This window comes from Sceloporus occidentalis, unplaced genomic scaffold (genome assembly GCF_023333645.1).
Source record: "Sceloporus occidentalis isolate IW3139 unplaced genomic scaffold, rSceOcc1.0.p SCAF_6, whole genome shotgun sequence".
NCBI lineage: Eukaryota > Metazoa > Chordata > Lepidosauria > Squamata > Phrynosomatidae > Sceloporus > Sceloporus occidentalis.
In genome coordinates, this window is record NW_028316986.1 from 102,570,136 (window position 1) to 102,853,562 (window position 283,427).

The window sequence follows — 283,427 nt, forward strand, 5'->3', positions numbered from 1 at the left end:
TTTATAATTTTGAAAACTGGAGATTTCAATTGTCTCAACTGAAGACCTTGATGCTGAAAAGGCTGTGCAACTCTGGAGGTAGCCATCCTGCGACCTGTGCTACCCTGCTTCCTTCCTGATCTGAATTATTGCCATTTATTTGAATTGTTGCCTCTTATTGACTGCCATTGATTAGTAATTTGTCTTATAATCATGATTTGATGACAAAGATTCCACAGAATTGTATGTGCTCTTTGAGAAGAGGATTTTTTCTACATTTAACTGTTGCCATATTTAGTTTACAGCAGAACTTTGGTAGATTTGGACTATATTGGACTTTTCATTAGCAATTTCATTGGTAGCTATTTGTACGGTGATTAAATATTTCACTGTCTATCATTGGATGTTGGTGTTAACACATATTAATATATTTTGATACATAAAGGTTTTTTTCTAGTATCTTCATTAGTTTTTAGTATATGTCCTTTGGTATACATAGTGTTGGGACACTTTGCTATTCTCTCCCTATTGTTCTGGACTAGTGTTAGTGGGGGGGAAACCCCTGTTGTGTTTGGTTCTACAGTAAGGGCTGTTTGACAGTGGAAGACACTCCCTCGGAGTGTAGTGGAGTCTCCCTCCTTAGAGGTCTTTAAACAGAGGCTAGATGACCATCTGTCAGGGATGCTTTGATTTAAATTTCCTGCATGGCAGGGGGTTAGACTGGATGGCCCTTGAGGTCTCTTCCAACTCGACCATTCTATGATTTTACACTTGACTGTGTCAAACATGAATTCACCACCTATAGTGGATCTCTATACTAGATATATATCTCTATACTAGAGAGTGCTGCATCCACACTGGAGAAACTGGGTCCACAACACACTCCAACTCCCAGAATTCTATAACCTTGAGCCAGAAAAGAGTTAAAGTGGTACCAAACCGGGTTACTGCTCCAGTGTGAATGCCCAGTGAGTCTTAAAATGTTGCGCCAGACTCCTCTGCCAAGGGTTGTTGGGTTTGCAGCAACTCTACCCGCCGAGTCAGGTCATCCCCAGCCTGGCCAAGCTCCTCAGGAGGGCAAACGTCTGTCCCTTCCCTTCCCTGCCCACTACCCCCGAGCCTGGCATCCAGTTGGTAAAAAAGGCTTGGCATCTCCTGAAACAAACAGCCTGGGGTCATAAAACACAGAGAGAAAGCAGAGGCGCCAGCAGCTGCAGCACCAGCGAAGAAGAGGAAGAGGAGGAGGAGAGCCAGAGAAAGAAAGAAAGAAAGAAAGAAAGAAAGAAAGAAAGAAAGAAAGGGAAAATTTGGCGCCTCAAGGGAAGCAGCTCCATCATCCCTCTCAGGCTGGGAAGAGGCAGCCCAACGGAGAGCAACCCCGAGGGAGCAGGGGGCAGCCAGCCTCAGGGGGACGGGAGGAAGGGCCAGAAAGGCGGGAAAGAGACTGCTGGATTTGGGGAGGACCTGAGGAAGAGGAGGAAAGAGGGTGTCTGTGGGGAAGAGGGTCTGGAGGAAAGGGCGCCAAGGAGAGGGAGGAGGCGGCTGCTGTCTGTGGAGAAGGAGAGGGTTAGGGAAAGGGGGAGGAGGGGGGTGCCTGTGGGGGCCAGTGTTCGGGAGGGGAGGAGAAGCAAGGTCTGAAGGGGAAGGAGTTTGGGAGGAAAGGAGGAGGAGGAGGAGGAGGGAGAGGGAGGCGGGCGGGCGGGCGCCTGTGCGCAGCTGATGCCCTGCTGCCGCCCCCTTGGCAGCCCCAGGGAGCACAAGGCGGGCTCCTGCGTGCCACCAGCTCTGCTGCAGCAGAGAGAAGGGGGCGAGGGGGCCCAACCAGGAGTGGGGGGGGGTGCCTCTGGGGTCTCGCTGCCTGGGCAGCCACCAGCCCCACAACATGCCGGCTCCTGCTGCCTCAGGAAAGCGGGAGGCGTGCCGCTCGCCCTCCTCCTGCTGGACCTCGGGAGAGTTCGGGGGCTGTGGCTGGGAGTGAGCAGGGCAAGGCAGGCGCCTGGGCTGCTGCTCCAGCTCCCAGACTGGAAAGGAGGGAAGCAGGCGGCGAAGGGTGGCACTGCTTCGGCGGCTGCTTCGGCTGGGCTTGCGCGGCGGGGGCGAGCCTGGCTCTGCGGGGATGCGGCGCCCGTGCCTGGCTTCAGGACTGCCTTTGGCTCTCCCTCTCTGAGGGGCTTGCTCTCCCTTGCTCCCCCTTTTCCTCTCCTTCCTTCGGAGCCCTCTTCCTGGACAAGGATGCCGTCCTCCTCCCAGCGATAAAAGAGCAGCAGCACCTCAAGAAAGGAAGCAGCAAAGGCAGCCTTGGACCCCGTCTCTCTCTCTCTCTCTCTCTCTCTCTCTGACCGACTGCCTCCCCACCAGCCGCCTTTCCTCCCTCAGCAGGACTTTCTTTCTTTTGGGGGGGTCCCCTTCCTCCTCCCAGCTGCTGGAACTGCACCACAAAACGGCAACGTGAGTGTCCAGTCCCCGTGGGGAAGGGGTTTTTTGGCTATATTGGCCCAATATAGTTTGGGGTTGTCTCTCTGTGTGTGTGTTGTGTGTGTGTTGTGTGTGTGTTTTGACGGTGAAAGTGTGCTTGGTTTGGCAGCCCTTTCTCTGCTTCCCCTCCTCAGCAAGCTCTGGAACAATGCAGCGCAGAAGAAGAAGAGCCCCTTCGCCTTAGGCGCCTTGGTTCTCTCCTCGGGTGCAGTTTGGGGAAGGTGCTCTTCTTCTGCTGCTCTGTATTGTTCCAGAGCTTGCTGAGGAGGGGGAAGCCAAGGACCTTTTCACCTGGAGCCCCCCATGGCAGGTAACGTCTCTCAGGTTTGCATCCAGCTCCCCTTCCACTGGCAGAGCTGTGCCCCTTTTCAGTGGGCTTTTGCAAGTGGCTTGGGTTTGACAGCTTGGAATGTCGACTATGTGCCCCGCCTGGCCCTGGCAACTTGGACACAATGGAAAAAAGCTATAGAGGTGCTGCAGAGAAGGGGCAGCTTTTGGGACCCGGGTTGGGCGAGGTTTGCCCCTCAACTCCCCCCTTAGGATTATAGAATCTTAGAGCTGGAAGAGACCGCAAGGGCCATCCAGTCCAACCCCATTCTGCCATGCAGGAACTCTCAATCGAAACGCCTCCGACAGATGGCCATCCAGACTCTGTTTTAAGACCTCCAAGGAGGGAGATTCCAGCACTCTCCAAGGGAGTTTGCTCCACTGTCGAACAGCCCTTGCTGTCAGGACGTTCCTCCTAATGTTGAGGTGGAATCTCTTTTCCTGGAGCTTGCATCCACTGCTCTGGGTCCTGTTCTCTGGAGCAGCAGAAAACAAGCTTGCTCCCTCCTCAATATGACATCCCTTCAAATATTTAAGCAGGGATGATGCAGTGCCACTTCCTGCCATCGGAGCATCCCTTCTCAGAGCACCTTCTGTGTTGGGCATTTCTTCTACACTTTTGGACCAAAGAGGTACTCCTGCGGATGAAAACTCATCAGTTCTTTCTCTCCCCTCCCCAACCCCCCTGTTTCTCATCTGTTTCACAGCAGGCTGTAAATGTGAAATATGGTTCCCTTTAGGGAAGGCTTAATATTTGCAAAATGTTTTATATCAAATTAGTGCCTGGCTTCATTTCACCAAGGATCACACACATATATATATATATATATATATATATATATATATATATATAATTCTTCGTGTTGGAACGTCTTTCAGATTCATTATATAGCTCTGGTTGACAAATGTGAGAGGCATTTGGCTGAGTTGGGGGGGACATTCTGAGGAGCCCCCCTTTTTAATTTTATTTTACACCGCTTGGCATGATTTGTGTGAAACATATAAAGCCGGTAATTGCCAGAGACTTTTTAATGGATTTTTGCTAAACGGTTTCAATATTTCTTCCTCGTTTTATAGGCAAGTGCTTTGACAATAATGTCCTTTGGAGTTTCACTCCAGAAGCCTAGACTTTCTGAGCTTAGGGAACTGAGCACTATAAAGGTATTTCAGGGGGTAAAAGCATGAGAGCCATGTGGAAATACTTTCCTAGGAGAAAGGGATAGGGCAAACTGGGCATTAGTGCCAAGTCTCAGATTTAACGGTGGTTCTTAGAAGAAAGAGAGAGGTGGCAGTAGTCACAATATAGAAACCACACTCTTGACTTCAGTGAGATCACGCAGAACAAGTCAGTCAGTGGATGGGAGACACTGTGTCTAGTATTTGCCCTGCAGATTTCTTTTCTTATTTATGAAAGGAGGAGAAACTGCTGTGACTTATAGTTAGGGTCCCCTCCATTCCACAGGCAAAGCTCCAGTAGCACTTTGAGTAGCTTAAAGTATTCATAACTGGGGGCTTGAGCCAAGAATGAGGGGTACCTTATGAGGGTTGGAGGGTGAAGCAGTGCTGTTGATGACTTCAATCAGCAAGTCAGCAGTAAATATTCATTTAGAAAGAAACAGGTAGCATCGCATGATGACATATATTTCTCCATTTTAACATTATTAAGTGTTAATACCCAAAGCTTGTAGAGAACTATGAGGATATTTTAGTGATAGTCATCTATGTGAAACTATTACAAAAGTTGTCATTCTGTTTTGAATAAGCATGCTGTGTTCTCTCTGTGTGTGTTTCAAAGTATGCAATTCAGTATCAATTTTGTGTTTGCTTTTTGAAAGTCGACATTTACGTCTTTAGAACAATAATATCTGATGACTCTACGCTCAGTGCATGACTAAGAAGAAATTCAATGCAATCAGAAGGTGAATGTTAATAAAGAGGGATAAGAGATTGTGTATGGAGGAAATGTTTTCCAAATTTCATGCTGAAATATCTATGTCTGATCTTATGGCTCTATATTTTTCTTCAGAATATTAGTTTAGAGTCAGTTCTGTGAATGTATTCCCACTCTCCATGAGATGAGTCTAGTACCATTTTATAAATACAAGAATTAAACTGAAATGTTTTAAATAAAACTTGCAAAGTAAAATTCATAGATTGCTCAGTGATGCAAGGCGTACCTTTCTTGAATGCATGCTTGCAAAAGAATTAATATATTGTGTTGGAAGTATTTGGATGTTCTTATGCTGTCTTTCTAATCACATGTTCCTGAATCTAACATCTGTGGATTTTAAGCAAGGACACCTTACAGTCTTTTAAGAAAGGATACCGTCTATTAAAATAAATGGAATATGAATTACAGGATAATGTAATTATTCATTGGATCTTTAAGAGAACTTGTTGCACTTTGTTATCTATTAGGCTACTGTTTTAAAATGCAGTCATTGTGTGGCCATACCAGAGCCTTATGAGTTAAACACCTTGTCTTGGTTCCATAGGGCTGTGGGTCTTCCAATAAATCCACTCTTGACCCAGCAATATCACAAGTGTACAGCTGGAAGGGCATGATTGTTCTCTTAGGAGACCTTGGATCTTGAAATCATTGTAAGCAGTGATGTCAGGACAAAAGCACTGTATAGTACTGAAGCAGAACATCATACTGTTCACATCTTACATTTTTATGTAAGGCATATGACATTTAAAGAAGTCATAAAATTATGTGCACTCTGTTTGAAGGGCCATACAAACACACATGGGGAATGGAAAATGGAATATTACTGAGAGCATGTGCTTTCAGACCTTTCTTCTACAGATTATTGCTGGGGGTTCGAGGGTGTTATGCATGTCTCTCCATGCACATGTATAGAATACTATCTGAGATAGCTTAGCCTACATCACTTCCTAATTTGCATATTAAATCTGTCATTGGCACACTTTTATATTTTGCCAATTTGTTGCCTTTTATGTCTGCTTTTTTCATTTGACAGCCAAACACTGATGTTGTGGTACTGATAATTGGCTATAAGCTGCCTTGGGTCCTGTGCAAACAGAAAAACAGGCATTAAATAAATAAATAAATAAATAAAGCATGTTATCCTGCTCTCTCTTTGAGATAAATTTCAAATAAGAATTTTTGATTATCCTTGTGGGTAGAAGAAAGCTCAAAACTTGAAATATCAATAGGCAAGAACCAAAACTGGATACACACATAGAGCTCAGGAAGCTGGACTATTGAGGATCAGGGGCTACTATTCCAAGTTGTTTATTTTGCTACTTTGCTGTGTTTTACTTTCAGCAAATTACTTGGAGGATAAAATGTGTCAGAACACAAAACTCACATGAGTAATAATCTAATTTCCAAGGACTTTTCAAACACATCAACATGGAACTTCTGTTCTGATGCAACACTTGCCATACATATTCTTCTTGAGATGACAGTCATCTCAAAGGAGGGAAGGAAAGAGCCGCAGAATTGTTTATGCAGCTCACTCAGAAACCTTGGGTCCCCATGGAAATTCTCCAGAATAAACACGCACCAATATAATGGTCTGTAGATTGTCATGGGCCTGGTGATTTTAGGATGTATTTTTTAAAATTATGTTGGTTGAAGGAAAGTAGACTCAAGCTGTTTAACAGTCATGGGGGCTTCTCAAATGTATGAACTAAGAGCACATGCCCCAAATTGTTGGGGCATTTTTCTTGTGGACTGTATGTGCAGTTAAATGCATCTTGGGGGTTATTTCAAGGAAGTTAGATAAGCAGTTCTTCTGTTATTGTGTAAAGAAAACACACAGGGTTCATTTTTCCCTGTAGTGAAAAACAGTATCTATTCAAATTATAGCAATAAACTCTTGTAACTTAATGGCTTGGCTAGTTTTGAATAAATATGTGTATTAGTTGTAGTATCAAATGACAATCATATATACAGTGGTTCTACTGCATTGTACTAGAGACTTAAGAAAGATAGATAACTGGACATTATTTCAGTGGCACTGGCAAATCTGTGAAAGATCTTTAAATGGAATAAATGTTTTTGTCCAAATCAGTGTCTTTAAGCATTAATTTCTGTATAACACAAATCTTTGATTTGTGTTTTGCTTTTGAAAGAAATGCACACAGAAGTGTGACGAAGAGAAATAGCTTAAATGTGCATAGATATAAACAAAGGCAGCCCAGAGTAGGTTTTGCTGTGTATTTTCAGTGTTAGCCAGTGAATTTATGATTCTGTAGGGGACTTTGTACTCTTTACCTTCCCACACTTTATTTATTTAGAGTATTTACCAGTAGTTTATCTCCTACCTGTTATTTCAAAACAGCATTTATTGGGAAGCATTATGAATATAGCAGATATTGTGAATTGGTAGTATATCAGTAATTACTGCTTATGCATGTTCAGATACTGTAGTGACCTCCAGCGCTTGTGAGTGTAACACTTGTTGTCCTAAACTAGAAATACCATAGTTGAATGAAGACGGTAACTCTATTGTAACTCTGTGGGGCCCTTCAGTTCAGAATACTTTGTCTATTGTTATCACACTGTTTCTATGTTATCTGCAATGAGGGCTGGTTCTGAACTTGCATGGAATGAACCTGCAAAGTTAGATCATTCAGCCATGATTAGCTATTTCATGAGTACCTCTCTTTTCAAAATTTATAAATAGATGCACTCCTTGGTGGTTGGATTGCTTTTCTTTTACTTTCCATTTCATTTGTTGTTGCTGTTCTTTGCCATCAAGTCAACGTCATCTTTTGGTAACCCCATGAAGGAGAAACTTTCAGGATCCTCAGTCAACTCCCCTGTAAACACAGGGGCCTTGATTGAACCACTCCATCTATAAAGTGGTCTTATTTTTTTTTTTTTCTTACTGCTTGCAGGTTTATTATCATTACCTTTTCCCCAATGAAGCACATTATTTCCTGGCACAGGTTGAGTCTCTCTTATCTAAAATGTTTGGGACCAAAAGTGTTTTGGATTTTGGACTTTTTTAATTTCAGAATTCAGTTGTCCCTCCACATTTGTGGGTTTGACATTTGTGGCTTGGTTGTTCGTGAATGTTAAACCCGAAGTCCCTCCCACCTGGAGAAGGCTTGGGAGATGCTTCTCCAAAGCCTTTCCAGGGCAGCAGGGGCCAGAGGAAGGGAGCACTCTGTTCTCCAAGCCCCTGCCACCCTGGCAATGGCTTGAGAGATGTTTCTCACAAGGCTTTCCAGGGCGGCATAGGCCAGAAGAAGGGAGTGCTCTGTTCCCCAAACTCCTGCCTCCCTGAAATAGCTGCTGCTGGGGGTGGGTGGGTCATCCATGGTTTTTACATATTCACAGGGGTCTTGCTCCCTTAACCCACGTGAACATTGAGAGCCGACTTTACCTGGATTTGCATATACACACATAATGAGATATCTTGGAGACAAGATCCAAGTCTAAACACAAAATCCATTTCTGTTTCATATGCACCTTATACACATATTCTGAATATCATACTATACAAAAAGTTTAATAATTTAGAGTGTGAAACAAATTTGTGTACATTGATCCATTAGAAAGCAAATGTCTCACTCTCAGCCACCCATGAAAAAAGTTTTGTTTTTTGGAATATATTGGCATTCCAAATTCTGGATTAGGGAGTCTCAACCTGTATGTCCAAAGTATGACAGCCTCACTTTAGTTATAGTGGCCTGATTTGCGCTAGGGTCCGTTAGTCTTTTTAGCAATCCACAGGATGTGTAGAATTCTTATGCCGGTAGGATTCCATTTCAAATGAGTTAATGCCCCCCATCTGCTTTCTTCACTGTCCAACTTTCACAGTTATACAGAGAAATCAGAAATACTATAGTGTGGATTATTCTGACTTTGGTGTTTAATTATCTTAAATAGATGGATGTTTATTTCAATTTCATATTTATCATTACATTAGATTTGTTATGAACATGTACTGAAAAAATACTTGGAGATCTGGAAGTTGACAGCAAAACTGATGTGTGCATTACATTTGAGAAATACAGAATTAGTTAAAATAAAAACAACAAACTGAAATTCTTATCCACTGAAAGTACCTTTCTGTTTGAGATAAACTTCATTAGAATTTGTTTATCAGTATAATTAAAACAAAAAGAATTAGCTATTGAAGTCTGCTTTCTAATTACAACTTTTACCTAAATTTTCAATAGATTCAGAATGGACTGAAATGTGGAAAACTCAAATCAAGCAGCTGTTAGGCAATATTTCATTTTCATAGAGAGATAAATTGCATTGTCATGCAGATATATCCCAAGACCTCAGCAGACCTAATTCTATGCAGAAATGTTACACATATAATTACATTTTTTATGGAGCTAAGTTCCCATTGTAAAGAAACTTAACTCTACAAGAAGGTTCCTATTGTTAAGTGCATAATTTGCATTGAAATGTTAACTTTAAAAAAAAGTGATAGAGACAGGCAGATATAAGAAAGGCAATTGGTTTTCCTACTGATCGCACAAAGTAATGCAACAACACTATGTTGAACAGTTTCCCCACTCCCTCAGATCTTACAGAAAAGTGGTTGTCACTGTTACTCTCTCCCCATGCTCTTGGACTTCAGTTTTCATACTCTCTAGCCTAAATAGCCAATGGTTAGATGAAAGGAAATGCAGTACATGGACACTAATTTGCAGCCCCTGCTGTAGAACAGACACAGTATAGGGCTGATACCTGTTTTCATTTGTATTGGTTGGATGAAACTACCAACTGTGAGCAATATTCTGACCCCACAGCCTTTTGGAACATAGCCAGATAAGGTAGCTGTTAGGTCATTCTTCCTCATAATTCAATTTGCATTAATTGGCAGAGAAGAAATCATGTACCACTTGATCATAATCTTAATCTCATCTCTTGATAGCCTCAAACTGAAAAAAGGACAGAGGAAGCTAAAATTATTCACTTAATCCAGTTGCGTTGTTTTTATGTGAGAGATATGATGCAGCGTAATTTTTGGGTTTATCTAAGAGAAGGCTGAGTAGTGACTTACTTGTGAAGATAGTTAAATACTCAAGTAACATCTTGATTAATGCAGCTGTCTTGTCAAGAACACAACATTGCCCAATGCAGTTGTTTTCATATACTGAAGGGGCAATTGTATGCTAGACCTGAAAGTACTGAAAAGAAGCCCTCAGAAACTTGTAAGTTATTTGCAAAACCTTTTGCAGAGAAAATTGCTCAGATATATTCAGACCTGTATTGCATACACTTTAGGGAGTTAAATGTGGACAGTTTGGTAGATGAGTTTCAGTTTATTCAACCTCAGGATGTGAAAGTCGCTTGGAAATATGAGGGCAACCATTTGTTGGATATGGATAAAATGAATTGCAGCTCAGTCTGTACAAGAAAGGAAGTTCTATTGGCCAACAGGAAACCAAATCAGAAACTGGGATTACAGCATGTTCTGGATGGGGTCGCACTCCCTTTAAAGACCAAGTTTGCAAGTTGAGTGTGCTCTTTGGGTCAGCAATGTTTATAGAAGGCTAGTTGGGTGCTTTTCTAATCTCTGGCTGGTATTCTAGATGTGCCACTTCCTGTGGAAGGCAGATTTAGTTACAGTGGTTCCTGCTTCCATCTCTTCCCAATTAGACTACTGTAACTCACTCTTTGTGGAGCTGTTTTTACAAAGTATTTGGAATCTACAGCTAGTGTAAAAATGTGGCAGCGAAACACTTGTCTGATGTGCACTGTAGAGACTACATCTCACCACTCATGTGAATTGCATTGCCTTCCAATTTGTTTCAGGACTTAGTTCAAGGTGATATGGGTGTATGTATGTGCCTTCAAATTGCCTCTTGATTTATGGTGTCCCCATGAATTTTATAGGGGTTTCTTAGGCAAGGAATACTTGGAGGTGGCTTTTTCAGTTCCTTTCTCTGAAATGCAGCCTATAGCACATAGTATGCCTTGGTGATATCCCACCCAAATACCAATCAGAGCTGACCCTGTTTAGCTTCCAAGATCAGACAGGATCTACTGCCTTTAGGGTATTTTGATCTTCTACAAAGGCTCAGTGGTTTGGGGCCAGGATATCTCCAAAACTTATCTCTTCTTGTGTCAACAGAAACCCTATTGCATGTCCCACCACCACAGGAAATTAATAGCAGGACTTTGACTGTAAAACTCAAGTTGGGCTGATTTCATCCTTTTTTGAACTTCTGGAAGGCAACCATGTCCACAGTGTTTTTGTGGACTTTGATCCATAAAAAAACATATCTGGCTTTTGGAACTGTGTTAATTCTGTGTTTAAAAATGCTTTTAAAACAGTTTGATTTGTTTTGAGGAACATTTTTATATTGGCTTGGAGGCCTTTGCATGTGGAGAAATGATGAATAAAAATTTGAAATAAATAAAGTGTCTAGGAAGGCACACATTGTCTGCTCCTGGTGGACCTTGTCAAGCATTAATTTTCTTTGTGCCTTATTTTAGACTTTTAAAAAAATTAAATTTAGATTCAGTGAATTTTGATGTTTATTAGTGAAGGTACTGACACCTAAAATGTGTTGGTGGGGTTTGTGAATAGGCACAAGAAAGGACAAGGAAGCAGTTAACTGCTGGAAGGGAGAGACATTATCTGAAATGTCTCACTTTTGAATAGCCCACATATAACTAGCCTTTCATTTTTCTTTTATTGTTACTGATGGAACCAGTAGAAACTTCTGTCAGCATAATGAGTAGGGACATATTTTAGCAATTTGCCATCTCCTCGAACTCCCACATCCTCTAAGATTCACTGTAGATGGATGGTTGGGTGGGTGGGAATCCTTCATAATAGTCTGGTTTAGGAGGCTACTGAGGCAAAGGAGGATGTGTGTGCTGAAAATCATTTTCCATTCCACAAATGGAAACCTCCACTGGATTACTGAGCACTCCAATCAGTGGAGTGGCATCACTGAAGTGGCATCAGTGGCATAAAGCTCTGCACTTTCAGTATTTCTTTGGAGATTTGTAAGCCACTTTTTGATTCACAAATATTCTCAAAGCAGAGAGCAGCCATTTTAATAAACATTTAATTTTAGGTATCAACAGAAATAAAAATTATAGTGGTTTTCAAAGAAGTAGCTGTGTTAGACTCTTGCAGCATAAAAAGGAAGAAGGGAGAGGTGAAAAAATGTTGCAGCACGATTAAGACTAATTAATTTTTATTTTCACATGCACTTTTCTGGATATAAATCCACTTTTTTGAATGCAGTACAGTGAGAAATTAAGGCCTCGGGCACAAAACATATTTATACAGTTATGGGAGTGGGACAGAGGCCCTGTTCAGATGGTGAAAATAATCCAGGATTTATCCGAATTGAATCTCTGTTGTTCACATGCATCCCGAATGCACCGAATTAAGGTTGTTGTTGTTTTGCGATGGTGGTGTGTGTGTGTGTGTGTGCCAATAAAACCACTTAACCCGAAATAATTGATAACAGTTTTTCCCCCCCGAGTTGGGTTTTTTTTAAAGATTCACATTGTCAGCAGTGTGAATAAGGGATGCAAATAGATCCAGGATAATTTGGGATTAACCTCTGCAAGCTTTGAATGTGTTTCGAATACATTCTCTTGGGCGCCTTACAGACCGCCTGTTTGGGGCGGCCTGTAACCGGCCCTTTCCCTGCTGGATCAGGGCCTCAGATGCCACAACAGCAGCCTCTGAGGCCCCGATCCGCCGCTTTCATGGCCGTGGGGAAGCAGCAAAAGGCCGCTTCCCCGCGGCCTGGAAAGGGGTGTCCTTGGGGCTTCAAGCCCCAAGGACACCCGATGGCAGCGGCGAGGAGTAGAAAGGGGCCACTCAGCCCCTTTCTCCCTTGCCTCCCTGGCGCAGCCATCTAAAGGCTGCGCCAGGGACACAAACCACAGAAGGAGCTCTGTTGTGGAGTAGTTCAGTAGTTCAGATGTATTCTGAGAGTTCAGGTGTATTCTGAGAGGATTCAAGACAGCATATCTTAGTGGAATTTGTAGTTCTGTTAAAGGAGAGGAAGATTAATAGTATAAGAGAAGAAGTTTAAAAGAAGCAAGAAACAGTTAAGGCTTGAAAGAGTTCAGTGAGGGAACTGAATAGCAAATAACTTGTAACTATTAAAGTACTGTAACTACTGTAACCATACGTTCTGTGAAACAATCTTGAAGAAGATACAATCTTACCACATGATTGTAAATAAAGTTATTGTTTATTTATTATTGGAAGAGTATTGGCCTAGCTGAATTTATAACAATAACTTCCCAAACAATATGCTACCACAGATAAAACACATATAAGAGAAGGACACTGGGGAACCCAATCCTAATTCATTTAAAGGAAAGTGTATTAAGGGAAGAAGTGGGGCAAGTGTCAAGCACCAAGCGGTCTTCAGATGTTTATGAGATAAAAAAAAAATAGCCTTGAAACATTGATGGGAGGACCGCCTTGGTCACAGTTGGCATCTGGGTTTATGACAGAGTCTTGTCCCAGTATGACCATCCATGCTATGTATCCTGTTGTAAGTGAATAATTGTTTAAGATTTGGAGGCTGATTGTAGAACTGAATCAGCAGTTTGCTCCATCAGCACAGAAGATAAAACATAACTCAAATAAACTTGCTTCATATTAAAGATGAAATGCTTGCCTAAACAAAAACTATTTAACACTATGCCTCAATAAGCTACACTTTCAGACCAGGCAAAATTCAGATGAAGTAGATTGCATAGACATAGGGTGACATGGAAATGCTGTGGTAGTCATATAAAAACTTTTGATTCTGATAGGGGTGGTACCTGCAGTAGAAGCTCACCAGAAATCATCATGAGGTATATTAGGCCTGAAACAGATGGGCCAAATGATGTGTTTTCCTCCTGCTTTTGAAGTATAGCGTTTAGCTGATGCATGCCCTGAATGCAGTGGGAAACCATGCCGGACCAGCAACATCTGAAAAGAATTGGGGCAAAAAGGAGTGGTAAAATACTGCTCCTCTTTCCAGCCCAGTTCCAAACTCCAGTGGTGGCCCAGATCAGGGCCAGACATGTGCGGTCATTGTGGCCCCAGCTTGTATCATGCTAGGTCGGCCCTGCCACAGTTTTTTGGACAATTGTGTTGTTTTTTCCTAAAGCAAAAATGAGAATATGAAACTTTAGAGTCAACCTTTAACTGTTTAACCTCCCCTCTAGATGATATATGGTGAAATATTTTGAGCATGTACAATAAGCATGCATGCTTAAAACATTCCTCTATTCTGAAGTTAATTTGGAGGGACTAAGAGAGAACAGAAAAGAGGACTACTCTGACTTGCTCTGCTTATTTGGTCCTGCTCTGGTTTGATGAAGCCAATTAGAATCAGAACATTAACATCAACTAAAGTGATCTGGGGAATCTCTTAAACAATTGGAATTGCCACTAGTTCTGTATCAGAGGCTAAAAAGTAAGTCTTTTTCTGGTCAAGAAAATGAAATAGTAATGCAAGAGTCTGAAGCTTTTCCTCCAAATTGGGCCACCAAAAGAACATCACTGGCAAGTTATTAACCAAGGAGAAGGATTATAGTTGAGCCAACCAAAAGAACATCACTGACAAGTCACTAACCATTGCTGATTAACATCCTCCTCCTCTGTTTGGGACCTTCTTAAAATATATTTTGCCAATCCTATCCTGTCCTGCAAATGTGGGGAAGGCCTAGGCTACCATTTGCCAGATCCATTGAATATTGCTTCAGGGTGTCTGAATCATCTTGAAGTGGCAGTGTCCGAAAGGTACCTTGAGCATCTTCAAATGGCAGTATCTGAAATTTTTTTTTGCATTTAGTCATCCCAGAAGCATGGCTTTCCCAGTAGTGTGGACTTCCTGGAAGGATAGTTATCTCATTCACTTACTGTATTTTCCTGCGTATAAGACGACTGGGCGTATAAGACGACCCCCAACTTTTCCAGTTAAAATATAGAGTTTGGAATATACTCGCCGTATAAGACTACCCCTCTTCCATTGCACACCAAATAAAAATTTAAAAAAACCATCAGATTCGATTTCAAAATGGTAATTTTTATTCAAATGCATATGACATGCAGGTACTTAGCAGGAAAACTTGTTGTATACAAAGCCTGCTTGGGCTGGTCAGCTCTCCCTGCCTGCCCAGCCCTCCCTGTCTCCAAGATTTTCTTCTACCGTACTTGTACAGCGCCGCCCTTGCTGCTTTCATACAGTTGTCACATATGGAGGGGATGCGGCTGCAGCCGTTTTTGAGCTCCCCCCACCATATGCGGTGACCGCAGATTCTCCAGTCTGGCTCAGAAATTTCAGCACCCGTCCTATAAGACGACACCTGGCTTATAAGACAACCTCCGACTTTTGAGAAGATTTTCCTGGGTTAAAAAGTAGTCTTATGCGCCAGAAAATACAGTACTTCTTTAGTAAAGGAGGAAAAATTATTAAGCAGTTTTCAAAAAAGATAAAGAGTAGAACATTATCTTCACATTGAACTGGATCCAGATTTGCTCTTCTGTTTTTTCCATTCATGGACAGAAGGTGTATCTAGTGGAGATTGCCTGCTGGATATGACAAAGATGTTTATTTCCACTCCCCACACAGTTCACATGGATAGTGCAGTCCTCTAGAGCAATTTTCCAGTTATCTTGGGGAAGAGGGACTCCATTAGAAATGAAGAATAAGCAAAAAATGTTCTGACTCTTTCTTTAGTATCAGCAAAAGCCCAGTGAAAGTAGCATTATATCCAACTCACCATCATATTGTAGGAATTGCAAGTTTGAATTACTTGTCACCATCTTACCTCGAAGAAATGTAAATGTATGACTTACGCAGTGAATTAAGAATGAAAGTACTCTTGTGTTAGAAATACAGTCTTGATACTACAGAAACTACTGTTTTGATGAAAACGCTTTTTGAGGCTTTTTTGATTTTTCAGTTCCTAGCATATTCCCTTTGGACAATTTACAGAAATACCTAGATTACAAGTCTGATATTTTAAAATATTTTTGTAATAGAAATGTCTGACATTTTTTATGAATGAAGTCATTCTTATAAAAGTAGCTAAGGTTCTGACAGATAACAGGCTGAGTAACACTGATGTACAATATAGCATTATTACTTTGTACATGTATTATGAGATAACTGGGTTGTATCATAACTGGTACTAAGAGATTTTGGACACTTAGTGTTAACTATGGCAGTTAATTAAACATATGCAAAAATTTACATAATCAACATGACTGCTAATATTTATTAAATTTAACAATTGTATAATCCCATTAGTATTTGGATATTTTAGATTCAGTTGTACATCAAGCCAATTCATAACTTTGTTAAATGATCAGTATAACTATCCAGATAATCGAAGTTGTCATTAGGATAATTACTTAAGGGGAAAATTTCAGATAATTGGGATACAGTGTAGAATAATTATTTTGTAGGCAAAATAAGATGTCAAAGATCATCATTACAAAGAAACTATGATTTTGTGTAATTTATTAATCTAGGATAACAGTGTCTAGAGTATTTATCTTATATGCCTGTTTACATGTTGCTACACATGAGTATTATCTTTAAAAATAATGCAGTGAGTTGATGTACTTTTAAAAAAGAAAAAAATTGTGTCAGTCAATCAATATAACTACAATTGATTTCCCTCTTTCCATTCATATCAGTGATGGTTTTTCCCCCCTTTTAGATTGAAAGTAAAAGATAAACATAATGTTACTAATGTTATGTTTTCTTGTGGCTGTGATCTTAAGCACCTTACTTGGAAGCAAGTTTCATTGATGCTAGCAGAACATCCTTTTCTAGGAAATGTATTGACGATTAACGAGGAAGAGAGGAACGGAACAAAGAGTTGAATGAATACAGTCTTGAAGAGAGCTTCCTATTAACATTGATCTTAAATTTACTCAGCAATTACAGTTTAACAACACAAAGGGAATGCAGTTTGCTCAGCTCGGCAGGAAAGAAAGAGCTTCCATCCAAATGTCACTTTGATCCTCACTGAACCAAGGGTGCATCCCTGGTTGAACTGATGGTTAACTAATCAGCCAGTGTAGTTCTGACAGGAGGTTTCTGTTCTTTATTCAGAGACCTATTTGTGAAGTTGTGACAGGGAGAGAAGAGAACTTGCTGGTGCTGGTTCTCTGTCTTTTTTGTGCACAGTATTAGATCATGGGAAGTGAATGGCTGGAGTAACTTACAACTAATAAAATCAGGCTACATGTGAACAGATATATCAATTTTATTAGTTGTGAGTAAAGAACAGATATATATCCATATATTTGTGTTCTGAGTGCATTTTCTATTTCCCTTGTATATCACTTTGGTAAGTTCAGGTGCCTCTAGGCAGAGGTCAGGTGATTACTTATTTTTTACTTCCTATATATTTTGTTTTTTCTCCAACAAGTTCAGAGAAGCATACATTGTTCCTTCTCATGAATCCACCTCCTTTTTATCTTCACAATAGGTCTGTGTAGCAGGGTGAGCTGAGAGGGAGTGACTGACTCAAGGTCAGCCAAGCAAGTGTTGTGGTTGAGTGAAAGTTTGACACTCTAACCACATGAAACAGTCTTGTTGAAAGTCTGCCTTGCATGAATAGAAATAATGATCTGTGTACAGGAGAGCCAGGCGTCACAAACAGTTTTCCAAAGTTGGCAGTATAAATGTGCAACTTTAATGAGACAGGATGGTTTACTATAGGCAGAAGACACTATTACTAGCGCATAATTCTGGCACTCTGTAAAGGAGGGGATTCACCTTGGTGCTTATTTGCTGCTCTCCCATTTCTATTAATTTGTTTCTGTGACTAACTCAAACAAGAAGTTTCTGAATGTATGACTTTTTAAATACATTTCTCTAGTGCTTCATAGAACTCTCAGAAGAAAATCTTTTTTCTGTATTTAAGCAATAGCAGGAAGAAGACACTTTTATTCCCAAATCTTTCTAAGTGATTGGGAGGCACTTATGTACTTCAGGTGGTGCTAAATGTGACAATTTTTTGCCATCCTTCAGTGAAGGTAGAGAAAAAGACACCAGTGTCACTTTGCTCTGTGCACCTTCAGTGAAAGGAGGCAGTTCTGTTCTACATGTATCTTTGGAAGATGTTTGCTTGTGTCATTAGGACCACCCCTTCATAATACCTGGAAGGAAAGCCTCTGGTTGACTTGATAACGGTGGGGTGGGGGTGAGGAGGAATGAATGCAGCCACTCTAAAAGAAAACATTGAGAAGGCAAAATGATATTTATCATTACTTTGCAGAATGATTTAGATTACACTAAAATTATCAAAGTGGCACTGCCCCTAAACAAAAAGCTATACAGAGTGGAGCTAGCAAAACAACAATTAGAAATGTTGAGTTCTTGTTGTAGACAAGCCCATAGTAGGGTTTATTTACAATGATCAGAAGGAACAGATGGCTAATGGGTTTCAGTCCATGCCCGAAAACAGTGGGATATTTTCTGTTCATAGTCCCAATGTCATGGCTGGATGCCCAACACAATATGTGGTACAGAAAAAGAGATCTGCAGGTGAAGGCAAGGTCGAGCTACAGAATGACACAGAAGGCTGGAGAGAGAAGACTGACAAGTTGAAACAGTCAGCATTAGACTGAATGTGGGGGAACTGGAGTGTGGAAGTCACAAAAAAGGAGCAAATAGAGCATAAGGCTGTGGAAGCACAATGAAAACTGCATCAGTTACAAGATAAAGCAGCAGGAGGAGGAGCAGCCATAACAACAAAATATGTAAGCAAAACAGCTGTGCCAGCAGGCATTATGCAAAAGGTGAATTGGGGATACACAAAGCTTAGGAATGTTGGCAGGTGCTAAAGTAAATTCTGCATAATTCTCCTGGTACTAAGAAAAAGGGTGCCTTTCTTGAAAGGAATATGCAGATCCTTTCATTTGGTTCAGTAGACATGAACTTGTCTACTTTACTGATTCTTCAGAAGGACTTCAGGTGGTCATACTAAGGAAAAAAGTAGGCATAATGTTAGTGACATGACTTCAGTTAACATGCACATTTTCCTTATAGAAGTAACAGCCAAACCTGAGGTGCCTCAAGACTGTGTGTGGTGGTGAAGGACAGTTTACCACTTTCTGTCTGACACTGCCTGGATCAATAAATCTCTTCTCTGAAGCTACTACATATATTTCAGAGGAATCTCCCATTGGTGCTAGTTTGGGCTTAAGACAGCCTATTCATTTCTATTTGAATTCATAAATACATCATACAGCTCAGGACACAGCTAAATTCTCAGGGAGTTCAAAGAAGCAGCCCTGTAGAAATTTACAGCTCAGATGCTAAATCCTAGGTGAAATAATTCTGTATAAATTTACAGTTCTTGAAACTCTGCTCTAGTAAGGGAAGCCTCAAGCGGCTAAAGCAAACTTTAGAAATCTTGATTAATCCCTGTTTTGGTAGGATGTGAAGACGAGCATATAGTTCTGCACAGACAAAGGCCATAGTGCAAATCTTGCTGGCGGAGGGGGAGGAGAGGAGGAAGCATGGCTTTTTAGTTCAAGCATGTAGTAGACTCAAGTTAGGTTTTAAATGCAACATATAAGCTAAACTTCATGTTTGGACCTTAGTTAAATTTTAAGATTTTAATTTGGTTTTTAAAAGCAGTGTGTACATTTAGAAAAGTGTATATTGAGGCAGTCTGTAGTAAGTCAGATCTTGGCATTTGAGCTGCCCACATTAAGAGGTTTGAATTGTCCATATCCTCCCTTTAGTACCTATTTATTTATTGCTATTACAAACACCATCTTTCAACAGAAAGATAGCTTGAAGACAACCTGGATGCATCCCCAATCCAAACACTGGCACCTCATTGACTATATCCTAGTGTGCCAGAGAAATTCGCGATGTCCGTCATACCCGAGTGATGCCCAGTGCAGAATGTCAAACAGATCATCACCTCGTAAGATGCAAACTAAATCTTCATTTGAAGTTTAAACCTAAGAGGGGTGGCATCCTAAAGAGGAGACTCCAGGTCAACAATCTTCAACAAGCTACCATGAGAGACAACTTCCAGGCAAATCTGCAAACAAAACTTGAAGACCATCCTGTAGACTCTTCTCCTACAGCACTTTGGCAACATATCAAAAACAGCATCCTGCAATCTGCGGAAGAATCCTTAGGGTTCTCCCTCAAGAAAAACCAAGACTGGTTTGATGAAAACAACCAAGAGATCCAGGAGCTGTTGGCAAAGGAGAGAACTGCTCACCAGGCACACCTCGCCCAGCCATCTTGCCATGTAAGAAAAGCAGCCTTTCGCCTCGTATGTAGTCAACTCCAACAAAAACTCCGAGACAAGTGGTGGATCAACTTAGCAGAAAAGACACAACGTTGGGCAGATCTGGGTGATTCCAGAGGATTTTATGAAGCACTTAAAGCAGTGTTTGGACCTACATATCAGACCCAAAGCTCCCTATACAGTACAGATGGTCAAACACTAATCACAGATAAAGCTTCCATTCTGAACCGATGGGCAGAACATTTCCAAAGCCTCTTTAGTGCCAACCGAGTAGTCCAAGACTCAGCTATTCAACATATGACACAACAACCGATGAAGAAGGAATTGGACATAGCTCCACTTTGGAAGAAACCATTAAGGCCATACAGCAGATGAAAAATGGCAAGGCTGCCGGGATTGATGGAATTCCACCTGAAGCTTGGAAACATGGAGGTCATGTACTCCATGCTAAACTCCACAAGCTCCTTGTGAATTGCTGGGAAAAAGGCGAACTGCCATCAGATCTCCGAGATGCAGTCATCATCACCCTGTACAAGAAAAAAAGAGCAAAATCGGATTGCTCAAACTATCGAGGTATAACACTGTTCTCCATCGCTGGAAAAATCCTTGCAAGGATACTGCTGAACAGATTAGTCCCTGCTATTGCAGAAGAGCTTCTCCCTGAAAGCCGATGTGGCTTTAGAGCTAATAGGTGCATTACAAACATGGTATTTGCCCTTAGACAACTGCAAGAGAAATGTAGAGAGCAGAACAAAGGACTCTATGTAACATTTGTCGACCTCACCAATGTGTTACATTATTTCATTCATCCATCTATTGCCATTTGGTTTTAATGCTTTTTCCTGATGCTCTTTTGGGAGGGCACTCTGGTACTCTTCTACATATCTTTCACTTTCACCAAGCGACTGAGAGGCAGTACTTTGAGTTCATTCACTTTCCTTTCCTGGAAAGCTTCTAGCTTTAGACAAGACAAATATGTTTGTTACTATCCCAAGATGAATCTTCCTGGATATCTTCTCAACTTTAACCACTAAACCTGCATGCAAACCTCCCATATATATATATATATATATATATATATATATATATATTTGGGGGGGGGGTCTATCAAGTGGAGAGCCTTCTTAGAAAGCATACAGTATTTGCTGTAGCCCAATACAGCAATAATATTTGGCAATACTTTTATAGCAATAGTCAGGAGACATGATGGCCAACTGGCCCATATTCCACTCCAGGTTTTTTTTAAGCACTATTGGAAAATGGGGGGGGGGGGCAGCTTAAAAAAACAAGAATTGCAAGATGAGTCAGATGACTGCAGTTTCAGCAAAGAGAGAGAAAACAATTCTCTGGAAACAGACAACTTCTTAACAGAGCATGGCTAGTGTGATTTTCAAATTTTCAGCAGAATTTCAGTGTACACAACTGGCACAAGGAAGAAGCAGCATTATAGTTGGCTCTTTCAGCCCATGGATTCTGTATCCACAGATTCAAGCATCCATGAAAATATTTAAACAATATATAAATTCCAAAAGCAAACCTTGATTTTGCCATTTTATACAGTGCACCTGCGTCATATGTGGTGTTACTTATCCACCTGACGTGTTGTAACATCACCATTATATCACTGGACAAATTGTTGCATTACCACTCAATGGACTCAGTTTTATATTAATTGTACCATTTTATTGATGTATTTTAAATGTATTTAATTCTGATGTATTTGTTTTAACTGGTTGTAATCCTGCCTCGATCCACTCAGGAGAGGCAGGAAAATTTAAATAAACCGTTGTTATTATTATTATTATTATTATTATACGCTGAAAGCAGCATGGGGAGAAAGGGACTGCATGTCTGATAGAGATGAAGAGGATGCGTGCCCATGGTGCGCACATGCCACTGTGCCACCACACCACCGCGTGCACGAGCCCCATTCATTTAAATGGGGCTCAAGCACAGGCATTATTTGTTTTACATGGGGGAGTCCAGAACAGATCCCCCATGTAAACAAAGGGTGCATTGTATAAGGAACACCAGTTTTCTATGCCAAATTTATTTAATGGGACAATTTTGATTTTGATATCCACAGGGGGTCCTTGAACCAAACCCCAGTATATACCAAGGGCCCACTGCATGATGCTGCTGCTTCTTTTTTTTACAATCATAAGTAAAATTTTAAAGCTTTTCCCTTTGCTTATAATAGTTACCCATGACCTTATGAACTGATGAAGGAAGGTGCCTCATACTGAGTCAGACCTAGAGTTTAGAACGCTTAAAAAGTTTCGGACAGCAATTCTCAGAAACCCCAAGTCACCAATGTCTGTTGCTATGGTGGCTGGGGGATTCTGGCAGTTTTCATCAAAGGAAGTAGATGTTTGACATCTGGTGGAGTCTGTGGTGGGTTAGATGTCTCTACTTTGCACTGTTAGGCAGAGAAAGCTAAGCAGCAGACTAAGCCAGCTAACTGGCAACTAATTAGCTGGCATGAGATTGTCCATAAGTGCTCAGGATTGCTCTCTTCATGAGGAGACCTCTGATTTGGCAGTGGTTGGAAGTGAATTTTGAGTAGCAAGGAGCCCTGGGAATAAACATATGGTTCAAGCTGCTTATGGATGCCTAAAAAGTACACTTAATCAGTCAATCAATATTCCACTTTTTTAATCATGTTTAATAATTTAATCTACAATTGAAGAGAGTTCCTTCTTCTGGTGGTGAAATAAAGCTTTGGTGAGTTCCCTTCTTTCTATAAACAAGATCTGGGGGCGGGAGTCTATTTAAAACATTCAAGTTAGAAAAAATAGTAAAAATGTAATAAAATGTGATGGAAGAAAATAGAGGGGGTAGTAGGTTTTTTTAAAAATAGATTTTTTTAAAAAATTTATCATCTAACTTGTCTTGGAAAAGTGCAGTTTTGTGCATGGGAAAGTGGATTGTTTTTTTTTTCTTTTCTTTTCTGAAAGATTATAAAGCTGAGATCTTGGTTGTGGTGTTACTATAGAAAGAAGGAGCATGAGGTTGTATAGCTTCAGAGTTTTGGCTTTGGTTTTTAACCCTATAATTGCAGGCTCTATGAGAGAAGGAACTTTCTCAGGAACTTTACATATGTTGTTTGAAGAGACGAAACAACTGAGAAATTAATTTAGAGATCCGAAACAGGACCTGAAAAAAGATTGGAATCCTGAGGCTAAGAAACATAAAGAAGTGGAGAAAGAACTGTTCAAGGCTGCAAACCAAAAGAATGATAAAGTGGAAAATTTGGACATAAGTAAAATAAAGAACCAAAAGATTTGGCCAATCCATGTTTGATTAACAAAGAAAGAGAAATGAAAACAGAAGAGCAGCTTTTAAAAAGGCTGAATAAGGGAAACTTTTTAACATGAATGTGGATGTTATGTGGTTTCAAAATAATTATGTTGAGATATGGAATGGAATTGAAAAAGGTTTGGCTTGGGCCAGACTGAATTGGTTGTTGATTGGGAAACATTCTGAGAGAAAAAAATAGAGGGCTTACAGCAGGAGTAGGCAACCTTTTTGAGCCGGGGGGCAGGTTGCTGTTCCTCAGACAACTGGGGGGCCGAAACCAAAAAATAAATAATTAAATATTTTTAAATAAATAAATAAATAAAATATAAAAAATAATTCCTACATACACTGCACACATCATATTTTGGATTTGGATTAGGTTAGATTATATATTGGATTAGTTTATAAAGACAACTGGATGGAACATTGTGCGGTGTCAAGATGCACTGCTAGGTATTTTGTTGTTTTTGTTGTTGTTGCCTCCCCCACCATGAATGCACACCATCACACAAAAACACTGCTGGCGACTGCTGGCTGCATAGATAGCATCCCACTGAATGACTATCCCTGTGATCGGCCACACAGTCACACCTACAGTCCTCCCCCAGTAGAGGGCATTAGAGCATCAGTGTGCTCAGCAAAATACTGGCAAAGCATAATCATGCTCCCCCACATGCCCCTGTTGGAAGTGTCATAGTTTCCCTATTTTGCATTGCTTATATTCATTGGAAGTGTCGCAGTGTCCCTTTTTTGCATTGCTGACCCAACTGCTTGGGTACACCTGCTCTATCCTTTTTAAATATGCACATGCACTGGTGTTTATATGCAGCTTTAGGGTTAGGGTTAGCATGGATCACTCCTTCAACTGCTCTCACATTGGAGGCATGCATTATCTAAGGCACGGTACAGACCGTGGAAAAGGGGTGGTCTGCAGCTGCCCCTTTTCTTGCCAGGTTGCAGGGAGGGCAGCCTCACTGGCAGCCCCTGAGGCTCCAACCCGGCGCTTTTCCAGGCCACGGAGAAGCGGAAAAATGCCGCTTTCCCGTGGCCTGGAAAAGGGGTGTCCTTGGGGCTTCATGCCCCAGGACACTCCAACAGCTGCAGCCAGATGAGAAAGGGGCCACTTGGCCCCTTTCTCCCTGGCACCGTTTTGTGGCTGTGGGAACGAGGCGCACACCAGAAGGAGCTCTATTTTGGAGCTCCTTCTCACGCCGCAGTTAGGCTGCCATAAGCGGCCTGGGACGGTGCGAACACGTCATGCCCACGCCGCACCGTTTGGACACAGCACAGCCGTGACATCATAATGACACCACCCATGTGCACAGGGCGCTGCCATTATTGCGCACTCCATATGTGCTAGGGTTCGGGTCCGTGTGGTTGCAGTGTGATGCCACCCCTTTGAGCAGTGGATAACAAAAGAAGTGGCAAAATGCATCTCCTTTTTGGGCTGGAAAAAAGCTGCCTTTCCGTTGCCACCACAGCTTTTTCCTGTTTCTGTGGCACTGCACATGAAAGCACTGTGTCACAGAAATGTCGTGACTTGTGGGCAGTGTGACACCAGCTTGGGACAGTGTTGGGGCATCTGGCATGTGTACACCATGCCTTTATGCCAGTCAGCTTTGCCCCTTAGTCACAGTGAATTCAATCCCTAAATCTTAAACATACTTGCTTGCAAATAAATCATATTGATTTTAATACTATTTTTTTATAAAAGTGTGTTTAATGTTGAAGGCTAGATCAGCTCATATACAAGTGCTGAGGCATACTTGGTTTATGGAACATAGATGCAATTTAGGAGTTTCATTTGGTAGGGCACATACATGATTCTGTAAAGCAAATTTATATAGATATCAAGTGATTAGTACTTAATAATAAGCATCTGCCATGGTAGATGTATATCCATTCTGAATACATTTATTTATTTATTTATTTATTTATTTATTTATTTATTTGCATCTCTTAGTCAGTGACTAATGTTGTGGCATGGTTCGCTCAATAATCTTTATTTTCGCTGAATTCTGCACCTCTTTCAATAATCTCTGGCTGTTTTTAACTTTGCATGGTGTACGTAACTGTCTTTCCATGTCTATGTTCTTGAAACATGGACTTTTATAACATTTGGATCCACAACAGGAAAGCAATTAATTTTAGACAGTGTGTGTGTTGAGCCCAACCCAAAAGACCCAAGTATTGTTTAGGTTCTTGTATGGTCTTCTGGTATAGTGAATGCATTTTTAAGGGGTCTTAATGGAACAGTTTGCTCTCTTCTCTGATATTTGTCTGATGTGACTCAACTCCTTTTGCCAGCAGCTTCAGGCCACCTTATCTGGTCTCAGAGTAGTTTCCAGCCACTTCAGGGGCATGCATAGTATAAATGCCACATCCGTAAAGTAGGTGGAAACTACTTTATTTGGCCTGTTTGTTACAGGCCTCAATTCTATTATGTGTTGCACTGGTTTTTATCTATCTCTTCTTCTGTCCATGTGGTAGAGCATGTGGACGCCAGCATAAGCTTCAACACTTTGCTAGCAGAAGGTTATGTTTCCATGTGGAAACATAATATATTAATAAACATGTTACTTAATAAATAGCTGTTTATCAATCTAAGTGTGATTGCTATCTTGAAAGCAATCTTTTGGGACATGGACACCTGAAGAAGTACTCCACACCTGGCACTCACAAGGAAAATGTACTTATTATATATCTAGTGGCTAATGAGTTGGTCTGGACAAACTGATCCCTTATAAAATGCTCTATTATGCTCTCTCCGATATGGTAAATATTCAGTACTTCATACTGCTATTTGTGTGCACAGTTGGATTAACAGAGGTTGCAGTAGCTATTTAGCATTATGTATGCAATAGCAGTGCCAGAATATTGTGCATAACACTGAACCTAAATCTGAAAGAAATACTAATGGTTCACCAGTGCAATACATTATGAAAGCAGTTAATATGAACTAAGTATAACTAGATATGTTCTCACTGTGTATCTCTTTAAGTTCTGTATGATAAATTAATATATAGAATGCCTCGAGATAATTAAGCAAATAGGAAAGCATTTGTTCATATACAACAGAAGTTTTGCATGCATGTATTCATATTAAAACAGCAAAATCAAACATCCTTTTAATGGTTAGGAATGCACATATGAATGTTAAAAACGAACAGAGCCACAGCATGAGCTCTTGCTTCAAAGAAAGAAGATAATTGGGCCTGAAGTACAGTGGGCCTGCCATATCAGTGGGCTAGCCATCCACAGAGTCGAGCTCCCACGGATTACTCCACTCCATATTAGTCAATAGTGCTATGCACACGTAGCTGTGCCAACATAGGCACATGCCCATTGCTGCACATTTATTAATGTGGGCTTAAACTCAGATGTTTTCCCCCCATCCACAGGGACATATATGTGGGTGCGGGGACTGAATGTCTGTGGATGGGAAGGGCTCACTGTACTTCCTTTCAATAGTCTCTGTTGCAACTTCATAATTTATATTATATAACAAATTAATGTGTTGAAATCTGATTATTTACTTCTGAAGCATCCTATTTTTACTTTTTTGTAGGTTTTTCAGGCTATGTGGCCATGTTCTAGAAGAGTTTATTTCTGATGTTTTGCCAGCATCTGTGGCTGGCATCTTCAGAGAATGTATTGGCTCTCTGTGTCCTGATATGAACTATCAAACTATTGAAAGGCCTCTAGAGGAAGGCAATGGCAAACCTCTGATTAAATAATGTCAAGAAAACTGTGATAAGTCAGTACTGATAACCTGGTTCATACATCCTGGTACACTTACTGTTCTTGAATTCATTATTTTCAGAATGGCTTTCAAATCATCGTTGTAGTCTTTCCTGCATCTTTGTCACTGGATGATTCATTCACATTTATATACTACTTACTTCCTGATTAAACACAGTGTTTTTCCTTTCTTCAGTTCATTTTCCATGGCCTTCTCAATGCACAATGTTGATTCACAGTGTTGATGTCCCTTGGCATTTCTTCTTGGGAAGTGCCTTGGGAAGACACTGAAGTGAAGAAGTAAGTGCTGTAGCTACCATAGAAGAGGCAAAAACTGCAGAACAATCAGTGGAAGCTACAAGAAAAAAGGGGAGACAGGTCTCTGAGTGCTCAGTGTTTTTATATTTTTAAATGTTTTTATGTAGTCCTTGAAAAAGGTCATTGAGATATTTATAGGCCAAAACACATTGGGTTTTTACCAAAGTAAAAACATCCACCCACTGAGTACTTGGAGACATGTCTCCATTCTTTTTTTTCTTGCTGTGAACATAGGCCAGAATCTTGAACCACTGGTTACACCGGTGTAATTACTTTTTCGGGTGTTGCAGAAAGAGGCATCCAGAACCTCAGAAACCCTTGACCTGACTATATCACATCAGCTAGACAGTTCCCGACACTAGCACTATTATTTGTTTATTTATATCATTTGTATGCCACCTTTCTCCCAGAGTGGGATCCAGGATGGTTTCCAGAAAGAGTAAATTAAAAAAAAGATTATGATTAAAATCACTTCATAAAACACATTAAAATAATTTGAAAAACAACCAAAGTTTAAAAGATAAATAAATCATCATCAATAAAAAGCCTTTCTACTTATACATTAAAAGCCTGCTCAAATAGCAACATCCTTGCCTGCTGGCAAAAGCGAAACAAAGAGGGACCCAGCCTAGCCTCACATGAAAGGGTGCTCCAGCAGGTGGGAGCAGCCACAGAGAAGGCTCTCTCTCACATCCTGGGATGGTGACAGGACCAAGGGAAAGCCTTCCCTTGAAGATCTTAGAATACTTGCAGGTTTGTATGGGGAGATATTGTCTTTCAAATAATCTGGACCCAAGCTGTACAGGGCTTTATAGGGCATGACCAGCACTTTCAGTTGTTCCCAGAAATTAACTGGCAGCTAGTGAAGCTGTTTTAACAAGAAAATTATATGCTTCCTATCACTGACTGGCTATAAGTGTGCTCCCAGATGCTGTCTGGCTACTGTTGCATATTCATGGAAATAGAAGCATCATTTGTCCTTACAGGAGAGGGAGCTAGCTCTTGTTTCTTCCCCAGCTATGAAGTGGCAAATGGATACACAATGCACCCATACTTGCAGGCAACAGTGGTCATGAAGTGAAGCTACTCCTAGGAGCCACCCAGTTGCTATTGCACAGCTTGTGAGCAGTGCACATTAAATCTGTGTAACAGGACTACTGTTCTCCCCACACACACATACACTGTGCCTTTTAACTACAGTTAAAAAGTAGTGGAAACTCAGTGCTCTGAGAGTCAGTTTCTATGGGGGGGGGGGGGAGAATGATTTTAGGAATGACTACCAATCAGTTTAATGATATGTAGTACAAAATGGCTGCACTTTGGAAAATCAGTTTCCAGTTGCCAGCCCTTTAGTAATCTTTTCCCTGAGTAATACTGTCTTTAAGTAGGCCACTTGAAGTGTTCATCACAATTTTATTTGGCCTACAGTTTTAAAAAAAACACAGCTATGCTTCCCGCCCCCCTCAATCCTGGGTGGTCATCTAATGACATGTATTTATTTCTTGAAAGCATACCATTTGAGCATGAACCAAAATGTTAGTTTTCTTCACTACCTCAGTGTATTGTCAAGAGGAAAGTTAACTTTTATGGGAAGATATAAAGTTTTTTGTCTTGACCAATGACATCTAATTTGGTGAGTAAATTATAACTCTCAATGTATCTTTTGGCAGCAAAATGTATCCTAAACAAAGCCATATGTGTGTCTGCTAAAGAAGTGCATCACTTGTATGATGGGGGTCATTCTTTAACAAGTAATTTGGAAATTTTGTGTTCTACCATGTTACATTGGCTGGGAATAAATTATCCCAGACCAAATAATTCAGAACAAAGCTAAATAATAAGGGGCTGAAATGTAGGGCTGTTACTTAATACCCTCTAAGTGACAATCTCTTATTCATTGTAGGTTAAATTCTGTGCCTTCAAGAAGTTTCCAACTCAGGTGAACCTATTGCAGATTTTCTTGGCAAGACTTGTTCAAAGGGGGTTTGCTTATCCCTTCCCCTGAGGTTGAGATTTCATCACTTGCCCAGGGGGTTTCCAGTGGGTTAACAACAATGCCTGACAGGGATTCAGACCCTGTTCTCTACAATTATAGTCCCACATTAAAACCACTATATTACACTGACTCTCAGTAAAAATAAATAAATAAATAAATAAATAAATAAATAAATAAAAGTACTGTAATGGGGTAAAATTTCTCTCCACATTGTTGGATGAGGTTAACAAAGGAGTTTAAGCAGTGCAACAATCAATTCCGTGGCATTCAAGCAAGCTTAAAACAGAAATAATGGGGAGTGATAGTAGAATAGCACAGGGAACAGAACAGTTTTCTACAGTACTGAGGGAAAGTGGTCACTAAAGTAAAATTTGCCACATATGTTTGCCATTTATCCCACTGTTCTTACTGAATAATAATGGAATAAAACTGGGAGAGTGCAGGAAGTCCTTTCGGATGATGTCCTGGGTGGCCATATACCGTATGTTTCTTTGCAAAGGATAGTCCTCTGTTTAAATGCATTTTCTATGTTTAGAGCTGTCCCTTCCAAGTATGGCTTAAATAAAAAAAGATCCAAAGTGGGCCTTAAAATTCCTATAAATACTAAACATCTTGATAGGAGACCAAGCAAATCCATAGTTCACCGGATCACAGTCTTCCTTGATATAGTGCGATAGACATTATTTCTGTTTAAGTTATAATCCCCAAATTTACACCTCTACATATTACTTATCATCTATTTTATTTATTTATTTATTTAGAGTATTTATACCCCACTCTTCAGCAACAAAGGCTCTCAGAGCGGCTCACAGGTTGGTTTGTTTTTTAAAAAATTAGACAGCTCCCTGCCCTCAGGTTTACAATCTAAAAAGACATGACGCAAAAGGAGAAGGGAATGGTGGTAGGGAAGGAATCAAATTCATTGTTCTTCTCTCCCTCTAGAGCCATGGTCATAGCAGATGGACTGGAGGGAAGGCTCTTCTTACATTGGGCTACACTGGTGAACTTCCAAATTCTAGATCCATCTGGATTTGAGTAATGATCTGATAGTTATGAGATTGCATTTAGAACCTTTCAGTTGTTATAGGCTGAAATATGATTTTCCTTGTTTTAACATCTCCTTTCAACTTGTTCGTTGCTAATAAAGTGAGTAGGGGTTTTATTTATATTTTAAAAAGCTATACCTAATGGTGCAATTGATGACCGGGGCTCTTGGATGTCTCTTATTCACAGGGTTGTCAAAATTTTATCTGACTCGATGGTACATAGCAACAACATTGTATTATGAATTTTTGGTAATTTATTAACCCTGTCAAATAAATGGACTTATTTTATGTTCATTATTGTGCCCTTCTGGGAGAAGTGAGTGAAACCAAAGTGTCTTAACATTCAATTGCAGCTAATTGTTACGAGTACTGGAAGCTTTCTGCGGAGTGTGTGTACCCCTCTATGACCCTAAATGTGCCCTATGTAGCAGCCATGAGCCTCAAAGTGTTGTGGCCAAAGTCATGTAGCCAAGAGCTTCAACATTCAGCATTCAGATGACATAGGCAGTTTGGGAATTGCGATAAAGGACAATTAACACTTCTAAATCAGGAAGACTAGGCAATTGATCAACAGGATATTTGGCACCCCAAGCTGGAGAGTGCCCATTTACAACCACCATTTCCACTTCAAGGATCCCTATCTTGAGTGAACATTCCACATGTAAATTTGGCCTTTTGATGTAGGATACCTGGTCTTTGCCCCAGGCTAGTTTTGTTCTATATAAGACCCCAAAATTCCTTTGTTCTCCAGGCTAGTTTGGATTTCAGGCTGACTCCATGCCATTCTGAATTTTGCTAGTCCCAACTTGCTGCCATCTCCCCAAGCATTTCAAGCAGCTAAGTCCCACGACCAACCTTCACATTGGATGATCAGAAGCCACCACATCTTGGGTAATTATCAGTTGAGCCTTTGAATCTATTCCAGCGCTCATCTCTTTATTCCTTAGCTCTTGTGTGAGTGTGTGTGTGCATGTGCAGTGGTGTGTGTTTCCCCCTTAATAAAATACAGTTCATGAAGAGAATCCTGCCACTACAATCCTTGTCTCTATATCTTGGTATACAGGTCAGAAGATCCCAGGACTGCTTGTAACTCAGTCCACTTACTGAGCTAAATTAATATTCCCCTGATTCATAGTTAAATCTACTTGGATACACGGGGTGCTCATACCAGGAGCACTTGCTTACAGAAGGGGTGGGAGAAATAATAATTTTTGATACATATCTCCTAGGTTGCATGAAAATATAATGTACAGTGCTAAGGGACACCCTGGAAAAATCTGAAAGAAGGTATTGGGGGCTTTGGGGAAGTAGAGGCAATATGACCTCTACTGAAAAAGAGTCTCTTCCATGAACAAAAGACAGTTTATAAACAAACACATGCACAGTTTAAACAGTCCTAAGATCAGTGATGTATTCAAATCTTTTTCTCCAAGTCTCAATCTGAGTCTTAAATCCTTGAAAGTTACTTTCAAGTCAAGTCTCAAGTCTGGGAGCCAGCTCTAACAGAACAAATGAGGTGATGTGTGCATGGGTGGGGTGGAGTTTCAATAACTAGAAAATCAAAGAGACATGCCCAAAATTAAGTTTAAAATATTACTGGAGGGGAACAGCACACATATTAGGCAACAGACTTGTGGCAGAAGGATTCTTCTAAAGCTTTTCAAAAGCTTTTGAAGGCTCCTTCAATGTGCAATGGGGATAAGTTGCTGAGAAGATCTCAATCCCCAACTCAAGCCCATTGCTTTACACTTGCTATTTCTGGATTAAGTTAGACAGCAAGTTGGTTGCTAAAAATGTACATGTCTTGAGTCAAGTCAGTGCATCGTGTATTGCCTAGCTGAGTCCAAGTCAAATCATTCAAGCAAGTTGAGTCCAAGTCATTCGATTCAAGTCTACATCACTGCCTAAAACACAATTGTGGTCATCCTTCAATAAAAGCCATTGGCCCTTAGGATCTAAAAAACAGCCACAACCAAAGATCCTTAGCTGAAGCTGTGGCATTGGCAAAAGAAAATAAGGGGTTATTTGCCCATTATATCTTTATCCTAAGTACCCATGAGTGGAACTCCACTCAAGGTGGAGTGGGATATGTCAGGGTGGGATTTGTTATTAAGTGGTACATAATACAGGTATACCACAGTTAAAAAAGGGCTTTACTTATTTAACAGAAACATGGGTGCTATAGGCAGAAATAACATGGAAATAATAGGGATAGGTTCCTTCAAAAAACAAAACAAAATTAGAGCAGTTCAACATGTTTAAGCAGCCATTTTATTCAAAACTAACAATATGCATGTGTGAAAGATCAGATGCACCTTGCATAAGTAAACAAATATGTTGAAAACTTTTCCCAAAATGCATCTAGGAATGACTTTTTTTCTTTCACCGGTATCCCAATTCTTGCATGTGGAAATGGGACAGAACACATTTGTGAATAAGCACATGTGAAACAGACTTGGGCTAAACTGATCACTACATTATGAAAGTGAGAAAGATCAAGATAGAGGGGAAATCTATTTATTTAGTAGTGCCCAATGTTATATTTGACATATAGTTCTGCCCTCAGGCCTATTATCTCTGTCAAATACTTTAGAAACATGTAAACAGAACACATATTAATTTTTTTATTACTTAGGACACATTGCATAAATATAATAATATGACCCCTTCTATTATGAAAGCACTGAACAATTTATAAAGCAAACAAATGTTTTTATTTAGAAATGTATGCAAAACTTTATATGTTAAGTTTCTAGCCAGGGGCTCATTATTTTTATTTATCCTTAAATCTACTGTTCAAACCTAAAGTCATTATTATTATTATAGGTGTTTAAAAAACCTGCAACGGGCTTCTTTAGAATTGGTTGCATCAAGAATATTTTCTCCATAGGGAATCCTCCTTTACATATTTTCAGAAATAAAAATTCTTTTGGTCTTTTAACGGTTAAGAAAATGTCTGAGAAAACTTAATAGGGAAGTAGTTTTCAAGCCATCTACCAAGGAAATCCTGGATTGTTTAGTGAAAAGTAATGACAAATAGTCAGACTTCGCTGGAGAATAATTGTCATGCCATTACCAGTCTCTCCCTGTTATCTCTAGTTACATCTTTATGATTTCCATTTTGGTGGGCAAACTTTTAGATCTATTCTTTTTTTTTAACATGCTCGGTGTAACTGGTGAGGCATATCTGTTCTCCCCTTTCTCTTTGTTATGCTGTTCATACATACAAAGTGATTCTGGAGGCAGCTGTTAATTACCGTGACTGTTGCAGGGCGGCACAAACAGCTACAGTAAAATTCTCGCTATGCAGAGGGTGAGAAGGAAATGGGAGAATGGGCAAGTATAAAAGGATCTTTGTCAGAGGCTTTATTAACAGAGATATACTTGTATTGTGAAAAAGTGCTTTTGGTCAGCCCTCTGTATCCACCGATTCTTTATCCATGGATTCAAGCATCCACGACTTGAAAATATTATTTTACTATATGAGAGCAGGACTTCTGTTATAGTTTATTCTGCTTAATTTAATTTCTGTGTGTGCAAGTGAAAAAATGAGAGAGAATTAGAATAAACAATGCTGAATCAATTCCACTGTCTATTATAGCTAATGGCAGCCCTTCTCCGACAGATGGCCACTGTGTTACTATTTTGATAAGTTTCTGTTTATTCTACATGCTGCTAACTGCCTCTCTTGTTTGTTGCAACTTTTTAGTACTATTGTAGGAGAAGCCATTTACCTAAACTGATGACATTGTAAGTCAATGTGCATGTGTTTTCACTGAACTCCCCACCCAGTAAAATAATACTGAAGATATTCTAATAACTCCAAGGCAACTGAAATAAAGACAAACTCAAGATGACAGGTTATTTTTCCTTTTTTCCTTTGTTGGTGCCCTTATTTACTTTGTATTATAATAAATATTATAATTGTTGACAGGAAAAGTCACACACCTACATGCCCATTTCCATTTATCCTAATGGTGCTGCAGTGTTATATTGCAGCATCACTGAAAACATTGGTGTGCTTTCAAAGCCTTGGCAGTCTGCAGTGACCTTCAGGAAAAATGAAATGCTCTGCTGGCTAGGGAAACAATTGAGCTGAAACCAGTGAGGCGCAGTCAACTCAGAGACAGACTTCCCAAATTAAAAGCTGTTAGCAACAGCTCCAAACAAGATTGAAAATTGAGAGCGGAACATCTTTCTTCAAGGTGATTTATGCAGTGAATTAGAGACAATCAAGAGCATGAAGTTCTCATAAAAAGGAGTACCCATTAAACTTCAAATCTGAACTTTAAATTGAAGATTGGTGCCTTCAAAGTATGAGTGCAACCTGGTGTCAGAGTCACTACTTGTTGAAAAAACAGAAAAATATAAACTTATGACATTTTAATACATGAGAATATGCAAAAACATCTATAAATCCAATTGATTAATTTGCTGCAAATCACATACTGTTGTTGCTTTCTCAAGTATTTCATTTGACAGAATACACACTTAAAGATTAGATATTAGTCATAACCTTTCCTGGTTGTACAGTGTTAGTCAGGCAATAGTGGAGGCTGTGCTTTATTCCTGATTAATGTAAATTAATTTGGTGTAACTGCTAAAAGAATGAATGTCAAGACTAAAATAACCAGCAAATTCACTAGAAACTAACAAATGTTTTAAAAGGATAAAAATAAGTTTGTCATCCAGAAAAAAGTAATGATTTAAGTGGAAACTGCACTGGAGAACAATCAAGTTAATCCCTTGGAGCACATTTTAAGAATGTCCTACCCCCTTCCCTATTGTCACTTTGGCCAGTGTACATAAGAAGTAAGCATTACTTCAAACATGGGAAACGAGAGATTAAAGGAAAATTACTTTTCTCTTTAAAATTTAGGTCAGGGATGTGAAACATGTAGCTACTCAGATTGTGTTGGATAACAACTATCATAATCACAGACCACTGGCCTTCTTGGATAGATAGATCGAAGAAGCTAAGGTCCTGCATCTGGAGAGTCACAGGCTATCCACTCCCAGTCCAGGGAATGAGGTGGACTACCATTGTATAGCATAAGACTGCTCTGGCAAGTTTTTGCATAAATCAGACTCAGGACTCACCAGTTTCTTGCTACCTAACTATAATGGAGAACAGATTATCTTTGAGCTGCTGTAGCTGATATTTGTGACCGTAAAAACATATGTCTCTGTCCTGGTTGACAAAATACAGGATTTATTTGGGCACACAGGAAAGTACTTGTGGGGTTGTACAGCCAGCTCTTAGTATCTGTGGGGGTTCCATTCCAGACACACACATATGCACTGCAGATGCAAAAAGTGGGATCTCACATCCTGTGGTTTTCAATAGCTGCACACATGCATATTGTTGTTGATGTTGTTGTTGTTATTTATATTATGCTCGTTTCACAGAACTGGGACTCAGAGTGCCTCAACAATATTAAAAGAACAATGGCTGCTTTGTTGCAGCTGTGTACACATGCTGCCATTAGGTAATGGGACTTGCTGTCTGCTCAAATCCACGGATGGGGTGGGCGGGCTGTATTTTGTATCCTAACTGGAATCTTGTGAAATACAGGGTGGGATATCTGTTGTTAGTAGTAAATAAATAAATATGTGCTATCTTCTATTTTCATCGCTGTAGCTAAAAAAAAAAGAATATTGCAGAGCTGCAAAAGGAATAGCAAAGGGTATCCATCAAGTGGCTCTCTATGGGATGGAAAGTTGCAACTTTGGGAGCATTTTAATTTAGAAAATAAATAATTGGGAGACAGGATCAAAAAATATAAAATTATGTATCATGTTCAGGGAGCAGATGATCTTATCTTCTTACAAAACTAGAACCTGAGGCCATCTCTGTTTATGCTAAATCGGGTGATTTAGGTGATATAGGACAAATAAAAGGGAATATTCCTCAACCTAGTAAAACTGGAATTTTCTACCAGGCAGTGCAGTGGTGCATACCAACTTGGAAATCTTTAAAAGGGGACTGGAAGATTTATTTCTTTATTTGTATGCCACCTTTCTCCCAAAGTGGCACCCAAAGTGTCTCACAGATAAAATTAAAGGAGGATGGTACTATCAGTGTGTGCTTGTTGTGATGAGTTCATGGATGAATACATATTCAGAAGACTCCCATTCATATTGATTGTTCCCCATACACATCTGGTTGGCCACTAGTTGTTAAAGAAATGAAGGGCCAGAAAGACCTTTGGTCTAATTCAGTAGGACTCTGCCTGCATTCTAATACTGTCTCTTAAAAGTTTACAGGTATTATTCACTGCTGATTATTCACTGCTGATTTTAAAAACCTTTTGTGCAGTACCTTTAAATAGTAAATACCTGCAAATACCTGGAAATAGTACTTCAGTGCCCTGAGAACACCACCACTACATTTGCATATAATGCATAACTGAGGGTACAGATGATTTGATTACAAACACAAAAGCAACATTTGTGTTAGTGCGAATAGAGCCCCAATGCCCTTTTTTCTGGTCTGCTGTTTCTTCTACTATCTTTTCAGTAGAATGATATACAGTCTATCTATTGATACACTGTTTTCTAGGAACACTATTAAGAACATAAAATATGGACTCTCTGCACTGTTTCCCAGCATGAGTTAAGAATAAGCTGGAACATCTGTTGTACACAATGCAACACACCTTCGTTAACAAACTCACCAACAAAGAAGATCCTTTTTACAAATTATTTTTGCAGAAGTCTTTCCCAACCCTCCCTTTTTTCTCTTCTGCGTAGATTGAGGTGCCCCCCCCCCCCCACTCAGCACTGGTATTACGAAGGGTGGGTGGGTGGAGAGACAGACTCAGTGTTGGGTTGCAACAGCATGTCTGCAGTAAACAATGTAGTAAATGCTGGCGTGAGAAAGTATAAGATTCTACTCTAGGTGATCCTACAGTAGGGATGTGGTGGTCATTTGTTGTGGTTTGCTAAATACAGTGCGCCCGCGTTATACGCAGCTTTGAGTGTATGTGCTCAAGCTGCGCGGGAGTGCATGAGGCGCAAGGGGGGCGCATCCCATTCAGATGAATGGGGCCCGCTCCTGTGGCACGCATGCACGAGCCCCATTCAAGTGAATGGAGCTCAAGCGTAGACGGAATTCGCCTTATGCGGTGTGGGGGGGGGGTCTGGAACGGATCCCCTGCGTAAGGCAAGGGTCCACTGCATGTGCGCTTCTGTTTTCTCCGTCCCTTTAAATTTCTATTTATAAACTGAGGAATTTGCCACTTGATTGGCCAAGTGTGAGAATTTCCAAATGGTTCATCTGCAAATGAAGTAATTGAGTGGGCACGTCCAATTTGAAATGTGATGTTCTCGATATTTTTATTGCTTTATTGCTTCAGTGCATTTAAACAGCAACTGAATCTGCACCTTCAAGTTGGAAAGGACTAGCAACACAGGAAGTTGTTTTCAGTATATTGACAATAAAATGTTGAAATTGTGTGTTGCTTTTTTTTTGGGGGGGGGGCAAACAACTGGATTCAAGTTTGTACATTTTAAACAGAAAATATCACATGGGAAGGGAGAAAAGGTACCTTGTTTATAAGGAGGATTCATTGAAGACAAGCTGGGATCAGTTTTCCAGTTCAGCTCCTTACATGTTACAATCCAACCCAAATGATGTGTTGAAGAAACACTCCGTGTAGCTCAGGAAACACACATGCAAACATACACTGTGGTATAATACTAGTCCTCAGAGCCAGTTTCCCGAAGAGACTATAAATACTCATGAAGTTATATTAATCCATTTCTGTCAGAGCTTGGGGACATTGCCTGTTTGGACTACAGCTCCCATAGTTGGGTGGGGGATTATGGGATCTGTAGTCCAAAACCTCCAAGCTCTAATTCTCATTCTCTCTCTCTCTCTTTCCTGTTCAGCAAAGTGTACACCGTCATGAAAACTTAATTGCTGAACTACTCAAAAATAACAATAGTTTTTTTAGGGTCAATTCAGACATTATAATGAAAAACATGGTCCTAGCATTTCCACAGATGGCAAAAATTTACCTTTCAAGAGCATTTGCAGGTCTGAACACATGTACCCAGGAGCTTTAGTTAGTTTTAATTTCTAGGATGACATTTTAATGTTTTAATACACATAGAAGTCCTTCAAGCCTTGCAGAAAATCTACACTTGTCTTCTGTCTATTACATGGGGTGTATCATTTCTGCAATGATGAACAATCTGAATCTATAGTAGAAAATTCCAGTCATTCAGTGGTCAAAAACTCAGGGGTGATTAGGCACCTTGCTAAATAATTTTATGTTGCCCATCATTACTTTATGACTGCATTTTTCCTTCAATTGTTGCAAAAACCATGTTTCTCATAGTTTTATATATCAATAAAAAAGGTGCAGTAGACCCTTCTTATTGGTAGGCTTGTGATCCTTGGATTTGACTGCCCGCTGATACCACAACCCATATTATTTAATGATGATGTATGCTGGCACATATATGTGTATGTCATCATCATTGATTAATATGGGGGCGGGGGAGCAATCTGCATTATTTTGCTGTCCATGTGGGGGCCTGGAACTGAACCCCCATGAATGGGAAATGTCCACTGTAGTGATATAGTATAGATAGGATCAAGAAGAAGTTTATCACTCCAAACCCCTTGCAGTCAATGATTCTTAAGCTGATCATAATCAAGGGCTACCAATAAGAGAATATAAAATGATTTTTGCCACTCCTATTTGATAATCTCACAGTGTCTAATAACTATAATAGATATGATGACACAGATACAGAATGTTTATTGCTATCACTTCTCCCCCATTCCCATATAAAATACAGGTGTAACTGCCTCAATCTTAATTCCTAGTTGTTTGCCATCCCTGGCACTTTTCTTCTCAGCAGTGCCACAGTGAAGGGTATTAAGTGGAGAACAATTTCATCCTACTCATCTTCTTGTCCTTGTGGTTGTGTGAAAACCATCTTCTCTTGTGGCCCTTGTTTTATATGGGTTCCTCTGTTGTAGGCCCATGACAGACTGCCCCAAAAGGGCAGCCTGCCAGTGGTGTATTTCCCTCTGGAGGGACACCATAGCCACCAAACCGTGAGGTGTCCCTCCAAAGTAAAAAGAACCCGGAAAAACCAGGTTCTTTTTCCATTGCTTGGCGGACATCATGAGTGCGCCAATGGCACACTCATGACATAAGCGATGTGCAGCTACATGTATATGCTGCACATTACTTACATCAAAATGGTGGCACCATTAGTCCGTCCCTGCGCCGTGCTAGGGTTAGGGACCGTGTGGTTGCTGCATGGTCTCTAACCCTAGAATCCATGGCAGCACGGCACTTTGGGACCATCTGTCCTGCACCATAGTTACTGTGCTGCTCCAGAGAACAGGACCCAGAACAATGGATGTAAGCTACAGGAAAAGAGATTCCACCTCAACATTAGGAGGAACATCCTGACAGTAAGGGCTGTTTGACAGTGGAATACATTCCCTCATAGTGTGGTGGAGTCTCCCTTCTTGGAGGTCTTTAAATAGAGGCTGGATGGCCAGCTCTCGGGTATGCTTTGATTGAGATTTTCTGCATGGCAGGAGATTGGACTGGATGGCCCTTGTGGTCTCTTCCAGCTCTATGATTCTATGACCTTAGTCTATATAAACAAACAAAACATCTTCATTTATATACAGCTTCATACTGAACTAACAGTGTCTAAGCTGTTTACAACTGTAAGCTAATTGCCCCCAACAAGCTGGGTACTCATTTTAGTGACCTTGGAAGGATGAAAGCCTGAGCTGGGATTGAACTCGCAAGCTTATGGTTTTGAGTGAGTGGTTGCAATACGGGCTTTTAACCACTGCGCCACCAGGCCTCACTATATATGCTCAGTATTTGTGAAACATTTTCTTGCTAGAACATGCCAACTTTAATGTAGAATTCTACCATCAGTTAAAAAGTTACATTATTTCAGTCTTTGAACAAATGCCTGGAAATTATAGTGGCACCCCTCCAAGATGTTGATCACACATAATGTAACTCCTTGAGATGAACTCAAGGAAAATCATTATGCAAAATAATGCTCATCTGATGGGCATAGGCTGAGATGCACTTTTTATCTTTTATTACCACCTCTAACTTTATTTTAACGAACCTTGAACTGTTATGCATCATGTTACTTTATAGTTCCATAACACCATGGATCAAATTAATTCGTAGCATGTGCTACCCACTGTGACATATCATATTAAACACAAACAATTTTTACTTTAAACATGCTGGGGTAGCTGTGTTGGCCATGTAACAAATACAAACAAAAATCCATCAGTGATACCTTTATTGACCAACCAGTTGCAAGCTTTCAAAGCTCCATGGGCTTCTTCATCAGGCAAGATGTTACAAATCAAACATGAGGGGAAAAGAACAATTGGAGATGTTAGTCAGATGCCTGCATGTTTTTCCAGTCCATAATAAAGATGTTATGATGGGGAGGATATCTTTTGCAGGCTGGCCAGAAGGTGGATGCAAAGTGGAAGGTGAGCCCCGATGATTGGGAGGGAAGGAGAAGACGACTAATTAAGCGTAGTGGGCCCTTGGTGTCCACCTGGGTTTGATTCCAAGGATTCAGAGATACCAAAATCCATGGATGCTCAAGTCCCATTATAGACAACAGAGTAGTAAAGTGGTTTGCCTTGTATAATAAGGTAAAATCAAGGTTTGCTTTTTTGGATTTTTAAAAATATATTAAAACGATGAATTGTTGAATCTGTGGATGCAAAATCTGTGGATACAGAGGGCCAACTTTAAAATAAAGACCCACTGGAGAGTAGTGCAAGTGTTACATCAACAAATTAGTGACTCCTTGGAAATTATAGCAAGCTTCTGCTAGCTGAGCTGGAGTTTTGCGTAGCCCTTGCCTGGAGGCTGAGCCCACCAAAACTGGAAAATTTGCTGAGGAAAAATGGACAATACATAGACAGTAATTCAAAACAGAATTGTCTATATTAATGTTTATGTATTGTTCTTCTTTTATTATTAGGTTCTGAATAAGCTCATACAAGTATTTCTTGGCTAAAATGTATTGGGATGTTTTAAAATCCTTTTAAAAAGATATCCTCAAACTCATTGTGGCTTCTACATCTGGATATTATATTTTGAGAAAGCTGCAAAAGATTTGCCCATTTCACTTATTCTGGATAATCAGTGTACTAATAGAATTGTTTTAAATTTAGTGTAAAAGGATTTTACACAACTGCATTCTCTGACTCACTGGGAGTATTCTGATCATGGCTGTGAGTTAAATGAGAAAGGCAACATGTTCTGAGGCTGTTTCTCTTCCCTAGATGACTGCCTGGTTTTCTTGGGTTCTTGTATGGAATAGGAGAGCCAGCCAGTCTGGGGGAGCTTGGTTGGTACGTAGGGGTTAGGGCTCAGAACCAAGTAAGGCTTAACCCATTAGCCATTAGCCACCAAGCAGGTTGATCAGTGCATGGATCTATTCCCAATGAAGTTGTGTCTTCTTCCATTCCAACAAAATGTGGTCTGTGTTCATGCTTGCTAAATGTTATACCCTACATTCTCTGCTGGATCTGCAAACTTGTTTCCCAAAGATCAAGGATTTAATATATTTTTTATAGTATGGAGGAATAAATATTTCCATTTCTATGGTGTGCAACTACCAATCCAGACAAAAATAATCTAGCTTCTCAATACTGGAATATGTTGGTTGCACTATTTTCAAGAAGTGAATATCTACATGCATTCCTTCCAAATTCAAAACTGAATATGAGTGCTTACATACTAGATTGTACTTTGTGACATGACCATGAACCTTGGATCTACTTTTAACTCTGCTGAAAAGCAAACAATTTTATGGTATTAGCTGAATAAAAATTGAATTACTGACAGAATCTAGCTTGATTTAACTCCTGTATCTCTCCTGGATATGAATCACATGAAGCAAGCAACTAATGCTCCAAGGAGTCTGTAAGGCAATACATCATACTTTTAAAAAGCTTAGTTTAGTTATTTATTTATTGATGCAAATGTTGCATTTTATAGCAGCCTGTCTTTAATTTAAGATGAAAGATTTAACAGCAGAGTGGAGAATTCCCTGCAGAGGTATGGTGCACTTCATTATTGAAGCAGTCCTACTTTTATCTGATGTGGCCCTGTCATTCACTGCGATTAGTTTGTGCTTTTAATGCTCTTCTTAAATGAAGTAGTCACCTGTACATTAAAAACGAACCTTCCACCATATGATCAAGAAATAGACCTGATAGTAGGACTTAGCAGTTAAAGAGTTAGTGCTACATTGATAAGAGGGCTGGTTTTCAAAGGCTGATATTTCTAAGAGCACAAAATCAGACTAGCTTCACCAGTGGTGTCCCAGAGTGCAATTATTTTGCCTTTTTAATTGAACAGACATGATGTACCCTTAGATGCAAAAACATTGTGTGTTGCAGCAAAATAAAGATTGCCCTGTCTCCATCCCTAAATCTAGGTAGGCTCCATGGAAAGGATTCCATGGAGGGAGAAAAAAATCTAACTGTTCCTGTGTGCAGACATGTAGGCATCAGAGGGACACTTTGCAATATATATAACAGTTGCTCATATGTGATAGCATTTGGTTGTTTTTGTTATAAATAGGGTCATCATACTCTCACAAATTTTTAAATTGTGATTCCCCTGTTGCCTCCACTTCCAATAATTTTTCTCTGTTAATTTATAACATTACACAAAGCAGTTTTCCCTTTTATACAAATACCAAACCAATTACTTAATATAGTATAAACTGATAGTATTTGTTCCTTCTCTGCATGTACAGTACTCCTTCATAAAGTACCAGATTAGTACAAACTTTAAAATTTCCACACATCTCTCTCCTTTATTTTAGTCCATTTAATGGCATGTCTTTCCAAATACTGGGGCAGCATGACACAGTGCATTTCACTGTTAAAAACTGTATAGTGGAACAGCAGGTTTATGATACAAAACAAGGTAATGTGTGATAAATTGCAATATATGGCGATAAACAAAGATAGGAAAGTGGTGAGAAGTATATTAGCAGCCTGACTGAGGGCAAATCTTGATGTTGTATTTGTCACATCATTTACTATGGAGTGCAATATGGTATATGTGCATGCACATGTGTGCAATCAAGGGGGATCAAACCATGGCATCTCTTAGAGACCCATTTTGGGAGAAAGGCAGGGTTAAACAAATTAGGGAGATCACAGGAACTAACTACTGTGATTCTCATTTGAGTTATTTTCTTTCTCCATTAGGAGGAAATCTATAATTGGCACCATTATAGGAGCTTTCTTTCCAATGTGCATAATAAATGTTTGGTATGGTGTGGCATAGTGGTTTACGTGTTTGATAAGACCAGAGTTCACATCTCCACTCACTGCATAACCCTGACCAAGTCACACTATCCGTTCTGGAAAAAGGAAATGGCAAACCTCCTCTGGACAAATCTTTCCAAGAAAATCCTAGGATAGAGTCAACATTCTTTGAAGCTGACTTGAAGGCACATAACGACAACAAAGCTTTTCCCATTCCAGTGGTGTGAAGGTATTTTGGTTGGATGTCATTGTTATGAAAATATTTTGTGATGTTTTGAAGATCTGTGATGTGCTGTAAGTAGACAGTATTTGTAAGAAGGAGGTCAGGGACACTAAATTTCAGAATCAGCTACTCTTGGAAGAGATGTTAAAGAATTAAAAATACTTTTCAGCTTAAAAAAAAAGAAAATACAGGAACCATGATGCATATGTGGTGGGACTGTGCCCGAGTTAAAAATCTTTGGATTCAAATACACACTGAATTGGAGAAAATCTTAGATACAAAGATAATGATGGACCCTAAACTATATTTACTGGGAATGGCCAATGACGACCTGGAGAAAAAATATGGGAAGATTATATTTTATCTGACTACAGCAGCAAGATCTGTGATAGCTAAGAAATGGAAGAGTAGTGAGGAGCCAACTCTACAAGAATGGCTATCGAAAATATATGAAATTATGGAATTAGATAAATTGACCTGTTTAATGAAAGGAATGGTCACCAGTAATCCACTATTTAATGTTCAAAAAAGGGGGAAATTTTCTTAATAGCTTTTGAAGGTTGAAATTCTATGCTCCTGTTGAATAGATATTTTATGTGTAGGAATGGTTAATAATGGAATCATAAATGTTCCAGATACTGGAAACGGTATGAGGTCAGTAAAATAGAAAATGAGTTCATATTAAGTTAAAATGGTTGTATTGAAAGGATAGATGGAACGCTAGATAGAAATGAATAAGGAGATAGATATGAATGACGACAATACTGATGAAAAGACTACTGATTAAAAAACAAATTGTCACAGTACAGGAGAGGAAGTTCTTCTTGTCTTAGTTTGTCTAATGTTGTTGTTGTAGTTGTTTTAGATTGGTTATAGGATTGCATTTATATGTTTTGACATGTCCAAGATAAATGTGTTATGAATATTTTGTCTCTGTGTTTATTGTTTTATTTTATAGAAAATAATAAAAAATATTTTTAAAAATACTTTTCAGCTATTGGAAACAGGAAAGAACAAGAATACAGGAGGTCTTCTGCATGGGAAAGATGAAATTAGGCTATGGTTCTAGGGAGCCCTAGCTTTGAAGAATAGATGGAGTATCAAGATGCTGCTGCTGATGCCAACAGTTGATGAATAGCAACAGGGAAAATGTTTCAACACCCGCTTTGCCTCTGTCTTCTCCTAACAGGACAGCAGTGCTCACCCTGGTGTCAGTAGAATAATTGAGAAGGCTGCAAGTGAAGATAATAAGTAAAGAGGTGGTATGGTAACATCTAGCTACATTAAATGAATTCAAGTCTCCAGGGCTAGAGGAACTATATCCAAAAATATTAAAGGAAATGTATGTGTAATTTCATAACTTCTCTCTGTAATTTTGATAATTCTTGGAAAACTTGAAATCCTAGCAGAAGGTGCAGACAGCTCCTTCTGAGTTTGCTTTACATCAGTGCCAAGATACTTGTAGAACATATTGTTAAAACAGTCACTTGGTGAGCACTTAGGAACTCTGGGTTGACAAAGAGCCAGCATGGATTTATTAAAGGTAACTTGTGCCTAATGAATCTTGTCTTTGGAGTGGAACACACTACTTGAAGCCACTCCTCAGAGAACTGAGTTGGGGCCACAGCAACCGCATGCCCCAATCTGGCTTTCTGCTGTCCCAAAAAGAAGCAGCAAAAAGCCGGCTTTTCCCTTCCCGTCGCAGCTTTTCAATGCTCCTGCAGCAAGCGGTTTGTAAACACCATGCTGCTGGAGCGCCATGAAGCCGTTATGTGTGAGCAGCCTGGCAGCTTCTGGGCAGTGTCTGGGCATGTGTTGTACATACACCATGCCCCCAAGCCACCAGGAAGCCGGTGTTTTAAGCCAGGCTGTTTCTGCTCTTTCTTTCCTTTTTATATAAAGTTACATGCTTGTTTGATCAGGGGAATGCATCAGATGTAGTGTGTCTTGATTGTCATTCATGCTTTTGATAAGGTCATGGTATTATAGGTTGCCCCATGTAGAGCGTGTTGCAGAAATTGAGACAAGAGATTACCAGCACATGTACAACCATTTCTAGGTCCAGTGGCTCCAAGTAGGGTCGCAGCTGGCATATCAAGCGAAGCTGATAACAGTCCTGTTTTATTGTTCTTTAGTCAGACCTCACCTAGAGCATTATGTCTAGTTCTAGGCACTACAGTTTAAGAAGAATTTTATTAAGCTGAAATACAGTACATCTAGAGGAGAAGGACTGAAATGGTAAGGGGCCTGAAAACTAAGTCCAGTGAGGAACAGCTGAGCAAGATGAGTATGCTTAATCTGGAAAAGATAAAACTGAGAGGTGATAGTATAGCTGTCCTCAGATATCTGAAGGACTGTCGCATGGAAGATGGGCCAAGGTTGTTTTTTGCAGCTGCAGAGAGTAGGCCCTAAGTCACTACATTCAAATTACAAAAAGTGAGATTCCAGATGAAACAATAGTAAGAGCAATGATAGTAAGAACAATGGAACAGACTACTTTGAAATAAAGTGGACTGCCCTTGTTAAACAGCAGGTTGTTAAACAGCAGTTATGTGGCCATCTGTCAGGGATGTTTTAACTGGAATTACTACATTGGAAAGAACTTGGGCTAGATGATCCATGAAGCCTCTTCCAGTTTTATACTTCTGTGATTCTGTTGCTAGCTGTTGATGAAAACATAATCATGGAAATTATTACATTAATGTTTATGCACAGTGAAGAGTCAGAGAGAACATAGGCATATTAATGATTTTGTTTAGGAATTTTTTTTATTTTTAATGTGATAATAAATCAGTTATTACTTTTTAATTTTATGATTTGTCTTTACTCCCTTTGTAATTTTGGTTTTGTTATTGCATGGTTGACAAAGTTTCATTTTAAAACTTTGGTAGAAAATGTACGTCCCTCCAGGTGTTGTTTGAAATATATGAACAGATAAAATTAAAGTTGTCCTCTTACTCTTAGAATACAAATGTAGAAATTCTCATATTTAAATCTTATGCTGGTTGATCAATAATATCAATCAAGTATTAAGGATGATACCTGTAATAGCTTAAATACACTATACTGCATTAATTGCTATATTCAACCATCTACTTTTAAAATCCTGAAAAAATCTGGCAATCAGAAGTGTCTTTTGGATGTACATTGCTACAAAAACATTTTCAAATAGCATTAAATGAGCAAACCTATTTCATCTATAAAATAAAGATTCTTTAGAAAAACAATAATTCAGTCACATAAAGATTTGTTATCTAAAGAAATGGCCAACTTAGAAATAGATTAGCTATTTAAGACTAATTTGGCCATATGTCTAATGGGTATGGTTCATAAACCTAGACATAAAAAGCTTTGAAATGGAGAGCGGATGCTAAAGTTATCCCAGGTTTTATCTTCCTTCATTTGACTATTTAAAATGCTAACTCTTTCCTAACCTTTCTGCTATAAACATGTTATTACTTAGCTGAGAAAGGCTTGGTTTTGCAGCCCCAGATTATTATTTTTTCATGCTATTTAACATTCATCCTCCCTGTTGATTTAAGATGCCTTAAATTAGGCGTCATATTTCAGACCCATATATAAACAAGGTTTCATTCCTGATACTGAGGTTTTTTTAATTGGTAAAAGCTTTGATGAACTTCTGTCCTTGTGTTGCTTTTCCATTCAGCACAGTACTGGGAACAACACAGCCAACTCTTTTGTGTGTGCTGATCTGATATAATAAATGTAATGTAATAAATATTACAGATGTAAAATTTCCTGAGATTTTGGTCCAAACCACACTTCAGAAATAATCTAATTTGAGACAGCTCTAATAGTCCTGGCTCAATGCTAGGGATTTCTGGGAACTATAGTTTTGTGATACATTTAGCCTTCTCTGTCAGAGACCTCTGGTGCCATAATAATCTACAGTTCCCAATATTCCCTAGCACTGAGCCAAGGCAGTTAAAGCGGTCTCAAACTGGATTATTTCTGCTGTATGTTTTGGACCTTAGATGCCATGAAAGGGGGGGGGGTCTTTCTTTCTTACTTACTAAAAATTGAAATGCTCCCCCAAAAATTGCAATATTATGACCCTTTACAGATCAAAAGTCACTTTATTATTTTAGGGACATAACATACATTATGTATATCTTGGATGGCACAGAATTATCATGTTTGATAGGTTGAAGGTACACAGTTTATTCTGAACATAAATGCAAGTTAATATACGTTTTAATTTTTTATTTTTACAAATGGAATTGCAAAGCCCAGAACTGTAAATAACACCTATAAGGAACCTTCTCCCCCCCCCCCCAAGTTTATGAGGAATAGAGATAAAATTGAATAAAAACAGAAAAAAACTATCAACATTAGTGAAACAAATTATTTTGTCTTCTCTAGTCCTCCATAGAGATAGAAAATGTAAATCACTAATTCATGTAAAAAGATGTGAGAAAATCAAACTAAAAGCAGGAATTACAATGATATGAGATACTGTTTATAGTCTCAAATAAAAATCTACCTGCTACATAGTTTTGGAAATAATGTGGGAGTGGTAAATATATAAACATCTTGTGATATCTATCGATCAATTGATCAGTCTCTGTATCTGTATCTGTATCTGTATCCATTCCTATCCATGAATGACCATCTTGTGTTGGTTTACTAATTATAAAAGAAAAAAATCCATGGTCTATTTTTTTCCATTTTTCCAGAAAAGGAAGTATTAAGAAAAAATTAAGAAACAATGAAATTCCCTCCTCCCACTTTTGCCTGGATCTTCATATCTGTATATTCTCCACAGATAAGTGTGTATTTACCAGATTAACTGTGTGTGCACTGGAGACTGGACTGGGTTGATTATATTATTCACATAGGATCTGGTCCAGTCTCATAATATGGCTGCACAATCTGAATAAGTGTCTCTGTGTGGAAACATCTGTACCAATGTAAATTGTAATGAAAGCATGCATGCATGTTAAATGCACTGTAATCTTGTTGTTGTTAACTGCTGTCAAGTTGACTTTGACTTATGGTGACCCTATAAATGAGAGATTTCCAAGTCTCCCTATCATCAACTGCCCTGCTCAAGCCTTGCAAACTCAATGCCATGGCTCCCCTGGTTGAATATCAGTCTGTAATGTGGTCTTCATCTTTTCTAACTCCCCACCACCTTACCAAGCATTATTGTCTTTCCAACTTTCTTAGATGAAGCCGTTTATCTGGAACCATTTCAAACCGGCTTTAGGGTGGGATATGGAGTGGAGACAGCCATGGTCTCCTTAGTCAATGATCTCCATCTGGGCATCGACATGGGAAGTGTGATCCTGCTGGTGCTCTTGGACATCTCAGTGGCCTTTGATACCATTGACCATGGTATCCTTCTGGAGCGCCTGAGAGAGTTAGGTATTGGGGGCACTGCGCTCCAGTAGCTCCATTCTTACCTTTTGGGCAGATTCCAGATGGTGATGCTGGGGGACAGCTGCTCTTCTAAGAGAGAGCTGACATCTGGCATCCCTCAAGGCACCATCCTGTCCCCCATGCTGTTCAACCTTTACATGAAACCGCTGGGAGAGATCATCCGGAGACATGGGGCACAGTGTTATCAGTACGCTGATGACACCCAAATATGTTTCTCTATGCCTCTGACTGCTGCAGTGACTAAGGATGGCATCTCTCCTCTGAATGCCTGCCTTGAGTTGGTAATGGGCTGGATGAGGGAAAACAAACTCAAGTTGAATCCAGAAGGATGAAGTTCACAGTTTGGGAGTACTCCTGGATCCGTCTCTACAGTTGTCATCTCAAGTAGATGTGACGGCCAGGAGTACTTGGTACCAACCTCGGTTGATACGCCAACTGCGTCCCTACCTGGATCGAAAGGACCTTGAACCACTGGTACATGCTCTGGTAATCTCTCATCTTGATTTCTGTAATGCTCTGTACATGGAGCTACCGTTGAACCAAGTTTGGAAGGTTCAATTAGTACAAAATATGGCAGCCAGGTTGGTCACCGGCTCCTCAAGGTTTGACCATGTAACACCAATTTTAAACGATCTTACTAGTTGCCAATTCGCTTCCGGGTGCAATACAAGGTGTTGGTTATTAACTTTAAGGCCCTACATGGCTTAGGCCCAAGTTACTTACAGGAACACATCTTCCTACATAATCCGCCCCGCACTCTCAGAACATTGGGGAAGAATTTGCTGGAACTAAAAACCACTAGACTAGCCTCAACTTCCCAAAGAGCTTTTACCATAGCCACTCTAAGATTGTGGAATAGTCTCCCAGAAGAGATCCTTCTTACTACCTCCTTGGAGACCTTTAAGAGCGCAGTTAAGACGGATCTCTTCCGGCGAGCATACCTACCCGATTTTGTATAAGACACACAGATCCACCTCCTTGATCAGGATTGGAATATCTTTATCCCACTGTCACTTTTTGATACCTTGTTTTTAATTGCTAAGTCCTTATGTATTTTATTGTTGTGCTTGTATTTGTATTTTTATATTAAGTTGTAATCCCGTCTCAATCCACTCAGGAGAGGGTGGAAAATATAATTTTTTTTTTAATTGAGTCATGTATTTTCATGATGTGGCAAAGTACAGCAATCTCAATTTAGTCATTTTGGCTTCTAGGGAGACTTAAGGCTTAATTTGTTCTAGGACTCATTTATTTGTCCTTTCAGCAGCCCATGGTATCCATAGAACTCATCTCCAGCACTACATTTGAAATGAGTTGTTTTTGTTCCCATCAGCTTTCTTCACTGACTCAGCATGTCAACAGCCGAATGTCCTTTCAGCTTGATTCCAGTTGCACCATTATCCACAGTGATATTCATAGTTGTTCTATGCTGTATCCCATTGAGGGCCATTTAACTTGGAAGTTTCATATTCTTGCTTCATTTTGGATTGTCTTACCATAGGATCATCATGGTAAAAGACATTCAAGAGGGGTTTACCATGCCTCCTTCTGCATAGTACTAACATATATTAGCTACAGTGTCACAGTTGTTGCATGTGAGGATTGAAATAGACAGCCCTGAAGGGACGGCTTGAAACTACCCCTTCTGAAAATGGATTGGGGCTGCGGCGAACACATGGTGTCTCCCTGTAACTTTATACCCCCCCCCCAGGTTCATAGATAGGCTGGTGCCACTGGGGGCCCAGCCAAAGGGAGCACCAAATGGTGGTGCGCCGCAATGGCGCCTCTGGAGCACAGTAGAACTCAGGAGAGTGCAAATGTTTTGCCCTACTGAGCCCCACTATCTGCAGCAGGGCCCCTAATGGCCTAACTATGGGCTTGTAAACCTCCCCCCAATCTATGTGACAAATAGATTTAAAATGCAACCATGGGAGTATTTTTCAGTGGCTTCGATGGAAGGTGGGGTTTGACGTGTTCAACTGGCTTTGTTTTTCATGTTAAAGTATGTGAATAAATGAGAAAGTGTATTGGAAACTTCAGTACTCTGTCGTAAACCTATCCTAAATTTAATGCTCTCTTGGTTGGTACAAAGAATTCGATATAGAGTTCTCTATTTTTATTCTCTCTCTGTTTGTCTCAGCAGTGTCACTTTCTGCGATTGATAATGCTTCCAATTCAAATTTCGGTAGAGGACATTTTACTGCTTGCAATACATAGATTAGTGGACAAATGAATTATTTAGTGTTTCCGTAGTTCTTCATCCTGTAGATATTTTAAGAATCTACTTATATTTGACCAAGCCTTTGGATACATTGTTGTAAAAACCATTTGCTTTGGTTGCATGTGATGCAGCATTTTTGCTCTTTGTTGCTAGTTTTGTCTTGGTTTTATTATGTGCTGTTTCTATTTATGTTTCTATCCATTCACAGTGTACAGAGAACACTGTTTGCTGGACCATGTAGAACTGCAATAATTGCATAAATAAGGGATCAAACTATATATAAATTCCTTCTCATAGAAAAGAAATGGCAACGAGTATCTTCTTGTTTTCTGTCCAATTAATTTTATGGCAGATGTTCAACTTAAAAGTGATTCTGAGATTTCCAAGAAATAAAACAAAATAAAACAATTTTTGACTGCCCTGGTTCTTCTCTAAACATACTTCCCCCTTTCCTTCCTCTTTTTTCTTCTTCTCTTTATTAATATTCTTAGTCATTTTGCTGCTTTTTGGTATCATTTTTGAAGTTTTTGTTTTCTTCAACATGCGATTCTAGACAATCAAGCATTGCATATGAATGTAATAAAGTCATGGTGACATGTAGCTGACCCAACTTGGCTACATGACAATGCCAGCGAAAGGCAAACCAAGCAAACTTGAAACAAAGACAATACTTCCTGTAACATAGTTACTACAGAATGTGAACTACATCACTTTCTAAATGGGTTGATAGGGAAATTGTGTAGTAAACCCCCATTTCTACAGGTACTATATGAAGATGGGAATGGACAGAGTGAGAACAGTGAGGAATGGGATTGGCATTTCAGGTTTTTACCACCCAACCAGATTTTAATAAATAGAGAAGTGTACTTCTTAGTGGGGAAACGTTTACAAAAATAGCTGCCATTTCTGCTCTAGAACAGGCAAGAATGAATGTATGTCTCTGGATTCTGTTTCACACCTGGAAGTCCAGGTATTAGTGTTGACCTTTCCATAGTTAGTTGTCTGCTAATAGTGCCTGTTTCTATATGTGCCAAATATGTACACAGTGATACATAACTTGGTTACATCTTGTTTGGATTACTATAATAATCTCTGTATGCAGTCTTCTCTGAAGAGTATCTGGAAACTGAAGTTTGTTCAGAATGGTCAAGCTAGATCAGAGCTAGTTGAAGGGAATATGCAACTCCTATATTACAGCAGTTTTCCAGGTACCAATCTGTATTGAGGCACAATTCAAATTGCTTGTTGTGTCTGTCTTGTAATTTTTTTTTTATTAAACTAACTGAATCATTTATACTATTTTCAAAGACAGCCCAACAAAAATGCAGTGCAGTGCAGTTATACCTTAGTTAGCAAAGTAGATGTGTTGCTGGGCGTTATTTCTTTAATAGAAAATTTGGTACTAAAGGCAAAAATAACATGGAAAGAAGAAGAGCAGTTCAACATGTTTCAGCAAACAATTTATTCAACACTGACAACATAAACATGGGAAATAAAACAACCAGTTAAGCCTGGTAAAAACTGAGCTTTCTGCGGCCTTGAAGGTTTCTTCAGAATGCATCCAGGATTGACTTTTTCCTCTTTCACCAGCCTCCACATTTCTTATGATTTCCATTGTGGTGGCCAGATTTACAGACATATGCTTTTAAACATGCTGGGAGGAGCTGGTGAATCAGGTTTATCCGCTATCCCCCTTTCTTTACCATAAAGTGCATTCAGAACACAAACAAGAGTTTTTTCTTTTTGGTGCAGATGCATGTGGAAATTGGACAGAACACATTTGTGAATAAACACATGTGAAACAGACTTGGGCTAAACTGATCACTACATTATGAAAGTGAGAAAGAAAGATCAAGATAGAGGGGAAATCTATTTATGTAGTAGTGCCCAATGTTATATTTGACATGTAGTTCTGTCCTCAGGCCTATTATCTCTGTCAAATACTTTAGAAACATGTAAACATAACACATATTAATCTTTTTATTACTTAGGACACATTGCATAAATATAATAATATGACCCCTTCTATTATGAAAGCACTGAACAATTTATAAAGCAAACAAATGTTTTTATTTAGAAATGTATGCAAAACTTTATATGTTAAGTTTCTAGCCAGGGGCTCATTATTTTTATTTATCCTTAAATCTACTGTTCAAACCTAAAGTCATTATTATTATAATAGGTGTTTAAAAAACCTGCAACGGGCTTCTTTAGAATTGGTTGCATCAAGAATATTTTCTCCATAGGGAATCCTCCTTTACATATTTTCAGAAATAAAAATTCTTTTGGTCTTTTAACGGTTAAGAAAATGTCTGAGAAAACTTAATAGGGAAGTAGTTTTCAAGCCATCTACCAAGGAAATCCTGGATTGTTTAGTGAAAAGTAATGACAAATAGTCAGACTTCGCTGGAGAATAATTGTCATGCCATTACCAGTCTCTCCCTGTTATCTCCAGTTACATCTTTCTGGATGCCACCAGAGACAAAGGTAGCAGTCCACCATGTAAATGGAACAGTCACATATCCCCAGAATTTTCTAAAGTACACAACGATTTCTTGCACATATTCAAAAGTCAATACACAGAATTGGAAAGGGTTAAAAAAAAGAGAGGAAATCTGTAAACCAAGAGCTAGGGGACTAAAATATTACATTTAAAAATTTCTCAAATATTTTTCTATGGACCGTTAAATTTCTCTGGATTTGTACAGAAAAAGAAATATGCTTCTAATGCATGTGGTGCTTGTATGGTATACTATGTACTTTTAGAAACTGTAGTCTTGATTCTTCTTGATTCACTTTGTATCATGATAACATATATATCCCTGCCAGTGTGCATTGGCTATAGGTGGAAGGATAGAGAAAGAGGGAGAACGAGAGAGATTTCTGCCATCTAAAACACAGTATACTGTTTGAAGGACCACCCCAGTCTATTCTGCTCTGCTCCTGAGGTGAAAAGTATAATTTGTTGGAGGCCATTAAACTAAGACTCCATTCATTCAATAATGATTTTTATAATTATGTCTAGAAAAGATTGTGAATCCTTTTTAAGTACAATGTGCTGCTAATTATTCTGAGCCTATGAAAAGAACAATAGATTAAACAATTTGTCTTTTAAAGCTTACAGAGCTGTATGCAGTGGATATAATGTTTGATAAGGAAAGTACTTTTAAAAGCCAAATCATGCAGTATTTAATGCTTCTTTGAAGACTGCTGTCTGCATGTTAATTACAATGGATCTTAAAAATGTAGATTGTATTAAAGAATTTCAAGTAGCAGTTTACTGACAGCATATTTTATTTTATTGAAGTTATATTTTGTATTGTTTCTTGAGAAGGCAAGGGACAAAAAGCTTTCCAAAAAGTAATTTACATACATTTTTACAATTCTTAATTATCAGTTAAATAATAGTAACAGAATTATATAATAAACAGCTAGTTCATGTCTTTTATTTTCAGGGCACTGAATTCATATAATCTTAACATCTCTGCAAAGTTATTTATATATTTATCCTATTTTATCATAAGCACTGAAAAGTCTGCTTCTTCAGACTGATTGCTGAAGGACAGTTTGTTCTCATCACAAGCTGTGGCAAAAATAGCAAGGTTGCTGAAATATGAGCTTTTCAGAAGGATATAGAAACATGCAATTTACACATTTGTTCCTTTTAATGCAGTATTTCTGTATCTATTTCAGATCCTGGCAAAATTGCCATTTACAATAGGAGGTATTTTTATTCTTGCACCATGGACTGTATTGTAGCTCTGCAAATTACAAAACTCATAATCTTTTTTTTCCCCAAAGTGATGGTGCCTGCTTTCTTCACTTACCATATTTACTGAATTTTTAGCTAAAGCTGAGATTACAGAACATATTACAGTTGTTCTGTAAGATGGGAGAATTTCATTTGCAATTAAAGTTTCAGAAATCTTTTTTAACATGGCTGTCAAAATGAATGACAGCTTAGATCATTGTTCCTTTTCAGTATAGGTGAAATGAAAGTTGTCACAGCACTTTAAAAATTAAGGTGAGCTATAAAGTTAGACAGAGCAAAACTTTGAAATTAATTTTTTTGAAGATCTTATAGTAATGAAAGAGTTGGCCATTATTTTTGACTAATCGGTATTATCAGTTAGGAATTATTTTAGAACTTCTTTCTATTGGGAGAAACTGGTCAATGATATGGAAGTCATAGGAACCATGGATTGAAACGTCTGTGTCTTCCAGGGATTCATTTTATAGGGGAAAGGGAAAGCTGACTGCTGCCAGAGATATGCTTTGCATTTTAAAAAAGCCAATATTAATACATTTACAGAAATAATAGACCCCATGCTTGTAAATACTAAGAGAGCAGGAAGTTCATGATGGGTGGAAGTTTCTTGAAAGTAAGATATTGAATCCAGGCTGGATTCATATTCAGATGAGTTGAGATTTAAAATGGGGATATCAGAGAAATGGGGCAGATCACCAAGAAAAAAATACAAACATGTAGATAGTATTTGTAGAGATCAGGTCAGGAGAGTTACGTTTAGAATAAGCCCAGAGTAAGATGGCTATCTTTGTGAGTAAGAGAAAGAACAAGGAAGCAGTAGCTAAGAAGAATTGCTAATAGGTGACGCAGAGAAAGTACAACTGCTTTTTGCCTTTGTCTTCCTCAAAATGAGGGGGGGAAACAGGGCTCAACCTGGTAAAAATAGAATAAATGATGCAGGGAGGGAATGCAGACCAACACAGGTAAAGCAGTGGAACAGGACATATTGTTATTATTGTGTGCCTTCAAGTAATTTCCAACTTATGGTAACCTTAAGGCCTATCACGAGATTTTCTTGACAAGATTTGTTCAGATGAGGTTTGCCATTGCCTTCCTCTGAGGCTGAGAGCATGTGACTTGCCCAAGATCACCCAGTGGGTTGCATGGCCAAGCAGGGAGTTGAACCCTGGTCTGCAGAGTCATGGTACAATGTCTTAAAAGATGTCTCAACAGGACATTTAGCTAGCTACTTCAAACTGATACATATTTCCTGGGCTAGATCAACTGCATGCAAGGGTTCTATGGGAACTTGCTGTAATATCAGAGCCTTTATCTGTGATCTTTGAGAATTTTTGGAGAACAGGTGAGATCCCTGCAGAATGCAGACAAGCAAATAATATAAGGTAGGTGGTGTTAAGAAAAGTAAAAAACAAGAAACTTATCTCCTTAGAGAGGCTGTCTAAACTATTTGCTTTATGCCAATGGCTCTTTTTCTCTAGCCTAATAGCAGGGGTGGCTGTGATTTTAACTTTAACCAGAATAAAGAGTAAAGATTTAAATCTTCCTTCCTCACATAGTGTGATCAAATAGAATTCAAGGAACTCCATGTTGCAGTATACATACATGTGTATGCATGATTGAATGAAAAATGGTACATTTAGTTTTGTCTTCATAGAAATTATAGCATTATCTTGCAATGACTAATAGCTCAACTTTGAGAAGACAAAATATTTTATAACTTTGGTTATAAATTGTGTTTTCTAGCTACGCTGTGCATGTAATGTATTGCCCCTGCACTGTCATTCAGTTTTGACATTTCTCCACTGAAAAACTGCTACTTCCATTGATGGTACACTTATACGTAGCTATAGTTGCTACTGTGGATTGAAGCTGTGAACATCTTTTCATGCCTGGTTCTCTTACACATTTTCATACCTAGGTCTCTTACAGCTTTTCCACAGTTCAGAAATAAAACAGTTTGACACCATTTTCAGTGCCATGGCTCCATCCTGTGGAATCCTGGGATTTGTAGTTTGGAAAGTTTTTCAACCTGGTCTATCAATGAGGTCTGGTGCCTCACCAAACTACAAATCCTAGGATTGTGTAGGATAGTGTTAGGGCAGTTAAAGTCGTACTGCTTTATTTCATCAGTATGGATACACCACTACACATCTTAACGTATATTGTGGATTCCTGTGTTCTCACTCTTTTATCCCCTTTTACTGAACCTTTCTCAAAATCTGTCCTGAGAGAAAACATCATACCCGAAATCTGTAACCATGGGGTGGCTCCAGAAATTCCCCTCCAGAGCTATGGAACCTGGGTGAAAAATCAATTAATTTATTGAAATAAATAAAGTAAACAAGTGATTTGATTCCAAATAGTAGAACTTTAGGAGTCAAAAATTGAGAGCATGTATATAATCAACATAGGAGGCAGCATGGGGTAGTGATTTGGGTGTTGGACTAGGACTCTGGAGGCCAGATTAAAATCCCATTTAGCTGTGGAAACTCACTAGGTGACCTTAGCTAGTTACATTCTCTCAGCCTCAGATAAAAGCAGTGGCAAACCTCCACTGAACAAATTTTGTCAAAAAAAACATTGTGATAGATTTGCTTTAGGGTCACCATAAGTTGGAAACAACTTTAATGCCCACAATAACAATATAACCACACAAAAATTGCATGACATCTAGAACTATCATTTAGTTGATACAAGAAAAAGTATTATATTTTGGCACTTTAAAAGAACAGCACATTTATTGTGGTATCAGCTGCATAGGCCAGAATCCAGTTTAGTATATAAATCTCTATAAATATAAATACACTTGTTAGTGAGAACCAGTATGGTGTAATGGTTTGAGCATTCAGCTAGGGAGACTAGGGTTTGAATCCTAGCTTGGCTAGGGTGACTTTGGACAAGTCATAGACTCTCAGCAAACCCTCTCTGAAAAAACCTGCCAAGAAAACCCTGTGATAAGCTTGCCTTAGGGTCGTCGTAAATCGGAAATGACTTGAAGGCAAACAGCAACAGCAATACTTGTCAGTCTTTTAGCCTTCTCAAGCTAATGAGGTTGCTGAAATGTTCATAAAACTTTAAAAAGAAAGAAAGAAAGAAAGAAAGAAAGAAAGAAAGAAAGAAACCTAAACCATATGCTATGTAGGCCTAAACAACTACAGGGTTAGTTGCCCACTAGTGTTTTATTTCCTGAAATGAAACTACAAAATGCCTGAATATATTGGGAGAAGGGGGACGGACATTCTAAACAATTTCTTAATAGAGCAGGAAAAAACAGCATGTTGTCCATCTCAGAAAGTCTAAGGCCCATTACAAACGGGCCAGAAAGTACGCGCAGAGTGCGTACTAGGGTTAGAAAGGGGCGGTGCTTCCGCACCCCCCTAACCCTAGTGCGTGCTCCGCGCACACAAAATGGCAGCAGCCGTTCCACACGGCCGCCGCCATGACGACGTCATGACCATGCTGCCTCTATACAGGGCGGCGCGGACGTGACGTCCTCGCTCTGCACCAGAGCACTTAGTGCGCCCTTAGCGCGGAGCAGGAAGGAGCTCTGTTTCGGAGCTCCTTCCTGTTTGGTCCACTGGGCGCAGCCTTCACACGGCTGTGCCCAGCGGACCAAAGGAGAAAGGGGTCAAGCGGCCCCTTTCTCCTCCCCGCTGCTGCGGGGTGTCCTTGGGGCTTGAAGCCCCAAGGACACCCCTTTCCAGGCTGCGGGGAAGGGGCCTTTTGCCGCTTCCCCGCAGCCTGAAAAGTGGCGGATCGGGGCCTCAGCGGCTGCCACTCTAGACGCTGAGGCCCCGATACCCCGGGGAAAGGGGCGGGTGCAGCCCGCCCCAAACGGGCGGTCTGTAACCCGCCCCAATTTTATAATTATTCCACACCAAACACACTGGAAGAATCTTTTCTATTTTTGTTTAAACTGTCCTGTATGTACATACAGTCCAACCAACCATCATTACAAAGCACTACAGGGATCTTTTCATGCAAGGACTCAATTTTAACCTGTGGAGTGAATTCTGTTGCAAATTGGCTTTGCCTTGACACAAGGGTTAATAATCTCATCATGTAAATTTGCCACACTGATCTATTTGTAATTTTATTTTGGAAGGAAGGGGTAAAATACCACAAGCCTCCTAATAAGCAGAGTGCTCACTCCTCCCATTATCTACTGTATTATTGAATGTGATACTTTTTACTAAAATCTTTGTTTTAATTTAACAGTGAAGTTATTTTAAAGTCAGACACTAACTTTATTTCACCGTATAACACATGGCATGTCTCTGCACTGAAGTCACTAGGAAATGTTGGATAAAGAATCAGTAGTGCTTATTGCCTGTTGCAGTTTTATATAGGTAACTGTTTGGCCACTTTATGAATAAAATTCTGGAAGTGATCAGGCACAATGTGATCTGATCCAGTATGACCAAAGTACTTTCTCAGTCTGTTTTAAAATGCAGTAGACCCAATGTTGCCCAATGTCCTGTATTTGCTCCTTATTTGAAGGTTGGAAAGCTTGTCCCTTATATGACTTTCAGGTGTCCCTTATTATAATGGATATCCTATATCTGAGGGTTGGATAACTTTTCCTTTTGTATAGACTAAAAAGATGTCCCCACCCCAAACCATATATTTTGGGGTACAGGACCATCATAAAGATATAAAAATGTTCATCCTGTAATTTGTGCATGTAGAGAATATGTTATTTTTACGAGCATTATGGCTAACTTAACAGAAATCAATACTTTCATTTGTTATATAGGTGGAATACAAAGATGTTAATAGCTTCTTCCTTGTCAACCTTGCACCTCAGGAGTTTTGATTGTACTGTATTGCTTCTTTGAAAGCTTGGGAACACTACCCAATCATAAGTAGCAATTCCAGAATCCAAAGGAGAGAGTAAGCAAAAAATACCTTTCAATGTGATTTGCATATGTCCCAAACAATGTTGAGGCTTTCTTCATGAAAGGGGCAAGTGGTAAATTCATAGAGTGCTTTTTAACTTTGTTCTCAAGGCATATAAATTCCAGATGGTACCATAAAATTCAGCTATTCTCTCCCTAGCTTTTTTTCCTCTCATTGTCTTTTTTCCTGCCTCTTGGACTGTTAGCCTGGTTTTCTGATATTGCTGACAGGTTACAATATAAGATAGGGAAATAAAAACAAAAAAATGCAGTTTTTGGCAGAATAATTCTATGAAGTAAAGTATTAGCCGCAACAGAAGCTTCTGTCACTGCCAGGGAAATATTTCTTTCAGAAGATGAGGCTTGTGTTCATTTCTTTTTATTAACATTCCAATCACAGTTAAAGAAGTTGGGAGTGGGGGAGGTAAGCGAAAAAACCAAAATCTTGCTCTTGATTCTCCTGTCACTCAGATATTCATTAAGAAATTGTACTCTCTCTACCATTGCTCACTTCTCAGAACTCACGTATCATTTAGATGAGCCACAGTGGAATTGGAAATTATAGACAGATCTGTGCTATATTTATAGCAGAAGATGTAGCATTGGAAAAGAGGTAGAATAATATGATAAATTCCTATGAGACACTGTTTGACTCTCTCAATCCTTCTCACTTTTTTTTATCAGTTTATTCAATTTGGTATGTACAAACGGGAGTTAAATTAAATTAACAGTAGCCTAAAGCAATGATCATTTATTTTAATTAGCAAAGCAAAAACAATATTTGGTTGCCTGCTTAGTTCTGTGTTGTCTGATTATTATTACATTTTAAAAGTATTGTCTGATAAAGGAATTTCTGTTCATTTCTCAGTCTTCTCTCCTGTGCCCCATTCTAAGCAAGTCCCATGATTCCTGCTTCTAAGTATGGAGACCAAAATGATATCAGTCTTTTCAATCTAATTTGAAAATCTAATCTGTAGGTCAGTGCTGGCTAGCTTTATCTTTTAAAAAATCACTATTTTCTTGACAACCCAACTTCCGTAAGCTAAATGGCTCTCCCTTCCCCCTTACTTCATTTGATCATGGAAGTCTAATTGTCAGCTGTCAGGAATTTGGATTGATATTCCAATTTACAAATGATTTAGTCATGATTTACTCCAGTTTGAAACTAAAAGCAACAATATTACCATCGAAGGAGCCAGTAATTGAATGGTAAAGCTATGCATTTTTGCACAGTGTTTTAACGTATGTATTTTTACATTAGTGGATCTAATACATTTAATATAGCAGTTCTTCAATAAGCAGCAAAGGCAACAAGCAAACAATTTATCTCTAAGATGGATTAAAAAGTATTGATGCTTAGCTGTGATGTAGACCTGGGTCTATGGACCTAGATTAATGCACTACATTCTTATTGAGCTGGTATTCAACTTTAGCTGCTCTGGCTGCCTCATGTTGCATTCTGGGATTTGCAATTTAAGGAAGGGCATTTAGAATTCTCAGCCAGAGAGCCCTTAGGCCTCAATGAACTGCAAGCCTCAGAATGCAACAGGAGGCACCCACTGCAGTAAAAGTGAAATAGCAGCACTATAAGAGGGCAGTGCGGTAATGTAGTCACACTTAAGCTGGACTCAAGTTGTTGCAATGACTGACTTGACTTGGCAATAAATGATGGACTGACTCAAACTCGTAACTTGTAAATTTTTAGGCATAGACTTGCTGGCATTTGCTAGTCACCTTCCAGAAATGCATCCCGCATGACAATCATGCATTTCATGCCTCCCATCCTGTCACGTGAGTGTTGGTGGTGGGGAAACACTGTTTGTTGCCAACCATTTCCATGCTCTTCTCTGCTACTGCTTTATATTTTAGTGCTTTAGAATGGTGTGCTCGGTTGTCAGTGTTTTTGTCTGTTAAAAATTAATGGAGTCAGAGATATTTTCCTTCAGAGTATACAGGTTAGTTATAAAGTTAACCAGAGGGTGTAAATAAATGGTAAACTGAGAAATTATGATAGCTTTCAGTAGAAATGGGAAAGTTTTAGCAAGTAAGTAACTACTGTGGGACAGACTTGACAATTCCCTTTTTTTAGAAAACAGAGGTGGCAATCTGTGGCTTTCCAGATATTGTTTGTTGCAATTGCCCTCAGCCTAGCTAGTGATAAAATATGCTGGGAGGTGGAGTCCAAGTATCTGGAGGCCTGTCTATCTTTGACCTAGAGCAAATGATGCAGTATTAGCAGAATTACACAAGTGACAGAAAAAGTGTTGTAATTGCAGAGAACAGTATTGGCAAGAGTGCATGATGTGGCCTTCTGATTAGACATGTAGTTTGCAGTTGTCCTGATCACTGCAAACTCTCCATTTTGACATCCCAGCCCCTAGAAAAAAGTCATGTGACTAGCACTTTCAGACTGCAGAGAACTCAGCTTTCATCTAAGTGTGTTTGTGGGCTCTCTTGGTTCATTTGGGGTCTCTCAGCCAATGTTGCCCAGACCCACAGAGATACTTATAGAATAACTATATGAAGCAGGATAGACAAAGTGTGAGCCTTCAGAAGTTGTTGAAGTACAGCTCCCAGTGTTTAAAGTATTTACTATGCTGTTTAAGGATGATGGGAGATGCAGTTCAAAACCGTCTGGTAGGTTTCAATTTGCCTACCTGTAGTATATGACTTGAGAGCCAGTGTAGTGTAATAGTTTGAGCGTTGGCCTTAAACTCCGGAGACCAGGGTTCAAATTCCCTCTCAGCCATGGAAACTCACTGAGTTGGGTAAGTCACACACTGCAAAAGCAAGCCCTCTCTGAAGAAATCTTACCAAGAAGACCCCCTTATAGATGGCACACAACAATGACAAGTACACAACTTGAATCATATGTGAGTTGCTTCTAGGCCATCTAAAAGAACACATTCTTCCATATGCTCCTCCTCCTCCTCCTCTTTATTTTTATCTCACTTCCTCCACAAAACCAGGATTTAAGGCAGCTTAAACATTATGCTGTCACTAGTCCCAACTTCTGCCAACCTAGCAGTTCAAAAGCATACAAATGCAAGTAGATAAATAGGTACCACTTCAGAGGGAAGGTAACAGCGTTCGATGTGGTCATGCTGGCTACATGACCATGGAATCGTCTTCAGACAACACTAGCTCTTTGGCTTTGTAATGGAGATAAGCACCATCCCCTGCAATCAGTTAAAACTAGACACTCTTGTCAAGGGTAGGGTTGCCATAACCTGGCGGCCCCCGTGACAATCACTGTTTCGGGGGGCCCCTCCCGGTCCCGGTCCGGTTTGGGCCCCCACCCGTGCCTTGTTCCCGGTTTGGGGGCCCGCTCCAGCCATTGCCGCTACCGCTAACGCGGCTGCTGCGGCGCCAAGACACCTCCTCCTCCGGCTCCGCCTTCCTCCTCTTCCTCAGCGGGCGGCAGAAGCGCCGCCGCCACCGCGCCCCCACTGGGAGGGCTTGCGCGCCGCCCAGGCCTCAGCAGGGGCCAGGGGCAGCGTGCGCGCCTTCCCCACTTCCCTCTGCGCGCATGCGCGCCTGCCTTCCCCGCGCGCCTGCCTTCCCCGCGCGCCTGCCTTCCCTGCCTCCTTCCGCGCGCGCGCACCTGCCCTGCTTCCCTCCGCACGCGCCAGCCTTCATAAGGAGGAGGAGGGGGGAGAGGAGGAGGAGGAGGAGGAAGGAGCCGGAGGAAGGGTGCCTGAACTTAGGCCAGGGCAGAATTGGGGCAGAGGAGGAGGAGGAGGAGGAAAGCTGAGTCAGTGGCCATTAGGTCTGCCTTTGTTTTTGGGTTTTTTTAAATTATTTTTAAAAATATAAAATACTTATTTTATTTAATATTTTAAATTTTTATTATTGCTTTTTATTTTTATTTTATTAATATTTATTATAGCTTGTTTTTATTTTATTTTATTAATATTTATTATAGCTTGTTTTTATTTTATTTTATTAATTTTTATTATTGCTTGTTTTATTTTATTAATTTTATTTTTGCTTGTTTTATTTTATTAATATTTATTATTGCTTGTTTTATTTTATTTTATTATTGCTTGTTTTATTTTATTAATTTTTATTATTGCTTGTTTTATTTTATTAATTTTTATTATTGCTTGTTTTATTTTATTAATTTTATTTTTGCTTGTTTTATTTTATTAATTTTATTTTTGCTTGTTTTATTTTATTAATATTTATTATAGCTTGTTTTTATTTTATTTTATTAATTTTTATTATTGCTTGTTTTATTTTATTAATTTTTATTATTGCTTGTTTTTATTTTATTTTATTAATTTTTATTATTGCTTGTTTTATTTTATTAATATTTATTATAGCTTGTTTTTATTTTATTTTATTAATTTTTATTATTGCTTGTTTTATTTTATTAATTTTTATTATTGCTTGTTTTATTTTATTAATTTTTATTATTGCTTGTTTTATTTTATTTCATTAATTTTATTATTGCTTGTTTTTGTTTTATTTTATTAATTTTTATTATTGCTTGTTTTTTATTTTATTACATTAATTTTTATTATCAAATATATACACCCCTGCCTTGTTTATTTTTTCATTATTTTTTATTATTAAATATACGCAAGTGCATTTTTTGTGTATTTATGGTGCTTTGAATGCTAACAAGTCTGCCTTTCTTGGCCAATTATAGTGGTGATGATGATGATGATGATGATGATGGTGATATTGATATCAACAAGCCTCTGAGGCACGACCAATGTAACTTGCTGTGCTTTTTACAAACTCATGCGCAGTGAAGAAAAACCACAGTCCCTTGCCCAAGTACACACTTCTGAGAAGTAAAGTTGAACCCGAGGGCAAGTACATTCCTGCCATCTGTCTAGGAATAATGCCAAAATGTCCTCCATTTTGATCATGCCTAAAAACATGCATTTATATTAACATTTTTTTTAAAAAAACCTCATTTTTTGCGCGTCCTCCATTTTTATAAAAATGTGTCCTACATTTGAAAATGTTGCCCTACATTTGTCCTACATTTGTCCCGGTTTGGAGGTCCTCACTTATGGCAACCCTAGTCAAGGGGAAACCTTTCCATTTACCTTTACCTTTTAAAACATTACAGTAAACACAATCTAGTAAAATGACATTAAAAACCCAGTATCCTCTCTAAAGCCTTTTTTTTTTAAGAACCTACCGTTTTCAAAAGCCTGTCAGAATAAAGAAGTCTTCATCTGTATGTGGAAAGCTAGTAAGGAGGGGCCTGTTCTCATCTTCCTCAAAAGGAAGTGCCAGAGCCTAGGGGAAGGCACTGAAAATCTTGCATCTGCATCAGCTGTGCCTGTGAAGAAGAGGTGGGAATGGGGAGAAGGGTAGGTTATGGAATGGAAAAGTTTTCCTTTTGAGCAACATTTCCATCTCACTGCTTTTCACCTACTGGTGACATGACAGATAGAGTTATCTCCATAGATGTTTATTTTGGCGTTGGTGACCCTACTGAGAGACATTAGACAAGACAATAGGATTTATGGAGTGAATGTGTTTTTTTTTAAAGACCAGTATAAGATGAGAGCTTATGTGGATGATCTTGTGACCATGACAAAAGCTCATTGAACTCAGTGAAGGCTCCTGGGGGGGGGGGGGGGGAATTAAGGTGTTCGAGAAATGCTTTGGGTTTAAAGTGAATTGTTATATAACAAAATTGCTAACTAAAATATGACTTTAGAAGGGGATAACAAATTAAATGCTCTTTCAAATTTTAAAGTTAAAAAAGGGGGGTAAATATTTGTAAGTTACAATCATGAAGAATAGCTGTTTATTTCATAACAACTATGAACAAGTCTGAAATGAAATTAAAAGAGACCTAGAAAAATGGAGAAAGTTATATTTATTCCTTTGGAGTAGAATTGCAGTTTGGCGAAGGTTTTTATTTCTTTTTCAAATGATCCCTATTCTAATAAACAGAACATTTTTTGTTCAATGACAGAAAGAGATTTCTTGATTTATTTGGCAGGCAAAAAAAAAAAAAACAAAAAAAAAACAAAAAAAAAAAAACAAAAAACCAGCCCAAAGTAAAATTTATGATGCTAAGGAAAGGGGTGATTTGGGAGTCCCTAATGTCAAACTGTATTATGAGGCCTGTTGTTCTATATAGTTGAAGGAATGGATAATGCTTAGAGATGTGAAACTCTTGGAATTTGAAGGCCATGATTTACAGTAAGATGTGGTTGGCATGGTTAATTATGGTATGATAAAGTTAAACCACATACTGAATTTAAAAATTATTATATTATAGTCTCCTATGGCTTTGCTATAAGTACAGAGTCTTTTCCTACTTCACTGCAGGAAGCCTTTTTAAAAAAAGAAAAGGAAAAAATTGGTTAAAAATTGGAAACGGTTGTTTTATGATGACACTTTGTATTTTGAACAAGTATCTTAATTTGTTTGCTTATATGCAAATTTAATCAAGACAAGAGAAATGTTGCCATAAAGGTTAGAGAAAATGAGTTTTGTTTAGAACTGTGTAGTGATGATGTCCATATAATTAAAACAGTGTATAAATGGCTTCTGAAATTAGAGACAGAAGTATACCTGTAATTAGCAAGTTAGCAACCTCTAAATTGCTCTGAGAGCCTTTATGGCTGAAGAGCAGAATATAAATACAGTCGGCCCTTCTTATACACAGATTTTTATACACAGATCCAAGCGTCCACAATTTGAAAATGCTCCAAAAAAGCATAAATTTCAAATATCAAACCTTGATTTTCCAGTTTTTATAAGGGACACCATTTTGCTGTGTCATTATATTTAATGGGACTTGAACATCCATGGATTTTGTTATCCAAACCACGGGGGATCTTGGAATCAAACCCCAGCGTATAACAAGGGTCCACTGTACTCTAAATAAATAAATATACATAATGAGGTGGGCCCACATTTTGGGCAATGTTCATATGGATATATGGGGGAAATGTAGCCTAAAGGTATAAAACCTATTCTGTACAGTGATTTAAAAGAAAACCCAAGATTATGTATAGATGGTATCTACTTTATATACTTGACTATAACTCAACCTCGTGTATAAATCGAGGGCAGGTTTGGGGGCCAAAATTATGGATTTTGATATGACCAGTGGATAGGTCGAGGGTAAAACCTAAGGGCATGTAACAAAGGATTGAATTAATAAAGCAAAGGAAAATGATACCAAAGAATTTACAAAATTCCAGCAGGCTTTACTGTTTGTGCTCAGACTACATGAATGTGAGAGTAGAGAGGGGTCAGGTCAGTGCTTCCAGGATAGACTACACTCTTGCTTTTCATCAGGGGATGCTTCCTTAAAAAAAAAAAAAAAAAAAAAGAGCTAAAGTACAGTACATAGCCATGGATAAGTTGACTCAGTTTTTTGGAGGGTCAATTTTTTCACCAAAAATATTAGACTTTTACATGAGTATATACAGTAACTCATAATAAATTGACAAAAATGTCCCAGAATGTTTCAATCCAATGTTGGGGAAGTCAAGTTAATCAGAGCTCTTTTTCATATGTGGTGGGCTTGTAAGAAGGTAAAAAGTTACTAATTTAAGATAAAATCATAGAGTTGGAAAAGACCTCAAAGGCCATCCAATCCAATCCCTTGCCATTCAGGAACACAGAATCAAGGCATCCCAACAGATGGCCATCATTCTAATATAACAATATAATAATTTGTGATTATAGGTTTTAGTAACCTTAGCAGGATTCTTTAGTTGAATCTGTAATAATATATTTTTTTATTTTTTTCTCATTATTATTATTTTTTCTTTTTCTTTACAATCAGGATTGTGGAAGTCAGAACAATTATTCATTATTTGTCTTCCCATTTTTTTTTATCTTGGTTCTTCTCTTCCTTTTTGCAGTTGTCTTTTTATTTTCTAAATGTATATTGCTTTGATTGTAAATTAGATTATGTTAAAATTAATAATAATCTTAAAAAGAATCTGAGTCCAGCTGTTTCTTTATTGTGGGTTCTCATAGTGTCATTTCTCCATTTCATTCTCCTCTTGAGAACAGTCCATTATTTTTCTAAGTGCATACTCTAAAATTAACCTTTTTTATTGTAACTCGAGGGCTGGTGTTAATACCTCAGACTTCACAGAAATCTTGATGTAGCACATAGCCTGCCTGACATTTTACGCTTCAGAACAGGCCAATGTGTTATGGCATAATATAGCTCTAGTGGCATTTTGCTGCCTTCCATTTTGTGTTATTTAAACTTTTAATGACACAAATGTTAATTTTTTACAATGATCATTTCTGAGGTATGGCATATAACTGAGATTCAGTTTTAGCATAATTTATTAATAATTAAATAGATGATGATAGCTTTTCAGTCTAGGAATTTGAAACCAATTCGGTTTTTGACAGATCAGCACAGGCTAGTAATCACTAAATGAACTGAAAATCCATGAGAGAGGGTTGGTCTACACTGTAGAAATCATGCAGTTTGACACCACTTTAACTGCCATGGTGCAATCCTACAGAATCCTGGGATTTGTAATTTGGTGAGTACCAGCACTCTTTGGCAGAGAAGGCGAAAGACCTTGTAAAACTACAAGGATTCCATAGGATGGAGCTATAGCACTTAAAGCATATATAACTGCATTATTTTTATCATGTACATGCACCCTTAATGATGATAATTAGAACAACTCCATTCTAAAACAATATGATCATTTGCAAAGCATATATATTATTGAGTGTATTGAGAAGGACTGAGAGAGGAAGAGCACACATGTTCAAGCATTACAATGCATTTACTGCCAACACAACTACAAGGAAATTCCATGGCAAAAGCTTGACTTCATAAAGACATTTGGTACTAGCAACAACAACATTTTGTAGGCCTGTAAATCCTGATTTGATATTATATTATATTTATTCATTTAAAAGATGAAAGATCCTTTCTTTTTGCATATGTGGTGGTCCATGCTGGATTGAATAGCTCTGTTTCCTGTCTGCTTGATTCCATAAGAGATGGCTTGCTCTGTAATTAACAGGTCATTAAATGACTAGTGAGAAATATAGATTAGTGGGCCATATGTTGTGCTTACCTAGTGCATTGACCAAAATAACAAAATGTCTGACTCATACAACCTTTGCAAACTGTTCCATCCTTGGGTTTAGGGGATACTTTGGTCCTATGATATCTGTATAAGTATTATTTGAAAATTGTTGCTGGATTTCAACATCACTTGACTCCAAATGTACAGTCGGCCCTCTGTTATCTCAGGGGATCTGTTTTGGACTCCCCCCCCCCCCATGAAAACGGAGACTTGTCAATATTCAAGCCCCATAGGCTTGAATGGGGTGCATGCCCTTGAGCACACACAGGGTGTACGCCACAGGGGCATGTCCCATTGAAACTAACAGAGGTTGCCCCTCTGTGAATATTCAAGACTGCGGACCTCATGTCCATGTGAACAGAGGTGTGACTGTATTCTCAAACCGTAATATTGAAAAAAATGTAGAGGAGAGGAGATTGGAATGATGAAGTGCTACATTTCCTGCTCTCCAGCTCTGTTTGTTTATGTATAGCAAGTTATATTGTGCCCCCCCCTTTTTTTTTTGTAAATGCCGGTTTCATTTCATTCTTTTTAAAATAATTTAAATTCAAATATATAGCCCAAAAAATCCACAAAAAACTAAAAATATAACCTGAAGGTTTAAAAAAATCATTTTTTTCATTTCTCCCTGGAAAAATGGAAATGAACATACAGTTGACCCTCTATATTGACAGATTCACCATCCACGGCTTGAAAATATTCTCTCTCTCTCTCTCTCTCTCTCCCCCCCCCCCCCCCACACACACACACACACACACGTACATATATATTCAAAAAAGCAAACCTTAATTTTGCTATTTTATATAAAGGGCACCATTTTACTACACCATTGTATTTAATGGGACTTGAGCATCCATGGATTTCAGTATCCATGGGAGGTCCTGGAACCCAACCCCAGCAGACACTAAGGGCCCACTGTATATGAATATCTGAAATAGTATACTATATCTAATAACAATATTATACCTGTAGGTTAGTTGATTATGTTTGTTCTTGAAAAAGTTTTAGGACTATGGCCATCCCACCCCCCTCCACGACGGAGGCTGTGGAGCTGGGATGGTCTTTTTGCTGCCCTCCTACTGGTGAAGACCAGGACAGTTAAAATCATGCCATGCCTTGATGCCATGGCATGAGGCTTTAGGGGGTGTGGTTAAGGGCATGCTTTGCCTGTCATCCCCTCAGTGTCTCATTCCTGGATTAACCGTTGACCCATCCATCCGCCGCTGGTATAGTGTGAAGTTTCACTTGGTCGCCTAGGGGCCGTGTAGGAATTTCCCCCTCCTTTTCCATGGGGTTTTTCGCCTACACTGTTTCCAGTGGTATAAGGGAGATTAGCTGAGGTGGTGTCACAATAATACATGATTTGGTTTGAAATTTGTTGATTCTAATAGGGCGTATTTATTTATATTTTGCATAAATCTTTGGATTTGAACTCGGAGAGCACCTTGGACACCCTACTGGGTGTTAGGAAAATTTCTGGAAGCACCTCTACGGGACTTACGACCTGGGGGGTGGATGAAAGGAATGGACCTTGGGTCTGGCTGGAAGGTATACCCCGACTTTAATCTTCGCAGATTGGGAAGGGGGACTTCTTGCTGGGCTTTCTTATGCGGGCTGTCCAGCAGCAACCCAACTTATGGACTGTCGTTGAAGGCCCAGGTGTTATCATCCTTGATAAGCTGCAGAGGTAGTCTGTGGTAAGACCCTGTCTCCCACATTTGTTTTGGTTATGATACTTATTGCAGTTCCATTAAGAACTTAATAAATAGGTCAATAAATGGCCCTGTTTTTAACCCATACATCTTGTGTCTGGTCTCTTTATTCCAGGGGTAGGGTAGCAGTACTCTGAGGCATATTAATTGAGAATTTCAGGATTATTATTTCCGTCTGTGCATCGACAGGGGAAGTGTGACCTTGTTGGTGCTCCTGGACCTCCCAGCGGCCTTCAATACCATAGACCATGGTATCCTTCTGGAGCGCCTGAGGGAATTGGGAATTGGAGGCACTGCTCTGCAGTGGTTCCGTTTCTATCTCTCAGGCAGGTTTCAGATGGTGTTGCTTGGCGACAGTTGTTCAGCCAAGAGGGGGCTCAAATTGGGCGTCCCTCAAGGCGCGATACTGTCACCAATGCTATTCAACATTTACCTGAAGGTGCTGGGTGAGATCATCCGGAGACATGCAGCGGGGTGTTATCAGTACACTGATGACACCCACATTTGTTTCTCCATGTCCCAGACTGTTTCAGTGACCAAGGAAGGCATCTCCCTTCTGAATGACTGCCTGAAGTCAGTAATGGATTGAATGAGGGAAAATAGACTTAAATTGAATCCAAATAAAATAGAGGTACTTTCTATAGGCAATCCCAATCCAGGTATGGTGATAAGCTCTTCAGTTCTGGAAGGGGTCACACTTCCCCTAAAGGACTGTGTCCATAGCTTGGGGATGCTCCTGGACTCATCTCTTCAGCTGTCATCCCAGGTGGATGCAACAGCCAGGAGCGCCCATTATCAGCTTCAGCTGATTCGCCAGCTGTGACCCTTCCTGGAATGGGAAATCCTAGAAATGGTTGTACATTCACTGGTAACTTCTCGTCTAGATTTCTTCAATGCGCTCTACATGGGGCAATCCTCATGCCACATTCAGAAGCTGCAATTGGTCCAAAATATGGCAGCCAGATTGGTGACAGGGAGTTTCAAATTAGATTCTATTACACCTATCTTAAAATCCCTACACTGGCTGCCCATTAGCTTCCGGGCACAGTAAAAGGTGTTGGTTATTACCTATAAAGCCCTGCATGGCTTGGGCCCAGCTTACCCGAGAAAACGCCTCCTCCCAAACAATCCTTCCCACACTCTCAGCTCCTCTGGGAAGAACCTACTGCAGTTAGAGAGAACTAGACAGAAGACGACTTCCCAGAGGACGTTCTCTGTTGCCGCTCTAAAAATCTGGAATGACCTGCAGGATGAGATCTGCCATCTAACATCTTTGGAGGCCTTTAAGAAGGCAATAAAAATGGATCTCTTCCGGTAGGCCTTCTCAAACTGATCTCCTCAGAATTTTCACTCTCCATTTGTTTAGCTGTACCCACTGGACTTTGAACTCAATTTATTTTATTAACCATTTTATTGGGAATTGTTTTTAATGGTATTTTAGGGTGGGAGGGAGATTGGGGAACTAGGATCTAATATGTCGTGTTATGCTTTTATCTATTGATAGTCATGTTTGATTTTATTGTTTTTATTTGTTGTTACCCACCTCGATCCAATACAGGGAGAGGCGGGATCCAAATATTATTATTATTATTATTATTATTATTATTTCCCTTCAGAACTGTTAAATTTTGTTCTAAATATGTGGCAATTAAAATAAAAACCTTTATAAAACTTCCGTGGACTTATGTTTACTGCTAATTCCTTTCTGAGTGACTGTGTTAAACCTGACCTAAAACCTTTTAATCCTAAAAGACTGTTAAACCTAAAACTACTGTAAAAAGTTATTTCCATAAATGTCTGTGTTGGGAATGAGACTTAATGAAGCTGCTCTATGTGTGTGCATGTGTATGTTTGTGTGTGTGCATGAGAGAGAGAGAGATTTGAATGCATGCTCTTGCATTTTAATTTCATTCCCAAATCAGGATTCATTCCTGTCAGTTGATGATTGTTCATTCAGCAGTTTTCACTTTGTCTCATGACACATACTCTTAGTGTGAAGAGATTGCTTAGTGTCTTTATTTGGGATTATCATGTAGCTCTAAATTCCATGAGGGATACAAATAACACATTTTCACTGTGCACTAGCCCAAACTAATCAATTGTGAGCACTTTTCTGCTGCTTCTCTTAAATTCTTGTAAGTACATATAAAGATATCTATATGCACTTCCACTGAAGTTTTATAAAGGTTTCTTTCTATATGTGGTAAGTACATATAAAGATATATTTTGGGTCTTTGGGGTGTGTGTTCAAATCACCCAGTTTTATCAAATCACCCAGTACCAGACTGGCTAGGTTTTGTTTCATAAAATTTGTATCAAGGATACAAAATAATGCTTGAATCTGTGGAAAAGAATCTGTAGCTAAGGAGGATCATCTCTCTCTCTCTCCCTCCCTCCCTCTGTGTGTGTGTGGGGGGGGGGGGGGATTCATTTTGCAAGAAATTTCTTTTTCCTGTAATACATGTGATTTTATCCACAGGATGTAAGTTTCCTTCATTGAGAATCCTTTTTTTTTCTGATCAAAAACCCACTATATGTTTGACCACTGATGACTTTTTTTGCAGAAAAAGTCCTGAAGGTTGAGGTTGTGCAAATTTCTTGTGCAGAAACACCCAAAAGTCAGGTTGCCCTTTTTCCGTTGAGGACTGGAAAACAGGTGGCTGTTTGTTGCATCTGTAATCCAAAATGGTAATCCCTATTCCCCAAATAGGTTTAGCACTAAAGTCTGGACTACACCTGGATTGGACTAGACACTATTCCACTGTGAAGGAAGGCACCAGCTTTCTCTGCATGTCTCTCATATGGCCCGCAGGTTGCTTACCTGTGCCTTGGAGGTGAACATGAAATTGCCCAAGAAGTATATACTCAATAGCCACTGTTAGCCAGTTGCAGCTTCATAATTAGAGATAAATGTGTTTGTAACACTTTTTGATATGCAAGCATTGTAACTTTAGTCAAATTTGTAAGTGTGTGGAATGATCCTTATTGTCTAGCATGTTCTTCGCTTGGATGAAGACCTCTGTGTGAAAAGTTTATTTTTATGACATATGTATATTCTTCTTGTGAGTTCTATTTTGTTATCACTATGAACAACTGTTTTCTGAATCATGGCTTCTTATATGTTAAAATTCAAATAAACTACTTTATTGTAATTTCAATGGTGAAAATATAGTTGTTACATTATAACTGCCATAACATCTGCCTATCTTTTTTGGGCCAAAGTCATACTGGAGTACCTAGAAATTCCTAAAGAAAATATTTATCTATCCATTTGTAGGACATTGAACATGATTTTATGGTCAGCTTCTACTGGATGTTGACTACAGAGTTGCACTTGAGGACTTAGATATTCTTAGAGAGAGTTTCTCTCATAATAATAATAATAATAATAATAATAATAATAATAATAATGTTTTTTTGTTTGCATTTTTTCACTTTCATGGGGGTCATGCTTATATGCATGACTGCTTATATGCATGACTGTTGATTACCAGGACATGTAGAGCTGAATTTTGGAAGCACTAGGCACTTCAGTCAAAACATAGATTTAGCTTGTTTTCATTGCAGTAGATGCCAATTAAATTACTGATTTCATAATTATAATTCAGCATGTTAGAGTTGATAATGAGTGTTGTCACACTGAAGATAAATGATTACTGTATAGGAATTCAAGTCTTCCTTCTGTTGATATGCTAATCAAGAAGTTTGCAAACAATACATTTATTCAGTTTTTTTAAAAAAAAAAAATCTGGATTTCAGCAGCTTATTCTGATGTACTTCCTACAACATGTTGAATTTCATATAGATCATAGAGGCTAAACAAAGATAGAATATGTCAACATTTTGGCAGAATGGTAATTATTTCTACTTAAAACTGCTCACTTATGATGTATTCATACACTGTAGTTGTTCTAACAATATTATCCATACTTTTTTAAAAGATGCATACATTAAATTTTATGTATTTTATATCTTATAATAATAAAGATTTAAGATAGAGAAATGTATTCTCTAATACTTCAATCTGACACCACCTGGATTATTGTGTCCACCTCTGGACATCACAGTTCAGATGATACTGACAAGATGAAATTTATCCTGAAATGTAGCCTAACCATGGTTGTGTCTACACTGCAGAACTAATGTAGTTTCACTGGAGGACTGCAGCAGATCTCAGCACTGATGACACTGGGCCCGAACAGAGAGGCCAAAATAAAGCTAGTTCGGATCACTTTGAAGGTATGCTGTTTAAGTGATGCATGTGTCCTAAAAGTCCGGAAGCTGCGCCAAAGGTGCGCTCTAGTCCTAAGGACTGGAGCACAGCTTTGGCGCAGCTTCTGGCCTCTTAAGACGTGTGTGTCATTTAAACAGCATACCTCCAAAGTGATCTGAAGCAGCTTTATTTTGGCCTGTCTGTTCGGGCCCACAGTTTCTCATCTGGTTATGAGGACACAGCTGATGTTTGTGTAATCTTGCCCTCTCTCCATGACACAGGGAATTGCCATGTGGGGGCAAAGACTTTTCAATTAGATGGAGGGAAGAGGGGAATCCTAACTGCAGTACCCCCAAAAGACATTCACATGTGTGTCAAGAGATGCATATGCACCTTGCCTGCATATAGGTTGAGAAGTTGTTCTGATGTGTTATACAATAGTAAAGGCTATTGCTGAAAATTTGGCTGCAGAATCATGGAGATCCAGACACAGGTGCTGAGAAAACAATGGGAGGGAGGCAAGCCTGTTCAGACCTGTTTCAGGAGAAAGAATCTGGCTGTAGAATCATAGAGTTGGAAGAGACCACAAGGGCCATAAAGCCCAACTCCTTGCCATCAAGGAACACACAATCAAAGCAGTCCCAGCAGATGACCCTCCAGCTTCTGCTTAAACACCTCCAAAGAAAGAGACTCCACCATTCTCCGAGGCAGCATGCTCCACTATTAGCTACCACTGACAGGAAGTTCTTCCAGGGGTTTAGGTGGAATCTTTTTTCCTGTAGCTTGAATCCATTGCTCAGAGTCCTAGCTTCTGAAGCAGCAGAAAACAACCTTGCTCTATCCTTAAGATGACATTTCTTCAAATATTTAAACATGGCTATCATGTCACTCTTTAACCTTATCTTCTCCATGCTAAACATACCCAGCTCCCTAAGCCACTCCTAATAGGGCATGTTTTCAGATCTGGAAATATGGTCTGCAACATGAAAGGGGTGGTATGGGAAAGATAGGGGGAAATGCATTTATTAATTATAGCAAATAAGAATTAAGCCTGCCTGGAGTTTGAAATTGTGTGCAGTTTACTTAGGCAATCTTAATGCTTGTTGGTTAGTTCTAACAATTAACATCACTGGACTTGATCTATAGTTTCTTAAGAAAGGTTTTCTCAGTTTTAACTACTGAAGCCTGTTGTTGTTTTTTTAACTTGGAATTGTGCTGGATTTGACAATATGTAAGGGAAACCTACGTATGCATACACCCCTCACAGGATGCTTGCCAAAATGTACAGTGTGATTAGGGATGCCATAACCCGGTGGCAGCCGGGAAAAGCACGCTTTTGGGGGCCCCTCCCGGTCACGGTCCGGTTTGGCCCCCAGCAATGCATTGGTCCCGGCCCCACGCACAGGCCTCTGAAGCAGGAGCTCGTCCCCTGCTTTGGTGCCAGCCGGCCATTGGCCGGCTGGCCAAAGGGGATGGGCTCCTCTGCGCACGCCTCCCAGGCGTCAGCAGGGGCCAGGGGCAGTGATGGCGGCCAGCCCCCGCGCGCCTTCCTGGCCTTTAAGGAGGCCTGGGACTCCTTAAAGGCCAGGGAAGAGGGAGGAGGCCGGTGGCGATAGCAGCTGGCTCTCCCTCTCTTTCCTGGCTTCTAAGGAGGCTGGAGCCTCCTTAAAGGCCAGGGAAGAAGAAGGAAGCCGGCGGCGATCGCAGCCGGCTCTCCCTCTCTTTCCTGGCTTCTAAGGAGGCCTTGGTCTCCTCAGAGGCCAGGAAGGAGGGACACTTTTTTTTATGTAGGACACTTTTTTTATAAATGGAGGATGCCCCGTTCCCCTTCCTGGCCTTTAAGGAGGTCTCGGTCTCCTTGGAGGCCGGGAAGGGGCATGGGGTGTACTCCATTTAAAAAAAAAAGGGGGGGGAGTGTCCTACATTTGAAACCGTTGTCCTACATTTGTCCCGGTCTGGCGGTCCTGAGGTATGGCAACCCTAAGTGTGATGTCAAAACCTGGTTGCAGACTGCACCCCTGATCTTTTTCTTCCCTTAACAACCTAAGAACAAGGAAAACAGTCTAAAATCAGCTTGCTGGGGGGCAAAAAAACTCCTACTGGGGGTTCATACTTCATATTAAATATCATAATTTAGCCATTTGTGCTTCAGGTAGCAGCAAGCTGCTTGTCAACTTTGCCAACTATCCCTTGGGACCATGGTTTGTCATACAATGCATGAAATGGGTCACTTGGACACTCAGTACAAGAAAGAAGCACAGTTCTTTCATTGCAGTGTAGAGATGATAGGCTGTTCTTCCAGTGACAAACTAAAATTATGTATAATCAGTCTAAATTAGAAGCAAAGAGTGGATGTAACCACTGATCTCACTATCATTTCTTTTGAAATTAAATGGAATTGTATATATTGAAGGCAAGGGTGAGCAATGTAAAAGCATGTAGATATTCTGAAATCTATCATTTCTTTTGAAATGATAGATATCAGAATAATGCTTACGTGCTTTTGCATTTCTCACTCTTGCCTTCTACATACACAGTTTTACAGTTTAGCTGCTTTAGGATTCAAGGGAGATCTCCCACAGGGTAGGAACATTTTTTTGGGGGGGGGGGAATACTCATGAGCAGTGCTAAAATCTATAATGCTGCTCCCTGTGTTAACTGTCACAGGAGACAAATATTTATCCTAGGTTTGCATAACTGAATAAAGTAGAAGATGCACTGTCACAGTTATCCAAAGCAGAAGATTCAGAGTTCTCTGGGTAAATAGTTGAGTATTTGTCAGGGTTCAGTTTGGAGAACATTAATAAAGACAAATAAAGGAAACAGATAAACTTGTTTATGTGTATGGAAAAATAAATATACTGGAAATACCTTTCTATCTGGAAAGAGGGACATCTGCTGATACAGCTAGCCACAGATGCATTTCTGACCCATATCTCCACACAAATGAACAAGTTTCTTTTCTATTAGTGTCAGAAAACATAAAACTGGGAAGATTCACAGTCCTTATAATGTAGTTCCATGAGTAGAGCCTTTCATACCAAGTCTGACACTTCATTTTCACTGAATTACACTGCATCTTAACTTAGATGCAATTATTTATTTGTGTTTTGTGAGCTAAAAATATTCTCTGGAGAAAAAAAAGGAAGCCCTTCTTTCAAATTCAGTCTGCCTTCCACTTACCAGCTTAACTTATCTCTTAAATACTTTCAAGATTTCACTGGGAGGTAATGTTTTTTTAAAAGCTTCTTTACTAAAGTATACATAATCTTTTAAATATAATGGCAGTGTTTTTGAGGACAGAGAGTAATGAAAGCACAAGACACAGTGCATTGCCTCCTTACATTTTAGTTTGTCAGTACCAATCCTTATCTTCCTGATTGCCAAGCCACTTTCTAAACTAAAGAGAAGAATAGGAATTATACCACTACCATGTGTTAACAAATACCTGAAACTTTTGAATTGAAGACCACAGAAGTTGGAGGGGGTGCTGTGGCATTTATTCACCTCCTATTTTTATGTTGAAAAGACATAACATTAACGGCTCCACTTCTACCACATGGTGTGGCATTTTAGAGTCTGGTTTACTATCAAATTCAGATGGTCTAGGAATGCCTTCACACATTTCAAGGTGTAATTGCGAATTTTTAAAAAAAATAATTTACAGATTATCAAAAATTAAATTTCCATCACCTCAGTTGTCAGAATAAGTGCATAGTCTAGAAGGTAGGGAAAACTGGATAATTCCCTTACTGTACTTCCATCCTCCACACCTTCTCCTACCTCCTTTAGTAGATTCTTTGTTGTTGTTTTGTGCTTTCAAGTTGTTTCTGACTCATGATGACCCTAAGGTGAACCTATCACAGGGTTTTCTGGAGCTCAAGTATGTGACTCACCCAACGTCACTGTCATGCCCAGCCTGGAGGATGACTCAGAGGATGAGCCAGAGCCCTTGGGACCTGAACCTGTAATTGGGGAGCCTGAAGCTGGCCCTAGCTCTGCTGGAGCAGAGACTGTGTTCCTTCCAGAGGTTCAGCAGCCATGTCTGCCTGGGGCTGAGGCTGTGGACATAGAGGAGGATCTGGGAAGTGTGTCTACCTTCAGGGAGCATTGAACCGAAAGAGAAGGCCTTTGAAGATCACAGAGGCTTTATCAGAAGCGAGTTTGTGATCAGTCACACCGGAAGGCCTGCTGCTTGCCTATTTAGGCAGCTGGAGCAGTTGACCCTTGTTTTCTAGATTGCTGACTATCTAGATTATCTGGAAACCTTGACCTTGGACTGTCTTATCGACCTGCCTATCTGATACCTAGCTGGTTTATCAGCCATTTGGTTGCTTTCCTGGACAGTCAACCAGTGGGCTTTCATGGCCAAGCAGGGATTCAAACCCTGGTCTGCAGAGTCCTAGTCCAACACTCAAAACACTACATCATTCTGGTCTTCTCATCGATTCTACAGTCTGCTAATAGAAACTTTGTGGGAAGATACAGAGTCCAGCAGCCATGAATCCCAGTCTTTATAGCTGGCCTTCAGTATCCACAGATACCAAAGTCCACTGTTGCTCAATTGCTATTGGATGCCTCCTCCTCCTCCTCCTCCTCCTCCTCCTCCTCCTCCTCCTCCTCCTCCTCCTCTGCCACCACCTTCCCCACAGGCTTGAAATCCATGGATGGCAAGTCCATGGACACGGAGGGCCTACTGTACTACAATAAGGAAATTAAAAGCAGTTTTTTTGCAAAAAAATTACACCTGGAAAGATACATTATCATAGGGTTTTCTTAGGCAAGGAATACTCAGAAGAGATCATATCAAATATTAACATACTGAATGAAGTCAAGCTTTGTTGTTGTTGTGAAATGAAATACATGAAGTCACCTATGAAATACATGAAGTCACCATTGACATGCAGTTTACGTCTGGAACAGATGGGCAGGAAAAAGTGGAAAAAACCTGCATTTTCTGGACGCAAAACCTTGATGTCTGCACTGGCTGCTCTCAAGGTGGCCAGAATGCACACAGCCTGAACACATGGTGTGACGTCAACCCACGCCAAATTTTTTTGTTGCTGTTGCCTCCCCCACCATGCATGCACACCATCATGCAAACACATTGCCGGTGACTGCCTACTGCCTACTGCCTACATGCCATCCCATTGGATGGCCACCCCTCGGATTGGCCACACAGTTGTACTAGAGATCCTCCATTGGTACAGGGTATCACAGCACTGATATGCCCAGTAAAACACTGGCAAAGCACAGTCATGCCCTTCATGCACCCCTTCACACCACACTCCCTCTTAGACTGTCTGGTTTATGTATGCTATACTTATCACTTTCACTTTTTTTTGCATTGTCACCCCAACCACTTGGATATGCCAGCTCTTTTCTTTTTAAATCCACACCTGCATTGTGTATTTATACACAGCTTTAGGGTTAGGATTAGGGTTAGGGTGGATCACTCCTTCAAAACCGCTCTTGTGTTAGGGGGCCCTTATATGCAGGGTTGAAGGTGCACATTTCCCACCTTGAGTCAGACTATTATGGTTTCTTTTTGCTTCAGTTTTTAGCCCTGGAACACAACTTCAATCTGGTTTCCACCCACTTTGGAGTCATGCATTATCTAAATGTGCCTTCAAAGCAGGTAGAAACCACTTTATTTTGACTGTGTGTTTCTTCCCTTAAACTAACATACATGATTGCCTCCCTCCTTACTTCCTAATGGCAGGCCAACCTTTTAAAAAGATTCATCAAGCCAGACGTAGGAAAAAATAGCCATCTGGGGGCTCCAATACCCCCAAAATCTCCCAAATTATTTTTACAAGTGATTTTTCATTTCCTGTACATGACTGCAAAATGCAACAGTTTTGCCTACATAATCTCAACTACAGTGACCCCCAAACACTCCAAAATAGAACATAATTGCCTGAAAATGAAATTGAAAGTGACACATCACCTCCAGTTGTGAGCAAGTGATGGTGTGTTCTGTGGTGGGTTTATTGGGGGGGGGGTGCCCCGAGGGGGATTGCCCACATCTGATCTGAGTCTTATTCAGGTATTTACTTGCAATACATGGAAGCAGATGTGGTAACTTCAGAGGATCCAAGAGCCCCTTTCTCACCTCCAGAACCCATGCACGAGGCCTGAAAATATGAAAAATTACAAAAACATCAAAATCAGAAATGACGTAAAGGCTTTTGTGAATGGTAAAACAAGTTATTTAGCAAAGGATGCTGCTGTGGCCCACATCTTGTACTTTGACCAGCCAAGAGATACAGTCCTGCATTAACATCTCTATTTATCTGGCTTCTGGTAGATATAGTTCATTTGTTCAGGATCAGAATCTGAAAAGGTTTGTACATTTGTTTAGCTGAAAGTGCTTACAAAGTAGCTTGCATTCAGGAACTCTGTATTCATGGAGATAAGAAAAAGATAACATTTGCTCCCTTTCTTTCCTATCCTCCACTTGTGTGGTAGAAATTCTGAACAGAACCTGTGTGGCATAGCAATGAACAGCAGTTCTGAAAATTTCACTGATTTTTTTTTCCTCAGCAGAACATGTACACACACAGAGACAGACAGACATACACATTTATCTACTACCGTTATCTAGCACTGGCTAGATAACGTTATCTAGCACTGGTAAGGACCTCTGCCATAATGTAGCCTTAGGAGGAATTATAACTATTTGGGAAGGTTTTCTCCCTTCCCACCCATCTCCTGCCTCACCAAAAAGCATCCAAAAACTGCTATAAAATAATTAAGGTTGGCAACGTTTAGACTGGAATGAAATTATGGTATAAATTTCAACTGGAGGTGAAGGAAATTATGCTGACTTGCAGACTGCTGTAACAGAGCACAAATGACAAAACAAAATGAAGGAAGAGCAAGATATTTGATTAATATGGTTGTGGTGTCAAGGGTTAGGAGAAATTGTTAACACACTTTGTAGACTGCCATATTGGAAAGTGTAATGATAGTTTGCAATAATTCAAATATCTATGGTACCTTATTTATTATTATTTATTTACTGTATTTATACCCCACCCTTCAGCCCTAAAGGCTCTCAGAGTGGTTTACAATCATTATTATTTTTAATTAGATGGTTCCCTGCCCTCAGGCTTATGATCTAAAAAGACACAACACAAAAGGAGAAGGGAATGCTGGTGGGGAAGTGGATCAGGACTAGGGTTGCCATAAGTCAGGACCTCCAAACCGGGACAAATGTAGGATAAATGTAGGACAACGTTTTCAAATGTAGGACACTTTTAAAAAACTGGAGGACATGTGAAAAAATTATGTAGCTGAGCCTAATGCATTGAATGAATCTGAGTGTCAGTGGCATAGAAGACAATTCTGAAGAGATGTGGAGTGGGGGATTCTAAAAAGCACAGAAGGGAAGAAGTTCCATCAAGGATTTGACTGAAGCTCTGAAACAGTTGCTGAGCACAGCTTTTAAAGATATCTTGGCCACATGTCTTAATACTGTACTCTTATACCCTGTGGATTTGTGCAATCCTGGATCTTGACTTGTATGCAGAGAAACAGCTGTTATTTCTATCTTCTTCTTTTTCTTAGCAGTTGGCTATGTGAAAGCAATGATTGGAATAAGGATTGGATATTGGCACAGAATGGAATATTTTCTTTAAAACCAAGTATTTAAATGAATGTGGAGTACTAGTTCATTCTGCTATGTGGACATCTTTTAATGCATCATTACACTCATGACCTTATGACTGCTTTGCTTGTGTTTCTGAAGTATTCAGTCTAAAACCACTTATTCGATACATTATTAATATGAGTCTCCAGGAAGATGTAATCCAACACGGAATGCTGTATACTCTATAGATACATCACTGCAATGAAGTATAAAACACCAGGAATATGTCATTACAGATTGATATCCTTACAAGATATAAGTAGAATTATTTATACAGTGTGCCTGCGCCATGCGCGGATGCATTTTATGCAGCTTCAGGCATATGTGGAAGCTGCTTGGGGAGGGAAACTGGTGCGCACGCACGCCGTTCCGCCACATGCATGCACCCTATTATATCCTATGGATCTCAAGCATAGGCAGATTTTCCCTTACATGGGAGGATCCGGAACGGATCCCCGCGTAAGTAGAGGGCCCACTGTACATATTAGTTTACTGTGAATGAAAAGCAGGGACAGAGTTCTTTGTCCATTATTTTGAATTGCTTTGGTTTAGCATCCGTTTCCATATTAACACTAAAAGATTTCTGTGTGATATGTGGAATCTAGTGTACCACAGTGGTTAGTGGATCATATGGTATATTTTATACCTCTCTGTAAATAGCACTTATTTGTTTCTTCTTAGCATTTTGCTTTTGTGGCAATTGTAGGAAGTTCAGTAGACATAATGCCCCAGTGGGAAATGTATTTTACTTAATGCTAAAATATTTAATAAAGATTATTCTTATAAAGAAATCTCAAGTTTACACTTATGGTTTGGAGAAATTGATTGGCAATTTAGGTTTTGATTCCAACAACCGCTTGTTTGACTGGAAGCATGGAGGCTATTCAGCTGTTAAATTTATCTAGAATGGGGGGGGGGGGGGACCAAGCCTAGAATAATGATTGGAACTATAAAGAATGGCACTTGCCAACATTTGTTCAGTGCTGTATGTATGGGTCCTGTGCTGTTATCAAGAAAACTATGTGTACCACTCAGTACAAGGATATAGCTGTAAGAACAGAAAATCATTGCATACTCACAATATCCACTTCATGGCAAAGTTTGGGTACAGATATCTGCTCCTACAATTGTGAAAGTGTGGCCCTCATGCGCTATGTGGACCCTGGGACCCAATTTTGTGTCCCTCCCCAACAGCACTCCAAACCTCCCTTTCATATTTTTATTTTATTATTTTTCCCAGGGAATTTATTGTCCTGAAATGGTTGCAAACTGCTACAGGTTGCCCTCAACCCTCTGACTCCCTCTTAATTCCCCCAACACTCCAAAACATCAAAATAAAAGGGGGAAAGGCTGAAAATGAAATTAATTGAAGCCTTGACACTTCCAGTTGTGAAAGGGGCACTGATGTGGGTGGAAGGAATTTTGCGGAGAAATAACCCTCACCTCTTTTGTAGTTGCTCATCTCTGTTTTAACTGGATCAGAGTATATGGAGGTGCTTCTATTGACTATGCTGTTTTACCAACTTGTTGAAACTTGTTAAAAAACAGCATCTGTCATCTTAAGAGATAAATTCAAATCAAGAAAGAAAAATTCATAGGTACTGTGCTGATGCACAGAACTGTACTGTATTTTATTGTATAAGACTTACATAAATACCACTGCTTTTTCAGAATAACTTTCTTTTCTTTCTTTTCTGCAGCCTTAACAAATGGGAACACATTTAAGAAGAAATGTCTATTCATTCCTTTTGCATCTGGAGCATTTTTACCATATCACTGATCTCTTTTATAAACTCTGAAAGCTTTTGAGCATTGAAGACTATCAGACATATTCTTCTTTGAATGTCCTTGGTCTAAAGCAGATGTACCAGATCTTCTGGATGAGCATAAGAATAAAAAGGTTGGTGGATTCTTTGAAAGCTTATATGTTTCTGTGTATAACTTACTTTGGGGGTGTGGAGTAGGTTTGTTCTCACAAATGTTTATTTTTCATGTAGTATATAACATTTTTAAGGGAGAAACCCAAGCTATTTGAGATTAACTTAAACTGAAAGAATTTTATGGGAACACCTGTATCACTTGGGGAAAATAAGCTATACTTCTACTGAATGTGAATATACTTAACCTAATAACAAAAAAAAATGCATATAGAAGCAGAGACATTATACATGAAATCTGAATTAACAAAACAAAAAAATAGAATGAATATGCAATATCATTGTTTGGATCTCTTAGGCCCTGTACACACCAGCAATTAAGGCTGGCATGGGGGTGGAGTCGGGGCATAGCATCCTCACAGTGTACGCCCAGTTCCACCCCCCAGGGCGCCCTGATTCTGCACACCACTCCACATGACACATGGTGTCATGGTGCTCCTCTGGCAATGTGTCCATACAATGCAGCGCTGAAGGAGCGCCATATAGCCATGGCAATGCAGCTATGGTGCCCTTTGAGGACACAAAAAGGAGCCAATTTTTGCCTCCTTTTTGTGCCTTTGAAAGACTGGATTGGGACCATGGTGTTAGGTTGCTATGACCCCAATCTGGTTAGGAAAGGGGCAGCATCCCACCACCACTAAGTGTGTGTTTTTCTTTATTGAAAAGCAGACATGATTAGAATAGGTTAGTCACTTCCCTTCTCCATTTTGTTTTCCTGACGATTATCCCACTTTAGGAAGCTGCACATAGCCCTAGGGTTGAGGATGGGAGAAGGAGAAACATATCTATACCTTATCTGGCCCTACCCCAAGTTACCATCACATCAGGGGATGGTTTTTACTGGGAAACAACATTTACTTTTTGTTATCCTAGACCTTGAAAATAAGATGTTAAAGGTAATGGGGTTACTTACAATATGTTACTTGGGGGAGGGGAATTGTATTCTTTTCTCATGATTTAATATTGATATTTATGCTTGGAAGGTACCAGCTAATATTTAGTGTTACCACCATGATGTATTTTCTTTGTGAGCAGAATTTTTGGCAATTTCACATTTTCAAAGGTAACAGGGGCAACAACACAGCTACTATTACAATGACAAGTTTAAAATGACATATTAAATATGATATTCAAACTTTAGTTCTAAAACCTGCACTAATGTTAAAATATTATTTTAAAATGTGGAGAAATATTGTCCATTAATGTGTCAGCCATCTTAGGTAAGGTTTGCAAGCTCTGTTTAATCTTCTTGGTTTGTAAACAAGGAATAAAATGTCAGGATCATGATACTCCCCTGTTACATTTAGTCAGTCAAGAATGCTCCCCATTATATTTGGTCCTAGGAGATTAATTACTGATTGTTACTTCATATTAATGTTGGCTCTACTAAAACACTGGTTTTGTTGAAAACTAGTCTTCTGGGATTGCCAACTGAAGCCTGGCAGAGATGCAACCAAGTTGGCTACCTGTTCTCCCTCCAGTATACTTTTTTCCCATTTAAAAACCTTTGGACTCTGGGGATTTCTCAGAGGCAAGTGTTTACAGTGCTTCTTTGCCTTTGAGACTTTCATATGTTATCTCCCTTTGATGCATTTCCTTCATCTTTGAGCGAATGCCTTATCATAGTGGTGAGCATGTGCCTGTCAGGCACTTACATTTTCAAAACCAATGGAAGAAAATGTTCAAGTATTTAACTTTAATTCCCAAGTACTGAACAGTTAACTTCAAATTTAGTTGTTACAGTTATTAAAAGTTGTCTGTATAATCCCTATTCTCATTGATGGGAATTAAATTCTGGCAATCTTCCTTCACTGCCCCAAACCTAAGAAACAAAAGGATAAGGCTCCTCGTTTCCTGTAGCTGCCCTTTGGCTTCTCTTCTTATGGTGACTAGAATGCCCCCCCCCCCCCAAATACCATAATCCTGAGCAAAAACTCTTTTATTCCTACAGTATTTTGAGAACTGAAAGTTTTTGAAGAAAGTTTTTAAAGAGGATGCTGTACTTTTCTTAATTTTAATGCAAGCAGTTATTTATTATTTTGAATTTCATATTAAGGTTATTGATAGCTTAATTCCATTATAGTGTTGTGTTTTTTGTGTTTTAAACCCGCTGCGTTTGTTTTAATATATAAGAGGGTTGTTGTTGTTTTTTTAAAAAAGGAGGTTATGCATAAAGAAAATAATAAAGTACCTCCTACACCTAGGGCTATCTTCTCCTCTGTTTACTTTTGTTGTTCAATGTCTTTATTAAATTATTTTAACATATATACAATGTTGCATATGCTCAATTCCCTACTTCCCCCTCTCCCCCTCCCGCACAGCTTGATAGAGTTTAGGATCAATACACTCCTCTGTTTACTTTTGAATTTTTGTATACATGTGATGTCTCTTAGGGCTTGACCACACTGGCCAAAAGCCCTGTATCCAGTGTGATGAGGCCTTACTTTGTAAAGCCATTAATCCAGTTTAACAGAAAATGCTGTGAACCTGGGTGTGTTGGATGGGAGGACTGAAACAGATCCAAAATTACCCTGTTGTCCATGTGTCTACACACCACCACATGTCCCCTCTGGCTCATCCTCCTTGGTACCACTGCTGCCACTATTGCTTTGGCAAGAGCTGCCCATTGTCATCACTTCTGCTGAGGCAAGGACGTAGCCAGGGGGGGTTCTTGGGGTCCGGACCCCCCTTCCATTAGAAAAATGAATGGTGTGTGCTGCTGCGCCGCTGCACCCAAGCCCCATTATAATGGTGGCACTTAGTCTGGACCCCCCCCCCCCCTTTACTAAAATCCTAGCTACATCCCTGGCTGAGGTCATAACAGGACACCCCACTATGTGTTGAAAAAGAATAGGGTCACTCTACTCCCCCCTCATTGATGGCATGCGAGCCCCATTCTGACCCCAGCTGAAGAAACAGTGATGGCCAGGCTGCTTCACGGAGCTGCCTGGCTGGTGAGGCTGCAGTGGCAGTAACAGCAGCAAGGAGGATAGGCCAGCTGGGCTGATGAGGTGTTGTCTCACGTCCTGTCTGGACAGATTTGGCTGGTATTGTATCATCCTGGGGCATCTCCAGAGCATAATACTCCACATTAAGGGGTCAGTGTAGATGCACTCTTAATAGTACTTAGGATATTTAGGTAATAATATTGTATGTACTCAGCACCATAGCTATGTAACTGCCTCAAAAGTAAAAGAGTTTACAGTAAACTAAGGCTGAAATCCTGGGTTTATTGCAATTAAGATTCATTCAGTTCACTTGAACTTACTAAATAGAGCTTTAAGACTTTGCTGTCAGCTGCCTACTTTGACTTCGGAAGAGATGGGTAATGGCTGTATTTTAAGCAGAGAAGCAAAGGGGACACAGGAAGTGAAAATACCAGAGAATGAAGTCTCGCTCCTACCTGAGCTGGATCAGGGAAGCAGCAATTGCTCCTCATTGTGATGTGTGTCAAGAGTCTTCTACCCCACCCCAACTATACAGACTGAAAGTTCTTTTCACACATTCTAATGAATGCAAGTAGGTCAGAGAGGAACCTGCTGCTGCAGTACCTCTCCACTCCATGTGTGTTCATTAAAAACTCATCATAATGTCTGAGAAGAGGCTTTAGTTTGCAGTGCTAAATGCACTGACCTACAAGCTAGTCCCTTCAAAATCAATCGGGGTTACTTCTGAGTAGACATATGCAGGATTCCAGTGCAGTGTGTCTTGGAACGACTGAATGATAGACTTCAAATAATTGAATTTCCTTTACTTGGAAAAAAAAACCATTTTGTTTGAAGAGGTACTATCAGTGATGCTCCCTCTACACCAGTCTACTAATTGGGGCTGGGGAATTCCCCTGGCAGAGCTCTGTGAAAATCAGGGGTGAAGTAAAACAAATTGAGAACAATTTGTTCTAAAAAAATATGTTCTGCCTTGTCTATTGTAAGCCTAGGTGAGTTTGGTGATTAATAAATACTGAAATAAATCGTAAACTTGGCTTCTGTGGTAAATGACACTATATAAATCTGTCAGCTAAATTATATCCTGGTAATAATTCTGTCTTTTTTTTTAAAGTAAATTTGTAGCTTTCTGTGAGCATGCTGTCCAGTTGTAAGCCATACGAGGCAGTAAACATGTAGTCCTTTATCAGAAGAAAAGACACATATATCCCAATGGCATCAATTAGCTGTAACAAATACAAACAAAATAATTGCATAACAAATGTAACAGAGCAGCAATGGAGCATGCCACATCATTATTATCTAAAATAAATAAGAATATATTGATGGAAACCCGTAACAGGTATAGGGAATTAACTCCTTTAATATAAGCAAAGTGAGATTCACTCCCAGATAAAAATAGTTGTTTTAGGGATTGAAGTAATAGCAACATAAATGTCACACTTCAAGGAAGCAACTTCCCAAATCTCCTGCAAAAGTGATTCAAAATCTCACATACATCATAAGTGTCTGTGCACAATGCATACACATCATAGAAAAGAAACAGAAATATATAACTTATTAAATTAAGACTACATATACAAAGCAGAGGTGCACCTTGGACAAGAACAAACATTCCTAGGGCGCATTCCCACTATGAAATAGAACGAATTGCCGAACAGTGTAAATGAGCCTCATTCCCATTTGAAACCAGTTCCTGTCACAATGTGATCAATTCCTGTCATGATAAAGCAAAGCAAAGGCAAAAACCTTAGGTTTTCCAGACAGTAGTTTGAAAGAGATTCTTTCGAGAAGAATCGATTCTGAAGTGAGTTCAATAAGTGGGAATGACAGATCAGAATCGATTCATTCTGGAGGGGAGGGATTAATGGCAGAGGGTGTTTACCATCCTTCCTCAGTTTTTGGCAGATTCACCATCTCCCTCCCAGCGTTGCCTTGTGCGTTTGTACTTGTGCCAGTGCATTTGTTTTAAGTAAAATTGATAGAATATTTGATTGATCAATCAATCGATTGATCAATCTATCAAATAATCTATCAATTGTATTTGAAAAAACATTATCTCCCCCCCTTTTATTCTCCTGCCTCATTCCCCGGCTTCTCCCTCCATCCCAGCCTTCCTCTTTCTGTCCCCTGGCTGGCTGCTTCTCCCTCCATTCCCCAGTTTCCTCCTGTATCCAGTTTCTTCCTTCTGTCCCCAGCTGTCTCCTTCTCCCTCCGTTCCCTGGTTTCCTCCTTCTGTCTCCAGCTTCCTCCTTCTCCCTCCATTACCCGGTTTCCTCCTTCTGTCCTCTTTCTCCCTCCATTCCCCAGTTTCTTCCTTCTGTCTCCAACTAGCTCCTTCTCCCTCCATTCCCCAGTTTCTTTCTTCTGTCCCCGGCTGACACCATCTCCCTCCGTCCCCGACTTCCTCCTTACCTAGAGCCGATTTGAAGTGGCACAACTAGGGGAAATGACAACCATGCCCCAAAAAAGGTGATTACACTGGGGTAAGAAATTATCTGCTTTATAGTAGGAACAAGGGACCTTTTAAAATCCATTTCCAACACAAGCAAATTGGGAATCAGTTTAAACTACAAGTGATTCCCACTTGTAGTTTAAACTGATTCCCAATTTGCTCGTAGAACATTCCTCCTCGCAGGAGAATCCCAGTTTCAAAACTGACAAATCAGTGCCAGAATATACACTTTCATTTTTTATCACTTCTTATCTCTATATTAGTAACAATTTATCTTCAAAGTTAAAAGTTGTATATTTATTTACTTAAATTGGGTTGCATATCACTGCCTAATACTGTAAAGTGTGGGTATGAGATGTCTTTTTCTTTAGAGGAGTGTATGTTTTCTCTTGGTTTTCTCCATAGGATTGTAGAAGTAAATGCTAAATTCACCTCTTCTATGCAAGAATGAAGAAACAAAACATAATATGAATGCAAGTTATAGAGATACTTAACATGGCCATTCTTGCCTATGTTTGTGTGAAAACATTATGCCGGGTCCTATCAGCATATATAAGAAACTGATTTGAGGGTTCAGGTGGTATATCACTGTGAAGGCCTTGCTGGCTGTGGAGCCGGTTTCTATATAAAGCTAAAGCATAGTTAGCATTATGAGAATGAACCACAGCAAAGCCGAGGGTTGCACAGCCTTTTCCTCCTGTATCATCCTTGCAAAGAGGAGTTCAGAACCATTCACTTGCCTTTTAAATTCCAAATTGCAATGTCAAATGAACTTGATCAAACTGTCATTAATTTTAAGCTTCATCTCCACTGCAGAAATAATCCAGGTTGACACCACTTTAATTGCCATGGCTCAATGCTATAGAATTCTGGGAATTGTAATTTTGCAAGACATTTAGGGTTTTGTGTCGGAGCGCTGTGGTGCCACACAAACTGCAATTCCCAAAATTCCATAATGTTAACGTGGTGTCAGACTGCTTTATTTCTGCAGTTCAGACCCAGCCTTAATTGTGATTATGGAAGCAACTAATCTTCAATCCATATTTTATGGAGCAGGGTAGTTCCAACTAGTAATAGTAAAGATTAACCATAGTCAAAGCTTCTAATATTCTAGGAAGACAATGATATGTGGCAGATTTATTCTTGTAATATTAAATCATGGTTGCAGACTGAAATTCATAGCCAGTGTTTAATTTCCCTTCCTGCGTATTGTGGCATTTATGCAAAAGCTCAATTTTTGTTGTAAGGTTTCCTTTTTAGTTGTTTTTGTTTTCCTTCACAAAGTCGTTATATTTTTTCCCCTTCGGGCAGCTGTAGATTTCATTCTGAGGCTGTTAAGAACAGACTTGAGTACTTTCTCTGTAGGAGGCTGACTCATCATTTGGGTCAGCATAAAATAGGTATTGCTCTGAAATAACTTGCCTGTGACATGCGTAGGTTCCCGTGACTGAGTCGTTTTACTGATTTATGATTTTCAATGCCACTTGGTTTAAAGAAATGTGATAAAATTTGCTCACTTAAAAAGTAAACATGTACACATATGCGTGCTTGCATGCATATAGACAAAAAGTGGCACACAGGTATCTTCAACCACAGGTTGTAATTTCAGACTATTTGCAGTCAAGAGGTTTCTACTGAGCAAAATGCTCATTCAATTTGGAAATGCAGATTATAATGATTTTCCTATCTTCCTCACATTAGGGGTCCTACCATCATGATGCAGATTTATATACTTTAATGTGATGTATCTGGGAAATTTCCGTTCCAGGTGACACATGCTTTAAAAATATAATGCCTCAACTCAACCATAATGCAGCTTTTGTTAGTTTCACCAAATGAAATGTGATATGCTTATATCATCCCATCAAATATAATGTTTTAAAGCCTTTTAATATATGTATGGGAGCATTGTTTAGTATGTGTAGTAATGAAATGGTGATTTCTTTTTCTAATTTACCAAAGGGGGTCATGTGGTTTATATTAGAAGATTCAGCAGAAGACAATGCATAGGAATGGGTGAGATGAATTGTTTGAGTTTGGAATCCTCAGAACATAGTGACCAAAAATCTTGGAAGTGGAAAGGCTGGCCTCTGAACCTATCAAATCCAAGTGTCACTTATGAGAAGTCTCTGTGTCTGCAGCATGACATTGTGTCTCCAGGAAATAAGGGTGCAAGATAACACAACCTTATCAACAATTTAGAACCTCTGCAACTATCTGAATAAAGCACCAGCCTTTCTAATTGTTTAACTCATATTATCATGGTATAAAGCAGTGCAGTTAGCATATGATAGTGGAGATCCATCTTCTTTCCATATCTTGGGAAGTTATCCATTCTTTTTTCAGGTTTAGGCAAGTACAGCATTGCTTAGGGCCTTAGAACAGATTCAAGAACTGTTCCTGGCACCCCATAGACCAAACAGCCAAAGATACAGTGTGTCAGCTTACACTGAAAGCTGCAGAATAACCAGAAAATGGTGTGCGTGCCTGTGGCATGTGCGCCGTGCACCGCAGCACGCACAAGCCCCATTATTTTCAATGGGGCTCGAGCATATGCGGAATTTGCCTTACGCCAGGGGGGGGGGTGTCCGGAACATAAAGCAAGGGCACACGGTATACTGAAAAATGTACTGGTCAAGTTACTCTTCCCCAGCAGCCAGTTAGCTCTGGTTAAATGGTGTAGCCAGACCCAAAGAGTTCCTAGTCCCTGTGATTTTTGAGCCAAGAAGGCCTGCAAAACTGTCTTCCTATACATTATATAGGAACGTTCATGAAAGCCCTTCTCTGTGCATTCTGCCCAGTTATGTATCCAGTTGTGAACTGGATTTGACACTACCCCACTCAAAGTAAGCAGCCCTGTATTGTCGTGCTGAGTAGGCAGAGTGTTGCTGTTTGATGCAAATCTGCCAGAATGAACAATTTCCATAAAGAACAAGAGCAAAAAAAAAAAATCAGACCACTTTGGTGACTACGTACTCTTGCACTGCACAGGACTGGGTGAGTGAGGAGAGTGCTGAACTGACTGAGAAAAAAAAATACTTAGATGTAAACTGTCTGATCTTAAACTGTAGCTAGTTATCACCTTCTGGTACTTATCACTGCTGGTACTTTCAGGGGCCTTCATTGACCTACCAACCATCACCTTCCTATTATTTGTTGCTCACAATCTTTCCCCAGGACATTTGTAAATCAGAACAGTTGACAAAGGAACAGGATTTTTACGAAGTATTTGCACTGGATTAGGGGGAACCAAAATGGCTATCTCCCCACTTCATTAAAAAGTTCCTGTCAGAACAACCATTACAAAATCTTAAAAGGGTACATGATCTTTTTTCCGCACTGTATCAAAGCTTTATTTCTAAGCCACATTAGATGCTGGGATATGAAATCTCTTCCCTTGGATAGCAGCTGATATCTTTCTGCTTATGTTGATAAGGGAAAGGGATAGTTTAAATATGTGATGCAGGACATAATCTCTACTCTTCTCCATATACACATATGAGAGGATCAAAACATGAGATTACTGAGCCCTTTCCCTTCTTTCATTTTTTCCTGTCAGCCATTACCCAAGTGTGTACTGAGCTAGGGATTCTGTGCAAGGCACCTGGCCACTAAACCCAAGCTGATCTCTGGCTTCCATAGAGCTGTTTATACCCTACTCTTCCTGACTTCTGGCAAAAGAATATGTACTTGGGAAACATATACAATGAGAGGTAGGTACATTGAGGTGTAGGGAAAGCACTTCAAAACTGGATGTCTTTGTAGGCAGGAAGGCCTGTGACCTCATTGGAATGGAGACATATTGGATAGCGAAAGACTGGTCCCTGTTGAGATACAAATGGACTTTAAATTTCCTGGACTTTGAAAATCTCCCTATTGCCGCATAGCCAGAAGGAAGAGAAGACTGCCTGCCAAAGATATCCTCATCATCATAACATCTTTACAAAGGACTGAAACAATATGCAGGCATCTGACAGACACCTCCAATTGGTTTTTTTTCCCCTCCTGTTTGGTTTGTAACATCTTGCTTGATGAAGAAGCCTATGGAGCTTTGAAAGCTTGCAGAAAGTATATTGTGCATTTTGGTTGGCCAATAAAGGTATCATTGATGGATTTTTGTTTGTACAGTGTGCCCGCGCCATATGTGAGCACACTATACACATCTTCCAGCTTATGCAGAAGCCGCACTACAATTAAATCAATCGTGCACGTGCACATGCAGCTCCAAGCCATGAACATGTGCCCTATTGTTTCCAATGGGGCACGAGCATATGCGGATTTCCCCTTCTGCAGGGGGATCCGGAATGGATCCCCTGTGTAAGGGGAGGGCCCGCTGTATTTGTTAAACGGTCAACACAGCTACCTCTGAATGTTTTCTTTATTATTATGTTTGCTCTAATATAGATAAGGAGATGTGTGCATCCGGTTATGCACATTTCATATGCTATATCAGGAACTATGGGATCAATGTGATGGCCTTCCAAATGCATGTCAGGCAACAGTGAGCTGCCTTATATTGTGTCAGACCATTTGTTTGCTTAAGTCAGTATTTTTCATACTAAGTAGCAGCAAATATGGATGGGTGAATCTTCTGATTTCAACTTCACTCAGTTCTTCATTTTGGCCCAATTCTGTACAAGTGTTATTTGTATTTTTAGTTTTGCAGTGATATACTTCTGGCATGTATTAAATAGTAAATGCACATGCAATTATCAAAAGCACTGATTTTCTCATTTATATATTAAGGTACTAATAATTGTGTGCCTTTTAGTAAAAAACATCCCTTTATGCATTTCCTAATATCCATTGCATACTTTTCAGAAAAATCTTTATTTGCATATTTTCCTACTGAACACTTTTTAAACTAGTCAGCTATATTACAAAAACTATATTACAAAAACTGGAAAAATGTCATTTCACTATGCACATGTATTTCAGTTCATAATTGTTTCTGGATGTACAAGTTAGGTATGTTTACATGAATGCTTTGATGAAAATTTCTTCCCCACTCTTAGCATCTGATCTGCAGGGCATCAGAAGGGATTCTTTCTTAGCTCAACCTGGAGATACCAGGATTAAAGTTGGAACCTTGTCCTCTCAAAGCATATATTTTACCACTGTTCTAAACTCTCTAGGTGCTGATGTTACATATCTGTTCTACATTGCTTTTAATGGGATTTATTTTTAAAATGGAACAGATAAACATGTGTAGATACTACTTTTTCAACATTAATAAGGTTGGATAGAGATAGCTGTGTGTCAATAAAGATATTGCTTCCGCAGATCTAAATTTATTATGTGATGAACAAGAACATCACCTTGAAGCCAGGTTTGTTAGGTGGGATACAGACCACCCAAAAAGGGCAGTCTGCCGCCGCCTCCATTTCCGCCGGTGGGAAGCCTCAGCCACCAAACGGCAAGGCTTCCTGGCGGCGGAAAAAGAACCCACAAAAAGCGGGTTCTTTTTGTGTCACAAATGGCGCACTTGTTATGTTGCAAGTGCGACGTGATGTGCAGGCAGTGTGTACAGGGTGCCACCATTTTGACACCCCCATCACGTACTAGTGGTGAGGCCAATACGGATGGTGCGTCCTCGGCCAACCCCTAGCACATGACAGGGGCGCCGCAAAGGCCCGTCTAAATTGGGCCATAGTCTTCCTTCCACTGAGCTTCAACAAACTATCTTAAACTCAGTATCTGTAATCTTTGCCACCATCCCCTTCATTAGTAATCTGGACCAGGTGACTCCCAGTTAAGTTTACTAAAAAAATGACCAGGCTATACCCTACCAAACTGGAGAGTTAATCCTAAAACCACACCAGCAGCAATGACCACTTTATAGACACTGGATCCAGTAGTCCTGGAATAAGCCTGCATGCAAACCAATTAAAAATGCTAATTGGTTTTAAAAGGAATGAAAAAGAAGTTGGTAGTAATCTCTCTCTCTCTCTCTCTCTCTCTCTCTCACACACACACACACACACACACACAACCTATATAGAGTTATATTTAGCAAGGCCAAAAGTTAACAAATTCTCATTAACTTACCTAGCATGTTACCAAATGTCAGTCAAGATTTCAAGGTTCAAAGCAGAGTACTACCCAAAGTACAACCCAGTCCCATACAACACTCCCCCCCCCACACACACACAGCTATTGTACATTATGATTTACAGTAATGAACAAAGAATCTAGAACTATTATGCAGGATTTAGAGTCCATAATCACTCTGTGTCAATTAACCACTTAATATGCTCCAAACAACTCAGGCCCGGTACACACGGGCGGCAAAATGCCACCCCTCTTTGCTGCGTAGCTGTGCAGCAGCAGCCACGTGTGGCTTCACAGATGTGCACTCAAAAAGGAGCCTCTCTAGGCGGCTCCTTTTTTGCGCTGCCATATGGGCTGTGACACAGCCCTATGATGCCACTTCTGCTGACAGGTTCTGTATGCAGCGCCACAGCTGTGCAGCTTTGGCGCCCGCTGTGTGGATGGGCGCATGCACCTCTGACGTCACTAGGGCTGGGCGTGTCTGGATGCCCAGCCCTATCAAACCCTAATATCACTGCAATGTGCCCCTCTATACCGGGCCAAAGTTTCCAGATTTTTGCAGACATGCAAAGTTCCACAGAATGAAACATGGAATATAGCTTCCCATGGAAAGAATGGATATAGCCTTGAATGCCTGCACTACAGAAAGGCAATTTGAGGAATTCGTATGTGCAGCTTACATACTGCTGTGAGAGTATATCGGAGTCATACTACATGGACAAGAATAAAGACAGGCCATGCTCGTTAGACCTGGAAGGTTTTAAACAGTTTAGGCCACATGAAAATACTTTTTGTAAAAGATTACTGAGTATGATGGGAAAATGGTATCTAAAAGTGAGATGATGGTCAGTTCATAGGGTCCCGTTTATAGTATAATATTTTATTACATGTCACTCTGACATACACTGGGACTAGAATGGTGTCATTAGTTGAGAACTGTCTTTGTAATGCCAGATACCTGTAGTCTCGCAGCAGAGATCTAACTCTTTTTCAATAGCATGGATGATTGCCTGCACAAATTTGAAGCATATAAAGAGCATCTGATCACTGGTAAACTTCTCTAATTCGATGGTGCATGAACCTCTGATGTGACTTTTTGAATAAAGGATTGTGGAGAATTATTTTGAGTTGGACTAAATTCTGCAGCAAAAGGTCTGCTGCAATCTCTTTAACAAGTCATCCAGCTACATGTTTGATGCAATTTACTCCTGGGCCCAACAAACGCATCCAACCTTATTTGTTAACCTAGCAGAACATTATTTATTAATGAGTTCTTCATGCTTTATTAAGCCTAATGTCAAAACACCTCTGCGGGACTGTAGTCATGTTCTGTCTTTCTCTTAAATGCCTTTTTTAAGAAAATGAAAAATTATGCAAGAAAGCTCAAGGTAAAACCCAACAGATATCACTTCAATTACTCTTGATCCTAGCAGATGATGTTCCAAGTAGTTTTAAAAGAGCTGCATCAGATAATATAAGCTGTCTCAAATGAAAGAATTCTGCACTCTCAAATGTGCATAATTAGAAAGTCTTAGAAACTTAACAAGCCAATCTGTTTCCAAAAGCTGAGTGGTATATCCAGCAGGTGAAAGCTGACAAGTTTGGAAGGGAGATACAATGAAGTACTGGCTTCATCTATTCATTTATTTTTCATTCAGCTCTTTTATACTGGGGAGGATAAATTCTGTTTGTGAACATTAAAATGATGGAGTGTTGAAACACAAGGGATTAACTGCAGTTTTCTTAACTCCATAGAACTAATATTGTTCAGGAAACCAATACTGGAGTTCAATAAACTTCTGTTTTCCTCCCCCCTCCCCTTTCCGTTCCTCACCAGTATTCTTCCAGAACATCATCTCTCTAGCATTGACAGGTGATTCAAATCAATTTGTTTTGGGACTTTTTCTGCACTCTAGAGTTTGCCTAGATATGTATTGTGGTTTTAATAAGAGAAGTAACATTCAACATGGAAGAAGAGAACTGTCAGTAGCTTTTATAATATATACTTACATTACTCTAAAAGACTGTATTGTGGCAGATCACTGTGGAAGAAAATGAGAAGGGTTTTTTATCCTCTCTTTTTAAAAATTAGTATTTATTATAGTTTTCCACAAGGAAAAAAAAATCACATATAGAATTCAGTAACTCATCATTTACATATCATTCCATAGATTGAGATTTTCCATACGAATCTCCTTTTTTTCTCATTCTTAAACAGTCCCTCCCATGCCTCTCCCTCAGGAACAATGTAACTATTTATTTTAATATCCATTACCTTTCATGTGGAAGACTGTTTTGATTGTATACTTCAACTCCTTGTTCCCTTCTATTCCATTCACATAATCAACCAGTTTCTCCCAATTTCTGGTCCATACATCTTCATTACTCTAACCAATATATATTACCTTTCCTTCCCAAATACAGCTAAACATTATATACTCAGCTATGCATTGTTTCCACTTACATATATCCCACTTGTGTGCTTCCTTCCAACCTTACCCTAAAACTGCTTGTGCAGCTATTAATAACTGGTTTGTAAAAAAATTCTTCTTCCTTAATTAATCCTGAAGAAAAGGAGAAGTGACTTAAGACAGCTTGTAGCCCTGATTAGCTGTAATTAACACCTGGCTAATTCCACTTAAGCTTAAAAATTAATTCTACATGATCTGTATTAACATTGGCCAACAGAATGTACATTTCAGTTCAGTTGTTTATACCCCAAACCTAGTACTAATAAAAGCTTTAAAGGGCTGCTCAAGGTCATCTGTTGTTTCAACCAGTCCCATTGCTATCCTCAGTCACTGCTGTTGTTTTCTTCAAACTGTGATTCTTTGTGTGCTCTGAAGAGCAAGTCACATACTCTCACCTTATTATTATTTTTTGCATAATAAAACAATATTAAAGTGAAAACTCATTACAGCAAGCAACGTAAAAGCAAGCTACCATATGATGGTTTCTTTGCACAATGGCCAAAACATAAATGTGTGCCCTCCTGTGTCTGTGGTATGGTCACATGCTACATCCTCCTCCTTCTGCATGCACCTTGAATGTAACCTCAAGGTCAACAGCCTCCTCCTCTCACTGTCCACATGCTTTACCCTTGGTGCCACAACACGGAACGCCAGTCACCAGTTGTCTTGAGTTTACTGTTTAAAACAAACAAACTAGTCTGTTTTTGTGTTTTGCATTTTTGGTAGTGATCATGCAATAGTGTTTCAGTGTTTGTGTTTGATTTTGAAAGTTTGCTTAGTATATTTAATACTGTGTTGCATTCTTATGACAAGTTTTAAACTAAGTAAAGAGGAAGCTTTAGTTGTTTAGGTGAGTACTTGATTTATTATTATATTATCTTAGGGAATGGGGGGCACACAGCCCCCCTATATCCTATGTCTATTATCATTACATACAGAAATCAGAAAAAGAATGTTGTTCTATAAAAGGCAATAAATTATGCTACAGAGAAAATACAAGCAGAAGTTTAAAACTTTAACAAAAGGAGAACTACTTATATTGACTAAACACTCCAGCCTATACAATAAAATAATACAAAGAACGTTCATTAAATAGCAAAACACAATTGTAACCAACCTACTCATCTTACCTATTTAGTCTAATCTAACTTTCTTAGTAAATGGACTTTTTTTTACTCTTGTCATAAAAAAAATACTTTGAGCTTATGTCAAAATGATTTTATAGTTTTCAAACACAATTTAAATAGTAGCGAAATACATTTATGTTCTATAAACAGCGGTTTTTTTTACTTGTATTGTTTTTAAATTTAAGTAATAAAACTGATCTCAAATTACAATAAAAAAAGTCTTTAACCTGTAAAAAACATAATTAGCTTTTTGACTAATTCTCAATACTATGATGAGAGGTTGGAACCTAAGTTTTATGTCATGTTTAGCTTTAACAGACAAAACAGCAGAAATCAAGGGGTGAAAATAATTATGAGGGGCGACAGGGGGTGCCAAAATATTTCTCACTTAGGGTGGCCAAATACCTACAGCCGGCCCTGAATACATAATTGCAAGAGTGGGGGACCTTCTAAAATTAAGGGTTACTCCCATTTAAAGCATGACATAGTGGTTTGAGTGTTAGACTATGACACTGGAGAGAAGGGGTCTAATCTTGGCTCAGCGATGAAACCCACTGGGCAAGTCACATGCCTTCAGCCTGAGGGGAAGGCAATGGCAAACCACCTCTGAACAAATCTTGCCAATATAACCCCATGATAGGTTCACCACAGAGTCACTATAAGCTGGAAATGACTTGAAGGCACACAAGAACAAGAACAACCCATTTCAAACATAACAATGTCAAACTCGTACCATAGCACATAAGTATAGACAGAACTTAATTTAGAATTAAAATGCCACCCAGCAGGAATACAACAGCTTACCATAGGCAAAGGAAGAAGAGCAGAGGGCATGCTGGGTCTCTCTTATAGTTGCCAGAGAGGATACAGCCTATATATCCCTTGAGGGCCCAATCATACTTCATCCAATTCAGTAGCCATTGCATATGCTTTTGATCTTAATAAAGCCCTTTGAGACCTGAAACAATGTGCACAGAATATATTCATTATGGCTAGCATATCCCAAAAAGTGTGCTTCTAGAGTTTTGCTTGTTCTGCCCTTTTCCTCCAGGGTTTATTGTCTAGTGGGGAATTGTTACAATGAAAAACAAAATCCCAGCTGACACTTACCTTTACCTAATGCAAATGGAATTCCATGTGAGTTCCATATTCAGAAATGAATTTGCAGCCTTCCCCATGCCCACTTCAGGGATAAATTTCATGGATATTTCTGTCACCCTTTGGGAGGATGTTTGAATGTGTCAGGATTTTGAAAAGAGAATCTATGCCAATTTATAGAAGACAGAAAATGATAGGGGGGAATTGTTAAGCATAGCTGTAAGCTTATCGCATACATGGATAACTGGACTTGTTTGAATTGAACTTCTTTGAGTGACAGTTCAAGAAGCTTCTTGTAAGTATATCTATGTATGAAACCAGTCGCCTCCTTTGCTTCAGTAGTGAAATCATTTAACATTGACATACATGGATGTCCCACTCACCTTTAAACACATTTTCAGCAGCAGCCCAGGAAAATCCATTCTCCATTCTGATGTAATATTAACTACTTTTATATTTACCATTTTTGGTAGCTGAAGGGAGGGACAAGTTGATAGGAATATTGGTCCATAACACTATAAACTGAGGAAGGTAAGGAAGTTTTTTCATTCTGTCCAATAAATTATTTAATGAAGAAATTAAATTTGGCATACATCGAACAGGCTCTTCTGTGATTGGGAAATGGGGCAGGAAGAAATAAGCAAATACAAATCTCTATACACACCATCACAGTCCCATCTCTGTTCTACTGTTGCTGCATCTTTAGAATGCATCCTTTGCTGTAGCAGCTTTAATATGTCTACAGAGGAGAAAAATTCTCACTTCTCTTCCCACCTCCCAAATACTGCATTTTTATTGAGTGGCTTTCTGTAAAGGTGTAGTAATGATTTCATTGTGCTAGTGCTGTGTTTAACAATAAATTAAAATACCTACGGAATTTGCAAAATGGGCTCAGGAGCCTTTGAAGACTACTTGGTGTGATAAAAATATTCAGGAAGCTGTACTGATAATTGTTACAATGGAATATTCAGAACTGCTCAGGAAAATGTAATCTCATTATAAGGGTGATAGAAAGCTCCGGAAAAGAATTTGTTTTCTTTTTAAAAGCTATTGTTAAATTGTGTCTTTAGATTCTTTTGCATTTCCACCTCCTTTTCTTCTTTCTCTGTGCCATCCACTCCCAACCTTAAATACCTGGCTTCTTTTGTCCTGGTTTCATTTGTATGTCTTTCCAGTGTCATCAAACAGCAGTAAGTACTGAATGTGTTCTTTACTGTATAGACAAGGGTAACAAATGGCCCTTTGTTTACTTGACAAGTGACAGTGCTGGCATGTTTTTATAATACAAAAAATTGTATGGTAGACACTTAGGGCAAGCTTACTCCCTTTCAGTGTTCTGTAAAGGAAGTGAAGGCAAAAGAAATATGCGGCGGGGGGGGGGGGGAGAAAGAATGAAAGAAATAGTCAGTCCAAGGTCAGAGCTATCAGGCAGGTAAGTAGGCTTGGGGAGCCATCTGTAAAATAGGCAAGCTGAGTCAGCAAGATCAAAAATGAGTTAAGCAGCCCAAGCCCAAGGTAGGACTGCCAGGGCCTTTGACAAATTACTCTGACAGTCACCAATGAGGAGTTATATACAGTATAGAGTGATTACAGGTCAGCTGTTAATCAGGGCTATCCAGGTAATCTTACTTTGGTCAAGGTAAGCAGGAACAATTTTCATTTCTCAACCAAGCTAAATGATCAGTAGAACTGCATGGTGTTTCTGGCATAGTCTAACGTGCTAGTTTTCTGTGAACTGAAAGTCAACATAATGCATAAGATGCTTCCTTATACCAAGTGACACTGTTTGTCCATCTAATGCTATATTTTCTACTCAGAATGGCACCAGCTTTCCAGGGTCTCAAGCTATGATAAGCTTCCACATTGCCAGATTTTTTTCCTTTTTCATCTGCCATTGAACCTGTGACTTTTAGGGTTGGAAAGAATATTCATTAATATTTGCATTCTTTGTTGATAAATTGTGTTGTGATACTCACAGTTCTTTGTATTTCAGATCTTTATTCATGAGAATTTATTCGTGCAAAAATACACATAGCTTTTCTGGGTAGAAAATGTGGAGGGGGGGGTTGGGAGAGGACAACGTACTGCACAAAAAAAGCAATATATTTGCACACAAGATGCATGTTTTGTGCAAGATATGATGGTTATGAAAACATCTAGCTTTTTGTGCAAGAAAACATGAAAAAGCATGTTTTCTGAGTATTTCATAATTTTGTACAAGTTTTATAAAGTTGCACAAATTCTGCAAATACACTGATTACTATGTAGAAAACATGCATTTTGCAAATGAAAACATATTCTACCCCCCTCCCCCATACATTTTGTGTGCAGCAAAACCTTATGTATGTTTTTATGCAAACAGGTTATCCTGAACAAAGTCCTGAACTTAAATATCATACACTGATTGTGGCACTGGTACACCCCAGGCAGCTTAGAAGAGGAAATTTGTGCACTCTTATCATTTCCTACTCCACAAATCTCCTGAAGCACGCCAAAAGAGGTTTTGTTTTGTTTTGTTTTGTTTTGTTTTTTTTGCCCTGAAATGCACACATTCAGAGTTGGGTTGGGAATTCCCCAAAGGTCCTCCCCCACTGAAACCAACAAACTTGCAGCTGAACCCAAAAGTTACCAGAACAGAACAGAACAGAACAGAAGAGTCTGGAAACCATGTCCCATAAGGCAAAACCTGGGGAGCTATGTATATTTAGCCTGGAGAAGAGAAGGTTAAGATGTGATATAATAGCCCTCTTTAAATATTTGAAGAAGTGTCATATTGAGGATGGAACAAGTTTGTTTGCTACAGCTCCAGAGAATAGGACACAGAGCAATGGACGCAAACCACGACAAGAGATTCCACTGCTACATTTGGAAGACCTTCCTGATGGTAAGAGCTGTTTGGAATCTCCTTCTTTGGTAATTTAAAAAATAGAGACTGGATGGCCATCTCACAGGAGTGCTTTCATTGTGTATCCCTGCACAGCAGGGGGATCCAGAGAATAGAACATGCAGCAATGGATACAAACTACAGGAAAAGATATTCCACTTCAACATTAGGAAGAAGTTCCTAGTGTTAAGAGCTGTTCAACAGTGTAACACACTGCCTTGGAGTGTGGAGGACACTCCTTTTTTTTTTTTTTTTTTTTTGGAGGTTTTAAAACAGAAGCTGGATAGCCATTTGTTGGGGGGTGCTTTGATTGTATCTTCTTGCATGACGAGGCTGGACTTGATAGCCCTTGTGGTCTCTTCCAACTTTATGATTCTATGTTTCTATGATCTATAAATAACTTGCAGATGTGACTTTGGGTTAATTTTGCAGATGTATTTTTGGTACATCATGAAAACTTCCCCGTGAACCTATATGAAAATATTTTGAAATTTTAAAATGCTTTCTAATGTGTTTGCTAATATGCAAATATATGAAACATTTCACAGATAGAACCAGTTGTTATATTGGCAAAGCATAAGAAGATGGAGATAGGATTAGTGGAGGATATTCTAGAAAAGCCAAAAGAATTCACTTGGTGTTCCAGCATGCAAAAGTTATTGAATTGTAATACATTAATACCTTAAGTAGTGAGTTGTTCCAAGCAGCAAGATGTAATTTATCAACACAAGATACTCACTGAAGTCTTCACTTACAGCTTTGTGGGATTTTATATCTTTCTTGGATGATTTGTACTATTTTACACCTATTGTTGAGAGCCAGCCTGGCATAGTGTTTGACCATTGGACTACAACTCTGGAGACTAGGTTCTATTACCTGGTCAGCCATGGAAAACCCACTGAGGGGCTGTGCACGCCTTTCTAGGGTGCAAAAAGGATCTGCAAAAAGTGGCTCCTTTTTGCACCCTCAAAAGGGCACAATAGCCATAGCGCTGTGACTTTGCGGTGCTCATTTGGCACTATGTCATGTGAATGCAGTGCCAGAGGAGTACCATGATGCCATGCAGTGTGGCATGCAGCATCACGCCGCCCTGGGAGTGGAGGCAGAGTGTGTGTCATGTAGACGCTACGCCCTGACTCTGCCCCAACCTGGCCCAAACTGCCAGTCTGCACAGGGCCTGAGTGACGTTGGATAAGTCACACACTCTCCACCCCAGAAAACCTCATGATAGGCCCAGTTTAGGTTCCATAATCTGAAACAGCTTGAAAGCATACAACAACAACAATACAGTGCACCATACGCAGCCTTAATCTTCCGTGCTGAATATGGAAGTGCTCCCCCATTGCAGCCAATGGGGTTTGAGCTTACACATTTTTCCCTATATACGGAGGGAATCAAAACGGATCCCCGCGTATGGAAAAGGCCCACTGTACTTATTGTTTCCTAAGTGTTTCCTGGTATGTTCAGTACATTCACACAACTCCATTCTTGTTCTTTTCTAGCAGTGTCTTTCAATAGCAGTGACTTTATTCTGGAGACAATCTTCTTGATGGAAACATTTTAACATGAAAACCTATCTTCTGAAGTCTTTGTTCCATGCATTACAGATCTTTTACCATGCAATTTATTGGATGCCTATCCATTGTAAAACCAAACAGCATTTCTGTCTCCTGTGTCTTGGTCAATTCCTCAAGCGAGTTTCCAGTTGGCTGGGATCCCTCCAAAAACACATAAATCATTTCAGCACCCAAGGGTGTCATTTGTCAGGACCCGCTGCACTGGATTAGTTTAATGTGGCCAAATGTTCTCTGATTAGCTCTTCTCCTTTCATGACCTTTACCAAGCAGTGCTGTGAAAATGCCTGGAGACCTCCAAGAAAAATTCATTATTTACTGCATGTAGGCTTTGAAATCCACACAAAGTTAAGGTGTCCTTTTCACCTTTACCAAAATGAGATAGACACGCCTTTCTTTCAGTTGTAGCATTGGAGATTTGCTTTGTAAAGGAACACATGAGGTCAAAGAGTTTGATTGCCAGGGCAACAGTATAGTATATAATGTATTATAATTAAACTAACAGAGTGGGATAGATTTCTGCAGTTTAGCAACTTCATTGTTTAGCTGTACAGAGTACTAATTCAACTACAAACTACAATGACCCTATATCAATTTTTAAAATTTTTATTCACATCACTTTTTGTGTACAAACCTAAGTCTATTAGCAAAAGCCCACAGAAATATGTGAGTAGGATAACATTTGTAAAAAAATACAAATAGGGAGCAAATCAAAGTTATAAATTTCACACTACAACATTGTTGTCTAGGGTGTGCTTCAGATTCAGGCAAATTTTAAGCTGAAGCACAGAGATTTGGGAGATGTCCAAATCAAAGTGGGACTCTTTCCAAATCTTAAAGTGCTCAAAGCTTTATTAATAATTCAGATTCAGAGAAACACAAGACAGCATGTCTGAAAAGAAAAATCAAATTCCTGGGGGAAGACATGAAGCAAGGATAGTTTTTTAGACTGACAACTCTAGCCTCTAAAGCTCTCCAGTCCTGGTGCTTTCTGGATGGGACATTGAATCAATACACTGCAGGTCTGTTTCAGTGCTCTGTTGCTAGTTCTGTCTTCCAGAACAAGATATGTTAAAGGAATTTTGGTGGGATCTATGGAACCTACAAGCACAGAGTATTTTTTCTTAAAAAAAGTAGTACTCATTTCTGCCACTATATTGCCCACATCCCTCATTTCCATCTGTCATCCACTTTCTGTGACTTTGGTACCATATTAGCATTAAATATTTTTTTATTCATTATAACTCCCTAGCTCCTTCATCTTTCCTTCTTCAACATGTTTGTTGCCTAAGAATACATCTATGTCATTTTAAATTTTCATACAAGTTAAAAAGGGATATGGGGAAGGGAATCAGTCAAACCCTTTCACACACCCACAAAATAGTGGATTATCTTTCCACAAAAATTGCTGAAACCATCCTTCTGACTTTTTCCAGGTTTTATAAGTAGGTTCACCTCCATTTTGTATGTTGTTTCCATCAAAATAACTCTCAAAACACAGTACATAAATTGATCATCTGGTGAAGAAACAATTTTTGGAAGTGGTTAAGACTGCAAAACTTATTATTATTATTATTATTATTATTATTATCCCGCCTCTCCCTTTTTGAAGATCAACATGTGGAGCCACCCACAAAACAGCTGCTTCAGAAACTAGAACATAACCAATGTGAAGTCAATGGATTCAAATTACAAAAAAAGAAAGAAAGAAAAAAAGAAAAGAAAAGAAAAGAAAAGAAAAGAAAAAAGTGCGAGATACTACCTGATAATTAGGAAGAACATATTTACTCTAAAAACTGTTCAGCAGTATGGGCGAAAAAGCCTGAAAGGGTGGGGGACTCTTCATCGTTGGAAGATTTTAAATAGAGGTTGAATGAGCATCTTTCAGAAGTGCTCTGGTTGTATATTCCTGCATATTGTATATTCCAGGGTAGGACTGGATGGACAATGCAGTCCCTTCCAACTCTATTTTTTATGCAAACCTTAAAACCCCTTTATATGAAATAGATTATATTTTCACTACATATCATAACACTGTAAGTGTATGACATGGTTTGTTTGATAGGATGAGTTGATTGGAGGCAGCAGGACTTTTTTTATAAGAAACATAATCAGCTGTTTATTCTGTCCTTATCTTCTTCAAAAAAATAAAAAATATATTATTATTCCCTCATGCAACCATACTAGGCTTTATATTAGTGTTTTGAATTGTGTGTTTACTGTTTATTACTTTTTCAGCATGTTTATATTTTCCATGGTCTTCATGGTTTTAGAACCTGATTATGAAGCATGTGGTATATACTTCCTGTCAATTGAATGACACATTTAATATTGGGGCATGGCCCTGCTGTGAAAATTTATGTTGTTACTGCTATGTCAGGAAGGCCTAGAAGAGCAAAGCAAATTATGAAAAATATTCCAAAGGAAATGCAAGCAATATGAAAGTATACAAGGTTCACCACCAGTATACACACAAGTATATTTACATTCAGCACAACAAACATTGCAGAATACCTGTCTACTATTGCTCAGGTTTGACTGCTACTTCTACATCAAGAATTGAATGACACATTTACTAACCCTTAGTAATTTCCTTTTATCGGTGTTATTCCTTTTAGCTTGCTTTTGCACTGACATTGCTCAGTTACTGCAATACAGTTTTGGATACCAATTCACATAGCCTATATTCTTAATTTGTTTCCTGAGAAATCGCCGTTCTACATGAATATTTGCATGTTACCATAACTACACATTGTGCTAGGACCAGCTTTGGATTGGAGGGGATCTTGGGCAGAGTGCCCTGTGGTGGACTCTCACCGGTTTACCTGGCAGTAGCACTTAGCTAATGGCTCCAGGAGCTACCATTTTACTTTGCCATGATTCTGCTGTATGCCAGGGACACTAAAAGGTGAGAAATTAAAATGACACCCAAGTACTACATAAAAGAGGCAGGCACAGGGTTGATCCTGTAATCATTCTGTTTTCTTTTCCCTGCTCTAACATAGCTTTTTTCAGATATGGTGACCAGAACTTTACATAACATTCCAAGGAGCAACACATCATAGGTCCATCACCTATGAAAAGGCATACATACATACATACATAGTGTTATGCCTGATATGGAATTTCCTTTTTTATAGTAGCTGTCCACCAGATCAACAATTGCATCAAGCTGTCCGTAACATCTCAGAGATCTCCTGTTTGGTCAGTTACAGATGGTTCAGTTTCATAGATAGATAGCGAATGAAATTGTGATTTATTTATTTATTATTTATTTATTTATTTATTTATTTATCTTGCCCAAGTGTATATCACTTTATACTTGCCAGCACTGGCCCATTGCCAGTGTCAAAGTGTGAGTATACTGCCAATGCAACAGGCTTCTGGAAAAGGAACTATGCTGTCCTTTGTCTCAAGTATCAAAACCTCTTGGGATGGTCCTGAATGACTCATTGACACCAACTAGGCCTAATATGGAAGCAAATAAGGTGATGTTGCACTATGGCCCTTAAATAGAAATTATAAATTGTCAGAGGGTGGAGGAGGGGGAGCAGTCGGGTTGGGGTCCCGCCTTGGAGGAAGACACCCTGGAGGACCCAGAGGGCACTTTGAAGGAGGAAGGAGCACCGGCGGGAAGCGAAACAGCTGGGCCTCGGACAGGGACAGAGGGAGGGGCGGAGCCCCAGGCTAGAAAAGGGGAAACCTCCCAGGGGGGAGAGGAGGAGGAGAAGGAGAGAGGAGCGTCGGGAACTCTGTGGCGGTCGGAAGGAACAGGGTACGAAGGGGAAATAGAGGCCAGGGTGAGTGAAGCCTTGGCAGCCGAAATAAACCGGTTGCACTTCAGGGGTTCGAAGGGAGGACCAGGAAGGAAGGCTGAGGGTCGGCCCGCTGTGGAGGAGTGGTGGCCACCACATCCCACTGGAACGGATACCGAGCCCTACCAAGCTCGCCCAGTGCTCCACCCCGGACCCCGCCTGTTGTGGGACATTCGGGGAAGGTGTTGGCCTTTAGAGAGAGGCGTCCCACGTGGCTCGCGGTTGAGCTTCCGAAACACCCAAGACGGCAGAGAGCCTGAGGAGGCCTGAGCCACGTGGTCTGCCCGGAAGACTACACTGTTTGGAGGACTTTCAGTTTGGACTTTGTAAGGCCTGGTGAAGGAACCGGCTGGTTATTCGGTGTTGGGCGTGTTAGTATTGTGTTATATTAAAAGTTATTTGCAGCATCCCTCCGTCTCCGACTTTTGAGCATGGAACCCATGGGACCACCCCCTCCTCCTCCAGATGGAGCTCGGGGCCCGGCGACATAAATTTTAAGAAATTACTAGTAATTTCGAGAACCAGAGGTTAAGCATATGTTATACTGGTGAAGTTGCAAGATTAGTGTGACATGTTAAGGGTCTTTTTTTCACTTCAGAAGTAAATAAAATAATATCGCAGCTAACAAAAATTAATTGCCAAGCAACACATACATGATACGAGGAACCATGTTTTCCTACCATCAGTGTGTAGTTCTTACATTTTATATGCAAAAAATTTACAGTCGACCCTCTGTTTTCATGGGGGATCTGTTCCAGACTCACCACCCCCCATGAAAACAGAGACTTGCATGTATTCAGGACCCATAGGCTTGAATGGGGTGTACCCCATTGACAGTAACTGAGGTCGCCCCTCCTTCAGTAATCAAGAACGCAGATCCCAAGTCCACGAGAAAGAAGGGCCAATTGTATTTTTATAGTTACAGAATTGTATTGATGAATTGCTTGCTACAGTACTAAAAGTATTAATGTAGAGTTATTGAAATGTATTGATCTATGCTACTCACTGCTTGCCATTTTGCAACTTTGAAAGTATTGATGAATTGCTTGCCACAGAACAATGTAGCTTAAGTAATGCAAGTTGTGCAATACTTATGGTGTTTGCCCGCCATTTATTTAAAATACTATGAAATCTTGATGCCACATAATATCGTATGTCAAGCATGTTACATGGAAAGGAGACCTCCTTCCTAATGAACATAGAGTTGTAGTGAAACATACTACCTTGAATATGTTTTGTTCATGTATTTTTTAAAAAATTGTTCAACGTTATCAGTTTGGATACCATGCAGGATAAAGTATAAAGTATACTTTATACTACTGCTAAAGTATTTGGCATAATTTTCAATCAAGTGTGAAATGATTGAAGGTGGCATGTTCCTATTGCATGTGGTTTGCATGTGAGGTGTTAAAAGTTGACTAGATTGTGTGTTATTTTTGGAGCACTTGCAATATATTAGAAGATGTGGTAGCTCCTTGAATGAAAAGGAAGCAACAAGCACTAACATCTACATGATATCAGGAAACGTTACTTCCTAACAACAGTGTGCAGTTCTTACTTCTTGTATGCAAACAAGCTATTTATTTTTAGAGTTACTGAAATACCTATTCAGAGTTTTCAGTTACCATTATTTATGTTACCCCTACAACACTTGGTTGAATCTATCTCCTTGAATTACCTCAGTGCAATATCTCAAAGCGAAGTTGCAAAATGGCAAGCAGTGAGTAACACAGATGAGGAAGAGGAAATAAAATACATACATTTAATTTGAATATTTCTCTTATATTCTAATGCTGTTTGTTACGTCTAGTGAAAATTACATTAATTTTTTTGTGTGTGTGTTACATTACAAAAAAAAAAATCTAATCTTACCTCTGGCTTTTCTTTTGCCTGTGAAAATTGATGATTTGGATCCCAGTTTTGGCTTCATGAACAGAGGAATCCTTGAACCATATAAGTGAACTTTTAAAAAACAAAGGCTGTATGTTCTAAGGCCATACTTTCATGGCCTGTAGACCCACTGAATCAATAGGATTTATGTATGTGCTGATTCAACATTTAATAGCTGATTCAGTGGATGTTTCCTAGTTTGGACTAACCAATATGTCTCAGGTTCCTGAGACCAATATTTTGATATAAATAGAAACCTGTTGCATTAATAGAAGTTAAGATAAGAATTGGTATTTACTATGTAGTTTACTATGTAGTTTACTTTTTTCCTTCATCAAAGTTATGTAAAACGTATAGCTGCTATATTTTTCAGAAATGAATATGTGAAGCATTCATGGTTTATATCTGGTAGTTTAGAGCTTTGCAGTTTCAGAAAATCAGCAACATGTTTAACCATGCATAAGATGTTTATCACACTATGCTCTTAAAGAGCTACTATTCCAGTGTGAGTCCTCTAGCAGCCTCCTGTTGCATGCTGGGATTGGCAGTTTTAAGGAGCTGAACTTCTCTGCCTGAGAATTCTAAATACCCCTCCTTAAAACTGCCAATCCCAGCATGCAACAGGAGGCAGCTAGAGGAGTCACACTGGAATAGTACCTCTTTAAGAGCATAGTGTGATAAACACCGAATCAATTTCCATAGGCAGTGAGACATAGTGTTTGCTAGACTTACCTTTCAGATTTAAACAAATTTTGTTAAGTGGATCAAGGTTTAAAGTGAGGATTTTACTATTAGAATAAATGGCTGTCTGAAAATATTATAAATCCTGGTTTATATTATAAATCCTGGTTCTGTGTGTGTGTGTGTGTGTGTGAGAGAGAGAGAGAGAGAGAGAGAGAGAGAATGATTAGAGGAACATTTTTCTCTTTCCCTTCTGACTTATCACATTTGTGGAATGAGATTTGTATTGCAACATGCTTCAAAAGAATCATCCTGCACAAATAAACCATTAGTACTAACCAGATATATGTGCAGTGACTCCCTACACATGGCTGAATAAGTGGAGAGTGATGCCATTGGGAGTTACAAGTCTGGAGATGGCACTGATCAGTGACAGGGAGTTCCAAGTTTGATTCTATCACACCTATCTTAAAATCCCTACACTGGCTGCCTATTAGCTTCTGGGCACAGTATAAGGAGGTGTTGGTTATTACCTATAAAGCCTACATGGCCTGGGTCCAGCTTACCTGAGGGAACGCCTCTTCCCATATAATCTTTCCTACACTTTCAGGTCCTCAGGGAAGAACCTGCTACAGTCACAGAGAACTAGACTAGTAACTACTTCCCAGAGGATGTTTGCTGCTGCTGCTCCAAAAATCTGGAACGATCTGCTGGACGAGGTCCACCAACTAACATCTTTCGAGGCCTTTAAGAAGACAATAAAAACAGATCTCTTCCGGCGGGCCTTCCCCAATTGATCCCCTAATTTCATTCTCTGCGTGCCTAAATTGTTTCTCTTCAGACCAAGTCGAATACTTTTGATATTATTGTTTTCTCTTTTTATATGCTGTTACCCGCCTTGATGCAACACAGGGAAAGGCAGGTTATAAATAAATATTATTATTATCATAATTATAGCAGGCAGAACTACAGGAAAGGAGATTCCACCTAAATATTAGGAAGAACTTCCTGTGTTCTGAGTTTAGTGAAATCTCCTTCTTTGGAGGTTTTTAAACAGAGACTGGATGACTATCTGTCAGGAGTGCTTTGACTGTGTATTCCTCCATGACAGGGAGTTGGACTGGATGGTCCCTTGTGATCTTTTCCAAATCTAGGATTCTGGTTATATGAATGCTAGGTAAAGAGCTAGGTAATTGGACCACAAATTCTTATCCATCCATAAAGATCAATTTTTAATGTTTATCACCCTGGCCTAAGTCATTGTAATGAGGGACTTAGCCAAATTGCAGACCTTTCAGTTAAAACCTCCAAGCACTTCCAAACTGTGCCTGCTAGCCCAGGACACACACTTTCCCATGTCCTTCTCCAGATTAAAGATACTTTCTTCTCCCTCCTGCTTTGTCATCCAACATGATCTTACATAGATGGGAGTCAAGAGAGTGGTTGCATGCAAATTCTCTTCTCCAGTTATGTATTTCACAGACATAAGAGGCACATCCATAACTCTACACACATGCATCTTTGGAAATTAATGCAGACCTCAACAGGAAAAAGTTTCCACTTCAAAAAGGAAGGAATGAAAATCTAAATAATTAAAGTAGCTTTGTAATATTCACTTTCTATTATTAATATTTCATGTGGATATTTAAATTGGAGGGCTAGTTATACTTTCCCAGGGTTAGACTTTTGTTTGTGGCACATGCTTTTTGTTGTTGGTTGCCTTCAAGTCCTTTCCAACTTATGTCAACCTAAAGCAGAATGTATCATTGGTTTTTCTCAGCAAGTTTCTTCAGAAGGGTTTTGCCTTTGCCATACTCTGAACCTGAGAGAGTGTGACTTACTCAAAGTCATCCTAGTGGGTTTACATGACCGAACCAAGATTTGAACCCTGATTTTGAGAGTCATAGTCCATCACTCAAACCACTACACAATGTGATATATGCACACCATTCTAAATCAATTTTATTCTAGTATTAGCTGCAGTGATATTCATATAGCATATCCTCCCGTTAACATTTTCATGTCAGAATATGGTCTTTGTTCTTCTTGCAAAACCAAATGATTGTGTTTAATATTCTGAGTAGTAAACTGTTCGAATTGCTTTATAATATGTATTTCGCATTCTCCATTAAAATGGCAGTGAATTCCCACAGCCACTTTCACAATTACATATATATGAAAATGTTATTGATTCACAGCAGTACAGAGCTGGTTTTCCTGTATCTGTTCCACGTATAAATAACTTTCCAAGGAGAAGCCAATTCTGAATTTTAATCAGCTGTCAGAATACTGATGATTATAAAGAAACCAATGAAATTCAAAAATGCATCCTTGCGCTGAAGACAGGAACAATGTGAAAATGAAATTAACCATGTCGTCTTTTTCTTGGATTCTGCAAGCACAGCAAAACATGTTTCCTTTTTGCTGTCTTTGATGCAGCCTGAATGCACATTTTTGTAGTTATCCTAATTTATGACTGTAAGGGTCAAAGTAGATTTTTAACAGAACAAGTCTTGAACTGGAAAAACAGTCTTTGAAAACACTACAGTTTTTGCAGTACTTTCTTGCAGTGAGTAGAAAAATAGTAAAATTATTTGTTCTTTCGGAGAGAACAAAATTTATGTAGATTTGTTTCTGTGGTAGTAGTTGCTGTTGTTGTTCTTGTTGTGGGCCTTCTGGTCATTTTTGACTTATGGTGATGTGAAGGTGAACCCATCATGGGATTTTCATGACAAGATTTGTCCAGAGGGGTTTTGCCTTTGCCTTTCTCTGAAGCTGTGAGAATGTGACTTTGCAAGGCAACCCACTAGGTTTCTATGGCCAAGCAGGGACTCAAACCCTTGTCTCCAGAGTCCTAGTCCAATACCCAAATTACTATACCATGCAGGTTCTCCTTACTTCAGTAGTGTTGATGGAGAATTCTATCAAAACTGATCCTTTGATTCTGAGTTTGATTATTTGGACATGTATCCATCACTGAATGTCTGCTCACACAACAATGGAATCCAGCATCCTGAACACCCCAAAAACCTGGACAAGGGGGCTTAGAAGCCCTTAGGAACTGGTTTTCAAGCAGCTGCTAGGACTGCAGTAGAATAGAAAGGAAGTTCCCTAATATTAAGATGACCATGAAAGAGCTCTCTCCTCTGACGGAGAGTTTAATGTAGCTGAAAATTGATTCTCAGGAAAACCAGCCAAGGAGGAGGTAAAATGAAAATAACTAAGTGGCAAACCCACAGAGTGACCTTTAGCAAGTTACACTTTCTCAGCCTCAGAGTAAGGAAATGGCAAACTCCCTCTGAACAAATCTTGCAAAGACAAAAAAACCCTGACAACTCATGATGGCTCCACTTTTGGAAAAGCATAAGTTGGAAAGGACTGGAATGAACATGATAACAACAAATTCTAAAGCATGATGCTTTGATGGTCGTGGGGGGAAATCTCTGCTAACTCTTTATAGGAAGAGATTACACGTTTGTTTGATTTGTCTTGATCTGTTCTGTGTCTTTGCTTTGTGGAAAAATGTAATCTGTATAGAAAGTAAACTATAAGGTTCAGCCAAAAAAAGTGTTAAGAGTCTGTATTTTTATGCTTTGTAAGTGCAAATCATACAAAAAAATGTCTCTCTGTGATTGTGTAAAAATGGATTCCTGTCATGCAGAGTAACTACCCTAATAATGTGATGATATGGTTTGCTCTACTGCCAGACTCCACTATGGCAAGAACAGCATAATTATATGATGAACAACAATTCCCTTATCTATCATTAGCATGTGCTGCTGTTAACTGCATTTCAACATGCTGAAGATAGAAGGCAAATTTAAAATTTAACTTCATTCCTTCAGAGATTTTTTTTTCTTCCCACACACTAAGTGACCTACCACAACAAATTAGGAGCAAATAATGCCCATGGACCATTCTGTTATCATAAAACAATGCCATGTGCTGCCTCACACACAGACAATTGATATAGAGAAATAGGAGTAGGAAGGGAGGGGGAAGAAGAGAGAGAAAGATGCATGCATGCATGCATACATACATACATACATACATACGTAAATACATACATACATATCTTCATTAACATATAGTTAATGATCTATAGTTAACTGTTCTTACCTTTCTGGCATTTTTTTCTTGGAATTTATTCAAAGTTCCTTGCCACAGAAAAGGATGTTAAAAGTATTATAACACAATATTTTCAGTTCAATACATTTGATTTTTATTCACCACCATTAAAGAAATCTTAGCTTCATTAAATATAAACATTAATAGTAAATAAGAATATTAGGAATTGGCACCTATTTTGCCAATCCATTAGCAGATTAAGCAGTCCCAAGGTGACATTAATCTATGCCCACTCAGTTGTCAAGAAAACTGAACCAGGTATGAACCTGTTAAGATGTACATTGGGAGGTGCATAGTCAAGATCATATTACAAATTAATCAAAATTGCTTGAATATCTGCATTAAGGTGTATCATTAGCTAACTAGAGCTCTTCCATTTGCAAAATCGAGGCTGTTTCTTCTTCCTTTACCTCTTTTCAGAACAGATGTGGGGATCCCCCAAAGCAAATTTCTCTGTGTGTGAATTTAGCCCTTAAAAAGCCACTGAAAAGGCTGGGGAAAATTCTCTTTTTAACTGTGTTTGGTAAACATATAAGAAATGGGTTCAAGTGGTAACAATTGGGTATCATATTGTCTTGTGCCCCAAGCAGCAAGGAGTAATTTCTTACGCGGTCAAGGCTGTAAATCCCATTATTAATAAATTGCGCATTTAAACTAAATAATGCAATTAGTAAGCTAAAAAGATTTCAGTTCTGTAAATATGAGCACTATTAAGACATTTGACACTGGTATCTGAACTACATCCTTCAGATAAGTTACACTGATTTCAATAACATTTCTATGTATCCATTGTGATGGCTGCTGGCGGGCAAAAACACAGACAAACTAATGCTAAGCAATGTAATTTATTTTTTAAGCAATTCAATGGAAGATATGTAGACAAAAGATGTTTCAGAAAACATAATGAAAATATTACTTGTAGGTAATGTGGAACAACAAGAGAGGATACCATTAATTGTACTGTTTCAAATCCACCAAGAGGCAATCCATACAAGATTTCAATGGACACATTATCAACTCTACACAAGCAAAATGTCACCTGAGAAGGAGGCACAAAATCTGGATCTAGCAATACAGTTTACTGCAAAGGCAACTCTGATGCAAAGGCTTGTGAAGACATTTTGTCCCATTTTGGGGATTGGACCCCTGTGATGTCCAGGTACAGGGACCTGTGTAATTTTTAATCAAGCTTGTCAGCAAATCAGGATAAGAAACCATGATTTCAACTTGCTGACTAAGTGGATATCACAGGATCATCTGTTTAAAATCATATGAAAGCTTTCAATTCTTCTAGCATACAAAAGGAGAAGTGAAAGAAAAGCTGAGGCTTCCTGTGGCTTCCTTGTGTAAAAGCATGTTTTCCCTTTTTATCTGAACAGGATCCAAATTAAACTCTTTCCTCTATTGTTATACTGCCAAGATGAGTTCAGGGGATCTCTGCCAATAATGCTTAAGAGGAAATATATCATGAACTGCTGAAGGGGAAGGGAATTCAAAAAGAAGTTCATTGGGGGAACATGGAGGAGGTGCTTATTGATAGTGTATGGGGCTGCATAGGATATTGTCTTCATGTTCCTACAGTGAATGTCATGTCATTCAAAATGATCTAATTTGATAGATGCTTCCTCTACAAAGCCAGAAGAACTCAGATCAAAATTTCCTACATCTGCAGGTAAGCCCTAAGCCAGGGCCTTCCTGTCACAAAGAGATCTGTCTCTTGATTTTCAGCAGCAATTGCCTTGTAGAAATAAAAGCTGCTGCTCAAGTATCTTGTCAACAGAGACAAATGAGATAAACCTTCACAGACAAATCTTCACAGAGTATGTTTATCTGCAGTGTACTCATTCCTCCTCCCTTCCTGGGATATAAAGGCTGCTTTAATATATATTACGAGGAATACACTTGTTACAACTACTAGTGATTGTGTTATGAAAAATCACATATGGACCCAGATTAAATGCAGGGTTATTTCTTCCTTAGGTTAGAGTCTGCAAGGTTGTAATTATATCCTGCAAAAACATTTATCACAAAAATAGCAGATCATCAGACTCAGCTGATAGATGAGAGGGTTTTTTAAATTAAAAGTTCCTTGGAAATGGGACTTTCCATTGGTAATTTCAGTAGCTGTGACAGTCTCTGCTGCTACTACTTCTTCTTAGCACAGTTTTCCCAGCAGGATTCCCATACAGTGTTCTGGAATATTCTCAGGGGAAGTGATAGCTATTGACGGAGACCACTAAAAAAAATTGGGATTTTTTTTTGGGGGGGGGGGGGACCCTTTTCAAAAGTTTTTTTTTTTTTAAATAAAACTGCTCACAATGATATGCCGTGCAACCTCTTCAGAATGCCTCCTGCCAAATATTCCTTTTTTGCTATAGTGATAAATAAAACGGGGAGACACTCCTTGGGGACCATATAATTTCAGTTAACTTTTTGGAAGATTAAGAAGATACAACTAGTTCTCTGCCGTGGCAGCAGTAAAGTTTTTAAGTACTAGAATTTTGTGAAATAGACATTGCATTAAAATCATCAGCTAAAACAACAAAGACTTTAGATTGCTTTCTAAGTCTTTTGAAGATCAAAGCTTTAACTATAATTTAGATGCTGTTTCATAAATAATGAATGTTCAATGACTGTGTCAGTGATCAGAAACTGTACATGGTAATTATATTAAAATTAAACATAAGTAAACACATTTAAAATAGCTGTTTTCATCGGCTCTATGACCCAAGAGGAAGTCAACCACAAAAAGAAATAACTAGGATTAGATTAATAATGCTTAGGTCACTTATGGACCAGATTTATAATGAGTCTTTTTCAGTGCTAGAAATAAAATAATAATTAATTCTGGCATCAAACGACAACTACTAAAATACAACTTGTCTGATTATTGTTTTCAGTTTGTTGCTTTAGCTCTTATGATTATTTTCTTAAAGCTAGGAAGAAAAGGGCCACAATCCCATTGATACTCCTGTACATAGAATTCACACTTTGTTGCAAAGGTAAGATGAGGATGCTAAACATACACAGTGCTCCCCTACTAAAATTCACTGAGGAATAACTTCTAAAGAAGGCTAAGATGTAGTGATTTCCATTACTTCAATCATTTTAAAGTTTGGCTGGGTAAATTAATCAGTATCTATAAATATCAACAGCTTGTAGGCCATGATGATTAAATGGGACCACTTCAGGGGCAGTACATTGCAGAAGCCATGCTGTATGAGGAGCAACCTAGGGAGCTGGGTTTGTTTAGCCTGGAAAAGAGAAGGTTAAGAGTTGACATGATAGCCACGATTAAATATCTGAAGGGGTATCTGGAGCAAGCTTGCTTTCTGCTGCTCCAGAGACTAGGGTGCAGTGTCAGAGCATGACGTTTAGACGCTGCATGCTCAGACAATTCCGTGAAGCCAATATAGTGCTGCATGCCCGACCACACGGGGAACAGCTTTGTGGCACTCTAGAGGTGCAGCATTTACATGCTACATGTCACAGGAGTGCCACAAAGCTGGCACAGCACCAAAAACCCCCCATCTTTTTGCCGGCTCAAAAAGGAGATGCACAATTTGCTGCTTTTTTTTTGTGCCAACAAAAAGCCAAGTTGAGGCTGTGGCATGCTGTTTCGGTGGCCGCAACCCGGTGATCAAAGGGGTGGCGTTAAGCTACTCCTTCAGTGCTATCTGTTTTGACCCTTAGAGACAGAAAAATGGATTTAAACTACTGGTCAAGAGATTCCACCTAAACATTAGGTGAAACTTCTTGACAGTAAGAGCTGTTGAACAGTGGAACAGGCTGGATGGCCATCTATCAGGGATGGTTTGATTGTGAATTCCTGTATGGCAGGAGGTTGGACTGGATGGCCCTTTGGTCTCTTCCAACTCTATGATTCTATGATTCTATATGCTCCCTCAGAGTGTGATAAAGTTACCTTCTTTAGAGATTTTTAAACAAGAGGTGTGATAAACTCTTGTGATTCCTGAATACCAGTTGCTGGATAGAAAGGAAATGTTGTGGTGTAGCATTTTGTGGTGTAGCATTTCTTTCATGCTCTGCAGTGCCCTTCTATGAAGCATCTGGCTGGCTATTCTGGAAGATAATATGGTAAACAAAGTAGACCTTTGGTTTGGTCTTTCATATTCATATGAGTCAAGCTGCCTCCTCCTTCTTCATGCTATATTTTTTCTCACATATTGACACTGCTGACATATACTATATTTCTACATTGAACAGTTGGAATGTAATGTTCTGGCCATGCAGTTCTGTGTCCCCCAGCCAAAACTGTCAAATCCTGAGAGTGGCCCCTTCTACTGCTGCTTAGCAGTGGGAAATGGAAAGATGGGTGACTCAATTCAGATAATGAAAAAGCAGTTGGTCTTTCCTCAGAGGGGAAAGAAATGGGGATGTGCTTTATTTTCCTTCCCCTGTAAACCCTTAGCAGCCCTATCTCTAAATTGCCTCCCCCTTTCTCTCCTCCTCACTAATAAGCAGCAGCAGCAGCAACAATGACCCTTCCTGGGGCTTTACAACTGAGAGAGATGTTTTGGACAGAGTGCCAAAGGCTACATAATAGCTCCATGCACTAATGTCTGTGTTTGTCAGTAACAGGATGCTGTCCATAATCTGTTGTGGCTGGAAATGTAACTTAACCAGAGTCTCTTTCTGACTCATATTGAATGGAAATGGAACCCTGCGCCTTGTTCCTCCATAGATTACCATCATGACAAACTGCTACTTGAATATACTGCAGTTGAACAATGTGTAAGAAGCTAGGGAAGAGATGTCTGCCAGATTGTTTTATGTCTAGACTGTGCTTGAGATTAAAGGGATTGTTGTGATGCAGCATAGAAGCAGAAAGGGAGCTTTTCAATCATGTATTGAAAGTAATTTAATGGGCCAAAATATTTCAAGTCTTGAAACATTTCTTCTCATGATAATGGGTTTAATTTATTCAAAGGATCTTGTGAACTACAACAGAAGAGCATGGAGCATATCCTTTGAATGAAGTAAAACATTTATCATGGGAAGAAGTGCTGTAATCTCTTTTCTCCATTTGTGTTTTGGTGTCTCCCTTTCTTTTCTTCTTCTATAGCAGAATGTACTAACACAGCAGTCTAGTGCAGGGGAAGCATTGTGGGATGGAGTAGGAAAGTTCTCCCAGCTCCTTATGAAGGGATTTTCTGCCATCTGCTCTGAGCTGGCATGTAGGGGAGAGAAGAGAGCAAGTTACAGCTTTGCAATGTTAACAGCCATGCTTAATGGCACATTAAAAAAAGAAGAAATGTAAAATCAAAAAAGAGAAGAAAGGAGGAAAAGGGTATACAAATATAGCTTGCATGTCTTACTTTATATGTATAGGTGTGAATATAGAAATTATAAGTGCAATTTAAGTACAAACACACTGCATTTCATCATACTGATGAATATTGTGATTGCTTAATCTGCTGTCCAGGTGCTTAGTGCTGATGGATAATATCAAGGCTCCTGTTCTTCCTTCTTTTGGTTCTTTATTCTTAACTAAAACATATGCAAATGCTTCTTGAAACAAATAATTTTTTCCCATAGTTCTTCAAATAAATGACTATATTTTATAATGCAGAACTCATAGCATTCTATTAGTTAAACTTGGTAGTACACCCAGAATATAAAAATTGTAGTAATTAATAAGTGGCCAGTTATTATCAAAAACATACTCAATAAACTTGTATTATGGACTAAATAGAACCAGTGTACTACAGTAGTCTGATCGTTGGCTTAGGTGGCAAAGCAAACCGCTCCGATAAAACAGCGTCCCGTCATCCCTTTCAATGTTGGATCAAACTGAGGCAATTGCACACCACGGCCCCGATCCGGCACTTTGCCATCTCTAAAAGAAACTGCAAAATGCCGTTCTTTGTAGAGCTGGCAAAAAGATGCCCTTGCTGCCATGGCAGCACTTTTCAGCGCTCCTTTTGGCAGGCGTTGTATAAACACCATGTCAAAGGAGCACCGTTACGCAGCCTGCCATGCAGTTGGGCAGGTGGCGTGATCCCGGTGTGTGGGCAACATCAGCGTGTGCATCATCCAATGCCATGCCCCCACCCTGCCCCCAAGCCAGCACTTCAAGCCGGTCTATACATCCCCTATGACTCTGGCGATCAGGGTTCACTTCCCCTCTCTGCCAAAGAAACCTACTGGATAATCTGGAGCAAGTTACACATTCTCACCCCCAGAAAACCCATAAGAGAGTTGCCTTTCAGTCATCATAAGTAAAAAATGACATGAAGGCACACAACAACAACAACAACAACAACAAGGTCTAAATAATGAAAGATAATTTGATGCTGTGCAGCTTTGATACTAAATATTACACTATAAAGTTTACTGTTTGATACTATGCTTTTACCAATATATTTTTTGATGTGTAAGAAATGTAAAAGCAAATAACTGCTGTCACCTTTTTGGTGAAATGCTTTGTGAAGGAGGAATAGAGATCGATAGAAATTAACACAAAAATAATCTGCATGGTATTCACTGGAAGCTTTAAGGTGCAAGACTTCTTTGCTAAGCAGTATTGATGCACATATTTCCATATAATGATACGGTCTATATATTTATTTTTTCTCACTGTCTTGATAAGTACCCATATTTGTAAACACTGAATGATAGTGTAACTTTCTCAGTCTGAAAATCTCTATGTCAGTTTCATAACCTTATCAACTTTGCACCTGAAAAGATGATCCACATTGAGTATCCCCCTATCTGAAATGCTTGGGACGAGACATGTTCCATATTTTGGATATTTATTCCTGGATTTTGGAATACTGTAAATATTTATTTATAATTTATAATTAATTAATCAATTAATTATAATTAATTATTTACCATCTTAAACAAAGCCAAAAATATAAATGCAATAATTGATACTGTTAATACACTTGAAAACAAAATTTAAATTCACTTCTTTGAGGTCAATGGTTGTATGATATCTACAAGGGCCTTCTTTGTTGGTTAGTTGGACCTTGTTTTCTGTTGGCTTCTACAACCTGCAGCAACAAATGCTTTTCTTCTTCATCATGATGTTTTGGAACTCTCTTCTCCATTAGCAAATGAAACTAATTTAAGCAAAATTTTGAAAAATAACATTCGTTAAGCACTGCTTTCCTTTTCTTGTAGGATGCTGAAATTTTGTGTGGTGTCTTTTGTTATAAAGTGTTACAAAATTAGAGGGTGCCTAGGTATATATGAATAACTTGAGTTTTTTGGACCACTCTACACAATGTACATGTACTGTTGGAAAGACAGTGTAGTACAAATCAGTTATCTTTCTTGTGATCAAGTAGTAGTCAACTCAAATTTGAAAAGAATCATTTTAAGATTATAGGTAATAGGTAATATAAATTTATTTGGTCTTTGACCAGTATAACAAAATCACAGCAAGCAACATAACTGTTAAGGGTTAAAATACAAATTTTAAGATTATATATCAGGCTTTATTTATTTGGGACACTTTTCTGTAATTGTCTGTTAGTGGAGCCAGATCTAATACGTTCTCCTTATATGGTAGTTACATTGCTTATGTATTTTGGCTTGTGCATAATAGTTGTTAAGAAACTTAACATGCAAGGCAAGTTCAAATTTCACCTCTGCAAATCTCACTAAAAGATAGAAAGAAAAGGGTTTTTTAAAAAGCAGACTGTGAGCAGCGTTATAGCCTGACAATTTTCAATGTAATTTGATCCAAATAACTGCAAGGGAGGGAATTTATAAATTGAAATCTGTTCAATATTTCTATATTGTTTGAACAATTTGTTTCAGGCATTGTTAGTTTATGGTTTTAGTATTCCACAAAGTTAAATGGATCTGTTGAATCAGGAACCACTATTATTTTATTATGCTATTCACATCTACCTTACTTCTTGCCATTATAAAGTATATTTTCTGCTTTAGAGAGGTAACTTTGTATATGGTAAAATGGTATATGGCTTCAGTTTTAAACAGAGAACTTGCATGAAACATAAACTTCAAATGGCATTGTCTCTAATTTAAGTTTATTCTTTTAAATGATGAATCATGAACATTTTGGCTATTCATCCATTTTTATACCATTTAATATTTGTTGTTGTTGTGCGACTTCACCTCAATTCTGACTTATGGAGACCCTAAGTTGAACCCATCACAGGGTTTTCTGGAGCTGAGAGTATGTAACTTACCCAAGGTCACCCAGTGGTTTTCCATGACCAAGCAAGGAATTGAACCCTGGTCTCCAGAGTGGTAGTCCAATGCTCAAAGCACCATTTATATTTAATATAGTTTATTTATTATTGGTTTGTTCTTATTATTTAATTTATTAACAACCTCACCAATGACATTACCATTTATCATTAATAATCAGTCAGACTTCATATAGATTTAATTTTACTTTTGTAGGCCCAAACAGTGAGAACTAGCCCTATTGTGATGCACTTTTAATATCCAACCCTTACCTTTTATCTTTTCATCAGAAATTTCCTTATTCTCCTCATGTAGCCATCAAGCATGGACGCCTATACTAAAAGCATGCTTTCTTTCTAGCTGCCCTAGAAAATGAGCTCTGCATGCTCATTTGTGCAATTTCATGCTTTTTTCATGAGCAAATGAGCACCAGAAAATTATGTAATCCCATTGTCCTTGCTGGAATTATGAATCTCATCAGTCTGCTACTGATAGAAAATGCAGTGTTTAATAAAATAATGAGAATCTTCAAGGAGGTGTAACACACTCTTATTCCCCCCCCCCCCCTATATATAGTAACACATTCCTATTCCCCCACTCTCTATATAGGTATAAATACACACATGCGCGCACACAGAGATATAAAATTGTTTTATATCTAATCAGACTATTGAGTCCAATTCCAGATACTGTGACTGACAGTAGTTGTCAGGCAGCAGTCTTCCCTTCTTACAACTAATCTTTAAAGAATAAAGAAAAAAGAGGAGCTACCACAGGCTGCACTTGGAGTCTTCTGCATGCAAAGCATGTGTTGTGCAGCAAGATGCAGTCTCTTTCTCTCCTACATATAAGACAAGGAGGAAATACACACGGCATGTGTGTGTGTGTGTGCGTGTGTGTGTATACAAACATATGTCTTGAGAATCATCCCTCTTGCCGTGGAATCTGGAGGAGTGAAACTTTATGAGGGCTTTCCCAAGATAGGGGTGAGACCAAGGAATGGCTTGCTCATACATGTATCTTTATATGTCTGCTGTATAAAGTGTTGATTTACAATGTATGACTCAAATATCAGAGATGAGAGCTTCACACTACCTCAGGCATGAACGTTTTCATTGAAAGTATTCAGTTGTAAGTCATCCAGTATTGATTGAAAATATTTGAAGAGATGATCCAGACTAGGCAATGGATGCCCACATCTCTTCCTCTGTATACCTCAATGCACACTATAATATCCTGAAGTTACATGTTAGAACATGTAATATGTTTTTTTCAGTGTAAACAATGTAATTCAAAGTCCACTGCCAAGTCCTGTAGCTGTGATGATGAGACATCACTATGTTAACATTTTTCCACCCCAGCTCCATTCCCTTCCACTAGCAGCTGATTGTGAAACATAAGGAAAAGCTAATATACTATGTGATTGTATGATTCAATTACTTTTAGAGGGAATCACAGGGGAAGGTGTGGCCTGTTTGTGATACACATGTCTTCACACATTTAAAGTGTAAAGTGAATCAAAGTAATGCTGTTTTTGAAGATATTCGGGAACAGTGAACTGTAACATGGGCAGACCTTTCTTTTCACAGATAGATGCCCATTTTGAAATCCCTAAATCAGTGGTCTCCAAACTGTGCCCTTTAAGAGATTTTGGACTTCAGCTCCCAGAAGCCTCAGCCATGTTGGCTAATAGTCTGGGATTCTGGGAGCTGAAGTCCAAAATTCCCTTAAAGATCACAGTTTGAGGACCACTGCCCTAAAACTTAGAGTGAATACAAGCAGAATGAAAGCTATGATTACTGCGCCTAACAGCATGCTGGTGTTCAAAATTTTCCTTCTATAAGATGCATGCAAAGATCAGGAAAGGTGAATAACTATTTGTGTGTTCTCCCACTAATGCCAGTAGCTTTTCTTTAGCACAGTGATTCCCATGCTCTGGCCTCCCAGGTGCTTTGGACTTCAGCTCCCAGAATCCCAGTTCATTTGCCAAGATGTTGATGTGGAATCACTGAAAGAAAAGCATTTAAAAATTAAATGTAGGTGATAATGTTTTTACTGTGAATAAAAAGGATTCCATCAGGTTACTAAAGCATACACCTATGACTGTATGGGAAAGGGATGGGTGGATAGTTTGGACAGTGGTACACCCACAGGGTCACCAGATTGCATTATTCACACCCTCAACCTCTCCATCCTTAAGAGAAATGATATAAAGAGCATGTGAACAAGAAGCCAGAAAGGAGGACATTTTTGCAGAATAATATGAATAGCTATGTTGATTTAATACAAAAGAGGGTGACTCTTCCCCACACTCCCCCCCCCCAAAGAAAAAGCTTGCCAAAGCATTCAGAACTAGTGGGAGTCTGATGCCTTATCTGGATTCACCATTATGTAAATCCACTGTGATCCTGTAGCCCTAATTCTTGAGATCCATGTTCTTTCTGGAGAGATAACACAGAATTTCAGTACTGATGTTTCTCTTACGTCATATCTTTTTGATGATTCATAATTTTTTTTCTTTACTCCTCTTTTCCCACATGACAACAGCTGAATTGCAAAAGGGTTTCTACATCGAGAGAGGGGAAGGTAGTAAAGTTAATATAAAAGCCTTTTGATCTAGTATAGTGTTACTGGATTCAGTTTGTTTCTGTGATTTGTAGTCAATTTCCAACTTGCGGGCTCCCGCCTCCCAAGAAAATGGTCTTAAGTTCAAGCAGTTATTAGGCATATGCTCCAATGATTACCAGAATGACAACCCTGTCATACAAGAAAGTGAGTGACAATAGTTGCTATGGGTTTCCTAGCTCACCTAATCGGATTTCTTAACAGCCTGTATAATTATTGTCATTAGGCTGAGCTTCAGCTAGCATGACAGATTTATTTAAAAGCTAAAAATAATGTCCAACAGCAGATCATTCTCCTATTATTTCTCTCTCCCTCCCTCTTAAAAAATATCTATGCAGGAGAGTTGGGGAACATAGCTGTAAAACTGCTCAGAAAGCAGTGTGATATTTTGGAAATAGGCTGGTTGACCTACTTCTGAGTCATAGCATAGATAAGGAAGCTCTCTAAGGGAGAATGTGAAGAATCCACCTCCTTTGGCAGTTGTTTTCCCTGTCTCTTCAGGAAGGCGGTGAATAAGTGTGAGGGAAAGGAGGAGGTGTTATTTCTCAATTATATAAAACAAGAAACATGGCACCAAAGATTTGATTCATGAATTCTGAAACTTGGTGCCACACAACTGCAAATCACCACTTGAGCTCCCTAGCCCAAACTCTCCTACATTACACACACACACACACACACACACACACAACCTTTGTTAGACTAAATATTGGAATTTGCTTTTTTTTTTTAAAAAAAAAAAAGCAATCCAGAGAAGTCTTGTAGTAAAAGAAGCAAAATGGGTGGAGTTGTGAGCCTGTTGCCTGTAGAGCTATAAACAACTAAAGCTACTATCCAATGAATATTTATTTGGGAGTACATTCTGTTCAACAGAAGCACAATTAATGTATAGAGGGAAATGAGTAGGATCAGGGTGAAAATCGTATTTGAATGGGGACATCTGGCTGCTGTTTACGGCAAAGGAGAGGGAAGGTGGGAGTGACTTCACACACACACACACACACACACTTTTTAGGAATCCTAAACATCAGTGGATACTGAAGCAGTTGGGATGGTGGTTCTACTAATCCTACAAATGGTACTAGCTGTTGCATTCTTCTGGTTAACTTGCCCATCACTAGCCTTCTTCCTTTTCCATGTGGCAAGGAGATAAAGCAAGCATTCTGGAAATGCTACTGTCTAGCAGTTTTGCTACATGCTGTGGGTAAGAAGATGGGAGGTGGGCAGAGGGAAAGTGATGCGAACTTCCACAGAGAGATTTAGGATGATTGTTCGAAAGCAAAGGGTCTTTCTAGACTTGTCCAGCTGCCTGCCTTAATCAGGAATGATGTGCAACATCACAAATTGTGCTTGCTTACCACTTAACCCTTACAACCGCACTCTTACTTTGTCTTTAACTTCCAAGCCAAATCCTGAGGGACAGCACTTGGGACCAGCAAACATGACCTTCTTTGTTCTGGTATGTTGCTTTATAAAGCATCTGAACCTTTTATGAAACATCTCATGGAACAATTTTCCTAGTTTCAGGAATTCTATCCTGACATAAATTATACCAAGAAGGGAATGGGGCTAGCATGTCCCCTCTGCTCACAAGTTTACATAAATCAGTTTTGGAATGCTTCAGTAGAATAAAAGATCCTGGACAAGAAGAATTCTAGCTTGGCAACAAATTTTTGTGCTTTGGAATTTATTTTGTGCAAAATTCACACATGACTGTTTTAAGCAGAAAAAGAAAGAAACAGTTTTTTGTTGGTTTTTTAAGCTTTCATCTCTCTGAAGATGCCAACCACAGATGCTGACAAAACATCAGGGATAAACTCTTCTAAAACATGGCCACATAGCCAAAAAGACCCACAAAATCTATGGATGCCAGCCATGAAAGCCTTTGACTTCACAAACAAACAGTTTCTTTCTGTGTAAGAAAGAGCAGTTTTTGCAATGAAAAAATTGTTTTCTACAAAGGAAAAACTTCTTCCTATACAGAAAATGTCAGGGATGATGGGAGTTGTAGCTCTTCACCTCTGGCTCGAACTCACCACCTTGTTACGCACCGGCGCTGACCAGTTTTGGCCAGTGGTTAAAGCTTTGCTCTAAAGCAGCAGAGTTACAGAGAATAGGCTGAAGACCCTGACAAACTCTCCAAGCCTTCTCACTCTTGCTTCCACAGAAGTCTTCACACTTCTTCAGGATCCAGCTGGCTCTTGTATCTTCACCCAAGACACCAGACAACTCAGTAGTCTTATATAAAAGATCTACTTTATTCTACTATATACAGCTCCAAAACTATCCAACACAACTCCAACAATACTCCTCAACTACCAACTACTACCCACTGCTACTACCCACAAAATACATTGGGATTCATAGCAATTATTATAGTCATTGGAAAACACCACCCACTCTTGTCAGTATCCACCCAGTGGGCGTGTACATCCATTTTCATTGGTTCTCTTGTTTCTACCCAGAATTGATGATTTCATCATCTCACCTTGTCCACTTAACAATTCTCAGGTGTGTTCAATTATCCACTTTGCATTTCTGTCCTTGGCATTTAGGACTTGTTAATTACATTACCTTTTACACCTGTGTGGCTTCTAATTGCTTTTGCTGAGTCATCCTGACTCTCACATACATGTTTTATTTCTTTCACTGTATATCCCATGTTGCTTTTTCCTTAACAGAAAATACTGTAATTGGAGACTTATTTTGCACCAAATTTGCATGTGGTTGATTTGCTTAGAAAACAGCAGTTTCTGTGCATGAAGTGGAGTTTTTTGTTCAGAAAATAATATTTCTGATCAGAAATATTATGCCCTGTGCAGAGGAAACTGTTGCCTGCATGGCAAATGATGTTATTAAGGACTTATTATCCACTAAATTCACAAATGGTTGATTTACATATAAATCAATCAACAGAGAGAGAAACTTAAAGACATCCTTTCCAAAATATATACCAAAAAACCCCAATAAACAAACCATTACACTTATCACTCTGGAACTGTTAACTTGGACTGACTCTATGTTGTATACCATTTTTCATCACAATTGCCCCCACAAAAAAGAAAAAAAAAAGCAGAGCAGGAATGTAATTTTTTTCATGCTGCAGAAAAAAATATTCAGCATGGAGAGCACCACTGCTGGTACCTGCCTCCTTTCATTTCAAGCAGCTCTTGCCACAATGTGAAGTGAGTGGGTGGCAATGGGTGGAGTGACAACTGGCAGCGTTTGTCAGATAGGATTGAAATCTGGCACATTTGTAGACCTCATTAAATGAATCATTCTAAACCTCAGATTATTAAAGTAGTCAGTGTGATTTTTAAAATAAATACAGTAATAGAATTGGGGGCTTCTAACGGTGGATATGTGAGGCGAGGTGTCACTTTAAAAAAAACAGTTGCATTGCATTACCAGAGAGATGAAAGCAGGCAGGTAATACAGAATGGCGTTGGGATTTCATTTAGTGGGTCTACTGGCACTGAAACATATTCAGGATAGATAATGGGAATTGTTTTTGCTCTTGCTCTACTGATGCAGTTTGTAGTGATATTTGAACTCTAAAAGAGTACCTTAGGAATCTAAGAAGTTTCCTTTTTCCAGAATTAAGCAACCTTGAGCCCTAGAGCCAAATTCATATGAACTGGTTTCCCATTTAAGCACCAGGGCTTCCCCGGATGTGTACACTCCCTTGCCCAGTGCAATATCATTGGGTGGTTTCCTAACTGTTGTACATTTTTCCCTGTACTAAAAGGAGAAATGGTTTTCTTAAGGCTTAGCAATGAGTAGAACAGCTTTATACTAAAATATGCTGTTAGTCTTTTTCCCACCCTTTTACCTCTGGTAATTTATTGAAGAATGAGAAGATTTTGAAGCGATTACTGAAGTATTCTTAAATGCATGTGAACTTTCAGCCACTGCAAGACCAACAGCAAAGCTTTGGAAATACAGCTTTGGATAATTTGAGTAAGTTTAATAGATATGCATGCACATGTGTTCACACAAGCTCACATCACTTACCATCTCACCTTGCACCCACATAGAGAATAGGGGACTCGTAATTCCTTTTCAGTAGGTATCTTCCCATGCCATCTCAACAAATCCTGAGGTTTATTGGTTTATTTTCATTCATTGAACCATTAATGGGGGAGGGGGTGGCAGCACATCTCTAAAAGGTTCAAATACTTCCTCCTGAACTTTTGTTTGCTGTTTATGGTATTTGTATTAAATATGAGCATGGTTCATTGCTACAGCCTCTTTCTTCTTTGAATCTTCATGATCCTGCTCTTCTTCATGGATTCATATTGTAACACACCTGTCTACTCACTGTGATTGCTGAGCATAAACATTGTGAAAGGGCATAACTGCTTTAAACACATGTGTCCTTGATATTTATGCAGGCAAAACACCAACAGAGGTTATAGAATGAGCGAGAGGGGGTAAAACTTGCATTGAGATAGTGTGATCATTCTAAGCTGTCTACCTTCGTTTCACTGAAGCACTTCTTGCTTTCACTACAGAATATGCCACAATATTTACATCTGTTAGCACTGGAAAGTCAAGTAACAATGTTTACAGGGTGCATAAGCAGAAAAGCTAGTTCCTTCCATTCAAAATTCAGCTCTCATTGTAGTCCGCAGGGCTATACATGGGAACTTGATCAATTGTCAGGTCATTAAGCAGATTTTATGGCAGGAACACAGCCAGTGTCCATTTGTGCTAAACTTAAAGACTTGTTCAGACTTCTACTAAGGCCATTATGATACCTGTCCTTTTTCATACCTGACCTTGAGGGAAGTTCAGTTTGGTAATTTGCAGCAATACCATCTAGGAAGACCCATTTGCAAGATTCAGTGTCATTTAGCACTAAACGATTGTTCCTGACTCCAAAGACAATCTTGAGTTTCTGACATGGCAATCCTTTGAAAAATATTGCCTGACCACCCAGGTGTCCTTTCCAATTATCTGGAGTAGAAATTAATACTTTTAAAAGCTGCTAGTTTTTGAAAGATTATCACAATTTATTCCAGTGCTTTCTTTTGCACATTATGATGAATTGGTTTATTACACTGCTATTTTCCATGTCAGCTTTTTAGGAGATTGAGCTGTAATGCTGAAGCATTACAGTGAATGGCAAACATATTATTTTACAGTTGGGTAATATATTTCTTCTGGAAAAGTGTGCTCTGTTTTTAATAACAGATAATTTTATGTTCTTCTAATACTGTTGACAACATTCATTTCCATACACTTAGAACTAGAAAACTTTGGGAGTGGAATTAACAATGACTTGGACAAACACAAGTAGTACATACTACTATTAGTTAAGTTAAGGCATATAATATCAGTTGCCGCTGAAGTGCTGGACACTTTTCATTGCTTTGCCAATATTAATTTAGTACCTGGAGCAGTTCCAGAATTAATTAAATACTACCGTCTAATTTTTAAGTTCAAAGGGAGAAACGTTTGTCTAGCAGGATTTAATTTTTCTTTTTCTTTACATTTTCACTCTCATAAACCTTTTGTTGTTTTTATTTCAAAAGATCTTTCTGACCCACACGCACATCATATAAAATGTTCATAACACAATCTTTCTCAAATGCTTAAAGAAACAAATTGTTAGGGGTGAAATCCTGACCATAATTATGTGCATAGTCAGTTAAAGACTCCAGTTCTACTATAAATGACCACTTAGATAAGTTGAAATAATGATGTTCTAGTCTAGAATATTGATCCTGCTGTATTATGGGGTGGATAAGTGTGAAAGCTCCAGGGGTCATTTCCCCCATATACGCCCCCACCACCTTTGCAGGCCACACCAGCCCCTTCCAATGAATCCAGAAGAGTATAAAAGTCACTTCCATTTTTCATAAAATCCTTATTTGTGGAGGAAGACTATAAACTGATGTTTTCAATAGTAGAGCCACATCCTCTGGAAACTTCTGCAGGTGCCATTCTCAGCCCCCCCCCTTTTTTTTTTACCCAAATATTTTTTAATGATCAGGGCAGGGGCAGGGAGTGTCCCACCAGCAATAGAAATTTGTGTGGTTATCCAGTTCTTACTCCATGATACATGCTGTCTAGCCATCTTTACTAACATTTATTTGTTTACTAGGGCTGCATCCACACTGCCGAAATAATCCAATTTGGCACCACTTTAACTGCTATGGCTCAGTGCTATGGAATCCTGGGAATTGTAGTTTGTTGTCACACCGGAGTTCTATAACAGAGAAGGCTACATGCCACCCAAAACTTCATTCCCCAGAATTCCATAGCATTGAACCATGGCAGTTAAAATGGTGTCAAACCGGATTATTTTGGCAGTGTGGATGCAACCTAGAATCATAGAATCATAGAGTTGGCCATCCACAAGGACCATCCAGTCGAACTCCCTGCCATGCAGGAAATCTAAATCAAAGCATCCCCAACAGATGTCCATCCAGTCTCTGCTTAAAGATCTCCAAGGAAGGAGACTCCACTACGCTCCAAGGGAGTTTGTTCCACTGTTGAACAGCCCTTACTGTCAGAGTTCCTTCTAATGTTGAGGTGGAATCTCTTTTCCTGGAGCTTGCATCCATTGCTCCAGGTCCTAGTCTCTGGAGCAGCAGAAAACAAGCTTGCTCCTTCCTCAATATGACATCCCTTCAAGTATTTAAACAGGGCTATCATATCACACCTTAACCTTCTCTTCTTGAGGCTAAACCTAAATGTATTTATATTACCACCTCATAACCCATACTGCTTATTACTGCAATGTTAGACTTATAATATTAAAATACAATCTAGGTTTAAAATTTTGTACTAAGAATGGATGAACACAAATGGCTTCACTCAAGAAGATGCCAATGTAGCCTCCTGAGGAAGTCTTTTGATAACCAGGGCTTGACTAACTTTAAATGTCATGGTGTTAGGTTTTCTGAATTAATTTTCATTTATTATAAATCAGTGATCATTAACGTGTCTGCTGTGGTGAATCTATACAGTTTTCCCCACCCATACACCTGGAACCAGCATCATATTTGTGCCCATTGCATTTCTTTCCTGGAAACTTGCCACTGACCAGCATCCAATAAGTCACACACTAGTGCTGGTCTATAGACCATCTACTTGGAGTAATACTATTACAGCCACCAGTTTTGCAAGTAAGCAGCATAGAAATGTTGAATAAAAATAAATGAATAAAAACAAAGCAAAAGAATGTGAGCATGAGGTGGGAAATGGCAAATCCAAAAATTGAAATTGATTAATGTTATGATTGTGTAATGCAAATTTCCATCTTTCTAGACAGAATAAAAATTCAGATACACGTTTCTGGTATTGCTTAGATTGATCTTTGCCTATGGAATCTGAAAGATGTAGCTATACAACAGGACATTATCTGTATTATAGACAGGCAGATAGAGCCTCAGCTGCCCAGCAGTGGCCTGCATTGGTTTTTAATTAGAGCAGTTATTACAAAATATAGTATGTAGTATTCTTTCAAAAAGACAGTTTCCTGTGGATAGATAGCATCTATTACAAAAAGTTACAGGTTAATGTGAGTGAGGTCTTGCTGTTATTTTTCAAACAAGCACAAAGAGAATAAGTCTTTGGAATTAAGCCCAGAATATGAAATGTCTATATATTTTACTATTATTATTAAATATTCTGTTACATGTAACCAGGAACCTCTATGTTTTTCTTATTTAACTCTCCAGTGGCAAATTCACAGTACAAAATGAGGGTCTACACAATTGGACTTATTTTGCTTAGTTGTTTATTTTTGCATGGATTGGGCCTGCCAGCTCTCAGTTAGTAGCCACCAATTAGTTTATCCTTCACCACACTGTTTGCACACCATTATAATGCCCAGTTTAACAAGAGATGTGCCCAGCAAAGGTAGCCAAGTACAGGTTTGTTGAAAGGACTATTCTTGATCTAGTAGCTACCAGAAAAACCCTCCTTTGCTTTGTTTGCATGTTGCTGTTACAATAATTCAAAAGCACTATTCTTATACTTACTAACTGCTCTCTCTCGCTCTCTCTTGCTCTCTGTGACTTCAAGTCATCTGTTAACTTATGGCAACCCCATGAATTCCATAAGGTTTTCTTAGACAAGTAATACTCAGAAGTGGTTGCCATATAGCCTACAGTACCTGCCATGCATTGGCAGTCTCTGAGATTTAGCATACAGTACCTGGTATTTGATGGCAGTCTCCCATCTAAGACACCAAATGGCTGACCTTGCTTAGCTTCCAGCATCAGAGAGGATATAATGCCTTTAAGTTATTTACACCCTCAGTTGCTAAACAGCTATGTGCAAACAACTCAGTTGCATTTTAACTGGGAGAAAGAAAGATAATTATTAGATTACCTGCTATAAATCCATTGGAGGAAGAGGGTTGTGTTTTGCTGACTTCTGAAAGGTAACTCCTTTGCTTCTAGGCAGTGAGCAATGCCACCAGCCAGGGACATCAATGGGAGGATGTGGAGTGCACCAGGTGACATCCTAAGAGGGGGTGACAGTACTGCTTCCCAAACATCTGTCTTTGAGCAGAAATGGGCTGTGGCATTTGCCTGCACCCCTTTAAAATGCTGGACCTATAGGGTGAGTAGGGCAAGGCTCAGTCGTAAGAGAAAGGAGAGGCCTAGTGTTCAGGATTCTTATAAATTGTGAATAGGCGACGGAAGTTCTCTTCATGTAATTGCTCAAGGGCTATGTCAAAAGAACATCTATTGCCTATTCACCATTTATAAGAATCCTTAACACTAGGGGTAGTGCAAGACATTTTTTATTCCTTCTTCCTTACTTATAGTTAAAACACAATGATAAAGCAAAAAAAACTGGCTTTTACCTTTTTTTAAAAAAAATATGTTTGAGTCACCTGCCTTATTTTGCTTAATAGTAGGGCTAAACCTTTTACCTGGTGCTGTGGACTCAATACAAAGAAACATCTCTTCCAAACACTAATGGCATATCTATATGGGCCAGTTAAAGCTCTGCTCACACTATGATCTGCCTATATGATACAGGGCCAAATCTGTGATTCAAGTGTGGGCTGTCTTCATGACATGAGGCTAGCTCCTTACCAAATCTACCCTATGCTTGGCTAGAATGATTTTTTAAAGAAAAACTCATCTTTTGCTCTGAATTTTTCAGGAAAATCTGGAGCACTCTGTACCAATGCAGAACTGCTATCTACACACATATCCCAATGTGCCATCCAGAACCAGCCCTCCTGGCACAAGTCACTCCCTCTGAGGTCATAATGAGGCACCCCACCATCTGATTAATGCTGGGTGCCTTGTTTTTGACCTTTACAGGGAGTAGCTTGCACTGCCGGCAGGGTGGCAGGCAACACATCAAGATGCATGTGTAGCCAGCCATCCAGCATCACAATGGAGTGTGGAAGTAACAGCAGCAATCTGAGGCAGCTCCTGGATCAGAATACTCTAGGAGCAAACCAGAGTATTCTGACCAATGAGGACAAGCCCTAACACTGCCTTCATCATCAGTGATTAGATCCTATAGTAGCTAAAGGCAACTGTAGTTAGCAGCTCCTTTGCTTCTAGGCAGTGAGCAATGCCACCACCCAGGGACATCAGTAGGGGGATGTGGAGTGCACCTAAGGTGACATCCTAAGAGGGGGTGACAGTACTGCTTCCCAAACATCTGTCTTTGAGCAGAAATGGGCTGTGGCATTTGCCTGCACCCCTTTAAAATGCTGGACCTATAGGGTGAGTAGGGCAAGGCTCAGTCATAAGAGAAAGGAGAGGCCTCAGAGTTTTTATTAAATTAATGAAAACATGTTTTTAATTATTATTATTTTAAATTTCTTTAAAAACATCACATCTTACCAACTGTTCACATTAACTACTTGAAATTATGTACATGATAACTATTGAGGCAGTGCATATTATATTGTAATTTAAAGATGAAATTTTAGTTTTGCTGTTTGTTTATGTAACAACTATTGCCATTACATTCAATGATATACAGGAGTTTTTGAGTACTATTAGTACAAAAAACATGACTAAGGATTCTGTATAATCTGGTATGGAAGGAGGCTAATGGGAGGCGTGACGCCATGACTATCCCCACCATGTGATGCCAACCCTAGTGACACCACTTCCACCAGCCATCTTTGGCTAAGGACTGATCACACTAAGGAATATGGGCCTGTCTGGCAATTGTTTCTCATTGGCTGCTGATTGTAGATTAGCCAGAAGTGTGTGGCTATATAGTGCCACTGCATGAATTTTCAAATGGCAATTGCAGTATGTTGGCCTCCTGCTGAAGGCACCTTGTGTAAGTTATTATTGTTCTTTACAAAGGTATTGACTGTCATAGAGTCTTTCAGATTAATGTTTGTGCATTGCTGAATTGCACATTAAATAAATTACTATATTGCAAAGAGTTACTCTAAGGTCTATTAACTACTTATTTAAAGACTTGGCAACAGTGCACAATAATAAATAATTCAAGTAGCACCTCTAATCTTGTTTTCTTTCTTCTTAATTGGTTTTACAGCATCGTTTTGACATTTAGCCTTGATTTAAAAAAAAAAAAAAGGGAAGAAATGCATGCTTTGCATTACTCCACTTGCCAAGTATCAACTTGTATATAGATGGCTCGCAATGCAAGAATTACAGGCTGACTTCATGCCTGTCATTGGCAAAGAATTAAATGGGGTCGTTTGGATTTACAGTTTTGCATTATGCACGGGTGTGTTAAGGAAGCCTACATACATATATTAAAGACTTCCTTTACAGATATGTAAAGACATAATCTCCTAATTAGGATAAATAAAATATAACAACATCAACTAATAAATAACAAGAAAAATGAAGTTGTTATTTTCATGTGCATTAAAGTGAGAAAGAGGATATAATTCACTATCAGCATCAAGGATGGTATTTAACTGTAGCAGCATAAAATTTCATAGGAAAATTTCATAGGCCATAGGAAAACATACACAATAACCTCTCTGTATATTGAATAATAATGGCTTAGGCAGCAGGGCACTATAAAGATGACACAGCAACACAACAGATGCCTAGAATTACAAAGAGCTACAGATATCAATATAAATATATAGATATATAGATTTAAAATGGCAAAAATAATGTCTTACATGAAGCACATGTAGACGTGGAAAAACCTCTTCTTCAGAGATATATGCAAACATAATTATTGTTTCTCCTCAGCTGCCCAGCAGTGTCCTATGTTGGTTTTTGATTAGAAATTGTTCTAATTACAACATTTAGTATATGACATTATTTCAGAAACACAGTTCCCTTGGGTAAATGGTATCTATTACACAGTTGCAAATTAATGTGAATGAGACCTTGTTGTTGTTTTTCAAATAAGCACAAAGAGAAATAGAACATTGGATGATGTCTATAATATAAAATGTACATATAAATAGGTCCCCATTAATTAAACAAATTAAATTCTAAAAAACTGAGAATGTCTAATTTCCTAAATTCAAGGGAAGCACAGGACTGCTACAGGTTTACCAGAAACCATTCATATATAGTAAACCTTTTCTATGAGTATAAACTATTGCACGACAAAGGCGAGTGCAACCTCTTTTACTTTTACTGGTTGCCTGGACTGTGTCTGAAGTATCTGAAATGAGGGCCACCACTAGTGAAATAATCTCATTACATTAATTATCTTACTGGCATGTTTGTTTTTGCTAGTATAGGCAGCCTGTTGTGAAATGTTTGGATGTATTAGTATCCTAAAGGGAAAAACAATCAAATAGTATTGATCTTTGTCTTCCACTTGCTGGACAGCTTCCTTTCCTAAGGAACCCAATAAAACAGGAAGGCTAGTTAATGTGGGGAGTGGAGAGGATGTCATATTGTATCATACAGCAGAAGTATATAGCTGTTCATTTCTTTATTACATGAAAATAGAGATTGATTTCCTTGAGTCATTTCTTCATGCACTGGAACTACTGAATCATAAAAGCTGCAGAATTCAATTGAGCTTTGAAAACAGTATCATGCCTGCATCATAGGGTAATTTTTGTTGTTTAGGTAAGGGACACTTATATCTGACTTTATATCTATCTTATAGTTAAGTATTCTAAACAGGAAAAAAAAAAACTCCTGCAAGTGTTTCTTATTATCTCCCTAAACACACCTTAAAGGAATTGGGCATTTTTTCTTAAAGATAAGTGGAAGTTTACTTGGGCCACACATTTCCAATATCTTGTAACAATATTATAGCATTTAGTGTTTTTTTTAAAAAGGTGTAAGGCAGCAAAAATCAATAATACAGCTAACATAGTTTATGGTATTAAAACCTCACTTCTTACATCCCTTTGGGAACATTGTATGCAATTGATTTTATTTTAGGTGTGGGACAAGAATAACAGTTTCTGCCTTCCTGCACTGGAAAAGATAACTGCTTTTTGCAACTAATTTGTGGTTTATCTGGAATTACAAAAAAAAAAATTTTATTCATAATCAATGTTGTGATTGAGTGAGATAGCATGGCTTGAACATGTCTGACTCAGCACTGGTGACAGCTTTGGAAATTTAGCATATGGTCATGTTGTCTAGAATCATAGAACCATAGAATGTATTCCTCTTTGGTGTTGATAATTGAAACACTGAATGAAGCCCATGATGGCAAACCCAGTTTATCATTTAGTTTGGCCTTGATTTGCTTTTTAGTCACCCCCCAGTGTGGGGGGTTGCACATTCCTTTAAAGAGAGATACATGCTTTCAGATATGTTTGGATACACATGTGAACAAAATGTCTCCTTTCATATCTGTTGTGTTAACCCCAATACCCAGTAATACCAATACACAGTACTAATTCTCATCTTTGGAAGTGCAAATGAGGAGACAGCTGTGGATAAAGTAGTCTGGTTCAACCAGTGCCCGGTGTGAAGAAGCTGTCTGCAGAGGGAGCAATAGGCAGGCCTTTCAAGCTCCAAACTAGAACCCCCTGAAAATCTGCTCAGAAATCACATCATTTGGCAGGAGTGTCAGAAAGCCTGCTAGATGCTGTATAAAGGCAACAAATAAGTAGAGACTTTAAGGATTATGCTTTTTTTCCAAGGAAGGCAGAGTGTGATTGAATCTGCTAGACACATTCTAGTATGTAAGAGTTTATTTTAAGGCTCAAACTAGATTTGATGCTCAGTATCCCTTTGAACCTATGGCTGGGATTCTGTTTTGTTTTGTTTTTCTCCGTCCACCCCCACAATGATCATCAGGCACATTAAGATCTAGACTGGACTTGAACTGGGGAAATAAGGTTTATTAATGGCTTAAACCACTGTATTATCTCTCTGAAATTATCCCCACCAATTGTTTTTGCAACAGTTAGCTCTAGAGATAATTAGCAGCTTGGGGGAGAAGATTGTCAATTGGAAATGGTGCAGAGAAAACAACTGATACTCTTGTTTCCCCATGTCATGATCACAAGAAATTAAAAAATAAAATAAAATACTAAAAAGTGGAGAAAAATGCAGGCACAAGATTCAAAGTCACAACCAAGTAACACATCCTGTTCGATCTTCTCTTTTATTTGAGTAAATTGCTAGTTTTAGGATTATCCAAAGTCCTGCCAGTCTGTTCCATCAACACTATCTACTGGCTCACTATATGGCCAGTCCACTTCCAGCAAGAATGGTGTCTTACCCTACTGGCTCCAAGAACAAAGCAGGAAAAGAGAAGGCAGGATGTAGCAATTCCAAATCTATGATAATATCTTAGTGGAACAATTTGTATTGGCAGAAAACAACATGCTCCTTGTCATGTTTCCTGCCAATCAAACATTTTGTGACCATCAGTCAGAAAAACTTGAATATTTTCACCTTGAAGCACAATTCAGGCTCAAACTGATTAGTACATAGTTTGGGATATATGACTAACCACTGAAAGCACCACAGAGTTCAAAAAGAAGGAAGGCTGAGTGCAGCAGCAAAGAGATAAAAATGAGCTGATCTATTAACACAGCACAGCTGCAAAGCAGTTCAGATGGAAGTAGAATATCATCTTACAACCAGTTTAATGGGAAGCAATTAGAGCAATCATTGCTTCATTCCTAATGCTCTCTGAATCAATTAAAAATCTTACCAAGAACATCAGTCCTGAAGTGTTAAATCTTACAAATATGCTATGACAATAGCAACAACAACAAAATCTCTCCTAGGTCAAATTTAGACTTCTGATTTTATATGGTAATAGCTCCTAAGTCATCTACAGTTTTACTACACACTTTCAAATAATATAATAGCAAGAAGTCTACTGATATTATTTCTTAATCAAAGAAATAATTAAGAAATAAAGGCATACAGATTTGAACTACTCTGAAGTCTATGCTGAGGATTTCATATTCTGGTGACACTTCTTCACTTTCACTAAAGAAATGGACACATTCTGAGTTTGTTTTCTTAGTGAAATAAGTGATTGCCAAAAATAGCAATAGCAAGTACATTTCTATACCGCTTATCAGTGCACTTAAGCACTCCCTAAGCGATTTACAATGTGTAACCTAATTGTCTCCAACAAGCCGGGTACTCATTTTAGTGACCTTGGAAGGATGCCAGGCTGAGTCAATCTTGAGCCCTGACTAGTACTGAACTCACAACCTTGTGGTTTATGAGTGAGTGGCTGCACTACAGGCACTGAACGACTCCACCCCTAGGGCTAAAGTGGGAAAGTATCAGCAGATGGCCAAGGCCTTAGAGCAGACCTTCTGACTGGATCTCATCACTGCATTCTGGATCAGAATAATACTTATGTTTCATAATTAGAACAAGAGGTTGCAAGCAGTCCTGAATTTCAGGTGCTTAAAGTGAAACTTATGCTTGGATTTCCTAAAGACTTCCTTGGCAGAGACTGTTTCTCATTGAAGCCAATGGAACAATTTAGTTTAACCTTGCTTGGATGATATATGAAAGTGCTTTGAGCATTCTGTGCTGTATATATGCTAAATATTATGTTTATAAATTGCCCTTGAATGGGAAATCCAAGAAATTCATTGAGGAAGCACCTTTGATCACTCTTGAGCTCATAGCTTTCACAAGTTTTCTAAAACAACAAACCGCAGGCTTTAACAAGCATACTTTAATTGAAAGCAACATGCATTTTTTTATTCCTTCCCCCTCTTCGATGCTGAAAATAATATACTGTTTCTTCCTGGGCAATCAAACAAATAAATAATTGGAGCATAACATTATTGGGAGAAATCCATAGCTTCCTGCATTATATGAATATTTGCCCAAACTAAAAATATTGAAGACATAGAAATAAATGGTCTTGGTATTTGCTACTGTTTCTGTCAACATTTGTTCTGTCAATATTTGAAATTCAAGACTTACTAATGAAAACCAGTCAATTTTTTATTAAATATTTTTCTTCTAACACACTAGGAAGTAACTCTAACAACCTAATAAATGGCACCATTTCCACAGTTATTCTGCCTGATAACTCATTTGTTTTTGATCCTCCACACAAGACTTCAGCTAAACTCTTGGGATTCTTGTATCCAGTGGGGCATACATATTTCTGGATAGTTCCTATTGTTCTTTTGTTATTTTAGTAAATAGTAAATAATGATTGTGCTAAATAAGTAATAAATCAGTTTTATATGCAGAAGAAGATTACATGAAATAGACTGGCATCTGGTCTTGCAGTAATAGAGGTTGTTGACATAAGCCAAATAAAACTTCCTCCCCCAATCCTCTCAGTGGGGAATCCAGATGATGCACAATGCAATTCCTGGTTCTGGTGTGAACTATCTGGATGCTGCATACTCCCCCCACTTAAAACATTTTTTAAATCTCATTTTGCTCCACATCATCTCAGAATAGCAATAGCAAGTACACTTCTAAACCACGTATCAGTGCATTTAAGCACTACCTAAGCAATTTACAATGTGTAACCTATTTGAAGGGATGTCATACTGAGGATGGAGCCAGCTTGTTTTCTGCTGCTCCAGAGAAAAGGACCAGGAACAATGGATGCAAACTACAGGAAAAGAGATTCCACCTCAACATTAGGAGAAACCTCCTAACAGTAAGAACTGCTAGACATTGGAACACACTCCCTCGGAGAGTGTTCCAATGTGGAGTGGAGTCTCCTTCCTTAGAAGACTTTAAGCAGAGGCTGAATGTCCATCTTTCAGGGATGCTTTGATTGTGAGTTTCTGCATGGCAGAATGGGGTTGGACTGGATGGCCCTTGTGGTCTCTTCCAACTCTATGATTCTATGATTTTATGCCCCCAACAAGCTGGGTACCATTTTAGCAACCTCAGAAGGATGCCAGGCTGAGTCGACCCTGAGCTCCTGGCTAGTATTGAACTCACAACCTTGTGATTTGTGAGTGAGTGGCTGCAGTGCAGGCATTTAACCACTGCACCACCAGGAAGATCCGGAGCCCCCTATTCCAATGCTTGCCAGCTGTTTACAACATGCCCTGTTGTGGTCCCCAGCACTGCCATGGTGAGTCTCTCACTCTGAAGTCAGAACAAGATGGTCACCCATGTGGTAGACACTGGGCACCTTGTTCTGACCTCAGAGTGAGCAACTCACTTTGACAGTACTTGGCACCACAGTGGGGCATACATGTGAACATCTTCTTGGCATTACACTGGAGAGCCCCAAGTAACCAGGGGACATTGAGGAAGCTCCCAGAATACTCTGACCATGTGGACCTGGTCATGGATTCATAACCTAGAGTTACAAATCCATAATTCCTCTGTATTAAGTAGGACTATCTAAATTCCGCCCTGAACCCACCTTAATAGCCAGCAGCCTCATTAGTTGAAGGAGATCAGTTTGACGGCTGATCAGGGCACAAGGCAGATTATGCTTTGTCACCCTCCCACCAGACAATTAGAAGAAGGAGCCTTGTTACAGTTCCTTGTCAGAGCCTCACTTGCTGGCAGGAGGAGCAAAAAACATCCTCCTCGCTGCACCCCAATCTACAGCTTAACAGACCTCCTTCACATGGGGTGGCTGTTGACTGTCAAAATAGGCTGGAGGGGGTCAGACCACAGTAATTACTTAGTTATGAATACATAACTAAGTATCCATTGTAGACTATCAGTAATAGCCTTACATGTGCTGTATATACTCATGTATAAGTCAAGAAATTTTAGTCAAAATATTGACCCAAAAAACTTTTCCATGGGTCAAGGTAAGCACTGTACTTTAACTCTTATTAAAAAAAAAAAAAAAGGAACCATCCCTTTCTCTGAATAGAGACGTGATAGGCAAGAGCTTAATCAGTCCTAAGAGCACATTAAGAAAGCAATGGCCTCTACAAATGTTTGTCAGATTTTCTGGGTTAAAATTAGGCAAGGTCATGGCATTAAAGTTAAAGGCTATAATCACTGCTAACATACTTGCCATTTACTTTGCTTTGCCTTTACAACCTTCTTCACATGTCCACACTTTTTCACCCCATCCTATACCTGGTTGCCTCACCCATACGTTGCAGAGCCACCAGTTACCATAGTTTTCTCCCCATCTATCCAGCCTTTAGGGTGAGCACAGTTATGCCTGCTGGAATTTTGTAAGTTCCTTTTATTTTCCTTTGCTTCATCTTTGCTTTCATCTTCCCCCAAACGTACCCTCAACTTGTACATGAAGTCAAGTTATAGTTGAGTATATATAGTATTTAGATATACGGATAGGCAGACAGATATTTAATAGGCAGACAGATAGTCAATGAGCTAGATAATGCATCTTTGCCTTTTTCTAAATGGCCAGAATTCAGAGGACTTCATCTGCACCAATGCTATTCATGGTCCTTTCTGTTTTACAGTCTCTTAAACACATGAAAACCACACCTGAAGATGAGGATAATTTCCAAAGTGGATGTCAGTGTGATGAGAAGGACTGTTACAATTGAAAGTAAAATTATACACACATTCAGATCTTCATTTGCACACAAAAACACTTTTTGTGCACACACTGGCCTCTTTGGAGCCCAGGTGATTATTAGATCTAATAAAGGAAGAACAAAAACTACAAACTGGTGCAAAACAATATTTGCTTAAAAAGTTCCAACATGTTTTGAGCAAGCCTCTTCTTTAGGGAAATAATAAAACATGTTTTTTCCTAGTATAATTTTTCAGTTAGCTTCATTTCTGGAAGCCTTGTGATAATTAAATCTGCCACTTTGTTGTGGGGAAACCTTTAATTCCCTTATGCACAATGATTTGGAACCTGTTCAGTATGTTAAACAGTAACTTTTGAGACTTCTGGCAGTCATGTATGAATAAACTGTGCCTAACCTTTCAAACAATTAATTAAAGAGCTTGCTAACAACAAAATAGTTTGCTGCTACATCTGTTTTTCTTAATGAAAATAGCTGCTACTTAGAAAAAGTGTTGAACTTGTAATAGGGGCTGTTACTCCAAGGTACCAATTAGAATTTGGGGACAAGGAACATGGTTTATGAATAGGAAAGATGTCACCTTTAGGAATATATTGAAATTTACATGAATCTGGAAAGAATTATTTTCTGTGCGGGAGAGAAAAAAACTACAGTGTATATCTGGGCTGAATAACAATAATTATGGTACAATATAGGGGTGGTGACTGTGTGATCATCCGGATGTTGTTGGACTATGGCTCTCAACAGTCCAACAACATCTGGAAGGGCACACAGTTTCCACTCTTAGTAAATACGTAGTTGGCATCAGGAAGATTTTGTTAAGGAAGTGCCTACGGCCACACAAATATATACTGATCATTATTGAGTGGGAATGAAGGCATTAAAACAGAAGCAATTAAATTTTGCTTTTTCATTTGAAGTTACAAAGCACTTCTTTCTGAGCTGTTTCTGTATGACATCCCAGAGTAAAAAGGTAGATGTTGGCACTCTCAACAACACTTTCCTTCCCCCAAATGCTCTTTTTTGCCATCTCTGCTGAATGAGGAAGCCTCTAAGTTTGGAAAGCTAGCATGACATATTTTGTGCATTTTGATTTATACAAAGGTATAATCACAAGGTGAACCTTTGGGGGCAAATTAATAGCCAACATGGCTACATCTGAAGATTTCTAGCTAGATCCTGCTGTTCATCTCCTTCTCTCACATTCTGAAGGAAATAAGCTAATTTCTCTGAGCCTCATGATAATTAAATCTACCACTGGATGCCTTTAATCTTGCCATATGGTAGATCAGTGATTCCCAAGCTTTGGTCCTCCAGGTGCCTTGGACTATAATTCCCAGAAGCCATAGTCAGCTTGGTTAACAGTCAAGAATTCTGGGAGCTGAAGTCCAAAACATCTGGAGGACGAAAAATTGGGAACCTCTGCAGTAGATGGTAAAGGAGTTATTGTGGAGACTGGGCTTACAAAAAATGGATGGCCTAGCTAATTTGTGATTGCTTTAATATTCCCATGGTTTTGTATTAGTGGAGGGATCAGTTTGCCTTCACTATCCATTCTGAGCTTCCACCTGCACCTGTGGAATCTTGTAATAATGAGGAGGATGGTGGTGGATGATTTATATCCCACTCGACTGTTGTGCTCAAGTGTGTGGTTATCTATACATTTATTTATATAACAATTTACTTACCATATCTTATCATATATTTGTTTATTTACTATATCTTATATCTTTGATTCTCTCTTCCTCCTGCAGCCCATGAAAATCTGCTCTATGAGTACTGTATGGAACAGAGGGCAGAGGAGATACTGTAGGCTGATAAATGAGGGGTGAACTGCAAAAATCATATGTTACCATTTTCCATGAGCAAGGCTGTTCTGAGTCAAGCCCCACATGTATTCTCTGCCAGGAGAATGATAAAAATTTGGCTCCAACCCATAGATTTGTATTTTGGGGTGAAGCAGATGACATTGACCTATAAAAGCTCTCTGCCATATTCTGTGGAATATATGATACACAACTAAAAAGGGGCCTTCTAATTGACTTTATGTAACCAGAACAAAAGACACTATTAATAAAATGGTTAATGTTTTTGTATACTACAGCACCATAATGCCTTGGGTAGTATAGATAGAAATCTACAAAAAATGGATATACTGGAATAGATTTTGCCCCACTGTATGACTGATGGATGCTATGTACCAAGAGAGTTTTTGATTATGCCTTCAAAAGCAAATACACAGTTAAAAAAAGGAGAGTTAATACATGCATACACATATCCATATCCAATTACTTTTAACTTTACACTGCTTCAGCAATATTTAGACAATGGAATACTTTGTTTCAAAAACATATTTCCTAATGAGATGTTGGCTGTTAAAATTGTGATTGCCAGATTTTCTCTAGAGTTTCAAACAGCACAGTGGTTCATATCAAGGCAATATTCCTGAAATATCAAAAGAAGAGTCTGCCTTTGTTTTACAGCAATAGCACATTTCCTTTAAAAAATATTACTGCAAACAAAGCATATTTGTCTTTGAATATGTCATACCAGTTCCTTCAGCTTTTACTCTTAATCCAATATATTTACTTCCTAAAACTTCAACCCTTAAGACAAAAATATTCTTCAACCACCACAAAAAACATAAATTATTTTAGGTAGAATGACCTCAGGAAAATAGCCCTACAAAGCTCTAAATGATGCACGTTTCTTTCCATTTCAAGCTGACTTTTATGGCTAAAGTTTGCCAGACCCATTTGTTTTGCAAAGCTACCTAATATCTTTTAAAATTCTAGTTGTTCTTCCTCTTCTTCCCTCCTTCTCTTATGTACACACAGATTATTGTTTGTCATCTGATGTATTCTAGCTGAATTTTATTTTAAAATTTAAATTAAATCTCATCAAATGATGATGCCAACCTTGGAAGTCTAGTTTTGTGTGAAGTAGGCAGGAAATTGTCACAACTGGGGATCTGCCTGAAATAATATTCAAATACATTTTAATATTAAAACACATTATCAAGGCACATCTGTTGTAAAAAAAGGGGGGACATCAACCTTCTACATCAAAATCCTACATTAAGGCCACAAAAACCACACTTTTAGGTGACCATGAGCCAGCAGTGTTGTACTGCAGCAAAAAAGATTATTTTAACCTGTATTAATAGAAGCATACTTTTTGATGGTGGGTCTTTTCTCTGAATGTGTTCAAAAAGTACCTGGCCAGCTTTAGCTGGAGATCTTACAGTGAGTAAGGGGATAAGACTTATGGCCCATGAGGTCCCTTCCAGCTCTATGATTTTATGATTCTAACTTGTTGAAAACCCCTTTCTGTCAGTGAAAAAAATAATAATAACATGATAGAAAGTACCATGGGGGCCAAGTCACATGTTAGCTCAAATACTTGTCCTTCATAATCAGATTCTGTTGAATCCATATATTATATAACATCCCCGTTCATAAAGGCAAATGCAGAATACTAATTATGATGTCAAATAGGAAAAAGATAAAGTTCATTGAATTACTTGGAAGCAGAATGACCTCCTGATTTTTATTTTAAAATGGCCCTAAGCCAAGACTGTGACTGTACAATAACATGTAGCACCACAAAAAAGTATTTTTACTATAGAACTACAGATGAATTGCCATATAAAATCTACACAAATAATGAAAATAACACTCTTCAACCCCCATGTAGTTTTCTCTGTCTCATAAACATGGCATCTAACTATCTATATATACTGGCAAATGCCTAGATGCTGGAGGTGGTTTTTAAATGAGTATTTCAATAAACAAAAAGTTTAAAAATATTTTTCCCATCCCCACAAACCACCTTCTCCTAGTAAGTTGAATATGCCACAAACATTTTCACATGATTACATGAAAATACTTTTTAAAGAGTGTAGCTTTTGACAGGGTTTTGGGGTAAGAAGTTCAATCCACTTTAAAACTACCCTATAAGTTCCTGTTGTTTTTGACATTACCCCACAGTCATCTATCTGCCATTGGCCATGAACCCAAAAACTAAAGGAGTGCAAAAACAAAACAAGAATGACAAGACAATATTTTCTTTGGCATAAAGACAACAACATTCAATATAACTTGTGGAAGGAACCAACTTAGAATACCATAGGCATATCGAGGTGAAGTACATATTGGATACTTCTGCCTCTGGAAAACTTTCCATGCAGACACACTTCTTTTGAGGGCAGAAAACTGGTTTGGCACAGAGTTTCAAGTTAGAAATTGTGCTATTTCATGTTATATTGAAGAGTTACTGAAGCTCAGTAGTACATCACATACTTCACTGGTGGCGCAGTGGTTAAATGCCTGTACTGCAGCCATTCACTCGAAACCACAAGGTTGCGAGTTCAAGACCAGCAAAAGGGCCCAAGCTCGACTCAGGCTTGCATCCTTCCGAGGTCGCTAAAATGAGTACCCAGACTGTTGGGGGCAAATTAGCTTACTTGCTAATTAGCTTACTTGCTGTTCACCGCTATGATCTTTGGAATAGCGGTATATAAATAAAACAAATTATTATTATTAATTCACATACAGAGTTTCCCAGGTTCAGTCTCTACCATCTCCAATTCCAAATACCTGAAAGCAGATGATGGCAAAGACTTCTGCCAGTCACGAGAGAATCTCTTGCCAGTCTGAATAGATGATACCAGTTTTGATGGATAAATAATCTGGTCTGGTATGCTTGCAAACTTGAATCTGTTGTAATCTAAACACATTTTCTGGAAGTCACACTCCTTGGCATTTGCATTAAAACCAAATGTATATATTCTTATTTGTACTATTATAATCTAAACTTTTTTCTTAGTAAAATCTTGAGTGAGGAGCTGGAGAGATAATCTGGGAATATCTGGTTTAGATGATGTGATTGAAGAAGCTGACATATTGTCAGGAAAACAGTGGATTGTGGCAGAGGAAAAAGGGAAACAGGAGAAAAATCATTACAGTACATGCATGTGATAATGTAACAAAAGTTTTTTTTTTCTTTTTAAAAAAGATACATAGATTATGTTTCCATGAGGGTAGTTTAGAAAGCTAATTGTATAGAAGGTAGGTTCACCAAGCCAGGAATATCTTGGACCCTGTAATTTAGGGTTAAATGGACATTGAGGGATGACCCTAGTGATGTCTTGGGGGCAAGCCCTGGTGATGTCACTGACTATGGTATATTAAGCATCAGTCACAGTCATTTTATTCATTTAAAAAACAACACCACAAAGTCTAAGAAATGAAATATTTCCTAGTTTGGAAAAGAAACATATTTAATCAGGAGGTATAGGAGGGTTAAAGATGAGAAATAGAGAGCTAGTGAATGAGAGTAAAGATAAGTCTAGGCAGGAAGTACAAAGAGAAAAAAACTGAAATCAAGGATCAAAAGAGAAAAGAATCAAGTGCCAACAGCACAAAGCAAAAAACAAACATTTTCCCTTAAAGGCAGTTTCTCACTCTGAGATTCCTTCCCTTGACCTGATGCCCTTAGAGAGGGCCCTGAGACTCAAGGCCGGGCCCTAATATGTAGGAACCTTCTTAAAATGACACCTAAAAAATAAGCACAGTGGTGGCTGTATAAGACAATGATAAATGGGCTTCCTCTGTAGGAAAGGATTCCAGCCATGATTTACAATACTGAATAATAGAAGGCAGAAGAAAGTATATGATATAAATTATGAAAAGAGATAAAAATATTCTAGTGGAAAAATAGGTAAATAAAACATGTGGCCCATAAGAAAGAAAGAAAGATAAATTATTTAGAAAGAACAGAGAAGAGAGAAAACACTTATTTTTATATAGTATTTGATTGAGAAAAAGAATACTGTGAAGATTATTCTGCCAAGGACACTGAGAACAAAAGAAGGATAATGAAAGCTGGATGAGAGAGGGAATGTAAAAGACATACAGCACAAGTGAAGCAAGTCACAGAAGAGTTAGATGAATTATTTTGGACTAGTTTAAGAAAAATGGATGAAAAATCAGGAGAAAATATTGTTTTCCCCCTTCCTTTGTTGCCATATTCCAGCTGTGTAGAGAACAGAAGATTAAAATCTAGCTGGTAATCCAGATATTCTCATTAAACAGTGCAAGCATCTCCAATGACTTAAACATAGACAGTCATGCCAAATGTTACCCCACAAAGCATTGGTATTGAAGAGGGCTGCCCAAACCATTCCGTTATTGGAACCCATAAAACTGCACTACTTCCTCTCCTTTCTGCCCCCTTTATTTATTTGTTTGTTTATTTATTTATTTATTTGAGTACTTATACCCCACCCTTCAGCCTTATGTAGATTGTTTGGGGATAAATTCATCCATTTTTAAAGAAACCCCAAATGCTTCCAGACTGAGGGTGTACAGTTAAAAAGCATTGCACAGCTCTAATATCTTTCATTCTCTTTTTTTTAACCCTGAGTTTTTCTGGTAAGAAAATGAATGGAAGAAACAAGAGAAGCATGGAAGGGCTGCAAATTGAAAATGATATATGTAGATTTCATGCAAACTTCATTTAACTGTGTGTTCCAAAGCTACAATAAAGTGCAGCTTAGAAAAACCCACTTGCTGTGTCTCTCAGAATCCAAAGGGCAAAGGAATCCATAGGAAACAATCATTACATAAATGAGCGTAAAGATTCTGAGGATTAACAAGCCTACATGCTCTGTTTCCTATCTGAATAGATATAAGCCCATTGTGAACAATAGATGACCATTCTGGATGTTCATAGATACTAGATAAAGCAATGCTTAGGATATGAGGCTGGGAAGTATATTAAACTGACCAAGAAGGGAGACATAGCAATCAGAATTATGCATCACCCTCCCATGCAGATGTGGCTGTTAAGGAGCCTATGCTGTTCCTGGCTGTTAACTGCCCAAATCATGCTGGTAACCTCTGCTCTCAAACAGACTAGATATGTTTCATATCTGAATTGATATATGCCCATTATAAACAATGGATGCCCTTTATGAATGTTCACGGATATATAATGGATACTGTTAGATACCGCAATGCCCGGGGATATGACATCCCTTGAATGCCTATGTGTTTTCTCTATGGATGGAATATGGGTGAAGACACCCAACTGTTATGTAGAATCGATCCTTCATATATGTGGAGGAGGGATCTGTTAATGTTCCTTTATGTGTTAAGTATAGAAGTTGGCTGCTAAGGAAATGCAGATGTTATAAAGGTTCAATTCCTTATGAAGAAATGATGCCTTACATGTAATGTAATGAAATAATGGCCTGGAACAGACGGGCCTTTGCAGCGCCCTCATCACGTGCAAGGGTTGCCTGGTGGGCAGAGCGCTCACACGCCCGGCAACCCTCCCACGTCATGGACGCGCCACAGCTGCGGTGCGCCCACCAGATGGGGCGCGTAACAGTGACGTTGCAGCTGCGCCACTTCCAAACGGGGTGGCACAGCTGCGATGTCACCACACCGGCTCTGGCACTTTGCAGCATCGCAGAGGCACCACAAAAAGGAACTGCTTCCGGGCGCTCCTTTTTTGCTCTGTAGCAGCATTGCGCAATTTGGTTGCTGCGGTGCTCCTGCAGAGCAAAGAGAGGCACCGGGGAGGTTAAGTATAGAAGTACTTTTTGGCACTCTGTACCGCGCCAATGTCTCTAAACACTGAAAAGTCTATGTTTTCCCTAAGGGGAGTGTATACATGTATATCTATGACTGCACATAATAAATTGCCTAAAAGACTAACAGAAGGTCTGTTCATCCTTCCATATAAAATAAAAATAAAAATATATATAAATATTCTTAGATTCCAGTGCTTAAGAATATGTAAGTAGAGTGGTAATGTTAACTCTCTCGTACCTGTTTGTCCTTTACTGTGATTATGAGTTGGAAACCCAGGTGATAAAAGAAACCTTTAAACAGATACAGATTAGTTGACAAATGGCAAAGAACTTTCAATCCTTCAGTCTAAACAAGTCACCCTTTCCATCCTGTCGGTTTCCCCCCTAAGACTGGCAGGTCTGATTTACCCCTCCCTATAGAGATTTTGATTTTATATGAGCAGGTTGTGGCACTTTAGACCACGAAGTATTCCCTTCCGCTAGAATAACATTATTCTGGTACAAGAAGATGCAGATGCTCAATTACACAGTTATAGAACTGTGATTCCACTTTTACTGCCATGGCTACAGCCTGTGGAACTCTATGGTGAGGCAATAGAGCTCTCTGCCTGCCAATTCTAAATACGCTTCCCTAAACTGCAAAAGTGGAATCATAGTAAGCCAACAAGTGCTTCTAGTCCCCTGTCAGAGAGTGTCTCAGTGTGATGCTACTTTGGGTCTGGTGCATGGGCATGGAGAGGGCATTGAAGATGGTGTCATCTGCCACTACCTAATATGGTAGTCTCTCAGCAACTACTCTGTCATTGCCTCTCATGTTGCCTAATAAATCTGCCTGGGGGAGCACTGTCAGAACCATGAGTTGGACGGGAGCCTTGGCCAGGGCACTTTCAAAATGCGTAAAGACACTAAGTACCTGTATCAGAACTCTCAAAAATTGTGCATATTGTAGTATCAAAAAACTTTAACTTTACAAATAAATATTTCAGATTTATTTATTCTCTGAATGACCAATAAGAGTTCTATATTTTGTTGTTAAATTACAGCTATTTTTTTAAATTAGCCTGTATAGACAACCTCTTTTCAACATTCCTTCTATCACCTGCCATATATGATAGGCTAAGATGGGAACTTGCATATGACTCACTATAATTTGGCTATCCAGTTCAGGAAGATGAGTAGGGCAACAGATAAAAGACAGGAGAAACAGAAAGAAAAATCAATAGTATTATAATTCTCATCAATTCACCTAAAGTAGGGTGGTTGGGCTTTTTAAAAACCATTAAATAAAATATTTAAAATGATGTTACATCAAGTCACTTTAAACAAGATGTTTGTGGCTTAAAGCCTTAAAACTGAAATATCAAATATGAAATTTTTGGCAAAGAATTCTGTGTCTGCAGTTTTTCTCAAGGGCTCTTCAGCAGAAAATTGCATTTAGAAGAGCTTGGTGATCTCACTAAAGAGGGTTTAATTAAAATCCTGTGTTTAATATGTAGCAAGCTTTTCACTGTCTTGTAGAAAAATCCCACATACACTTCTCAGCACTATCGTGGTTTTACACTGGAAGAAAGTAAGTTTTGAGGAAAGAAAACAGTGAGTCGGGCATCTGTTGTACTTATTTGTGTGTACAGATTAATGTTTCAGAAAGGGAATTTCTTGGTTTGTTAAATTTTAATTAGATTTCTCCCCCCAAAGAAATCAGTCTTTCATTTTGTCCTCACCACCTTCTATTTTATCCTCATATCAACTCTATAAAATAGGTTAGCCTAAAAGAGAGGGACTAGGGTAGAGTCCAGCAAATCCAATTTAGAGATCCCTGCTTGAAGTAAAACACACTAACTAGCCACATCAAAATGATGGTAACTAGAATAGAGGAAACCACACTCCACATTCAAACCTGTCTGTGCACAAATCAATTATCTCTGCTTGTAACTTAGGATTGTGTTGAAAGCTTGAAATGAGCATAGAAGCCAGTCTGAGTGGGGGAACTCTGCATGGAAAAATATTTTGGAGACAGAAACTAATTTTCTACTGCAATGATAACAAAGAGAAACCTAGCATTTTGAGAGGGTCAGAAGCATCACTGACCTCATCACAGCCATAAAAACATACACACACTTTTTTGACTTCTTGTTGAATTCTGAACTAAGCAGTTCTATAGGCTTTCACTATGATTCAGGCTGAACAAATTGACCCCTACTGGCTAGCACTTGTGACATTTCCAACTTGCTTTCTTCTCAGCCCACAGAACTGTTTTACAAGTAAAAATGAAAAGTCAGCCTCTCTGGTGTATGAGGATCTCCTGGGCATTAGGAGTAGTAACTCTCAGTGGACTACTGTAATGAACACAATGTGGAATTATCTTTAGAAACTGTCTGGAAGCTAGAACAAATCCTAAATGCTGTGACCAGGCTGTTGTCTGGGGATGATTATAAGGAAAATATAAGTCCTTTGTTGAAAGAGCTTCACAGGTTAATGGTACAAAATAAAAGTGCTGGTTATGACCTATAAAACCCTATATAGCTTTGGTCCAAACTATCCCAAAGACTGTTGGCTCCCCATATGACCATGCCTGAGTTTTAAGATCTTTGGGGAGGGCTTTCTCTCAGTCCCACTACCTTCACGAGTGCATTTGTTGAGGATACAGAAAGGAGACTTCTTGAAGGCTTCTCCCCCAACTATGGAATTCACTTTCATGGGAGGTTCAGCTAGCTCCCCACCCCCCTTGTTCTTCTGTCATTTTGACATGCCATTGATTTTGAATTGGTTGTGCAAAAAGGTCTTATAATGGGGTGTGTTGGACTTTGATCTTTATTTTAAAGGTTTTAAAATTAATTTTAAATCTATTTTAATAGTATGGTCTTTTAAAACTTTTTAGTACACGTTTTATTTTGTTTTTAAATTACATTTTAAGTAACCATGGGCCCCACATTGTCAGAAAGATTGTGTGTGTGTGTGTGTGTGTGTGTGTGTACAGGTCTAGGTGTGTTACCCATAAAAGCCTATTGTGATGGTACTTCATTAGGCCAACCCAAAGGTGCAAAATTCATCACACCACCAAAAAAAATGGTTAAAAGGATGCTTGGGGGGGGGGGGAGTGATGGTGCTCATGTCATACTTCTTGCAGTCTGTGCAGACAAAAAAAGGATAACAAACCCCTGTTGCCAAGGACAAAGGCAGTCAACGAAAGGCAGTAAACCTTTTCTTACTCCATTTGAGTTTATAAAGTCAATGGACTTTTAAAGCTAATATTATGAATTTTTACATTTTTTATCAGCCTAATAAAGATACTGCCCCAATATGTGTTTTGGATTTTGCTTTATGGTCATCCTGGCTACCCAAGTGAGAGGGAGGATGTTACTGGAAGAATTTAGCCTCTTAGCAGAGGAATCCTAAACTGGACAAAGTGGACTGTTTGTTATCTTATACTGGAATTTGATTTTGTGAGAGTTGATTTCCACTGAAACAAGGTAAAACAATTTACTTTAGATCCCATTAACATGTTTTACTTGTTCCAACTTCTAAATTTATCTCCAAAACCAACAACTTAAAGGCTTCCTCAGGAACTCACTTCCTTCTTCCTATAAAGAAGGCTAGGGGCTCACACTCAATAGAGCTAAAGCCAGACTGCCAAGGGGGAGGCTTTGTAACTTCAAATGAGAAAAGAACACTTGCCATTCTTTGCCTTTGTCCCTAGTCATCATATGGTCATGAAGGAGTATGGCACAGCCTTTTCATCTACATGGACCCTTCCATCTACACTATCACAAAACAAGTTGTAGATGCTGTGACGTTCACACCATCATTTTTCTCCCCCTATGTGCTTTTTATTTTCTTTGCCTGAAAGATAGTGGCATCAAAAAGTATCATGATGGTTTTTTCAACTTTTGGTTGGCCTAATTCTGTCTGATCTTGGGAGCTCAGCAGGGTCAGTCCTTGTTAGTATTTGGATGGAAGACCACCAATGAATACCGAGTGGTGTAGGCTGTATTTCAAAGAAAGAAACTGGAAAAACCATCTCTGACCTTCATTGCCTCAGAAAATCCTATGAAATTCATGGGGTAGCCAAGAGTTCACAGGCAATTTGAAGGCACAGACACAAACACACACACACACACACACACACACAGAGTATTGCCACCATATATTTTTGGGCTTCACAGTGCATAGTGACCTGCAGGACCCCTGATTAGGGACATCAAAGCCAAATTCAAGGCTGAAATGATTAATGTGATTAAGGTGTTGCAACACAATAACTAAAATGGTTGAACATATAGTTCCCAGATCCCATGTTCCATACACCATTTACTGGCTGCTATCTTTTTCACCAGAGTTCAGAAAAAACAAAGCACAAACATGTCCTTAGTCAAATTCCAGGTTGGAAACCACATTTTCCCCCTTTTTCTTAGAATTGGCTATTGCCTATTTGGTCTGCATGGTATACACAACATGGAGAGAAATTACCATTACTTCTGGCAACATTAACAACTGTATTGATTTCCAATTAGAACAAATCCTTAGGGAAGCATGTATCATTTAGCAATTTCCTTGGCATTAATTCACACACTCCTAAAGCCTGTTTCTAAGAAACTTTTTCTGCACATTCATAAATGCTTTTAATAGGAATGCTGTTTAATAAATGTGACAACACCTACCTTTATCTGTTATGCCCAAGATTGTAAGGGCAACCTGTTTATCCTGAGAGCGTGTAATGAAAACCTCTCCCTCTGTGGACTTATTCACAGCAAGGCTGAGAAAGACATTGAGACACCAAATTTGGTTTTAAACACCATGCATGTAACATTAATTGAATCACATAATCATGGTTCATAATTCAAATTCATCTTCTTTCTTCTTAGGTATCACTGAAACGATACTAAGTTGACACATACAAATTAGAATTGGAAAACAACAGGTTATCACACAAATCATAACCACCACCATAGCTATTACCATAAGGATTTCCTTTTACCCATACAGCAGATGGCCACAAATCACTTAGCCATCCGAAAAGAGACCAATTCCCTTCTATTCCTTTATCTCCTTCAATATCATTTTACAAAAAAAAAACCCCTCCTTTTGAAGCTAACAAATAATCTAAGGCTAATCTGTGCTTCATTATCATTTGACTTAATTCTTCAATTTCAAATTGTAACGTTCATACTATTTCTCCAGTAGCATTTATTGAATTTTCCAGTCCGTAGGCAAGTCACAGTATGCTCTTCCAATTTTCCTGTGCTATCATTCCCAGATATGCTCCCAAAGTGAGGATTCCTGTGAAAGCTCCTTTGACCGCCCTCCCAATTGATGTACCATCTGACAATCGATATCTATGATCACAGTGTCAGAACAGTCTGGTCCTAAAACCCCACCACAGGCATCCCGCTTTTGCCTAACTTGGAGATCCTGAGACTTATATACAAGAACTGGAAAAATCAAGTATCCCACCCCTACACATTGATAGCTTCTTGGATGAAAATTGGTAGTCCATTTGTCAAAGAAGAAACATATGTTCAGGTCTCAAGGTTGCCAACCAGAACATATGCTTCCCTGTCCCAACCCAAACATAACACTCCCATTTATACGAAACATTGGGTATTTTGGATACCTCTCATTCAATTCAGTTTGATTTAAGTCTTCTGGCATATAACTTTGATTATAAATTCTATACAAATAAAATTTATTCATAGGTTCTGGATCCTGAAGGGCTAAGTCCGATTTGCCCCTTGGAGGTCTTTCCATTTCTTGCTTCCTGTGATTTAATCCTAGAAAAGAAAATATACAACCAAACACGCTTGTTATTTTTCAACGCAATATACTTTTATCTGGTTTCGGTGGACCCATTTCGGTTTTCCATCTTTTTCAATTAAATAATTGGTAGGCCATATATGATCCATTATGATATATGGCCCCTTCCACTTGGGTCTCAGAGCATGCTCTTTTGGTTCCAAATGGAGGTACAACACTTGAGTTCCAAATGGTATCATTTCTTTTAACTCATTTTTTTTTCATGATCCAAATCTACAGTTTCATTTGTTCTTACTATATTTGAGTTCATACAAATTGTATGTTTTGATTGCAAATAGGGTTTCTAATTTTTTTGATTTTTTTTCAGTCTGTTTTAATGCCATCAATTTTATCTGCCACATTGATTCTTTTATTTTATAACCCAAAATTTTATATCCTGACTAAAAATCTGTATGAACCCAACATTTCAATCTTTTTATTTCTACAAATATTTTTCTATAGTTCCCACATCTCAGGTTTATCAACAGCTCATGTTCAGCACAGCAGCAGCAACAGCAAGTATAACCAGGAGCTGAAAATCAAGAACAGCTGAGGCAAGAAGCAAGCAGAAAGCAAGCAGGACGCATTTTGGAGGACATAGAAACTGAATGATTAAATTGACTGTACTTGAGTAAGAAGTTCTAATACAACTATCAAATGGGTTATACAGTATCCAAGAAAAATATCTTTTGCATTTTAAACAAAACCTGTTGAGGCAACAATAGATCAGATGTCCTGGTACCTTCTATATTCTGAAAAGAACATTATAATGAGCAAATATAAAAATACAAAAGAAATAACAAAAAAGTGAAAGTATGTTTTTATATCTTTAAAACCGAATATGGAGCCTCTGCTCCCTTGTCTTGAACTTTATCCCAAACAGGAAATTTTATTTATGTGTTTGTATACCTTTAAATTATACCATCCATATAAATATTTTACAATTTCAAATCCTTTTTTAAGCCATCTCTTTCTCTCTTTTTTTATAATTGCTATTACTATATATATATGGAGGGGTATCACATCTTTACCCTCCCCCTCTTGTTCTTTTGACATTAACATCAAAAGAACATTCAACATCAAAAGAACATCTATATAACTGTCTATATTTCAGCATCTTGTGCCCTCATATCATTATTAATATTTCCCTTTTTTTTTCCCTCTTGTTTCTGATGCGATTGTCTTATCTTCATATCCTGAACTGAGCAGCAATTTAAAATAGGATTTGTCCTACTCACAGCATATATCAAAGGAAAGGGGAACACACACAAACCTATAAACTCACACGCTCACACACTGTAGCCGGCTAACTTCACACACTCGCACACACAGTCACACAGTCATTTTCTCAAGGTAAAACATAATACTCTAGAGTCAGTTTTTAAACCAAGCCCATGGTTTTTCATATATCAACAACACAAAAGCAATTCCAATAAATAACATAAAATACACACATGTCCATTTTTAAATTCTCTACCACAGACCCACATTTATGACACAGTTTGTTAGAAACACACACAGAGACAAAAAAACCCCAAAAACCAGTCTTTTATTCTCTATTTAAAAACACTTATTAGCTTATACTAAAGACAAAGACAAACAAGGTTCAAATGAGGATTCTGTTTTTATTTTATTCTTCTTACCACTATTTTTTTAAAAAAACTATATATTAGCACCTTCTTTTCCACATGGAAGACTTATCCTTTATCCTTTTATCAAAAGTCCATCTATGAAGCTAAAATGTTCTCTGCTGATCTGTTAACTTATCAGCAGGGTTGTAGAGCGTTCTTAAGTTTCTCACTGTCCAGAAGGAAAGCTGGCTGGGAGGAAAGAGTTAATTCTTTTAAAACAAAGGCAATTTCCAATAATATTGTTTGCAGGGATTTCCTCCCTGGTAACCAAGTTCTAGTTATTCTAACATTGGCTCATGAGTCCATTAAAGTAACTTTTTTTTTTGATCAGTGGCTATGGCAAATTTCATACTTTTTCTGTTCGTGATGCCAATTTGTCAAGGGTGGCAAGAGGTGTTTTGTCACTGCCAGCAAAACAGGTTCTTTTTGTCTTTACCAGTCCCTCGGCAAGCTACACATTTACTTTTCTTCAATGGGATTTTACTATCTACCAAAACTTCTTTCAGCACACCCAATCTTTGTTTCTATATTTTACATTCCTGCTCTTTTTCCTCCAAAGCATCCAAACAGACCACTTCACTCATTGACTCAAATAATCCAAACCAACCTGCACCAACAGCAATCCAACTTTCATCTGCCCTACCTTGTCAGTAGAAGCTGTATGAAAGCAAAACATTCCAATTCCCTTATACAAAGCTTCCCAGGGGTCATGTTTTTCCAATGCCTGTTGAAACCATTCTGAAACCTTATTCAAAGCTATTTCGTACTTATTTCCCTTCAAAAGGGATCTTTTTAAAAACGAACCCCAATCTTTACTCTCTTCAATAAGATCATTGGCAGGAGAAACCTTCCTGATCTCTCCATCCACAGTACAAAAAAGGTTATCCGAGACGGAGTTCCTGCCTTCCCCCGTCCCCCTTCTGTTTTTCTTTCCAAACATTATGTCAACTGCGGGAGAAAGCACGCTGACTCTCTCCCTCAAAGAACAGAGAAGTTGTGTAAACAGGCTTCCAAACCTCCACCTGTTCCTCCTCTGCTCTTGTTACACCTGCAGGAGAAAGCACGCCGACTCTCTCCCTCAAAGAACAAAGAAGTTGTGTGAACAGGCTTCCAAACCTCCACCTGTTCCCTCTTTGCTCTTGGCTCCAAACTTTTTCTTACAACTGCGGGAAGAAGCACGCCAACTTCCTCCCTCAAAGAACAAAGAAGTTGTGTAAACAGGCTTCCAAACTTCCACCTGTTCCCTCTTTGCCCCTTGTTCTCAGCAAGGACGTCCCCTTGCACCAAGTCTCAAGATCTGTCCCCCCAGCTATGAGAGTCCCCAGAAAGAAAGAGTCTCACCACGCTCTAGGATCCCACTTCTGACACCAAATATGTTATGCCCAAGATTGTAAGGGCAACCTGTTTATCCTGAGAGCGTGTAATGAAAACCTCTCCCTCTGTGGACTTATTCACAGCAAGGCTGAGAAAGACATTGAGACACCAAATTTGGTTTTAAACACCATGCATGTAACATTTATTGAATCACACAAGTAACACAACCATTGATTATCAAGAGCTCTTTCACTCACACATTCATACAATACTCACACACACTTTCCTTCCGCCGAACATTGATCAGTTGTTCTCGAAGGCTGGGGATGACACCGTTGCCGCGGATGGTGCCAACAAAATGGAGATGAAAGTCCAGGGTCTTTATACTTTTTCTTCTCTCTGGCTCTTGGCTGCTGAAGTCTTGCAATTTTGCAGCCCATTACTCAACTTCCTCTTTTGGGAGGACAGACAGGTTGTTCAGATCAGTCCGTGTTCAAAGCAACTCGTTCTGTTCAAAGTTCTCCATTGTCCTGTCAGTTCCTCATCATGGCGACTCAGGAAATAAGGTTCTTCCCGGTCATGGTTCGTCACACCTGGACGGCACCCCACTTCAGCTTCCAAGTTTTCAGACTTTCCTCGCCTCGGTTGCCAAATACCTTCGTCACATCAATGCTTTGCGCGGAACCATCTTGTTTGTTCCTTTAGCTATGTATAAAGCACAATTCCTTGGTTCTTCGGTTCTTCAGCTCTGGGTTTAAGTCAGAACTCACTCATTCGTCTTACATATCATGCCCTTTTCAGAAATGCCTCTGAAAAAATGGATATGCACATCTATACAGAGGCCTAAATACCTTGAAGGCATCAGTCCCCATCTGATAACAAAAGCTAAATGGGGTCCCCTTCCATAAGTGTGTATGCTTAGATTCTCCTATACCAAGAAATGTAAATAATGTAATATATTGAACTATGAAAAACAAGAATTTTGTTGCAGCATATCCTGAATTTAAAGAAAACCCTCTAGATGGGAATAAAAATTTGCTTCTGGAACCAGGAATTGCCACTGAATAGTTTGGGACAACAGAAACCTCATCTGGTTATTTAAAAAGAAAAAAAATGCCCTGAGAATTACAACACCAAATACTCTCTCTAAATTCCAAATACAGCAGCCATCAGCAGCTTTTACTTAGTCTGTAAGTCTCCATAGTGGCACTACTGCTGAGAAACAGTCAAAAGTTGTTTCAGAAACTTGTTCTACTTCTCTGGGTTGGAAATATAAACACTCCATATACATCAAAACAACCAAATACATTTGTCACCACTATGGAGTCATTCATTTTTCTGTTTATATGTAATTACCATCTCTTTCTGAAGGGTGGTTATTATTATTATTATTATTATTATTATTGTTTATGTATATAGTGCTGTAGATTTGCACAGCACTGTACATACAAATAATAAAATCTATAAAAATGAAACCTGCCAATGGCGTACATTCTACAAAATACATATAAAACAATAGGTAAAATACAAAGCTTAAGACAAAAAAAACAAAAGCAAAGTATGTCTAAAATGAATTTTTAATTCATTTGGATTATTCTGGTTAATGGCAACTCAATAATGAAATTTTCGTGGCAAGATTTATTCAGAGGAAATTTGCCATTTCCTTCCTCTAAGACTGAGAGAGCATGATTTGCCCAAGGTCACCCAGTAGGTTTTCATGGTTGAGTGGGGAACCTTGGTTTCCCAGACTCCAACCACTAAACCATGCTAGATCCTATTTTATTATACAGTGCATTTGCACTGTAGAAATACTGTATTTTGACATCCTTTAAGAGCTCTAGCTACATCCTATGGAATCTTGGGATTTTGTAGATTTACAAGGTCTTTAGTCTTCCCTAACAAAGAGTGCTGGTGCCACACAAAATTCTGTAGGATGGAGCCATGGCAGTTGAAGTGGTGTCAAACTGCATTATTTCTACAGTATAGATGCACTCATAGGACCCTATCACTTGGAGTAAAAAACCCAGCCTACCTTTCCTGAATTGAATTCTAATTTGAGAGGCAGCTGGGTCCTATGATTTACATATGATAGGACTGCTTCCTGAATTACATTTCAATTTGGGAAAGGTAAGATGGCTTTTTCCCCTCATACGATTGGGTCCATAGACAGGTCTGAATGCAACTGCCTCATTTACAACTGTCAGGTCCTATATAACTTAGGCCCCAGCATATTTCAAGCCAGCACTTTCCATGTATCCTGTTATATCCTTGATCAAAGCAACCTTTTGGCTGTAGTGTTCTTTAGGATCAGACAGCATTGTCGATATATCAAAGGAGGCAAGGGGACTCCTTGTAATTAGAAATTTCCCCTGCTAGGAAAAATAGCTTTGATGAGAGCATTTTTCTCAAGAAATCAGTGCAAGGAAAAAGTTAACTCTCTTACACACACACACACACACCAACAACAGTCTGAAGCTGTTGCTACGTTGCAGAATTAATGCAGTTTGACACCAGTTTAACTGTCAGAGCTTAACGCTATGGAATTCTAGGATTTGTAGTTTGCTTGGCACCATTGCTGACTGACAGAGAAGGCTAAATATCTCACAAAACTACAAATCCCAGAATTCCATATCATTGAGCCATGGCAGTCAAAGCAGTGTCACTGGATTAATTCCATGTAGACAGGCCCTCACACCTGTTTAAAAGTCCAACATTCAGTCACACATTTCTAGAGATTCCAAGAAACTTTTAGAAGTTTCAGGTGTGAGGGCTTTTGATAAAGACCGGTTGGGGAGGGGGGGATGGAAGTGAAGATCTACACTAGACTCGAAAATGAACATTATGTACTTTAAGAGAGATCAGAACTTTGCTCACATAGGATGTTATCACATGACGCTAGAAAAATAGAAATTTAACTAGACAAAAACATCATTGGCCAGTACGTATCTCACAACATTATGCCCATCTTGCTGGTGCCTTGCATTTCATTTATTACTGTAGAGCTCCTTTTTATTGATGAGCAAAACCTATCAATAGGTTCTCAATCTTCTTGCTGTTCCACTACTGCCTTTATGCGATAGGTCCCCTCTGCTGCAGTTCTACTTCTCAGGTAGTCATGTAGTGTGAGTGGGTGTGATTCTGCTTTTCTTTCCCGTACAGCAATCTCCATGGCCAACACCTTCCTGAAACTGGCTGCTGTGTGCACATGCACATTGCAGGAGGCACAATTCACACTTCAAAAGGCAGTTGATAGCCATGATTGCTCATTCTCACCCTTTCTCCTGGAAGTCGGCATTTGGAAGTGTGAAAAACAGATCACACAACCATGGTTCACCTAAGAACTATCATATGATATGAAATAATGCCAAACCAGTATGCTTCCAATTTCTAAACTAGTTTGATTGTGATGGAACAAGAGGCTGGTGTGAGAAAGTCCTGGGAATTATTGAGAGAGAGAGAGAGAGAGAGAGAGAGAGAGAATGGTTCTACACATTATATGCTAACCAAGAATCATGAGTGTCATTTTCTGCTAAGCAGATAAGTAAAATGTGCAGGCCATTTCTTTCATCAAGCCTGAAGCATTATTTAAGTATTGTCCTTAATTTATTCCCTCCTGACAGATAAAGGCATTTGAAGTCACCTGTTTCCTGACAGATGCCTGAAACACTGACTCCTGAACTGTGCCAAGGCCTCTGCTGCCCAGACATGGAACCTTGATTGTGGATGCCTAATCCAAAGGTTGGCATACTGTGAAATTTGTAAAGGCTCTCCTGCCTGAATTGAAGTATAGGCAGCAGTGTTGGCCTCACAGAATGAGAAACATAGAACAAGTGAGTAGATGGCTTTTATTAGACCAGTAGTGTGAAGTTAGCCCAAGACTTCTATTCATGCATCAAAGAATAATTCAAATAAAAGAACATACTCTGCAGCTGTGAAGCTCTACTTTAGAACTTGTCCTAAATATGTCCTTCCATGGAGATAAGACAAGTACAATCGAACTTACTAGATCAGAATCACTGAATGTGCAAGGATGTGAATTTCTCAGAGTTCTTTTTCGGATCCAGAGGAGGAAAAGACCATCTGAAATTCAGAGAAAGAGCAGATCAACAAAGACAAATCCACATGTAGTCACAACTTCAGTTCATGTTTATATATTCCAGCTGTATTATCACTATGTGAGATTGTTTCTTACAAGCTGTGTGCTGACATTTCTCTGAATTGTCACATACAGTGTTCCATTCCTTTCAGGCAGCTCTCAGAAAATCCAACAATAATTGGTTGCATCTGAATGCTGACGATCCATTTTAAGCTGCATAACCCATAACATATACTCAGATATGCACTATAGTTTTTCTTCTACAAAACCATGTGATCAGTTGTGAAACACTATTAGAACAGTACAAATGTAGAAGGAAATGAGTTCATATGATCAGCAGGGCCTCCAACTATTTTGAGAATTCCATGATAGGACACTGAATTGCATGACAAAGCATTTTAGTGCACTGCAAGAAAGAGCCTTGTGGCGACAGTAATGTGTTTTATCTGGCATACACTTTTGTGGGTTCTAGCCCCCTTCATCACAGGACAAAGTGAACTGAAGCCTATGGGAGATTATGCCAAATGTTCATTACATCAAGTTCAATTGCTTTCATTAGCCAATCCTCTTGTATTGGTAAGTCTGGTTCACATCGCACATCGCATCAAAGCGGTGTGATAACTGTGCATTCAGTTTCCCCCTCCTGCATGGCATTGTCACTGTTGTGTGGATGAATCATAGGGGATTGTAGTAAAAGTTAGTCTTTTATTCATATGAAAAATCCATTAATGACTTCCCTTAGCACTGTCGTCCCATATGATTTGTAGAGTGAAAGTTCAGGCATTCTTTTCCTGCCAATGCTGGAGATCCAGCCCCCTTCCATAGTCATCTTTTGTCACTGCAATGCTTCTCTCTCTTTTTTCCCTTTCTCTCTCTCACACACACCTTCCTTCTTTCTTCCCTCCTCCTCTCCCAGCTCCTTACCAAAGTTTCCCCCATCTCCCATACCCTCTTCACACAAGCAGCCTCAAGGCTTTCCTTCGTGGGTCAGAAGAACAGAAATAAGGAAGGCATACAGTGTGTGATGTGTCTTGGGCACTAACAGTGCTTTAATTCCAGATTGAGACCAAAGATGCAGGAGGTAATAATGTTATCCCAATTTTTGCATGCCATGGAATTAAAGTGGAAGAGGGTCCCTTATAATAAGGCTGCAAGTGTCCCTACATCTCTGGGCATATACTATTCTCACTGCTGTAATAATGTATTGGGATGTCTTTTCATATTTCTTCTCAACTTGATCAATCAATATGTTGGCTTTCTTTTCACCTGCTGGATTAGCAGTATCAAAAACAAAATTCTCTGACCCACTAGAGAAGCCAACGTACAGTGCTTTCTGAGGTAAACAGTCCCAGAAGCAGCTTACTGTAGCAGAGTACAGAAGCACCAGTTCCTTTTAACAGTATTGGCAACGCACTGACCGCATTCCATAAACAAACTCATAGACACAGTTAATTTCTTCCAAATCCTTGGAGGTTCTTTATCTAGAGTTCTGATATATACAAATATTTACAAACTCTCTTCCTGACTCCCATCAAGATACACCATCTGTAATAATGCAGCAATGATCCACACAACTCCAGCCTACTAACATCAACCCACAGGTGCCTTGACTCTCAGCACACTTATATAGAGAGTCAGCTAAAAGTTATCATCTGGGGCTATTCAATATGATGCAATCCCTGCAGAAAGTTTTTGTATCCTGCCAAGTGCTCTGACTCGGCAATTCCTGCCACTCAAAATATTTTACCACAGTTTAAAGGAACATTGTTCCAACAACATTCCAAGCAGGAAAGTGTCTAGTTCCATCTATATATTTACATTAAAAATGTCCTCTAATAAGGAATTAATTTGAATCCAATATTTCTGGGCCTTATCACAGGTTCACCACATGTGAATAAAAGATCCTATCTTTGACTTGCATTTCCAACATTTCTTCAAACTATTCTTATACATTTTCAATAATACATCTGGTATTAAATACCATGTACACATCATTTCATTAAAATATCTCTGAAATCATGACTGAAAGTAAATTTAAAACTCTTTTGTCCTCATTCTTTCCTGTTATTCCCCTTGAACTGGGGAACCAATAGTTTGAGCCCATTTTACCATGCAATCCTTCACCTGTTCACCTTCTTTTCAAATCTCAACAATAGTTTATATATTTCAGCAATCAAATGTTCATCATCTGTACACAATTGAATTTCAAACTCAGATTTAGACTTGAGGGTTTTTTATGCATTTTGTATATTTTATTTAATTATCTGAAAGCAAACCACCTTAACATATGACCCTCTGAGTCCAGTTCTTCCCTTAATTTCAATTATTACTAATTGTTCTCTACAACAAACAGATCTTTATGTGTCAACAATTTCTCTTTCATATGCATTTCTCTCTTAAAGAAGGCTTCTGTAGGAGACCATCAAAGAGGTAACCTTGAGTGAAACCTTTTTATATTTATTCCAAATCAGCAATAAATATTGTCTCATATAATGATTTTTAAAATATGAATCTACCTTAACTTTTGCATAACATAGATAACCATGCAATCTGGAATTCAAATCTGAACTCTCTAATTTCAACAACCTTTAATGTGATATAATTATTAGGGTCTCTGCCTGTGCTGGGAGGTAACACTCTCCTTGAAATGTCAGGCTCACAGCTGGCAGGTATGCTCCTGGCTCTACTCTGAGCTTGGATGCCTAGGTCTTAGCAGTGGCCAGGAGTGCATTTGCACAGCTAAACTAGTACGCCAGCTGTGCCTCTTCCTTGAGATGTCAAATCTGGCTATGGTGACACATACCTTGATTACATCCCTTTTGGGCTACTGTAACTGACTCTACATGGGGCTGCTGTTGGAAACTGTTCAGAAAATTTATTGGGTGCAAAACGCCATAGCAAGAATGCTGACTGGGGCCAATTATAGGGAGGATATAACTCCTTTGCTGAAACAGCTTCACTGGCTACCGGTTCATTTCCAGGCACAATTCAAAGTGCTGGTCATGATCTATTAAGCCCTATATGGCTTAGGTCCAGACTGTTTGAGAGACCCTATCTCCCCATTTAAACCTGCTAGAGTCCAAAGATCTTCAGGAGAAGGCTTTCTCTCGGTCACACCACCATCACAGGCTCACCTGGTGAGGAAACAAGAGAGAACCTTCTCAGTGGTTGCTCCTGCCTCTGGAATGCCCTTCCACAGGAAATGAGGCTGCCCCCTCCCTGCTTACCTTTCGCCGGCAAGCAAAAATGGTTTTATTCAGGCAGGCTTTTAATGTGTAATCATTGGATGGCTTTTACATGTATATATGGAGTGTTTGTTAGATGGAGTGGGTATTAATGATTTTAATGTTTGTAATTTTATATTGTTTTTAGCTGATGTTTTTAATTGCTTTATTGTAATATGTTTGTTAGAATTTTTATTTGTGAACCACCTTGGGTCCCTTTCAAGGGCGAAAGGTGGCATAGAAATCAATCAAACAAATAAATAAATAATCCGTTCAGCGATGCCAAAAAACATAGAGAATAATCAGCAAAACCAACCATCCTCTTTTTTCCTCTTGTAATTTCTTAAAACCAGTCCTTGGTTTCTTGCTTTGCCAAATGAAAGAAAACACAACCTTCTACCATTGTTTAAATGGCACATCATTTAATAAGACAGGAACAGCTTCGTGCAAAAGCAAGATTTTAGGCAAAACATTACTCTTATTTGTAGATATCATACCCAATAATGACAAATTTCACACTTCTGTCAGTGATAATATTGTCTGAGCTAGTGTTGCCAGAATGGCCATGCTAAGTTGACAGAGGCATAAGCAGAGTTGGGCTTGTGTGATCATTGTGCATGTGGCTGCATCTTAAAGTATACAGACTTGTCATGCGAAAGTGCATTGCCTCTTTGCACATTGTACATTGCAGTTGTACAGTGTTTTTTCTACCAAGTGCATTGACTATTAATCAAAGGAGCCCTGGTGGCACAGTGGTTAAATACCAGTACTGCAGCCACAAGGTTGTGAGTTTAATCCCAGGCAGGGCTCCAGGATCCACTCAGCCTTCCATCCTTTCATAGGTCGGTAAAATGAATGCCCAGCTTGTTGGGGGCAATTGGTTTACACATTGTAAAATATTTAGGGAGTACTAGGTTACTGATAAGCAGTATAGAAATGTACTTGCTATTGCTATTGTATATATTGTGGTACTATGCTATCAGTATAGGGGTTGCTTAACATAATTCTGTTAGTGAATATTTGTGGTATGCTGAACCAATGTGGGATCTTGGCCCCTTGTGTGATATTTCTCTGCTCTTAAATTTTACTTCTAGAAGATGGCAGCTGTGCAGCATCACATTCCATGAGTGATTCTTTCTCCATTACCCCCCACCCCCATCCCAGAAAATTCCTAAGCATACCTCCAGCTACAGGAGATTTCTTGTCTTGTGTAAGGAAATGCATACTGAATCTGTTGTGTTCATAAGAAATGATCTACTTACTATCTTCATCTGTCTACTTTTAGAATTCCTAACTTCTTACATTCAATGCTAATTTTATTACCAAAGTATGCAGTTATGAAATATAATTCTATTTTACTTGTTCTTGTAGTATATTTATATTATGCAAATAAATAAATAATAATAAAATATTTTTTATTATTATCCCGCTTTTTGCCAAGCAATCAAAGCGGCGTACAACAGACTAAAATATATCCATATATATACACAGTACCCCCCCTTAAAAACAGATTAAACAGTATAAAACTAAAACTAACATTTTAAAATCCAAACAATAGCCATGGGCAGAGTTCAATAAATAGGGAAGTCTTATTCGTGGCTGATTATTTTATTCCGGGAAGGCCTGCTGGAAGAAATCCATCTTAATGGCTTTTTTGAAGCTCTCTAGATTGGTAATTTGACAAATTTTGTCAAATGCATGAAACATTTTGGCTAGTGTTACACTCATAGCTTGATATTCATTTTGCTTTAGAATAATGTTATTGATTTATGTGGAAACTTGGAATGTTTAGTATTTTCAGCTTTAAAATAAATATTCAGAAGTAGCTTTGCACATTATGATTAACCCCACTGTGTGTTGGAAAATGACCCGGCACATTCCCTCTCATTTGACTTTTTCACCAAAGAAATGGACAGGGCACTCACTGAATTTCTTGACTTTTTTGAGTGGTTAACACTCAATCTTATGGATATAGTGGTGTTTCTTTTGCTGAGTATCCAGGTAATCCACTACTCTTGACTAGTGTAATTGGATTATTTGTTTATTGATCATATTTATCATCTGCCTTTCAGTCAACTTATTTTCAAAGTAGCTTACAACATGCAATATAAAGAACTGCTCTTATTCCTGCAGGCAAAGTCAGAGGCTATAGTGTCACTTGTCTCATTTCTATAGTCCCAAGGGAACTGGAAAATTGAACAGCTATTTCTGTGCAGATACTCCTTCTTTGGCTGATGGCATCTTGTTGACATGGTATTTGTGGAAGAGAAGATGGATCTTAGTTCTTCCAGCTAGAGGCCAAGGCCAGAATGTATTTCCTATCATATATTTTACTCCCCCCCCCTCCGTTTCAAATGGCTTATTTCCAGCATATTGCTGAAATTCCACAGCAAAGATTTTGGGAAGCAAGAACAGAGCCTACCAAAAAGACCCTTTAGGACCACATACAAACCATGGGCTGCATGTAGCTCACTCCAGTACACAGTATATTGCACAAGCATCCCAATCCAGACTTTGCTTATTCAGGTGATCATGCAAAGTATAATATATTGTAATATAATATAATATACAATACATTATATTACATTCAGTAATAATTCATACCACATTAGTATGATCATTTTCCAACTGTCAGGGGCCAGTGGTTGCAGTTGTTTGAAGGTTGGACTATGACTCTGGCAAACAGGGTTCTAATCCCCACTCGGCCATGGAAACCCACTGGGTGACCTTGGGCAAGTCACACTCTTTCAACCTCTGGGGAAAGCAATGGCAAAGCTCCTCTGAACAAATCTTGCCAGGAAAACCCCATGATGGAGCCACCCTAGGGTTGCCATAAGTCAGAAAGGACTTGAAGACACACAACAACAATGAAGGGGCTATATCTTGCATATTTGGAACTTTCACCAAGTAACAGAAATATGACTCTCTTGCTGTAAGTGTGTAGTGAGCACTACCCTTGGGACTTGCATTGTGTATAGAACATTGTAGCACACATTGAAGAAGATGCGAAAGAGGTATAGCTAGCCTTCACTGAACTGTTCACCTCACTGTGGCATTTCAATAGATTAAAAAAAACAAAATCACAGCAGTTTCCTGTGTGAATGTGATAGGCTTCTTCCCCATCTCCTCTTGACCTAACTTTGAGAGATGGTGGAATGAAGATAAATCTTGTTAAATTCCCCATTCTGGGTGCTGAGCGGGGGGACTCACTACTACACAATAGGAATTTAATTCTTTTGCCTAACTTTTCTGCACACTATGCCCAACCTCGACTTTCATCCACACCTTTGGCCTTGTCTTAAGGTGGGACAAGTGCTTGAAAGATATGTTGATGTCCAAGGATGCCATTTTCATGAGTAGGGGCAGGGCTTGCCATGACAGAATAGTAGATCATCTTTCTTTGCTGCAAAACACCTGCTATATGCTTGAAATACCAATACATCTTCTTTTGCACCTACAGCCTGTCTCATCTTGTCCATTCTTGAATCTGTTTTGGTGTGGTGGCCATCATCAACCCAAATCAGCACATGGGGAGACAGAAGACCTGTGTCTGAATGGAGGGGTGAACAACTCCTGTGAACTATGAATTATCTTGACTTTTGTAAAGATAAATGAAATACTTTTAAAGTAATTTTTATGGTGGTGTATGGGTATTCAGATATTGAAAGCCAGTGTGTTGTAGTGGTTTGAATGTTGGACTATGACTCTGGAGACCAGGGTTCAAATCCCCACTCAGCCACAGAAAATCACTGGGTGACCTTGGGTGGGTGCCAAGAAAACCCCACAATAATAATAATAATAATAATAATAATAATAATTTGTTTTATTTATATACCACTATTCCAAAGATCATAGCGGTGAACAGCAAGTAAGCTAATTAGCAAGTAAGCTAATTTGCCCCCAACAGTCTGGGTACTCATTTTAGCGACCTCGGAAGGATGCAAGCCTGAGTCGAGCTTGGGCCCTTTTGCTGGTCTTGAACTCACAACCTTGTGGTTTTGAGTGAATGGCTGCAATACAGGCATTTAACCACTGCGCCACCAGGGCTCCAATAGGTTTGCCTTGGAGTTACCATGAGTCAGAAATGACTTGATGAAACAAAACAACAACAATGGGTATTCAAGATCAGAAATTATAATATTTAAGAAACTTAATTCCAACTCCAAAACTAAATTTAAAATGCAATCATACTATTCAGAAGTGAATTGCATTGTATTTAATAGGACTCACATTTAAACTGGTTGGGACACCCTGTTGCATAGTCCCAACTAGTAGAACCAGTCAGTCAATCAAATCCTGTAAAATACTACAATGGGTTTTGGATATGTGGTAATTCCTTGCAAAACCTGCTTGTGTGTAGCTGTCACAGGACACAAAATCAAGCGCTTTGTATGCCCTTCTAAATGACAATTTCCAAGCTCTGGGATTTGAACTCTGGTTTCCTAGAATCCTGGTCCATTACTCAAACCAGACTAGAATAGACACACTGAATGAACTGGATTTACCTAGGTGTTGACTCACCATTCTGCAATTGATTGAATAGGTCTCCTCTTGTTGGGATTAAACAATAAGATACCATCTAATATTGAATAGCCCTCCAAAATAGATAACCTAACCATTAAGAGTGATTGAAACTTTATCTGGAGCAGAGCCTGGACAGAGGAGGGTATAAATATTGGGTTGGATACATGTGTTTCTTTACACAAATGTAAAAAAAATTCCAACACTAAGGGAAACTTTAAGTGAATATTGAAATACATTGCTAGTTTACCAGAGGGATTTGGGGTTGTTTTTCTTATAAAAATATGTCTTTCTTCTGTTTCCGCATGATAAGACAGAGGTCTATAAGCTGGCAAGGATCTGAAGAGCTACTTTAGCTGCACTCAGGGGTTTGGGCATAGCCAGTGGGGATTTTTACTCCTCCCTCCTTTGAACAGAAGACTTCCATGCCATCTCACAAACTGCTTTTAAACCTCTCCTCAGGCAGACAGGGCCTACTGTTCAAGAAACAAAAAAAAAACCCAAAGCCTCCTTTTGTATGTAGTTCTTTGGATCCAAGCCACTCTTTATAAAAAGGATAATAAAAGCCATCATTTTGCTTACCTTAACTTCTATTTTATTCCAGTTTTCAAAACCAAAGGTACACTATGAACTTTCCCCAAAAAATGAAAAGTAGTTTCGAGGAGGAGGAGTTGGAGCAGGGAAAACAGCTGTAAAGAAAAAGGTGGGATTTGTAGTTTGGTTCTAGCCATGGAAAATTAATTGTTGGTTGTGTAAAATGTGACATTTTAATCTTAAATATACAAATCAATACTATCTTGCCACTTTAAAACAATAAAGTTATTTTTTTAAAAAAAAATACAACTAAATTTTGGGAAGGAGTGATTGCAATACTTATCTATTATTATTATTATTATTATTATTATTATTATTATTATTATGTTTATTTATATCTCATCTTCCTCCCAGTACAGAGACTCAAGGTGACTAACAAATTTAAAACAGTCTAAGTTAAAACAGTATAAAACATTAAAAATACAAAGTTTAAAAACAATTAGACAATTCAAACAATTAAAAACATTACATTATTAAAATTTAAGAATTTAAAACTTATCAAACCCTGTAAAATGTCACAATGAGCTCCCTCAATATGTGGTAATTCCTTGAAAACCCTATTTCTGTGCAGCTGTTACAAGACACAAAAAGTCTTTTAATGGCTTTTTAATTGATAATTTCCAAATTCTGAGATAGTCTGTCCTCCTGCTTGTGGCGGTGGCTGCCTACAACCTCCTAGATACAGGCACAGAGCCAGCATGGTCAAGGTTTACAGGTTGTTCTGCAGTGCTGACCATGCTCTTAGTAGTGACTGTAAGTGGTGGCCAAGTAAATGTAATGTGATTAATGCAAGAGTTCTAGTCCTTCTAAATATTTGCAGGACAAATGGCGAAGCAAACTTCCTTCCTGGGGAACAGTGTGTGTTAATGATGGGTAACCTGCCCACATCCCCAGGGAAAAAAACAAGCCACTCAAGCCAAATCAGTCTTCTTTTACATAGAACAAACTAGTTGAGCAGTGTTAAAAGCTAGGTATTGATTTGTGCCCAGACTGAGAGTCATGCGCTGATGTAAATGAAAATGTGTCAAGAGTCAATATTGATTTTATTTTTAAAGCTAGGTTGTCCCCAGGGAAATACTGCCAGACATTCTGCTATGCTTGTCAGTGAGTGAAATAAGACCCTTTTCCACAAGGCTACACATGTCCAAGCATCAAATTTCCTTCTTTTACTGAAGTAAAATGGACATGATGCCGAGCACAGCTGATGTCAATAGCTTCTTATTTGAGAAAACTGTTTGGCGAAGGAGAAAGAGAATCAGATTTTGAAGGGCACAATGGGCAAGATACAGATTAGGAATCTGAAAACTTTCCAGGAAAAGTATGTTAAATTACACTAAATTTGTTTTATAAGAAGTGATAATCCTCACGTAAGAGCCACTGGAAAGCATAGTGCCATTTTGAGGCATAAAGAAAATATGGATTCAAATACCAATCAGTACTTTCAGAAAGAAGAATGGGCAGTTGAGTTTAAAAATTTTTTGGTGCATTTCAGATAATAGATGTTTATAGCATCCCAAGAACTTCCAGATCAGTCTTCTTTCCACCAGGTACCATTTGGATATGATGGACCACAGTTTCCACTATCCCCATCCAGTATGGCTAATGTCTGGGGTGACTGGAATTTGTAGTTCAGCACATCTGGAGGGTATGAGACTGGAGGGAGTGATACTGTAAAGAGTCTTTGGATTCCTATGGAGTGGCAATAGATGCAGCAAAAAACTTGTTCTATGCTGCACGTATTGCGTCTGCGAGGTCTCGTCCAACATAGCTGTTCAGGTTGGTTAAAGAATTAACTCAGTTACCTTCTGCCCTAAACCCACTTTTAGAACCAACTAAAGCCTGCTGCGACGCTTTTAATTACTTTTTTGCAGATAAAATATCTCAGATAAGAGTCGATTTGAATGCAGGCATTTTAACAGGAACAATTAGAGAGATGTCCAGTGACTCTGTGGACTGTATTAAACTGGATCACTTTGAGCTTGTAAATACTGATGAAGTGGACAAGCTCCTTGGAAGTGTAAGGAAGACAATGTGCCCTCTCAATCCTTGCCCATCATGGTTGACTGCCCAGGGAGGGGATGTAGTAAAAACATTATTACAGTCTATAATTAATACAATCTCATTCACTGGGTTGCAATGAGTTGAAGCTGACTTGAAGACAGTTAACAACAACAACAACAAAATACCAACAAAGTTGGTAGACTTTCCAGCTTTCAGAGGGGAACTGATAACATTCCCAGAGATATATCTTAAGATGTAAACCCCATTGAACTCATTATGACTTGTACACTGGCAACCCAAGCTCTCCTGCTCTTGACTTGGGAGAAGATGCACTGCCTCCATCATCATTGCCCATCCTCTGTCTTCAGGCAGAGAATGCAAAGAGATTAGTGCTGGCTGGACAAACTCACCAACACAACTCTGAAAGTACTCCCTCAGAATTAGGCATCATAGTCAGAATGCTCTCGGAGGCTGCCTGTGCTGCCTGAGTAGAACTAGATCTGAGATGACCACCTTTTGGTTACAGCATTTGTTGCAGCCTTGGAGTAGCTAGCCAAGGTCTCAATATGATGGGCCCTTCCAAATAGTAGTGTGTACCCTTTCACTGTCCTTGAAACTTTGCTGCCTGAAATGGGTGCTCACTCTGCCTAATGGGAGGGGCAGCTCTGACGTCGCTGCAGGATTGGCAGGCATAAACTATTATCAAACTTTAGGTACAAAATAGATAAAATACAGTATGTACAGCCATGTTCTAAAGTGTTGTGTGCTAAAAACCATGGATGTTCCCTTTGAGCAACTATCCTCTATAGTCCCTGAAAAATATGGACCATCTTGCCATCTGCATGAGGCAAAAGGAGCTGTTGGTAGAAGTGGAAATGGCAACTTGAAGCACATAAGTTGGTAATCTGGATAGTACAAGACTAAAAACATTTGGTAGTTGTCTTTCTCCCCACTTTTTAAATCTGTAAAATACTGTTGAATCCTACTAGTTCAAAGTAAAGGACAGGCAGTGAATACAATCATATTTTATCTCACCCTACTCTCTCCAAAAAACTGCTCAACAATAAAGTATATTATGTAAAGTTATGCAAATGAAGCATCCATGTCTTCCAATAAAATGGACAGCTTTGCTTTCATGAAATTATGGAGCTTATTGCTCAGCATTTTAAACCGGCTCCAGCCTCCTGGAGGCAAGGATTATTGCACACTAAATCACCATCAAATCGCCAACCTCCATCAACCTGGGTCCCAGCCGTGCTCCACCAGCACTTTTTAGAAGTCAGAAAGCTTTCCAGCTTCTAAAAAGTGCTGGCAGAATGTGGCTCGGACTAGGCTGGGACCCGGGTTGATGGCGCCTGGCAGTTCAAGAGGCTGGAGCCAGGAGACTGGAGCCAGTTTAAAATGTTGAGTGATAAGCCCCATATTTAGCACTACCATTTTGTAATCTTTGGAAAATGAGGCCTAATTATTAAGACTCTAATCATTTGTTGCCTCATAGAAAATATGGCTCTAAGCAACAATTAAAAGAATAATAAATTTAAAAATTGGCTATTTTAAGCGTGTTCAACTCTACCACACCCCATTACACCTCCAATATTTAGAAACTTCGAAATCCAAAAGAAAGAAAGGAGGGACATGAGTGGAGATCACTGTCTCTTCACTATACTGATGGGATTGTTTTAAAAGGAGGAAGAAGAGCACAGAGTATCACTGAGCATTGATATACTGTTGTAAACTGCTGCAGCACTGATGCTTTGCCTATTCTTCTGGTTGGTATGTGCTGTGTAGCCTGGGGAATACAATAGCCTATTATTGGACATGAGGCTGAAGACTGCATTGCTCTAATGGGGCAATTAACTTTAACACTCAGCAACTCTTGATCTGCAGAATTTTGTGTAAGATTACAATGATGAGGTGAAGATTAACACTTCTGGGTGTAACGGGACTGATGAGACATGCCTTATTAATCCTCCAAGAAAAGCTTAATTGGACACTGGAGTAACCTTGCTTCATTGTTACATGCTGCCAATTCCCTGGGAGACTGAAGTAGTTGGGATGTATGATAGCAAATGTTATTATAATTAGGCACATGAAGACTAATCATTCCCCTCTTTAGGAAAAGCATATGCCAGTTTCTTCAGCTATCACTCAGTATTTTGAATTAAATAGCAATTAATGTGAATAGCCATCAGGCACAGCCAAACAGGAAACTTCTTTGCGAGACCCAGTTCCTAATTTCAAGAGAATTGTTTCAAATTTTCTTCCCATGAGCTGATAAAAGCACAATCACATTTACTTTAATAGTCACATTTGTTTTTATTATTTGGAGTTCATTATTTCACCAGACTCTCTTAGACTTGATGTGTGTGTGTGGGGGGGGGGGGGGGTAGTGCAGAGCTCAAAAGATATCCAGATTTTTTTCTACTAGAAATACTTTTGCTCTGAAGAAAAGTTTCCTTGATTGGAAAAGTCAAATATGATTAAATGGATGAAACTGAGTTTGTTGATTTTGTACATGAAAGAGCAGGTCCAATCCACTTTGAAGTATGATGTTCCCTATGAGACACTGGGCCAGGTGACAAATGTTAAGCGAAAGGTGAAAGAGATAAATTTGGATTATCTCCCTTTTATTCCCAACTCATCTGAAGGTCTGAAGACCATAACATGTGTCCGATGTTCAGACTTTTGATTAAACATGAAGTTTGAAAGATGTCCAATGGACATGACTGTGATTCAAAATAACCAGCTAGCCAAAAGGTCTAATCTATGTGATGAAGTAGTTGCATGGATAAATGTGACTGAAATTATAAGAATGATAAAATGATATGTGATATAAAGCATACAGTGAATGAAAATGTAAGCGCTGCAGAAGGGAGCATCTCAGAGGGAGCATGGGATGAAACTCTGTTGTTATTCTTCAGATGGCTGGTTATAGTTGCATGCTGTAGTTATGTTCTATATTAAAATGAATATCAGTATGCAAAAGGATATTGTAACACTTTTGAGACTGTTAGTCACAGTTAACCTCAAAGGTTCTGTAAGAATCCTTTGCATACTATCATGATTATGTCTCTGTATTCTACTAAAACGAATAGTTTAAGTCACTTCCTAAGAGATTATGTCTATTCTTGGACAAAGCCAGAAAATTTCTATTACAGCACTTTGTACTTTGCATGTTTTCACAACTGATACTTCATTTGTAATGCAACATTACCGTGAGCCAAGTTGGAATGAGAGACTTATCCAAGGCTATCCAAAGGCAATGAGGCTAAGGAAAGTTTCAGCTCAAGGACACTTGCAATCATACCAAGTATTCTGCATCATCCTGGCTCCAAGTAAATAGGATTAAAATTATGAATCATTCTGTGCTTTCCAGGAATATCCTAGAAATTGTGACTGTTTTTCTAAACAAAAATAGTTTTCATATACAATGCTGAAAAGATTTTTTTTAATGTGTGTGGGTTTTCCAGGCTATGTAGCCAAATTCTGGAAGAGTTTATTCCTCATGGTTTGCCTGCATTTGTGGCTGGCATCTTCAGAGAGTGGTGGCATGGAAGTGTGTAGGGTGTGTGTTTGTGTGTGTGTGTGTGTGTGTGTGTGTGTGTACTTGTGTGATCCATGGTTGGGAGGAAGTGATTTACATGTTAATTGTGTGTTGGTCTGTTGTTGAATGGCCTCGGAGTAGGAGGATATGCAAAGTGGATGTGTGCCTATTTAATAAGCAATCCATTGTCTGTGGGGAAAACCCCTGACCCTGGGAGGTGTTCATTTGCATGAACTGAGTCTTGATTTTGGTTTTCTTCAAGACTGATAGCCAAACTACCAAGTTCTGCCAGGGCTGGTTTGGCAGACCCCACTGGTCACTTCTCTCCAGGCTGAAAAAGAGCCATTGTTGAGCACCCTTTGGGTTCGGCCGGTCAACCAATTACAGATCCATTTGACAGTTACTTTTTCTAGCCCACATTTTACAAGCTTGTTTGTAAGAATGTCATGGGAAACCTTGTCAAAGGCCTTACTGAAATCAAGATATACTATATCTACAGCATTCCCTTCATCTACCAAGCTGGTAATTTTATCAAAGAAAGAGATCAGATTTGTCTGGCATGACTTGTTTATCTGAAACCCATGTTGACTTTTTGTGATTATGGAATTGCCTTCTAGATGTTCACAAACTCTCTGTTTAATGATCTGCTCCAGAATCTTTCCTGGTATTGATGTCAGACTAACTGGATGATAATTGTTGGGATCCTCTTTTTTCCCCTTTTTGAAGATGGGGACAACGTTTGCCCTCCTCCAGTCTGCTGGGATCTCTCCTGTTCTCCAGGAGTTTTCAAATATGATTGCCAATGGCTCCGATATTACATTTGCCAGTTCTTTTAGTACCCTTGGATGTAGTTCATCTGGTCCTGGAGACTTAAATTCATTTAGATTAACAAGGTATTCCTCTACTATCTCTTTACTTATTCTGTGCTGAAATTCTCCTATTCTGTCCTCTGCTCCATTATCCTCACGTTGAGCAGCCTTTGCCTTTTCTGAGAAGACTGAGGCAAAGAAGGTGTTGAGTAATTCTGCCTATTCTCTGTCCCCTGTTAGCATATTGCCATCTTTTCCACGTAGTGGCCCTACCATTTCCTTCTTCTTCCTTTTGCTGCGGACATATCCAAAAAATCCCTTTTTATTCTTTTTAACCTCTCTAGCAAGCCTGAGTTCATTCTGCACTTTAGCTTTTCTGACCTTACCCCTACAAATGCCTGCTATTTCTTTGAATTCCTTTTTTGTGATTTCCCCTCTGCCTCTGCTGTAGATTTCCTTGGATGCCTCTGTTGTTGTTATCCACCCTCGAGTTGATCTTGACCCATGGTGACCCTATAGATGAGACATCTCCAATATTCCCTGTCCTCCACTGCTCTGCTCAGTTCCAGCAAATTCATACCCGTGACCTCTTTCATAGAGTTCATCCATCTAGCATGCGACCTTCCTCGCTTCCTATCCACCTTCCTAACTGTCCACCTCTTGCGTCCATACATGATAATAGGGAATACAGTGGCTTGTACAATCCTAACTTTTGTGCTCAATTGTATATCTTTACATTTTAGGATCTTTTCTAGTTCTTTCATAGCTGTCCTCCCCATTCTCAGTCTTCTTATGATTTCTTGACTGCAGTCCCTGCTCTGATCAATGTTTGATCATAGGTATGAGAACTCTTTTACTGTTTCTGTTTCCTCATTGTCAAATTTGTGTAAATTTTCCATGGTCATTATTTTTGTTTTCTTTATTTTCAACTTTATTTTCAATTTGCACTTTCTTCTTGGTCTTCTTTAGCAGTTGCTCTAGGTCTGTGATGTTATCTGCTAGTAGTATTGTGTCATCTGTATACCTTAGATTGTTGATATTACTTACACCTATTTTCATTCCTCCTTCTTCTGTTTTCAAGCCTACTTTCTGTATAATATTTTCTGCATATAAGTTGAACAGCTAAGGTGAAAGGATGCAGCCTTGTTTATAAAGAGTCATTGGTAAAGATTCCTTTTTTTTTTTCATAACAATGGCTGTACAAGATACCTAACAATGTTGTAATAGAAAGGTGTATTATATGCTACTAGTTGTTTGTTTCTTTCACACTCAGAACAGATATCCTTCAATATCAGCTGAACTGAGAACAGACACATCTTGACAAAATCCAGGCTTGTGATTAACATAATAATATTTTTTTTCATGATCATGTTCAGTCATCTGTGTATTTGATGCTTATGGCCCAGTTATAATACCTTATTTCCATTTCTATTACTGCTTCAGTCAGGCTATTGAGAAAGTCCAAACTACTTTCTTGTGTCATATGTTGGATGTCCCTAACTGCAGAAATTCCAGACGTATGTCTGGAAAGTGGAGTAAACCTTTTGGAAACTAGCACCTACATCCAATCTGATTAGGATGGTGCATTCATTTTTCACGCTCTTTTGCATAAATTTCAGATCTGTCCTGATGAGTGAATTACTGTGTGATGTTTATTGGAGCATAACGTATTACTACCCAAATGGCTAATTCCAAATTTGGCAGGAATAATCATGATTAATCCTCTGCTATCCCCCTCCTGTTTCAACTGTTTTTAAAATGTCCCAGTTTTCCCTTCTCCTCTCTCCCCACCCTTGTCCCCAGCTTACGTCCATTGAGTTCCAAGTGCAAAAGGAATTGTCAAAGTCATTCTTCCCAAACACCATGCTGCAAGGAGCCTGTCCAGAAGCCAGGCACTGGAGAAACAGGCTTTCTGGTTCTGTCAACAGGGATAGTGACTTTGCCTTACTGGGTAACTGAGTAAAAGTGTTGCCACTTATATAATGGATCATAGAACCAGCATAGGCTGTCAATAGGATTTTTAGCTCTCTGCAGCTGTAACTCTCTTTTTTTTAAAAAAAAAAAATCACATCGTGGGTCCCACTATTAGAAGAAAAGCATTAGGTAACTATAATATATTAAAAGAAATAGTATTAGCCCTTTTGATTGATCTAATAAAGGTGTTGCCATAATATGGATTTCAGAACTTTTCTGTTGTCCAGCTATTTGCCACTTATTTCTGATTCTTTAGCTGACATAAGGTTTTTAAGACCAGCAAGCATCTAAGAAACCTACAGGAATACATATTAAAGTATCATGTTTACAGTGGAATTCAAATATTGAACAAGTCCACTAATCCATATTTTATTCTAAAGCGTTAGATATCCCAATGGAATGACCTGTCTCTCTACTAAAAGCAAGCTCAATTGCATTATCTTCTGTTTGTTCAAGAGATAAGCTTAGCAGCTGTTACGGTTACATAACTTTACATTCAGCCTTTTGCAAAGAAAGAATGCCATCTTAAAGTACTAGCCTTTTTGTTAATGCTTTACAGGAAAGTAATTTTAATGCAGACACAGATTAAAATGCTAATGGTTTGTTTGTGTGTGTGTGTGAGTGTGTAGATATTATGTTATTGTGTGAAACATATTAGCCACATGCACTATACTACTAGCAAAAGCTCATTCATTCGGACTAAATCGTTCTCATTTGGATTGAAAGTTTTGATGAATTAATTAGTACCATTACCTCCAGCTAAAGTACAGATTTTAACTAGATATTAATTGGAAAAATGCAAATAAAAACATCTGCAGTCAGTAATGCACTATCTAATAATATTGACAAATATTTCATGTGAGTTTCTTTACTCAAAGCATAATTCTACACATCTCTACTCAGCAGCAAGCTCCCCTGAGTTCAATGGAGTTTACCTTCAAATATATGGATACATACAAAGTTGAAACCTGAGGCAATGTATTGAGGATGATTCTATCCACTGACTGTTCAGCCAGGTTAATTGTATAAATTAAATTTCAGCATGAAAATTAACCATGAAATATTATCAGTTCACAGTTCAATATCATAACTTTTATTTTTCATTTGTTAGAAGCAGAAAAGTGACCTAGTAAAAACCTGTTAATTAGTGAAGAGTTCTATTTCTTAAATATTTATTATGCATTTTTAGATAATAAATTTCTATTAAGTGGGATTGCACATTTATTATTATTTAATAATAATAATAGTTTATTTATATTTTCCTGCCTCTCCCAGATGGATTGAGGCAGGATTACAGTCCACTAAAATACATACATCAATACATAAAATACATATAAAAACACATCAATAAAATTAATAACAATTAATTTTAAAAACTAACTCATCATCAAGTGGCAATGTAATAAAGTTATACAATGGTCAGAAGAAGTCTCTTACACAAGTTCAGTCGGGTAAGCTCACCAGAAGAGAGCCATCTTAAGTGCCCTCTTAAATGCCTCCAAGGAGCTAATAAGACGGGTCTCTTCCGGAGGACCATGCCACAATTTTGGAGCAGCTGATGTAAAGGCTCTCTGGCAAGTCGATATAAGGAAGTCGATATTTAGGCATGTACTTACATTTTTCTGTGAGATTTCTTTTCAGGAGCTGATGGCATAAAATTTCCACTGAATAATAAGCCCCTTTGATTCATACATTGGAAAACTGATTTGACAACTAGGATTGCTTAAAGGGAAACTGCTGGTGGTACATGTGTAGTATTTTCTTTTCCTTTTCCTTTGAAGAACTATCACAAAAATCATTAAATCAAAATTTGCTTAATACTCAGATTTTTTCACTCCTTTCTGGCCCAGTCCTTTTCTGAAGATGAGATGTCGGCTAAACACTATGCCCCAAACATGGCAGGAAACCATGTTATTGGCCCGTCTGTTTAGAAATGCATGCACAAAATAAACATACTAATAATAAACACAATAAAAGACTTCAAACTTTCTTCTGCTGCATTTGTTAGCTTAACCTTCCACATTTCTTCTTATCCCATATGGCTAAGCAATCTATGGTCTGGTACAGACCACCCGAAAAGGGCGATCTGCCTGAGCCTAGTTTTGCTCCGTGGGGAGTCTGCAACCTCCAGACCACAGGACTTCCCTGTGGAGCAAAAAGAACCCGCAAAAAGTGGGTTCTTCTTGCAGCGCAATTATGACGCCGCAATGCACCAATGGCATACTCACAACATCATAATGGCATCGCACAGTGCGGACGCTAGGTGTCCTGCACCTAACAATGGTGGCACCCATCTGTCCAGGGTGCCACTATTGTTACGCCCTCATCACGTGCCCACCAATTGAGCAAACTTCATTTTTGTTAATGAAGATTTTGAAGGAAGAGTTTCTAGATGGCAGCACATGCCACATCATTTGTTTGTCTCATCACATTTACTCTTAAAAGCAGATATCTCTCAGTTTCTAAACAGGGAAGATATAACAACATCTTAAAAATTCATTCCTTAGGCTTAACGGTAGACAATCAAGTTCTTTTAACCCAAATCTGGCCCTCCTCCCCGTAACTCAGTTCTGAAAAAGAGGAGAGGTCCTCAAGCGTTCTTGGAAGTTCCCTGGCCTTACCCCTAATTCCAACTGCATGAAATCTGATTGTGTTTATTCAGTTCTGAGGGAAAGACACTTATCGTAAGCTCCAGTGCTTTACTTGGCATGCCCATTAAAGTCTTGGACTAAAAATGTTCTATTCCTATGCTTTCCATGTTCTTTCGACCATGGGTACCAAAGTAACACATTAACTTAGTTAACTGTGGTATACTTATACCTGATTCTGGGCCTGTCTTATTTATCTGTTTGTGTATTTGCCATCATAGTTTCTCAGTGATCAAGTAGTTTAACTGCTTTTAGAAACTTGTTCAGATTTATTAAAATATACACACACACACCCCACACACACACCTCTGTTGCAATATATCACTGGATTTTATTCACAAAATGCCAGCTGTCAGTAACTTCAACATGTCTAGACATCAATTTTCTATACCAAGACCCTTCAGGATTGAACAAACTGTCTAAAAGTTCAAATGAAAACAAAACTGGAACTGGCCAAAAGTCCAGTTCAAATTTTTTGGGAAATATTTTCTTTTTCTATAAAGAGGGCAGTGTGGGCTACAGATGATTTCAAAGGTGAATCATTATTCATGGAGGCTTCACGAGAAGTAAGTTGCCCTTTCTTTTTACCCCCCTCCCCAAAAAAATGGTGAGGGGAGCAAAAAATCAGCACTTCGTAAAACCTTCACCACTGGTCTAAATTTTTGTTCTTTCTTAAACATTTCAACTTCGTTCTATGTAAAAACAAAATCATCTAACTAAAGCCAATGAAAAGTGTATGGCAATGCATTCTTTGACCTGAATATTAATGGACAGATTCAGTCTCAAAACCTAGAATTGAAAGGCTCTGTTCATCAGCAATTCCCAGAGGGTCATATTTCTCAACACAAAATTAATCTCTTTTAGTCATCGCAACTCAATGCCATTACCCACAAAGTAAATGCTAAAGGTTTTCAGTGAGAATATGTTGAGGGTAACTGTTGCTAGAATAAAAATAATAGAATATAAGGAACAATAACATTTAGGAAGCAATATGAAGAAAAGAAATGTATTCTAAATTTGAAAGAATGATGACATGTAGATGTACCTAGCAAGAAACTATGCTCCCTTATTTGGCAGTGTTTATTGTTTCTAATTTTAATGCCAGATTAAATAATGTGACATTGTGCTTAAATACACTGGCCAGAAGTTGTGACCAAGCCCTATTTTTGTAAATCCTGGTATATCAGCCATTGTAATTCTAAATTAAGTTAAGATACATGGAGTTTTCATATTACCTGAAGCCAATCTATGTGCTTGCACGCACATGCGCGTGCGCGCACACACACACACACACACACACACAATCTCATTGAACAATACAGAATGGGTTGCTGCTGAAGAAAATGAGAATTGCCCAAATCTGGCCTAATTTGGGAGGAGGATTATTCTGCCATCCACTAGCACTAACACAATGATCTCACATTGTTTAAACAGCTCTCCCCAGTCCCTCAGAGTATATATTTCCTTATGGCAAGGGGCTGTAAGGGACTGGATGGTCTGAGAAACTTTCCTTTTATAAACTTCTTTAACTTGTTATGCTAAGAGATGCCACAGTGGGTACTTTTCACAAATCGGACTAAATTTCCAACATCCTGTATTGGAAACCATTCTACAAAAATATGTTTTATCTCTCAGTTGCCTTAGGATAGAACAGGAAATTATTTAACTTTGAGTAGAATAGACAGAAGAAACTATTTTAGACTTTCTGAAAGTACAAAAAGCACAGGTAGTTAAGTTGGCCTTTTAGAGGAGAAAAGAAAACCACAGGAGGGCAAGACATTTTTCACACCCAATTAAAATCTCACAAAATAAAGAGCAATTTATTCTTCAGAACTCTTAATCAGGCAGAATATTAGATAAAGGGAAGGCAGTGTTGGAGAGACAGAGAAAAAGCAGAGAGTGCTGTCTGTGTTCCCCAAGTCTGTAGTTTGTACATATCGTATGTGGAAATGCAGGTTGGGTTTTGTTGACCTGTTGGTGCAAGATAAATGATAAGATGCATTTTGGACTAGTGGAACAAGTAGGTAAAAATAAAAAAAATGTTTTGGAAAATATAAATGGCATAACCAAATTGCAGCCATTCAGAGGTTGTTGGACTACCACTCCTAGCATTTCACTCTGTTGGCTATGCTGGCTAAGGCTGATGGAAGCTGCAATCCAACACTATCTGGAGGACTACAGAATTCCTACTCCTTCCAGAAAACATAGACATTACTTGGATCTGTCTTGAGCTGTAATCAGTGCATACCTCCCATAGCTTCCCATTCCTTGTCTGTAATACAGTTAATGCTCTTTGCATTGATTTCAATGAGATATTCCTCTAATTATTCTATAAACTATATGGAATTGGGATACTATTGAGTTAAATGCTTAAGTACATTATTTCTTTTTACTGTATGAATGTTTCCAGTTATACTTAAGGTTTTTTGTACAATTGCAAGCCAGTGTTCATACTTTAGAGCCAGTTCACAAGTAGGTTTAATGGTAGTAGCATGGTTGATCTTGTACCATTAAGTCTGTACTATTGTGCTCTGTCTGTAAGCTGTTATCTGGCATCTCTTGTTACCATGCTGGTAACAGAGCTTATGTTTTCCAGATATCAAAGCAAAAGGGAAGCAGCTTCTTCCAGTGAAAATGTCCAAGGTCCTGGTGATATAGCAATTCCTGTAGATCCAGTCACTGCCTGAAATGAGAGCCCAATGGAGATAAGAACATAATTGGAATACAAATGTGAGAATAAACAAAACCAATGTGTTAAAATCATTTGGATACAATGTAAAGGATCAAAGCTCTGTATTGACCACATATGTACTTCCTTTTTTATTGATAGAAACTTTTGTTACTGTATCAAGAATCAGAGAATTGTGCCAGTTAGTAAGAAATACAATTAATGAAGCTGCATCCAGATATGAGTGAGAGCAACTCTACTCACACAACTGAAATTTCTCCTGCCTTCCTCTCCCATGGGAGCCACCTCTGCCCCTTCCCAGCTCTTGCTGATAAAGCAGCCAAGAGACACTCTTTGGGATCCTATGTGATGTGAAACAGGAAGTATAGGAAAGGAAGTTGGAATCAGGAGAATTTGGCAGGACTGCCTGCATAAAACCGCCTTGAATCCCATTATGGGAGAAAGGTAGGAAATAAATCTTTGAAATACATAAAAAATAAATGAAAATAAAATAAACGGTATCTTTCTGGCTCGGGAATATTGTTTTCTATTTGACATTCATATGTGCCAGTCATAAAACATTAGATCAGACAAAATCATCAAAATTATTCATCTTAGTTTTGAGATGGATATCTCAGCTCTTGCCTCTAGTCCTTTGCAGCAAATATATCTGTAGATTCCAGAAGAACTCAAACTATATATCTGGGCATCACCAAGTATGTGCCAGTCCTAAAATACTATGAATAAAACAATTAAAGTTGGGATTAGAACAATTAAGTTTCTTCTGGACCTTATCTTTTATTAAAATATATTTCTTTTAACATATGTTTCCCCCTTGGAAACATATTTCCTCCCTTTTACAGAAAGCTGGTATCCAAATCCCTCCAAAAATATTTTAATACTAAAAGAATTAGTGAAAGAATTATAGTTCTACCAGTTGTCCATGCAGTTATGCTAAAAGAATTATGTCCTTCCACTTCTTCATAGGTTAATCATATTAAATCAAAATCTGTCATGGCTGGATAAAAATCATGTGCAACAATTTATGGAACAGTGAAAAACTGGTGATTAAGTATGTGTCCCTCTGAACAAATGGTGCTGAGATGCTTTAGAATAAGTCTATTTATGGATAAATGATAGACTAATATTAAAGGATATGCCAAATACTTTAAAGTTTATTCTAGACAGAGAGAAAAAAGTTTTTAACACTGAAAGGTGCAAATAGTAAATTTTGGATAAATTCTCCACTCCATCTCCCTTCATATACTGTTGAACTGCACATGCTACAGAAAAGTGTTGTGTAGAGTGTTGTTGTTGTTGTCGTCATCAATATTATCATTTTGATCTTGTATTATAACTTCTGGACTGTGAGAAAGAGATTATTAAATCTGAATACAGTGGTCCCTCCACATTTGCTGGGGTTAGAGGTGAAAGACCCCCATGAATGTGGAAAAAACACAAATTTTAACAAGTATTCTTTTTACCTTAGAGGACACTTCTCTGGGAATCTCCTGGTCCTCCAGTGCAACTGTATGGCCAACGTCTGCCAGAAATTGATCATATAATCATGCTGGGGGACCCACAAATGCCTAGAGAAATGTTTTCTCTAGGAACTTGTAGGTTCTCCAGCACAACTCGATGGTCAGCTTCTGGCAGAGATGCGCTACAGGAGCTAGAGGTTCCTGGAGAGAACATATTAATCAAAACTGCAAATAATCAAAGCTGCAAAACTCAAAGCCACAAATGTTGAGGGTCAACTGTATTTCCACATGGGGTTGTAGTCAGAGCTCATCTTTTTCAGTATATAGAATGTATTTTTCATACCTATTTTCTTCTGTCTACACATACAACACATGCATCTTTTTCTAACACATCTTGTTAATTGATTGGACATCGAGTGAAGAAGCTCCCTCTAGGTAGCATGAAATTATCTAGATATTTTGTTGATACTCCATTTTGTCAGAAAGGCCCAAAACAAATGGGCAAAAAAGCCCACTTCCAGGTGGCTTTGGGGCATGGCAATCATGACGTATGCCCCCAAGCCACCAAGAAGCCAGAAAAGTCACCCTGAAAATTAGTGGTAAAAAAACACTCCTTTTCAGAAGCCACTTTGAAACAGTGGCAGTGGGTTGGATTGGGGCCATGTGCATAGGGTTGCTGCAGCTCAAGGAGAAGCAGCTTCAGGGTGGCCCCAGTCCAGACTTTTAGGGCAGTCTGTTTTGCCCCAAAGTGACCTATTTTACCCTCATCCACTTCCATGCACATTCATTAAAAAATATGTGGCTGAATAGCAACTTGACACTGCGATTGCAGATTTCATTTTGTAAAGTTTGCACCTGTTATCCTACTTGCTAATAAAAAGACTGAATGGGTCAAGTTAGTGCAAGCAAATGGTTTAAATTGCTTTCACCAAACTGACCATGTACTTGTATAATGGTGTGTGCATTCTTGCTGACCAATATATTAATGGTGAGCAAGCATGAAAAAAGTCCAGGCTGGAACAAGAGTCCTGCAGATTGAAAAGTATCTTTATGAGGTGTTATGCTATCAATTATTCCAGAGCATAAAAGACTTTAGCCCACTGTAAGAGAGACCATTGTTCTATGGTTCAGCATATGTTTTGCATGCACATAGGGGTCAAGCAGACTGGTAGCCTGGAGCGGCCAAAGGCCGCCCCAGCTCCAATCAACCCCCAATTGGTGCGGGACCATAGTGCCCAGATGCTGCAGTTCTGAGGCCGGCTGCTGCTGCAGTCCAGAACAGACTGTCAGCAAGAAGCAGTGGGTTTTTTGTTCTCCTTTTGCAGCTGGCTATGGGCCACATTAGCCAGCCTTGGTATGGCTGCTTGCCGATCCAGGGGCATGTGTCATCTACATCCCACACCCCCAGATTGGCCCGAAGGCGGCACTTTTGGCCCATCTGTTTTGGGCCATCGTGCCTAAATTGAATCCCTTGACATCTAACTGCAGTTAGAGTGATCAAGTAGTGATTGCAGATTTGCTATTTGTTCTGGAAAATCTTTAAAATTCCTGGTTGAAGGGACTTAAAAATGTCCTGGCTTGCTGGGCCAGTTGAAATAGTAAATTCCAGATTTCGCCTTCATCACAGGCCAATGGATACATTAAAATATTGCAGTGGTGATGAAGCAGGAAACAGTGCAAGAAGACTGGCACTTGCAGGAACCTCATCCCACCTTGCAGGCTCTGATTGCTACTGCACAGGTGTTGCATTGCCACCTTATTCTTCCATTCCTTCCCTGCTTCCCGCAACTGACTCAGAAGGTTGGAAAGGAAAGGAGGTGAGCAGAAATGGTCTTGTATTGGGTGGTGATTGTGTTAATGTCTTGAGCCTAAGGCAAGGCAGCATAGTGGAACTTTGCTTCAAAACAGCCTCAAGGGAGTAAAAGGAGTCCCTTTACTCTCTGGGGCTGCTTAAAAGCCTTCCTCCCTTCACACCAGCTGTAGGGAAAAGAAGAAAAAAGAACTCTTAGTTTGGTATGTACTGAGGTTCAAACATAATGGTAAAAAAGTGCAATGATTGCTGAATTTGCATAATCAGAATGCAGATTAATAATATGCATAATTATAATAATTGACACAATATTCAACTTAGATACCCAGATATAAAGGACTGGCAACCCTAAGTGATTGATAGATAGATAGATTGATTGATTGATTGATTGATGGAGGATATTTCTATACTTTTCCAAATTAAAATTGTTTGAGTAGAGCATCTGTTTGAGAGAGAGAGAGAGAGAGAGAGAGAGAGAGTATAATCACAGCATAGCACTAAAACCACTGAGGCTGAATCACACTTCAGAAATAAGTATCATGGAATCCTGGGATTTGTAGTTTATTGTGGCACTAGAGCTCTCTGACAGAAAAGGCTAAATAACTCACAAAACTACAAATCCCAGAATTCCATAACATTGAGCCATGGCAATTAAAGGGATGTCAAACTTCATTATTTTTGTAGTGCAGATGCAGTCTAAGAAATCCTGTGAAGACACACCCAACTAAAGGTGGTGGCAGGTTTGGGTGTGCAACGGCGGTACCCTGGTGAAATCAAACTCTTTTACCCAAAAAGGTTCTGATACTGAATGTAAAGTTCAAAAAAGGGGGAAGTTTAATTTAAAGAAAAAAAGTAAAGAGTTTTCTCCTCCTCAGCTCTCGATAACTTGAAATAAAAGATACTTTACAGTTTGATTTTTAGTAATCTTCAGGGTGTCATCTCTCTGGGTTTGATCTTGGTTTGATCTCTTCACTCAATGGAGCTGGTGCAGGGTCTTTCAGCTCCTGATTTCTTTGACTTATTTGATGTTGATAACTAATTTGGCTAACTTGTTCCTGGTAAGTAAATTGGCTAACGTGTAAGAAATGCCCTTTCCGGCTGTCTGGGCCTGACTGCCACCAAAAGTCCAGTTCTCTGCAAGCTCACAGCAAAGACTGCCTAAAAACTAAAAAACCTCTAGTTAAAACAGAGCTTGCTGGGAAGGGGCAAACCAAACCTGGAAAAATGCAGGGGATACATACAGCTCCTCCCACAACTAATACAAAGAACATTTTCTATACTAAAACATACTATGGCCTGAACTAATATAAAGAGAAATACAGGGGGAGATAAAAACAGTCCTGGCTGGATATCACAAATCCCATTAAAAACCTAGGAAAATAAGCACTGAAAAGAGTACAAAGTAGATGTAAGGTAATTCTTACTTTGGAGGACATCCGATAGCTGGGGTGTTACTTATGAGAAGCTTTTAGTAGCCATGCAGCCTGGGTTGTACTTGGATGAGAAATCACTATGAAATACCAAGTGCTGTAGGGTATATTTCAGAGGAATAAGAAAAGCACATGAAATTCATAGGCTTATCATAACCCAACAAAAGACTTTTCACACCCTTGAAAAAGTCTTCAAGATCTGGAAAAGTATATATGACAGAATTCAGAAACATAGGTATGTTCGTCTGGAATATCAGTATGCAAAGAGATAATTGTAGCACCTTTGAATCTAACAACATTGTCCCAGAAGCTTTAGTAGGCTTGGTCTACTTCCTCAGATGCATTGGAAGAGATAGTTCTTCAGATAACTTGGCCTCAACCCATTAAAGGTTTTTAAAATTTGCAAACTAGAATAGCTGATGATAATACTAGTGTGATATAATGGTCTCCATATTCAGTTCTATAATTTAATATAGTATGTATTCAATAGAATATATAATTGAGTTTATATGAACATACTGTATGTCTGTCTTTGGATACAGGGAGCCACCATCCATGAGCTCCATATCCTCTTAGCTTTCAAAGCCCAGAAGGGAGCATAGCTGCTTTTGTTGCTGCTTAAAAGTGAGGATGAGAAGGAGAGGAGTGACAATTCTGACAACAAAGATGGTGCTGGCCTGGTCTTCTCACTCCACTGATGAGAGCACCCTCCTTATCCTTTTTTCCCTGGAGACCAGACCAGAAACTTCTTCATTGACAGAATTGCCTCCGCTCCTCACTAGTAAGCTGGTGGAGCAAGGACGGGACACAGAACTATAACAGCAAAATATTATACTCCACCTGGGTGAGGTAAAGTATCAGCCCAGTTAACCATTCAGTCCTATTTGGCACTAATTGAAGTTGCCAGACCATTTTGAAACACAACCCCACATATCATGCATTCCTGTAATCAAAGCTGGACATGACCAGATGTATGTAACCTACATCTGCCTCTGTCCAGATATTGTCATAGTTGGTGCATGAGATGAAGCTGACAAAAGGCATGTGGGCCACTGGAGCCACCTGTGACTCTGGATCAATGTGTATCCCAGAACTGTACATGTGATCCGTTAGAGATTTGTTCCCCACCTACTCACCACACCAGTACAAATTTGCAATAATTCAAATGTGCAGATTAATTGTTCAGCAACTTCTCTGCTTTGCGGAGTTAAATATGCCCCTCATCAGCACATCCATACATTAATTCAGAATATAACCTGGATTTGGATTTTTTAAAAGAAAAGGGGAAAAAACCCGTAGAACTCAGTGTCATTCATGCTTCAGACTAAATTTCTGGATTACCTCACCCAGTGGCTTCATGTAAAAGTTGGTCAGCATGAGAGTTACGATGTAATCTTCAAGCATAAACCCTCTTCTATCACCACTTTCTATACTGAGTGAACTAAATAGATGTGGCAACCATTGTAAAACAGTGCCCTCAACCTCTGTTTCAAACTATCTAAAATAATACTATGGTCAATGGTACCAAAAGGTGCTGAGAGATCTAAGAAAGCTAAAACTCTCCCAGCGCGGATTATCACACAGAGTAACCGTGGCGGGTTACACACCACCAAAAAATACGTATTCCATACGTATTAGGGTTAGGAAGGGGCGGTGCTTCCGCACCCCCCTAACCCTAGTACGTATGGAATACGTACAATATGGCAGTTCCCCTTCCACATGGGGGCCGCCATATTGATGTAGCAGACGCTGTGCATCCGCATGTCGTGTGGCGGTTATGATGTCGCAAGTGCGCCATTGGCGCCTCGCGGCGTCATAAGAGCGCCGCAGGAAGAAGCTCCATTTTGGAGCTTCTTTTTTGCTCCGCGAGAGAGTCACGCGGTGTGGCTGCTGCAGCTCCCTCACGGAGCAGGCGGCGGCAGACCGCCGCAAAGCAGCGGTCTGTAACCCACCCCAGGTAGTTTGACCAGTCTCAGATAAAGTTTTTTCTTCATCTGCATTCTGGCCAACACTTATTTTGGTTTATTGCTCTAAGCTCACATGTATACCAAGGTACTCGGTTAGTGCTCAGAGCTGGAGGGCACATGGGCATAATTGTTACAGATGCCTAGATAAGAGGTGCTAACCACTCATGGGGGGGCAAACCCTCTGGAATAGATCTTCCAAGAGCAAGATGTTTTTAATAGTTTTCCCCACTGATGCAAATGGAAAAACCTAAACACAGTAAGATGTGATCTGGCCACTACAAAGGGTGTGATGGCCTCCACTTTCAGACTATTATTCTCCTTCCTGGTTGAGAAAACCAAATCCAGAGTGGCTCCTGGTGCAAATGCTGAGCTGCTGACTGTTGGGACAATCCAACATGTTGTCAGGGTAGCCATGAAATACAGAGGTAGCTTGGATACTTTAGTCTCTGTATGAATGCTGAAGAGATGGGAAAGGATTCTTCTGGGGACCCTGAAGAATTCCTGACAGTCAGAGTAGACAGTACTGGGCAAAATGGACAGATAAGATGAACTAGTGTGGATTGGTCAGCAGAATCCCCCCAGGTCTGTTTTTGAGCTAATTAGGCCTGGGTCAACCACGGATCATCCTCCTCGTGGTCACTGGCAACCTCACCCCTTCCAAACCAATCACTTCACTTGTCAATCGTGAACTGGATTGGAGCACCCTTTTAAAACAAATGCCAGCATTTTCACTTTTTAAAAATCTTCAGAGACTTTTTGTAGTCAATAGTTACTTCAGTGTCAGTGACAGGGCAGGGCAAGGGGCAGAAGGAAGAGACAGGCATGACATGGGAATAGCAAGAGAGGAATTCAGCCAGAAGAAAACAGAATTTTCTCAGGCATATATTTTATTTATTGGAAGAGAAATGACAACTAGGTGATTCTTTCACACTTTTGCAGATGAAGCAGTGGAGAAACAGGGCTCCAAATAGAACTACATTAGAAATCATCTTCACAGTATGATAAGAGGAACTACTCTAATGGCAATTTAATGTGGGGGTGCTGGGGGGGAAGAATAACCTTTTTATCTCTTCCTCTAAAAGAAAAGAAATATTTCTTATATAAACTTGCACTTATATATTCCACAGAAATTGCAAGATTAAAGGAATAATTAGGATTCTGGGTCACAACTGTATTCTGTTCACATCTCAGTCCTTAACAATCTGTTAAATGAGAGAGCTTAACAGAGGCAGGATTAAACTGACTTTCTTTTAAGTTTGGTAATTGCAAATGCAAAATGAACATCATTCTGCTGACATGGTGCCAGAGGACAGCTTGAGCTAACGAAAGAGTGGTGAGCTATGATAAATAATGTATGCACAATATCAAAAGCTGAATGAGATACAGAAATGGAGAACCCATTTCAAAATTTCAAATTTGCTCAAAGCATTTCCTGCAGTGAATCTCAAGAGGATGAACACAGATCAGTAATAAGCTCTATAATTCATAAACTTGAACCCTTTTTATTCAAAGCAATTTTTATTTTATGGTTACGGAAAGAAACAAAGAGATAACACTGCGAGCCACTTGATAAAACTGAGTGAGATGGTTTTGTTTCCACTTCAACTATTTTATCCCTTTAGGGTGTCCGTTCCTTGTATGAGCCCCATACATCTCACCCTTTAAATCCAACAAATAAGCAGAACAGAACACTCCATTTATATGTGAATAGTTTTTCTAAAACTGTTTTTCTAAGAAGGGCAGCCTTGTAAATTTATATCAATGATGCTTAAGTCATTCCTGAATTGTTAAAAAAGAAAGGCCTGGTTTTGTGATGGGTTAATATGCAGGTTGAATATTTAACCAATATGCAAGTGGATAAATGTAGGAAAACTTTGGCGGGGTACAGACCGCCGCTTTGCAGCGGTCTGGCACCGCCGCCAGAAGGTCCGCGGGGGAGCCGGAGCCTTCAAACGGCCCGACTCCCGCGCGGACCGAAAAAAGAAGCTCCAAAATGGAGCTTCTTTTTGCGTCGCGTTTGCGACGTAGCGAGGCGCCAGGGGCGCGCTCGCTACGTCAGCAGCGGCGCGACGCGTCTGGACGCTGTGCGTCCGATGCGTAAAGATGGCGGCGCCCATGTAGAAGGGGCGCCGCCATCTTGTACGGACGGAGTCCGTACTAGACCATGGGGCGTCTAAAAGAGACGCCCCTTTTTTAAAATGGGACGTCCGGAGGACGTCCCAAATGTCCGTATAGAAAGCCCCTTTGTAATCCTTACAAGAAGTACTAAGTGGTGTTACTTTTTACTGCATCTTTCTTGTAGCAGTTTTATTTGTAATATCTTCACTACACATGTCCCCAAATTGCTGGTGCACCATTCAGTCCACCCATCTGCAGTTCCTACATCTACTCACATACAATACATAGTGCTCACATAGCCCTAATCACATCCCAATCACATGCACACCATTTTCTTGTTAGTGCACCCAATTGGGATCACCATATTTTCATATCTGGAGCCAGCATGTTCTTAAGAGGTGATGATGACCTTTGGAACACCAGATGGATATCCCGTGAGAAAGGAGTACAGACTCAGTGACATGTGTAAGACCCAGATAATGCCTCAGTCAAAGCTAAATACGTGTACTGATTGTTCCTTTCTCCCTTCAGGCCCTCTACAATTCCTTTTGAACCAAGTGACAAAGGAGGTCTCATTGGAGTAAGCCAGAGCTTCCTACCTACCCACTGCCATGTTCCCAGCCAACTGTCCTATCTCTTCACCCTGATGTTATCTTCATCCAATCACTGTTTGTGTAACCCTAAAGTTAAAGCCATCAGCCAGTGTCAATTCCTGGGAAGACCATCAGGTCTTTGTTACCTTGCAAGATAGCACTCTCTTTGAGGCTAGGCTCTCAGATATAAATATTGGTCCTGAAACCTAGCCTCCTTGCACACACAGTACACATACAATTAGTTCCCAGTCTGTAATCCGTGTATGAGCTTTGCCATCCTCAGACCCAATCTGAGCCACTCCCGCTTTCAGTGGTCTACTCTTTGGACAGATAATTATCCCCTCTTTGCAACTCTAAATCTTCCCCGTCCTATCTCCTTACTCCCATTTCAGTTGGCTCTGAATGCTTTCTCTGTTTGAATTACTATCATATGTTTGATTACACTCTTGCATATTTTTAAATAAAACCTTCTTACATTCACCCACACTTTAAGCCTGCCTTAGTGAGTACCAGTATACACAGGGGGAAACAATCCTAAAGCTGCCCTGCTTCTCTCAAGCTTAAGCTAATTTCCCCCAACATTTAAAATGAAGCTGACACAGTTGTGGAGAACCCCCCCCCCCCCAGCCACTCCTCCCATCTTTCTTTGGGTAACACTCTCACATAGTGAATCACAATTTCAGTATGGCCAGCCTTAGATTTCTTTTCCCACCAAGAGGGCACAAATCTTTTAGTCCCTAGTGTTAGCAATTAGAATGTTGCACATTCTGTGACATCATAGCAGCCCAGCTTGTGGCTGATGGAGCTGAGATAAGTCATTTTAATATTTTGTTCTTTGTGAATAGATACAGCTAAAGAGATATAAGAACTGTGGGCTAGCTACATCAGTTTCTTTATTTCTGGGATTCATCGATTTGGAAAAACTTGCTCGATTATTTTTTCTACTCGTCTTCACTGTAATTTCACATCTCATCCATATTCAGTCAACTACCTAAAACTGTAAGCATTGCCCTAGAGGTACTGGTTTCAAAATTCAACGAATAATAACTGCTGTTCTGTGATGATGAAATATGAAGTTCAGAACCACAGCACTGCACATTTAAATTCCTCATACATTCAGTATAAGGAACAGAGTTACTGCAGTTGTTGCTTGATCAGAGTATAAAAAGCTCATTTGAGGTTTAGACTTTGCCAGGGCATTGCTGCTGTTAAACTCAGGATTGTTTAGATACTACAGCTCTAGCAGCTGACTATGCTATTCACCAACCTCCCACTCTTGGACCTTGCCACGCGATGACCTTCCCACTTGCTATCTCCTTGATGTGAACCAAGCTTGTCCAAGCTGTCATTCTGCTCTCTTCTTTCCTGTCAGCTTCATTGTCCTGAATGGCATGCAGACCCTTGAGAACTTATCCTGGCCCTGAAATTGCTGTATTAATACTAATTCTTTCTGTAATAATTTCAAGTATACAAAATTATTCTGAAATTCTTGATTCATTTTTTTTTTAAAAAAAAATAACAGCATTTGTGGGGGGGAGCTTTCTGCTAAGGATTACATTAACCCCACCCCCAGCTCAATTGTCTATAGCATTATGTTGAAAGAGCACGTTTTGTAGTCTTTGATCCATGAATGCATTGTATGGAAAAGCATACATTATGCCAATCTTAGCTTTAAAAAGTTCACTACTTGCATGGTTGCTAAGCAAGTAAAAGAAACTAATAACTTATGATCCCCATCATGGGGTGCTTTTTGATATTTCATCATGGAATATCTTCCATACCACTTTGAACAATCTCTGTACAGTCACTATATACTTCCATATAAAGGCTTCTTGTAATTTTCCAATATACTGGTCATATAATAAAGAGCCAGAGTAGTTTAGTAGTGTGAGAGTTGAACTAGGCTTCCAGGAGACCAGGGTCTGAATCAGTCATACAAACCTCCTGAGTGACCTTGGGTGAGTCACACTTTGAAGTTTATCACACGGCCCCTAAAATGGGCCCAATGTGTTCTAAACGTGAATGGGATGGGCCAAGAACCCCATTTTATCACACACTGGAGCGCCGCCTTTGCCACCGGGCGTTCCAGTTGCATCCCTGTTCCGTCCCAGAAGGCGCCATTTCTAGGGACGCTTAGAAACAGTTCCCAGAAATGGCACCCTCTGGGACAAAACGGGGATGCAACTGGAATGCCCAGAGGCAAAGGCAGTGTTCCAGCATGCGATAAAATGGGGTACTTGGCCCCATCCTGTTCCATGCATGCCCACGCGCGTTCACGTTTAGAACACACTGGGCCCGTTTTAGGGGCTGTGCGATAAACTCCTTTATCAGGGGAAGGCAGTGGCAAACTCTTCCTGAACAAATTTTGCCAAGTAAACCCTAAGATAGGGTCACCATAAATCTCAGGCTTGACTTGAGGTCACATAACAAACACAGCAAATCATATGTGCACACTGGTTTCCCCATGACAGTTATATATACCTTCAAAACAAGAAAAAAGCATGGAACATCAGAGGCCCTCTAGGTAATGTAATATCTAGGACAGTGATTCTTACCTTTAATTCACTCCCACTCAGCAAGTATGCAACATTATCAGTTTTTTTTAAAAAAAAAACAAGGCACAAGTAAAAAACTAGGACATAAAAACAGCACTCAAGGCAATTTTACTCTGACACGTAGCTATATTGAGGATATATGCATATGGCACACAAATCTCAGGCACACAGGCAATGAGACCCTTGTGCCTGCTGGCTGCCAGCCAGCTCCATAATGCAAGCTTTAACTGAGCCCAATTGGCTGTTGCAGATTCTGCTTCTCCTTTTAAAAAAAGAATATGCTTCTCCCATTGTCTTTCTTCATTGCCATCGCAATGTCCCCTTGCTTGCTTTTTTCCTAGAAGCTGATCACACATACTGTACTTGTTCCTATTGTCACTGGACAGAGTATTATTTTAAACATTTATTTTGACCCTGAGTGTGTGTGGAGGGGGCTTCCGTTTGATTCCTCCATACTATGTGCCACTATTTTAAGGGCCTTGTGAACAATCTGGAAATGGAAGCTACTTTATCTTTTGGACTGAGTGAGAAGTATGAAACAACTCTCCACAGCTGGCTTTCTTCCCTTTGCAACTGCAAGTGAGGATAAGGAGCTGCCTAAGATAGCAAAATTACCTCTATTCTATATGCAACCCTTAAAAAAAAGCTCCCAACTCCCAACCTCAAGATCTATAGATTATTCCCTGAGCTATGTAGACCTAGTAAATAGTTGCTGAGCTAAGCTATTCCACAAAGTAAATTGTAAATGAAATCTACATTTCTCTGCTCTACATGTCTTTGCTGCAGAAAAACCTGCTCGCTTGCTCATGAGATAAATTTAGTTTTCACATTTCACCCCAGAGAGAGCATCGAAGGAGAAAGTCTTTATGGTTTCCAAATTTAATGAAAGCAGAGCAATTATGAGCATTTCAGCTGATGGTGCTTGCAAATCCCTGGACTAGGCAAAATGTCATCAAACCCATCCTTCCCATGAGAGAGGAGCAGAAGAAAGTAAAATTGTATTGAACAATGAATCAAAGCCTGGCCCACTGGAATTTACATTATTAGTCAATACTTTGTAGGCAAGTTTTACATTATGGGGAAATAGTCTAAATGTTTTATACACTTGCCTCTGTATGTATTTTTTTATTATTTAGCAGAATGCTTATGAGGGTAAGTATTTAATTTTGGGGAAGTGGCTTTTTGTGAAAGAGTAACTTGTCACAAGGGAGCATCATTGTAATGTTAAATCAGATACATGGCTTTTAACATACTCTCTATACACTACCATATGCTAACTCATATTCCTTGGCCCATTTCTGGCTCAGTGTCTCTCCTCATGGTGACACTCCAGGGACTTCCAGAGGAGGGGTTTTCAGCCTAGTTTTCTAACCTTTAACTAGAGAAGGCAGAGGATTTAAGTGAGCATCTTATGTATGTTTATGCTTCATGGCTGAAGGCTAGGGGCTCAAAATTGGCAAGAATATGCAACGGAAACAATTGTGCAGTGCTTCCTGGGTAATAGGCATCATTCTAAATACAGTTTTAATACAGCTAAGTCACACTTTTTGATTGGAATGTATTTAATTCATGCTAAGGCCTTGTTCACACATGTATGCACCTTATTTGGTCACAGGCTTCAGAATATGAGAACTAACTACACTAAGAAGAATTTCACGGGTGTGAAGTGATTCACCATAGAAGATCTGTCTTTAGTAGTATATTTGCAGTGTTTCATTTACAACTGATACTACAATCAAGTGATGCATAGCATATGTGAACTAGAGTCTCTCATGGGTGGCCACATTTGGAGGTCAGGAAAAAAATGCTTGTTTGTTTGTTTGTTTAATATAAGTTGTCTTTCTCCAAGAGTGGGACTCGAGGTGACTCCCAGAGAGGGTCAATTGAAAACTTTCACAAAAATGTAAAAATAATTAAAATCACCATATAAACCAATATAAATTCATTTAAAGGGCATACAGAGGTTTGAAAAGATAAGTAAAACACTCCAACAAGATGTTTGATTAGACCCAGATTAAATTTACCATTAACCAGGAGAGAGAGAGAGAGAGAGTGTGTCTTTCTTGAACAACCCATGACCTTGCTCCCTTTCTTGAGTTAAAAGAAGTTTGTTGTTTTGTGATCACTTTCTGCCTGTGTTCACTATGATAAAAGCTGTGTGTGAAATGGTCCTAAGGTCTGTATTGTTTCATCATTACTGCATTAGCTATGTGATTTCAATCCAACTCTTCTACTGAAAATAAAAATTAGATTTCAGAAGGAGCACTTGAGTTCATAACCTTATTTTCTCCTAAACCTTTGAAATATTGATAAACATAGCAAGTAGTATCTCTATCCCTTCTTGTGCTGTGTGATTTTTGTGTGCGGTTAGTAATAATAGAAGAATCTACATAATTATTGCAGCAGTTGTAATGCAGCATTAAACCACATTTCCAGCATGAGTGACTGTCATTTGTTTCCTTCTCAGTGATTTGAACATATATTAACATTTTCAAGTCTAACTGAATTCCAGCATGTCTATTTCTTCAAAATACTACTTCCATAATAGATATGAGGGAAGTGAATTTGAAACAGCTCCCAGATTTTAATTAATCTGAAGACATGTAGCTTCTGATTCTGTGAAGCATATCGCTGTGGAAGGAAGGAAGGAAGGAAGGAAGGAAGGAAGGAAGGAAGGAAGGGCACAAGGTATATTGTACTCATTTGACATTCAGTCTTGCTAAGGTACTGTGCCGGGGTAGGCAACCTGCGGCCCACGGGCCGGATGCGGCCCGGCAAGGCCTTGGGACCGGCCCCAGCCTGGTCCTGCTGCCGATTGCTGCCGGGGCCTTTGGGGGGCAATTGTCTATAGAAGCCTCAGAAACATGCATTTATATTAACATTTTTTAAAAAATCAGCAAATTTTTTCGCGTGTCCTCCATTTTTTTAAAAAAAGTGTCTTCCATTTGAAAATTTTGTCCTACATTTGTCCTGGTTTATTTATATATTTAATTTTTTAAAAAAAATATTTAATTATTTATTTTTTGGCTTCGGACCCCCAGTTGTCTGAGGGACAGCAACCCGGCCCCCAGCTCAAAAAGGTTGCCTACCCCTGTACTATGCAGATGCAAACTTAATTTTCCTGCATCTGCAACATTTTCAGATGTGATATACAATCAGCCCTTCTTATACATGGATTTTTTTATACATGGATTCAAGCATCCATGGTTTGAAAATATTCAAAAAAAGTATAAATTTCAAATATCAAACCTTGATTTTCCATTTCTTTTATAAGGGACACCATTTTGCTATGCCATTATATTTAATGGGACTTGAGCATACACAGATTTTGTTATACATGGGGGATCTTGGAACCAAACCCCAGCGTATAACAAGGGTCCACTGTAGTTATGTATTCGTAGCAAAAATGAGTGAATACAACATTAATATTTTTTAAAAAATGTATATCATTTGTACTTTAAATATGACAATATAATGCTTATCATGCATACAGAGGGCAGATTGTATGTTATTCCTTTGTACAGTTGGCCCTTCTTATACACAGATTTTTTATACATGGATTCAAAGATCCATGGTTTGAAAATGTTCAAAAAAAGTATAAATTTCAAATATCAAACCTTGATTTTCCAATTTTTATAAAGGACACCATTTTGCTATTATTATATTTAATGGGACTTGAGCATCCACAAATTTTGTTATCCACAGGGGATCTTGGAACCAAACCCTAGTGTATAACAAGGATTCACTGTACAAACTTGTAGATAGTCTATAGTATCTGTGAGTTCTTAATGTGAGGATCCTGAGACTTGCAGTCCAAAACAGATTTTTTTTTTCTTCCTAAGATCTGGATGGTGCTATTGTATCATCAATGCAAGGCAGTTTCTACATAGATGTAATGATGCACAACTGCAGATATAAGATTGGGATAGCTGTGGAAACTGTATCTGTGAGCTTACATGTTTGCATTATCAACAACAAAATCATATTGAAAAGAACTTTCAGCAGCATATATCTTGACAATACATGTATTTACAATATGCAAAAATTCTGTAGTGATACAAAAAGTGTATTACAATATTAATCACTATTTCATTTCTAAAAATGGTGGCATTTTCATTTCATATTGTAAAACCTTTATAATGTACTTATATAAGTGTCAAGATTCTTTCATGAAAAGTCAATAAATGGTCTTATTTTACTGTGATTTTAAAATGTAGGCTTCTGTCGGTGTGTATTTGCTTTATATGTGTCTTAATTTGGCAGATTCCTATTACTTGAAAAACAGTAACAACATAAGATATAAATATGATACCCACACAAAATAGATCAAGGACTTTAGCATATGCCTTTTTAACATAGGTCTCTTCTATTTAGACAGGTGTTTGGCTATGTAAGGCCCATTACAGACCGCCGAGAAGCGGCGGTCTGCTGCTGCTGCCGGTTGCAGCATCCAGGAACTGCAGCAGCCAAACAGCGCGGTTCCCAGATGCTGCAGAGAAGGAACGCGAAAATTGCACTCCTTCCCGGGCCCTGGAAGAGACGCCGCGAGGCGCTAGTCGCACACTCGCGGCGTCACTTCTGGGGTGCGACATGCGGATGCAGAGCATCCGCTACGTCAAAATGGCAGCAGCCGTGTGGAACGGCTGCCGCCATTTTGACATAGTCATTACGCGTGAGGGACAAGGCGCGTCAGGAAGCGCCACCCCTCGCGCGCAATGACGGCGCCTCATGGGCCTGTCTGTAATACGCCTATGTCCCATCTCATCACATAATGTGCTGGATCTTGCTAACTATTGTGCTGGTATATGTGTTTTAATGAGAATTGTTACAATCTGGTTTTAATATGATGACTTATGCTGAAGACCTGCTGTAATAAAATGAATGGTGTGTGTTCTGTCCCACGCCATGAGCATGAACCCCATTATATTCAGTGAGGCTCGAGCATATGCGATTTTTGCCTTATGTGCAGTGTGTGTGCCCAGAACAGATCCCCCGTGTAAGGTAAGGGCCCAGTGTATATTTATATATTTATATAATATATTGGCAGATTTTGTGACTTATCCTATGTGATTACTTCTAAGAATACAAAAACTGCCTTATGCTGGACCATACGGCCAATATAAATGTTCACCATGTTAACCACAAATGAGGTATTTCTAGCCTTGGTGTTTTCTGCACTGAAGCAATGGTTCTCCAGGGTAAAAAGCTGGGGCATTTCCCAACCCTAGCTAGTGATGCCATGGATTGAGCCCATTGATTATTGCAAACCAAACCAAAGTGTGCCTCTGAAAAGTCTGCAATGACATTTTACTTTCCCTTGTAGTTATTTCTAGCATATTATAGCTGCCTGTTTTGTTCAACATTCTGCATATCTGAAAATGTCATTGTATCTTTAGGTTTATTCCCCTATAGTTTCCTGAAGTGTTTGTGGAACTGTTAGGATGATGCAAAGCCCATTGGTGTTATAGTAGCCTTTAGATCCTAAAACTGGTGTTACATCTGGTGTAACTTAAGGTGTGTAACAAAAGTATCTTTCAATTTGTGTTTAATTCTTCAACTGTTAAAACAGTCTAATCTGTTTTGTCACACCATAATTTAATAGTTGCTTATATTTTCCTAGCTTATCATGCCTTTCCTCAATGACTTGTTCTTATGCAGCAGTTTGCAGCAGTCCTTCAGATTAATCACCTTAATAAGAAAAGAGGAGCTCAGGTGGAGGAATTTCCCTGACCCCTTTGAAGGTGGATGTAGATTATCCATGCAGCTTCTCGCAGAAATATACCTTGGGTAGATCACTTCCATTTAATATGCTTTAATTTGTTATGTTTCTTACTTCCTCTGCACACTGCCTTCAGCTCATATTGTATATGGCAAGGTAAACTCTGAATATAAGAGCATTGGCAACTGAGACTGGCCTTATGGAGATATGTTTTTGAATACCTATCATGATCCACACTGGAGGACACCACCAGCCAATGGCAGTTCCTACCCTAGCTGCTAGTCTTGACTACCTCTCCATACAACTGAAGCAGCCACATAGAGCAGCATTCATTTTTGACTTGCACTATTGTACTGGATGGTACAGCTTCAGACAGATAAGGCCCAGATAAGAGGGCAAGCCGATGGTCATAAGTAACCAAAGTGAGGAGGAGGTAGCCTCCTCCTGGAAGGAGATCAACCAAATGTATCTTGCCCAAAGGTGCTCCAAAGCTTTGAGCAAGCAACTGCCCAAAATATTCATGTATTGCATATGCAACATACAGCCAGGTTGGGGAAACAATGGGCCTTCAGACACTATTAGACCCCAGTTTCTATTAACATGGCTAGTGGTGAGGGATGATGAAACTTGCAGTTCATCAACATCTGGAGGACTGAAGATCTCCACCCATGGCATGCACTTTATTTCACCAAAACAAAACTAGTGACTTTTGCTATTCCTTGGTCCTCCCTGCTGCAGAGCCAAGTGATTGATTCTCTGGTCATTTTTTGTTTTGTTTTTTAAGTGGAACAAATAATATGACAAAATAGCAAATTTCAGTGAGTATTGATACCTGAAGAATTCAACAGAAATGTAAATTAAAGGGCAATCCAGACCGCCCCAAAGGGATGGGCTGGAGGCACCCAGTTTCCCTTCGGAGGGACACCGCAGCAACCAAACTGCAGTAGCCATTGGCGCACTGTGACGCGTCTGAGATGCAAACGTGGTGCCCGGCGATACGGATGCAGCACTGTTCTTGCATCATGCACACGAGCCACGTATGGACGGCACCATGTAAAGATGGTGCTGTCCATACATATTAGGGTTCTGCACTCCAGAAACCTAATTTCGGCACCAGCACAGCACTTTCAGCCTGTCTGTTTTGGGCCATAACTTCACATATTACACTTTACACATCAATACAACTAGACTTTCTTCTCTTAATATCTTGTTTTTATGTCTTGACATATCTGATTTTAGATTAGTCTAAAATATAGCCTTTATTCTGGTAGGCATTAAGATGCAATAGGATTATGAGTCTCAGCCACCATTTATACCAGTAATTAGCTCCAAGGGTACTTACACAAGTGCTCAGGGACTATGGATCTTCTTTCTTCATATTGTCATTTATTTTTAGTAATAATGTCATTTACTTTTAGTAATAATACAATTGATAACAATCCATATAGACAGTATCAACTCAAGTGTTAAACAAAATATGCCAACAAATATGGAAAACAAAATGGTGGTCAACAGCCTGGAAATATTAAATATACATCCGCAGCCACAAAAAAAGGAGACACAAAAGACTGCAGCAACTATAGAACCAAACATTAATTTACCACACAAGAAAACTTTTCCTTAAAATTCTGCAACATAGACTCCAGTCATATATAGAAAGATAGTCATGATGAGAAATCTGCACTTAAGACAAGAGGCAACTGTTACAATAGAATATGGAGAAACAGAATGGTTCTCAATTGGCAAGGGAGTCAGGCAAGGCTGCATATTACCATCCTACTTGTTCAACCTGTATGCAGAAAATATCATTTGAAGAGCAAGTTTAGGCTTAGAAGAAGGAGGAGGAAAGATAGGAGGAAAGAACATCAACAATCTAAGATATGCAGACAGTACCATATACTGGTGGAAAGCATCATGGACTTGGAAAATTACTAAGCAAGGTCAAGGAAGAAAGTGCAAAGGCAGGCTTGCTGCTGAACATAAAGAAATCAAAATAATGACCATAGAGGATCTGCCTAAATTCAAACTAGGCAATGAGGAAATTGAAATAAATATTTCCCATACCTTGGATCAAACAAAGAGCAGAAAGGTGACTGCAGTCAAGAAATCAGAAGACTAGGAATGGGAAGGGAAGCTATGAAAGAATTAGAAAAGATCCTAAAGAGTAAAGATATACAACTGACTACTAAAGTAAGAATTGTCTAATCCATTGTGTTCCCCATCACCATGTATGGATGTGAGAGGTGGATAGTGAAGAAAGTAAATAAAAAGAAAATCAACTTATCTGAGATGCAGTGCAGAAGAAGAGTGCTACAAATACCATGGACAGTCCAAAAGACAAATAAATGGGTCCTTGAGCAGATCAAACCTGAACTCTTCCTGGAACCCAAGATGATGAAACTGAGGCTGACATACATTAGAAAAGACAATAATGCTAGGAAATGTAGAGGGTCGAAGAAAAAGAGGAAGGCTCAATCAAGGAGGTCACATGCATGAATTTGTAAGACCTAAGCAGAGCAGTGGAGGACAGCGGGACTTGGAGATGTCTCATCTACAGGGTTGCTATGAATCAAGGTTGACTGAAGGGCAGCTAGGAACAACAACAAACATTTTTTCTTGTTAAATCAAGTTCTCAGATGTAGTCCATATATTACAACAAAAGTGCTTTTGCTGCAGAAAGAAAGAAAGAAAGAAAGAAAGAAAGAAAGAAAGAAAGAAAGGGAGCTCTGCATAGGTGTTAATGAGCATCCCAGTTGAAGTGAAGCCATTTAATTGTATGTTTCCAAATCTGTACCAGTGTCAGCAGTCTTAGAATGAAATCATTCCATGGGAAAGGATTCCTCCATGTTATAAGCCATTCACATATATTGCAGTGGCCACATGGACCACAAGAACTGGGGAATAAAACTGTTAGTGGTCCCAGCCACATAGACCTCTAGTGCCAGAGGCACCTTAGAAAAGTGGAAGGTGGCATGCAGTAGGAAAAGAGGAAGAGCATCTTACGTATGGAAAGATAATCAAGGAAGCCACAGCCGTGAGTCTGCAAGACCTAAGCAGGGCTGTTGATGACAATGATACTTGAGGTCACTCATTTATATATCTGCCCTACAGTGAAGCTGATTTGACAACAGTTAATAACGATGCCTCTAAATATCAGTTGTAGGGGCACAGGAGGGTGCTATTTTACTCATGTTTTGCTTATAGGCTTATTGTAGGCATCTGGACTACATGGGCTAGCATGAATCTTCTGATGTTTCTTTATGAGTAAACAGGAAGCAGGGTTGCAGCTGTGCTTTTTCCATGGCAAACTGGATGTCAGACTTTGTCCTAGCAAACTTCCTTAAACCAGGAGAAAAAAATGGTGTTCAAAGTTTTCTAAGTTTAAAAAGTTCATGCTAAAACTAGTCATCCTGCTAGTGAAATTTGCTTTCAAGAAAGGCACACTGAAAAGGATAGAACTGCATCATGATCCTATGGGACTATGTGAATTATTTATTTATTTATTTATTTTAAATGGAAATCTATTAAGGACACAAAAGACTTGTGAAGCACCAGGAGTAGCTGTATTATTTCCCTCTAGCAGTATGGCTCAACATACTATAGATGGAGTGCCAAACCGCCCCTGAATGCTTAACACAACAAATATGTCTATGTAAATTGAAATGAGGAGGAATCAGAAATGAGCATTGCCATGTCCTTTTCTTTTATATATATAGAAAAATGTTTATTAAATGTTAAAAACATACACATTAAATATAAGAAATTTACATTCAAACCATCACATCTTGAGTCAGTGGTACACTAAACACAGATTTCAACAATAGCAACAAAGGAAGAGTAAAGATTATATTACCATATACAGTATATCTATCAATGTGCATCTGTATAAGCTTTTCTTATATACAGGTAAGAGCAAGTAAAAATAGCAAAACAACAAAATCAGCTTCAGAATGAATGATAGACATTTGTTATCTTTCTTGAATTAATACATTCCAACCTTCCAACTTTTTTCCAATTCTATATTCTCTTTATATCTTCTTTTCTATATCTTCCTTTCCAAATTCCTTCTAATCTCCCCTGTACCACTCTAAAGTCTTTACCTCTATCCTCTTCCCTTCTTTCTTTCTCCTTTTTTACTCCTCTCACCTCAGTTCAACTTTCTTTAAATCCTTCCTTACTATACAACATTCTCTCATCCTCCTGCCATGTCCTTTTCCAAGAAAGCCCAGCGTCTCCTTACTGAGTTCTTCCTGGCTCTGTTAAATGTGTCACTCCAGTTAAAGATCTTCAGAATGGTTCACTTCATATAACCCTTCACTTCACTATTAAAGATTCAGTCATGTTATCCACCATGTGGGTTTCTTGTTTGAGAAATACAGCTTTTCTTATTGTAACAGAAATTTCAGGAAATTTAAAAATCTAGGACTGACAGAGCAAAAGAATTGGCAAGAGCACCTAGTAATTGAAAATCCATTAGTTTATTTCCAATTGTCGACAAAGGAAAACAATGAACTCAGTGGAATTCAAGTTCCAAAAAGCTGAGGCCCCGAACAAGACAAAAATGGCTCTTTTTATATTATTGAAGACAAAGAAGCTTCTTCAATACACCTGATTGGCTAATTACAATTTAAACATACAGAATTCTTACAATCAGAACAGAAATACATGCATACATTAAAACTGCATTATCACTCCTTACCCCCTCCTTTAGCCTTCCTTCTAACCTTGCTTCTGAATGTCAACTATGTATCCTTATCTCAGTAGTTTATGTTATGTCTTTTTACTGGTGCCAGCTTCCATCCAGGTCAAGATGCACTCATTATTCCTTTGCTCTAGTTTTTCTAAACTCCAAGCCTTTGTTTCAAAAACCATCTCTCTGGCTGACAAAGGTGACTCCATCTTTCTATAGCTTTTTATTTCAACAAGGAATTTCCACCACATTATGAACATCCTTCTTATGATATCTTTGCCTGGGGACATATGTTTGTTTGTCAGCCATGTTGGCTGTGGAAAATTAACTTCTGTAAACTGCTAAGTCTGTGTGTGGTGTGACTGACAAGGCCAGGACATGTATATAAATGTCCTTGAGGCCAGACACCATGATGTGGATTCTGCTATATACCTGTGTGTGTATGACTCAGCAGGATGTGCTCATAGCTTATGCCATCTGCTGGAGTGGTTACATCAGCCAAGGAGATATAAGGCTGTGTCTAAAGGTAAACAATGCGGGTTACAGATAGTGATTATGGGTAGTTGGTGAGTTGCTGTGTGAGTCTGTGACTGAGCTATTGTTTGCTCAGAGAGGAACTCTGTCTGTACAGTTCCTGCTCTTGTATATAGCTTCTACTTAGCACTGTAAATAAACCTCTGTACCTTGGAGCTGTCCAGTCCCGCTTCTTTATTCCACACGTGTATCTAGTGCCAGGATATAGATACTGAAGTCTCACTCAAACCTTCATTACTAGCATGACACTGTTTATTGTATTTCATATAATGGTCTTCAGAATATTTCTTTTCCAATAATTTATCCACCTGTGTGAACAGTTCTAATGGGAATTCATAGGAAGATCTTTTCAGGAAGCTTTAAAAATGCAGCAACTTGGATGAAACCTTAAAAGCAAATGGAACCTTAAAAGTAAATAAAATACATGAAGATAGTTCATTTTTAAGGAGTTTATTTTCAAATGTTCCATTAGATTTCAATTCATTAGATCTGTTGCTGACAGTAATGAGATAAAGATGGCATTGTCATGTGCAATTAAAACATTAAAGAAATGTAAAAAGGGTTGATTATCTACCTGTCGGCATGGTAGTGCTTGCCTTTATATCCTTTCTCCTTCTTACCTTTGCTTATACACACACCTAAAAGATGTAATTCTTTTAAAGAGAGTTGTATTTGCTTGGAGCTGTTACATGTACACAAAGTAAAGACTGAAAATGAATCTGAATTATCTCATTGATTCTTTCTCTCTCCCCCCCCCCCCCCAATATCTGTAGCTGTGTTCATGACAAAGTCATGACATTAATGAGATCCACATGTTTATGCAAGGTGCTTACTCTTATTTTTGCATGAATAACTGAAGCACAGTTTCTTAGAGCACAACTTTCTGCATGTCTACTCAGAAATTAGTCCCACTGAATTTAGTAGGAGTCGCAGTGTGTACTGAATTTAAGTTTTCCTATTCCAAGAATAATCCTCACTAAAATCAATGGAATTTACTTCTGAGTAGAAATGCTTTTGTTTACTGTTTAGAGCTAAAATTAAAAACCAACTCTTCCAGTAATGAAACATCACTTAAACATAGGATTGCCAAAGTGAAAACTTGAAAGGGCAAGCCAAACTGGAGTAACTTGTACTTTTCCTGCTAGGTAAAGCAATTTTGGGGGAAGTGTATGTGGTTTAGTAGTCAGAGCTCAAAAAAGTTAATTTTTGGATTAAAGCCTCAGAATTCCCTGGCCAGTACCACCACTGGGAGTTGTTGTCCAAATAAATAAATAAACAACTTTTCCAACCTCCTACCTACCCATACAGTTCGCCCTCCAGATCCACAGATTCTTTACCCACAGACTCAACTATCCATGGCTTGTAAATATTTTTTTAAAAAATACAAATTCCAAAACTTAAATCTTGATTTTGCCATTATATATGGGACACCATTTTGCTGTTTGTTGTTGGTGTTAGCTGTCCTCAAGTCGACTCCAACTATCAGGGTATGCCAGTTTGCACTGTAAATTGTGACTGGATAAAGGTGTGGTAAATAGCAGGTATAACCATGTTAGGTAAGCCTGCATTGTAAATTAGTAGAGTAATTGGCCAATCAGGCCATGTGACTGTGATAGTCAATCAATCAGCAGACTATAATTGGTCTAAGAGTCTGCTAAGAGATTAGGAGTATGTGTGTTCTCTATGCTAATATGCAGGAAGCTATGCTATCATGGTTTTTGCATCTTTTGCTAAGCTTGTTTGTACCTAGCCATATTGCTATGTTTTTTGTTTTGACTATTTTTGACTCTGCTAAGTAAAGCTATATTTTTGTTGCTGTACCTCCACAACCTTGCTATGATCTGTTTCACGCACCCCAACAGACTCATGGTGACCCTGTGGGTGAGACATCTACAAGGCTCCCTATCCTCCACTGCTCTGCTCAGTCCCTGCAAATCCATGCCTATGATAATAATAATAAATAAATAATAATAAAATCTTTATTTATAGCCCGCCTTTCCTTGGTAGATCAATATGGGTTACAAAGTACATAAATGTACAATTCCACAATAAACAAATACAGCAATAAAACAGCAATAAAAACAAGTTAAAAATTACAAATTAAAAAACTCACATATCTAGCTTAAAGTGCAAGTGCGATGGAGGGGGAGCAGATATTACGCCGATTAGGGAAAAGCTTGTTGAAAAAGGAAGGTTTTTAACCCCTTCCTGAATAGGTCAAGAGAGGCGGCCGAGCGGAGCTCGCCGGGAAGAGAGTTCCAGAGCTGCGGGGCCGAGACGGAGAACGCCTTCTGTGCTGTCGCAGAATATTTTGCATCTGGAACTTTCAACAGTTGCTTCCCGGCTGACCTGAGAGCGCGGGGCGGATTGTATGGGGAGAGGCGGTCCTCCAAGTACCCTGGGCCCAAGCCATTTAGGGCTTTATAGGTAATAACTAACACCTTGTATTGCGCCCGGAAGTGAATAGGCAGCCAATGTAGATCTTTCAGCACAGGTGTTATGTGACTGGCCCTGGAGGATCCAGTGACTAGTCTTGCTGCCATATTCTGAACCAATTGTAGCTTCCGAATATGGTACAAGGGTTGCCCCATGTAGAGCGCATTGCAGAAATCCAACCGAGAGGTCACCAGAGCGTGTACCACCGTTTCAAGGTCCCCCCCGGCCCAGGTAGGGTCGCAGCTGGCGTATCAGCCGAAGCTGATAACAGGTGCTCCTGACCGTCGCATCCACATGAGATGTAAGGTGGAGCGATGAGTCCAGGAGCACCCCCAAGCTGCAAATGGAGTCCTTCAAGGGGAGCATGACCCCGTTCAGGACAGGTGGACAAATATCCATCCCCGGGCCCGGGGAACCTATCACGAGCACTTCCGTTTTCTCTGGATTCAAACTGAGTCTGTTTTCCCTCATCCAGCCCATTACCGACTCCAGACAGGCATTTAGAGGAGAGATGGCATCCTTGGTCACTGCATCAGTCGGGGACACAGAGAAACATATTTAGGTGTCACCAGCGTACTGATAACACCACACCCCTGATTGATGATCCCCCTGATTGAGTCCATCCACCTGGCATGCTGTCTTCTGCTCCTTCTTCTACCTCTGCCTGTGATCCATACCTTCTCATTATGTAGCCACACTACAACAGCCTCAATTTGATCATCTTGGCTTCTAAGGGGAATTGTGGTTTGTTCTGTTAAGGACCCAATTGTTTGTCTTTTTGGCCACCCATGATACCTTAAGTACTCTTCTCCAGCACATTTCAAATAACCTGATTTTCTTTCTGTCTGCTTTCTTCACTGTCCTGCTCTCACATCCACACATAGCAATGGAATAGAATCATAGAATCGTAGAGTTGGAAGAGACCACAAGGGCCATCCGGTCCAACCCCCTGCCATGCAGGAAATCACAATCAAAGCATTCCTGACAGATGGCCATCCAGCCTCTGTTTGAAGGCCTCTGAGGAAGGAGACTCCACTACACTTCAAGGGAGTTTGTTAAACTGTCAAACAGCCCTTACTGTCAGGAAGTTCCTCCTAATGTTGAGGTGGAATCTCTTTTCCTGGAGCTTGCATCCATTGCTCCGGGTCCTAGTCTCTGGAGCAGCGGAAAACAAGCTTGCTCCCTCCTCAATATGACATCCCTTCAAATATTTAAACATGGCTATCATATCACCTCTTAACCTTCTTTTCTCCAGGCTAAACATCCCCAGCTCCCTAAGTCGTTCCTTGTAGGGCATGGTTTCCAGACCTTTCACCATTTTAGTCACCCTCCTTTGGACACGCTCCAGTTTCTCAATGTCCTTTTTGAATTGTGGTGCCCAGAACTGGACACAATATTCCAGGTGGGGCCTGACCAAAGCAGAATAGAGTGGCACTATTACTTCCCTTGATCTAGACACTATACTTCTATTGATGCAGCCTAAAATTGCATTGGCCTTGTTAGCTGCCGCATCGCACTGTGTTGTTTTTTTATTATTTTTTATTGAGAATTTCATATATACATCCACAGATAGGAAACAGAGGAAAGAGAAAAGAAAAAAAAGGGAAAAAAAGAGAGTTGACTCATGATCAACTTATGGTCAACTTGGACTCCTAGATCCCTTTCACACGTAGTTTCATTCAGCCAGGTGTCCCCCATCCTATATCTGTGCTTTTCATTTTTTCCTCCCTAAGTGCAGTACCTTACATTTCTCCTTGTTGAATTTCATTTTGTTAGCTTTGGCCCAGTTTTCTAGTCTGTTCAGGTCATTTTGAATCTTTATTCTGTCCTCTGGAGTATTAGCTACTACTCCTAATTTGGTGTCATCTGCAAATTTGATAAGTATTCCCCCAATTTTGTCCTCCAAGTCATTGATAAAGATGTTGAACAGCACTGGCCCCAGGACAGAGCCCTGTGGGACCCCACTGGTCACCTCTCTCCAGAATGAAAAGGAGCCATTTTTGCATTTTGTTGCAATGGTCTTTTGCATTTTGATGTACCACTGTATATAATAGGGCTTGAGTATCTATGAATTTTGGTTTCCACAACAGTACAGGGCCCACTGTACTTTATTTTAAACCAGTGATTTTAAACTAATAGGGAACTGGCAGGCTGCTTTTCCAAGTATGCCAAAGACTGACACCATACTTGTGCACATAGAATACAACTATTTCTTTCTTTCCTAGAGACATGCAGCAGACTGGCAGCCAATATCACATGAACCAACACCAGGCCACAGACCATTACTTTGAGGGGCACTGTTTTAAATTACTTCACAATTAGGTGCAACCCAAATGTTTACACTAGTTCTGCCACCATAACACATGAACAACAGCTGTACAGATGTGCATCATCTGTTTGTGAACCTGAGTGAAGTACTGCCAATATGAGATGGCCCTGGAGGGAACCATGTTCTCCGGCAAGCAGGACCACCTTGTGCAACAGTTTGGTTGCTCCAGCCAGCCCAACACCACCTTGAAATCCCAGAACCTGGGCTTCATTATCTGTGACACAAAGTTTCTGTTCCCTCTTTTTGATGTGTGGGTTTCAGAATAATTTGTAGACAAAAGATCAGCCTGGGGAAAAAAACACACTCCCCTCCCCCCCCCCAAAAAAAAAAACTATGTTATTTTTCAGGTGAACTGATAGCATGGTATAACTCTGGTTCCTAGTATAACTGCTTTTATTGCACCCATCATCTCCATTCTCCTGCTACATGGTCCATGATACCACAGAAACCCTTCACTTTGGTACCAATAGAATTTGCAGCATGCCTTCTCATTAGACTGCTTTTCCTGTGAGTTGCATCAGGAAAGATATGGGGATACTTAGTGGGCCCTTCATATCCTCTGAGGTTTGGTTCCAGGATCCCCTGTGGATACAAAAAATATGTGGATGCTCAAGTCCCATTATATACAATAGCATAGTAAAATAGTACCCCTTATATAAAATGGAAATATAAAGACAAGTCTTCATTTTGTCATTTTATATAAGGGGTATCATTCCCCCCCCCCAAAAAAAAATATTTTCAAGGCATGGATGGTTGAATTCATAGGTATAGAATCTGTGGATATGGAGGGCCAACTATACAAGGGCGGATTAATCACTTGTCAGAATTGATTGCCTGTTAATAAACATTTGCATGTATCTGTATTGCCACTTGTTCATAAATGGCTTCTGCTTTCTTTTCCCTGCAGACTGAAGAAGTCCTGAAGATTGATGGAGGGCCATGCTATTCAAACAGCAGGTGTTGCTGAGACAGAAGCTCCTTGTGTTAGGCAGCCTTGCTGTTGGAAGTCTCCTATATCTAGTTGCCAGAGTTGGGAGCTTGGATAGGTAAGTCACTCTATTATCAGATAAGGGTGACATCTGGAATTATAGATGGTATCAGGTAGGGTTCTCCCCCACCCACCGACCTCAAAGACTTCCTCTTAAACCCTTGGATATAATTGAATAGGTTTCTTCCAGCTCTTTGTCTTACTATTAATGTCTGAAAAGTGCTGAAATATTGATTTTCATTGTTATTTCCATTGCATCTGAGGGTGGAGGAGAGTGTGCATATACTGAAAGAGTTTCAGCTTGCCTAAGCCAGGGCATTTCAAACTGTCCATTTATATTCTGTGAGCACTGGCAGTCATTTTCAGAGAGAGTTTAAAGTGGCATACAGTAAATATGTCATTACGGTAGCCTGTTTCTGTCTGCGTGCATCTGCAGGTTGACCTTAAGTCTCAACAAACAGTTATGATGTATTTATGCATCTTCCTTTCTAAAATTTATGAGCAGGCAATTAATGTGCTACTGTGGTAGTTAAAATTATGCATGAGCCTGCAGAGTTAGCTTGTCAAGCTTGGAATCCTACTGCACTTGAAAGATTGCTGCAGGGATAAGGAATTTTAACTATGCTAATTAGCCAATTTTGGTGGAGTTTGTGGTATACTTTTAATTTTTAAAATAAAAAAAACCTTTTCAGACACAATGGATGAGAACGATCTCTCTGAGAATGGCTTTCTCAAATGATAGGGCAGTCATGGATACAAAATTAGGGCCAGCTTTTAAAAAACTTTTGGCCAGGAGCACAGATATCCTCCCAGAAATTATTGGAGATATAACAGTTCCTGTCATTGCCAGCTACTCATGAGTCTGACCTCAAGGAAATGTTCCTTCCTGATTCTATGCACAGTAAGCCATTAGTACACAACTATCAACTTGCTGTCTTCTGAAATTAATGAGTGGATAATTTATGTTGCATAGTAGTTGTTAAATGTGTGCAGAGCACTGGAGAAACTACCTCATAACAGAGGTGGTCAAAGTACAACCCCCCCCCCCCCCGAAGTTATTGGAGTGCAGTTCCCAGCCTCCCTCCTGATTGGCTATGCTGGAAGGCAACAAGTTGCTTGCTTGGGGCCATTCTTACATGATAAAGGAACAATCTTGATCTCTTCCACTTCACCATAAGGATAACATTCATCTTTATGTCCTAACTTGCTTCCTCTGTGGAACTGAAAGTAGCATACAGCGTTTTCTACTGGTCTTTCATTCAAGCTCTGGCTTGAATTTGATCATTACATGCAGATCTGAGGCCTGAAACAGATGGGCCAAATAGAGTGGTGGGAGACTCAGTCTGCACCATTCACACCACAACCACAGCATGCACACATTCCCAGTCCCAATCTGGGCTGCTGCCACAGTCCTGAACTGGGCTGCCAAAAGGAGCGGATTGTCCATGTGTTTTGGGCCTGAGTCTCACAATCATTTGCCCTCAAACCGTATCCTGAAACCCAACCTACATAGGAGGGATAGATTTGGCCCGAGATCAAAAATGATTAGAGACAGTGAAATGCATTCATTCTTATTGGGAGCACAAATGAGATGGTGCTAATGTGTTTATGTCCTGCTCATCGTCTTCTCACAACCTGTGGTTAGCCACTATTGGAACTGACAATTGAACATTGCTGTCTTATTTGAGGAGAGGATTGCCATATCAGGACTGCCTGAGGCTCTGAAATTTCAGGGTCAAAATCTGAAACTTGAGGATGTCCTTTTGTGATGTTACAGATGGGTGACACAAGTAATGCTGCAAGGGGAAATATGTGATAGTTTCATTAAGCATGACACGTTAAGCTTCAACCACAGTTGCAGTGTATCAAATCCAAACACAAAATGAGAAAAAAATATACACATGCAAACACTTCAAGGCAGTGCTATCACCTTGAGATTCCTCAACCTCGCCCTGAGAACTGGAGACAGTGTCTAGTGTAGTTACAGTGCAGTGAATCCTTTATATCCCCACTCAAAAAATAACCCCACTTACTAGGAAGCAGCCACTGCAATTGATGGGGGTCTGTTTGCCAGTCAACAGGAAACAGCTGAACGATGTGCCCATCCCCTCTCCTGACTAATCTCCAATTCAACTGCCAGAAGTGGGACACCTGTTGTAATTTACCTTCATGCTGTAGACTGCTTGCACGAGGAGAGGTGGTACCATCACTCAGTTGTTTCCTTACTGACAGGGGAACAGATACCCACTGATCACATGATGTAAATACATAACAGTCATGAGTGCATAACTCTAGGTTATGTATTTATCATTGTCCAATAGGATTCCAATCATCATTTGATGATGATGATGATGATGATGATGATGATGATGATGATGATGATGTTTATTTATAATGCCCTTTCCACCAAAGGGTGGTACATCAAAACATATACAGTAAAAAGCAAACAATAAAACATCACACTCTAAAATACTAAAATAATATACTAATTTCCTAAAAACAAAGCAAACAAAATCTTCCTTAGCCACTGCCCATCTTGGCCACCTTAGACATGCTCAGTAACTTAATCCAGTGAAACAAAGAGGAAGGTCTTCAGCCCTTTATGAAAGTGGATCAGATCCCCCTCCAGACGGAGGTGTAAAGAAAGGCTGTTCCACAAACGCGGAGCCAGATCCTGAAAGGCTTGCAGCCTCAACAGAGCTGTATGTGTTGGTGGAACTGCCAATAATCCTTTGTCTGCAGATCTTAAATTTCTAGATGGTACATACCATGCTAGCTGAGCTGCCAAATACATGGGGAAGTTAGATTGCAGCTCTTAAATACTAGGACCAAAAGCTTATAATGAGCCCTGGCCCAAACTTGAAGCCAATTGAGGAATCTATGAGAGGAAGAGACATGTGAGTATTTGGAGAATAACCTGGACAGCACTGTTCTGGATCAAAACTAGAGGAGTAAGAGAGCAGGAAGGCAAACCTGCCACTACGTTGCACTCTGCTTTCCATGGGATGGATGAATAACCTTAGTTTACATGGTGGAACCGAAACCTAAATAACAGAAGAGAAAAATCCACTTACTGAATAATCCTGCATTGCATTCCATCAGTTCCATTTGTTTTTCCTTTCATAGCAATGAGGTACCCAGTTTCAGTCCAGGAAGGCCTGCATCTGCTGAGAAAGAAATGTTCATGTGCTGAGGCGGGCATCATCTCCCTGTAAAGTCTCATAATATAAAGATATGCAGAATAGTCATAGCCTATTATGCAGTTTCCTGAATGGGATGAAAATTCCTTCTTGACTCCTGCAGGAATTTGTCCTGTGCCCTGAGGCATGAAATTTAATTAACCTTATCACCAATCTAAGCTTGCACAGCTACAAATGTTATTAATGGTCATAAAATTATCCAGACACAGTACTTGACTCCTTGAACTCCTGCAGTAGTGTATTCCATAGGATCCATATATAATATTGCTAATGGCAAGAAGGGTTTATTCCTCTCATTCTCTCTGCCCTTGTTTCTTCTTTTTTTTAAAAAAAAAAAAAAGAAAAGAATCTGCTACAGAAGTCAGGGTGTCTCTATAGCCCCCTTGATCTCTCTTACTGTCACAAAAAGAGTATGAAAATTAACACCATTGGAGATGGAAATAGTTGCTGGTGATTGTCCATCTTCTGATACTGTTGAATCTCAATTAATTGCCTGAACCAGTGACTACGTTCTGGACCTCTCTGACAGGAAGGGCTGCAAAAGACCTCTTGTTTGGGCTGCGACTTTGGCTGCGACTAGAGCTGTTGCCCTGCCTTTGGTAGAATTTGGTTGTGTTTTTCTTTGGCTCTTACTCCTATCTTTGCTTCTGAGTTCTGGCACAATTCCTGCTTCCCTCTGTTAACTTGCTGATCAATGCTGATTTGGACTATCTATCTATCTATCTATCTATCTATCTATCTATCTATCTTATATGAGGCCTTTCTACCAGAGTGGGACCCAAGGCGGCTTCCAGAGAGCTGGTCTCTTTTCCCATTTGGAGGTTGGAAAACTCTTCCTTTTATGTCAACAAATCCTCGATGTCTGGGTATAGGCCTTCCATAAAGCAATGTGTGCTTCATGTAGTTTAAGAATGTGGATAATATGTTAACTTTATAGAGAAACACATGGCTAAGTTATCCAAAATCAATGTTTTCATTTGGTATTTTGGAAGAACACAAACTTGTTAACAGCTACTTCCTGACTGTCAATCCTGCATGTCATGGATTTCCACTTTCCTTATTGCTGTTATGAAAATCTGGCAGCACTAATGCTGACACACAACCAAGCAGTGACTATAGGAATCAACAGAGCTTGCGAAAGTTCCCTTTTAAAATACTGCTTCCCTTAGAATCCCCAGCCAGCCTAGCCACTGGCTCAGACAATTAATTGAGATTCAACAGTATCAGAAGATAGAGAAGCAGCAACAACTATCTGCATGTCCAAGGGTGTTAATTTGCATACTCTTTTTGTGACAGTAAGAGAGATCAAGGGAGCTATAGAGACACCCTTTTATATGCAGACTACTGTTGTTTCTAGTGAATCCAGTTTTCCATTCTTGTGTTTCATGAAAGGAATTGCTGTCCTGTTTGCCTCCATTATGTTTTTAAGGTGAAACTGTAAATACTTAACATGGACACTTAAAAATACCATGTATGCAGGCATGTGTGCTTGTGCAGTCAACACATCAGGTTGAATTCAGGATATGCCTTCTGTGGCTGAAAAGACCCTTGCAATCTGTGAAACACCTCAGATTCAGAAGAGGGATCTTAATAGCAGAATAGGTCTTTTCAATCTGAGAATCACTTGCCTAGTGTGTTGCTCACTGATCTAAATGAAGATGTATTCACATTGCAGAATTAAAGCAATCTGACACTAATTTAACTGTCATAACTCTATCCTACACAATCCTGGGACTTGTAGTTTGGTAAGGTGTTTAGCCTGGTCTGTCAGAGAGCTCTGGTGCCTCACCAAGCTACAAATCCCCAGGATTCTGTAGAATAGAGACATGGCAGTTAAAGTCGTGTCTTACTGCTTTAATTCTGCAATGTAGATACACCCTATGACTTCTGAGTAGACTTGCATTGGCTTGGCTTTAATAATTTTAACTAGTATTTCCTACACTTCTCTCAACTACAGACTGCAACCCATTTGCCCAATTGATGGTCGATTTGGACTCCGTGGCCAAGATGAAATTCCACTGCGAGCTCTACAGTTTAAGCGTGGATTGTTACACGAGTTCCGGAAGGGCAATGCCAGCAAGGAGCAAATCAGACTTCACAGTTTGGTCCAGCAGATCCCCAAGGCCATTATAATTGGAGTGAGGAAAGGAGGAACCCGGGCACTACTTGAAATGTTAAATCTCCACCCAGCAGTGGTCAAAGCTTCTCAAGAAATCCACTTCTTTGATAATGATGAGAACTATGCCAAGGGCATTGAGTGGTACAGGAAAAAAATGCCATTTTCTTATCCCCATCAAATAACTATTGAGAAAAGTCCTGCATACTTTATCACAGAGGAAGTACCTGAAAGGATTTATAAAATGAACTCATCCATCAAATTACTGATCATTGTCAGGGAACCTACAACAAGAGCTATTTCTGACTACACTCAGGTGCTGGAGGGAAAAGAAAGGAAGAATAAAACCTACTACAAATTTGAGAAGCTGTCCATTGACCCTAATACATGTGAAGTGAACACTAAATACAAGGCAGTAAGAACCAGCATCTACACAAAACACCTGGAGAGGTGGCTAAAGTACTTTCCCATTGAGCAGTTTCACATTGTTGATGGTGACCGTCTCATTATGGAACCACTGCCAGAACTCCAGCTGGTAGAGAAGTTCTTAAATCTTCCTCCAAGGATAAGTCAATATAATTTATATTTCAATGCCACCAGAGGGTTTTACTGCTTGCGATTTAACATTGTCTTTAACAAGTGCCTGGCAGGAAGCAAGGGACGCATCCATCCAGAGGTTGACTCCTCTGTCATTACCAAATTGCGCAAGTTTTTTCACCCTTTTAATCAGAAATTTTACCAGATTACAGGGAGGACATTTAACTGGCCCTAAAGTAAATTTCATACAACACTATGTGTTGCACCCAGAGATATGCAACTGTGTCTCTATTAGAGTTTTAAAAATATGCACTTTTCGTATACACAGTTATCAAAAGTAACCCTTTTTTTTTCATGCATACGTGTACATATGCAGTGTGTGACCAAATATAAGGTGGGATCAATTTTTTTCTGCAAAGCAGTGAACAACATTAAAAAATTACTCTCTGCATAACTGCATCATTTTATGCTGAACAATTAAATGGGAAGAAGTCATTTAAAGAAATTAACTCAGCTATTCAGTTCAAAGGGTCAGTACTCTAGTTGCTCTGCAAAATTTAATACCAAGCAAATCTAGAGGGGAGGTGGGATATAACTTTAGAAGTCATGGCAACTTTTGGTTTAGGAAGGGCTGCAGTAGGCTAAAATGTGGCTAAAAGAATATTGACCCTTTAAAGGTGTAAATTTGGGCTTCAGACTTATATTGGTTTAACAATAGGAAACCTAGGACTTGTAGTTCTATGACTGGATGGGCAAGTGAGGGCCAGGCTCTCTAATTCTCACCTGATAAAGTCTCTGTGGGGTTTTTGGTGGAGGAGAACATGTACATGAAACTAGAAAGAAAAGAAAAAACCAATATAAGTTTGCAGTGTAAAGATATGCCCTGTGTGATGCTGAGTTTTTTCTTAATGTTTGAAAAGAAATTCTCTCATGCAATCAACATTGTTTCAAATTTCCTGTGGTGAGTTTGCACTATTTTGTTAATTATTATTATTGTTATTCTTATTGTATGGGTCATCTTGGCACTTGTAGCATGTCAATCATGTGTCAAAAAAGAAGTCTCTTTTTCCCCTTCTATGCTTGTATGTTGACAAAGAGAAACCTGCTGTACATAATGTATATTGTTTGTAAATATTGGTTTCACACTAAGTAATTCTATTTTGTAAACTGAATATGGCTATTTAATTTATTGTGAAAATTAAATTTATTGTGGTATTTAAAAATGGAATGGATTAAAATTGCTATATGTGCAAGTGGCTTTTTATTTTTCTTTGTTGCATTTTTTATTCTGTCTCACGATGTCTCATTACTTCAATCGATGTACCATATTTCCATGCATTGTGAAGTTTCAAAGGCTCCAGCATTTACTCTGGGCTCGCGTTTCTTAAAAGAATGTCATGTGACATATGGTGATTCTATGATATATGGTTTGTTTACACATATATAAGGGCTAAACATAAAATGGAGGTTCACAGTATTAGGCCTCCAAAAGATTTCCATACCTCAACAGATTCCTAGAGAAATCCACGGTACTATAGGATTTCTTGCAGATAGCAATATTAGCTCTGCCTCTCTTGCAATAGCAATAGCAAGTACATTTCTATACTGCTTATCAGTGAACTAGCACTCCCTAAGCAGTTTACAGTGTGTAGGCCGCTTGCCCCCAACAAGCTGAGTACTCATTTTACCGACCTATGAAAGGATGGAAGGCTGAGTGGACCTTGGAGCTCTCCTCTAGGATTGAACTTGCAACATTGTGGTGGCAATAACAGGGATTCTTTTTTAGATCCAGGATCAGCACAAGTCACTTGCCCTCTCTTTGTCTGGATAGAGAGATGAATAACCTCTGTCCAACCCCTTCATGGATCATCCTAGTGTACACTGAAACACATCATCCAAATGTTTATTAATTTATTTTTATTTGTTAAAATATCTAAATCCTCCCCTTTATTGTGGGATTTCAGCATGATGTACAGATAAAACAATTTTGAAATAATATCAGATTAAAACAATAAAATAGCTTAACCAGAATAAAAACATGTTGACCAAAATTCTATATCATCTACTATATGATCTATATGATCACTTGTCTTATGTAGTTAAGTAGTGGCTTTTAGTGCGGAGAGCCAGTGCAGTGCAGTGGTTTGAGTTTTGGACTACAATTCTGGAGATAAGGGTTTGATTCACAGCTCAGCCATAGAAACCCACAGAGGGACCTTGGGTGAGTCACATACTTTCCGCCCCAGAAAACTCTGTGATAAGGTCACCTTATAGTCACCAAAAGACAGAAATTATGAAATGACACAACCACTACAAGGGGTGGGGGATCTCTTCTGTGTCAGTCAGGAAACAGCTGACTGGTGTCTCCACTCTTTCCCATGGGTAATCTCCAGTACAACAGTCAAAAGCAGGATCCCTGCTGCAATTGTCACTTGGACTAGAGATACTGCTCACATGGAGGGGGATGCCAGTTGCTTGCAGTATCTGCTGCCCAGTAAGTGGGAATGGGGGGAGGGGTGCTTTCATAGCCCCTATGTACTGTATTCCCTAAATTAGAGAATACATATGGATCATGCACAACTCTAGGCTGTGTGTGTGTGTGTGTGTGTGCTTTCAAGTTGTTTCCAACTTATGACAATCCTATGATGAATCTATCATGGGGTTTTCTTGGCAAGATTTGTTCAGAGGAGGTTTGCCATTAACTTCCCCTGAGGCTGAGAGCATGTGACTTGCCCAAGGTTACCTAGTGGATTTCATGGCTGAGTGGGGGGGAATCAAATCCTGTTTCCAGAGTGGAAGCCCAGCACTCAAACTACTACACCACACTGGCTCTGTACTCTAGGTTACATATTTTTAACAGCTTTAGTAAATTCCAGCCATTAAACACAACAAGTTAGAACAGCTTTAAAAGTTGCAGCAATTAAAAACCATGCACAAATGCAAAAGCCATATCTTGACTCAGTGCTGAAAAGAAGCCATATTGACACTAATCAGACCTCCATTTCACAATTGGGAGTGCAACAACTAAAAAGGCCCTCTGCCATGTCCTTCCACATTGTATTTCTCCCACTGGTGGAAGATAGATGAAGACCCACATAGAGAAAAGACTTCAATCCTCAGGCAGGTCTATATAGACAGAGACTAACTACTTCAAGTAATGAAATCCTAAACAATTTAGGGAGTTAAATGGCATCACCTACACCTTGAATTCAGACAGGTACCAAACTGGCATCCAGTGCAGCTCCTTTCAGATCGATATTATGTGCTGTCCATGTGGTATGCTGATCAGCGATCATGCTATTGCATTATTACCACTAATGTAAGTATCTGCTGCCAAGATTCAATAAATATTGCATCCAGGCATTGGTACTGATAGCTCTCCTTATTGAACTCTTGAGTTAGTGGTTGGAAGGAGATCTGTGGTGTCATCTTGACCAATCCCCAAATATTTTCAAAAAAAGGTGGTTCCCATGTTCAGCTGAGTGAAATCAAAGGATATTTGTTGTTAGGTGGTTCCGCTGGTATTTGGTATATAATAATAATCATTTTTATTTATATTTTCCACCTCTCCCAAAGATTGAAGTGGGATTACATCATTAAAATAATACAGTACAATCCGGGAAAATAATCTATAAAATACTAATACTGAATTACACATTCCTATTAGTTCCTTAAAATCCAACCATCAAATGGTTATACAATCATAATCAGGGGTGGAGTATTAACCATAATCTCTTATACAGAATCCGGTGGATAAATCCGCCAGAAGAGATCCATCTTAAGTGCCTTCTTAAAGGCATCCAAGGTAGTAATAAGATGGATCTCTTCTGGTAGACTGTTTAGGGGCTGCGGCAGTAAATGCTCTATAGGAAGTTGTGGTTAATCAAGTGTTATAATATTACAACAAATTCTTCCCGGATATTCTGAAAGTGCAGGGCGGATTATTTAGGGAGAGGCGTTCCCGCATGTAACTCGGGCCCAGGTCATGTAGGGCTTTAAAGGTAATAACCAACACCTTGTATTGCGCCCAAAAGCTGATTGGGAGCCAGTGCAGAGATTTTAGCACTGGTGTTACATGGTCAAACCTAGATGTACTAGTGACCAATCTGGCTGCAGCATTTTGAACCAGTTGAAGCTTCCGAACTTGGTTCAAGGCTAGCCCCAAGTAGAGCGCATTACAGAAATCTAAATGAGTGATTACCAGTGCAAGTACCACTGCTTCAAGATCCTTTCGGTCCAGGTAGGGCGCAATTGGCATATCAACTGAAGTTGGTACGAAGTTGGTATTGTGATAAGTCACGATTGTTCAGAATTCTGGCATTTCACCAACTAACAAGTATGTTTTGGAAGCAGCTGAATGAACCAGAAAGCAAAAAAGTAATAAAAAAATAAAAAATAGTGTTATATCCCAACCAGGATTCCCGCCTTGTCTTTTCTGAACAAGCCAGGAGTAATAAGTCAAGAACAAAATCTAGCATCAGACTTTAGCTTGTGGGGATTGTTACAAGCCAGGAATGTTTGTTCAGACATAGCACCAAATATTTGCTTGCTTGTGACTTCCAGGCAGTTTACCCAATCCTAATAGCAGGAAAATGGAGTAGCATGTACCAACAGACTTGCTTGATCAGCCAGAATTGTGGGTTATTTGTTAAATGTAAACCAGGCTAAATTTTCTGAATATATTACATGTTTTTTGCCATGTGCTAAGGTTTTTTAAAGTGTAAAATGCAAAAATATATAACTAGTATCATAGTACTAGTTGATAACATAGTGTCAAAAATATGGAAAATGAAATGGTGGCCAACAGACTGAATATAAGTGTACATCCCCATCCACAAAAAAGAGACACAATAGACTGCAATAACTATAGGACCATTATATTAACTTCCCATGCAAGCAAAATTATGCTCAAAATTATGCTGCATAGACTCCAATTATATATATAGAGAGAAATCTCAGAGGTATAAGCAGAGTTCAGGAAAGGAAGAAGCACTAAAATCTACATTGCAAACATATGATGGATAATGGAGTGCAACAGGGAATCTCAAAAGAAAATCAGCATGTGCTTTATAGACTACAGCAAAGCCTTTGACTGAATATGAGCTATGCATGGTTCTTAAAGACATGGGAGTGTCACTGCATCTCATAGTCCTGATGAGAAATCTGTACTTAGGACCAGAGGCTACTGTTAGAACAGAATATATAGAAACAAAATGGTTCTCAGTTGGCAAAGGAGTTAGGCATGGCTGCATTCTGTCACCCTATTTGTTCAACTCATATGTAGAAAATGTATGAAAATCAGATCTTAGACTCAGATAAAGGAAGAGCAAAAGATAGGAAGAAGGAATATCAACCATCTAAGATACATAGATGACACCATACTAGTAACAGGAAACATCACAGACTTGGCACAATTATTAAGGAAGGTCAAAGATGAAAGTGCAATGTCAGGCTTAATACTGAACATAAAGAAAACTAATGACCAAGAAGGACCTACATACATTCAACCTAGACAATTATTTAAAGAGTTCCCATACTATGAGTTCCCATACCTTGGGTCAAACATCAATCAGGAAGCAGTCAAGAAATCAGAAGACTAAAAATGGGAAGAGCTGCTATGAAAGAACTAGAAAATATCCTAAAAATACAACTGAGCACTAAAGTTAGAATTGTACAAGTCGTTGTATTCCCCATGACCATGTATGGATGTGAGAGCTGGACAGTGAAGAAAGTGGATAAGAAGAAAATCAGTTCATTTGAGATGTGCTGGAGAAGAGTGCTGAGGATACCATGGACAGCCAAAAAGACAAACACATAGCTCCTTGAACAGATCAAGCCTGAAATCTCCCTGAACCCAAGATGATCAAATAGAGACTGTTGTACTTTGGCCATATCAGGAGAAGGCAAGACTCTAGAATAGACAATAATGATAGGAAAGGTAGAAGGTGGTAGAAATAAGGAACCCCCCACACTAGATGGATAGATTCATTTAGGGAGGTCATGGGTCTGAATTTGCAGGAACTGTTTGTTTGTTTGTTTGTTTAAGAGATTTATATCCCTCCTTTCTCCCAAAGTGGGATTCAGAATAGGAACTAAGCAGTGGAGGACATGAGGTCTTGGAAATGTCTCATACAGAGTCACCATGAGGGCAGTTAACAACAGCAACTCAGTCTACTAAACTTCTATCTGGGATGGTCGTCCTCTTCCACCGAGCACGCAGCTTCAGGAGAGACGCACATGGAGTGGTGAGGGAGGAAGGGGACACCCGCCTAGCCAGCCAGATCAGCCGAATCAACCCTGGCGATCAACAGGGTGACAGATGTCGCAGCCAGATCGTCCTCACATTCTCTATTAAACAAATACATGAAAATAACTCCAGATTGGAAATGATGTCTCAAATTAAAAAATGTTTCAGTTTTTAAAAAATGAAAACACAAATATTTTGGAAAGCCTTTGAACTATTCAGTGAAACCTCATTATGCCATCCACTCTAACATGTGAATAAATTTGTGAGCTTGTTTGAAACAGTCCAAATATATAAACACCTTCAGCTGAATCCCTGAGCCAAGTTACATGATAAGCTCCCTACAGTCTGAGACAGCATCATCCAGTAACAGATAGAACACAGGGGGTTTTGGTCATATGTGTAAAGGTGATGGCCACTATCCCACCAATTCTTCACTGCGAGACTCAGAGTTGGGACTCTCTTAAGTGTCTCCTGCACTATAACTCTGTTTAGATGTCGGCACTCTGGAATTTCTTTCCAACTTGGCACCAACTATTCTTTGGCAGTCACACACCTGCTATCTAATGTGTCCCAAACCTAAAAGACTTTTAACGTGTTTCTGAAATCACTTCAGACAGCTGCTTGTTGAAACAAAGTAAGAAAAATTTTTGCAAGTCAGGCTGAATACAGTATCTCTTTTAGTGGATGGTGTTCACAATGGATACAGTGTATAAATACTTTATTAGTTACACAGTTTAACAGTTTCTTTAGCTTGTCTTTGTAATTGTTCCTTTATTGCTTTATACATGTTCCCTTACAGACTAAGTTCTCACAGCACTTTATTTAAACTTTTGTATCTTATAACCTTTCTGGTTACTTATGACCCCACTATTCACCAAACACTATGTCTCCTGCAGGGCACTACAACAACTTAAGGACACTCTTCGTCCCTTTCTTGGGTACCTAAAACCCTTTCTAACTACCCCTCACACCAGCCTAACTTTGCTTCAATGGCTCTTCACCCTTCAGGGCACAATAAACATCAACTACCTTTAAACCTGCTCCTCCATCTTATATACTCACTCCTGGGAGCAGCCCCCATCTTTTCCTGGCTTTACTGCCATTGGCTAGTGCCAAGGTTCTGATCTGCCTGCTATTTCCACAAGCATCTGAGGAAGTAGACTGAAGTCTACGAAAGCTCATGCTGCCAACTTCTTGCTTTCTTTCAGTTAGTCTCTAAGATGCTACAAAATCTCTCTAATACTGTTGTCTCCACAGTATGTCTTATGATCATAAGTGCAGATGTAGTAGAGGTCTTCACAGAGGAGTCTTGTTTGCTTATGCAAATCTTATTCTTTTGGCTGCCCTCTTGTGGCCAGGTTTTTTAAAAAAATATCTTGAGGAATCTTTTTTTAAAAAAAACTAACTTTTTTCAGGCTGAAAACACACATTCACAAGAATGCTTTTAAGTGTCTTTTCAGCCTAACTTGTCTATGAATCAGTTTGAAGATGCTGTGTTCCAGATGTTCTATGGAGCCAAGAGTCATAATCGCAGTCCTCAAAATGCTTATGCTGGAATAATGCCATTGAAAATCAGTTGAACTAATTCAGAGTTTCTGATTTGAAAACTACTACCAGGATTAAACTGCTGGAAGAAAATTCAATAACAGCTGGGATGCTAATCTACCAGCTTTCTTCAAAAATCTCAAGTGATGATAGTAATGCCAACACTTTGCTGATACTTCATGTTTAAAACTCAAAACTTTGTCTTAAGGGGGAAAAGAAATAAAGGCCTGTTACAGACAGCCAAAATAAAGCTGCTTCGAGTCACAGTGGAGGTATGGTGTTTCAATGATGCATGCATCCTAAGAGTCCAGAAGTCGCACCAAAGCCACGCTCCAGCCCTAAGGACTGGAGCATGGCTTTGGTGTGGCTTCTGGACTCTTAGGACTCATGCATCATTGAAACACCATGCCTCCACTGTGACTCGAAGCAGCTTTATTTTGGCTGTCTGTAACAGGCCATAGTTTACAGTGAACTGGGCTTGAATTCTTGAACCTAACATGATTAACATTTGAGATTCTGACATTTAGTGCTCAGGAGGAAATGGGAAATAATTCATCTCATCTAATTCAACTGGATTCAAAAGTCTGGTGAGAATCATACCTCTTTTGCTCCATTGGTACAATGATTTAATGTTCTGTCCCATATTCAGATAAGCTATGCGCAGTGGGCCCTTGGTATCTGCTGGGGTTTGTTCCAGAGCCCTCCTTCATTCATGGATACCAAAATCCATGGACACCAAAGTATCATTGTGTGTAATGACATAGTAAAATGGTGCCCCTTATATAAAATGTCAAAAATCATAGTTGGGTTTTTGGAATTGTTTTTGGTGTGGATATTCAAACTGTGATTGATTGCATCCGTGGATGCAGAATCCATGGATAAAGAGGGCTGGCCTGTATTCATGATTGTGGAACTGTTACCATGATTGAAAATATCCTCTGGAATCCCCCTTAAATTCAAGGCAGGCACTCTGAAATATGGAGGTGTGTGGCATGGGTGAGTGGGGTGCTTCAGAATGTGTGGCTAGCTCTCTCCCATCCCTCAAGCCATAGTGTGATGAGTAGAAGCTTCTTCCCCTTGCATTGTGGTTTTGAGATGTGAGGAAGCTTGTCACACCATGGTCCAGTGGTGGCAGGAGGCTGGCCCCATCACCTGCACTGCAGACCTTCACTGCTTAGAAGGAGTCCCTTGAGTTTAAAGTGAGTTTCAACATTTGATTCATTTGGACATTCATAACAACCTTTACATTTTTTTTTATTTTGATTTGTACTTTTCAAAATTTTAAGACACATAAGCCAAGATACTGCATCAGGGTGATGTAATATAAATTTCCATAAGTGTAGTTATGCCTAGATTGTTCTATGCAGCTCTTGTGCTGAATAGCACCACTGAACAACTGAATGCACAACTGAGTGTGCATGTGCAACCCCATGTGTGTCTGCATGTGCATGCACATCTGTTTACAGGACGTCCTTGTGTACACAGCCCCACTCTCTGAGAATTTGGATTAAGTGCAGACATTCTGCATCAGATCAAAATGTCCAACTGCATCCAGAGCAGGACTTATATATGTTAAAGACATTACAGGTTTCTGAACACAGTGAAAAGACACATGATGTCATGCCAAAACATATCTTGTCAACTTGTGCACGTGTCATTGAGAAGGGAAATGCAACAACGCTCTGCACTGAAAGAGTTAAAGCCTCAGAGTGTGCAGTAGTGATAGGGTTAGATAATTCGAGTAGCCTGTAGTGACTTCCCTCTCTGGTCCCATTCCCACTCACCTATTTGTGCTGGATGGAACTGGCAGATTTGTATTCCCCCCCCCCCCCCAAATCCCTCCAGAAGCAAGTGCCCACTAGAAATTTACCTCAATCAGGGTAATTTAACCCTGAATTCCATTGCAGCTCTTGCGGAGAGTTCCCATTTGCGGAACCAGTTTAAAATGAAGCTGCCTTTACAGTCAATCAAATTCAATTCCACTTTAGTCAAGGTGATGTTTCCTACAGCCATTGGGCAATCGGATGTGTGCTTTCCCTCCTCCTTTAAAAAAAAACAAACAAACAGGAGGCAGTATGCGCATATTTTGTCAAATTTAAAAACCTCCCGGTGTGTGTGTGTGTATGTGTGTGTTGTGTGTATTTGGGTCACTACAGATTATGAATCTTCCCCTGTCTCTGTTTTCAACCCCAAAATGCAATGTAATCTCTGCATCCTCCCTCCTTGCCACCCCAGAATGCTTCACATACACATACAATAATAATAATAATAATAATAATAATAATAATAATAAATTCCTCACCCCAAATGCCATCTCTGCATCCTTTGCTTTCCCTCAGTCACCCCAAAATTCCTTACAGACATATACAGTAGCAAAAGCATTCTGTATCAATTTACCAAATTGAAAGAGAAACATTTGTAACATTCACATTGTAGCATTCGCATATAAAAAATAATTTAGAAAAAAAGCCTCTTGCAGCACAAACACACACACATTCTATTCCAGGAGCGAAATGAAAGGGAAATGAAGCACAAGCAGACACATTCTATTTATATATGTATCACCCTGTAGCAAAAACCATTCACATAGTTTGTCAAATATATAAAAAAATAAAAAATAAAAAGAGAGAAAGCTGCCTGGTGCGAGAGGGAGACTTGTTCCATTCTGTGCCCTCCCTCTGACCTACCCTGAACTTGACCCTTTCTCCGTCTCCTTCCTCTTGCTCCGTCAGTCACCCCATTGCCCTTTGCACCCTTCCTCCGGCTCCTTCATCCTGCTCCTGCTCCTGCTCCTCCTCCTTCATGAAGGGATGTTCTGCCCTCTGCCCTTCCTGTGACCTAATTCTCTCCCCTGAACTTGACCCTTCGCCCTGCTCCTTCTTCCTCCTCCTTCACGATTCTGCCCTTCATGGCCCCCTTCTTTCCCCCAGCTCCTTCTTCCTCCTCCTTCAAGATTCTGCCCTTCATGGCCCCCTTCTTTCCCCCAGTTCCTTCTTCCTCCTCCTTCCGATTCTGCCCTTCATGGCCCCCTTCTCCTCCTTCAACCCGATGAAGAGGAGGCATGTTCTGCCCTCTGCCCTCCCTCTGACCTAAATCCCTCCCCTGAACTTGCCTCAATCATGATTGGGGACAAATTCATATTCGCCGGACCCGTTTTCCCCCAAAAGATATCACTTTTACTCTGCTTTCAAAAGACCCGTGCCAAGGGGCATTTGCCCCTGAACAGGTGTGGAAGCCTCTGATTCAATTGTGAAAGGATCAGGGCCAATATGAACTTCCCGTGGTTAATTCGGTTTCTGATCCAGGGTAAAAGGTAGTCTGAATGGCCCCTCTGTCTACCTATCATGAACCCTAATCTTAGGAAAAACTTTCATTCCTCTTCTCATCCTCTCTTCTCCCAGACCATGCTAGAGAAGTAGCTAGCTCCCTCAGTAACTTTCCTATCTAAGAATGGAGGGCATACAATAAAGACTATGATCCAAAACACACTGCAGAAATCATCCAGTTTAAGACCACTTTACCTGCCTGGGCTCAGTGCTAGGGAATCCTGGGAACTGTAATTCTATGAGATATTTAGCCTTCTCTGTCAGAGACCAATGGTGCCACAATAAAACTAGAATTCCTAGGGTTCCCTAGCACTGAGCCAGGGTAGTTAAAGCGGTCTCAATCTGGATTATTTCTGCAGTGTGTTTTGGACCTAAGTTTGCCCTCTGAGCCATTGGTGTCTTTGCTCCTTAGTTGGATCTTGTGTGCCATTGCACTGTACTGATTTCTAACAGGTTAGCTTGTTCATCCTGTTCATCAAGTACATATGACATTCTAATTACTGTGCCTTTTAAGCCATGCAGCTCCCCAGTATAGCCCTTTCCAAATTGCCCAAGAATGAGGGGAAGAATAAATAAAGAATCGTTTGAGAGACCACTGCTTGGCAATCAGAATGGAACTACACACTTTGTTAAATATGCACTGTGCAGTTTAGGATGTCTTTTTGGTTTTATTCTCAAGTAACAATCAGGCCAATAAGGCACAGGTGGCAGAGGTTTAAATCTTTCCTCCGACCATATCTCTCTGCCTCTACTGCCAAGATCCTGGTCCATGCCCTAGTGATCTCATGACTTGATTACTGTAACGTCCTCCTGGCTGGGCTTCCTCTTTCTCACCTCCGTCCTTTAATCTCTGTCCAGCATTCAGCTGCACGCATTATCACTTCCACCCACCGCTCTGACCACATCTCTCCTGTGTTGGCATCCCTTCACTGGCTCCCTCTCCCTTTCCGCATTCAGTATAAGCTCCTGCTGTCGACATTCAAAGCCCTCCATGGACTGGCCCCTCCTTACTTATCAGACCTTCTTTCTCCTCACCTTCCCACCAGGGCCCTCCGTTCTGGTAGTCAAGGTCTGCTGTCTCAGCCCAGGATTTCCTCTGCCCCATCTCAGATTCACCCCTTTTCACTTGCTGCCCCTCACTCCTGGAACCTTCTTCCCCCACAAGCAAGAGCCATCACTTATTTAACTAGCATCAAAACGGAGTTGAAAACCATCCTGTTCAGAGAAGCCTTCCCAGGCATTGCATAATTGTCGCTTACTATCTGATGTTCTTTTGTTGCCTGTTTATCGAACCATTTCCTGCATTGCTATGTATTGTATATGTATTATCCTACTTGAGAGTATGTATTTTCCCTGGATGAAGATTAACCTTCCATTTTGAAGCCAAGCCCTCCCTCCAGTCCATCTGCCTTGGTCCAGGCCTCGGAGGTTGAGAGGAACTGCTGGACCTCTTACCCTTTCCCGCCACCACTCCCTTCTCCCTCTGTGTCATGTCTTTTTAGATTGTAAGCCCAAGGGCAGGGAACCGTCTAACTAAAAAGATTGCATGTACAGCGCTGTGTAAATTTACAGCGCTTCATAAATAAAGGTTAATAATAATAATAATAATAATAATAATAACAACAACCATTTTCCAAACCTCTCCCCAAAGCTAAAAAGGGAGGAATCTGGGAGTAGGCTGGGTGCATGCATAACTTCTCCTGTTCCCGTGTCATATGATTTTATGTATTTCCAACACAGTCCCCTGTATAGGAAATATTAGACACCCTGGAAAAATCAAAAAGACCACAATAACTGAATAGGATGCAGAAAAGACCATAAAACTGATTAGGGAGATTATCATATTGGCTTTATCCCATTGTTCTATTGACGGAATAAACACACATTTAACTTTAAAGACGGGTCTTACCACATTCTCCTATCTGCAGCCCATCTGTAACCAGTGCTTGTCCCATGCTTGAAAAGCTGCAGGATAAGCCCAGGTGGTAGACAAGCTGCAGACAGGTGAATGCGGTAAGACCCATCTTTAAAGTTAAACACATGTTTATCCTGTCAGGCAAAGGGATAAAAGTCCATGCAATAATTTCCTAGACCATATGGAAGATTAAATCTCTCCCACTAAAACTGGAAATGAGCTCAAACCTGGAAAGAAGGATATCCATCCTTGAAAAGAGGTCATAGTTGAGCTGTGACATAGGCTGGATACAAGAAGCCTAGAGAAGATCCAAAGGAACTGAAGATTTATCTGCCACTAACCACTCCCCAGCTTGGGAAAGCTTTATAAAAGTATTGACACTGGCATAAGAGTTGTCTCCCCTTCAATGAATTGAAGAGAGGCTGTTTGAACCCTATTTATGGGATATGGAGTTGAGACGGACATGGTTGCCTTAGTCAATTATCTCTGTCTGGGCATCGACAGAGGAAGTGTGACCCTGTTGGTGCTCTTGAACATCTCAGTGGCCTTCGATATCATAGACCATGGTATCCTTCTGGAATGCCTGAGGGAGTTAAGTATTGGGGGCACTGCGCTCCAGTGGCTCCAGTCCTACCTCTTGGGCAGATTCCAGATGGTGAGGCTGGGAGCAAAAGCATTCAAGGCACCATTCTATCCCCCATGCTGTTTAACATTTACATGCGGTCGCTGGGAGAGATCATCCAGAGACATGGGGTGCGGTGTTATCAGTATGCTGATGACACCCTAATCTATTTCTCTATGTCTCCAACTGTTCCAGTGACTAAGGATGGCATCTCTCCTCTGGATGCCTGCCTTGGGTCACTAATGGACTGGATGAGGGAAAACAAACTCAAGTTGAATCCAGAGAAAAAGGAGGTACTTGTGATAGGTATCCCAAGTCCAGGGACGGAATTTTGTCAACCAGTCCTGGATGGGGTCACGCTTCCCTTAAAGGACAAAGTTTGCAGTTCGGGAGTACTCCTGGACCCATCTTTACAGTTATCATCCCATGTGGATATGAAGGCCAGGAGTGCATGGTACCAACTTCGGTTGATATGCCAACTGCGTCCCTACCTGGACCAAAAGGACCTTGAAGTAGTGGTACATGCACTGGTAATCTCTCGTTTACATTTCTGTAATGCGCTCTACATGGGCGCATATGTACCAAGTTTGGAAACTTCAAATGGTGCAAAATGCGGCAGCCAGATTGGTCACTGGAATATCTAGATCAGACCACAAAATACCAGTATTGAAATCTCTTCACTGGCCACCGATTAGCTTCTGGGCGCAGTATAAAGTGTTGATTATTACCTTTAAAGCCCTACATGGCTTGGGCCCGAGTTACTTGAGGGAACGCCTCTCCCTACACAATCTGCCCCGCACTCTCAGAACCACCAGGAAGAACTTATTAGAGTATGTAAACACCAGGTTAACAACAACTTCCCACAGGGCATTTACTGCTATAGCTCCGAAATGGCTTGCCGGAGGAGATCCATCTCATTACCACCTTGGATGCCTTTACGAAGGCACTTAAGATGGATCTCTTCTGGCAGGCCTATCCACCCAATCTGCTATAAGAGAGTTAGAAATATCCCATCCCTATTTGTAAAGATATGTATTTTAAATGATTACTTAGTACGTATTGTACTGATAGCAGTTTTACTGAGTGTATTTTATATGAAATTGTAGTTTTATCTTGTAATGTTGTTTCTATTGTTGTAATCCCACCTTGATCCATAGGGAGAGGTGGGAAATATAAATAAAAATTATTATTATTATTATTATTATTATTATTATTATTATTATTATTATTATTATTATTATTCCTCCCTCACTCCCAGAGTGCTGGATATATCAGACACTTCAACTTGAGCAAATGTTAAGGGAGCTCCCCAAGGTACTGATCTCTCACCTCAAATAGGCTCAGTACCTTGGACATTTCCTTTAAGGTTCAAACTAAATCCCACAGCAGATTCACCGGTCAACTGACATGGAGGCCATCAATGAACAAGATGGCCCTATTAGCTATGTAACAGTAAATCAGAGGTTATTTATCATGAATTAATCAGCTCAATCACAATCACACAGAAAACCCTGGGCTAACAATTACATTGTGTGGGTGCCCCATAAAATGCAAATGATCAAAAGAAAAAAGGCAATTCCAAAGGAAAGAGCTAGCATAAAAGCATGCCTGGGTTCAAATCAATCTCTGCCATAAGAACACTGGAAAACTTGGGCCCTCAGACTTCAACTACTTCACAGATTGAATAGGATCATACAATACCCCATGTACATATAACATCCCATGGTCCATGGGAGAAAAGAAGGGTAAAATAAACATAATCTATGTTTATTTTACCCTTCATTCATTCTGTTGTTCTTTTTGTTGTTGTTGTTGTTGTGTGCCTTCAAGTTGTTCCCAACTTATGATGACCCTAATGCAAACTTATCATGGGGTTTTCTTGGCAAGATTTATTCGGGGGGTGGTTGCCTTTGCCTTCCCCTTAGGCTGAGAACATTACCACATGAGCCTTGTTCTCATAGCAATCACACCAGTTAACCAAACCAAAAAAAAAAAAAAAAAGAAAGAAAGAAAGAAAGAAAGAAAGAAAAAAAGGAAACATACTGGTTTCAGAGTAGCCATTATTGCACCTCTCCACAATAGTGTGACTAGGGATGTTTCTGCCATTATAGGGAGCCCTGGTGGTGCAGTGGTTAAATGCTGGCACTGCAGCCATTCACAGCCACAGTGTTGTGAGTTTGATCCCAGGGACTCCAAGGTCCACTCCAAGGGCCTTGCATCCTTCCGTAGGTCACTAAAATGAGTACCCAGCTTCTTGGGGGTAATCAGCTCACACATAGTAAGCTGCTTAGGGAGTGCTTGAGGGAACGGATAAGTGGTATAGAAATGTACTTGCTATTTCTATATTGCTATAGTCTCTTCCCCCTTAAGCCTGCCTCCCAGCCCAACCCAGTATGCTTTTCTGTTTTATTTTATTTGTATTTTAAACTCAATTCCAATGGAATTTAAGTTAAAATAGAAGAGAACAGAAAAGAAATAGGCAGGAAAAAAAGAAAGAAACCAGCCTGCTTGGGAATAGTGATGGGGAAGAGGACAGGGGGAAAAGAGAAGATACTGACATCATCTCATCACCAATAATAAAACTGGTGCGACAGTAGCATTTCACACCTGTGGAGTAATAAATTCAATTAGGAGCTTATTGATGGTTTTTCCCCATGAATGAACAGGGATGCCCTAACCGTTCTTTGGAGACACAGCAGCTACAGGTTGGAGGAAATGATATGTTATTATTATTATTATTAACTTTTATTTATGAAGTGCTGTAAATTTACACAGCGCTGTACATACAATCTTTTTAGTTAATGATAAGTATTACCAAAGGTGGTATTTTCTGATTATAATTGCATTTTAAAAGCCGTATGTAGTAATTTCATGAGAGGCTATAACTTGACTAAGGTCACTCAGTGGGTTTCCGTAGTTGAGCATGGGTCTGAACCTTGGTCTCCAGAGTCACAGTCCAGTGCTCAAACTACTGCACCACATTGTCTGTCTGCATTCATTATAAGACAGGCCAAATATTGGCCAAGGGCCCTTGTTGGGATGGTGTAGCATAAATCTCTCCATGTGGAAATATGTGTTGATTTTGTTATTCTACCCTTGTGTTCAGTTTCAACACTGCACAGCCAAATAGGCAATGGAATATACAACCAAATGCACTGTCTCAGCAGGGACCCATCCACATATGCAATGACTCCACATGGGCAATGCTGCTTTCATGACCTTGTACTAAATGCAGATATTGCACATCAGACAAAAACACCCAGCTGCTTCCTTATGAGAACTTAAGCCTGAATAAGAAACCAGATAAATGTTTGGTTTCTGTGTTTCCAGGTACAGTCTTTTAATTCAAAAATCATACCTTGATTGTACTTTTTAAAATTATTCCATATACCAGGTAAGTGAGATGGAATATTTGATAATATACAAAATCATAATCCAGATCCTTGACTGATTTTCAGCTGATGAAGACTTTGCACTTCACTGAACTGTGAAGACAACGTATTTATCAGAGTCCTTAGAGAAACGAAATAAGGTATAGACAATTCCCTTAGTATATGGAAAGGCAACAGAAGCATCCAAATAGGTTGGGAACAGGAAAACATGAATTTAAATGAACCACCTTTGGCTAAAATCACCACACATCTGCTACCCATACAGAAATTCTTCTAGAAAAGCTTATGAGGGCCAGGGAGAAAGCTCAGTTCAGAGACAAGAGTAGGTTCATACTTACTCCATCCATCAGTTTTGTGTTTTGAATATTCATAATTCTATGGGATCAAATGGTGCATGGATGGATGTACAGAAGGACTAACAAACAGCTGGACAATGGGTCAGGCACAGAGAAGGCTAGCATTGCCATGAAGCTGAGTGAGCAGTGGCAGAACACTGAGGAGCAGCAAATTTGCCACTCCCTCCCACCTGAAGAGTATCCATGTTGCTCTTTGCCCTGTGGCCATCTCTAGCTCATAGGATGCTTGTGGAGCTTCTGCCTCACTGAAGTGAAACTGGAAGGAGGCAATACACATACAACGGAGCTATTCTGGAGCAGAAAGATTACTGCAAGTGCTATCATCCAAAAGAGCCAGAGTTGTAGTCACTTCTGCCACTTTTTGTCTGTAGAAGAGACTGTTTGGTGGACTTCGTCCCCCCTCCTCCTCTTCCTTATCTTCTTCCTCCCAGCAGCTCACAATGTGTCACCCCAGTGCTGGAAGATCATTAGCAATTTATGCATCTTCCTAAACGCAAAGGTATGGTGTATTGCAGGGTGAGCCAGTCTAGTGTGATTTGGACAAGCAGAGATGCTGCTGCATTGCTAGAAGTGCCTACAGCAGGAACAGGGCTTACTCACGTTGACCTCAGGGTGCTGGAGAAGGAAGAGGAATTGAGGAGACAGAGAAAAGATTTTGCAGATGGGATCCTTCTTCTAAGATGGTATGTGTCATGGAAGAGATGCCATATATCACCCACAAGTCCATTCCTGTAGCCCTCAAAATTTCCCACGCCCCTTGCTATCAAGACATTTTGAAAGCTTCTATGGGGTGCAATTCTCAGCTTAAAGAGGTTGCCCTCCACACTTGGTTTAGCTCCTGTACCACTTCAAATATAAACAGAACTGTGCCCAGTGAGAGGCCAAGGGGCAAAGGAGCAGGTGTAATTATTTTTAAAAGTAACTTTCTAAAATCCTAGGTGTACGCTATTTTTTCCACTAAGGCAGGGATGAGCAGCTTGTATGGAGGTCACAGGCCAATTCCAATCCATTCAACTTCCCTGCAGGTGACACACCTCCACAAGCTGTAATACCTCTGTTGTCCTCTGCAGTGATTTCCCATTGCCAACCTGAGAAGGCATTTAGAGGCAGAACTGTACAGGGTTTAAGGGCCTCTAGGAGTAGAATGGGGGAAATTTCATCTTCATTTGTGCATCTGGAGGATTCTGCATTATTTGATGGGGAAATTGCCTTAAAACCACACCATAAAAAAACATTATGGGAGCTAGGTGGCTTTTGGGGAAATGATGGAGCCCTTCCAAGGCCATAAAATGGGATGCAGTACTTTACCCACCCCTACACTGTGGCAATACCTTGCCATTAAAAAGAACCTTATCTTTTATATATAAAGGTTTTAACAGTTATGTGGCTGAGTAGCACTTTTTTCCAAGGGAATGAACAGCAGTATAACTACCTCCCTCAGCAAGGTTATATCACAGCCAGAACCTGACAGCCCCATCAACTAGCTATCCTGCTATTATGCTAAGGTCAATTCACACTTTGCAGATTAAATGTGCCCATTGTCATATTTGAAGTAACCACACATGCAGGTCTTTTTTTATCCTGTCCACCTCAGTTGGGCTTCTGCCAAAGTGCTGGAGCCAATCCCAATATCTTATTGCCTTATCATGTCACAAATGAGATGCAAGCAGCCTTGGGAAAGTAGACAAAGTACATTCTTCCACCACATTATGTGAAACTGCCCTTGTGGAGTTACCATGTGCTAACATGAGCTTTGGGAATTTGCTCATGAAATTAAATTGAGTCCTAGCTTAGTGGCTAAAACCATTTCTATTAAAAATGCAGAGAGAAAGATGACTATCTGAGTGAAGGAGAGGGAGCTTGCCAGCTACTGCAGATACCATTTGCAACCTCTTCCTTCCCTCTGGGACTCTTTAACCACAGCAGAGTGGGGTTGCCTCTTTGCACAATTGGTCTCTAGCAAGTTTCCCAGGTGGGTTAGGTTAGTTTCCTCGGTTGGGTAATACAAGTGGGATTACTGCAGGGGTGAATCTGCTACCAATGTGGTCAACACCAAATGGGGATTGGTCCTTTGGGAAAGCCACTTCAAAAATGGCAAGAAGGCAAGCCCTGCCCTGTTGCTCTTTTGCAAGAAAGGAAACCTGGCCTGCATATAGACACTGCTTTATCAGAATAAACAACTGACCATTTTGTGGGGAAAAGAGATGTGTTGCCAACAAAGGGATAGAGGCAATGATATTCAGGGAGCAGCCATTCAAGTTATATCGTGTATGGGGAAGATACAGAAATGGGAGATGGTTGCACTATCCTGGAGGATAGAGTTTACAAGAGGGCATCTGTTTCCCATTTTAAATAATTTTATAGCCATGGCAGCAACCCCCCTGGGTTGAAAATCCTGTTGCCTAATGTCAGGTTGGTGAATAGTATAACAGCTGCCATTCAGGACTTGATCCTGGATAAGCATATTGACCTGGCAATTATTACAGAGACCTGGTTGGATAAGGTTAGTTTGGGGTGGTGGTGGTAATCTTTCTCAGTTTTGGCCACCATGATTCTCTGTACAGCAGTAGGTGAGACCTGAGGCACAGGGGTGGGGGAGTGAAGTTGCAGCGGTTTATCGATAACTTCAACATTCATGCTTAGGTTACCCTGTTGGGAGTGGTTCAGGACTTCATGTCCGCCATGACAACCATTCCTGGAGATGTTTGATCTAGACACGGCAGTACATGCCTTGGTTATATCCTGTTTCCAGGTGCAATTCAGCATGCTGGTTTTGACATATAAAGCCCTGGTCAAGGGGGAAGGGCGAGGGCAATTGAAGCATATAGGAATGCCAGAGTGAAAAACAGAGGGCTTCTGCACCTTTTAAGGGTTGTGTAGAAGAGGAATTTCAGCAGGTGTTGCTTGTTATCTGGTCAGATAACAAGCACACCTAGTGAAATTCTTTCTTCCATGCAGCCATTAAAGGTGTAGGAGCCCTTCTCAGTTTTTACTTGGCTACCCTAGACTTTTGTTAGTCTCAACTAGACACTAAATTTTGTTAGTTCAACTACAGTACACTTGTTGAATCAACAAGAATTTAGTAAGTCAACATTTATGCAAACTCCATTAATTAAATGGGCCTGATCTAGCCTTAATTTAGTGTAATATCTGAAATAAATAAGAGACAATTTAAAAATACAGATTGCTACAAGTATATGTGATTTCTGAGTTTACAAATGTTTTGCCAAAATGCTTGCCATATCTATGAATTAAAATCTCATGGCTCAAACATAATTAATTCTATATCTGTATTCTCATTTTGTCAGATATTTCTGCAGAAATGTTCAAGAGTTGCTTTCTAAAAATATTATGTGTAGAAACAAATTATATTTTGTAATTATATGTCAAATAGACTTGGAACTGATAATTCATCTTACTCTTCCTGGACAACTACTTCATGAGAAGCTAGAGTTACTGCCTAATACCATTTAAGCCCATTTAATCAGAAGCCTGATAGGATTACATCCAGGGTAAGGCCTTATTTTCTCAACATGTGAAAATTTTGAGTCATTTCTATCATGAAGCAGAATGGTAGAAAAGCAGCCTTGTCAAAAGCCATTATTCTCTAAACCTATTACTCTAAATAACACCAGGCATGTCCATTTATTGCCTATTTGTGCAACAAACAAATTAACTAAATAGATTTCTGCAGTTTTAGGAATAATTGGAAAATGTTTTAATGCATCCCATTAGTGCCATTTTCAGGGTGAGTTTATACAATCAAAGTTATGTAAGTAAGACAGATGTTTGGGAAATGCAATGTTTCAAATAGTTGCATTTTCTCTGATAGAATCTCTACATCATCATAATTGGGAAGAAAAGCAGAGTAATAATAAACTACCATCAGAGAACTACAGACAAATGCCAACAGATGACTTCATGAGATTTACTGCTGTACCAAAAATATTTGGTCTAATCAGCTGTTATCTGTAGATTATCATGTAATGCAGCTGTAGAACTTTAGCATGACACTTTAGATTAGGTATGGATGAGAATTTTCCAGAATATTGTTAGGAAGGATCAAATTAGGGGAATTTAATTAGCTCAAATTTACAAGAGGCATGTCCTAACAACGCACGCAGCGGATCAGGTCCCTACGTGTATACCAGAGGTCATCTAGTCCAACCCCAAGGAACAGAGACTCCAATGCCAATGAGTTGCAATCAAAATATAAACATTTATTAAAGCCACACAACAAAAGGGATCACACACACACACATTCAATGCTACAGCAAGGGAGGGGGAGAGTTGGGGAGTAAAGGAGAAAGGATAGAGGCACCGCTGAAATAATTACCTTAGGAGTCTTCTCCAAGCGATGGATGTCAGGGATGGTGGATGGTGAACACGGCTGCAGGGGAATGGGGAAAGCAAGCGGTGGCTAGGAGCTGAATTCCCGCGGGCAAAGCTAACTTAGAGGCCCGAAAGAGACAGTGAGCATTGGCTTAGCTCAAGTGATTTCAGCGGAGCCCAAGGCTCAGAGAACTCAAGCCTGGAGCAGCAGCTCAGCAAGCAAGGTTTTGAGGTTTGAAACTTCAGCTGAACAAGCCCAATGAGGGCAGAAATCTCTGTCCTATTTATACTGCGAAACATGTCCTCAGGCTATAGCTACCTGATGAACAAAGGTCTTGATGGCTATCTATTGACTAAGTCTAAAGTTAAACAATGGATACACAAAGTGGAGTCTGCCACTTCTTTGGGAGAGGACCACTATCTAGATGGCTGAGTACTTAATGCCATCAATAGGAGAGGCAAACTTCCTTTGTCCTCATTCTTTCAGGTTACCTACGAAACTTGTAGGGCAACTCCCAGAACTGGTTTCTTTAAGGTTTAAATCTACCTTTTGCTATAGCCATGCCTTGCAAGGCTACCTGGCTACGTGGTCAGCTCACTTTTGGGATAATGGTGGCTGCGATGGGGTCTGTCAGGGGTCATGATTTTTGATCGCTTGGCACCCAAAATTTATATAAATCCAAACACGGTAACAATATGCAACAATATGTCTACGGATTTGTGATAGAAGAAAACTTTTTAAAATATGAATGAACCTGAAAGTGATCAACCTTTCCCCATAGAGTTGCATCTGCATTGCAGAAATAATGCAGTTTAGCATGCTTTAGCTGCCATAGCTCAATGCTATAGAATCCTGAGTTTTGTAGTCCGTTGTGGCACCAGGGCTCTCTGAAGGAGAAGGCTAAATATGTCACAAAACTACAAATCTCAGAATTCCATAGCACCGAGGCATGGCAGTTGAAGTGGTTGCAAACTGCATTATTTCTGCAGTGCAGATGCCACCTAGGACAAAAATGGGCAACTGTGGAAGGCTAGAAGGACAGGATTAGGCCTGCAGTAAGGAATAGTGATCTAATGTGGGGAAAGTGCTTTGTATGATAAAACAAGGTACACTTCTTAAATGTTAGTAGCAGTGACATCATGTAATAATAGCATTGACAAAATTAAATTATGCAGCTCCAGTATACCTTTCCTGGGAGAAAGAAACTGGCTTATGTTTTCAGAAATGAATTGAAGGACTCCTTGTCTTTGAACATGTGCCAAAGGCTTCCCATCTTCTTTTCAAGAAGGTGAATTGGCCTTTGCTGACAGAAACCTACGGGGATCACTGTAATATATGATAATATAATGATGGCTATTTCCCTAGTACAGAATAAAGAACAAGACACAGAGGGAGCACATTTGTGGCTAAGCAGTTCAGTCCATTTTTAACCTTTAGCCAAACAATAGGACAGTTTGGCCTTTATCTCTTGCTGTTTTCTGTTTGCTTCCATGTTGCTTCCTGTTTGCATTCATTTGAGAAAAGACAGGTGATCATGTAACATTGTTTTCTTTCTACAAGTAAAAAAAGAGATTCAGGAAGTTTATTCAGTATAGATAAAAACAAAACTGTAAAGATAAACAAGTCCAAGGATTCTATGGCTGGAAGAAAGCAACTGGCAGCTAAAGGCAATTTAGCAGAGATCTGTTAACACTCAGTTAATGTGATTTTGAGGGGGAAACCTGTAAGTTGGAAATTGGCCAGCTTAATGTCATAATTAAGGGACGTCCAGAGGGGACTCCAGAAGATTATAGACCAGTTAGTTTAACTTCAATTTCACAGAAAGGTTTGGGTGCTATTTTTAGATATCTGTTGGGAACACTAAAGAAAGAAGCGTGTCTTGATTAAGAATGGGCAGCCTATTGCAGGGAAGGCATGGTCATGTTTCACTAACTGAGCTAATAAAAGATGTCATTTGGAGATATTAAAGCAGAGGGGTACAAAGGGATGCAGCCGGCATTCTAATTAAATTTTCAAGATGCCTATGAGGAACTTTCACTGTATAGCAAAGGTCTAAAGGGGATTGCAAAGAAATGGAAGAAATGTGTCTTCTGCTGAATGCCATATATTAACATTCCAGAGCAGCAACAAATGCCTCAGCAGCAAAGGATCTGATTTAAGCCTGGGAAATTGTCATCAGGCTGGAGTCAGACAGACATTTTTAAGCCAGCAGAAGATGATATTGCAGAAGCACCGATTCCTGGGTGGCAGGACCATTTTTTCTGACTAGTTTTGATGCTCTCTCAGAGGGAAAAAAAAGCTGTGAACAGAGATGGTAATAGGCCACAAAGCCTTTGTCGTATTCCCCATCAGCACTATAAAGAATAGCCACATGTTTCATACCTTCCTATTGTCCCGATTTGGCAGGGATAATCCCAATTAATCCTCTGTTGTCCCATTCTCAAATGATTTGGGAGATTATCACACCAGGGCCAATTCCACCACAATCGCACTATTGGAAGATAACAGGAGTATAGTGCTATAGCAATCTATAGTTCTGCATAGTCATGCAATCGTGCTATAATAACAAAATAAAAAGGAAACAAAAACATAGTACATTCTGCATACAAAAGTCAATTGTGTTACTGTATCATTAATAGATCATCATTGTACATTTCACACATGTGTCCTTATCATACTACTATGCATGTCTGAAAAATGTGGTTCTATTCCAAACACAAGAAAATAAAATTCCCATATTTAAGAACATAATATATATCCAGTTCAAATAAAATAGTGCACTATACCTGAAAATAAGAAAGAAATCTACTCCAAAAATGATCATAGTAATGAGAATGAATTGCCTGTGCTGAAGTGCAGTCTGGAAAAGGTCCCAGGTAGCAATCCCCAATTGTGTGAATGTATCGTTCTTACCTTCCGAACCTTTCCAATATCACTTCAATCACTCTATTGGCTAACCACAGGATTTCCCCATGAATTAGTAGTTGTGTGAGACAATCACAGCTTATTCACAGGACAACTACAGGATGAGTGCAACTTTGTGTGAAAATCTTCACATAATTGTGCTGTAATGATGGAGGCATTCCATTTTTCTCCCGTTTCTTATCCCATGTGATAATCTCAGTTTCTCTCTCGTCTTCCCACTCCCCCCCCCCACACACTTTTGTCCTCAGTTTGTTTCAGTTGCTGAAAACTGACTTCAAAGTGCAAAAGTTGTTTGCACTCACTTAACTCAGCAGAGGGAAGAGAACAGAGGAGCAGGATCTTGTCCTTCCCTGTCTTCTCACGCAAAAGCAAACTGATGCAGCCTCTTGTAGCTTGTGCGATATTCCTAATTAATAATAACTTTTGCTAGCTTGTCCACACTCTGATGTTACTTGACTACATGTGTTTCAGATTTCATCTTTTGAATATTGGATGGTATGTTGTCTCCAAACTAAGAGTGTAAACATCTGAACACTACAGAGATTTAAATGTCAGGAAGATTTGTCAATGGAGTATGTGCTACAACTCAGAAGAAATTTTAAAAAAAGAAAGAAGGGTTATTTGAATGAAAGAATGAGTTGGAGATCATAGGCCAGGCACAGAACTCTACCTCCATAGAAGCAAGACATTTTTTGAAGACACCCTTTTACAAAAACAGCTGCCTTGAGTGAAACGTTACTGGAGGTTTATGGTGGTTTTGAGATACCTGCTTATTTTCAATTCTGCATGTTACGCATGAGGAAATAGATAAGGACTTATATGGGCAGTGCTCATCTTTAAAAAAAAAACAGAATTAGTTCCCACAACAACAAACTGATCTTGGCTGTATTTGCATACTACAAGTAAAAAAGGGTTTCTGAAAGCTTGCTGTTAGAAATGACAGCACAGAATTTGATGTTTTTAGAAAGTAAAGACGCATACTATAATGGATTAAGAAAATTCACATAGCCACATATTCTGTATCTCTTCCTGTCAGCTTTACAAATACTCATGCAATTGTTCATAAATGTTTTATTAAAAAAAACAGCTTCTTTGGCTAAAATGAAAAATGCATGACATCACAGAAATATAGCTAAAATTGGTTTTCTCTATCCCTGCTAACAAAAAACATCATACTCTGTCCCTTATACAAATAAATGTATTAAACCTACCATTTAAACCACAAGTCAAGGACAAAAGCAGAAATTATAAGACGACATGGCCACCTATCATAAGAACTTCAGGCTGATCTCACATTCTCTCAAATCAGTGCCCCTGGTCATGTTGGTTGAGGGATTCTGGGAGTGTTAGACCCAGAAAGTAACTTCTGAAAGCTGTGATACAAATGTCATAAACATTTTTTATAAAAATGGGCAACCGCAAAGATTTGCAGTTTAGCTATAGGTCAGATTTGAGAGGGCAATAAGTGGGTAAAAATGTGGTAAGATTATTTAAAACTGGCTTCCCCTACCCTTGCCAGCAGGGCACATCACAGCCTACACCCCAATACAAATAAATGGATTAAACCTACAGTTTAAACGACAAGCTAAGGTCAAAAGCAAAAATTATGACGTAGCATAGCTGCCTCCTATGACAACATGAAGCTGTTCTCAAATTCTCATCTTTACCCAGGAAGATCCAGTTGCAAAATAAATTGAAGAAAAGGTTGTAGATTTGTATTAGCTCACGTGCTTTGTGCGAAAATGTCATAAGTTTGATTCCAGGGTCTAAATACAACCATTATTGAATAGACTTTGCAAAAGTGCTTACACTCCGTTCAGTTATTTATTAATTGGATATACTCTAGTTGAGAGTAGCAATTGGATTTAGGTCAGGGTGGCCAACTACACTTGGTTCAAGGCCACATGTGATCCTCACCACACCAAATGGGTCAAACCCCTTTCATGCCTCCCAACTGCACTTTTTCTTTCTTTTTCTTTTTTAACTTTGCACTTTGATTAATGATCAAAATGTCCCTTGCCTTTAAAGAAGCATGTGGGGAATTTTACCATGGGGGGTGGGAGAAATTGTTTTATGTACAGGAGAATCCTTTTTAAAACTAAGGCCTCAAACAGACGGCCCAAAATGGCCATCCTAGGGCCAATCTAGGGGCAGGGCGTGCATATGACACATGACCCCAGATCACTCTGAGGCTGAGCAGAAGCCGTGCTGGGGACACTGAACGTGGCCCAAAACTGTCCACAAAAGGACAGCCTATTCAGAACTGTGGCAGCTGGTACCTTTGGGACTGCAACATCTGGTTGCCACCATCCCATGGTGGTCACGGGCCAATTGGGGCAGGAGCTGCTTCTGTCCACTCCTTTAGCCCTGTCTGCTTCACCTGTACAAAACCAAAAGTCAACTTCTACTTTACTTCCTGAATTTTAAAAAAGATATCTCCTAAGTCTAAAAAAGTGGAGGAGTGGGTGGGAAGAAACATAGCAAAATTGCCCTCATGTTTCTGGAGGGTGTGAAGGTAAAGGAAATAGAAATATTTTGGGATCCCTCAAAAACTGCCTGTGGTCACAATTTTCCTCCCCTAATTTAGAGTCTGGGTTCTCCAATAAGGATGAGAAAGCCTTCAAGGAAACTAAAGAGAACCACTCCAGGTTAGAGTGGATAATACCTAATTAAATTGGAGCATAGTTAGACTTCATATACTGTAAGGCAGCCAAAAGACCCTCTGTTATTAATGTCACGATGTTCCAAATTCCTTTCCCTGAAAACAAAGCCACTGTAAAGTACAGGAGAGTTTCAAAAACAGGTTAAAATGTGACACATCAAAGAAGACGCCTTGGGTGCCTTTCCAGGGCTTGTCTAGAATACAAGCAATTCTTTGGATTGAGACAAAAATCAATATCTGTAGTTGTAACACCTTTCACAACCTGTGAGAAATTATAGCGCTTGCCAAAAGTTCAAATATTGCAGCTGAAAACAGTGGTCCATATATATATATATATATATATATATATATATATATATATAATCTTTAAGTAAAGTATAAATCTATATTCTACTGAGCAGTGATGTTGGATTTGTTTGATTAAAAGATTTGTGCATGCTTCTTTTAATTCAGAAAGGTTGGATAACATGGATTGTAGAGAAGAGAATAAGATGAAGCAAAATTACAAGTCCATGGCTCATATATGGCTAAGACACTACAAAAGTCCCAGTCGTGTTAGCAAGGACTCTGTTGCTGTGAAAGTTAGCAATTTTGACAGACCTAACCATTTTATTAAAACAATGTTCTGTTTTCCACCCAAGCCAATTTAACTTAGACCATTTTGATGAACAAGAGCTCCCCCTCAAGGAATAAAGTGAAAAGTCCATGCATACATAAAATCAGCTCCCAATTTGAAAATAAAAACCAACTATAGGTTTAGATCAAACTATCAAAACACATCAAGCCAGGGTAGATTTCATATCTGTTCTGTGTTCTCACATAAAAATAATAGGCTGTTTTTAAAAATGCAATAAGTAATGGAATAGAACGAAAAGGCAGCTATTAACATCATGTTGTATTCTTTGCCTACAAGTACTCTGAAGATAGCAGATCCCATTGGAACTCAGAAGCTAAGTGGGGTCAGGCAGGCTTAGCACTTGGAAGGAAGACTGCTAGGAAATACCAAGTGCTGTAGCTTATATTCAGAGGAAAAACACTGATAAAGCACTTCTGAGTATTCCTTGTCTAAGAAAATCCTAGGAAATTCATGGGGTTACTGTAAATAGGCAACTTGTAAGGAACATAGTACTGTTACAGGCATATCTCAGTTAACAAAGCATTTGAGAAAGAAGCTTCTTTTTATGACTGCCCAGGTGAGACATAGTGCTTTGTATGTTGGACTGTGATTCTGGAAACTAGGATTCAGTTCCCAGCTCAGTCAAAGTAAAAAGTAGCTGCCTTTGGAATCCCTTACTGATCATCCATGAACAGCAAAGCAGTGAGCCAAGGGGAGAGCAAATAAGCATCACCAGCTATCACCAGCACATTTTTTAAAAAAGCATAGATATGTAAGTATGGCCACCAAAATGGAAACGATTAGAAAAGTAGAAGCTGGTGAAAAAAAATTCATCCCTGGATGCATTTTGGAAGAAGCCTTGACATGATCTCTAGAAGATTCAAACATTTTTGCTTACTCATGCAAGGCTTACCTGATGAGGTTTCATTTCACTTGTGCAAATGTTTAGTTCTGAATAAAAAGTCTGCTGAAACACATTCAAACTGTCTTCTTTTTGTGGGTATAGAAGCCTAACCCTGTTCTTTCCTTGTTATCTGGTGCCTCTGGTACCAAAGTTTCTGTTAAAGTGCTGGAACATCTTTACTTGGGTGTTATCTGCACTCTGCGACATCATTGGAAAGTGTGAGGGGTGCTGACCACACCAGGTGACACCCAGAAGAGGGGTGACATTTGGTTGAGTATTCCAGAAGGATGCATGCATAGCCTTGGCGGCTGCTCCAGCAGAAAATCCCAGGGCTGGAGGAGCACATGCGTGCTCTTCCTGGCTGCTCCACTTTTGGCCAAATAGCATATTCTTTTGGCCACCACCACTCCCCAGAATCCCACCCTCGTACCGAGTGACACTAGGCATGGAGATGCCATTGTTTGGACTGGCCAGAATACCCCACGTGCAGCCTGGAGTGTTCTGGCCCAAGAATTGCCCTGACTTCCCCCATTACCTCTTCCCTCTGGACACAAGCTGGCTGTTTGCACAAGTGTCCTATTGTGTCAACCAGCAAGACTAGCTGTCTTTTTTGCTCAGAGCAAGGTATACAGACTCCATCACACAGCTGGGCACCTTATTCTGACCTCAGAGCAAATGACTTGTCAGGAAAAAGCAACATGGGATATATTGTCACAAGAAATATAATATGTATATGAATGTATTTGAAAGAAACATGACACAGCAAAAGCTATTGAAATGGCACATAGGTGTTGCATATAATGTAATTAGAAGTTCCTAAAAGCCAAGGACACATGTGGCAAGGACAAAGTGAAAAGGTGCAAATTGATATCACCTGAAAGTCATTGAGTGGACAGCAATGTATGATGCAATGTGAGGTAAAGATTGAGCCAAGTATGATATGTCAATCATAATGTATGTACACGCCCAGGAGGTGGCAACTGTATAATGAATAGAGAGACAAATGCCTATATAAGCAACAATGTATGGCAATATTTTTTGTGGGTATTGAGGAGTATAGTAGTGTGGGTATTGAGGAGTATAGTAGTGTGAGTTTTGTGAGTAGTGTATTGTTTTGTGCATAGTGTATATATTAGAATAAAAGTAGATCTTTTATAGAAGACTACTGTGTTGACTGGTGTCTTGAGAGCTGCACAAGAACCAGCAGACTCCAGAGAAGATTGGAAAACATCTTCAGCCAATTCTCAGAGCTACTGGTCAAACTGGTTGTTCTTCCTCTGACCAGGGGGGTGAGAGTGAAAGCCAGGAGAAGAGCTGCAACTCCCATCATCCCTAACATGACTTACCACTGCACTGTATTTAAATTCATTATAAGGGGGGTATACCCTGGGTTTGACACTGAACCAGACTTAGGGACTGGGCTCTGCATTATTTGGACACCCTGCTGAGAAGATGGCAGGGAGGCCATTTTCTGTGGCCCATGAAGACAGGGGGTTAGTTAACTGAAGTGTACCAATACTATGCTACGTTCTAATGTGTGCATTCTGGCACACATAGGCTGAATTATTTGTTGGAATAAGAACATTTATTTATAGCTCATTACTATTTATATTTAGAAGATATATTCCACTATGTCCAATGGGACATACTCCCAGCTAACCATTCCCAGGTTTGTAGCCTTGGTTCCCATTCACCAACATAGACTAAATGTCTACATATGTGTGTGAAGAAATGATTGGGGAAGTCTTTGCAGTGAACAGATATCTGTGAGTGACCTCACAGTCTTTCTGGTGCTACAAAAAAAATTCTGAATTAGTGTACTACTTTCTGCTGGTTAGTGCTTAGTCCTATGGCTGCAACTCTGTGCATAATTACCTGGGAGTGAGCTTTACTGAAGCTGCATCCTCACTGCAGATATAACCTGGTTTGACACCAGTTTAACTACCATGGCTGCATGCTATGGAATTCCCAGAGTTCCACAACAAGGAGCCATGGCAGTTAAAGCAGTGTCAAACCGGATTATTTCTGCAGTGAGGATGGGCAAAGTCTATAGGACCATAATGTTATTTGAGTCAGCACTTGTTGGAGTGCCACAAGGACTTGTGTTACTAAAGTACTGGTTCTAATGTTAAATGAAAATATTCAGATTAATATGATTTTGCTCAGCAGAAATATCGCCTAACTAGAATGCACTGGGTGTTGCATTGTACACATCTTTTATCAATCCACATCTGGCCACCAAAAAACACTGTTCATATCCACTCCATTTGGATAATTGAAGACTGTCTTGTTTTGACCTATCTTTGGTCACTGACTCTTCATGGGGAAAGAGCTTTTAAGAATGCCATATATGGGATACATTTCTTGGAAGGTTTTTTTAAGGGACATTTTTAAATTTCATACTAGTAGTTTAATTACATTTTAACTTTTTTGTGTGTTTACTGTTACTAATTTTTTGTTTGTGTCTGTTTTCACTTTTTGTGAGCTGCCTTGAGGCTCAAGGCTGAGGAAAAGTGTAATATAAACAAACAAACAAACAAACAAACAAATACATTAAATTTGACTTGTCCGTTTTACATCATTTATTGTGAGACAAAAAGACTAGATAGCGCTAAGTTAGTTTTTGCCATAGATGTCTTTTCTGAGAAGCTGTTATATGGTAGGTACAATATAGTCCTCACTGGGAATAGCTCTGTCTATTGGAATTTGTTGTGACCTCAGAGATAGTGACTTGAGCCAGTGCCAGCTGTAGTGGGCAACACAGCGGGAAGTGTGTGTAAATAGTCACACAGCATCACTAAGGGGTTGTTACCTAACTTGCTAGGTTACCAAGAGGGCACCCTCAAATGAATATATACAGTGGACCCTTGTTATATGCTGGGGTTTGGTTCCAAGATCCCCCGTGTATAACAAAATCCGTGTATGCTCAAGTCCCATTAAATTTAATGACATAGCAAAATGGTGTCCCTTATAAAAAATGGAAAATCAAGGTAAATTTATACTTTTTTGGAACATTTTCAAACTGTGTATGCTTGAATCCATGTATAAAAAATCCGTGTATAAGAAGGGCCGACTGTGTTAGGAAAATATTAGTAGCTCAGATTAATAGCATTAAGAGGGCTCTGGGTAACTTCAAATAGTTGGGATCTCACCTATGTTTACTGGTTCCAAAAAACTAGAACTCCAGAGTGCTAAGGACAACTTAGCTTTATTGATGAACAGCAAAGGAGGAAATTGCTATTCATACGATTGTATTCACACACACAAACACACACATGAACTAATGAAATTAAAGCTTGTAGCAAGGTTGAGGGAAAGCAATTTTTTCCAGTCCAGAAGTAGAGTTCCGCCTGTGTCCCTCACAACACTACCACTCCAAACATTACCCAAAATGTTGTAGTGAGCCCTCCATATCCACAGATTCTCAGTGGACACCAAGGGCCCATTGTATTTATTAAATAATTTAGCTTTCCTTTCATCCTGGGATCTCAGTGTGGCATACAATACAAAGACTTTAAAATGCTTCTAGAGTAGAACAAGATAAAAACATTAAGCCAGAGTTAAAACAACTTTAAAACCTTCAGCAACTTAAAACCATGCTCAGTTTTGAAGTAAATTAATTCCCAAAGGTTTTAATAATAAGATATGTTTAGGTTTGGCGCCAGAAAGAAAACAATGTGGGTGCTAGTTGGACATGCAATGGGAGGGCATTCTATAGTCAGGGCAACACAGCTGAGGAGGCTCTCCTACATCCTCTAACTTGCTCCCACTCCTTGGACACCAAGGAGGGCACCTCCTGCAGGCCTCAATTCTTGGTCAGGTATGTTTTGTGTGTGTGTGTGTGTGTGTGTGAGTTCTTTATTTTTGCATAGAAAAAAATACTCCCACATACCACAAGATGGAGTCTTTTTGTTGATGTTGTTGTTCCAGCCTCCCCATACCATGCTATTTTAGATCTAAGAGTGGTCTTTTCCCCCAGACAGGATGTAAACTGGTTATTGACTTCCATTTTGCTTCCTAGAAAGCATTCCAGGAGGGTTCAAAATCATGATGAAAGAGCTTCCCACAGTTCCTACAGGGTGCAAAGCCCTTCAAATGGACACAGGAAATTTGCAATATGTCTTTATGGCCCGTCAGTCCTCCACCTGTATTATAGGATGCAAGTACATGTACACATAGGCTGTGGAGGCTGGGCCTTGCATATTTCTTTGAATTTGTATGGCAATGGCAAAGCTTTTTGTGAAGTAAGAGAGGGCAGGATGCCTCAAGTAACACAATCAGGAAGTGTTACATTTTGCCATTCCCTAGGCAGCATATTGAATATGCTGTCCTCTGCTAAGAAATTACTTGTGTTTTGGGAATTTACTACCCGCTTCGGTCAGCTGATATGCTGGAACCATAACAGCTTCGAATATTGCCATCTTGCTTTAATTGATTATCCCTTTTTATTATTATTGCTAGTGGCAGTTTTATTTTTTATTGTTATTTAAAAAAACACATTCATAGTATTAACATTTTTCTTACATCCCCTTCATTGGTTTTATTTATTGAATGATTACATTCTCATTAGCAGATGGTGATTGTGGTGTATAAAATGCAAATGCATCCCATATCATACAGGCATATTTCATGACAAAGTAATTTATAGGCATGTGGCAACTGCTCTCTGTTTTTGTAAACAGAATAGAGGATAATGGGGATCTACAAACCATCTTATTTAGATAAATTAAAAGCAAAGTATTTTTTAAAATCCTGTTAATACAGCTATGCTTTCATGAATACTTAGTGTGTTTTTTTCAAAAGTATTACTTTTCAAATTAATCATTCCTGAGATCAAAACATTTCTATAGGTACTATAGAAGTGAATATACCACTTTAATATACAACTTGAAGGGTGAAACCTGGACACATATTCAAGTATGTTAACAGGAGTGGAAATCATGAGGACCTTCAGATGATGTTCAACTGTAGCTCCCAGCATTCTCCATCATAGGACACACAGGTTAGTGCTGATGGGACTTATAGTCCAAAGACATACAGACAGCTACATGATTCTCACCCCAAGTTAACTCTTCACCAGAGATATTGCTGAATGTGGCCCTAAACAGACCGGCTATAAACACTGGCATTGGGGCAGGGGGGGGGTGATGACCACACACCATGTGCCCTGACTCTGCCCCCATGCCGGCATGAAGTCATGCCCCATCGCACAACGGGAGGTGTCACGGCTCTCCCTTGGCACAGCGTATACATGTGCTATACCAAAGAAGTGCCAAAATGCCACAGCAGCTTCTTTTTGCACTGCAGATTTGCCAGGTTGGGGGCGTGGCATGTGGTTGCCAAGTCCCTGATCCGGCAAGGAAAGGGGCGGTGTCTCGCTGCCCCTTAGGGGCCCTCTGTAAAGCACCTGTATTTTCTCTGTCAGTTCAACAAGGTATCACTTGGGTTTGAAGGATGGTAGAGAATATTAATCTGCAGCGGCGAGATTAATGATAGCAAAAAAGTGGAAAGACCAGGGAGATTTACAAATACAAGATTGGTATAGAGAGATTTGGCAAATAGCAATTAATGATAAGTTAACTAGTGAAATTAAGTTTAGAAGAGGAATAATCAAGAGAAATGATTTCGAAGCAATATGGGAAACATTTGTACAAAAAGTTTTAGGAAAAGAAGGAGGTGTTTTACCACCAGAGGAAGAGTTACAATTCTGGAGATAGAGTAATAAGAAGACAGGCTCGGGTGATGGGGAGCACTTGGGGGAAGGGGGGAATTATGAAAAATATATGATGAAAAGAAATATGAATTAAAGTTAGATAAAGTAGTAAAGAATGGTATATAAAGGGATATATTATATGTATGGGGAATATAATGTAAAAGTCTTTTTTATATATTATTGTAAGGTGAATTTAATCAATATTTTATCAATTTATTATGATAACATGTATCAATTTCATTCTACCAATAAAATAACCCAGTTACAAAAAAAAAAAAAGAGAGAGAGAATATTAATCTGGTAGTTATTCCTGAATGTAGCCTTGTGCAAAGAACAGTTATGCTGTCGAAGACTCAGAGCCTCCATTCAAACTTAGCAGAAAAGCACTGCTCTAAGGATGGATGAGAATTTCAGTTCAGTTCATTTTTTATGTAAAAAAAACCTCCAAAAATTTACACTCCTCCCCCAGTTGGGATGGAATGAATTGGATGTCGTTTTTAAAACATGAACAATTTGAGGGGGGAGGAAACATGTTTCATTTACCAAGGGCCAAAGCTTTCAGTGGTTAAGTCTTAACTCTGAGGGCATGTCTTCATGAGCCTAATGAAGCACCCCTGCACACACACATCCCATCCTCATGGTGGCCTGTCTTTATGATGCAGGGGCCAGGCCAAATCCCCAATTCGAGTGTGGATTGCCTTTATGTCATCAAGCCAGTTCCACACCAAATCTGCCCCATCTCTTCCTTAAATCAGTTTACTATAACTCACCTTTGCTCCAGATTTTACAGGAAAATCTGGAGTATCCTGTTACTACACCCTGCATACCATGCATTATTTTGGGGAACAAATATTTTGTTATATTAAAATGGTAGCTAAAGAGAGGCCAAAGAGCATGAACCTGGACAGGCCATGATGACCTTTAAGGGAACTTCTCATGAGTGGTTGCACAGGTCTGGGAGCATGTGTAAAGGCCCCATGTAACTTAATGGGTGTAGGTAATGCTGCTTCCTACCCCCTGTTCTGTCTTGAAAGTCATTGATAAAGGTTTGTCAGCCTAAAGCATTAAGCCAATCTTTCTTCTACCACCCACTGTAATTTCTCACACCTGTTCCTATTCCAAAAACTCTGGAGGTGTTCTAATCTTATTACTGCTTGATTAAATCACTCATTGCCATCAATTAAAAATATTCCTTTTGTAACCTTGAAGCTAAAACCATCAACCAGATGGGAATCCCATTTTTGGAAAATCCACCCAACTGGATTTAAAAAGCCTTGACATTCACACCTTGGCTCAGTTTGAAATCCGGCAGAAATGCTGCCCGATTTCATATTGACCCCTCAATCCAGGCTGAACACTGTTGAGCCACTGTCATTTCCATCATTCCCTGAATGGAACCATTGGGGCTGCATGAACTCTATTGGCCTCACGGTCCATGCTCTTGTTATAATGATTTCTTGCTTGTTTATCTACAATTGAAAGCCAGTTGTAGACTCTACCCTCATGCTGGGCTAGCAGAGGAAGGTGGTGTTGCAAAAATGTTTTTATTAGTATTAGAAACAGTATTAGTATTGGTACCGGAGAAGAAGCAATTATAAGGTTTTGAATCTCATCTGACACAAGAACCTGGTCAGCTTTGGGTATTGTATGCACCTTGACTTGAATGAGTGCCATTTGCTGCAAAATGGATTGGGCTAGTCCTAAAGGGTGGGTGATTGAGTCTCTCTCCCCAATGACTTGGCCACAACTTCTCTAAGCCACAAACAGCATGGTTGGGAATAATAATTGTGGGAGCTGTTACTGAAAACATCTGGAGAGCACTGGATTGCCTGCCCCCACCCTCATGCCAACATAGCATTTTTCTGTGCCACATCATCACTGCCTCTTTTGGGGAGAATCTTCTCATAATGCCTCACAATTAAGATGTCATTTTATGGAAGGGTGAGGGAAAAACCTTTCCTAGTTTGTGCTAATCATTGCAAGATTTCTGTCAATGGTCTCAAGAATAACACTTGACTGGGGAAAAAAGCTGACATGGAAGTAGACTGTCATCATAAAAACAACTTGTCATCATAGAAATCAAAATAAAAAAGTCTCACAGTTTATTTTCTGTCATGTGCTTTCAAGAAGGCAGTCTAAATGGTACAGCTGTGAGGTGATTATATATATAAAAAGTTATTAGTTCTCTATTCATGTCTGAAAGCATACATGACTCACTAAATAGACTTCTTAGTTTATACATACATAATGGTTCCATCCTATAGACATTTAATGGGGGAGCAAGCCCCACTAAACTCAAATAAATAGCTTTAGAGTAGATACATATATGATTGAAGTGTTTCATATACATGTCCTTGGCTTTAACTATATTCATGCCACTTGCTTCTTGTATTCCCCTTCTTTTCTGATCTCTTCTTCACTCCTCAAGATAGAGGCTCATCAACCCTTTCAAAAATACTTTCAAGTCAGCTTCAGCTTATGGCAACCCCATCACAGGGCTTTCTTGGCGTGATTTATTATTCAGAGGAGGTTTGCCATTACCTTCCTCTAAGGTTGAAAGAGTTTGACATGACTAGGTCACCCAGTGGGTTTCCATGGCTAAGCATCGATTCAGACCATGGTCTCACTGAAGCCTAGTCCATTACCCAGACCACTACGTGATGCTGGCATATTATTTTTCCCTATAAAAAAGTAATTCTCAGCTTGGTCCTTCTGATATTCTGGATTCCAGCTTCAAGAAGACCCACACAAAAATGGTTAGGAATTCTGGAAAGTTATTTAGAGCATCAAATATTTAGAGCACCAAAAGTGGAAAGCCGCTGCTATAAAGCACTATTATATAAATTTATAAAGTACTAACATCACTAACAACCCAATTGGGCTCTAACATACTTGGTGAGGAACACAGGAAGTCCCCATGAAGATGTATTCTATAGAGAAGGGGCATAGCTTATTAGTAGTAAACTGAAAGAGCTCCATAGGTTCTGGGCCTTCACTGCAAAATAGATTCACCTTTAAAGCAAGGGTAACAATCATGTGTTCCTCAGAAGTTGCTGGAATGCAAGTCTCATCAGTCATAACCAGCCTAGTCAATGGTGAGGCATGTTCGGAGTTGCACTCTAACAACATCTGGAGGGCTTCTTTGTTCCTTTCCCTTCTTTAAAGTCTGGAATAAAAGTCAGAGTGGATTCACTGCCATCCTGGCATGGAAGCCACTGGCTGCTGCTGACTGGCAAGCAAATGTTTTGCATCATTTGTTTGGTCATAATCTCCAGTTGAAGTGGCTCAGGAAACAAGAGACAGAAGGAAGTTTGGGCTGACCATCACCACTCAAAAGATACAGTATTGTGCTAGATAACAGCTAGTCTGACTGGTATAAGGTCATTTCCAATGTTCTATAACCCAGTAAGTATATATTTAAGTCTGGATATATACATTTGGAATTGAGTGCCTCAGGTGGCTTCTTACTACATACACAGGACCAAATATATACAAATATACACACAAAAGCCACATGTATACAGTATATTATTTTTCATATAGATATAGATATATATAGACACAAATATGCATATGTACCCACACATGCATACATATATGTTCATAGATGAATAAATCTGCATAGCAAACTTATGAATTGCTTCTAATACTAACTATATAAAAGGTTCAGGATTTAGGGAAAGAATTGGGTAAAGGTTCTTAACATTACACATGCACACAAATAAGAAAATTAGTAGGAAAACATGACCACCCCTGCTGTGAGAAATGACATCACACCCTCCCTGGTTGAAGATTAACCATCCATTATGAAGCCAAGCCCTCCCTCCAGTCCATCTGCATTGGTCCAGGCCTTGGAGGTGGAGAGGAACTGCTGGACCTCATCCCCTTCCCCACCACTACTCCCTTCTCTTTTTGTGTGGTGTCTTTTTAGATTGTAAGCCTGAGGGCAGGGAACCGTCTAATTAAAAAGTCTGTATGTACAGAGCTGTGCAAAGTTACAGCACTTTATAAATAAAGGTTAATAATAATAATAATAATACCTCAACATGTTAAAGAAAACCTTTCCTTATCCAAAATGCCGTCACAGATTGTTTGTTTTTGCTGAGAATGTTCCACAATCTGTCTGCTCATACTCCAGAAATGATGACAAAAGGTGGTAGAAATGATAAGGTGATACTAAAACAGCCCTACATTAGACATAGGAGTGTAACTTTAAAAAGATAATAATCCATCTATGACATCCCTAAAATTGGGATTTATGGTAAAAACAAGCAAACCACAAAACTAAATAATAAATGGTTAAACAAAGCAACCTTTTGCAAATCGTGCAAACTGTAGTAAAAGCACATATTTAAATAAGTTGTTATTATTATTATTATTATTATTATTACCTTTCCCAGATTCTCCAACTAGCATGGCCACAGGGGATGCTGCCTGCAGGGCTTTGAGATTTCTTGTCTCCCCAAAAGGAGTTTTTTTTTTCTGATTTCTGACAGTCAATCTACATGGAGGGGATTAATGTGTTTATTTATTTATTTTATTTAGTCCCACCATGTCATCCTGGCTCATCAGTAACACCAAACACCTCTGCTCATCCCTTCTATTTCAAAAAATGCCAGCTTATGAACCTGCCTTGAGTTGAATGTAGGGTTGCCATAAGTCAGGACCTCCAAACTGGGACAAATGTAGGACAACCTTTTCAAATGTAGGGCACATTTTATAAAAATGGAGGACATGCGGAAAAAATTGATGCTTTTTAAAAATGTTAATATAAATGCATGTTTCTTAGGCATGATCAAAATGGAGGACATTTGGGCATTATTCCTAGTCAGATGGCAGAAATGGACTTCCTTTTCTGCCCAAACCACCCCCCTCCATTCTAAAACACACACAACAGCACATTTGGGCACTTCCCATGGCTTTACTTAACATGGCCTCTTGCATATTTCAGAGGCTTATTCCATAATCAAACCCCTTGAGTTTAACACTTAGCATGGTTTAACATGGCTATGCATATTGAACATGTCAAGGTGGTTTCACAAGAAGTGGATTTGCCGTTTCAGGTTTCTTGCACCAACTCTACTTCTCAGAAGTGTGTACTTAGTCAAGGGACTTTGATTTTTTTTTCACTGCACATGAGTTTGTAAAAATCAGAGCAACTAACATTGGCCATGCCTGAGAGGCTTGCTGATATCAATATCACCATCACCATCATCACCATCATTGTCACAACAAGGGAGACTTGTTAGCATTAAAAGCACAAAAAATACACCAAAACCACACTTTGGAAGGTGACACTCTCTCAACTTCAGAAGCTGACTCAAATCACATCATCACCACACTATCATTGTCGAAGCAAGGGACAATTGTTAGCATTAAAAGCATCAAAAATACACAGAAAAGGCACTTTAAAATGCACTTTAAAAATACAGTTTAAAAATACAGCTTAAAAATGCACTTTAAAAATATAGTTTAAAAATACAGCTTAAAATGTACTTTAAAAATACAGCTTAAAAATGCACTTTAAAATACAGTTTAAAAAACACATACAGTACTTCCTCCTTCTCCTTCTCCTTCTCCTTCTCTTCCTCTTCATCTTCCTCCTCCTCCTCCTCCTTGGCACCAAAAAAGGGCAAAGGAAATGGCCCTTTCCTTTCCCCTCTGGCTGCAGCCCAGCCCAACAGAGGAGGAACTCCTCCTCCTGAGTCTGGCTGGCCAATGGGGGCAGACTGGGGCTGGAACAGCCCCGCCCCCTGCCAGCCCTCACAGGCTCAGGCCTGGAGGACCCAGCCTCAGGAGGAGGAAGTCCTCCTCATTAGCCCTGCGCAGCTCTGCAAGGGCCAGCAAAGGCAACCTCATCCACCCGGGACAAGGAGGAAACCGTGCAGGGACGCCCCCTAGTGGTCAAAACCTGGGATTGTCCCGCCCCCAGCCGGCTTATGGCAACCCTAGTTGAATGGCTCCTAGAGCTTCTTGATGCTCAATTCTGTTTGCTTGTTTGCTTGCAGGTTCAGATACCAAGCTGAACAATTCACTTGTGATGATCTCTCCATTTTCTATAGAATCTAAGCACAGGGAAATAGATTCCTCAACCCCTTCTAATGTGTGTCAGTAGTGTCGTAGTAAATGCAGTTTTCTTCATCAGAAGCAAGGCTTTTCGAAAGCTGACAGGTCTGTGTTACCCATTCAAAACCATTCCAATGTCTTGGAACAGCAGGGCAACCACACCAGAACAAATCAGGGAATGCGATCACAGTGAGACAAAGTTCTTAGTATAAAGGCAGATTTATGGATGATTTATAGGTGCAGAAACAATTTACAGCAGAGAAATCCTACTTGCCAACACTGGACCGCAGAGGTGTGGGGAGCAGTCCAGAAGTTCCCAAGCCTACAGGTATCTGTGCACATCTTTCACCCTGAGACTAGCTCAAATATGTGGCATGGGTGCATGTGGAAATGCATTTGTCATAAAAGCCTAGACGCAGGAATCCTCAGGCACTGGTCTTAATGCTGGAAGCATGGAATATAAAGAAAAACAGAAAGTTTGTAAAAAATCTCCCACACATCTCTTTGAGGTAACTAACATAAGAAAACGCTTTCTCGTAAGAATACAGGTTGTCTCTTTATATATTGGAATATTCTGCCAAGGCTGTAATAGTGAGGCCTGACTCTCACAAGTACAAACACTGGATGGCCATGTCATGATTGTCTGTGACATAGACTATATTCTACAACAATCATCTGCTTGGTGGCCAAACTCAGATAAGCTACACACTCCGAGATATTTCAGAGTACCACAAAGATAAGGGTTCTCTGGGTTGTTTTTAAATGTCCTTAGCTGCTGTGAGGATCTAAGCTCAAAAGGAAGATGGATCCTGATATCTGTGTGCCTGTGTCTCTCTCTGTGTGTGGTAGTAGTGATATGGTAGTGGTGACGATGATGACTATGGCAATGAGGATGTCAAGCTCATCATCCAAAGGCTTGAACCTTGGCCCCACTTCCTGATATCTGTATGTCTGTCTCTCTCTTTCTGTGTGGTAATGATGGTGGTCATGATGACAATGATGGCAATGATGATGTCAAGGTCATTATCCAAAGGCATGAGCCCTCAGAACACATTCCCCTGACTTTTTCTGTCCACGGTTTTAACTCCCCACTCCCGCCTCATCCATTCTGAGGTACAGGTAAGAGAAAATGCATTTGTCAGAGGCATTTACAGGGGGGAATCAGTAGGTGCAAGAGAAATCAAGCACTCCTACCTTTCACCAGGAGATGTTCCTCACTCACCTGCACTTTATCATTGTATTTGAAAGCAAAGCTGGGATCTCATCAAACATCTAATTCTGCTCTCAGTAGCCTGTGCCTAAATAAGGTGGTGTGAGGGCTTGCAGTGAGGTGTGGGGGAGGGAAAGAAGCATGTGAAGCCCACAGCAACTGCTGACCTTTTTGGTCTTCTAGAAACTCAATGCAATTCTCTTTGTGAATCATTTGTAATTCACACACCTGCATTTCCACCCAATGTGTCATCTGATTCATTATTGAAGAAAACATTCATTGAATAGGCCTGTGAGAAATCTCAGCCATCGGAGCCTCTTCAAGTTGCCTGTTTGCTATTCTGGATGAGTAGCTGAAAGCGAGATGTTTTCAGCCCTATCCATTATTGAACGTCTAAATAAGGGAATAAAAATACCCCAGCTACTGCTCATGCCAGGGTGCCCTTGTTTGCATTCCAGTGACCTTTTGAAAAATTCTCAGCATTACCACTTACAGAAGTTGCTTTGGGGAGCATTGGAAGTTCATCAGGTCCATGTTAACTGACTGTACTAAAAAGTCAATGTCCAGATTTGATATGTTGGAGGGGGGAGGGCATTAGAAACTAGGAAGATATGTATAGTTCCCTAACCTGTTTGCAGATGGCAAGAAAAATAGAGGTGTTTTCTGAGCTTTTATTCACCTGCAGTTAGTTTGGAATCCTCTTGCAGGTGTCTCTTTTCAAAAGCTTTGTTTCCCTGCTTCCAATACAAGCTCATGAACAACAATTTTCCCCAGAATGGAAGAAAACAGAAGCATTGTGTGGTAGACTTCTTTGTGTCCAGTGTGATACAGCTTTGAGGGGTAATAGGAGTAGCAACCTCTAAAGCCCTACAGTCTAGAGGTGGCCATTGCTTCTATAATACAAGCCATCCCATCTGCCAGTATTCTCCATTCCATAAAAGGATTGTTTTTCCCCCAGTGCAAATGGATCTTCACTTGTTTTCATAGTGCCAGAAGTGGCTCTCATTGAAATACCAGTATCAGCTTGAAAGAGGCCATTTTTGTCAGGATCACGACAAAGAAAAAGTTAAACTTCCTCTTCCTATACTTCATAGTCTAGACTCCAGAGATTGATCTGACTTCTCCTTGGAGCCTCTGTACATAACAATCCTGCCCCCACCCTAGCCTTATCACATTATGACATTCAGGTCATTAACATAATATCTATTATGGTCCTAAGGCTAGAGAGGGCACCTTTCCCAGTTCCTGAAGTCAAACACATTCCCTGCTGGACTTGGAAGGGTCATCTCTTCCCCATCTCAGTTTCCCCTTGCACTAACCCTAAAAATGGGGAAATGTTCAGGATATGAAGATAAGGGTCCTTTTTTCACATGTGATGGACTTGTAAGAAGAAGAAAAGTTACTAGTCTGAGATCTATATGTGAATCCCCAAATATTTTAAAGTTAGATTTTGTAATGTTACCAAAAACATTTTTTGTTGAGCATGACAGATAAAGAACTGGATCATCAATATGGATCACTGCTTCAATATGTGAAAACAGCCCCAAGAATGTTGTTTGCTCAAATGTGGAAATGGACAGAAGCACCAACAATGGAAGAATGTATTGTTAGCCCTTGTGGCCAAATTAACATGGGTTCTAAAGGATAAGTCAATTGAAGGCTTTTTGAAAGATTTGGTGCAGTTTTATGAATTTTTTGAGCAATAAGAAATCCAGTGATGTAATAATTTTCAATAGTAGATGATGTTTTTTTCTTTTTCTTTTTCTTTTTCTTTTGATTTTCTTTTTCTTATCATTATAGTCAGGACTGGGAGATCAGAGTCCTACTGTGTATTAGTTGTGTGTCTTCTTCTTCTTCTTCTTCTTCTTCTCTCTCTCTCTCTCTCTCCTTCCTTTGCCTCCTCCTCCACCACCCTCTGCTTTCTTTATCTTTGATTATATATTATTTTGATAATAGATTAGATTGTTAGTGTTAAAAATTAGTAAAAAAATAACTTTGAGGGAAAATTCCCCTGCAGTCACAGGGACCAGAGGGAGGCAATTTTTATCCTGTTGTCATTATAGGCCTGTTTTCCTAAACAGCAAGTGAGTGGAAGTCACATTCATTTTTGGAAAAAGTCCCCCACCCCCCACCCCCCACCCCCGACTACAAACACTCAGGAAGCAAAAGATGTGGTAACATTGTTCTCCATGAGCTCCCTAAAGAATGGAGGATTTTTTTTATGTAGATTAAAAATAAAATTAGATGATTTGGGAACATGGGATGGGTGGGATATTGGGAGTTTTGTCAATCCTTGAATGAAGAGATTGTTAGAAAACTAGGCAAGAGGAACAGCATGTAGGAGCTCCTTGTCAGACCTTAGAAAAGTTAGCCTAGTGGCTGGGGTACTGGTAAATGCAATCAAAAATGTATGTTTTCCAGTGTCTTCTCCAGTTTTGCTACCTTTTGCTACAAGATAATTGTACTTCCAGTTCTGTCAGGAGAGAGATGTGGACCTTGATTTGGATCAAGATCAAAGGATTGGGAATGAGTTTAACCTTTGCTCAAAATGCTTTCCTACCACAGCTGTTGCAGGGAGAAATTACAAACACTATAAGAATACATTACATTTTCTACCTCGCTGCTCACTTGTGTGCACATTCAGAAGCACAGAAAGTAGAACTAAGATCTGTTCCAGATACAAAGATACTTCTGCTTGAAGCATGACTGAAGTGTGATTGGCAGGTACCTTGGTGTGATCCTCGCTATGTATTAATATGGAAAGAACAGACAATTTGGAAGAAAATTTGATTCCTTTTTTGCTTCAATACATTTGATAGAAGGGTGTGCGTGTGTTGTGTGTTATCCTTCTATAGCCATCTCTGTACTGTGTTAAGATCATACATAGGACACTGATGAATCAGGGCAAAATGTCTATCAAATCTTAATTTCGTTGTCATAATGGTCAACTATATACCCACAAACAGATAAACTATAAATGCAAGGTACTTCTTAGACAGTTGTTATCAAGTAACTGGTATTCATGAACAACTTCAACATTCAATTTGTCTAATCCCTCTTTTAGAACCTAAACTAGTCAGGCACAGAAGTTTAGCAATACCAATTGTCTACTGCTTGGATTCTTTTTAATTACCTGAATCCCCCAGGATTAATTTAAAATTCAGCATCCGAAAGATTTTTGACTTGAGCTAGGGGATTCTGAAAGCTTTACTGTAAAAAGTAACTTTTTTCTGAGCTCTAACTCTCTCTTTAAAATTTTAAAAAATGGCATTTGATTCTACTTGTTCCTTTATCCATTTGATTTTAAAAGTCCCCTGATCCTTTCAAAGCTTGGAAGAAACTGCTTTAGTCAAAACTGATTTTCGCTTTATACACTTCAAAGTACATATGAAGGAATTCTATCTTGTGTTACCCAAACTCTTTAGGCAAAGGTGATAATTCCTCCCTCTCTTGACCAATATTTCTCTTTTTTCTTTTTCACAAAAGTTAAAATAACACTCCATTTCCATCTCTTTCTCCCCAAGCTGAATACTGTGAACAGGTTAGAGCTTGCATTAAAATATGCCACTAAAAGGAAAATATCTCCTTGTGGTGTAGCCCTTAACGTCCAGCCTGACAGTATTAATAATCAAATGGTCTCAGGGCAATTTCTTTTTGTCATCTCTGTCACCCAAGAATGAGAATTTTAGCTCATATCAACTGTCAGTGTATACCACAATTGTGGTTTAAAGGCCATCCACATGGGTCATCCACAGCATTAGAATATGGCAGTCAACCTCCTGGTGGGAAGGTTCAATGAAGCACACATTACACATCATTTCAGAGTCTGCATTCATTCTCTTCAGCAAAATTCAAATTACTGGCCTTCACCTATAAAGACCCAACTGCTTGGGGCCAGTGTTTCCAAGGCACAACCTATCCTATTTTCTGATGCCCTGTTTTTTTGTTTGCTTTTTGTCATGGCTAGGCTGTCCATTTTAAACAGGACAGTATTGTTGGGGGGGGGGGTCCCCATATTTCCAGACTGTCCTGTCATTTTAATATAAATGTCAATTTTGTCCCATTTTCAAGAAAGATTCCTTGTTGTATTTCAAAAATAGTTTGAAGATGCCTCTTTGAAATTATGGTTGTCAAAAAAAATGTGTCATGGAGTGTGAGAAGTTTTATGATAAGGTGTTGAAAGACTGAAATTTGCTGTGTAGGATTACGCCATTGCAGAAATATTTGTAGTACAGTCATGGCAAAATACAGTCCCCCTCTATGTCTACCTAACTTTTTGTCTGAGTTCTGTCACTGCAGAATAATTGTTAGGTCAATATGTTCATGTAACAAAAGTTTTGTTGTCATATTACTTTTCCCTGAATATGGAATATTACATAACAACATCCCATTTTTGCCATCCCAATGCCCTGTTTCTCTCTCAAGGAAACATGCCCAGCCTAGTCCTGGCACATAATAACCTTCTTTCTCTCCCAATTTTATGCTACCTCAAAACATAATATCTAGATATATGGAAGAATTTGAAAATAGTGTATTAGTTGTGTCTGACCAATCATTATGGAATTCCTTTCCCTTGCACTTTCAAAGCATAACTAGGATGGTGTTAGAACTGACAAAGAGAAGCAGGAATGGAGGCTGCTGTGTTATTAAATCTTTCCAGATCTGGTGGCTTTTTAAAAATGCATTTTAGAGTTCTTTATGAATTGGTATTTAAATGCTTAAGGTGTTGAGATAGGGGCATGAACATCTGACTCAAATAAATGAATAAAACAAAATTTCTCCAGACAGATGTTAAATAAGATTTCACTGCTTAGAATGCCAATTATATACTCAAAATGTATCTCCCTGCTACCACCTCTTCTCTCTTTGCTCTTTGCTTTTTACATTTATCAAGCTAATCCACTGGTGCTTCTCCTGCCACTTCACTATGATTGAAATGAACAGAAATATGCTTGCTTTGAGGTTTAGTTGTGCTCCATCAAGTGCAATGGGATGGCTCAATAACAAATTAGGAAGTCTGAGGAAGTGGCACAGCTTTACAAATAAAAGACAGATATTTCCATTGCACCTCTTTCTTCTCTGGGTCAAAAATCTTCTCGATGATACATTTTAGTGTTATATTTATTAACCGTAATTATAATAGTGATAATGCCAATGATCATTTATAATTTCTCTTTCTACAGAACATTTTCAAAGCAACTTCTAGAAGTAAGTAAAATAACATCATAATAGTATATCAATAAAAACAAAATGTAACTAAATCTAGAAAAAAGCAAATTAAAAACAGTAAGACTAAAGCAACAAGGGTAGCAGCAGCCACAGAAATTCCTGAATAATAACACAGTTTTTGAAAATCCTGAGGCAATAGTAGGCAGTTGGGTTAAGACAGAATAGGGGAATTTCAGCACAGAATAAGTAAAGAGATAGTAGAGGAACACCTTGTTAATCTAAATGAATTTAAGTCTCCAGGACCAGATGAACTACATCCAAGGGTATTAAAAGAACTGGCAAAAGTAATATCGGAGCCATTGGCAATCATATTTGAAAACTCCTGGAGAACAGGAGAGATCCCAGCAGACTGGCGAAGGGCAAACGTTGTCCCCATCTTCAAAAAGGGGGAAAAAGAGGATCCCAACAATTATTGTCCAGTTAGTCTGACATCAATACCAGGAAAGATTCTAGAGCAGATCATTAAACAGAGAGTCTGTGAACATCTAGAAGGCAATGCCATAATCACAAAAAGTCAACATGAGTTTCAGAGAAACAAGTAATGCCAGACAAATCTTATCTCATTCTTTGATATAATTACCAGCTTGGTAGATGAAGGGAATGCTGTGGATACAGTATGTCTTGATTCAACAGGGATAAATGTAAGGTACTGCACTTCGGGCAGAAAAATGAAATGCACAGATATAGGATGGAGGACATCTGGCTGAACTCCCTGTTGAAGTTCATTTTGTTAGCTGTGGCCCAACTTTCTAATCTATTAAGGTCATTTTGAATTTTGATCCTGTCCTCTGAGGTGTTAGCTACTCCTCCTAATTTGGTGTCATCTGCAAATTTGATAAGTATGCTCCCAGTTCTGTCATCCAAGTCATTGATAAAGATGTTGAATAGCACTGGGCCCAGGACAGAGCCCTGTGGGACCCCACTGGTCACTACATGTGGAAGGGATCTGGGAGTCCAAGTAGACCACAAGTTGAACATGAGTCAACAGTGTGATGCGGCAGCTAACAAGGCCAATGTGATTTTAGGCTTCATCAATAGAAGTATAGTTTCTAGATAAAGGGAAGTAATAGTACCACTCTATTCTGCTGTGGTCAGGCCCTACCTGGAATATTGTGTCCAATTCTGGGCACCACAATTTAAAAAGGATGTTGAGAAACTGGAGCGTGTCCAAAGGAGGACAACTAAAATGGTGAAAGGACTGGAATCCATGCCCTGTGAGGAATGACTTAGGGCTGGGGATGTTTAGCCTGGAGAAGAGAAGGTTAAGAGGTGATATGATAGCCCTGTTTAAATACTTGAAGGGATGTCTTACTGAGGAAGGAGCTGAATAGTTTTCTGCTGCTCCAAAAACTAGGACCCAGAGTAATGGATGCAAGCTCCAGGAAAAGAGATTCCACCTCAACATTAGGAGGAACTTCCTGACAGTAAGGGCTGTTCGACAGTGGAACAAACTCCCTCGGAGTGTAGCGGTGTCTCCCTCCTTGGAGATCTTTAAGCAGAGGCTGGATGGCCATCTGTCGGGGATGCTTTGATTGAGATTTCCGGCATGGCAGGGGGTTGGACTGAATGGTCTTTGCGGTCTCTTCCAAGTCTACGATTCTATGATTCTATGACAGCAATGGGAATCATTCAGCCTTTCAAAGATTGTTGGACTGCATGTTCCTGTAGCCCTAGCCAGCATAGCCAGTGGCGAGGAATGCTAAGAGGTGCAGTCCAATGGTTTCTGAAAGGCCACATAATTTCTATCTCTGCATTATGTGTAATCATACTCATCTTGAAGGATACTCAAGATTTTGGACACCACAAAAAATAAAGCTCTACCTTGAGTATCCATCCACTATATCTTCAGTCACAGAGGCAGGAGAGGGACTATAAAATTAAATAGAGTTCTTTGGCACACTCTCAGGCAAAGAGGCAATTTTTGAGATATTCTGGCCCCAGGCTATTCCCATATCTCTTCAACCATGATTCCTATTCAACTCAGTGGGATTTACCGTCAGGAGAGCCAGTATGGTATAGTGATTTGAGCGTTGGACTACAATGTAGCTTTGGACTATTATCAGGATTCAATTCCATGTTCTAGTATAAAAACTGGGTGACCTTGGGCAAGTCACACTCTTTCAGCCTCAGAGAAGGCAATGGCAAACCCCCTCTGGAAAAAGTTGCCAAGAAAAACCTAACATTGGTTCTTAGGGTCACCATAAGTCAAAAATGTCTTGGAAGCACACCGCCACAACAAATAGGCATCAGATTGCACCATTCAACTCTAACCAAGGGTAGGAAACTTTGGTGATCCAGATGTTGGTAAACTGCTATTCCCATTCATACCTATCAACAATTCTGATTAGGGTGAGAGGGAGTTCAAAAACATCCAGAGGGCCACCAATTCATCAAACCTGCTCTAGAACTTGCCATGTGCCTGGAGCCAAATTGTCAAAACTGAAAAGCCATGATGTAGTGGTCTGATCTAGCCATTTAGAACCATAGCAGGTGATTTCGCAACAAAACAAAGCTTCCAGACTGACACTTTGTACATTTTTCTCTTAATCTCTTAATCAGTCTAATTTCATTACAGTATTACCAATTTAACAATTTAAAAGTCTGTAACAGTTTTAAAACAAGCATGTATGCATTTTGAAAGCTAGGCTTGGTACAGACGGGCAGGAAGAGGCAGTGAGATGCTACCCCTTTCTGCCCTGGATCGGTGCCATGGCAAACACATGCAGCGGCACTGATCCAGCTCTGCAGAGCACAAGAAGGAGCCGTTTTTTCCAGCTCCTTTTTGTGCCTGCGAAGAGACGCCACCGCCGCTACCAGGCAGCTTGATTACGCCCCTTTGGCGTGGCGCATTTAGGCTCTGCATCAAAGGGACATCATCATTGCATGCGCCATCTGAATGGCTGTGTGCCAAGATGGAGCCCGGGCAGTGTGGGGAGGGCTCTAAGTATGGGGACGCTCAGCCCTCACCCCGCCTGCAGGACGACACTTTTTGCCCAGCTGTACTGGGCCTTATTTAGCCCCAGGATGCCTTTTTAAATTTGGCACCTGAACCTCTCTCATGTCTTCACATACTGCATTGCTCCCACTGATGGGAAACAAAGGAGACCCCCTCCCAACAGACCTCACTTCTTAGGCAGGCATATTGAGAGGGACGTGCTCCTTCAGATATGAAGGTCCCAAGCTGTTTAGGGCTTTGCATATCACCCCAAAGACCATGAATTCAGACTGAAAGTATATTGACAGCCAGAAGAATTATTTTAAGACAGGTATCTGCACTATATGGTACACGAAACTCCATTTTCTTTTATTAGTCATCATTTGCATCTAGCTTAGCTTAAATTTATTTCTGTTACATTAGACAAACTCAGAAAGCTTTAGATCTGAGCTTTGTTCTTTGTAAAAGAGTCCCAAAATTTCCCTAGCTCTCTATATAACCATACTATTGTGATCTCCCTATTCCCTAAGCAATAGGAACACTGAAGGGCAGTGTTTCCTGGGCTTGGTTTCCAGAGGCAACAAGACACATTTTAAAAAAAGAGAGTTTTATTTATAAATATAGAGGCAGAGTATGATGTGAAGCACACATAACTTCTAATGCACTATATGTTATATCATTCTACAGTTTACTTTCTCCAGCTCACAGCTCTCTCCCTACTTCTGTCCTTTCCTTATAAGAAGAATTGGTATCACAACCACATCAATCCTTTTCTTAGTAGGAGAGGGCTATTACCTTCTCTATGCTCTAAGGAATATCTCATTCAAAAATCTCTGGATTATGTATCAATTATTAGTACTCAACCACAAATAATGAAAATAGACTACAGTACATATTAAATAATTCGGTGCATACTACTTGTGTTTCTTGGGTTGTGCCTTAAATTTTTGTTAGCTATTTTCATGTCCTTTTTGACCAACATCTAAATGCAAATAAATAAAAATGAAATATAAACATGTGCTGCTATGATAGATTTGAAAGCAGTATTTAGTTCAGTAAAAAGCACAGGAAGCAGAAAACACATTTGGCAATCAAAGTCCATTGCCTCAGTCTTGGATGTTTTATATGGTGAGTGTTTCATATTATTTGCATGCATGCCTTACTTTGTCTTAGCAAAACATGACAGGAGGTCTCTTGACACTCTACTTTTGAAGCTATTTTCATTACACAGACTGTAATTATAACAAACACTATGACTGAAGACACTTGACTTTATTGCTATGGGCTGCAGCACCAGTGAGATCAAAGAAAACTGTTATACGTGTTGTCATGATCAGAAATGAAAACATATTTAGAATCAGGTCATTTTTGCATATTGCATTTTCCAGGAAGAGAGTTTAATTTTTACACATAGTCACATGAGCCAAATCTTTGCAGTTCTCCTTTTGAGATTATTAGAAGTGTAGTGTAAAATAAAGGCAGAATTAAGCATTATAAGGCAAGCAACAGTTCTCAACAATATATGATTCACTACTTCTTGTAAGGTAGTTTGTTTCATAGGAAGAAGACTTACTTGTAGTGTGCCTTCAAGTCGCTTATTGACTTATGACAACACCATAAATTTTACAGGGGTTTCTTAAGCAAGGAATAGTCAGAGGTAGTTTTGCCAGTTCCTTCCTCTGAAATATAGCCTACAGCACCTGGAATGTGTTGGCCTTCTTCTATCCAAGTACTAACCAGTACTGACCCTGCTTAGCTTCCAAAATAAGACTGGATTTGGTGCCTTTAGGGTACTGGTCTTCACTCAAAATAAATGCACCTACCAGTATTTACTTTTAGCCATCACACTATTTATGGAAAACTTATTGAGTGTCCCAGTTATTGTTCTTTTTATTTATATTGGAATATTTCTGCCAAATTTTGTTTATTGCTTGCTGATGGGTCTTTGGGTTCACTAATTTGGGTTTTTGGGATAAATTTTTAAACTGTACTTAGTACATATTAAATGTTAGTCTGTTTGAAGGTGTGTCCCCCCCCACCCCCAAATGAAAGGCCGAATGCCCATATTCTTAAAGAGAAATCAATTATTTGCTTCATATTGCTATTTTATAAAGTGGAGACATCTTCAAGCAAGAGTGATGGGATGTCAGCCGTTTCCCAAAATTATTATTATTATTATTAACCTTTATTTATAAAGCGCTGTAAATTTACACAGCGCTATACATAATTTTTTTAGTCAGATGGTTCCCTGCCCTCAGGCTTACAATCTAAAAGACATGACACAAAAGGAGAAGGGAGTGGTGGTGGGGAATAGGATCAGGTCCAGCAGATCTTCTCCACCTCCGAGGCCTGGACCAAGGCAGATGGACTGGAGGAAGGGCTTGGCTTCTTGATGGATGGCTAAAAGGAGGCGTCCTGGGTCAGAGAGGGGCTCACCTCTGGGAATGCTTCTCTAAACAATATAGTCTTTAATTCAGTTTTGAAACTGGGTGGACAAGTGATGAGGTGTGCATGTGGGGGAAGAAGGTTCCAGGAGTAAGGGGCAGCAAGCGAGAAGGGACGAATTCGGGAGGGGGCAGTGGTAGTCCTATACTGTGACAGGAGGCCTTGACTACAAGAGCGGAGGGTGCGAGTAGGAATGTAAGGAGAAAGAGGAATGTAAGGAGAAAGAAACTATTCTTTCCCAGAATAAAGTTCTTATGCAAAAATTCAAAAGAAAACTAATTAGAAAGTTTATACAAATTATGACATACTCCAGCACCTTGTTTGAGTCTTGCCTTCTTTTTCATGATAAATCCATCCTTGAATATAACTCTAAGGTCTGAAGATTTTGCTTTTTTTTTTAGCCAAGTCAGCTTCAAAAACAGGCACAGTCAGTTTGAACTGAAAATGGGGAGAGAAGTTAGAGGAAGAAAGCATTTGCATGGGAGGATCAACAGTGGGAGGAAGCAATAAGCACCCCCTTTCTATCTGCATTCCTTCTATCCAGGAAAGCAGCATTTGCATAGCAAATGTGGCCTTGGGAACAGACTTGTGCCAAGGTAACACAACTTTTTCTCTGCCCTCTGCATCTCATCTATCCTCTCACCAAATCTAGGCCACCACCCACCCCAGATGATTTGAGGGAGGTGCGGAGGAGAGAGGCAGAATCTATTCCATCTCTGGTGTCTGTCCTGCTAACAGACACAGTTGGATGTAACCCTTTGATTTATTGTCTGCCTTTCAGTATCTGTATTTTGAGCAGGGATCACAGCTGGCACATAAAACATACTGCATGGAAAGATTCAAAGAAGGCTAAGAATATGTATCTCTTAATTGCTTTTGGATCAGACTGTAACATTTTAAGAAGTTACACAGAGGGGTGCCGGGTGCAAGGAAAGGAGAATGAAGTCAAGAGAGAAGAAATAGCAAGGATCAAAGCAGCATGTCTCATAACAGTTAACACTTTACATTTCGTCTTCTTGTGGTCAGTGCTGGGAGGCATGGATTACAATGCCAGAATATTAAAAGACTGGCAGTGTTTTAATGGAATTTCATAATTTTACAGGAGGAATTAGTGCTATGTAAGGCAGGCCTCCTTAGTACTTGGATGGGAGACCACCAAGGAATACCAGTTGCTATAGGCTACATTTCAAGAGAAGGCAATGACAACCCACCTCTGAGTATGCCTTGCCTAAGAAAACTCTATAAGATTAATGGAGTCACCATAAGTCAACATGAGACTTGAAGACATGTACACATGCATATTGGTACTACCTAAATACAGAAGAAAAGGAAGTTACATGGAATTAGAAAATATAGATGGCTCCAAAAGCAACGGCTAGGCTGCTGACTGACATAGGGAGCATATAAATCCCATTCAGATTGATAGCTGTCCTACATAACCTGGCAGTTTTGCTTCAGTTTTTCATTTAAATCCATATCATACAGTGCAATTAACTATGCATAATATAGCTGTACATTTAATTGCTCTGCATAGTATGGATTTAAATGAACTAAGGAAGCAAAACTGCCATAATGTAACTGTGAGAGCCAACGTGGCATAGTGGTTTGAGCATTGAAGTATGACTCTGGAAGCCAGGGTTCGATTCCCAGCTCAGCCATGAAACCCATGGGGTGACCTTGGACAAGTCACACACTCTCAGCTGCAGAGGAAGGTAATAGTATACTTCGTCTGAACAAATCTTGCCAAGAAAACCCCATAATAGGTTTGCCTTAGGATCACCATGAGTCGGAAACTACCTGAAGGCACACCACCACCACCACCACCACAACAACAACACTGTAGAACTGGAAGAGGATCTAAGAGTTTCTTAAGCTATCTGATATAGGGAACCATCAGGCTTTCTTCCCAATGTACCAGGGACCAGCACCATATCTGTGCCCACTGACTATCATTGCTTCTTTATTCCTAGAAACTTTCCACAGACACAGAAACTTACCACCTTGAGACATGCTGATCTAGTCCTTTTCACTTACCTTAGAGCAGGTGATTGATTGTTTGATTGTTTGATTGATTGACTGAATTCATATTCTGCCTTTCTCCTAGCACAAGATTCAAAGCAACTTACAGCAACTTAAAGTACAGCTTAAAAACAATTACAGTCAGCTCTTCACATTTGCGGGTTTGTCATTCATAATTTTGGTTATTCGTGAATCTTAAACCCAAACCCCCTCCCACTGTGGAAAGACTTGGGAGGGGCCAGAGGAAGGGAGCCCTCCCTTCTCCCAAGCCTTTCCAAGACGGCAATAGCCAGAGGACGGGAGTCCTCCCTTCCCACAAACCCTTGCCACCCTGGAAGGGCTTGGGAGAAGCACATCCTCAGCTTTTCTAGGGTGGGAGGGACCAGAGGGAGTGCTCTGTTCCCTGAACCTTTCTCGCCCTGGAAGTGGCTACCATGGAAGATGGCTTATTCGTGGTTTTTCCACATTTGTGGGGGTCTTGTTCTCCAAACCCCCATGAATGTGGAGGGCCAACTGTAATAAAAAAGTTAAGAAACCAGTTAAACAACATTTCTGTTTAAAAACCACAAGTTTTTAACACCGGCCATCAGAAGGAGTCCATGTGGAGTTCTTTCCTCCTGATGGCCAGTGCCCAGAGCTAGACTTCAAATAGAAAGTTTGCGCTGCCATGCCCAGAAATAATCACTAAGAAGCACAATTTACAACAGAGGCTCAGTCGCAAGGAACAAGATGCCATACACAACCTCAAGAACAACCCTAATATTGTCATCAAAGAGGCTGACAAAGGAGGAGCTGTAGTCATCATGGACAGATCTACCTACATACAGGAGGCTGAGAGGCAACTGTCCAACACCACATTTTACAAAATCCTATCTAACAATGCCACAGAGAAATACCGGAAGGAATTATACAGGCTGCTCAGAGAATTTCCCATGGAGGCACAAAACCAAATCCTTACTGACACACCCCAGGAGCCCTGACCTAGCACATTCTACCTATTATTGACAATACATAAACAGCACAACCCTGGATGACATTATCATCTCCAGCACTGGAACACTTACAGTCGGTGCCTCCAAATATATGGAAAATATACTAAAACTATATGCCACCAACACCCCCAGCTATGTGAAGGACACCTCAGACTTCCTACAGGACATACAATCTATCCACAAACTTCCAGGAAACACCATCTTAGCCACTATGGATGTGGACTCCCTGTACACCAACATCCCACACAAAGATGGATTACAAGCCATCAAGAACATCATTCCAGATGGGAACCGATCTGACCTAGCCACTCAGGTCTACCAATTTGTTCTCACACACAATTACTTCACCTTTGATAACAACATATACCTTCAAGTTAATAGCACTACCATAGGCATGTACGTGGCACCACAATATGCCAATATCTTCATGGCTGACCTAGAGCAACGCTTCCTTTACACCTGCACCACGAAACCCCTCCTCTACCTGAGGTACATTGATGATATTTTCATAATTTGGACTCATGGAGAAGACTCACTCAAGACATTCCACCAGAGTTTCAACAAATTCCACCCCACCATTAACCTCAGCCTGGAACTATCCACTGAACAAGTTCACTTTCTGGACATCATGGTACAGCTACAAAATGGACAGATAAGCACCACACTATATCTCAAACCCACAGACTGCTATACTTACTTACATGCCTCCAGCTTCCACCCTGAACACACCACTAGTCTACAGCTCAGCCCTCCAATACAATCGCATTTGCTCAGACCCACAAGACAGGGATGCCAAACTCAAGGAATTACAACAGGCATTCCTCAAACTACAGTAACCACCACATGAAGTGAAAAAACAAATAAACAAGGCAACACGTGTACCCAGAACTGATCTATTACAGAACAAAATGAAGGAGGAAAATGACAGAACCCCACTAGTGGTCACATACAGCTCCCAACTGGGACCACTCAGGCGCATCATCAATGAACTACAACCTATTCTGAACAATAATGCCACTCTTTCAAGGGCCCTTAATGGCAGACATTTACTTGCTTACAGACAGCCTCCAAACCTCAAATAAGTACTCACCTACAGGATGACCAATGAAACAGATAGTGACACAAATATTAAGCCCTGCCACAAACCAAGATGCCAAGTCTGCCCACACATTTATCCAGGAAATGTCATCACAAACCCTAATGGTATCACCACAATATTAGGAGGACCTTCATGTGCTCATCCTCCAATGTGATCTATGCTATAGTGAGTCAGCAATGCCCTTCAGCACTCTACATTGGGCAAACAGGCCAATTCCTGCGACACAGGATAAATCAGGTATTAGAAATGGGAATACACAAAAACAAATGGCAGAGCATTTCAGTCTCCCTGGGCATTCCATCTCAGACCTCAGAACAGCAGTCATTGAACAAATGAACTACAAAGGTAGATTGGAGAGAAAAACAGCAGAACTGGAATTCATCCACAAACTACAGTCCCTCAGCAATGGATTGAACAAAGACAATTGTTTCCTGACACACTATGCACACTTCAATACTATCTGACCCCATCCTCATGGGGATGTCCTACACTCATCTATTCCCCTCACCACAGGCTAGTCCCATTGCAAAACTGGATCTGCCATTTCATTTCCATGCATAAAGACCAGTTTCCTATGTCTTTGTGCACTAACAACCATCGTTAAAATTGGACCTGCAACTTCATTTCCATACACAAAAGACTTGTAATTTGTATTGGCATCCTCACATACCAATGGCATATATATATCTGTGCCTGGCTTCCACTCCACCAAATGCATCTGAGGAAGTAGACTGAAGTCTACGAAAGCTCATGCTGCCAATTTCTTTCAGTTAGTCTCAAAGATGCTACAAGATCTCTCTACGTACTGATTTTACAGACTAACACAGTTTTAGCTTTGAATTCTACAACTATAGATAGTAAATAGTTCAGGTCAAGAAGAAATACCGGTATTTATCTCACCATCTTTCCAAAGAAAGTTGGGAGAGGTAGAACACACTCTATTAAAGAGTGTCTGCTGTAACAAGTTAAAAACCAAAGACTTGCCTATATAGAGAGTTGGCCCTTCTTATACACAGATTTCTTATACACGGATTCACGTATACATGGTTTGAAAATGTTCAAAAAAGGATACATTTCAAATATCAAACCTTGATTTTCCATTTTTTTTATAAGGGACACCATTTTGCTATGTCATTATATTTAATGGGACTTGAGCATACACGGATTTTCTTATACATGGGGGATCTTGGAACCAAACCCCAGCATATAACAAGGGTCCACTGTATGTATGTGTGTGTGTGTGTGTGTGTGTGTGTGTGTGTGTATATATATATATATATATATATATATATATATATATAGTCTTTGCCTGATGGCAGAAATACTATAGTGTGAGAGTCAGCTGAACTGCCAGTGAAAGGGGTTCCTCAATTTGAGAGCAGCCACCTAGAAGTTTTTCTCCTACATCCTCTCCAAATGTAGGTGTAATGGTGGCGGGGCTGAAAGAAAGCTTTTCCTCTCAGATCTTAAAATTTGGACAGGCCAATATTTGGAGGTACAATCTTTTAAACAGTCTGGACCCAATCCCAGACAAAGCATTAAAAGTCATAAGCAGCACTTGCCTGGAAATGGTAACCTGTGGAGGTGTTTCAACATGGGATGTATATACTCCCTTTATCAGTGAGCAGCCTGGCCATAGCATTTTGGACCCATCTATATTTTCTAATACCATATAACTTCCCCTTATTCTGTCAAGGTCAAAATAACTTACTATTATGTTTCCTTTTTCAGACAGTCTTCTATCCAGCATATCAGAAGACCAGACCTGCTCAGTTCAAATATGTGAATATATAGCGCTTTTCATTAAACACAGGTATGTCTCATATTGCCTGCCTTTCAGATCATCAGGCTGAAACTCTCAGAATCCTTTTCTGTGCTGTAAACCATAGGCCCATAATTTTGCTTTTACATAGCATTTCAAAGGATGCCAATTCAGTGCAGGTGAATAGAAAAGGATTTTTATTTCTTCAGAATCAGACAAAATGATGCTGTCAATACATCTTAAATAGCACTGGGGTTTTTTATGTGATAGAATTACATTGTTGATTGCTATTCAGCTTGTTAACCATGGCGACATCTCCTCCCATAACACTTTCTTTGTGTTATTCTCCCACAAGTCCCTTTTATCACAATAACACAGAGGCATACTGTGAGTGAGTGGTTCCCACGACTGAATTAAGTGGATTTCCAGCTTTGAATGGAGTTGCACTCCTCTTATAGAAACAGATTTTGCAATTTGGGAGAATGTCTCACTGTTATTATTGTGGCTTGAAAGCACCTAATGGCAACTTAGGCTGGCATGTCAACTTCACCATTCCTGTACAGGGATAGGTTGACTACCATTAAAAAAACTGGATTATTGGAATATGCTCTGTGCAAAACTGTCTTTAAGGCTGGTTCAGAGGCTGCAGCTAGTGTAGGATATAGTGACTGTGTTATTGATTGGGATGTCCTACTGTAAATATAATAATAATAAATAATTTTTATTTATATTTTCCCACCTCTCCCTGGTAGATCGAGGTGGGATTACAAGCCAATATAAAAATACAGGGGGGGAAACCCAATAATAAAATACATAAATAGTTAACAGTTAAAAACAAAGCCTCAAGAGAGGCGGTATAATGGAAAAACTCCAATCCTAATCAAAGAGATGGAACAATGTTTCTTATACGAGGTCAGATGGATAAGCTTGCTGGAAGAGATCCGTCTTAACTGCCCTCTTGAAAGCCTCCAAGGAGATAGTGAGACGGATCTCTTCTGGGAGAATATTCCAAAATTTTGGAGCGGCTGTGGTAAATGCTCTTTAGGAAGTTGACGTTAGTCTGGTCATTTATAATTCCAGCAAACTCTTCCCAGATGTTCTGAGAGTGCGGGGCGGATTATAGAGGGAGAGGCATTCCCGCAAGTAACTCGGACCCAAGCCATGTAGGGCTTTAAAGGTAATAACCAACACCTTGTATTGCATCTGGAAGCTAATCGGCAGCCAGTGAAGATCTTTTAGGATAGGTGTTATATGGTAAAATTTGAAGAACCGGTGACCAGTCTGGCTGCCATATTTTGGACTAATTGAAGGTTCCGAACTTGGTACAAGGGTAGCCCCAAGTAGAGCGCATTACAGAAATCTAAATGAGTGATTACCAGTGCAAGTACCACTGCTTCAAGATCCTTTCGTTCCAGGTAGGGGCACAGTTGACGTATCAATCGAAGTTGGTACGAAGCACTCCTGGCCGTCGCATCTACTTAAGATGATAACTGTAGGGATGGATCCAGGAGTACTCCCAAACTGCGAACTTCTTCCTTTAGGGGAATTGTGACCCTGTCCAGGACAGGTTGACAAATTTCCTTCCCCAAACCAGGGGTATCTATCACCAGTACCTCCATTTTCTCGGGATTCAGCTTGAGTTTGTTTTCCCTCATTCAGCCCATTACCGAGTCATGCAGAGGAGAGATGGCATCCTTAGTCACTGCAGTAGTCAGAGGCATAGAGAAACATATTTGGGTGTCATCAGCATACTGATAACACTGTGCCCCATATCTCTGGATGATCTCTCCCAGTGGCTTCATGTAAATGTTAAACAGCATGGGGGACAGTATGATGCCCTGTGGGATGCCAGATGTCAGCTCTCCTTTAGAAGAGCAACTGCCCCCCAGTATCACCATCTGGAATCTGCCCGAAAGGTAGGAATGGAGTCACTGGAATGCAGTGCCTCCAATTCCCAACTCCCTCAGGCGTTCCAGAAGGATACCATGGTCAATGGTATTGAATGACACTGAGATGTCCAAGAGCACCATCAGGGTCACACTTTCCCTGTCAATACCCAGACGGAGATCATCAACTAAGGCAACCATGGCAGTCTCAACTCCATATCTTGCCTTGAAGCCGTTTTGAAATGGGTCCAGATAATCGGCTTCATCCAAGACAACCTGGAGTTGGAAGGCAACTGCCCTCTCAATCACTTTGTCCAAGAATGGTAAAAAGGAGACTGGTCTATAATTGCTTCTCACCAGGGGTCCAGGGAGGGTTTAATCACTGCTAGTTTTAATTTTGATGGAAATTTTCCCTCCCTGAAGGATGCATTGATTATGGATTGAAATAATGTTTTTACTACATCCCCACCCTGGGTGGTCACCTATGATGGGCAAGGATCGAGAGGGCACATTGTCCTCCCTACCATCCCAAGAACCTTGTCCACTTCATTGGTATTTACAAGCTCGAAGTGATCCAGTTTAATACAGTCCACAGAGTCTCTGGACATCTGTCTAATTGTTTCTACTACAATGCCAGCTTCCAGACCAATTCTTATCTGAGATATTTTATCTGCAGTTTTGGTAGATTCTAACAATAAGTTCGGGGTGGAAGATAGGTGGGTTAATTCTTTAACCACCCTGAATAACTCTGCCGGACGAGAGCTTGCAGACGCAATATTTGTAGCATAGAACAAATTCTTTATTGCATCTATTGCCACTCCATAGGAATCCAAAAAGTATCTATGATGTGTCTTGTCAGGTAAGCGTTGATGTTTCTGCCAGTGGCACTCTAGTTGTTGCGCAGTCCGCTTCATTTTCCAAAGATTTTCTGTGTACCATGTTTTTTTATTCAAAGTGAGCTGGAAAGAACGCTCAGGATCAATACTGTCTATTGCCCTGGTAAGATCGTTATTCCAGGTATCAACCAGGGCATCAACAGGATCGCCGTCATTCCCAACCATAAAACCCTCTAGGGCTTCCTGGAACATAACCGGTTCCATCAGCCTTTGAGGGCAGACCATTCCAAAAGGTCTTCCACCCCCGAGGGGGACATGTGTAGTGGCCTTCAGTCTCACTTTGACCAGGAAATGGTCCATCCATGACAGAGCAGAGGTGTGAGTCACCTCTGCCCAAGGCTGTTCCTGATCTGTATTAAAGACCACATCGAGTGTATTACCTGCACACCGTGTTGGTCCTGAGACTAATTGGGACAGGCCCATGGCTGCCATGGAAGTGTTGAACTCCTGAGCTGCACCTGTCAGATCTATAAGCCAGACTCGAAGGGGATGCTGAGGTCCCCCAGGACAAGAAGCCTGGGAGATTCCAGCACCAGCTCCGAGACCAGCTGTGTCAGCTCGGCCAGGGAGTCTTAGAAAACGGGGTGGACGGTATACTAGCAGAATACCCACTGTTACACTAGTGCTAAGTGCTATACTTGCAGCTTGTCCAGTACGGAACTAGATTGAAGGTCCTGGTGTTAGTGTTCAAAGCATTGTATAACACCACCAAGTTACCTCAAGAAACATCATACTGCATACCAACAGCTGAGGCCAAAGTATTGTTTGGGGAAGGCCTGCTGTCTGTGCCACAGCTTACAGGTTTCTGTTGGGTGGTGACAAGGAGACAGAT

General features: G+C 39.5%; 1 protein-coding gene across 9 annotated transcripts; it reads left to right on the forward strand.

Moving 5' to 3' along the window:
- The first annotated feature begins 1,832 nt into the window (after positions 1–1,832).
- Positions 1,833–222,715, forward strand: HS3ST5 (heparan sulfate-glucosamine 3-sulfotransferase 5). 9 transcript variants are annotated; one of them, XM_089528504.1, is made up of 6 exons: positions 1,833–2,427; positions 84,571–84,770; positions 164,539–164,656; positions 212,111–212,321; positions 215,567–215,705; positions 220,805–222,715. In XM_089528504.1, the coding sequence occupies exons 5-6, from the start codon at positions 215,599–215,601 to the stop codon at positions 221,733–221,735; spliced, it is 1,038 nt and encodes a 345-aa protein (XP_089384630.1). In that variant the 5' UTR covers positions 1,833–2,427; positions 84,571–84,770; positions 164,539–164,656; positions 212,111–212,321; positions 215,567–215,598; the 3' UTR covers positions 221,736–222,715. The 9 variants fall into 9 exon arrangements, with proteins under 9 accessions (XP_089384630.1, XP_089384631.1, XP_089384632.1 ...); XM_089528505.1 differs by lacking the exon at positions 212,111–212,321; XM_089528506.1 differs by lacking the exons at positions 164,539–164,656; positions 212,111–212,321 and adding an exon at positions 173,364–173,462.
- The last annotated feature ends 60,712 nt before the right edge of the window (positions 222,716–283,427 follow it).

Bases quoted from the DNA above. Each gene is read 5' to 3' on its own strand.
- HS3ST5 (XM_089528504.1), top strand. From the start codon at position 215,599: ATGCTATTCAAACAGCAGGTGTTGCTGAGACAGAAGCTCCTTGTGTTA. The intron at 215,706-220,804 runs GTAAGTCACTCT...TCTCAACTACAG, and splicing joins AGAGTTGGGAGCTTGGATAG to ACTGCAACCCATTTGCCCAA.